Here is a 288358-nt window from a genome sequence, read left to right on the forward strand (position 1 = left end):
GGGCGGTTGGACTCACTTTTAGCTCGAACGGCTGAATGGATTTCCACGAAACTTGGCAAAATTGTAGGGACTGGTAGCCCGATGTGCCTTTGCTATGTCTCAAGATATATGCTCCAGTGGTTTTTACGAAAATTAACTTTGAAAAATATATATTGGGCTACATTGGCCTATATATATGTTGGAGCCCAAATGTAGCCCAATGTAGCCCAATGTAGCCCAAAGATGGCCGCCAGACACACAAAAAAACAAATGTAGCCCAAATATCAGCCAGATGTAGCCCAACTATAGCCCAGTGACAGAATGACCAATCAGCTTCGCAAACCTCCGTTACGCGAAGCGGAGCGCTGTTACAGATATATATCTTTTTTTGAACGTTAATTTCTTAAAATCCACTGGAGCACATATATTGAGACCTAGCAAAGGCACATCGGGCTACCAGTCCCTAATATTTTGCCAAGTTTCGTGCAAATCCATTCAGCCGTTCGATTATTATTATTATTATTTTTTTTTGCCCCGCGGGGCCCTTTTAAAACCTCCACATCAAACCTAGGGGGTCAGCGAGGATCTACTATGCCCCCTTATAGTTATTTCCCCCTTTGTTTTGACCTCCTCTTGTCTCTCGATCCTACCGAGAGACAAGATGGCGGCCGCTACGGACTGTTTGGAATGTTGACAGACGCCGGAGAACCAATCAGCTTCGCTTCACAAAGCTCCGTTGCGCGACAAGTACGCGTCCTGGGCCGCTGCCCAGTCCGCTGTTACAGATATATATCTTTTTTTAAACGTTAATTTCTCAAAATCCACTGGAGCACATATATTGAGACCTACAAAAGGCACATCGGGCTACCAGTCCCTACAATTTTGCCAAGTTTCGTGCAAATCCATTCAGCCGTTCGGGCTAAAAGTGAGGCCAACCGCCCTATGGAAATTAACATGGGAAAAACGCGTTTTGGGACCCCCCTTTTTTCTCGGCCCCCCCTTGACGAACCCCCCCAAAATTTTCAGGGGCTGCTCAGAAACAAAATGTGCCATTTTCCTGAAAATTTCAGCCAATTCCGTCCACAAACGCCAAAGTTATTAGACATAGAATTTTCAAAAATCCCATAGGGAAAAAATCCTAACTATATATACCTACTGGCGACCGCCAGTAGGTAATATATATATATATATATATATATATATATATATACATATATATATATATATATATATATATATATATATATATATATATATTACCTACTGGCGGTCGCCAGTAGGTATATATAGTTAGGATTTTTTATATATGGGTTTTTTGAAAATTCTATGTCTAATAACTTTGGCGTTTGTGGACGGAATCGGCTGAAATTTTCAGGAAAATGGCACATTTTGTTTCTGAGCAGCCCTTGAAAATTTGGGGGGGTTCGTCCAGTGGGGGCCGAGAAAAAAGGGGGGTCCCAAAACGTGTTTTTAACATTGAGTTTTCCATAGGGCGGTTGGCCTCACTTTTAGCCCGAACGGCTGAATGGATTTGCACGAAACTTGGCAAAATTGTAGGGACTGGTAGCCCGATGTGCCTTTTGTAGGTCTCAATATATGTGCTCCAGTGGATTTTGAGAAATTAACGTTTAAAAAAAGATATATATCTGTAACAGCGGACCGGTTAGCGCTCTGGTTCGCGGACTTTTCGCGCAACGGAGCTTTGTGAAGCGAAGCTGATTGGTTCTCCGGCGTCTGTCAACATTCCAAACAGTCCGTAGCGGCCGCCATCTTGTCTCTCGGTAGGATCGAGAGACAAGAGGAGGTCAAAACAAAGGGGGAAATAACTATAAGGGGGCATAGTAGATCCTCGCTGACCCCCTAGGTTTGATGTGGAGGTTTTAAAAGGGCCCCGCGGGGCAAAAAAAAACCAAAATAATAATAATCGAACGGCTGAATGGATTTGCACGAAACTTGGCAAAATATTAGGGACTGGTAGCCCGATGTGCCTTTGCTAGGTCTCAATATATGTGCTCCAGTGGATTTTGAGAAATTAACGTTGAAAAAAAGATATATATCTGTAACAGCGCTCCGCTTCGCGTACTTTTCGCGTTACGGAGCTTTGCGAAGCTGATTGGTTCTCCGGCGTCTGTCAACATTCCAAACAGTCCGTAGCGGCCGCCATCTTGTCCCTCGGTAGGATTGAGAGACAAGAGGAGGCCAAAGCGAAGGGGGAAATGACCATAAGGGGGCATAGTAGATCCTTCCTGACCTCTTAGGTTTGATGTACCATTTTGCCAAGTTTGGTGTAATTCCGTTCAGCCATTCAGGCTGTAGACGTATGTAAATCTCCTATGGAAAATTGCATGGGGAAAACACATTTGAAAGTGTTGAAATTTAGAACCAATTAAAATGTTACTTTGGTTTTGTATTTGTGTGTGATGAAAGTTAATTGGTTATGTATATATGTCAAATGAGAGGAAACCACAGCCATTTTGTGATACTACTGTCTGAGGTACATTTGTGAGGAATTTTTGGTGGTGAATTTCTGGTGTTTGATTTACACAGTACTAACACTTCTGCTACTTTTAAAAAGGTGAGTTGTTAATTTGTATGGGGAACTATGTTGTACACTTGAAGATAATTTGAAAAATGTTTTCTGTTATTTATTTGCAGTCCTTCTGTTATACTAAATACTTGATAAAGTTAGTTTTATATTATGTATTACTAAAGACGATAAATGAAAGTGATTATTTTTTTCTGCAATTTACAGCAAGCAATTTCAAAATAAAATGGCTCACAATGAAGAGACCGTGGCAATTTCTTTTGAATTGTCCAACACATTGATTGAAATTGAGAGCACCAATAATGAAATATTGTCACAAGGAGGACATGACTTGTATGATTCCATTAGATTGATTGAAATGGACAGCACCAAGAATGAAATATTGTCACAAGGAGATGACTTGAATGATTCCACTACATTGATTGAAATTGAGAGCACCAATAATGAAATATTGTCACAAGGAGGAGATGGCTTGTATGATTCCATTAGATTGATTGAAATGGACAGCACCAATAATGAAATATTGTCACAAGGAGGAGATGACTTGAATGATTCCACTACATTGATTGAAATTGAGAGCACCAATAATGAAATATTGTCACGAGGAGATGACTTGAATGATTCCACTACATTGATTGAAATTGACAGCACCAATAATGAAATATTGTCAGAAGGAGGAGATGACTTGAATGATTTTTTTGATCAATCTCTTGATGGCGAATTTATCGAGTGTTTGGAGACCATAGAGTTACAAGAATCATCATTGGAGACTTTTAATGAGGACATTGCTGATGAGGACATGTTACTAGTTCTTTCAAATTTAGAAAATTCTGAAGAATAAATTTATATTTAGAAATCAAAAATTGTTTGAGACATTATTCATTTTTATTTTTAATTTATGAGGTTGTAGCGAAGTGATTGTAGTATAAAATGAGACTTATAGTATAGAGTGCAACATTTTTATGTTACATGGTAAGTTTACTCATATTTACTTCCCTTCTGCCACTATATTATCTCCAATGTGTATTTGACATGTCTTCTTCATCTCCGGCCTCCTTTCTCTCACTGTGTGTCTCCGATGCATCTTATCGCTGGTATTTTGTGTAATTACAGAAGAGAGTAAAATAAAATAGTTCGGAACGTGAAAAGGGGGCAAAGTAGAGTACTCCTCACCCCCTAGGCCTTTTTAGGCGGTCCCAAAAGGATCAGTTTCTGCTTTCCTGAGAGATTATGGTATGAGTTCCATATACCACAATAACTTGCATTACAACATGCAAGATATCTATCTCCTATTACCAACTTTTGGAGATATTCGCGCTAAGCGCGAATATCTCCAAAAAGTAACACCTGCCCTGAGCAGTTCTTAGCCATGTTATCCAATGGGAGGTGGATAACATGGCTAAGAGTATTAGCTCGGTAATGCATGAATATCGCTGAGTTTTTAGCGGCCGTTTATTATCGCATTTGCGATAAACCTTGATAATAGTAAGGTTTATCTTCGATAATTTCTGACGATGCTTAAGGTAAAAAATTGGTTGGTAAGCATCGTTAGCGATAAATATCGCTTAACTTTGGTAATATGCCCCAACGTCTGTTAACGTTCGATTCGAAGGAAATGAGGAAGTGTTGAAAAACATTGTCTGCGCCATCTTGCCTTTTTTGAAATGCCACACTTTTGTCGTGCACGGCAGCCATTTTAGATGTCTTGACCAGACCCACTCTCTGCACGCTGTCGATTCGTAGCATGGCTGCTCACCCTCGTAAGCATCTCCCCCAGGCACTGGTCACCACCGCTCTCTGTCTTATGCATGGGCAATAAACCTTCCCCCATCTGCGCTGCTCTTCCCTGAGAATCACACTCTGTGCCCGCCCGACACCTCCCTTTCGCCCTATTCACTACCGCACCCTCTGACACTCCTCTTCCTCTGTGTCCGAATGTCCAGGCCGGTCCTAGGCTATCAGCTAGCCCTGCAGATGTAGTTTATGGCCCCAGCTGTAAAGAATCACCCCTCTTCAAAGGAGTTATAGTAGATCAAGGCCCACACCCGATGTGATCCGTCACAGCACACGCGTTCCTACTATCTGAAAACCATCCTGTATTGTGATTGGGGAGGGGACCGAGCCTGAAGCGGAAGATTCCAGGAATGACTCTTTGTACATCAAAGTTTTTACAATTATGTGTCACATTAAAAATATATAGCACTCCAACAAAGTAGTAGGAATATAAAACTTTAATAACATATAAATATATACAACAAAACAAAAACAGTAAAAACATTTAAACAACGAAGAGACCGTGGCAATTTCTTTTTAATTATCCAATAGATTTATTGAAATTGACAGCACCAATAATGAAATATTCTTGTCAGTAGCGGTCTGTTGTGCGAATAGTTCCAAGGCAGCAGAACGCGCTGAAATCTAGATGGCACGAAAGTGATGTCTAGTAAGTTGCCGCCCAGCAAAAAACGGCGTGGGGCGCCGCGGGGGTGAGTGAGTCCAGGAGGCACCACAGCTATTCTTACCGGCATTGCAGAATTACTGCTGGGGACAATGCCTGTGCTGTAGCAGGGTCACAGCAGAAACAAAAAGGATTCTGTTGAAGATGTTGTTGGTTTTCAATTTGAAAACAGTTCTGGTGTCAACTGCTATGCTAATGTAGTGGTTAATGTTTTGTTTTCTCTAGAAAATGTAAAAGAGGGGGAGGCAGTCCAAAGTTCCGTTAAAAGGGCAAAGGAAAGGATCGGTGGTTTGAACTATCAGTCAAAAAGGGGAGGGGGTGCAATAATTTTTCCTACCGGGTCACACTGTGCTTTCACCGGAAGTGAGGTCTGCAGGATTCTAGTAATTCAAAGTGAGGCTGGCGCCAGCATGGGAGCGCCGACGTCCCGCGGATACAGTTTCGTCACTCCACGGGCGATCATGGCAGTCATTCCCCATCGGGGGTCGGAGACTCCCGCGGCTCCTCTAGAATCTTCAAGGTCGTGGAGGACTACGGTGGTGGAGTCAACCAGTGACCGGGCCATTTCTTTATGTTGGGCCCGCTCTTGCCAGGTCGACCGCCATTTTGAGAGTTCGGCAGCTACCGGCGATCGCGGGGTCACATGAGCGGACGGGCTCCACCCTGCCGGGCGAGACGTTGCAGCATGGCCACAGTGGAAGAACCGTTATCTAGGTCGTTCCGAAACTGTGCAGCACTGTAGTTGTTAGGATGCCACCGCCTGGAGCGCTGAGGGTGCAGCTGGGAAGCCTCCACCTGGGGAGGCGGGAGAGGCCTGTTCGCACCGTCTCTCCCTCCCAGTGCACCCCACGGCGTCTCGCTTGAGATTTGTTATGGCCGGACCAGGCGATGAGGACGAGGGGGGGGTCGGAGGCATGTGCAAGACATCCCCCTCCAGTGTTGTCGCAGCCATTATAAAAGAAAGAAGTGTCCCGTCCGTCTTCGGGCCGGGCTTCCGGTGGATGTCGGCCGGACGCCCCTGGCTCTGGCCCCATGAACGGGTTTCTTGGTTTATCGGCTGCAGCCGGATCCCGTCGGCCTCGGCCCCCCGACCGTTGGTGGTCGGACCGGAAGAGCATGTGGCGGGACTACCTGCAACTCTCAAGGGCCACCGCGGCCGGACTGGGAGAGAGAGGGGAGGGTCGAGGAGACATTCCCCCCCCTGCAACTGTTCAGCGTTGTAAAGGCAATCCCCTGGCCGGGTCCCGCTGGCCTGGGCCTCTCCTCCGGCTACACCCTACGTTAGGATCTCCTGGCCGAGGCGTGGCAGCAGGACCTGCCTTATATGGGCTGCTCCCGGCTGGGCGTAGCCGGAACCCTGCCCCACCTTGGAAGTTTCCAGAGTGGGGGTGGATGTTCTACTGACTTGCATTTTCCCTAGTCTATCGATTTTTTTGGCGTGGCAGGCGGTGGGACAGCGAGGGGTGATTTGGTTTCTCTTACTGTTTTTCTGGTCTCTCACCACTGGCATATTTTAACGTTTTCTTGTTTCTAGGACATTAATAGGTTTTATCATTACGTTATGTTATCGTTTCTTTGTTCGTTGTTTAATAAAAGTTCATGTTCATCAGTGGCCTACTGATTTTCGTTTTCCTATTTTTTTCTTTCCAGGTTGTTTCATGGTAAAGTTTCTGTTAACAGGATACAGTGATCACTTCGTTATTATTGCATATGTCCTTTTCACTAGGGGTGCTCTCTGGTCGGGCCAGATGACGTATCTCTAGTAAATGGTCCGGGTGAAAAAGGTGCATCAATCAGTGGGGAGTAGATAGGCATGACAGATTACAACGGGGGAGAACGGTCCGCATTACGTACCCTTTCACTACTTGCAAAGATTTTCCTACGTTTATTTGCAAACAGGGAATACCTCCAAAAAGAACTAATTCCCAAACAGTCAATGTTCGGACAATCAATCAATCAATGAGGAATGAAATAGGTACGACGTGTTAAAGGCTTGCGTTACCTACCCTTCACTATCTGCAAAGGGAGATAGAATATTCCTATTCTTCCTCGTTTGCAGGTAGAGAAGATCGTTAAGAGAATTAACTTCGAACAATTCAATGCTCGATTGAAACAATCAACAAGGGGTACTGTGAACACAAATGAACGCCGCTTATATACATACGCATTGCTATTTTCAACAGGTTGTTCCTAATGTTTCTATTTTAGCGAGGTCAAAAGAGATCCCATTAGTGGCCTACTGATTTTGCTCGATTCCTTTTGTTTTTTTACACGATTTTTCGCTATCTGCAAAGACTAAACAGAGTATTGCGACTCTGTGCTTGTTTGTAAATAGAGAATGAACCAAAGAGAACAATCAATCAAATGGAGAGAGAAGCAGGCACGACGGATTACAAAGGGGGAAAGGGCTGCGTTAACTACCCTTCACTATCTGCAAAGAGAGAGTACTCCTAATAGAAATGAGGGGTGGGGGGCAGCAATCAAAGCAGATCAGTGTGCATAAACACGAAAAAAAAAATTCTTACCACGTACTTGACATTCGACAGCTTATGATATTTGCTATTAAAAAACCATTGAAATTCACTGAAAAAACCATAGGTTATAGACCATATATAGTTAGGAATTAGCATTTACAAAACCTTGAAAATTCACTGAAAAAACCATAGGTTATAGACCATATATAGTTAGGAATTAGCATTTAAAAAACCTTATTTTACTCACACAAAACCATTGAAATTCCATATATAGTTAGTTGCACTAACTATATATTGCGCACCCGCAATCCACTGCTGATGATGTCACATATTACATCATTCATGACATGGTCAGTGACATCACTGATGACATCACTGATGACATCTCAAATGACATCACTGATGACATCACTGATGACATCTCATTTGACATCAATGACCACATCACTGATGATATCATTCATGTGACAATACAATGCATCTCCTCACATTTTAATATAACCTCTGTTTCACCCAGTGTTAAAAACAGAGTATAATTTTTGAAACCATTGACACACCAATACTAGTTACTACATACGTACTCACTGATTCCTACGTCTACACACACATTCACTCATTCACCCATACAATCATTCATACATACAATCACTCATGTTTACAACACAATCATATGCACTCATACACCTATACAGACACTCACACTCTGCCACTCATCCATGGAGTTACTCACACACCTAGTCAGTCCTGTAAAGAATCAATCACACTTCCATTTTCTACTCTATACAGTTAAACATAGAGCACCTTACGTTTTCAACCATATACTAACACATACTTACTCTCTTATACAATCATTGATACAAGTACACATTGATCTGTACAGAGTCACACACCTCCCAGCCAGCCACACACACACTCAGTCTCCCATGCAAATACTTGGGCAATCAATCAATAACCCATATAGTTACTCATATAGCTACTGATCAACACATGCAGCAGTTTACAGAACAACAGACATAATGATGCACAAATTAAGACAGTTTAGTCACTAACCCATGCACTCAGTGAGACACATTTAATCACTCACTCATACATTCAGTCATGCACCTACTAAATCCTTCGTCCAGACACTTATACATCCACTCATTCTTCAATATGTAAGACATATTTTAACTTTACAGAAACATAGTCACTGGATGTTGTCATCAGTGATGTCATCAGTGATGTCATTTGAGATGTCATCAGTGATGTCATCAGTGATGTCACTGACCATGTCATGAATGATGTAATATGTGACATCATCAGCAGTGGATTGCGGGTGCGCAATATATAGTTAGTGCAACTAACTATATATGGAATTTCAATGGTTTTGTGTGAGTAAAATAAGGTTTTTTAAATGCTAATTCCTAACTATATATGGTCTATAACCTATGGTTTTTTCAGTGAATATATATATATATATATATTACCTATATATATATATATATATATATATATATATATATATATATTACCTACTGGCGGTCGCCAGTAGGTAGTTATAGTTAGGATTGGCTACCATAGGAAATCTGCAACATTCTATTGGGAATAACTCTGGCGCCGCTTGAGGAATTTGTGTGTAATTTTCCAAAAGTTTGGCCAGCTCCGCTGCGCTCCTTCCCTTAAAGTTTCGGGGGGATTCGTGAAATGGGGGCTGAGAAAAAAGGGGGGTCCCAAAACGTGATTTCCCCATGTTAATTTCCATAGGACGGTCTGACAAGTCTACAGCCCGAACCGCTGAACGGAATTACGCCAAACTTGGCAAAATTGTAGGGACTGGTACGCAGATGTGCCTTTGCTATATTTGCTGAAAATTGCTCTAGTGTATTTTTTTAAATTAACTTCAAAATCACATATATATCTAAAAGCTCTCTCCGAGCGCTCACAGGTGCGCGTACCGGGGAGCGCACCCGGCGCGCTACGGAAGGGCGCGAGTGGAAAGCTGATTGGCTGTCGGGTGTCTGTCAACAATCTAAACATTCTGGAGAGTCCGCCATCTTGTGTCTCAGTAGAATCGAGACACAAGAGGTGAAAAAGAAGGGGATATAATTAAAAGGGGGCAGAGTAGACAAATCCTGACCCCCTAGGTTTTCTGAGGGGGGCCTAGAAGGACCCTGAAGGGCAAAAAAACGTTGTTTTTTTTAAAATTTTCACGGGGTAAGCGCTGGGTGCGTTCCCGGTACGCTCTCCGGTACGCGCACCATGAGCGCACCACGGGGAAAACAGTGTAAAAAAATTAAGTTGAGTGTTTAGAGGTAAGTTAGCTCTGAAAAGAGCTGTTGTGTTAAGTGGGTGTTTTTTGTACCTAAAAGTAGGTACCAATGCAGAGTCTTATATTCAAGAGGAAAACTCTATTCCCCTCATCTGTAAAATGCACACCATCTCTCCTATACATGCCTTGCATGTTGTAACGCAAGTTGTTGTGGTAAATGGAACCCATACCATAGTCTCTGAGGAAAGCAGAAACAGTTTTATTTACATGTTTCATTGCTTTCTCAATCTGTGGACAAAATTGGTTGGACCAGTTCCATTTTTGCCTTTGGCATATATTAGAAAATACCAAGGCAGTTTTTGGAAAAAGTGACATCAATTGCCCAAAGATGTCCTTTAAAAGCATTTCCAGACCTACCCCAGTCAAAGTGCCCAGGTCATTTCCACCACAGTGCACAATTAAAAGGTCAGGGTGTGGTAAATGCATAAAGGATTTTACCAATGGTATCAATTGGTGACTCCTCAATCCTCTCTGTCCAATCCATACAATGTCCACATTTGGTAAATCAAGGTTGTAAATACCTCTGTTAGCTGCGTATTTTTGACTCCAGTGGACATAGCTATGACCCACAAACCAGACTTTTGGCATTTTGAAGGTAGATGTGCTTCTAGTCAGATGAGTTGTGGAAATGAAATGGCAGTTTGATTATGAAAAAAAGTGGTTGAGAATCAGTGCAGATGAATAACCAGAAATGATTGGAGCTTTGTTAAAAATCTCCACTGAAAATTAGGGTGCATGTTTTTTTTTTGTAAGACGTCATTTCAGTGGTTGAGAAAAAGTCATTTAAAGAAACATTGCATTTCATTAGCTAGTAGATTGAGAGGTCAAACAGCCTTGATGGATTGTTTTGCAACATAGTATGATGAACTCGTGAACTGTGTGCTGGTTTAAGAGGGAGTTACCATGGTTACTTGGTGAATGAGCACTGGGGGGATGGGTGAATGTTATGTGAGTTTCAAAGTCTTGAAATGTACAACCAATTAAAATGTGCAGTTTGGTTTTGAATTTGTGTGGGAACAATTTTTATTGGCTATGTACACGAATATGGGTCTGAAATGAGAAATAATCTGTGCCATTATTGAAAGGCTCCAGTGAAGGAAGCATTATTCAGAGATTCTGCTTAAGAATATCTGTTGACTGTGACTGACACTGTTTTACATCTTACAAAGCATTTTTAAAGGTGAGTAATGATTGTTTTAAAAAAGATAGAGAGCTTAATGATTTTTGACAAGTATCACATTGAGTGTCTGTGTGAATTAAGGAATTATATTTTTACCTTTTTCCATAATGTTAGCTGTGTGCCTCACTTGTTCTGAATCCCCACGTTTACTCCCTTTTTTCACACTCTTCTCTTACACTCACCTTCTTTCAGACCTTCTCCTTTACTTTCTTTCCTCTCTCTTCTCTTACTTCATTGTTTTACTTTTTTCCCCTTCCTTTACTCTCCTTACTCCACTTCACTTACTCCTTCTCTTTCTTTCTCTGTCCTCTTACTTCTACACTCCCCTTCCATCAATCTCTTTCTGTTAGCCTCATTCTCTCCATCCCCTTAGCCTCTCACTCCTCTTCTGTCACGCTCACTGCCTATAACTCAGCCATACTCCCACACTCACCTTCTTTCAGACCTTCTTCTTTAGTTTGCTTCCTCTCTCTTTCCTTCCTTTGCTCCTTCACTCTTTTCTCTTCCCTTACTTTCTTATTCCACTGTACTAACTCCTTCTCTTACTCCTTCTGTCCTCTTACTTGTACACTCCCCTTCCCTCATTCTCTCTCTGTTAGCCTCATTTTCTCTGTCCTCTTAGTCTCTCACTCCTTTTCTATCACGCTCACTCCCTATAACTCAGCCATACTCCTACACTCACCTTCTTTCAGACCTTCTCCTTTACTTTCCTTCCTCTTTTTCCCATCCTTTACTCCTTCACTCTTTTCCCTTCCCTTACTCCCCTTACTGCATTTCAGTAACTGCTTCTGTCAATCCCTCTGTCCTCTAACTTACTCACTACCCCCATTCTCTCCATCTTCTTAGTCTCTCACTCCTCTTCTATCATGCTCACTCCCTATTACTGAGCCATACTCTCACACTCATCTTCTTTCAGACCTTCTCCTTTACTTTCCTTCCTCTCTCTTCCCATCCTTCGCTCTTTCACTGTTTTCCCTTCCCTTACTCTCCTTACTCCACTTCACTAATTCCTTGTCTTACTCCCTCTGTCCTTTTACTTCTACACTCCCCTTACCTCATTCTCTCTCTGTTAGCCTCATTCTCTCCGTCTCTTTAGTCTCTCACTCCTCTTCTGTCACGCTCACTCTCTATAACTCAGTTATACTCCCACACTCACCTTCTTTGAAACCTTCTCCTTTACTTCCCTTCCTCTCTCTTCCCATCCTTTGCTCCTTCACTCTTTTCCCTTCCCTTATTCCCCTTACTCCACTTCAGTAACTCCTTCTTTCAATCCCTCTGTCCTCTAACTTACTCACTCCCCTTTTCTCACTCTCTCTCTGTTAGTCTCACTCTCTCTGTCCTCTTAGTCTCTCACTCCTCTTCTATCACGCTCACTCCCTATAACCGAGCTATACTCCCACCCTCACCTTCTATCAGACCTTCTCCTTTACTTTCTTTCCTCTCTCTTCCCTTCCCTAACTCCTTCACTGTTTTCCCTTCCCTTACTCTCCTTACTCCACTTCATTAACTCCTTCTCTTACTCTGTCTGTTCTCTTAGTTCTACACTCCCCTTCCCTCTTTCTCTCTCTGTTAGCCTCATTCTCTCTGACCCCTTAGTATGTCACTCCTCTTCTATCACACTCACTCCCTTTAACACAGCCACACTCTCTCACTTATGTTTCTTTCCTCTCTCACTCAGGGCCTCATTTATGAGAAATGACGCATCGCTGCGTGAAAGCAGCGATGCATCACTTCTCAGTGCGCTCTCCTTGCGACAGTCATAATTAATGTAAGATGCATCATGTCGCAAGGAGTTACAGATACGTCAGTATTTCCGACGTATCTGTAAGCGCAAAAGTGACGCATTGCTGGAGTGTGTCACAAAAGTGACGCAACTCCAGCAATGCATCCTTTCACATAGGGCAAGCCCCATGTGAAAGGGCCTGTGTCAGTCTTACGCCTGCTGTGAGGCAGGTGCAAGATTTTGACGCAACGGCGTCCTAAAAGTGACGCAGTGAAATCTCATAGATTTCACTGCGTCACTTCTACGACCCTTCCTTGCGTCAATACGCCCCCTTTGCATACATTATACCTGGCGCAGGTATAATGTGGCGCAGGGGTTTACAAAGTGACGCATCTACCTAGATGCGTCACTTTGTAAATATGACTCAACAAGGTGCAATTTTTACACCACTGGTGATTCACAAAAAGTGACGCACCGGCGGTGTAAAAGTGACGCATGGCCTCATAAATGAGGCCCTCAGTCTTCTACTCTCACTTTTTCTTTCACTTTCTCTGTCTCTTCACTCCCTTACTCACCTTGTCTCACACTCACTTGTCTTTATCCAGTCTGTATCTCCACTCTTTCCTAAACATTAGTGCTCTTTTCTTACCCTTCCACACCCCCGTTCCTTTACTACATTTTCTTCACTTATCCTCATTCCCCATGTTCACTCTCCTTCTCCTCACTCTCCTTCCCCACACTCACTTTCTTTCAGTCCCCCTACTTCACTTCCCTTACCCTCTCGTCCCTTTCTTTGCTTTCTCACTCATTTTCCTCTTCTCTCTCACTGCACTCCACTTCAGTTACTCTTTTTCATTTTTTTAAGAATACAGCTCTTTTTTGAGAATTGGAGGTAGTTCTAAAAATAACTTTTTTTTTTCTTCTTTTTTCGTTTTTTTCTCAACAAAAACAAAAACAGGGAATGGCAAACTGCTCAACAGGAGCAAAAAAAAATCAAAATTAGGGCTAAGGACGGCAGCGGTGGTTCTCTATTGCTCGAGCAATGATGATCATAATACTTTGTTCCCCGTAACAAAGTAGTGCATCACAATGTTTGCATTTAATTGAGGCCTCATTAAAAACAGGCTGAATATTTGGGATCAGCTGTTCTGGTCGCCCCCTCACTGATGCAGTTGCTCCTCCAGTTGAAGTAGAGGCACCATCCCTTGGAGCCTCTCGTGCCAGAGCCCTGACACTCTCCCGGGCATAGTTCTGGGGGTGCCTCCTCTGGACGTGCCGAATCATAGTTGAATTACCAAAACTGTACTTCCTTCTGGGATCTCCTCGGGAAAGTACAGTATGGCAGATCTTACACTCCACCTTTGGAGCATTTACTTTTTTAAGTCCCTCAGGTATCACTGACCATGTCATGAATGATGTAATATGTGACATCATCAGCAGTGGATTGCGGGCGCGCGAGTTATAGTGAGTCCAACTAACTATAACGTGGGAATTTCAATGGTTTTGTATGAGTAAAATGTTCAGCTAACTATAACTGGTGTGAACCCTATGGTTTTTTCTGTGAATATATATATATATATATATATATATATATATATATATATATATATATATATATATATATATATATATATATATATATATATATATATATAATTGCAATTTTGCTGTTGCTGTGGCTGGATGTTCGCAGTGCTGAGGACTTGGTGTTTATATATATATATATATATATATATATATATATATATATATATATGAAAACCCAGTCCTGCTCCCGAAGAAAGAAGGCACGTACACAAGGCTGTCAGGATAGAGCTTTTTTTATTTTCTTGGGTCTCCCTCGACCCCGAGATTAGAGAGACGCGTTTCGCCTTCGCAGAAGGCTTTATCAATCTGATATATATATATATATAAATATATATATATATATATATATATATATATATATATATATATATATATATATATATATATATATATATATAATTGCAATTTTGCTGTCACTTTCTAGTTGCATGTGAATATTTTCATGCTTCCCTTTCCCCACTTTTGTGTCACTCATACAACTTATGGGACCAGTGTTTCTTCCTTTCCTTTGACTGATATATATCATTCCTATGTAGATAGGAATGTAATAACTCAGTGATTAGACATTGATTAAGGGAATATGAATTATTATCATATTTATATGATTGCCTCTACTCTACAGATATAGGAATGGCCTAAAACTGATATTATCACCAAATAAATAATGAAAATTAATTTTAAGTGGAATGGGTTTGAAGAAGCTAGTAGGTCCCTTTTGTATGCACTGCACTTTAATGGTGATGAAACAGTAATTTATTCAGCTGTTTTGTATAATTGTAATTTGTAGGCGCCACTTTGAGTTTGTACATAATGATATTGTATGTTGTAAAAGGTATATGGATTTTTTCTATGTCTATGGTGAAGTGTATTATTGAACTTGCCAAAAAACAAAGATGGAGTGGTTTATGTTTTGAGAAAGGCTCTGACTGAAATGCGTCAGTGCGCCCGTGTGGAATTTTTGAGTATTTATTACCTACTGGCGGTCACCAGCAGGTAGTTATAGTTAGAACCTAGTTTCCATAGGAAAAACATTTTTTGATTTGTTAATAACTTTGGCGTCATTTGGGAGTGATTCGTCAAGCAGGGGCTGAGAGAAAAGGGGGGTTCCAAAACGCGTTTTCCCCATGTTAATTTCCATAGGAAATTTTGAGTCCGAACTGCTGAACGGAATTACCCCTAATTTGGCAAAAAGGTAGAGCTTGGTTGAGAAAGCGACCTTTTTTTTTTTAAATGGTGTTAATCCATTCATCAGTTGCTGAGAAATTCAAAAAATAAGAGTCAAAAAATCAATTTCCCATAGGAAACTACTGAACGGAATTACCCCAAATTTGGCAAATTGTAGTTCTTGGTTCAGAAAGTGACTTTTTGTAAAATGGTGCAAGTCTGTCAGTACTTGCTGTGAAAATCAAAAAATAAAAATATTGAAATCTATGGCCGCGGTGGAGTGCCGACCCCTCCCGACCACGAGCTTTATTCTAATTGGCTGTAAACACTCCAAACCGGGAAGTGTGGTAGCCATCTTGTGACTCGGTAGAACTGAGTCACAAGAAAACAGTGAAACAAACGTGAAAAAAAGAAAAGGGGCAGGGTAGAAACACCTTGACCCCCTAGGCCTGCTCAGGGGGTCCCAGAAAACCTCCCAGGGCCAAGAAAAGCATAAAAAAAGAATACAATCTGCGAAATTCATGCTGGGGTCGCGAATCCGACCAAAATTTAAAAAAAAATTAAGCGCAGGCTCCCGTGCTTCATTTAAATTAGGCCCCGGTGGGCTAGGTCACAGGGGAATTTCTTAAAAAATAATGCAGCCCCAGGGACCACCACCTCCCTGCGGTTTCACTCATGTGGCCCCCCCTCCTGGAGCCTGAGATGGCCCTGGGGACCACCACCCCCCATGGCTGGCTCATGCAGTGTGCCGGGGTGCCCACCCCCAGGACACTGCTGTTTGCTATGACAAGGCAGAAGCCACATGGCTACCGCCCTGTCATAGCAAACTTGCTTTCGATTTTGGAAGCAAGAGGACGGAATCCTGCTCTCTCTTCCAAAATTCAAAGCCAATTGCTTTTCCACACGGGGAGCTGCATGTCAGCAACTCCCCATGTGGAAAATCAATGCCGGCTCCTGCATGAGGCGGGGAGCCGGCGGGACAGTGGGGGCATTGAGGCTCCCCCCACAGTCCTCAATGGATAGAGCTGGCCCCGGGGGATGGGGTCTCCGGGGCTAGAAGTGGCCCAGGAGGGTGGCCACTTGGCCCCCTCCCCAAATAAAATAAAAAATAAATAAAGGCCTGCCCCTGGTGATCGGGTCCCCGGGGCCAATAGAGGCCTCAGGAGGGGGGCCACTCAGCCCCCCTCCTTAAAAATATTATATATATGTGGCCATGCCCTGGAGGATGGGGCCCCCCCTGGGCCGGAATTGGCCACGGGAGGGGGGCCTACAGGGCCCTCCTCTCCTTTTTTTTTTAATACAGAACATGAGGTCCCCAAGGCAAATATAAATTAGTGAAAGTGGACTTTAAAAAACATAAAAATGGACTTGCAACTCTAGCGGCCCCCCCATGTGAAAGCGATGGGTGCGCGGCTCTCAGCGCGGCACTCGAGTACTTCTTAAGTCTTTCAAACACCGAGGGGTATATTCTCAATGACACATCGCCGAGTTAACAGCACTTTATCGCAACCACAATGGTGATAAATCTAACGCACCATTCACAAGCTGGAGCAAATAGCCCATATCACCAGTTTACCAGCGATAGCAGCCTCAAAAAGCATCAACACCGATGAACCCGGCAAATATTGCCAATGAGATGTAGAGTAGGCTTTCCTGCGCAAAAAGCAGTGAACACATCACTTCGCAAGTTTCTCAACCACCAGCAAGATCGTCAAAGAGAGTACAAAACAGGTGATAAGGTGCGTTAGTAGCAGAAAGTTTACAACTGCTCTGACCTGGTATAAAATCGGACTACAACCTGCAACATGAAAGGGAACCCAGCCCAGAGCCAAACCCGAATGACAACAGATGCAATGGAGCCAACGATCATGCAGCTCAGACACCCAACACTGCCCGACACCCCCTGCCATCAGCCCCTTGTCCGCCCTCCCCCCTCACCCGCCAACAAACAAATGTGACAGCAACCTTAGGAAATCTGGATGTAACAACTTGGCTGATGTTGCACAATTATAAAAAAAAAGATGCATGAGGTGGACAAATGAGAGTCTCAGTTATCTATGGATTTACATATAAAACATTTTATATAAACAAAACAACAAAATAAAAGAAGGTACAGGCATAGCGTGTCATCCCTCGACAATTTGTGAACCACAGCCTGAAAGACAAAAAAATATATAAGATTGTGTGTCATGCATCCATCAAAGGAAAGAGAGAGAGAGAGAAAGAGTGAGAGAGAGGAAGAGAGAGAGAGAAAGAAAGAAAGAGTGAGAGAGAGAGGAAGACAGAGAATGAGAGAGAGTGAGAGAGAGAGGAAAAGAAAGAGAAAGAGTGAGATACAAGGAAGAGAGAGGGAAACAGTGTGAGTGAGAGGAAGGGAGAGAGCAAGAGTGAGACCGAGGAAGAGAGAGAAAAGAATGAGAGAGGAAGAAACAGAGAAAGAGAGAGAGTGTGTGAGAGGGAAAGGAAGAGATAGAGAGTGTGTGAGAGTGAGAGAAAGAGTGTGAGTGACAGAAAGTAAGAGATGGAGAGTGAGACTGAGTGTTGACACTGTGGAGAAAATCCTCACAGCTCACCTTTCTGCCACCGGTGTGTCTCCAACCATGTGCCGGGACATAGTGCAGCCCTCAAGCTTAGTCATCTGAAACATAGTATAGAATCAGTAATGACAGAATACATACTACTACCATGCCTAATTCTCTGTTCCACCCCTGCGCACCCAGGCTGCTGCACCCCATTGACTTCGGCCGCCCAAAGGTGTCTGCCCGACTCTGCGCGCCCAGGCTGCTGTACCCCATCCACTCCCACTGCCTAGAGGTGTCTGCCCGCTGCTGTGCACCCAGACTGCTGCATCCCATCCACTCCCTCTGCTTGGAGGTGTCTGCCCGTTCTTGTGCAACCATGCTGCTGCATACTATCCACTCCCACCGCCCAGAGGTGATTGCCCATTGCTGCGGAAACAAGCCTCTCTACTCACATTCCACCACCGGCGTGTGTCTAAGAGGGTCCATCACGTGCCAAAGCCACCTCCTCAACCGTTGTGTACACAGGGTGCAGCCGAGCTCACAATTCAGACTGGGTCTTGATTGCCAGCATGGTGTATCAAAGCAACGCATCATCGCAGGCTGCACTCACGCTCAGCTCTGGTGGCACTAACTCAGTGGCACTGAAGTCATCGCCACGTGGTGGGAGGTCCATGTCGGGGGGGGGTCATCAATCTGTGAATCACAGCCTCCTAGACAAAAAGCAAGTAAGACTGTGCGTCATGCTTCCATCAAAGGGGAGAGAGAGAAAGAGTGAAAGAGAGGAAGGGAGAGAGAAAGAAAGAAAGAGTGAGAGAAAGGCAGAGAGAAAGAGAGAAAGAGTGAGAGAGAGGAAGAGAGAGAGAAACACTGAGAGAGAGGAAGAGAGAGAGAAAGAGAGAAACAGCATGAGAAAGAGGAAGAGAGAAACAGAGGAAGAGTGAGAGAGAGAAAGAGTGAGAGGGAGAGGAAGAGAGAGAGAAAGAGAGAAACAGTGTTAGAGAGAGGAAGCGATAGAGTGAGAGAAAGAGGAAGAGAGAGAGAAAGAGTGTGAGGGAGAGAAAGGAAGAGATGGAGAGGGACAGTGAGTGCCCACAGTGTGGACAAAACCCTCACAGCTCATATTTCCGCCACCGGTGTGTCTCCAACCACGTGCTGGGACATAGTGAAGCCCTCAAGCTTACTCATCTGAAACGTAGTATGGAATCAGTAATGGCAGAGTACATACAACTGCGCACACCTATATTTCTGTCCCGCCTCTGTACATCCAGGCTGCTGCACCCCATCCACTTCCACTGCCCAGAGGTGTCTGCACACTGCTGCCCACCCAGGCTGCTGCACCCCATCAACTCCCACTGCCCGGAGGTGACTGAACACCGCTGCGGAAACAAGCCTCTCTGCTCAACTTTTGCAACCTGTGTGTTGATAAGAGGGCCTACCACATGCCGCTGCAAGCCTCAAGCCTGGGGCCCGTGGACAGGGCACCCTCCATATCATGCAGCCCTGCTCCGCAGGCCACCAGATCACACATTTGGTGCTGGGTCTTGATTTTGCCATGGCAGAGGACATATCAGTACAACCGCTCAGCCCTTGTGGTGACACTAATTCTGTGACCAGCGAGGCGATGCCATGTGGCGGTAGGCCTGCACTGTCTGATGGCTCAGTCCTACACTGCCTACATGTACTACATGAACTACATTTCCCATGCTGGAAACACGCTAGTGTGAACCCCGCGTGCACGTGACCAAAACAGGAACCAAGGCCATCCTGCAGACGTCAGACGCCACTCAGCGAGAGCGCAAGCTTGCTAGAGACGAGAGACGCCAAAGGAAAAGAAAGACGGTTCCGAAAAAGATTTTCCCTGATAAGAACCAATACCAGTCGAGGTAAACAGCAACCAAAACAACACGGATCGTATATATAAAACATAAATAGAGGAGAGAGGGTAGTAAAGAAACACACTGACCTGCAATTACCAAGACAATATCAAAAATTCGTCCTACAACAACCATATCAAGCCCTGATGAAGACCTTAATACAAATGTACGTGGTGGTCCCACAACTGTGAGGTCGAAACGCGTTGGCACAATATATTGGTCTAGAAAGTTTAAGTAAAAGAGAGACTGGTGTTCAAAATATACGTCTTGAAGACTTGGGATAAGATGAAATTTACCCATTCCAGAACTTTACTTTCAGACCAAACCAATGGGACCAAAAATCAGGAGAAATGTTTAGGACTAACATTGGGGGAGTCCCAACACAACAACCAAAGACTAGGACATCAGAATTGTACAGAAAAAGAAATGTTTTTTTCCTTTTTGAAAATGCAGTGTTCTAGCGATTTTAAAGTATCTGCAGAGATTTAAATGATTTGTTGTACAAATGTAAATATGTATTGACTTTATGTTCTGTGTGCATATTTAAAGGTATTGTCGTAATTGCCAAAAAATATAATTAATTTGATAAAATAATAGCAAAAAACACACAGGGTCAATGAAAGGGATCCCTGTTGTCAAAAAATTGATGTGATTTATGGTGTCAGAGGTAACCTGTTGTGTTTAAAATTTGCTTTTTGATTCCAGCCTCTGTCTTCCTCAAATGAATCAATCCCCTTGTTGGTAAATGCACTGAGATAGGGGCATCAGAAGTATTCAGCGTGTGCGCAGCCAGCGATGATGCGTGGTGTGGGCGAGCTGCACTGGGAGCAATGTCTGTTGCCTACTGGACTGCATCATCTGAAATCGCGACTCAATGTGAATTGTGAGCCCTGCTATCTGCAGTGTAGATCAAAGGCAGTAGTCAGCACAGACATCGAGGAATACTTTTTGTCACTTCCTCTTCACAAAATCCGAGGACATAGAGTACAGTTCACTCTGAAATTAATAAAGCAAGATTGAATTTGAATTGTGAGCCCTGCTGACTGCAGTGTAGGCCGGAGGCAGCGGTCAGCAAGGGCCCACAGCCACGTGGCATTGACTTCTGTTGCACAGAGTGAGTGAGTGACACCTGAAGCACTCAGTGGGTGCGCAGCCAGCAATGATGCGTGGTCCGGGCAGGCCGCACTGGATGCAAAGTCTGTTACCTAATGGATTCTGCAATTAATAAGTCAAGACGTAATTTTAATGATGAGCCCTGCTGACCACAGTATAGGCCAGAGGCAGCTGTCAGCATGGGCCCACAGCCATGTGGCGTTGACTTCAGCTGCACAGAGATAGTGGCTCCTGAAGCATTCAGCGTGTGCGCAGCCAGCGATGATGCATGGTTCAGGTGGACTCCACTGGGAGCAATGTCTTTTGCTAATGAATTCTGCCTTAATAAGTCCACGTGTCGTTGACTTGTGGTGCGCTGAGTTAGTGGCACCTGAAGCACTCAGTGTGTGCGCAGTCTGTGATGATGCGTCAGTGTGGGCGTAAAATCCGTTTTGCGGGTGAATTTGCGGATTTTTGGCAATTTCGCGGTCCGCGAATCGCGTGAATTTGCCCAATAATCCGCAAATTCGCAAGCTGCAAATTATTTTGCTTGGTCGCGCTTGAAAATTTCAATATCGCGAGCGTGGCGCGGACTTACCGTGATTCTGGGTCCGCCGAGTTGTTTTCTCCTGGTTTGCGTGTGCTGCGCCATTTTGGATCTTGCTGCGTGATTGCGCGTGAGTTTTTCGACCGCAATTACGTCATCGCAGTTTGCCATCTTGCACAGCGAGAGTTTGACAACGCGAGTACGTCATAAGGGTCTGCGATCACGCATCGCGGGAGTAAACAATGCCGAACACGTAGATATGGCGCGCAGCTGACATCCGGCGGGAGATTTGAACAGCTCGCTTTCCCGAAATTGCAAAAGTCCATTTTTGGGGGGGGGGGGTGGGAGGAAGGAAGTGCCCCAGAGTCTCCAACTTCCTGTTCCTGTCCAGCAGGTTCCTCCCAGTGCTTTGTCCATCTCCTGGTCACTTTCCATTTGGATCTGGAGCTGGAAGGATTACTTTTTGTGGCTCCTGCTGGATATTTGTATTTGAGGACTTTTTGGACTTCACTTTTGGATTTGAGATTTTACAAGTAAGTTGGTGTTGTTTGTTTGGGGCATTGCAGTTGCTGCAACTACAATTTTAAAACTTTTTCACAACTTTAAAAAATATATATTGTGGGTAGCCACAGTATCCAGTAGGCCCAGGGTTAGTCATGGGTGCGTGATACAACTGTTTCTGTGAGTTTTGTTGAACTTAAATCTCATTTATGTCATTGAATTTTAGCTCACTCTATGTGGATTTTTATTTTTTATTTTGGGGTGCCTGTAAAGCCACACTAGCCAGTAGGCCCAGTGGTAGTGAGTGGTGCATGGGCCAAGTCTTTCTGTGGGGTGTCTTGAATTTAAACATCATTGAGGGCATGGATGGCATTGGATTGTGGTGATTTCTGTGTGTTTTTTGACTTTTTGGGGTGGTGTTGGGGCCTGGCCATGTGGGTGGGGGCCATTTTGAGGCCTGGTCCTGGCAGGGCCTGGCCATGTGGTGGGGGTCAAGGGGCCATTTTGAAGCCAGGCAGTGTGCTCAGGCCTGCACCCAGTTTGCCTTGCTTTCTTCCATTAGGCCCAGTGGTAGTGAGTGGTGCATGGGCCAAGTCTTTCTGTGGGGTGTCTTGAATTTAAACATCATTGAGGGCATGGATGGCATTGGATTGTGGGGATTTTTGTGTGTTTTTCGACTTTTTGGGGAGTTGTTGGGGCCTGGCTATGTGGGTGGGGGCCATTTTGAGGCCTGGTCCAGGCAGGGCTTGGCCATGTGGCTGGGGGACAAGGGGCCATTTTGAAGCCTGGCAGTGTGCTCTGAGCCATAGGCCTGCACCCAGCCTGCCCTGCTTTCACCCATTATACCCAGGGGTAGTGAGTGGTGCATGTAGCAAGGCTTTGTGTGGGGCCTCTTGAATTTAAACATCATTGAGGGCATGGATGGCATTGGATTGTGGTGATTTTTGTGTGTTTTCGACTTTTTGGGGTGGTGTTTTGGCCTGGCCATGTGGGTAGGGGCCATTTTGAGGCCTGGTCCAGGCAGGGCCTGGCCATGTGGTGGGGGTGAAGGGGCCATTTTGAAGCCAGGCAGTCTGCTCAGGCCTGCACCAAGTTTGCCTTGCTTTCTTCCATTAGGCCCAGTGGTAGTGAGTGGTGCATGGGCCAAGTCTGTCTGTGGGGTGTCTTGAATTTAAACATCATTAAGGGCATAGATGGCATTGAATTGTGGTGATTTTAGTGTGTTGTTCGACTTTTTGGGGTGGTGTTGGGGCTTGGCCATGTGGGTGGGGGCCATTTTGAGGCCTGGTCCAGGCAGGGCCTGGCCATGTGGTGGGGGACAAGGGTCCATTTTGAAGCCAGGCAGTGTGGTCTGAGCCATAGGCCTGCACCCAGCCTGTCCTGCTTTCACCCATTATGCCCAGGGGTAGTGAGTGGTGCATGTAGCAAGGCTTTGTGTGTGGCGTCTTGAATTTAAACATCATTGAGGGCATGGATGGCATTGGATTGTGGAGATTTTTGTGTTTTTTTCAACTTTTTGGGGTGTTGTTGGGGCCTGGCTATGTGGGTGGGGGGCATTTTCAGGCCTGGTCTAGGCAGGGCTTGGCCATGTGGCTGGGGGACAAGGGGCCATTTTGAAGCCAGGCAGTGTGCTCTGAGCCATAGGCCTGCACCAAGCCTGCTCTGCTTTCACCCATTATGCCCAGGGGTAGTGAGTGGTGCATGTAGCAAGGCTTTGTGTGGGGCCTCTTGAATTTAAACATCATTGAGGGCATGGATGGCATTGGATTGTGGTGATTTCTGGGTGTTTTTCGACTTTTTGTGGTGGTGTTGGGGCCTGGCCATGTGGGTGGGGGCCATTTTGAGGCCTGGTCCAGGAAGGGCCTGGCCATGTGGCTGGGGGTCAAGGGGCAATTTTGAAGCCAGGCAGTGTGCTCAGGCCTGCACCCAGTTTGACTTGCTTTCTTCCATTAGGCCCAGAGGTACTCAGTGGAGCATGGACCTAGTCTTTCTGTGTGGTGTCTTGAATTTAAACATCATTGAGGACATGGATGGCATTGGATTGTGGTGATTTTTGTGTGTTTTTCGACTTTTTGAGGTGTTTAACTGATGTTCCTCTGGCTTCCATTGCTTTGAGGTGCTCAAGAGAACCACCAGTGCCTGGAAGAAGTCCAGCAGCGGTGTGTGCAGCACAATGTCACGTGACGTCACGTGTGGCCACAGACAAGACAACTCTGCAACTCGTGCAACTGCGGCCTGCTTTTCTGACATCTGAGGAAAATGGGCCCAAAGAAAGGTGGCCGTAGCGCTTCAGCGAAAAAAGTTGCCAGTGCCACTGCCAGTAAGAAGGAGCAGAAGAAGAAGTGGCACCACCTACCAAGGAGACTGGTGTGCCCACCGACACCTTTTTTGGGACAAAAAATACTACGCCTGCAGCAGCAGCGGTGTCCGCCGGGGACCAAGCTGGATCCAGCACCTCCGCTTCATTAGGCTCAGTGCCACCACGCCAAGTTAGGTCCAAGACCATGAGTGCTGCTGCGGCAGCCACTTTGGTTGTTCAATCACCATGGACCAGTGATGTTGGCTCATCACAAGAAAGTACCATCCAATCAAGGCCGGGTGTAACTCAGCTGACGAGTGTTCAACAACCACAGCCGCAATGACAAACACAGGTGCAACTAGTACAAGCGCAAGTTCATGGGTAAGGAGAGGCGCAAGGAGAAGCGCAAGGAGAGGCGCAAGGAGAGGCGCAAGGAGAGGCGCAAGGAGAGGTGCATGGAGAGGTGCAACTAGAGGTTCATGGAGCGGCACAACTGCCTACAACGCTTGTTCCTCCAGAAGTAGGGGCACATCAGGAAATTGATATTGAAGCGGAGGTATCATCCGAGGAAGCCACTCCTCCTGATGTTGATCCATTGTCTTCCAGATCCCCAGCAAGAAAAAGGTCAAGGAGGGCTACTACTACTACTACAAGTTTTTCTTCAAACCCCCTTCATTCTGATGACCTTGATCCTGATTGGAACCCACAAATGCAGTCTGAGAGTGAGGCACGCCATGAGCTGACAAAGGTAGCTAAGCCTAAAAGGAAGGTTCCCGCAAGGCTTCGACTTATGGCTAATGACGACGAACAAGAAGTGGTGTCTTCTGCTGCTGATGAACAGTCTGACGATGACCCAGTCATCACAGACATCACTCCAGCCCCAGTGGGCATGCAGCAGACAAACGTTTTCACCCTATCCAGAAAGGCTGCTGAGCGGGGGGGATGTGGGCAGCGTCGCACTGGTACCACCACCAAGGCAGTTAACTACAACACCAAAATGACCTACAGCTTCCATATTTTCTCGTCAGAAGGGCCGGCAGGGACCTCCATCCAGCTCGACCTCCATTACCTCAAGTAGTGGTGCTGTAAGTGAACAACATAAACAAATTCAGCCCCGCCCATCCTCCACTTCATCTGGCATTGAAAGTCAAAGTAGCACCTCCACCACCAGCAGACATCTCCAGTCCCCAGTTTGGGACTTCTTTACTGTTAGCCAAAAGGTGGAAAACATGGTCGTTTTTTCAATTTGTAAAGTATCAGTTAGTCGGGGTAAGCTTGGTACCAACTATGGTACCGGAGGCCAGAGAGGTCATCTCAAAAAACACCACCCTATCCAGTGGTATGCACACCTAAGTAAGATCCAGGAAGTCCAAATTAGAACTGATCCAAATGTATCCATTGACATTGCATCTGATGCTGACGAGGGGCTGATTGTGCAGGGGGGAAGTCAAGAACCGACTGACATTTTTTCAGGTACACCCAGTACCCCTGGCAGCAGCACTGCAGTGGTAGTGCCCACACCATCTACCCCTGCAACATGTATGAGGCACACTAAGAGTCTGGGACAGACACCAATGTTATGTTATGTTATGTTAACCTGAATGTGTAAAGCGCACTGACACCATAAGTTTCCTGACGCTGAGATTGTGAGAGGTCGGAGCGCGAAGATGGGCTAACCGGACTTAGAAAATAACCAGGTCTTTAAGGTCTTTCTGAAACTCAATAGAGTGCTGCTGGTCTTGATCGCCAGGGAGAGGGAATTCCACAGCTTTGGTGCCAAGTGAGCAAACCTGCGGCCTCCTAGCTTTTTAAGTTTGATGGTGGGAATGATCAGTAAGTGTAGATAGGCTGAGCGGAGATTGCGAGCTGGGCGATGCTTAGTGATAAGGGTCTTTAGGAAATCCGGGCTTTTGCAATGAAGAGCTTTGAATATCAGACAGCCTGTCTTAAAAGCAGCCCTTTGTTCAATTGGTAGCCAGTGCAGTTGACGCAGCAAAGGCCTTGCCGATTGCCATTTCAGGGTTTTATGGATTAATCTTGCTGCCTGATTTTGTACGATTTGAAGGCGGTTAAGCAGTGACTTAGGTAGACCTAGGTAGAGGGAGTTGGAGAAGTCAAGCCTGGATAGAACCAGGGAGATCACTACTTGCACCAATACGGCATGCAAGAGCAGGTGGGAGATCTTACGGATTTTTCGTAGCTGGAACATGCTGGATGAGATCACTGCCCCTACATGAGTTTTGAGGGAAAGATCGGAGTAAATGACCACCCCGAGGCTTTTAACCGAGCCTGAGGGTGTGGGGGAGGGGCCTAACTCAGTTGGTCAGAACTGGGGGCCCCAGAGTGCTACGCTGTTTCCTGGCATGATGAGTTCGGTTTTCCCGGGATTAAGTTTGAGTTGATTGTGATTCATCCACTGCTGTATGTGGAGCATCACTGTTTGGAATTCAGTGGCCACATCGGGAGAACCTAGAGGGAAGATGATCTGCAGGTCATCGGCATAGTTAAAGACTGTGATCTTCCACTTATTTAGCGAGTGAATCAGTGGCCGGAGATACAGGTTGAATAATAAGGGCGAGAGTGAAGATCCCTGTGGGACTCTGCATGTGACAGGCGCTCTGGACGCAGTGAATGGGCCTAGGCAGACCGTTTGCACTCTGCCTGAGAGAAATTACTTGATCCACTCGAATCAATAATATGTCACAAGATCAATAAAGTTATACAAACAAGGAAAAGTGAGAAAAAAGAATAAAAAATAGAAAACTTTATGGTCCAAAGGGAAAAGTGATTCAAAAGAATGCATGTGATTATAGAAAAGTACAAAATGTATTCATATTTAAAATATTAACATGAGGCTCAGACAGGTTGTCGGTTTAAAAAAGACATCACACAACATATACATAAAACCAGACAAGTGGCAAACACATAGAGATTACATATACATAAGAGTTCTAAAACCATGTAAGAACTTCTATACACAAAACAATGTGTCCTCCTTAAATTATGGCCACAATATCGTCGACGGCGTTTTGACCGTTGTCATAAGTACATGGTCATCCTCAGGACAATAGTTTTTCTGAGCTAAGTCACGGCTCGTCGGAAGAATAATTGACCCGATACCTAATTTATATTTGTTTGGGCGTTACGATATTGCCGGTTGGAGGCAACTACTATCTTTGTGAGTGGGTTGCGATAATTCAGCTATCAGTAATGGACGTATTCCCCAGAAGTCAGTGGAATCTTTAAACTGACTCCATAGCAGTTGGCTATTATATGGTTTGTTGACAAGCTCAGAAAAACTATTGTCCTGAGGATGACCATGTACTTATGACAACGGTCGTAACGCCGTCGACGATATTGTGGCATCATTTAAGGAGGACACATTGTTTTGTGTATAGGACTTCTCACATGGTTTTAGAACTCTTATGTATATGTAATCTCTATGTGTTTTTGTCACTTGTCTGGTTTTATGTATATGTTGTGTGATGAAAAAATAACTGTATTTTGAGGGTCAAGGGGATAATATTTACCGACCTCTCTAATCAAAACCCCACTCAGAACGAGAATAACCAGAAGAAAACTAGGAGGTCTTTAGAATGAAGGAAGGAGACCACAATCCATTGACCAACACTTCTATCACAACTAACGGTGAGGGTCCATCAGTAATGAAAGAGTCCTATCAGCCCACCCATTTGGCGGAACCTCGTCATCTAGGACCTTATCAGCAGGTGTTCATATGGCCAAGCTCAATTGTATTTGCTCGGTGCCAACAGTTCCCATGCTGAAAGAAGATGAGTCCTCACTGCGAGTGGTACTGATAGGGTGCAGTGCTCAAAAGAAAAGTGCATAGTTAAAATGGCGGTCAAGGTAGAAAAAATTATTTATTAGTGTCTCCCTGGACGCCAGATTAAAAAGATGTAGCAACAGTGTGACAATATCACTGTTAAAGAAGCATCTAGAGGTAGGCCAACATGTTTCTGCCGTTCATGTAACGTTTTACAGGCATTCGTCAGGGCCAAGCTGTAAAAATAGGCTACTGCAACATCTAATAAATTCTCATGGTGAGAAAAAATTATTTAAAGAAAACAAAACAAGCTGTTAAACATGGTTGGGCTGGTAAATTTAGTCGTGTGGCTAAGTCAGCCACCCTACCGTCTCAGGTTAAGCAACCATGTGGGATACCATCCTTTCCCAACACTTTGTGGGAGTTAAGCCTCACCTCACCCGGCAACGGCTCGGATAGAGAGGCCCCGCTCTGTCCGTCGGTACCTCGGTTTGGGTCCAGAACCGAGGTACCGACGGACAGAGCGGGGCCTCTCTATCCGAGCCGTTGCCGGGTGAGGTGAGGCTTAACTCCCACAAAGTGTTGGGAAAGGATGGTATCCCACATGGTTGCTTAACCTGAGACGGTAGGGTGGCTGACTTAGCCACACGACTAAATTTACCAGCCCAACCATGTTTAACAGCTTGTTTTGTTTTCTTTAAATAATTTTTTCTCACCATGAGAATTTATTAGATGTTGCAGTAGCCTATTTTTACAGCTTGGCCCTGACGAATGCCTGTAAAACGTTACATGAACGGCAGAAACATGTTGGCCTACCTCTAGATGCTTCTTTAACAGTGATATTGTCACACTGTTGCTACATCTTTTTAATCTGGCGTCCAGGGAGACACTAATAAATAATTTTTTCTACCTTGACCGCCATTTTAACTATGCACTTTTCTTTTGAGCACTGCACCCTATCAGTACCACTCGCAGTGAGGACTCATCTTCTTTCAGCATGGGAACTGTTGGCACCGAGCAAATACAATTGAGCTTGGCCATATGAACACCTGCTGATAAGGTCCTAGATGACGAGGTTCCGCCAAATGGGTGGGCTGATAGGACTCTTTCATTACTGATGGACCCTCACCGTTAGTTGTGATACTATGTTGTGTGATGTCTTTGTTAAACCGACAACCTGTCTGAGCCTCATGTTAATATTTTAAATATGAATACATTTTGTACTTTTCTATAATCACATGCATTCTTTTGAATCACTTTTACCTTTGGACCATAACGTTTTCTATTTTTTATTCTTTTTTCTCACTTTTCCTTGTTTGTATAACTTTATTGATCTTGTGACATATTATTGATTCATGTACATTCTGAACCTTTGTTTGGAAAAAATCATTTCGGCCCCTGGTTCAGGTGGTTAGGGCTGCCCCTGTGGTGGTGAATATTGATCCACTCGAAGGCAGGACCCTGGATGCCAGCCTGCCCGACACGGTGGAGAAGGATGTTGTAATCCACCCTGTCGAACGCGGCTGACAGATCCAGGAGCCCTAGTGCCTGCAGGGCCCCCTTTATTTATTATTTATTTATTTTAGGCATTTGTTAAGCGCACTACCACCATTGTAGGCATCCTGGTGCTGACTAGATCAGATGAGAACGGAAATGATCACAGGGGTGAGAATGATCAGGCGGTTGTCGTGGGAAATAACCAGGTTTTGATCCTTCTCCTAAATGGGAGAAGTTCAGTGGTATGCCTAATGTCGGCCGGGAGCGTGTTCCAGAGTCTGGCAGCTGCAACCTCAAAGGATCTGCCTCCGGCTCTGACTTTCCTGAATCTGGGAACAACTGCAAGCTTGGCCTCAGAAGAACGAAGTTGCCTAGTCGGGGTATACCAGGAAAATTTCGATTGAAGGGAGGCAGGGCCAATTCCATGAAGAGCCCTAAAGACTATGCAAAGGGCCTTGAATTGTATCCTCTGTCTCACCGGTAACCAGTGTATTTTGCCCAGAGAGGATGGCCTGTGTGCTCTTCTCGGGAGCCCCAAGGCCAATTTAGCAGCTGCTGACTGGACCCTTTGGAGCCTATCCAGCAGGAACCCAGGGGATCCAAGCAGAAGGGCATAACAATAGTCCAGTCTGCTGAGGATGGTACATCTTACCACTTGGGCACGGGCGTAGGAAGGTAAGAGAGGCAGGACTTTCCTTAGGGAGCGGAGGATGGCAAAACAACAAGCAGTCACCTTTTGTATGTGCGTCTCCATACTGAGCCTGTGATCCAGCATGACCCCCAGATTGCGGACTGATTCCACCGGACGGACTATGGTCCTTGTTTCCGGGGGACAGAAGTAATCTGGGAGTGGCCGGGGGATCTTAGTTCCAGCACTGACGAGCACCTCCGTCTTCCCTGCATTAAATTGGAGGGAGTTGTCCTTTAGCCAACGAGATATATTACGCAGGCACTTGTGGAAAACCTCCACAGATGTAGAATCCTCACCTTCCAAGGAGAGGATCATCTGCGTGTCGTCAGCGTAATTGACAATCTTAATATTAAAGCTTTTGATAAGTGTGATCAAGGGTCGAAGATAAAGGTTAAAAAGGATTGGGCTAATTGCTGAGCCCTGGGGAACCCCATGCGAAATCAGAGTAAAAGCTGACTGAAAAGGGGGGATAGACACCGCCTGCTGCCTATCTTGCAGAAATGAGTGGAACCACTGCAGCGCCGACCCTCTTACTCCCACCTCAAATAGCCGCTTCAGCAAAATCTTATGGTTCACCGTGTCAAAGGCGGCAGACATATCAAGCAGGATCAGAAACGCTGCCTGCTTTCTGTCTGCACGTCTCTGAAGCTCGTCCATAGCGGTGATTAGGGCGGTTTTGGTTCCGTGGGCAGTCCGGAAACCGAATTGATCAACATCAAGAAGTTGATGACGTTCCAGATGGTTGGAAAGGGTTTTACTGACCAACCGTTCAACAATCTTGGCTGGAAACGGTAGCAGGGAGATGGGTCGGTAGTTTTTAGAACAATCTGGGTCAAGAGAGGGCTTTTTTAACAAAGGAGATACTAACGCCCTCTTCCATTGAGCTGGAACAGTACCAGTCACCAGGGATTGATTACAAATTAGGTGGAGTGAAGGGTAGAGTTCCTTCTCAAATTCCTTCCAAATTTTAAGAGGAACAGGGTCTAGGGGGGAACCAGAGGAAATCCCACTGGCTAGTTTACTAAAGGCCTCATACGTAAGAGGAAGGAACTCAAGTAAAAGTTCATCCGGTGCCAACTGGTCCACTAGGGACCCCACTGTAAGGTTAGAAAGAGGGCCGGAAACCGGAGAGACTTCCAGGTCCCTAATAATGTGTTCGATTTTTTCCTTAAAGAATACAGCAAGGTTCTCGCAGAGATCTTGGGACGGGATGATGGCGTTTTTGGCGCATTCGGGGTTAGTAACACTATTCAGTATATTAAAAATGCTCCTAGAATTGTTGGCGGAGTTACAAATCATAGAGGAATAGTATTCAGCTTTTGATTTCTTAATCAGGTTCTTATATTCACGAACCTTGTTTTTCCATACCTCCTTAAAGGTTTCTATGTAATCACGTCTCCACCTTCGCTCGGCTTGTTTACAACCCTGCTTCAGCTTTTTTAAGGTATCGTTGAACCAGGGAGCGGAGTCATTACCCTTACAGCTGCGAGTTTTTAGAGGAGCATGAGCGTTAAGAGTAGCTGTGATACCGGAGCAAAGTGAGGTGTAATTTTCCTCTACTTGCTTGTCCTCATCAAAGAGTTTCTCCACCTGGAACACTTCACCAAGGGAGTGCAGACGAGTAAGGGCTCTCCAGTCTCTGCAACTAAATTTCCTAGTCAACACAGGCGCTTTATGATGGCCACCGTCCCTGTGTATGACAAATTTGACAAGTGAGTGGTCAGTCCACTCCATAGGCAAGGTTTCCCCCATCGCCACCAGATGGGGAGCCGCGAATAGCAGGTCTAAAAGGTGTCCCGCCTTATGCGTTGATCCAGTAACCAGCTGGGAGAGGCCGAAGCTTTCGCAGGATTGAGATAAATTGCGAAGACCTGAGTCGAGAGAGCCATTGCACCAAAGATTAAAGTCCCCAAGAATAATCAACTTGTGATGGGACAATGCGATGTTAGTCAGAGTAGCCACTAGCGTTTGTTGTTGCTGAAGGCTAAACGCACCAGGTGGGCGATAGCAAAGTACCCCGATAACAATAGTCCCGGAGTGGGCCTGAATTGATAAGCCTAAAAGTTCAATGCCCTCAGTTGGATCTAAAGCCAAAACCTTAATGTTACAGGATGCAATAAAAATCACACCTACCCCCCACCTCTCCCACTAGTCCTAGGAGTGTGTAAAAATTTAAACCCAGGAGGGCATGCAAAGCCGGGGTCGACCAGGCAGTCAGGACGAGTCCACGTTTCCGTCATGAATAGGATATCTAATTCATGAGTTTCAATCAGTAGCTGGATCTCAGTGCTGTGCCTAGGCAGGGACCTCACATTCAGAAGCCCACATTTTAATAAATCATTGCCCAGAAAATCAGCTTGTGGGAGGGCCGTGTGTAGCAGGGAGAAAGTTCCTTTGTCTCCATGTAGCTTACCGAGTTGTATGAGCATCTCTCTTGAGTAGGGAGGGCCAGAAGGTAGCTGGTAATGAACAGGTAGATCGAAACAGGCAGCATGGCTGGCACAAGGCGCTACCTTGGCGCGGACGGGCGCAGACGGGCTTGCCTTAGGCGCACCCGCTGCGCTCATCTGCTGCGCGTCCGAAAGAGACACATAATTTATGGAAAAAGGACAGGGAAGGGGGGGCGTGGCGTCAGGAAGGGGCATGGCCTCTGTGATTGCCGGTGATGGCGGCAAGAATTGTTTAGTGCAGCTTCCGCGGCAGCGCTGAAATCGGCTGCGCGGCCTGGTCAGGAGCAAGCAAGTGCCCTGAGAGGAGCAGGAGGGGGAGAAGGGTGAGTTAAAAAACACAAACAATAGTGACTATCAAATATTTAAAATAGCAATTCGCGCTCCCGGCTTTCCGCCTCAGGAGATCAGTCAATCTGACGGCGTTTGTAGTGAGGGCCTTTTATGTGGGCTCGGTGGGGGGCGTGGCCTCAGGAAGGGGCGTGGCCTCTGTGATTGCCGGTGATGGCGGCCAGAATTGTTTAGTGCAGCTTCCGCGGCAGCAATGAAATCGGCTGCGCGGACTGGTCAGGAGCAAGCAAGTGCCCTGAGAGGAGCAGGAGGGGGAGAGGGGTGAGTTAAAAACACAAACAATAGTGACTCTCAAATATTTAAAATAGCAATTCGCGCTCCCGGCTTTCCGCCTCAGGAGATCTGTCAATCTGACGGCGTCTGTACTCAACGCCTTTTATGTGGGTTCGGCGGGGGCGTGGCGTCAGGAAGGGGCGTGGCCTCTGTGATTGCCGGTGATGGCGGCAAAAATTGCTTAGTGCAGCTTCCGCGGCAGCGCTGAAATCGGCTGCGCGGCCTGGTCAGGAGCAAGCAAGTGCCCTGAGAGGAGCAGGAGGGGGAGAGGGGTGAGTTAAAAAACACAAACAATAGTGACTCTCAAATATTTAAAATAGCAATTCGCGCTCCCGGCTTTCCGCCTCAGGAGATCAGTCAATCTGTCAACCCCTTATCGGTATTACCCCTTAGTGCATCTAGCACTGCCAGAATGACGGTCTCGGTGGAATGTGCCGGCCTAAAGCCTGCTTGGTTGGGTTCTAGGCAGCTGGAGCTCTTGATAAATTTCGAAAGACATGTAGTTTCGTCAGCCTCAAGAAGCTTAGCTAGATAGGGCAGAAGGGAGATGGGGCGATAGTTGGAGAGGATGGTAGGGTCCGCACCAGGTTTCTTCAGCAGTGGGACCAATATGGCCTCTTTAAGGGGGCTGGGGACCGTGCCTGCGCTGAGGGAAGCGTTCAGGAAGGGGAGGATACTGTGTGGTATGGAAAGAAAAACGTCCCTGAGAACAGAAGGAGGGCAACAGTCATTGGGGGACCCTGATTTATACGGGTTGTGAGTTCTACAAGGATGCCAGGGCTGATGGAAGGGAAGTGAGTGAAAGATAAGGGGTTGGATAAGGCAGGGTCCGGCAGACTGACTGGATTGGAGGGAGAGATGGTATTCTTGATATCCACGATTTTCTCTATAAAGAAGGTGTTCAACGCGTTGCATGTCTCCTGTGTGGGGGCCTGAGCTGGAAGAATGCAAAAAACTAAATTAATGAGCCTAACTGGTGTGAAGTCTGCATCATCATCATCACGTAAAACTGTCCAGCCCACCATTAGCAGCATGTTTTTGTCGGATGCGCCATATGAATGCAACCACCCAACGGTACGTCTGTATAACGCAAAGCTGGCTAAAATGCTAGTGCTGGAGCTTCTCCCTTTCTCTTTCGTGGAAGGGGTGGGTTTTCTTGAATTTGTGGCAACAGTCTGCCCTAAATGGAAGGTTCCTAGCCGGTCCTATTTTGCCAGGGTTGCTGTTCCAGCACCACATCAAGATGTGCTGGAGGTGATTGGCGCAGCTATTCTGATGAGTGCTGTTGACACTATCCACATGACAACAGACATGTGGACCAGTTGCCAAGCCCTTGCTTACATGTGCATCACTGCACACTGGGTCTCTTTTGCAGGGGTCACACAACAGTTAAAACAAGCAGGTATTGACAAGGACACAGTTTTTCAAGCTACTCGCAAACATGCAACAGTAGGCATGCTTGCCATGGAGAAATCTCACACTGCAGCTAACCTTTTGGAGGAGTTTAACAGGAAGGTCAATGAATGGCTGCATCCAAGAAATCACATAGTTGGTTATGTTTCCACGGATAATGGCAGTAATATAGTTAGGGCCATGACTGATGGTGAATACAACTAAGACCCACCATAAGCCTACAGCTAAAAACAATCTTCTTGACTTTAGCAGTTTTCATCCGCGCCCACTCAAAGAGAATCTCCCGTACGGGCAATATCTGAGACTCAGAAGAAATTGCAGCACCCTTTGTGATTTCAAAGAACAGTCCACCTGTCTTACAGAGAAACTTGTAGACAGGGGTTACCCAGCACCAATCTTGAGCAAGGGTCTGAAAAGAGCAAGAAACCAGCCAAGAGAGGCACTCTTGGAAGATAAGGTCAAGAACCCGGATTCAATACCACTGACTTGTGTAACCACATACAATAGCTTGTCCAATGTAATGAAAAAAACAATCAATAAACATTGGAATATTATCACATCCTGTAAAGAAAACTGGGAGAAACCGCTTTTCTCTTTTAAAAAAGGACGAAGTCTGAAAGATGCCCTGGTCCATACTCGGCCAAAAGAGAAACCTACTAATAATGTGCCATCAATAACTGCATCATGGGGTTTACCAAAAATTACTGGGCACTACCCGTGTTCTGACTGCGTTGTCTGCCACCTGACAGAAGCAACTAAAACTCTATCATTGGAATCAGGTAAAGTCTGGGTGCAGAGAGAACATACTAACTGCAACTCAATGAATGTAGTGTACCTGATTACTTGCCCCTGCCAGCTTCGCTATATTGGCATGACCACGCGCAGGGTCAAACAGCGTATATGCGAACACCGGAGCAACATAAGGTGCAAAAAAGTAACCACTAAGCTGAGCCACCATTTTCTAGACAGGAATCACACACCCAATGATATGAGGTGGCCTGTAATTGAAGCACTCCATGGGACAACTAATATCACAAGCAGACTTTTTGAAAAAGAGCAGCGCTGGGTGTATCGTCTGGGCACCAATACCAACGGCCTCAACGATGACATTCCATGGAATACTGTATTATCTTGAGCAGGATGTCTTAGCACCTGTTTGACAATATGATCTACCTATCTTTGCATTGATATGGCTTTTTGAGGAATTCCTCTCTGTGCCCTCTACTTTTAATTCCTCAGTATAAACCTGTAATGAGAATCTGTGATACTTGCCTGTACCTTAAAGAGCAACAGGTTGCCTAGCATTCACACCCCTTACAACTGGTACACTACCATATTAACCATAGTGTAACCTTCAGTGCACTATCTATAAATTATAACAAGCGCTCGTTTTTTATTTGTAAATTCGGAATCCATAATTCCAAAATCAGCCGATATGCCGATTGAATTCTGCATATCTATTTGGGTATTCAAGCCACGTCCCTCCCATACTGGGCGGGCGCGTTTCAAGCCTCTACCCGGTTTCAAGTCGCGTCACTCCAGTAATGGGCGGGCGCGTTCCAAGCCTCGTTTTGGCTGGACACGCCCACCCGGAAGAACGCGACGCGCAGCCCGTCTGCCTTAATACTCAGTTACCGGCCCCGCTCTCCATCGTCGGGGTCCGGTTCTGAGGCAGATCCTAGGTTCCAAGTGGGCTGAGAGCGTTGAGGGCGTGAGTGCACCCGGATCACAAACATCGCCGATCTTCTATGAAACGCAGCTAAGTACCGCCCGTATATCGGGGATCTAATGGCTAAACCTCTTTCATTTTCAGGATGTGCCAGGCACGCTCCAACCCCCCTCCCGATACCCATGGTGCAAGTAGCGCCAAATTTTAAAGTGAGATATTTGTGTGATATTACCATCGTAGGGGGTCACAGACCTTTGGTCCATTGATCCCTTCAGAAGGAGCACATAGAGTGTGTTTTTAACCATTTCTTCCCAATCAATTGAGTTTTTAAGACACCCTTATCACCCCACTTCCCAGAGTTACCGATATCATCCCCATAGGGTTATGTGGATGGTGTTACGAATTTTGCCACATTATAAGGAGCACTACGACCAAACGCAATGGCATTTATTAATTGTTGTCTGTTTGTGTTTGTGTTTGTGTGTGTATTTTCACTCCACAGGTGCTGATACTCTCCTGATTTTGGTGGATTTTTGGGATTGAGCTATTCGCTCTCCTTTTTTCATGCACTTTTTTCACCTTTTATAATTTTCACTTTCACGCCCCCAGGTTAGGGTGGACGATTAGAGAGTCCATACCGCCGGGGTATAGTCCTGATGAATGCCTTGGTAAATTTATACCTCCCATATGGCAGAAACATGTTGACTGACTGATTTATTGTATTTCTCTGAATGTTACCATTCCTAAACCTTGGCAATGAAATTCAGACACATAATACCTGTAATACGTGTCTTAGGGATCATCTATTTAAAAAAAAAAATTTTGATACCCTCTTAGACACTTTTAATTTCACTCACCCTCACAACACGCCCCTCTTCACACAACCAGCTCCGCAGTCTTTCTGGCGTCGTAGCACACCAAAGAGGCACTCGGCCTCTTTGGTGGGGCCCGATGATGAAGCATGACACTGACCAGGTCGGTGTGTGAGGGCTTTCCTATTCACCCAAAGTGAGTGTGTGATCCTTATCTATCTCGCTCCAACTTAGTGGCAATTCTGAGACTGATTTGGCCTCTCTCTTTTTGTTTATTTTTATTTGAATATTTCAGAGTGCCGTGTTTGGCGCACAGTATTAACATCGTGGTGCAAGAATTCTTGAAAAAAGAAGACATAGTCATCAAATTACTGACCATCTGCCGAAGAATCTGCACACATTTCAGCCATTCTTTTAAGGCCCGGAAGCAGCTGAGGAGCATTCAACATGAACGTAAACTGCCAGTCAAAGGACTAATCCAGGAGGTGGCAACACGTTGGAACTCAACCTTTTACATGCTTGAGCGTCTGTCTGAGCAGTGGGGGGTAATAAATGAGTATGTCTATAAACTGGGTTCTACTCAGAAAGACATGAGGCTAGAGTTGGAGGAATGGAAGCTAATTGCAAGCCTGACAAACATGCTTCGTCCTTTTGAGATCCTCACGCGTGAAGTCAGCAGGGAGGACTGTTCTTTGGGCAAAGCTATCCCATTGGTGGTCATGCAAGAGCACCAACTGAAGGACGTGTCTTCAACGTTCAGAGATCATGCTGAAAAGCAAGAAGCATATGATTCGGCGGAGAAGTTATTAAGGCGCCTACTTCACAATGAAAGGCTTAAAAACATACATACAGAACAACATTACATTTGTGCCAGTATTCTGGATCCACGGTACTAAAAGGCAGTGGCCAGCAAAGCATTCATTCCTTTTGATGAAGCAGATGTTTCAAAGTACAAACATTGGCTCGCTGTGTCAGCCACTCGGTTCGAAAAAGAGTGGCAGAAATTTCAAGGAGACAGCACAAGTACAACTGAATCAGCAGGCCATCCGGCACCAAGTTCCACTTCTGAATCCGTGACCGAAGGGAGTCACTTTCCCTCACAGCCGTTAACGACTCCAGCAACCGTGTCATCATCCTCACCTGCACCAGGGCCCAAAAAAATATTGTCGGAAGCGGATTGGCTAACTCAGCAAGGGTTTGCTCGGTCCACTGCTGCAATGGCCACAGATTGTACGCAAAGTGGAACAACCCTCGATAACCTTGAGTCGGTGGTGCAGGCCTATCTGGATGACCCAACAGAGTCTGTCTTAATGAGAACCCATTGGTGTATTGGTGTAGGAAAAGGTCTGTATGGTGACTGATCACCAACCTGGCTCTAAATTATTTGTCTTGCCCACTCGCAAGCGTGTCTTCTGAACGTGTTTTCCGTGCTGCTGGTGCCATTGTAACTTCAAAAAGGACCCGCCTCTCGCCCAAAAATGTGGAGAGGTTAACAATAATCAAGATGAATCAGCACTTCATACCACCCGATTACAAAATACATGAATGCACGCAGGAAGAAGAGGACACCGACTTAGGTGACGCAGACGGAAGTTCTTCTCTGTTACCTGACCTACTCCCGTCTCAATTCATAGACTTTGAGGAAGAGCTCTACTTCCCTGACACCGAGGCCTGAAAATATCTTCCTTTTTTCGTCCTTATTCACTTTTATTCCTGTGTGTTTTTCTTTGTTTTGCAACTTTTACCACAACAAAACTCCAATCACCTAATCACAACAAGTCCATCATCAGCACTGTGTTCATCTTATTTTCCTTATTGATTTGAAGGTGCCGCAATCTGCATTCCTGATGTTCACAAGTTCACAACTCAATCATGCTCCTCTATCCTCCTCCTCCAGACTCCCCCTATACATTTCCCTCAAGGCAGATGGATGGATTATGGAGAATAAATAAACTTTGTCTTCGTAGATGAGTCCCCTCAAGTGGGACTGAAATTACTGACTGACTACATGCTTGCTGATTGTTGACAGACTTACTTCTGAAATTGACAGGAGAGGCTGCCCTGTGGGCCCTCACTTTCCGAAGAAGATCCGGACAAAAATTAGAACAGGTAATGAATAATGAGAAGATGGCATTCAGTGGACAGCAATGGCTGTCTGTCTCTGTTGAAACCAATTGCTGTTTGTTTTTTGTGTTTTTTGTGAGCAGCGCAATTTGCCATGTTTTGAATATACCAGTATTGCAGGTTTTTGGGGGTTTCTTTGGGGGTGTTCTAGATTTGCGGTGCTGGGGCGGGGGGTCTTGGAGCACTGCTGGGAAGGTCTAATTTTGATTGCAAGTGGTTTGAAGAAAATCCATGGTGGAAAAGGGGGGTTATGGCCGAGCTGCAGAGCGCGTTTGGACAGAATTGAAGTTAGGCCGAAAATGTTCTAAGCGTGAGATTATGCATTTTTGCTTTTTGCCTGTTTAGGGGTCTTCTACTTTTTTGCAGGTGGGTTGGTGGCTCTTGGGGCATTGCTGGGAAGGTCCAATATCGGAATCAAGTGGTTTGGGCAAAATCCATGGTGAAAAAGTTTTTCTGTTTTTGCTCATTTGCCTGTTTTTGGGGGGCTCTTTGGGGGGGTTCCTGGTGTTTGGGGGGGGCGGTTGGGGGGTCTTTGAGCAATGCTGGGCATGCCTAATTTTGGTTGCAAGTGGTTTGAAGAAAATCCATGGTTGGAAAGGGGAGTAAGGGCCTAGCTGCACAGCGCGCATGGAGTAATTTGGGAACTAGGCCGAAAAAATTTCTAAGTATGAGATTTTGCATTTTTGCTTTTTGCCTGTTTGGGGGGGTTCTGCTTTTTTGCGGGTGGGTTGGCGGATCTTGTGGCATTACTGGGAAGGTCTAATATCGGAATCAAGTGGTTTGGACTAAATTCATGGTGAAAAAGTTTTTCCGTTTTTGCTCACTTCCTTGTTTTCGGGGGGCTGTTTGAGGGGTTCCTGGTGTTTGGGGGGGTTGGGGGGTCTTGGAGCAATGCTGGGCATACCTAATTTTGGTTGCAAGTGGTTTGGAGAAAAATCCATGGTGGAAAAGGGGAGCTAGGGCCTAGCTGCAGAGCGCGCATGGAGTGATTTGGGAACTAGGCCTACATTTTTCTATGTCCCCGTTTTTGCATTTTTGCTTTTTGCCTGTTTGGGGATGTTCTGCTTTTTTGCGGGTGGGTTGGCGGGTCTTGGGGCATTGCTGGGAAGGTCTAACATCGGAATCAAGTGGTTTGGACAAAATCCATGGTGAAAACGTTTTTCACTTTTTGCTCACTTGCCTGTTTTTGGAGGGTTGTTTGCGGGCGTTCCTAGTGTTTTGGGGGGGTTGGGGGGTTTTTGAGCAATGCTGGGCATGCCTAATTTTGGTTGCAAGTGGTTTGAAGAAAATCCATGGTTGGAAAGGGGAGTTAGGGCCTGGCTGCACAGCGCGCATGGAGTGATTTGGGAACTAGGCCGAAAAAATTCTAAGTGTGAGATTTTGCATTTTTGCTTCTTGCCTGTTTTGGGGGGTTCTGCTTTTTTGCGGGTGGGTTGGCGGGTCTTGGGGCATTGCTGGGAAGGTCTAATATCGGAATCAAGTGGTTTGGGCAAAATCCATGGTGAAAAAGTTTTTCCGTTTTTGCTCACTTGCCTGTTTTTGGGGGGCTATTTGGGGGGGTTCCTGGTGTTTGGGGGTGGGGTTTAGGGTCTGGGAGCACTGCTGGCACAGTCTAATTTTGATTGCATTTGTTTTTAAGGAAGTCCATGGTGGAAAAGGGGAGTTATGGCCTAGCTGCAGATCGCGTTTGGACAGGATTGAAGGAAGGCCGAAAATATTCTAAGTATGAGATTTTACATTTTTGCTTTTTGCCTGTTTGGGGGGGTTCTGCTTTTTTGCGGGTGGGTTGGTGGCTCTTGGGGCATTGCTGGGAAGGTCTAATATCGGAATCAAGTGGTTTGGACTAAATCCATGGTGAAAAAGGGGGGTTAGGGCCTAGGGTTAGGGTTAGGGTTCTAAAATCGCAGTTTACACTTTACACCTAGCTTGAGGGGAAAGATCTGCAAATTTCGGCCACACTTATTTATCCTTGAAAAGGAGACTCAGAGTACGCACTTTCGAAATGATGCTTGTATGTTTTGTAATACTGTCGACTCTGAAACTGAAAGTGTTATTTTTGCACTACACCTCATACCTTATATTTTTTTAACTGGTTCACTTACTGTTTTTTCCCAACAAAAATTACAGGACAGCTTTAACTATGTGCCATGGAACAAACGCTGAACTCAGACGCAATCCGCAATTACTCATCAGGCAGTCAGTGGACAGTGTGTCTGGTCACCAATATTCATCGACGGAGCATAAGATGGAATGGAGGAGTATATCACGAATAAGAGGAATGGCAGGATGCATGCAACTTCTCCAATTCAACAGGACAACTACAACATAAAGTTACAGTATTCTCTCTTAACTTCTCCTTATCTTTTAAATGTTATTGTTGTAAAAAACTTGAACATCTACGAATGTGACTAGGTGCGTTTCTTCTTTGTTCTCTGCTTCAAAGTCATCTCTCCAGCTATTTCATATATTTCTTTGCTATTTTTATGCAGTAGTGCACTACCTTTATGTCCCGTAAAAGATTTATGGATATCTTTGAATCCAAAAATTAGTTTCTCTTCATTTGTTGTTTGTCCATGCAGTGTTTTTTTTTCTTCTCTCCACAAAACTTTTCCCAAAAAAACCCATTCCCATCCAATCTTCAAAAACCCTAACCCTCTTCCTCCGGGCTGTGTGGTATTTCATTGAGGTATGACTATGACAACAAGAAATTCCACACACTTGCAGGGGAGGGTAAGGTCTAAGCAGCACCAGAAACATGTTGGAAAATGGAATTTCATGTGCGTCATCGTGAATTGAGCATCAAACATCATGCTCGTTCACATGACAAATCAAATGGTTAATTCTTATGTTTAAGTATCCTTTGCCTTCATAATATTTCTTATAGTAGCCATAGTCCACGAAGCTAGTAAAGGTATATTTAGAGTACTTTAGCACTGCTTAGGCTACAATTTATGGCACTGTTCTGTAGCGTACTATTTATCGTACTGTTTCTAATGCTACGCTCAGGCCACTCAATGTTTCATTCCCTTTTTTTTCATATGCTGCTACTGCCAGTATGTACCACTACTACTACCAGCACAACAATGATATTTCATCCGTCGAGGATACAAGTCAACAACCAACCTTAATCAACATTTGCCATGCAGGCAGCCCTGTGACTACCCCTATTCTGAAACACGAATCACAGGTAAGAAAAGCATTTTGGAAAGGTAGAATAATGGGCTAGGACTGGGAGGAGAGCAGAGACTGGCAGTACTACTAGTAAAGTACTAGTAGGGCTACTGATTTCACTAACTCGGTTACTGGCACTTTGGTACATTTCAGGACTAGATGTTTCATTCATGATGGTAAGTTGGAAGAAACCAAACGTCCAGTAACCACCGCCCACCCCCACACAAAATAATATGAACGCGTATACTATGTTTTGGTATGAAAAATAATTATTAAGAAATATATCTATGTAGTACAAAAATAAAATAAATTAACCCAACTCACCCCCCTACCTAACCCCAACCAATGTCCAAAAGTTCAAAAGTCCCCTCTCCCAAATACCCAATTCCCACCCCCTCAACAGTCTTTAAAAAAGGGGCAAGGGACAGTCACTTCCTCCGGAGGCGTAGTGTGGACAGCTGTTGCTGCACGTCCCGCAGCTCTTTGCGGAGGTCCCGGAGCTGGCGCTGATGTTTTTCGGCCATCCGCTCCAGGTACTCCACTCTCTTACGGAGGCGGCGCTGACGTTCCATCCAGGATCTGGGGGGGCAGCTGATCTTGTTGCTGCTGTGCGGCGGCGGCGGGAGGCTGTCGGGCCACGGCTCCGTTTGGCTGGAGGCTTCTGGCTGGTGGACACGGGGGCACTGGAGGAGGATGCAGTGATTGCTGTCTCCTCCTCCTGCTCCCGAGCCCACAGCCACCGATACTCGGCACACATAGCCTCCAGCTTACGGGCCCTGGCCCGGACAGCCATCTCCTTTTTGGTGAGCTTTGTTGGAGTAGCATCTATATGAAGAAAGAAAGAAAAATACTGTAGCCAATAGTCTTTAACATAAAGTCAAAATAATTTTACTGAAAGTTGACTCTCAGGAACACCAGCAAGTAGCAAACACAGTATAACATTTTGCCATGTATCTTTCCGCCGTCTTTGTAGGCCTGTAATATTACTGGGAGTTTCAGGAATTCCACTAGCAGGACTGTGGATGGACTCAATAATATATTACATACATAGTCAGAGAGTACTAAAAAATGTCTTCTGTTTTTTTCTCTTGTTTTGGAAAAAAAATAAGTGGTACGTGAACTTGTGGTAGCCGGCTTGGCAGCTCACTCAGCTTGCACCCAAGAAAAATAGACACAAGCCATGATGACGCAGACTCGCAGTACTTTAAGCAGTACATGCAGGTGGGGATAGGAATCGCTTACTTTTCTATAGGGGTGGCTCTGCCACTGGCCATACTCGGTTACATCAAGGGCTACTGCACAATGTAATGATATCTTTCGCACTGCCCCCCCCCGCCGGGCCTTTACTACAACAAAAGAAGAATGAAGATTATTCAATTCTGATCATATATCATTATCCTGCCAATCACATGATCTTTCGTTATATGATGGATGCCTTTAGGTGCTTTGTTTTGATAGATTGAGTGAACTACAGCAATAGTCCACCCATGACACAGCTGAAATAAAATTATTACATAGGGAGTGAGTGTGGAACCCATAATTGGGGGAGGAAGGGACTTTACTTGATATAATATTGTCAACTATACAATCCATACACAATAGATGCTGCGCTTGCAAAGTAAAGTACTGTACTGTTAGTTAAGGCAGGGAGTATTTGTGATCAATCACAAATTCTAGTATTTGGATTTCCTCAGCTTTGCTACTCTGGCACGGACATGCTGTTCAAAGTAACCATCTTTATCCACTCAGCGTCTGCTCTACTACATCATACACCTCTGCTATCGATGAGGAAAAAGAAGATAACATCCAGGCTTCCAAAGTATGTCTATCATTCTTCTTAATGTCTCAAATGCCCCAAGTTTTCTTTTTCTCAACAGCAAACTAACACCCTTTTCATTATATTTTGGAAACCACCGTCTTCTTCTCTTGACTTGCATTCAAAAAAACACCATTCTTTACAGTCATAAATGTTAAGACTCGCTCGTCCTTCGTTTCACCCTTCTTTCACTTTTCGTTCTTCACATCCCTAAAGTGCATCTGATATGACTTGGCTTCACGATAAAAGTTTTCCAGCTGAGTTGAAGTCAAATAGAGGGGGCCATTGCTTACCCGAGAAGTACCGCCGCTAATGCTATTACAAGTCAAGGTTGACTGTCTTCTCCGTGATAGCCAAAAAAGTAGTTCTAAATTAGTAACTGTTCTTAACAGTACAGTGTACTTGTACTAGTGTACTGTACAGTGCATCATACACTCCTTTGCGAGCCTACTCAAAAATGTCAATAAGTAGGGAGTATAATAACTTACCACCGTCCGCCGCTGCTGAGCATTCCCCCCATCTCCTCCTGGTGGCGCCGCCGCATCCGCCCCTAGAGTGGAGCCCTCCGCAGTGCTGGCCCCGGCACTGGTGGTCAGCTGTTGTGGCGTCTAGAAAAAACATGTCATATTTTCAGATGCCATACACAACCCCTTATTTCGTCTCGTAATGGAAGGAAATGTTACATAACACATTTTGTATTACTGGGATTGAAAAATAGTAACGGTTTAGGGGAGGGTGTTAACTTTTTATATGCTTATTCCATTAAATGCTACACTTCTTAGGACAACTGATGAATGCTTGCTTAACGTGCACAATTTTTCTAATTACAGAAAGAAGATTACATTGCCCTTCTTCCAACAGGAAGATTCACCAACTACTAGTAAGTCATCACCAGCAGTTCTTTAAGTACTTTAAAGAAGGTGGTGGCTCCCGCACAGTTTTTCTAATAATTTCATGTGTCTGTTAATACGGTAATTGTAACTTTTGCCAGAATTTATCAAGCAAAAATTAAAATTACGAATAAAAATTAGGAATACATTTATCATTGTACATAAAAGGTTTATGCAAAGGTAAAGTCTGCATATGTTTACCATTGTGACTAGTCTTGTTTAGAGTGAAAATAATCTCACAAAGTTGGTTACAATTATCTTGCAATGTACAGAAAAAAAACTTGGCATGTCAGAAGGCAAACTCTGAAACTCTGCTTTAAAAAATGTACAAGTCCCTAATATGGTTCAGTAATAGAATATCAATGTAACAAACATCGATGTTCTAAATATCGAAGTAAAAATATAGAATGCAGAAATATCGACTCCCTTTACTTAAACAGGTAAGTAAAAAAATATTGATTCAAAAAAATCGAAATAAAAAATATAGATGTAAAAAATATTACATTAAAAAAATATATATAACTAAATATTATTTTTCTAAACATTTTTTAGTTTTTCAAGTCATCGTAGTACATATGGTATAAATACGCTCCTTTCGGCAAAGGATTAATACAAAGCACTAGTCATGACCGCTATTTTCTAGTCCGACTTGCATATGATAACAGAAATATACTTATACAAAAGTTCCTTTTTACATAGTGACCTTTGGTCCTCCGAGCAGCAAAATGGAGTAAATCAGATCTCTCATGTAAAGAGAATTACTAATTAGTACAAACTCATGTTTATCTAATTATCTATACAATAATCTACTGAATACAAGATGTAGAACTACCCCACTCCTCCATTCTCTGGTCCACTAGTTTATTGCATGACACAATAACAGATTGTATGCATTAAAAAAAAAGAAAACAACAAGTACAGAACATCCATGATTAGAGATCAGAAGACAATTAAGGATGTGAAATAATACAGTACTACTGTGTATCGGTCAGTGCAATTTCTGGTGACACAGGGGATGGGGATAATGTGGGCTTGGTCGGCGATGTTGGAGGAGTTAGTATGTCTATGGCTTTAAATGTTTCAAGCATTTGGTCCCACTCCAGCGGGAGAAGAACCCTATGCAGCCTTCGAAATTCTTCTTGTCTGATAGTTGCACTTTCTGCAGTGAACCAGCGGATTGTGTCAGTCTGCCAGGAGAGTGGTGTGGGGGAAGAGGCAGATTTCCAGCGCATTGTGATAGCTCTTTTTCCTATTAGGAAGGCCAAATCGGCAAATCTTTGCTGGACCTTCTGCTGCTTGGGTCGTGTATGTAGGCCCAGTAGGCAGCTTTCTTCGGTTGTCCAAACGACCATACCGGTGATTCGCTGCAGTCTGTAGTTAATTGTCTGCCAGTATGCATGCAACCGCGGGCATGCCCATAACATATGGAGTAGGTCTACATCTGCCTCTTGGCATCTAGGGCAAGCGTGCTGAGCATTAGGGAATATGCGATTGACACGATGTGGCGTGTGGTATGCCCTATGTAATATCATGCACTGTATGTATTTGAATTTAGCATTGCGGGACACTTTCTTAGGGAATTCAAAAACAGAGGCCCATTCCATGTCTGTCATTTCCCTTCCCAGTTCCAGAGACCACTTAGTGCAGAGTGGGGTCAATAAAATGTTTGAGTGTGACCGAATTCCTCTATAGAGCCAGGGGGTGAGATGGCGTCCCTCTCCCATTATATATACTGTATTCACTAGTTCATGCTTAGGGGGTTCAATACCATCAGGAGACCAACGGAGTTTGATGTAATGGGAAATGGCTGCATGTAGGAGAAAAAGGGCCGGAGGGATCCCTTGGGTATGAGTAAAATTCTCATGATCTGCCAATGTACCGTCAAGGAACAGTGCTCCAATCATTGACACCCCTTCTCATGCCCAGGAGGATATTGTTCTTTTTGAAATTAATCCTGTAGGAGTTGGTATACCAAGCAAGGGGATATTGAGAGAGTACGGGAGGGCCCTTTTGGTGTACCGAAGTGTCTTCCTCCAGTACATTAATGCGGTCCTGAGCAAAGGGAGAGGAGTGGGTGGGATCTTGCAAAGGGGCAAGAGTAAAGTGTGGAGAGCCCCCAGGTCAAGACGATGGGGTGTATAGCCAATTTCCTGTGAGTGTTGTCCCACTAGCCAGTAAGACAACCACTTTAATTGGCTAGCCATGCAATAAGCTCGAACGTCTGGGGCACCAAGACCTCCCTCCGTAGGACGCAACTGTAACTTGGCAAGACTAACTCTCCTATCTCCCTTACCCCAAAAAGATCTGATAGAAGTGTGTCAAGCGTGCTGAATATATGGGCTGGGATGATAATCGGCAGATTGGTAAAAAAGTAAAGGAGACAAGGGAGCATCACCATTTTGGAAATGGCTATTCTGCCCATCACTGAGAGGGGCAGTGAGGTTTAGAAAGAAACCTGCCTCTGGAGTGATCCAATGGCTTTCAACAAATTGCCGTCTATGAGGTCTTGGGGGGGTTCTATAAATATGGATACCTAAATATTTAACGGTGTCAGAAGCTGTTGTTAATACTAAGGTATCAAAAGGCACTGGGTTTGGGTTGTCTTTATATCACATATAAAAGGCATACAATTTATTGGCATTGATGGCTAAGCCCGATAACTGTTCAAAGTGTGTAAATATGGACGGGACTGGTTCAGGTTTGTGGTAAGATCGTTAAAGTATAGTATTATGTCATCTGCGTATGCAGACACTTAGGGGCTGATTCCGATTCGGTAACATGCCCTCCGAATAGCCGTACGGAGCTTTTTTCCCATACGAATTGTAGGCAGAACCGTACCTGTACGTACGATGTAGTACGATGTTTACCCAAAGCAGTTCTCCGTACGAATCGTACCGAAGACCGTACAACTCACTAATCCATACGAATCGCATTCGGAACGTGCAGTACGCGATGTCCGTACGGATCGAAGCTGCATTTTCTGACCCAGCAAGTACGAATCATATCAACAACACTCCGTACGACTCTTTTTCTCCGAGAGCTTAAAACATCTGTAAAAGCAGTTTTCGCCTCGAAATGCGTACGAAACGGACTCCCCCGGGTATGGTGCGTACACCCCATGATTGCAGGGGTACGGTGCATCGGGGTATGGTGCGTACACCCCTGGATTTCAGGGGTACGGACCGTAGGGGTACGGTTCGTACATTCCAAGGTCGTAGGTGTACGGTGCGTACACCCCGTGCGTACACCCCTGGATTTAAGGGGTACGTGCATATGTGATAGTGTTGCCCTCCGTACGAATTGCTCATACGCGACGTTTACCGTACGAATCGCGTACTCATTCCCCGGTCCGGGTGGTACTTGGCGGGTCGTACAGCATGTTTACGAATCGTACGGTTCACTGTGCGGGTCGATGTCGTACGGATTGAACCTTCATTTTCGTATGGTTCACAATGATTCGGACGTATTTTCTCACAGCGGACCATACTACGCGATTCGTACGGATTCGTACGATTCATACGGAAACGGCTACGAATATGATTCGTCATACGGATTCGTTTCCCGAATTGGAATCAACCCCTTAAAGTGTAGTGTTGCTAATTAAAATCCCCAGACCCGTAGCTCTTTGCGAAGTTTAATGAGTAGGGGCTCTAACGCCAAGACAAACAGCAGCGGTGACAGGGGGCAGCCCTGACGTGTACCCCTGGTGATAGAGTAAGCAGCAGAGATGTGGGCACCAGTCCTGGCTCGAGCTGTGGGAGTGGATTACAATAGCCTAACCCATTTCAAGTAACCTCTGGGAATACCAAACTTCTCCAGAGAATCTAGCTTGTAGGCCCAATCAAGTGTAGCAAACGCCTGTCGCACGTCCAGCGAAATCTCCAGCCATGTGGGAGATTTCCGCTGCTACTTCCATTATATAATGAAGGCGTCTAATATTGAGGGAGGTATTGTGGCCTGGTATGAAGGCACATTGGTCCGTGTGGATCAGTTTTGGGAGGTATGGGAGGAAGAGCGCCGCCAAGATCTTACTGAGGATTTTATACTCTGTAGGTAACGATGAAAGGGGGCGGTATCCTGACATCTCACGTGGATCTCTATATGGCTTGGGGAGAGAAGCAACTAGCACCTACATGGTTGTCAAAGGTAGGGCACACCTCTCTAGTGCTGTCCTGTAGAGGGTCTCTAAGCGTGAGGCGAGTTGTGCGGATTAGGCCGAGTAAATTCTGCAGGGAAGTTTTATTTCTGGGAAGATCCTTAATGGCTGCTTTAATATATATTTGAGTGATAGGGGCTCCAACTCGGACTGGGCATCTGCCGTTAATTTAGGGAATGTAAGGTCCTCTAAGAATGTGGCCAAGTTTTCAGGGCAAATTATGGCCGAGACCTTATATATGTTACTGTAATAAGTATAGAACGGCAGGTTGATATCTGCTGGAGTAGAGACGACAGAGCCCTCTGGGAGGAAAATTTCTGCAATCGCGATGAGAGAAGGCAGATCACGTACAAGGCATGCCAAGAGAGTCCCTCCTTTATCCGCTTCTTTGTGGTTATATTGTGTGTATGCAGTGTAATCTATTAAGTGGAGTTGCTCAAGGAGTTCTGCATGTTTAATCCTGGCTTCTTGTAGTTGTACCTGTTGAGATGGATGAGCGATAGCTGCTGTTTCTAGGGTATGGAGAGTCTTCTTGACGTGCTCCCACAGTAGCCCCCATGGATGTACTTGAGAGAAGGCAGATCACGTACAAGGCATGCCAAGAGAGTCCCTCCTTTATCCGCTTCTTTGTGGTTATATTGTGTGTATGCAGTGTAATCTATTAAGTGGAGTTGCTCAAGGAGTTCTGCATGTTTAATCCTGGCTTCTTGTAGTTGTACCTGTTGAGATGGATGAGCGATAGCTGCTGTTTCTAGGGTATGGAGAGTCTTCTTGACGTGCTCCCACAGTAGCCCCCATGGATGTACCTCTGATCACTGTTTTAAATGCATCCCACTCAATTAACCAGGAGGAAGCAGACTTGTCGTTTTCTGTGAAGTAGTTAGTAATGGCTACATTTAGTGTAATACGAAAAACCTTATCTTCTAAGGTTTGTGGCCATAGCCGCTAGGTTGGGACCGGAGTGGGCACCGTTCCCCATTCAAGTAGTATTTCAAGTGGGTTGTGGTCAGATAATGATTTCCTAAGATATGTAGATTCAACTATCCGGGGTCGTAAGGACACTGAGCTAAAAATTCAGTCAATTCTGGTGTGTAATTGATGCGAAGGGGAGTAGAATAAATATTCCCAGCTGTTGGGATGTAGTATTGGGCCAGACTGTTCCCATGAGGCACGGGATCAGACTGATTTGCACAATGCCATGTCTGAACTGGGGTGGCGGAGTGAGCTAATGAATAATGATGGATTAAATCCAGATCAGTTGACTGGGGGTGAGTACTTGTAATGTTCAACACTCCGTCCATCATCCCCTTTGGTTTTGCTTTGTTCGCCCTAAGTTGGCAGGGTATGCCCAGACGGGGGTCCCTTTCTCACTTTGGCACTGGATTCAAGCTAGCCTGGCTGATTACGGCCGATTAGCCAGAAACCAGTCCCAGGATGCTTATTTCCGGTCCAGGAAAGACATGGCTTTTTCAGTTCGGGCTCGACTGTTCCTATGAGGCATAAGGTCATACTGATTTGCATATGGCCATGTCTGAACTGGGGTGGCGGAGTGAGCTAAAGAATGATGATGGATTAAACCCATATCAGTTAACTGGGGGTGAGTGCTTGCAATGTTCAACACTCCGTCCATCACCCCCTTTGGTTTTGCTCTGTTCGCCGTAGGTTGGCAGGGTATGCCCAGACGTGGGTCCCTTGCTCACTTTGCCACCGGATTCAAGCTAGCCTGGCTGATGACGACTGATTAGCCAGAAACCGGTCCCAGGATGCTTGTTTCCGATCCAGGGAAGACATGCCTTGGCAGTTCGGGATGAACTATTCCCATGAAGCACAGTGTCAGACTGATTTGCATATGGCCATGTGTGAACTGGGGTGGTGGAGTGAGCTAAAGAATGATGATGTATTAAAGCAAGATCAGTTGACTGGGGGTGATTGCTTACAATGTTCAACACTCCGTCCATCATCCCCTTTGGTTTGGCTTTGTTCGCCCTAAGTTGGCAGGGAATGCCCAGACGTGGGTCCCTTGTAAGGGTGGGCGTAGTTCGCGAAGTAGCGCTACGCGAAGTGCACTTCGCACTACGTGAACTTCACTTCGCACTACGCGAGCTGCGTAGTAGCATGTTCGCACTGTGCAAGATGCGTTTTCAATGATTGCACAGTGCGGACAAGCATCCGGCACTGTGCAAGCATTGAAAACGGCATCTTGCACAGTGCGAGCTGTAGTTTTCTGCTGCTCGAGGAGATTATTACTCGAGCGGCAGCTTTCTCAACGCGAACAGGTAGTTTCTCATTGAGAGCGGTCGCGAGCATGCGCAACCACTCACAATGAGAAACCTGACCTCCTCGCGTTGAGAATCTCGCCGGGATGTCATTTTGCTTGCTCGCGGTCGCGAACATGACGTTCAGGACCACGAACAAGCAAAAAATGAGCGCTGCACTACGCTACGCTGCACTACGCATGTTGGCACTGTGCTACGTGCCGCTCGCGTAGTGCGAAGTTGCAAAAACTTCGCAAACTCCGCGAGCGGAGCGTAGTGCTTCGCCCAGGGTTAGTCCCTTGCTCACTTTGCTACTGGATTCTAGCTAACCTGGCTGATGACGGCTGATTAGCTAGAAACCGGTCCCAGGATGCTTGTTTCCGGTCAAGCGAAGACATGCCTTGGCAGTTGGGGCTGGACTGTTCCCATGAGGCACAGGGTCAGACTGATTTGCCTATGGCCATGTCTGAACTGGGGTGGCAGAGTGAGCTAAAGAATGATGATGGATTAAACCCAGATCAGTTGACTGCTTGCAATGTTCAACACTCCGTCTATCATCCCCTTTGGTTTTTGCTTTGTTTGCCCTAAGTTTAAACAATAGAAAAAAATCAAATCCTAAAAGTAAATAAACAATATTAAACAAATATACATGTAAAAATATTAAACATATAAAAAACACATATTATAAAATAAATTACATATAACAAAAAGTTACAAATATCATATGAAATAAATTATTAAATACATTTAAAAACAATAATTATTTAAAAGGAGCAAATATTCACAAACAAAAAAATTATGTAAAGCACAAATGTTTTATTTTATTTCCTACCCTAGAACACCGCACCAATAAAAAACCACTTAAACAGATGTATTTACATGTATTTCCATAATTAACATAATTAATAATCAATAAACAAATGTTATTAATAAAAAAAATAAGAATTCATTTAATACACATTATAATATACACAACACACACCTAAAACTAATTACACAATTTCCATATTTATTTCTAATTAATTAATTAATATTAATTAACAACTAATTATTCATTCATAAATTAAAAATAAATTACTTCCCACCCTTCCTACCTATAAACACCACAATACACACCTAAAAGTACTTACAAAATTACCATAATTAATTACTGATTAATAATTTAAAATTAATTAGCAGCTAATTATTGATTCATCTATTAAAAATAAATCCCTTCCCACCATTTACACCTTTAAACACCACAGCACACACCAAAAATTAATTACATAATTACCATAATTAATTACTAATTAATTAAGCTAAAAGTAATTACCAACTAATTATTGAATCAATTAAAACTATTACTTCCCACTCTTCCCAATATTTACACCTATACATAGCACAACAAACACCTACAATTATTTACACAATTACCATAATTAATTGCCAATTAATTAGTTAAAAATGAATAACAACAAATTATTAATAAGTTCATAAAAGAATACTTTCCACATTTAACACTGTACCATCTCAATAAAAAATATGGATAAATGAAAAATATTCAATACATTTTATATAATTAAATTACTTCCCACCATATTCCCCTATAAACCCACAACCCGCTACAATACTAAAAACGCAAAATTCAAATAAAAAAATTAATCACTACAAAAGTTTTAACACATGTAATTGAAAAAACAATTCTAATACAAAAAACATACATCACGTGCATATAGAATATATACTAAAATGCACAAGAATAATAAAAAATCAATATTTTTAACAACTATATTTTTGCAAACGATATAAAACACTAAGATATTTCAAACATTGATATTACTTACCTAAAATCGGTATTTTTTTTTCAGTTTAAGCAATTTTTATTGAGTTTATATTTAAAATAGTCACAGTACATACGCTATGAAGCCATAGACATCAGATAAACTACTATAAGTATATATAAACTACATAACATATGTATATGAAACTAAACAGTATGAGAAGGAGGGTAGAGAGGATAGAGAAATGAAGAACACAGGTAAAGAAATAAACAAGAACCAGAAGGAGAGAGGAAAGAGAAGAAAAGAAAGGGAAAAAGAAACGGAGAAAAGAATGTGGGATTAAATCAAGGCATTCAGGAAGGAGCATTGGAGGAAAGATAAGATGTGAAAGGAAGCCATAAAAGATCAGATTTAATTTTTATAGGAATAGAAGAAGAGGCAGCAATAGAGATCCTATGTTCATCACATACAAAATTCCACCAAGTAGTAACAGAAAGTTTAGAATTATCTTTCCAACACGATAAAATGACTTTGAATGCAATAGATATCAGTAGGTCTAACAATTTGACAGAAGAAGACGTAATAACAATATCATCAGATAAAGAACCCAGAAAAATGTGCAGTAAAGATAAGGGAGCGGAACAAGAAAATATACGCATACATGTTTTCCAAACTTCTTTCCAAAATGCAAGGACAAGAGGACATGCATATAATAAATGAATAAGTGTTCCAGTCTCCTTAGAACATGACCAACGCATGCGCATTTCCCGTGAGAAATGCGCATGCGCGGGCGGCCGCGCATGCGCATTAGTGTCCAAGATGGCGGTGCGCTTACGAGAGGGAGCCCCGGAGACGCAGCAGACAAGGTAAGTGGTTTTAATTCTTTTAAAAAGTGTTATTTAAGTATTTAGGGAGGGCGGGAGGGAGGCAGGTGGCAGGCAACTTCGCTACGCCCACGGAGTGGGCATAGTGTTGCCTGCTACGCCTACTTCGCAAATGGCGAAGTAGGCTACACTACGCCCACTCCGTGGGCGTAGCGAAGTACTACGCCCAGGGTTAGTTATTTATAGCTACAATGTACACCTTACCAGAGTTACTCAAAAGGCAAACATTCAAGCACGGCTATCTATTCCTCAAAGACACACAGGTTGGATTTGGCACGAGGGCGAGCGATGGTTCAGTACATAAAATTTTATTAACAAGATATTTAAAAAAAAAGAAATGCTCTGTCAATAAATAAATGCATAAAAACCGAACCAGTGACTCGCAACTCGTGAGCTGTAAAGCCACGACAAGGCACCAACCGTTTTACAGGCCATTCACGCACCTTTCATACCTGATACAAACCAGACCATTGACACCATCCGGAAGGAAAATCAACACATAACAACAATCACAATAAGGGACAAGGTACACCCTACTTCAGAAAGAGATAAAAGACAAATATTACTGCACTGCCATCTAATCCGCAAGCACACACACATACTGGTTGGATTTGGCACGAGGGCGAGTGATGGTTCAGTACATAAAATTTTATTAACAAGATATTTCAAAAAAATGAAATGCTCTGTCAATAAATAAATGCATAAAAACCGAACCAGTGACTCGCAACTCGTGAGCTGTAAAGCCACGACAAGGCACCAACCGTTTTACAGGCCATTCACACACCTTTCATACCTGATACAAACCAGACCATTGACACCATCCGGAAGGAAAAGCAACACATAACAACAATCACAATAAGGGACAAGGTACACCCTACTTCAGAAAGAGATAAAAGAAAAATATTACTGCACAGCCATCTAATCCTCAAGCACACACACATACTGGTTGGATTTGGCACGAGGGTGAGTGATGATTCAGTACATACAATTGTATTCGCAAGTAATTTCACAAAAATGAAATACACTGCGTATAATTGAAAGTATGATAAACTGAACCACTGACACACAGCCCGTGAGCTGTAAAGCCACGTCAAGGCACCAACCTCTTTACAGGCCATTCATACACCTTTCGTACGTGTGACACATACAAAACATTCACACCGCCAGCCGCGGACCCATCTCATTTCAACACTCACACCAGCAGACAGCGCCATTCAAGGGCCCATCACTTTCACAAGCCCACATTTCTGACATTGCAACTACACAAAATGATGGATTGCGTGGAGTGTCAATCAACTAGCAGTGTGTGTAGTGACCAACAGAAAGTAACTACTCACACACCGCCAGCCGAGCGCCAGTCCACCCACACCACCATCCAAGCACCAGACCATGCACACCGCCAGCCAAGTACCACTCCACACACACCACCAGCCAAACATCACTCCACGCACACCACCAGCCAAGCGCCACTCCACAAACACAACACCAGCCAAGCACCACTCCGTGCACAGACAGCCAAGTACCACTCCACGCACACCATCCAGCCAAGCGCCACTCCACACACACCGCCAGCCAAGCGCCATGCCACGCACACCACCATCCAAGCACCAGACCATGCACACCGCCAGCCAAACACCACTCAGCGCACACCGACAGCCAAGTACCACTCCACACACACCACCAGCCAAGCATCACTCCACGCACACCGCAAGCCAAGCGCCACTCCACACACACCGCCAGCCAAACACCACTCCATGCACAGACAGCCAAGTACCACTCCACGCACACCACCAGCCAAGCGCCACTCCACACACACCACCAGCCAAGCGCCACTCCACAAACACAACACCAGCCAAGCACCACTCCGTGCACAGACAGCCAAGTACCACTCCACGCACACCATCCAGCAAAGCGCCACTCCACACACACCGCCAGCCAAGCACCACTCCGTGCAAGGACAGCCAAGGAGAAAAACCGGAGGAGACGAGTGGTAACAGCAGAAACCTCAGGAACATCGAGACGAAGGAGGAGACGATCGGAGGAGAGACCGGAGGGAGAACAGACGGCTGCAGCGACAAGCCAGGAGGCCAACGAGAAGGCGCTTCGCCCAGCCACACTTCAACAAGGGAAGTGTGGCTCTCGCAGGTACGGTCACGCTTTGCGGGCTGGGCGGGACATAAGTGGGCTAAACCTCCGTGAGGTCTTCACCCGAGTATCCTCTGCACTACCCTACCCCGTCACGGCATTGCCATTCACGTTAGCCTAAGGATTATTGTTGTGCACGTGTGACTCCCTCACCACCCCCCTTCCCTGAAGCACTGAGCGTATTGGATACCCCACTGAGACTTTTCCCTTTCCCTTCTTACATGTTCCAATCTGGACACCGAGATGGAAGATGACGTACCCACCATCCGGACTACAAGTCCCAGAAGATACCAGGATAGAAGAGCCACCAGAGCAGAGGCGGATCGAGAGCTTCCCTTACCCTTCTACCGGAAAGTGATCCAGCGTAAAAAAGTGTTCAAGACAATAAAACCCTCCTTACCCACAGTACCTGTGTCCGTGAGTCTGTTCCCATCCCCACAAGTGGTGGAGAATGCGGGCACACCGGTAGCCGTCTGTAATCCAAAGATGGAAGAATTGATACAAGCATTGATCAAAGGACAAGAGAGATTGGGGTGGGCCGTGGAGCAACAGCTCGCCTCCACACAAGCCGACAGGGAGACATACCGAGCTTCCATCACTACACAGCTTGAGGGGTTGCAGAAAGTGATCATTGACCATTCCAGCATTCCTCCAAGGGAATCCAGATCGCCTAATCCTACCCCATTGGGTATATCACTGCAGAAGTACACAGCGGGGGAAGACCCAGATGCCTTTTTACTCAACTTCGAGAGGGTAGCCTTGGCCTGTGGGTGGCCCCTAGAGAAATGGCCGTTCTTTTTAGCCCCGCTATTGACTGGCGAAGCCCAAGCCGCCTATCAGGTGGCCAACAGCACCGGACAAACTCCATATGGCCACATAAAGACTGTCATCTTAGACCACCTGGGCCTAGACGCCGAAGCATATCGTGTACGCTTTCGGAAGGAAAGGGGAATCCATGGCGAGAATCCTCAGACTCTGTTCTTCCGTTTGAAGTCGGCAGCTGATAAATGGCTCACTCCAGCTTCAAGCAGCAAGGAGGAAATCATGGACAAATTATACTTAGAGCAGTACCTAGAGGCGCTGCCCTTTGCGACTCAAAAATTGTTGAGGCAACACTCCAAATTGACCACTAACCAAGCCATGGAGATGGCTTCTACATTCATCATCATCATTAATCTTTATTCGGTACTTAAAAAGACACCATAAAAGCACATACACAATATACGCTTAAAAATAATTAATTTTTCTACATAATTTTTCCACATAAAACACATATTTCATTGGTTTAAGAAAAAAGGAGTTACCCAAACAGTTTAAGATATTATTAAAATCAATATTCTTCTCTTGTATTCCTTAACCGTAGTGCAACTCGAATAAAATTCACAATACAAAACAGTGTATGGGCGTCTGGGGCTTCCTGCAAAAATCTCAAGGCCTTTTTAGCTTGTCTAAGTTTTGTTTCTTTCAGAATCCCTACTAGAAACTTACGCCTTGGGGCAGAGTAAAATGGGCATAATAACACAAAGTGAAGGGTATCCTGCGGAGACCTAAAGTCGCAGCCGCAGGTACCCTTCTCCTCCACTGTAAGACTAAACCCAGAGGGGACCAAAAATAAATGATGAAGCATATTCAATCTAAAACGGGTCATATGATAACGATCCTGTGCATTAAACATAACCCTCAAATATGGTTCTAGTCCTTGTTTCACTGTTAGATGATAATAAGCAGAAACAGTGGGCTTTCGTTTTTCCCTCTCTGCCCTAATCGCGCTTAAATGTTCTAAAAAAGATTTTTTAACCATTGTTTTGTTCTCAATGTTGAGGGATTCTGGATCTGCAAAGAAATTTATACAGTTAATATCCTCCATCGAGTCCTTAATGTACTTCAACCAGGGCATATAAGACCATTTTTCCCGTTTAAGGCAATCTTTTATAATTTGTCTTGTTAAGGATGCATCCGGATTAGTCCAGATTTTGACCCAGGCTAAAAGCGGTTTACTTCTGATCCGATCTTCAATGTACAACTCTCCCACTTCCTCATGTATAATGAGGGCCGGCACACTTTGAGGCACTTTTAGGATTCTTCTAAGAAATTTATTTTCTTCCACCTGTATTGGTTGTAGTTTTTTATCAATAAAGCCCCAAACTTCTGCACCATAGGTAACCTTGGCACTACATATTGATCTGTAAAGATTTAATATCTGCTCTGGGGACCATCTGCCCAGTCTCCTCCCATACCCCATAATAGCTCCAGTTGACGCTGCCAGTTTAGTTACATGTTTCTCCGCCAGGGGTTTAAAAGTCAGCTGATTGTCAAAAAGTAGCCCTAGATAGGAAAAAGTTTTAACCTGCCCAATTTCGTGTGAACCAATGTGGTAAATAGTTTTCCCTTTTTTCTTGGGTCCTGTTGCTATACTATAAGATTTTTCCAGGTTAGTTGATAGATCGAGTTGGGCCATAAAGTCCACAAAACCGTCAATCAACTTCTGTAGCCCCAGGGGGGTTCTGGCTAGTAATACTGCGTCGTCGGCATATAGTAATACCGGCACCGCACAATGGCCAATTTGGGGCGAGTCTACCTGTAGCTTGAGGAGTTCCTTTTCTAGGAGGTTTATATATATGGAGAACAGGAATGGGGCTAAAATGCAGCCCTGCCTCACTCCACTGGTACATACAAAAGAATCCGTTTTGCTTCCCTCTTGGTTATATCTTACACTTGCAGTTGTATTCCAGTGTAGATTTTTTAAGATGTCTACCAGGGGTTGTTCCACTCCAAGATGTATCAGTAGTGACCAAAGTTTTCCTCTGTTTACGCGGTCAAAGGCCGCGGAAAGGTCCATGAACCCCATATATATATTTCCACTACCGGCGATGGTATATTTTGCTGCCAGAAGATATAGATTTAAACATTGATCAGTGGTGGATCTGCCCTCCCTGAAACCATATTGGACGTCTGATAAGACCTGGTGCAACTCAGCCCATTCCTGCAAACGATGTAAGATGACTCGTCCTGATGACTTGATAGGGGGGTGCCCCAGCCCAGCCTCTTCTGGCCGATGAGGGCCGTAGAGGGCCCGTCCTTTGCCTGGGCTTAGCCCCGGGCGACCCACGCGCGTCCCGCGACTCTGGGGGTTCTGGTCCTTATTGGCCCCTCCTGGCGCTCTGGTCGCGTCAGGGAACGCGCCGCCGCGAAGGCTGCCGGGATCTGTAGTCCCGGGGCGGCGGCGCGGCTGGTGGTGGCTGGTGGCGGCAAAACGCCGAGGTCGGCTGTCTCTTCGCGCTCCTGCGCTCTGCTCTCCCAGTGCTGCTGCGAGGTTTCTCTGTCTCTCGCCCCAAATAAGTGCCAGTTAGAGTTTTCTGGGCTCCCACCCGCTCCACCGAGGGCTCTGGTCCTTATTGGCCCCTCCTGGCGCTCTGGTCGCGTCAGGGAACGCGCCGCCGCGAAGGCTGCCGGGATCTGTAGTCCCGGTGCGGCTGCGCGGCTGGTGGTGGCTGGTGGCGGCAAAACACCGAGGTCGGCTGTCTCTTCGCGCTCCTGCGCTCTGCTCTCCCAGTGCTGCTGCGAGGTTTCTCTGTCTCTCGCCCCAAGTAAGTGCCAGTTAGAGTTTTCTGGGCTCCCACCCGCTCCACCGAGGGCTCTGGTCCTTATTGGCCCCTCCTGGCGCTCTGGTCGCGTCAGGGAACGCGCCGCCGCGAAGGCTGGCGGGATCTGTAGTCCCGGGGCGGCGGCGCGGCTGGTGGTGGCTGGTGGCGGCAAAACGCCGAGGTCGGCTGTCTCTTTGCGCTCCGGCGCTCTGCTCTCCCAGTGCTGCTGCGAGGTTTCTCTGTCTCTCGCCCCAAGTAAGTGCCTGTTAGAGTTTTCTGGGCTCCCCATTCTACATTCTACATTCACCCGTGCCCAACCACGGATACACCCCGGTGAACCAGACAGGCCCAGCAAGATTGCGCCCCGGATAGAGCGCAAACCACGACCCCCCCCCGGGTTTCCTGTGCCTCATCATATGAATCCAGCAACTCCCGGGCACAGGGGCCCTCAATGCTTTCACTGTGGCGCATGGGGCCACATAGCCCGCCTGTGCCCCCATAAACGGAACCAAGAAGAGCCCATGGAAGTCGGTTATGTTCCAAAGGCCACCATGTAAACAGCAGAACTGGGAGGGGCCTTTCACGTAAGTGTAGGGGTGAACGGGGCTACAATCAGAGCTCTCCTAGATTCTGGTTGTAAACAGTCAGTGGTACAGGGCGGATTTGTTAAGTCTCACCAGGTTATGCCAGGAACAGTGGTCCACATAAAATGCGTCCACGGAGACGTTAAAAAGTATCCCGTAGCCCACATACCTCTTGAGATAGAAGGGGAACAGAGTTTAGTGGTGAAAGTAGGCATACTTGACTCTCTGCCCGAGGACATTATAATAGGGACCGACAACCCCCATTTCCTTGGCCTATTCACCAAGACCTTACAAAAGGGGAATATCCCTCAGCCCCTCTCGGCACTGACCTCCCCTGACCCGTGGGAGGGTGACCTTAGCTTCAGGTTTGCTCAATCAAACGACGCTACCTTGTTTAACGCCTGGGAGCATGCCCATACGGACAAAGACAACCCCTCCCCCAGATATCCCCGTTTTGTGATAAAGAATGATTTACTATACAGACAAGGAAATCCGGATGACCCTCTACAGCTCCTTGTACCTACCTGTTTCAGAGAACAGATCATGTTCTACTCACACACGCACCTGTTGGCTGGCCACACAGGTAGCGAAAAGACCACCCAGAACGTGCTACGATGCTTCTATTGGCCAGGAATAAACAAGGACATAAAAACCCACTGCCAGACCTGTGACGTTTGTCAGCGAAAAAACACGCACAGACCCCCAGCGGTACCACTACAACCTCTCCCAATTATAGGGACCCCGTTTGAAAGAGTGGCCATGGATCTCATCGACCCTCTCCCCAAAGCGCGAAGAGGAAACCAGTATGCTCTCGTAATCGTTGATTTCGCCACACGGTTCCCGGAGGCGTTTCCACTGAAGGCCCCTACCTCCAAGACCATTGCTGACAAGTTCATGGAAATGTTTTCAAGGGTGGGATTCCCAAAAGAAGTCCTGACGGACCAGGGTACCCCGTTTATGTCCAGAGTCATGAGGGAAGTCTGCCAGCTCTTGAACCTCCACCAGATCCGGACCTCTGTTTATCATCCCTAGACGGACGGACTGGTGGAGCGGTACAACGGGACTCTGAAGTCGACATTGAAGAAAATGCTCGCAGTAAACGAGAAAGACTGGGATACTCTCCTTCCTTTGGCGCTCTACGTCATTCGAGGCCAAAGACAGAGCAGTCTTGGTTGTTCGTCGTTTGAAATGCTTTACGGACGACAGCCAAGAAGCCTACTGGAAATGACGAAAGAAGTATGGGAGGCAGAACAGCAGGGAGAAGTAAAAACCCTGCTGGAATATAGCCAAAACTTGAAGAACCAGTTGGGAAAGATACGGGAACTGGCATATTCCCAACTAGAAAACAGCCAGATGAAGCAAAAAGCCCACTACGATAAAGGAAAAAAATGGAGAAGGCTCGCCGTGGACAATTGGGCTCTGGTGTTATTGCCATCTCCCACGAAGAAGTTCCAGAACGAATGGCAAGGGCCCTACCGAGTGACGGAGACCATAGAAAAACCACTTACCGTCTGCAGATAGATAGGAGGAAGACACAAATCTTCCACATCAATCTGTTGAAAAAATGGTTGGGAGTACCCCCCACAAACAACCATCTGGTCCTCCCCACTGGACCATATGACGAGTCTACCCTGGGTGAGTTAGTGATCAACGAAGAGCTCATACAGTCCGAACAGGAGGGTTTACAGAGGACCCTTCTCCCCTTTTCTCAGATATTTTCCAACCTACCCGGGAAGACAACGTTGACGGAACACAGGATAGAAACCCCTGACGGAACCATGGTTAAACAACGTCCTTATCGGATACCTGCAGCTAAAAGAGACACCATACGTAAGGCGGTACAAGAAATGATCCGGCTCGGAGTCATTCGACCCTCTCGGAGCGAGTGGTCCTCTCCCATCGTGATGGTACCCAAGCCTGATGGGAGTAGCAGGTTCTGTATGGACTTCAGAGCCCTGACCGCGGTATCATCCTTCGATGCCTACCCCATACCTAGAATCGATGAATTGATTGAAAAACTCGGAGAAGCCCGCTATATCAGTACACTGGACCTCACCAAAGGTTATTGGCAGGTTCCATTACGAGAGGAAGACAGAAAAAAGACGGCTTTCGCCACCCCGGACAGGTTGTATGAGTTCAACGTCCTGCCCTTCGGACTGCATGGAGCGCCTGCCACCTTCCAAAGGCTCATGAATAAAGTCCTGAAAGACAATCAACGCTTCAGCTCGGCATATCTTGATGATATCATTATATTCAGTCCTACGTGGGAAAGCCATCTACTACATCTACAGACTATCCTACATCAGCTACAAACGGCCGGGCTACACATTAATTCCAAAAAGTCCCGGATGGGATTCCAGAAAGTGAAATACTTGGGCTACGTGCTGGGACATGGGGTCATAGAGCCCCAAATCGAGAAGGTGAGAGCCATAGCTGACACCCCTTTTCCCAAAACCACAAAAGACATGAGAGCCTTTTTAGGACTTGTCGGTTATTACCGGCGATTCATCCCCTCTTTTTCGGATATCGCAGCCCCACTCACAGACACATTAAAAAAACGTTTGACAGCTACGGACCTACAAACACCCTCCCCGGAGATGTGGAAAGCTTTCAACACGCTAAAAAAGATAATCACAACCAGTCCTGTCTTGTCTTCCCCTGACTTTTCCAAACCATTTGTCCTTCATACTGACGCCTCAGACTTTGGGAGAGGAGCCGTGTTATCGCAGGTGACAGACGCAGGGATTGAGCACCCTATATTGTACATCAGTCGCAAACTATTCCCTAGGGAGGTTAAATACCCAACCATCGAGAAAGAATGCCTCGCCATCAAATGGGCCGTCGATAAACTACGCTATTACTTGGAGGGGCATCCGTTTACCCTGTTCACGGACCACGCCCCCCTGCAGTGGATGAGCCGCAACATCTCCAACAATCCTAGGGTTCTGCGATGGTTTCTTTCTCTGCAGCCCTTTTCCTTCCAGGTGCATCACAGAAAGGGGAGGGAAAATGCGAATGCTGACTTCCTGTCTCGTTTTCCTCTCCCCGATCGGGAGACTCCTAGGGGGGAGGTGTGTGACGGGGGTGTTGCGAACAGGGACACGAGAAGCATTGACCCTCTACCTTTCTTCAAACAGCACCCCGAAAACTGGAAGGTCAAAGACGTGATAACACTGGAACGCGTGTACAATCACCCTGAGGATCACTGCTACTTTAATTGGGCGTATCCCGGGGCTAGCCACGCCCGACAACCAGGTAAAACACCACGAGATCCACACACAGGTGTGTTCATTACCCGGAGGCGGAGGAGGAGTTTGGAGTAGCGTAGAGAGTGACGGCGAGGAGTGGAAGTTCGGAGACGGGAACGGCGAGAGGAGGAAGAGCAGAGAAGAGAACATCGGAGGAGAGTCTGGAGTCAAGGTCATTGGAGAAAAACCGGAGGAGACGAGTGGTAACAGCAGAAACGTCAGGAACATCGAGACGAAGGAGGAGACGATCGGAGGAGAGACCGGAGGGAGAACAGACGACTGCAGCGACAAGCCAGGAGGCCAACGAGAAGGCGCTTCGCCCAGTCACACTTCAACAAGGGAAGTGTGGCTCTCGCAGGTACGGTCACGCTTTGCGAGCTGGACGGGACATAAGTGGGCTAAACCTCCGTGAGGTCTTCACCCGAGTATCCACTGCACTACCCTACCCCGTCACGGCATTGCCATTCACGTTAGCCTAAGGATTATTGTTGTGCACGTGTGACTCCCTCACCACCCCCCTTCCCTGAAGCACTGAGCGTATTGGATACCCCACTGAGACTTTTCCCTTTCCCTTCTTACATGTTCCAATCTGGACACCGAACTGGAAGACGACGTACCCAACATCTGGACTACAAGTCCCTGAAGATACCGGGATAGAAGAGCCACCGGAGCAGAGGTGGATCGAGAGCTTCCCTTACCCTTCTACCGGAAAGTGATCCAGCGTAAAAAAGTATTCAAGACAATAAAACCCTCCTTACCCACAGTACCTGTGTCCGTGAGTCTGTTCCCATCCCCACACCGGGGTTTGAAGAGCAGTCGGGTCAGTACATACGAACCTCCTTCCGCAAACCTCTTCGCCAACAGACTCTACATCTCCGACTGGGAAAGTCTTTTGAGGTTGTAGGAGGAATTGTATCAGGAAAGTGGCGATCTTTCAATCTGGCAACATCCTCCACCACTCCAACTCTAGGAACACTTGCCTGTTCCACTAACACAAGGCTGCCTATTACAGACTCCTGAAACTTTACAAAAGTCATCTTTGACTGGGGACAAGATTTCTGGAACACAACAAAAGCATTAAAGGTTGCCAAGTGGAAAAGATGGATAGCCAACTTCTTGTACCAAATGTAAGCCTTACGAAGAGCAGCATACGGTTCCAACCTCTGATCTACTCTGTCAACACCACCCATGTGCCTATTATAGTCCATTATGCACACAGGTTTGCGCACTTCTGCAACCTGACCCCAAACAGTCACCGCTTCAGTGCTTTCATCATGTATTGTAGTCAACATGTAAACATCTCTCCTGTCTGAAAACTTCACAGCTAGAAGCTCCTCACAACGCAATGCACTGCACTGTCCCCGAGCAAGCTTTCGACAAACAAGTTCTTTTGGGAAACCTTTACGGTTTGAGCGGATTGTGCCACAAGCAACAGTGTCCACTTTGGCCAATTCCCTGAACAACCGCACACCAGTGTAGAAGTTATCGACATACAAATGATGGCCTTTGTTAAAAAATCCACGACCAAGTTCCCACACAATTTTCTCAGTCACTCCAAAAGTCGACGGACAACCAGAGGGGTTAATCCTGGATTCCTTACCAGTGTACACCCTGAAATTAGAGACATATCCAGTCTCACTGTCACACAGCATATACAGTTTGATTCCATAGCGTGCCCTCTTACTAGGAATGTATTGCCGAAATAACAAGCAGCCCTTGAACAACAGCAATGACTCATCCACTGCAATTTCTTTCCCAGGATAAAAGATCTCAGGACATCGATCAACAAAATGATCAATGACAGGCCGAATCTTGAAAAGACGGTCACAATCAGGGTGATCTCGTGGCAAAGCAAGACTATTGTCAACAAAATGCATCATCCGAAGCAGAAGCAAATACCTATCACGACTCATTACTGCCGGAAATATAGCTGTTGCCATCAAGGGACTAGTAGACCAATATGAAGCCATTGATGGTTTCCTAAGCAAGCCCATCAAAAAAGTTAAACCCAAAAACGTTTTCATCTCCTCCAAATTTGTGGGAGTCCACCGGGTAGCTCTAGCATGGGGCTTAAGGCTGGCACTGTTCACCCTCAAAAAATTTTCAGCATACAAATTAGTCAGCTCTACAATCTCTGCCAAAAACACATCATCCATAAACAACTTGAAAAAATCAATAGGCAAAAAGTTTTCAGTGTTCACCCTACACCCTGGAACACAGGTAAATTCAGGCATTGCCGGCTGCACCATGCCTGGTGCAACCCAGAGGTCAGAACTTTCAACGTCAAGTCTTGCAGCCGCAGGCTGCCGCCCAACTGCCTCCTGTCTCACTACACCAACTGGAAGTGTAGCAGCCCCAGGCTGCAGCCCAGATGTCTCTTGCCGCACTATTGGCGCAGCAATGTCCTCCGCAACCACTGGCACAGCAATGTCCTCCGCAACCACAGGCACATCATCCACACCAAAAGTAGCTTCATCAGCACTCAGAGTGTCTTCATCATCAGATGAAGCCATGTGTAGAGAAAACTCACTACCGGAATCTTCACCTCCCACCTCTGGCTCAGAATCAGAGTCAGTCTCTGGACCATGGTCAAAGGAAGAATCAAAAAGCATTCCAACAACTTGCTGAGCAGTAATCCGGCGGCTAGCCATTATCCTTACAAATAAAGGAGTCTGCACAAACAACTCAACAACCCCAACACTGTGCAAAGTAAGATAAAAAATTTAAGCCTTTTTCACAAAAATCTATATTTAGAAAAAATATACAATTCACTTACAAGACACAACTACACTCACCAGCACCTACTCTGCAAAGACACAGCAAATAGGCAACGATATCCCACTAGAAATAAGAAAAAAAAACTTACATCTACAGAAGGACACATCAAAAACAAATGCAAAACATGTTTTACAATCACAAAAAACAGAAGCCAAACATACTCATATTACTACACACTTTGCAAAATAAACAATTACATTACAATTATAAACAAATCCCTGGTGTCTAGTGGGCTTTTCTGCCCCCCCCTGGGTCCAGATCACGCACTAACATGGGCGATATGCCCCCAGGGGGGGCAGAAAAGTCTACACTAAATTTGTATGGCCCTGGAAGCGACCCTTGCCCAAGGGGTCGCTTCCTTTACTAATAAAAACACAATCCCTGGTGTCTAGTGCGCTTTCCTGCCCCCCCTGGGTCCAGATTCCCGAATAAAAGGGTCAATCTGCCCCCAGGGGGGGCAGAAAAGTCTAAACAAATAAAAAAAATGCCCTAGGAAGCGACCCTTACCCAAGGGTCGCTTCCTTTTATCAAAACAAATAATCCCTGGTGTCCAGTGGGCTTTTCTGCCCCCCCTGGGTCGAGATCGATCTCTAAATCGAGCGATCTGCCCCAAGGGGGGGCAGAAAAGTCTGTACTGCATTTTTGTGCCCCTGGAAGCGACCCTTGCCCAAGGGGTCGCTTCCTTTTCTGAAAAAAAACATCCCTGGTGTCTAGTGGGGCATTCCTGGTGCAGGATCGCGACGCTGTGCGTGATCCTGAACCAGGAATGCCCTGCATTGGGACATCAGGGAAGAGGAAACAGTGTTTCCTCCCCCCTGATGCCTCAAGGCACCGAGAAATGGCCCCCCCAGCCAACCGGAGACAAAAACACTCACCTTCTTGCTCGACGCGCTGGAAGCAAATGGCTTCCAGCGCGTCTAGCACTTCCTGATGACGTCGGCGCGCGCGACAGCGTGCTGACGTCACCAGGAAGTGCAGGGGGGGGTGGGGGGAGCAGTGCAAAGTCTTCCGCTGCCACCCCCACTACTGCCACCACGATCAGTGCCCCAGGGGGGGAGCGCCAGCGCTCCCCCCGAGGGCTGTACTGATAACGGAGCGGTGCCGTCATCAGCACAGCCCAACCGATGCTGATGACGGAACCGCTCCGTCATCAGCATCGAAGGGTTAAGTTGTCCCAGTGAATATGGACCATTACGGATATCTTACTTGCGTGATATGAGTGCAGTGATTTGTAGGTGCAAACTACATTTCAACTTCCTGTGTGCATAATTTTCCTTCCAAACATGGCTGTACTCAATGGCATGTCTACAGTCTGTACTAACATGTAAGAAGTGTATACTGTGTCTATGTTAAGTGTGCAGTTTAGCATGTCACTTTGTAATGTTACCCACCCAGGGGTAGGTGGGGTTCATAGCTCGGAAGGTCGCAGACCAGTTGTGAACGTTTATGTGTTGTCACTATTTCCTTTACAATCCTTTGTATCTCGTGCTGGTGTGTTGACTAGATGCGTTCACCCTCGAGCATGATCCTTGCAATATGAATTTTTGAAGTTATTGTCCATCTCTGTCATTAAAGATTTCTGAAATAGTATAGGCAACATCCTAAACACTTAAAAGGTGGAGTGCTACCATCATCTTAAATATCTGGACTATGCCCCATGTACAGAGGTTTAGCTGTATCCATCATGCACATTGTTGTGGATATTAAGTGGCTGAGCCCAGCCGCGGGAGAATCCCGCCGCGGGCGTGCAGACCCACAATGGCGCCACAATGGTGCCATTCGTGAAACGGGAGGTCGTTTTCACGCAGACAGCTGAGAAAGACATGAGGCATTTACAGCTAGACTTTACATCGACCCACATGGGTTTTTAATGCCATTATTCTCTGTTGAATAAACAAGATGGACTCACTTGTGAAAATGTTTGTGGCACTACGAGAACCAGAAGGCTGTGAGTACAGCCACACCCACTGAGGCAGGCAACATAATGTCACTGACTATGTCATGAGTGATGTAATATGTCACGTCATCAGCAGTGCCTTGCGGGGACGTGAGTTATAGTAAGCTGAACTAATTATAACAGGGGAATTTCTATGGTTTTGTTGGAGTGAAATGTCCAACTATAACGTCCCTGAAACCTATGGTTTTTTCAGTGGATTTCTAAGGTTTTTTAAATGCTAATTTCTAACTATAACGTGCCTGAAACCTATGGGTGTTTCAGTGAATTTCAAAGGTTTTTTAAATGCTAATTTCTAACTATAACATGCCTAAAACCTATGGTTTTTCTAAGGGAATTTCAAAAGTTTTTTAAATGCTAATTTCTAATTATGCCTACAGAGGTAGAAGAAAAAACGCACAGAAGGAAGCAAAAGAAATGCAAAAAGAAGCAACAGAAGTCCACAAAGACGAAGAAAAGTGCAGGAAGAAGCAAGACATGTGCAGAAAGAACCAACAGAGGAGCAGAAAGAGGCCTTGTTGCAAAATCATCCTGTGCCCACAACTTTTTCTGATGGGTACTGGTGGTAACTGACTCTGACTAACCAGGCCTAGAGCCAGTGGTATGCCAAAGACACTTAGAATACAGTGAGAACACTTTCATACACTAGGAAACACTTGGGGGTCGGTTCCAATTCGAGATTAAAATCCGTGCTACGATTCGTATTCGTACCCATTTACGTACGAATTGAAAAAACCCGTCCGAATTGGGTAGTACGATTCGAAGTCCGCAAATACGTACGGATATCAGCGAACCGTACGAACCACATTCGAAAACCCGTACGGAATGTCGTCGGAACTTCAACCGTACGATTTGTAAACATGCCGTACGAACTAACAAGTATGATCCTGCCTCGGGACCAAGTACGCGATTTGTACGGGCAAACGTTGTCCCGCATGAAGCACGATTCGTACGGAAAACATCGCGTATGAGCGAGCCGCACTAACAAATTTGAGGCGCACACCCCACAAACAAGCGTACACGTACCCCCGGACACGATAAACGAGCCTAACTGCCAGACGCATTAACAAATACGTGCCGCATACCACACAATCAAGCGTACACGTACCCCGGACACGAGAAACGAGCCTAACTGCCAGACGCATTAACAAATACGAGGCGCACACCCCAAAATCAAGCGTACATGTACCCCCGAACACGAGAAACGAGCCTAACTGCCAGACGCATTAACAAATTCGAGGCGCACACCCCACAAACAAGCGTACACGTACCCCCGGACACGATAAACGAGCCTAACTGCCAGACGCATTAACAAATACGTGGCGCACACCACACAATCAAGCGTACACGTACCCCGGACACAAGAAACGAGCCTAACTGCCAGACGCATTAACAAATACAAGGCGCACACCCCAAAATCAAGCGTACATGTACCCCCGAACACTATAAACGAGCCTAACTGCCGGACGCATTAACAAATACGAGGCGCACACCCCACAAACAAGCGTACATGTACCCCCGGACACGATAAACGAGCCTAACTGCCAAACGCATTAACAAATACGAGGCGCACACCCCAAAATCAAGTGTACATGTACCCCCGGACACGATAAACGAGCCTAACTGCCTGACGCAATAACAAATACGAGGCGCACACGCCCAAATCAAGCGTACATGTACCCCCGAACACGAGAAACGAGCCTAACTGCCAGACGCATTAACAAACACGAGGCGCACACCCCACAAACAAGCGTACACGTACCCCCGGACACGAGAAACTAGCCTAACTGCCAGACGCATTAACAAATACGAGGCGCACACCCCAAAATCAAGCGTACATGTACCCACGAACACGATAAACGAGCCTAACTGCCAGACGCATTAACAAATACGAGGCGCACACCCCAAAATCAAGCGTACATGTACCCCCGGACACGATAAACGAGCCTAACTGCCAGACGCATTAACAAATACGAGGCGCACACCTCACAAACAAGTGTACACGTACCCCGGACACCAGAAACGAGCCTAACTGCCAGAAGCATTAACAAATATGAGGCGCACACCCGAATATCAAGCGTACATGTACCCCCGAACACGAGAAGCAAGCCTAACTGCCAGACGCATTAACAAATACGAGGTGCACACCCCACAAACAAGCGTACACGTACCCCCAGACACGATAAACGAGCCTAACTGCCAGACGCATTAACAAATACGAGGCGCACACCCCACAATCAAGCGTACATGTACCCCCGAACACGAGAAACGAGCCTAACTGCCAGACGCACTAACAAAGACGAGGCGCACAGCCCAATAAACAAGGCTACAGTCTACACAGCATAGGAAAACAAAGTCCTTGGAACATACAAACAAACAAACAGAGGGCCAAGTCACAACCACCCCTTATGACACACCCACAAAAAATTCAAAAAAAGCCACACCCACAAATGGACCAATAATAGGGCCCACACATACAAACCATCATCCTTTGCAACATACCTATTCTTGCTAAGACACAGACATCACACCAACAACTGCAGCCACACACCTTCACACATACACCCTATCTCATTCACACACACCACCCCCTTCACAATCAGACCCAAAAACCCTCATCCATACACACCATCACCCCCCCAATCACATACATCCCACACCATGGCCACACCAAAGGGTCCAAAGTTCACTAACCCGGAGATGGAGATCCTTACAGATGAAGTCATCAGAGTCTATCCACAGCTGTTTGGTGCATTGGTCAGGCAGACCAGCATAGCTCAAAAGACATGCTTGTGGGAGAGGATAGTCGAGAAGGTAAATGCTGTTGCACCCATCAAGCGCACCAGGGCGGTTTGCCAGAACAGGTGGTACGATCTGCGGAGGATGGTCAAGCGCAAGATGGATGAGGACTACGCCAACGCTCATCACACTGGAGGTGGACCTCCCCGCAGACCTGCACAATACCAACCCTGGGAGGAGAAAGTCATGGCCATGCTACCACTGGTGGGAGTTGATGGAATTGAAGGAGCCGTTGAGCCTGGTGAGTATACAAACAACTCATGGAACATGGGTGGACTCCCAGCAGTGGTGGGGGGGTGTGTGGGGCTGTAGCCATGACTCACAGCAGTGACCAACAGTATGGGGTTGGTTGGGGGGTTGTGGGGGGCTGCGTCCATGAGTCCCTGCAGTGCCCAACAGTATAGGGTGTGTTGGGGAGGTGTGGGGGGTATGGCAATGACTCCCAGCAGTGACCAACAGTATGGGGTTGGTTGGGGGGGTGTGGGGGGCTGTGTCCATGACTCCCTGCAGTGCCCAACAGTATGGGGTTGGTTGGGGGTGTGTGGCCATGACTCCCAGCAGTGACCAACACTATGGGGTTGGTTGGGGGGTGTGGGCGGGTGTGGCCATGACTCCCAGCAGTGCCCAACAGTATGGGGTTGGTTGGGGGGGTGGGGGGTGGCCATGACTCCCAGCAGTGACCAACAGTATGGGGTTGGTTGGGGGGGTGGCCATGACTCCCAGCAGTGACCAAGAGTATGGGCTTGGTTGGCGGGTTGTGGGGGGCTGTGTCCATGAGTCCCTGCAGTGCCCAACAGTATGGGGTTGGTTGGGGGGGTGTGGGGGGTGTGGCAATGACTCCCAGCAGTGACCAACAGTATGGGGTTGGTTGGGGGGGTGTGGGGGGCTGTGTCCATGACTCCCTGCAGTGCCCAACAGTATGGGGTTGGTTTGGGGGGTGTCAGGGGGTGTGGCAATGAATGACTCCCAGCAGTGACCAACAGTATGGGGTTGGTTGGGGGGGTGTGGGGGGCTGTGTCCATGACTCCCTGCAGTGCCCAAAAGTATAGGGTTGGTTGGGGGGTGTGGCCATGTCTCCCAGCAGTGACCAACAGTATGGGGTTGGTTGGGAGGGTGTGAGGGGCAGTGTCCATGACTCCCTGCAGTGTCCAACAGTATGGGGTTGGTTGGGGGGTGTGGCCATGACTCCCAGCAGTGACCAACACTATGGGATTGGTAGGGGGGGTGTGGGAGGGTGTGGCCATGACTCCCAGCAGTGCCCAACAGTATGGGGTTGGTTGGGGGGGTGTGGGGGGGGTGTGGCCATGACTCCTAGCAGTGACCAAAAGTATGGGGTTGGTTGGGGGTGTGGGGGGCTGTGTCCATGACTCCCTGCAGTGCCCAACAGTATGGGGTTGGTTGGGGGGTGTGGGGGGGTGTGGCAATGACTCCCAGCAGTGACCAACAGTATGGGGTTGGTTGGGGGTGTGTGGGGGGTTGTGTCCATGACTCCCTGCAGTGCCCAACAGTATGGCGTTGGTTGGGGGGCTGTGTCCATGACTCCCTGCAGTGACCAACAATATGGGGTTGTTTGGGGGGGGGGTGGCGGGCTGTGTCCATGACTCCCTGCAGTGCCCAACAGTATGGGGTTGGTTGGGGGGGTGTGGGGGGTGTGGCCATGACTCCCAGCAGTGACCAACACCATGGGGTTGGTTGGGGGGCATGGGGGGTTGTGGCCATGACTCCCAGCAGTGCCCAACAGTATGGGGTTGGTTGGGGGGGGGTGGGGGTGTGTGGCCATGACTCCCAGCAGTGACCAACAGTATGGGGGTGGTGCAAGGGGAGTTGCAGAAGGCTGCAAGGGGGAGGGTGAGAGGATGCAAGATGTATGGTAGGAGACAGCACTCAACACATATGGGCCAGGTACACACCCATGCACCATGCTCTATGCTCAATGCACAGGGAGTGTGAAAGTACTGACAAGATAGTTGACACTGGGCCCTGGTGTAGGCAGCACATGGGCCTCCTGTGACCAGTGCAAACAATAACACCAGGACAAGTGAAGATATCTTGCACAGGAACTCACAACCACTATAATGGCAGCATGCTTCATGGGGGGACAGACACACCACGAGGTACGCCCACTTGCCAATCACACTCAAACTACTACCATGGCCTGTCACACACACCCCTTACAGAAACTGAGCCCATGGGGAAAGACAATGGAGTGCACCATTGTCACAATCGCCATGTAACAAAACATCAAAAATACTGATCTGATGACGTATGCAAACAAATAAAGCACAGTGCAGAATCACAAGTTCATTGTGCCTCTCGCACAGTGCTGTTGCCACAGCTTGGTGATGCTGTGGATGCACTCAAGTAACACCATGGACATGGGTATTGACAAGGAAATGCATCTTAGAGAAGTGCCACGTCCTAAAGCCCAGTGCCTGAAGAGGGAGTACTGCTCCTGGGGGGTTGGCAGTGGGTGGCTGTCTTGGCCCTGCAAACCCTCTCTAAAGTAGCTTGATGAAATGAGCTCAATTCCACTCATTAGCCATCATAAACATGCAGCATAAAAACCCTGTTCATGCTTGCACCAGCAATAATTATTCAGACTGCATTGTGCAGATTGGGCCACACAGAGCACATCTTGAACTGTGTGGTGCTGGCCACACAAGCCACAGCAATGGCTGTGACATTCATCAAAAGACAGTACCCAGCATGTCAAGCACCCCTAATCGCATGTCAATCTCAGCCCACAACATACACAAGTGAACACTTTCTAAAATACAAAGCAGGGGGAACATTGATAACGACAATGTGTATTATATTTGGATGTTGCATGATAGTGCATTAACAGTGTTTCTCTCTCACACCCACAGGGGAACGTGTGGAAACTACCCCCAACCAGGGGGGAGAAGGATCCCAGTTCCAGGCTCAGCACGGCAGTGACCCCACCGTTACTGAAGCCTCTCAACACACTGTGGATGATCCCAACCAACCAGGCTCCTCTGGATCCCAAACTCCTGCCTTAGCTGGAACAGATACATCTGTGCCAACCACCACACCCATTCCCGCCACATCCCAGCAGACAGCTTGGAGCCCTGCCCATAATACACAACAGAGCCTGTCTGACAATGAGAGACATCTTTCGCCGGGCACACATGAGGTGGCAGACGACACCTCCACTGCCAGCACTCATGGGTCCCGTCGACATGATGTGCCCACAAGCGTCGGACCGGCTCGTGTGGGCAGGGGTGGTGGGAGTGGCGCTAGGCAGAGGCGAGAACCTGACCAGCCAGCTGCAGGGCCCGGTATGTCCGAACTCCGAGACATCATGGATGAATACCGGCGGGACACCAGGGAGTTCAGCCAGGTAGTGGAGGCCCTCAACAAAATGACAGATCAGCAGACCCAGCTACATGCCAGTCAAGAACGACACCAGGGACGGATGGAGGCAAGACTGGATGAGCTTGTGACGGTGCATCAGGAAATTAACCAATCGCTCCGTCTGATCGCTGGCAACATGCAGCACCCTCCCTGTGTCACAAGGCCAGAAACATCTCGGCAAAGACCAACAACAGGCACAGGGAGGGAGGAGGAGGCGGAATTGTCAGACGGAGATTCCCATGCATCGCCAAGGCCTGCACGTGAGGGTCCCCCAAGGAAGGTTGGTCGTCCACGGTCAAGACGTTGAGAGGCATAGGGCCATGAACAACTCCCAGGTCACCTGGTCTGGCATCTTGCCTTTGTGTGCAACAGCATCACCCTATTGACTTTAACACTCTCCCACATGGACTTGCTGGTCGCAGTGTGCCCAATGATGCCAAGCACTGTGGCCTGGACTCTGTTGACCCATACTGTAAGGCATCACATCTCCCGCTGTGAACTTTGGATTCCCCCCTTCTTGTACAGCACATACTCACGTTACACGCACAAGAGTAAAAAAAAAATCTCACTTGCACTAAAAGCATTGATGTATTTGTATGTACTCAGATTCTAATACATTTGTGAGGTCAAATGTCTTCAAATGCCACCGTCTCCTGCAAACTATTGCCATCTACACACATGGATTTTAGTTCGGCAGTGGAAATACATAGGTCACAAGATAGCCTAAATTACATACATGGATAGCAATACTCACCCTTGATGGTTACTAACTGCAGAAGATGGGGTGTGCTTGAAATACTGCAATGTCAGATAGTCATACAAGAGTGTGTGAGGTGTTAAGAGCATGGCAAATATGCTAGGTGTCCACGGAGGGAGCACCAGGATCTGTGTAATGAGGAATGAGAATTAGCAGCCACATGCTGTTGTATTGTGGATGTGAAGATTGATGGCCTGGCCGAGGGTGCCAACAGGGACTGTGGCCAATAGGGTGTTAGATGTTAGAAGTCCATATAATTTATTTAGCCTGGGTCTGTGGAGTGCCGACTGAGTGTGGCTGATGAGTATGAAGGTGAAACTGCATGTGACTGTGGGACCATTGTAGGTATCTCAGGCGGATGGTCATGTGGCAGCAGCAGGGGATGTTGAGGATGAGGTGTGTGCATGCACCCTGCATTTCCACAAGTACTCCGTAAGTCACGTTCTTGTTCCTGTGTAGAGGTAGTTGCTGTAATTGGGCTGGCTGGTGTTGTGGACGGTAACCAGGCTGAACACCACCTTTCCAACAGACATCACTATAGACATACGTTATGTTATGTTATGTTATTTTTATGCTTCTATAGCGCACGGCCACTCCATGGAGCATCCCGGCGCTTTTTCGAAGGTACCCACCAAATGAGGGAGAAACATAACACTGAAGGGACATGCAACACACACATAAAAAAGCAGCACCAGTCTAAGGGAAAAGCCATGTTTTAAGGGCCTTTCGGAAGGACAGCAGGCTAGAAGCCTGTCTTAGAGAAATCGGGAGGTCATTCCAAGCACGAGGAGCTAAATAACGGAAGGACCGTCCTCCTGCTCTGGCGCGCTTGATAATGGGAACCTTCACTTTGGATAACGCAGAAGATCTGAGAGATCTAGAGGGCTGATACCAAGACAGTCGTTTGGAGATGTATTTAGGGCCAATACCGTGCAAGGCCTTGAAGGTCGTAGTCAGGGCTTTAAAAAGAATTCTTTTGTCAATCGGTAGCCAATGTAAGGTTGAGAGAAGAGCAGTGGCTCTGGCTCTTCTTGGGAGGCCAAAGACAGCTCGGGCCGCAGAATTCTGAGCAACATACCTGAAGGAAATGAAAAATCAAGCTAACACCACACCAACAGAGTGGCAGGAGGAATTCCCATCATCCACATTAATAATCCCAGAGTCACTACCAACAACAACGACACCCTCCACATCACCTATAACATGCATTTACTGATCCACACAAACAACACCCTCTGAGGAACACTCATCTACAGACCACCTGGAGTCCCAACACTATTCACCAACTCCATCGCTCACCTCATCAGCACGCATGTCCTCGCCTACACGGACTACATCCTCTTTGGGGAAATTTACTGTCACTGTATTTACAACTATGACGTAAACTCCACCGCCCTGATGGACAACCTTGCCAACCTTGGATTACAACAATAAGTGACAACCCACACCCACAACGCTAGACACACACAGGACCCCATCTTTGCAGAAACTCCACACATCTCATCCAACAACAACACCTCACAACACTGAAGATACCACAGAAACCTACACTTCACCTTCAGGAAACCAAACACAATCCCCCTGCACACAGACCATGCCACGCAGCTGCTGGTGCAAGCTCAACAAGGACTAACTGACAGCCACCCTTACCCTGGGCCCACAAGCCAACACCACCAACCCCCACACTGCTGCCATCTTCCTCAAACAGTGGATCACCGACTGCACAGACACCTTCAGCCCAATCAAGTCTTCTGCCACCTAACACAACAACCACATTGCCACATGGTTCACCAAAGATCCCTGGACCTCCAAGTCCACCTCTTGTAAGCTGTAGAGTAGCACGCACTGCAAACAATCAACAAACAGCTGCAACGTACACCTGAGTGCACCCTGCATACACCACCAACACTTCATGACCCACAACCGGACACCCATCAAGGACCGGCTAGACACCAATGCACACACCAGCAAATAGCACATCAACATTGCTGATCAACTCTCTGAAGCCAAATATAGCGCCTACAACATTCCACCATCACAAGACCTATGTGACTCACTGCCCAACTTTGCTCACGGTAAGATCAACCACATGCACAAAAGATTCTACTCCACCAGCCCCACATCCACAACCGAGACCACCCCCCCTGCGACAAACACCCACAAAATTGACCGTATTGGCTGCTACAACGTCCGCACTGAAGACACCATCATGAGCAAGGACTACATTCACTCTGAATCCCCATCTGACCCATGGCATATCCACTTTTCCTAACAAGCCAGATTAGCAATCTCACCACTTCTCCATTAAAATATCCTACTTCTCCTTCAAGACAACAACCTTCACAGGGAGTATTGACAATGGTGTGTTCAGTGTCTTACTGAATTAACCTAAGGTGGACCACAAATACATCTCGAAATTCCTGCACATCTCCCTGCTCCCCTTCCCAGAACCAGTCATGTTGAATATAATCAACAGACAGCTGACCCACAACCTCAAAGACAAAAACATCATAGAACCAACACAGTCGGGATCCTAGATCAGCCAGAGCACGGACCCCGCCTTCATAGCCAACACCAACAACATCTGCATACTCATGGACAAAGGCGAAACAGACGCCCACATCCATCAGGACCTATCAGCAGACTTCCACACGGTCGCCCATGGCACCCTAACAGTACACATCCATGACTTAGGAAGCAAAGCGAGTGCCCTGGCTGGCCCACATCCTTTCCCACCGGCACAACCTCGGGCATCTGCCTCCCACAGTACTGTTCCAATAACACTGACACCATCCACAGCGTCACACAGGGATCATCCCACAGAACAACTGACTTAAATATCCACATGGCACAACTCACCCATGTGGCACAACAACCGAGCCTCAATATCATCTACTATGCCAATCACACCCATTTGATCATATCCCTCACCAACGACACACACACTGGCAACATCTACCTCCACAGAGGAATAACGGCTGTAGCAAAATGGAGTAAGGACAGCAGCTTGATGCAGAATCCTGAAGAATCTGAGGAACACACCCTCGGCCAAACCAGGTCAGCCTGTGACGACTCCTGGTGGCCAACATCGCTAGGAACAGCACCATAAGCCACCAAACACGCACACTACCTGTGGGCCATCCTGGATTACTCACTCCCCATGACCAAGCAGGACTACGCCATCTCTGCTTTCAGCTCCAACACCGTCTGAATGGGCCGCATGATCTTATAATGGATCAGCTATAATATATAAAATACTGTCACCCTGCACCTCTCTAAAAGCTGACTTGAGTAAGTGAACACCATCTACGCAGCTACAACAACCACACTCCTGAGCCTGCTGCAACGCATCTGGAACACATCGGCACGTCTGATCCTCATTTACCACAACCCGGCCACATCACAAAACACTCCAGAGGCCTGCACTGACTCCCTGTCAACAACAGAATGAGCTTCTAAATCCACATCCACGCACACAAAGCTCTACACCACGCAGGACCAGCATACCACAACCACAGACTCACCTTCTACACATCCACCCGCAGCCTCTGCTCTACCAACCATGCTCTCGCCACTGTCCCTCACATCCCGAATAACACGGACAGTGACAGATCAATCTCCTACCTCGACTCCAAGACCTGGTACACCCTCCCTACAAGTCAACTACAGAACCCGGACCTGCTGCCCTTCACAATAATTCCCAAGGGCAGTGTGTTTAGATCAGTACCAGCACCCCCAGCGCATTGAGACCGTCACGGATAGGTAGTGCGTCAAACTAACGAATAAACTGATTGGAGATGGCTTAGGCAAAATCTGTGTGTAGTGTAGGAGAGCTGTAGATGATAGTTACAAATATGCTGCTCAGGATGCTGGTGTGAAACCGGCTGTGCAGATGTTTGACAATGCAGAGTGTGTCCATGGTGTTGGATGTGACTCAGAGGGTGTAGGTAGTTAAATCTGACCAATCATAAGCCTGGATTGGGTGTGTGATCCCTGTGGGTTATGGAAAATCCGTCTGTGATCTCCCGGTATGAGTGGTGTTCTCAGGTTACGTACTACCACGTTACAGCCTTTGAGGCGATGTGTGGTGGTGTTGTGTCAACGAGGTAATACACTATAATGTGGTGGTGCTGGAAGTAGTGTGTGTGCAGTACGAGGCACATGACCTGGTTGTACGTACACGCACTGTTAAGTGTGTCTGCGTCGAGTTGTCAGTATGAGTTGCACACACAGCCTGAGAGGCTGTCATGTGTGTGTTTGTGGTAGCGTGCTACCAGGTGGATGATTGTCAACTGTTCACTGTGTGGAGGTTGTCTGGGGCATGAGCCTGTTGTATCACATCTGTAATTAAATACAAAGGAGTCTAAGTGGATACCATTGGCAAATGCTGCACCCCATTCAGACACTGTTCAACAACAAAAAGGCGGAACCCAACTCTCAACAAATTCCTTACAACCAATGTCAGAGTGACATGGCCAATCTAAAATACTGCCCGAGTGGTGTACCTTTACACTAATCCATTGAGTCATGTCATGTTTTACGTTTACATTACATTGACACCAAGGTCTGATCCTACTCACTAAATTAAAAAATGAAGAGAGCTAAGAGAGAGTGCCTCACGGTAGCAACACCCAAGGGGGTTCCTGACAGATAATTGCCAGTTTACCCACTTCTCATCATTGGCCACTCTGTCTTCCTCTGAGTAAAGAACATAGAGGTAAATACAAACAGTGATTCACTAACTAATAATAATATGGTGATAAATTAATCAACCACTATGTTCCCTCATGTTAATTATGGTGAAATTCATGTGTGTGTGCACCTGGTACCCCTAGGAGAGCCAAGGACAATCGACCACCACTATTGAAAAGGGGAGGGACTTGCTAGCTAAACAACTTCCTACTGATGCGGTCACATGTGTCATCAAATGAGCTGAGTGTCTAGCAGTGTGCTAGTTGCAGGTGTTGATGGACCGGCCTTTGTCATGGCGGTTGTGCAACAGTGGCACAGACAAGATGCGGAATGCTCCAATGATGGATTGATGGATGTATGGATGAGTATCTCATAGGTGTGAGTGGCTTGATTGGGGCATGCGGTGCAGCGTTGTGGCTGTGGAGGCTGCAGCCGGGAGGAGTGAACACATGAGGGCAGAAGGGGTGATTGAACATGCCAAACTGCCACACTACCCAAGGATTATTGCTAGGCTAAAATTGACATGTGTATGTGAGCCTAGAGTGGCTGATTACCCATGGGTCAGTCCCAGCAAATGTGTGAACATTGAATAAACATCACGGCCACAAGACCTGTCACCATAATGCCAATCAGGGCACACGACACATTGCGTACGTTGTGTGTATCAAGCAACAGAACACATACACAACCATGTACATCATGCGCAATATGGTCCATTAGCCATTAAGAACAGCATGCTTGTTGTCAGTGTACACATAACCACATATGATCAATCACTGTAAAGAATGACATATTGAATGCATGCAGTCTGGAAAGATACTGGCGGTGACAGCAATGAGGCACAATGTACAGTGTGAAACACAGTTCCTACACAATAGTATGAACTTACTTGCAAGGCCATGCTGCATCAACCAATTTACATGGCCAGTGGCATTGCTCAGACGACTATGACACTCATGCAATGATGTTACCTGTAATGCTGGTGATACACTCTCCACACAACTGCCAGGGACTGTCCGTACCTGTGACCATCAAAATAGTGTGATGCTGGAAGGTTTCCATCTCCCAATATCCCCTTGGTCTGACTACTAATGACAGACTCATTAGGGCAATCAGTCGAGGGAAGGTGAGGATGGGAACTGCAGGGAGGGAGATCTGAAAAAGAGCAAAACATGCATGAGGATTCCATACTTTCAGTTACAGATTCTCAGATTACCTTGGCACCTACACTGTACCACTCACACCTGTGTAGTGTAACCACTGCCACGGTGTCTTATTAGTGATCACAGATCTTGCAATGAGCCAAGATCAGATCCTTCAACAGGGACACATGAGAGTTGGTAGGGTTTGTCACCAAAATGGAGCATGTATGAGGCTCACTAGGCTGCTACAATGGAATGAGATCCATGCAGTCATGAACGACTTCACAGTGTATGATTGATGCTTGCGATCTCAGTAATTGTGACGTAGAGGAGTGCAAATGACAGAAAGCCAACTATACGTACTCAGCCCTGTGAATAAGTGAGGGTCATGAAGGGAAAGTTGACATCACCCGCAAGAGCCGTAAGCAGCTCCACAAATGAGAAAGGAAATAACCTAAACAACATGAAGCCCCATAGGGGCCACTCATTACCTCTTGCAAGTGTGCCTTACTATGCTAGACAGGACAGGCATGTGTAAACAAACTCAACTGTGAGTACATAGGCACAATGCTAAAAGATACAACCCTACCGTGACCAGGATATGCTGCATGGCAGAAGAGATTTCAGACATTTACATCAACAGACTGTTGCCACGTAAGTGTGAACATTAGCTCCAGGCCAACGTTGTGATGTAATCAGCGCAACATACCTGGAATCATGAGAAAGGAAAGTTAACATCAACGTACTGAGAAGGCTAGCCAAGCAGTGTTGTCCACCGGCACTGAGGTAACGATGTGACAGTGACATAACATACTGCCACAAGGGGCAATGCATCCATGCAAACAGACTCATAGGACAATTGACAGAACATGTGGGACATACACTGGCCCACACCGGCACAACATGGTTCACAGGAAATCAAACTGTACAGGCCCACAAGGTTGAGTGGATGATTTGGACACATCCTGCTGCACACAGTGAGGCAGCAATTCTCCACAGTGCCTGTGTTTGTGATGTCACACACAATGGCAACCCGTGCCATCCGCAATGTGTCAGGGTCAATGTTAACACACATTGATGCATTCATCACAATCAAATCTCAACTACAGATGACTGTCAAGTAAGGTGCCTGTCTTGTCATGGGAGTGGTGCTACATGCAATTTGATACATGGCAATGTGACATCTATGTATGGGCCTACAACATGCGCACAAACAGTTCCTACACAATGACAAACCATTACAACAATGAACTGCCTGTTTGGAATCCTTACCCAAAATGAAATTTCAACATGTCTGTGCAGGGTACGCTGATTCACCCAACGTTGCTATCATCCAGAGGAATTGCAGGAGGACCAAGATGACACAAATGGACAACAGCCCGTGCAACCTGGAAAGGACAGACACACAAGGGGTCACGTACTGTATAGATTCATTTAGACATGGTCACGTACAATACACTAACAACGTAGTACACTTGTACATTCAAACTGCAATCATTGCGCTCATGTGTGTGGCATGACATCTTCACTTGTGTGACACAGCACCACAAACATCAAAGTGATATTGTGTACAGTCAGCTGGTCACACATTATGCTACACATGTCACTCTATGGTGGTAGATTGCACACTATCATACAGGTACTCACCGTCATGAGAAGAAGTTGCGTATGAGTTGACTCCGGATATCACCGTCCTCCTCCTAATCGCTAGCATCCTGTCCAAGGCCTTCGTCCTCAACGGGCGGATGGTCCTCATCATCAGGATCCAGGATGAGTGGCACGTACTTCTCCACTGCCATGTTGTGCAGCATGCAGCACACGGTGAAGATGTCACACACCTTGAGCGGGGAGTATGGTAGTGATCCGCCTGTCTTGTCGAGACACCTGTACCAGCTCTTCAGGAGTCCAAAAGTACGCTCTATCACACGCCGTGTCTGGCCATGTGCATTATTGACCCGCTGGTCTGCGGCAGTTCTGGGGTTGCGTAGTGGAGTCATGAGCCAAGGCATGTTCGGATATCCGGCGTCTCCTACAACAATACATCATGTCAATGAGTGTGCAATGAGTAGCCATGAGAGAGATAACTTACATTGAGACCTAGATGAGTAACAGTGTATACCCACCAACAAGACATGCCCGATGGTTGCGCAGCTGCAGCATCATCTGTGGTACCCTGCTCCGCCTCATGATGAATGCATCGTGGCATGATCCTGGAAAACGTGCACAAACATGGGAAATCATCATGTTAGCAAGACACACCACCAGGGCATTTATGGAGTGGTAATGTTTGCGGTTGCGGAAGGCCTGCTCCTGAGCCTGTGGTGGCACCAGTCCAACATGTGTCCCATCAATGGACCCAATTACATGTGGCATGTGTCCCAGGGCATAGAATGCACCCTTGACATTGTTCAACTCTTGTGGAGTTGGGAACTTAATGAATTCATCAATGTGCTGCAACATAGCAGCTAAGACATCACGGAGGACACGGCTAAACATGGTCTGGGACATCCCCCCCACATCACCTATGGTGAATTGGAACGTACCTGTGGCAAAGAAATGTAGGGCTGCCATCACCTTTACCTTGGGTGTCAGCGCAGTTGGATACCTGTGTCGCGGTTGTAGGTGTGGTTCCAGCCTGTCAGTCAAATTCTGAATCAATTCCTGAGAAAATCTGTAGTGGCGGATGCAATCCCGTTCCCTCATGGCTTCCAAGTCAGGCAACGGCCTTGGCAGAGGGGGTGCCCTGCACGACATATGTGAGAAAAAATGTGTACAACTATCAGCCAAAACATTTTACAATGTATATAGCACAATCAGCACTGATTACACACATGAAATCACTTATGAACCTGCCATGGGCTATACATCATGGACAGTTATGCAAGCTACTTGGCACTCTTACAACATAACTGATTCCCCTGTTGTCTGTGAAATGTACAGGACATGCACACAAAAGATTATCTGGGCATGTCAGAGTTGGCAGACCAATGTATAGCGTCAGTGACACACGTCACGTGACCTGCATGAGAAGGTGGTCAACACATCCAGACAGCTGACTGCACGGAACACACCCACGTCACATGTGCTCTATATTTCGCTTTTCAGTGATATTGTGCATGCGTTTAGCATTTTACAAGACAACACCACAGACATCCTCTGAATGCAGATCTGTATGTCTGAGGCCAAATGTTCTATGATGCCATCACACACATGAGCTGCTGAAATGACCCTGTGGCATGGTGTGCGTACATGTGGGACACTTGCTACCACAACACAGAGCCATCATAGATGCACCTATAGAGGATGACGTTTACCCACTACAAACAGCATGTCCAATCTATTACATGGCACACACATTGCATTGTCACACAGGGTCATGCATAGCCTAAATTGGTACAGTGAGACAGTGCCCCTGTCCCTGGCATCATGTGACAGATGTCCTTAATGAAGAGTGTGCCATCACAGTGTTCATGTGAATGAATACATGTCCATTATGTTACTCATGTGACAAGTGTGAAGGTAATGTAAAACACATAGTGGCTTGTCACAAATGTCATGTCTCCACAGCCCATCACACATCAACAGTGCCACTAGTTCACATGCCCTCTACATGCCCTTTGACTGTGTGCCACACCGGGGGCCTGCTAATGTGCGTCTGCCATGCAAATGCATACATGGACATCCTCATGATGAACTCACACCAACATCCCTGCCATGTGTTTTCCTGTTGTCACTATAGTAATGGTGCCATACGTGAGCTTGTGGAACGCACTGTACACATGCATTGACTCGAGCATGTGATACGCACAGTAGCCCACTGGTACATGCGGGTGTACGTGTCATCTCAGCAATGCATTGTGCACATACAAGTCTGGAGCGTACCCCACCGGTGCGTGCGGATGTACGTGTCGTCTCACCAATGCATTATGCCCATACGCGTGTGGAGCGTACCCCACTGGTGCGGGCGGGTGTACGGTCATCTCACCAATGCATTGTACACATACGCGTGTGGAGCGTACCCCAGTGGTGTGTGCGGGTGTACGTGTCGTCTCACCAATGCATTATGCCCATACGCGTGTGGAGCGTACCCCACTGGTGCATGCGGGTGTACGGGTCATCTCACCAATGCATTGTGCACATACATGTGTGGAGCGTACCCCGCTGGTGCGTGCGGGTATACGGGTCGTCTCACCAATGCATTGTGCACATACGCGTGTGGAGCGTACCCCACTGGTGCGTGCGGGTGTACATGTCGTCTCACCAATGCATTGTGCACATACGCGATACAAGTCTGGAGCGTACCCCACCATTGCGTGCGGGTGTACGTGTCGTCTCACCAATGGATTATGCCCATACGCGTGTGGAGCGTACCCCACTGGTGCGTGCGGGTGTACGGGTCGTCTCACCAATGCATTGTGCACATACGTGTGTGGAGCGTACCCCACTGGTGCGTGCAGGTGTACGGGTCGTCTCACCAATGCATTGTGCACATACGTGTGTGGAGCGTACCCCACCGGTGCGTGCGGGTGTACGGGTCATCTCACCAATGCATTGTGCCCATACGCGTGTGGAGCGTACCCCACTGGTGCGTGCGGGTGTACGTGTCGTCTCACCAATGCATTGTGCACATACACGATACAAGTCTGGAGCATACCCCACTGGTGCGTATGGGTGTACGGGTTGTCTCACCAATGCATTGTTCCCATACGCGTGTGAAGCGTACCCCACTGGTGCGTGTGGGTGTACGGGTCGTCTCACCAATGCATTGTGCACATACGCGTGTGGAGCGTACCCGACTGGTGTGTGCGGGTGTACTGGTCGTCTCAGCAATGCATTGTGCACATACGCGATACAAGTCTGGAGCGTACCCCACTGGTGCGTGCGGGTGTACGGGTCATCTCACCAATGCATTGTGCACATACAAGTCTGGAGCGTACCCCACCGGTGCGTGCGGGTGTACGTGCCGTCTCACCAATGCATTGTGCCCATACGCGTGTGGAGCGTACCCCACTGGTGCGTGCGGGTGTACGGGTCGTCTCACCAATGCATTGTGCACATACAAGTCTGGAGCATACCCCACCGGTACGTGCGGGTGTACGTGTCGTCTCACCAATGCATTAGGCCCATACGCATGTGGAGCGTACCCCACTGGTGCGTGCGGGTGTACCGGTCGTCTCACCAATGCATTGTGCACATACCCGATACAAGTCTTGAGCGTACCCCACTGGTGCGTACATATGTACGAGTCGTATCACTATCGAAACATGGCGTTTGCAACGATTCACGCACCATACTTGTGTATGGATGACAGAAAATACATAGGGAGCACCTAGGGGACGAGTAGGATGCACAGAATGCAGGCTGGTTGTCAAGGAAACAGAGATTTGAGTGTGCTACAGGTGTCCTGCAGAATTCCGTTGGCCAAAAATATACAATGGTGCAATGTTTGTTGTGTAGCTAGTGCTAACATTTCAAACCATGCAAATGTGTGTCAGGGCGTTATGTGTAATGTGATTGGATGAAACATAGGATGCAAAGTGATGTGCCCTATCACACTGTCTTCCTGAAAATGACAGCCCCTCAGCAGCACAGATTTAAGGCTGCATGTGGCTGTGAGAGGGCACTTGCCTGCACAACATAGGAGTGGACTACACAGCTGCTGTCTCTGCATTCCCTGAGCATGGAGAGAGCACCTGCATTCAGTGAGGAGGAGAACCAGGCCCTGCTGGATGCCCTCCTACCCAACTACAGCAAGCTGTATGGGCAACCAGGGGATCAGGTGAGTGATGAATGTGTGAGGGTCTGTGAGGGTCACTGCAGTCATTGCGTTTTTATGGGACAGAGAGATGCTATGTAGTTTTGATACAGTGCCTGGTGTGTACATTTAAATATCTACCATGCAGTGAATGATGTATCTAAATCTTGTTTACTGCTTACCACCATTGTGCTAAGTACATTCACTTGAGAGTGTGTGGTCTGCTTAAAGTTCTTAGGTGTCGTGGGATATGTGCCAGCATGTCATGTGCTAGACACCACCCTGCAAAAGCATGCCTTGTTCAGTGTTAGCCATGCTCAGTGAGTGGTTTGAAAGCCCTAGGGCATCAGTTGCCTTTCACAGGCATGTAGTGCATTTGTGTTTACTCAGAGGCCACATTCACATGAACAATGATACTAGTCCTGTCTGCATCCTCTGCCTTGTTGTTATCATGAATGTGGGGCAAGTGTGGGTCTTTGGGACATTGAGCAGGTGTACTGATGTACTTTCACTTTTTATTCCTGACAGGTATCTGCCCATGAGAAGGGGGACATCTGGCTGGGCATTGCCAGGGCCGTCAGGGATGTGAGGTCTGAGGGGGGACCCTACCGCAGGGTCCAGAACATACGCAGGAGGTGGCAGGACATCCGGTGCTGGACCCGCCGTATCGCCCGGGTGCAGCTTAAGCTGGAGGCTCCACGCCGGAATGGAGGCACGCCTCACCTCACCCCCCAACCACCTCCGGGTCCTGGCCGTCGTTTTCCCTGACCTCCATAGGCAGATGTAGGAGGGACAGCAGCAAGGAGGTGGTAGGTACATGTCTGTGTGCTGTCATGTGTGTCACATGCTACCTGCAGTGTTTGGGAACCTGGTGACATTCCCACAGTGGTGGTGATGTGGTCAGACAGGCACTTAATGCATTGTCATTTAAATGGCCCTTTTTACGCTAATGCTCTTTTACATCCCTTACCCTCCTCCACATTTGGCCCCTGCTTTGTCTATTTCATATTTGTGGATGTCCTCCTAGGGAAGAAAGGTATTAGTATGCATATTGCTTAGCACATCATCATGTTGGAGGGGGGTCTGTGACACTTGTTGGTACCTTAACTGTTCAACAACCTGTGCACTGTGCTTGCCCTTCATGATAGCTTGGCACAGATCATGAGTCTCAACAAGGAGTACTACACGGTCTGCTTCAGTGGCCTTTGTCCTTGGTATGCTTAGTATTTCTCATGTGTTAGCTACATGTGCACACTGTCCATGTATATGACAGTAGGCTTGTGCATACTCACACTGGGAAGTGCGTGTGTGCATATTCTCAAGAAATGTTGCAGGTTATTTGGGACTAATATTGATGTGCAGCTAAACAATATGACCGTGGCTAACTTAATATAGCTTCACAGTCATTGAGAGCCAGATTCATTTTTTCTACTACTTGGCCAGTATTACTCACATTGACGGAGTGCTTGGGATGTTGTGCATGGGAGGTGTGATGGGACCTACTGTTTTGCCTTGTCAGTGTTCTGCTGAGGATGTCATATCTGATGTGAACTTGTCACTATGCACTTAGGCTGTGCTGCTGGAGAATGTAGTCATTGTAGGATTTACAGGGTAGGTAATTGGCTTCCAGAGATGATTGTTCAACAGCGTTTTCTGATACATGTATGTATTGGTGGTGCTACACAGTTTACGCTTGGTGTCCATATTACTGTATTCACTTTTCCCATCTGGTTGCAGATGTGTCTATAATGTATCAATGTTTTAGACAATAACAATTGTAGGCACATTAGCTTGGCCATTTTCTAGGCTTTGTACATGTGTGCCACTTCACTTGACAGCCAGTGTGTGTTATGGGTTATCAACGGTATGCTCTGGGGATAGATGCCACTGTGAGGATTTTCACTAAGGTGTATGGTGATGGAGGGAGCCTCTGTACCAATCATGTACTCACACACAGTCAACAGGTCAGATTTTTAGCCATCACCTCTCTGTTGCACACTCTGCCCCCAAGTTCTAACATGGCCATGTGCAAATATGTCTATCCATGTGCCTCATGGGAACAGTCTAGCCATATTTGTCAAAACATGCATTCCCTGGACTGGTAACAAGATTTCAGCTGCAACTTTCTTGCATTACAGCCGTCTCCTGCCATGCTTGTTTGTATACACATCTGTGTTTCACACAAGCCTGGCTGTATTCTGCTGTGATGCCAGTGAGAGTTGATGGCAAACTTGTTTCAGCTCCAGGGATGGCATAACATGCCTGTCCAGGCAAGACTGTTCCCATGTGGCCCAGGCTACAATCAGATTTGGACATGTCCAGCTATGGCCTTGGATGGCAGAGTGTACAACTTGAAGGTGACCTATCCTGTTGACAGGAATTGGCTCTTCATTGTGACAGTAATCCAAGTTGTGTCCTGGTCTGTGACTTTGATCTTTGTATACAATGGGCCCTGTGTCTCTTACAATTGCACATTACTAGATTTAGATATGTGCAGAGTTATGTGGCATGTGACTCATGATGCATGCCATGATAGTTAAAGACCCCAAATGTGATTTTGCAGATATGTATGATGTGTACAGGTGACAGATATCTTGTTCATTTTCTCGTTGCCAACAGCAGCATCACCACAACCTGAAGGAGACACAGACACAGAATGGACAGAGGGACCCAGCAACAGTGCCGCCAGCTTTGAGGAGTCAGAGAGAGGGAGTGGCACAGAGGGTGAGGGGAGTCAGGCGGCCGTCCCTCATGAGCACGACACCTCCTACCATGCAGACGGCTCGGAATCTGACTCCCAGGAGGAGGGGGAATATGCAGCAATGCCATCCACTGCAACTATGTCTGTCCCCTCCTCCTCAAGACCCATCTCCACCCTCCCAGTTGTTAGGGGCCCTAGAGTCCGTTCTACCCCCCGTGTCTCCTTTGTCCCCGGCACCGCAGCCCCTGCCCCTGTCTCCCCTGCTGCCCTCAGGGCTGAGTCTGTTGACCTACTCCGGCTAATTCAAGTTGGTCAGGCGTCAATGCTGACTGTCCTCCATAACCAAACAACAATAATGAGACAGTTGTTGTCATTCATGGAGAGCATGTCAGCTGACATGTCTGATCAACGTCGGAGTTTGGCGTCCATGGACTCAACACTGACGGCAGCACTTGCCATCCTGCAGCGTCAATCCCCCCCACTCCTTCTGACCCATCCACATCCCCCTCTCCCATCCCTGTCCACCATACACGCAGACGCACAAGATCACACACCCCAACAGAGACACCCAGCACACCCACACGTAAGTCTAAGCGCAGACCTCCATTCACCCAATCTCAGGGGGATGTACGCACACTCACAGGGACAGGGGACACACATCACCCACCCACCCACAGGCACCATACACCTGACTCACAGCCCTCTACCTCCACTCCCATTGTGTCCCCGGGTTCAGGTGGTAACCTGTCTGAACTGGCAGCAGTGTGCAGCGCTGAATATGTTGCAACCTTTTGCGCTGACCCTGCCACTCTGGAGGAATCCTCCCCACCTGCGCCCACTACACATACCCTTCCCTCTCCTGTCCCCGCGGTGCCAGACCCAGACTCAGATGATGTCCCCCATGGGTCCACGGACCTCTAAGTCCAACATGTGCAGGCAAGTTGTGGGGTGACAGCCACCACAAAGTCACCACTGTAACGGACTTGGTTTTGGACTGGCCATTGGCCTTAAGTGTTCCTGGACTAATTTATTTTTATTTTCTACAGATTGGCGCTGAATAAAGCATTTTATTTTTCTGTCTGAACTATTGCATTTCAGGGAATTTCTTTAGGTGCTGCGTGCCTACAAGTCTGTGTGATGTTAATGTTTTGGTATTGTGATAGATGTCTATTTTTCTGATGGGTATGAGGTGGACCATGGTATTTCTGTGCTATCCCAATGTTTCTGATACTTATCTAGATTTGTGTTCGTGCACAGATTTAAGGCTGCATGTGGGTGTGAGAGGGCACTGCTGGGGGTGTTAGTCACACACACCCTTTATTGCTGGGCACTGCTGGGGGTCTCAGTCACACACACCCTCTACTGCTGGACACTGCTGGGGGTCCTCTGCACCCACCCCCTATACTGTTGGGCAATGCTGGGCACTGATGGGCACTGCTGGGGGTCCTCTGCACCCACCCCCTCTACTGTTGGGCACTGCTGGGCACTGCTGGGGGTCCTCTGCACCCACCCCCTCTACTGTTGGGCACTGCTGGGCACTGCTGGAGGTCTTAGCCACACACACCCTCTACTGCTGGGCACTGCTGGGCACTGCTGGGGGTCTTAGCCACACACACCCTCTAATGCTGGGCACTGATGGGCACTGCTGGGGGTCCTCTGCACCGACCCCCTATACTGTTGGGCACTGTTGGGCACTGCTGGGGGTCCTCTGCACCCACCCCCTCTACTGTTGGGCCCTGTTGGGCACTGCTGGGGGTCTTAGTCACACACACCCTCTACTGCTGGGCACTGCTGGGGGTCTTAGCCACACACACCCTCTACTGCTGGGCACTGCTGGGCACTGCTGGGGGTCTTAGTCACACACACCCTCTACTGCTGGGCACTGCTGGGGGTCCTCTGCACCCACCCCCTATACCGTTGGGCAATGCTGGGCACTGATGGGCACTGCTGGGGGTCCTCTGCACCCACCCCCTCTACTGTTGGGCACTGTTGGGCACTGCTGGGCACTGCTGGGGGTCTTAGTCACACACACCCTCTACTGCTGGGCAGATCAGGGGGTCTTAGTCACACACACCCTCTACTGCTGGGCACTGCTGGGCACTGCTGGGGGTCCTCTGCACCCACCCCCTATACTGTTGGGCCCTGCTGGGCACTGTTGGCCACTGCTGGGGGTCCTCTGCACCCGCCCCCTCTACTGTTGGGCACTGCTGGGCACTGCTGGGGGGTCCTCTGCACCCACCCTCTACACAGTTGGGCACTGTTGGGCACTGCTGGGGGTCTTCTGCACCCACCCCCTATACTGCTGGGCACGGATGGGCACTGCTGGGGTTCTTTTCCAAACACCACTCAGCTGTGACACACCGTACCCCAGCTTTGTGACGTGTGTGCAGCACGTATCACTATTGCAATGGTGATGTGCGCTAGCTTGTGAGGCACCATACCACAGCTTTGTGACGTGTGTGCGGCACGTAGCACTGTTGCAATGGTGATGTGCGCTAGCGTGTGACGCACCGTACACCAGCTTTGTGACGTGTGTGCGGTACGTATCACTGTTGCAATGGTGATGTGCGCTAGCGTGTGACGCACCGTACCCCTGCTTTGTGACGTGTGTGCGGTACGTATCACTATTGCAATGGTGATGTGCGCTAGTGTGTGACGCACCGTACCCCAGCTTTTTGACGTGTGTGTGGCGCGTATCCCTATAGCAATGGTGATGTGCGCTGGAGTGTGGCGCACCGTACCGGTATACTTCCGTTGTTGCGGTGGGTTGTACTCACGGTCTGCGTCGTCGTTGGTTTGTATGTACGAGGTCGTAGGGATCGGATGACACGGTCGATGGGGTTCATGTCGTGTATGACGCGTACCGGGGTGCAGTTTGTGGCGGACTGTGGTTTTACGGCAGTTTAGAGGGCTCGTAGCAAAAGGGCGGTACGGAGTGTCGTCAACACGGATCGTACTTCCTGGTTCGGAAATGGCTGCCTATTTACCTACGGACGTGGCGTACTGCATCGGCCGGAGTGAATCCGTATGTACTTTCTATTTGTACGGTGTTTGGTACGACTCGTACGGAGTGGTGCTTTGGGTTCGAATCATACTTGCTGGTTCGTACGGGACATTGGTGGCGTACGATTCGTATGGGAAAAAGGCTCCGTACAGCTAATCGGAGCGCTTTTTACCGGATCGGAATCGACCCCTATGTGTTGGTGTACCCCCGTGATTAGCATGACCTCCTCTGTAAGCCCCTAGTACATAATAGGGCAGGGGGATTAAAATTACCTCTACGTCAGAAGAGCAGAAGTATGCTACTTTAACTAGTAGACGCGTTTGCAGAGGGGTGGAGAAAAAGTGCGTCCAACCAACGCTTAGAATTCCGCTGCGTAGGAGTTACAGAAGTTACCAGGAGGGATTCTTGGCCCCCAAACTCCCTCGTGACTAAATTGGACTTCATCCCCCATCCTTTAGTCTGCCAAGATGCACGTTTGCAGAGTGGTAGTGAAAGGGGGCCATGGCCTCTGAAGACGTCTTAGCAAACCCACTGTGCGGGACTTACTGTAGGTAACAAGAGGGGTAATTGACCCCCAAGGACATCCTTCGGGGCCAACTTCCCAAACTTTTACCTCCAGTCAGTCCCACACAGCAGCATTGTACCAATCCATGCCCACTTTGCCCACTACTCTACAAACGCACTCTCTGGCATGCTCTTTGATGAGGATTGAAGTCCCCTTCACTGCTGGGGGTCCTATAGGGGTCAACTAGCCTACCTTTTGCCTCCAGTAAGCCCCATGCAGTGGGATTGGTGACAGGTGGTTAAAGGCCATGCCCCCTTTCTCCACCACTCTGCAAACATGCCCCCTGGCACGTTTTCAGTTGGGGGATTAAGTCCACTTGAATCCTGAGAGTCCCTGGAGTCCAAATAGCCCACCAGGTACCTCCAGTAAGCACCACAGAGTGTGTTGCAGAGAGGTGTAAAAAGGGGCTTTGCCTGGACCACCTCTCTGCAACGCAGGTCTGTGGCGCTTATTGGTGGTACCTGGTGGGCTAGTTGGCCCCCAGGGGCCTTCAGGATTGAAGGGGAATTAATTCCCCAACTTAAAAAGTGCCACAGTGCGTGTTTGCACACGTCATCTCAGGCCCCGCCCTCTCCCTTTACCGCTGTGCAAACGCACCATGTGGCGTATTTTAAGTTGGGGGATTAAGTTCCCTCGAATTCAGTGGGTCCTTGGGGTCCAACTAGCCCACCAGGTACCTCCAGTATGCGCCAGGGAGCTACCTTGCAGAGAGGTGTTCAGAGGCCTTGCCCCTTTTTACAACGCAGCTCTGTGGCGCTTACTGGAGGTACTTGGTGGGCTTGTTGGACCACAGAGACCCTCAGGTTTCAAGGGCACTTAACACCTTGCCTGCTTCTGTCGGCCTTTGGCCGACGGCCGACGCATCCCTGCCCATTTTGCGATAGTGCCTCACTGCCGCTAAATCGCGGCCGCAGGAAAGGGGTTAATCCCCCAACTTGAATCGTGCCACAGGTCAAAGTGCAAATGCATATGTGCAATCGTCATTCATCTAATGACCAGGTCCCTATCTAACCTATACATATGCAGTATAGAAGGCTTTCTATATCCCCAATGGCATACAAATGCTAATTTAATATCATAATTCAATGCATCCAACCATAGTATGTTCCTTGCTTGGTCTAGAACCATGTATTATATTCATATCCAATCTCCAATTGCAATATAATGTGCTAGTGCAATTCTCGTGTGCAAATTCCTCACATACACTCTTACCCCTGATGAACATTTCATTTCCTTGTTACATCATCAGACTTTTACATTTTAAAAAGTGCAATACTATTATTTTCATGTCATGGTACTCTCAAAGGTACTAAAAAGTCAGAGCAGTTTCAAATCAATTCCACATATCCAGTCCTCAATACTACGGCCAATACCAGCTCCTCGATCAAATAACACATTAGAGATGGGCATGCATTTCTGCATCAAGGTTGTGACCCCATAGTCTCTCAGCCCCAATAGAACAACCATCCTTGATTCACAGCGCCATAGTTCCAGTTCTCTGTTTCCTCTACATGGATGATTCTTCACATGCTTGATTCCATAATATTGTAGGGATGCTAGACTGCCTTGATGTGTTTCCCAAACATGCTTGGCCATTGGATATATTTTTATATATATATATATATATATCCAAGCCTCAGTTTGCTCCTGCCGAAAACGTGCGACCCTGGGGAGGTGGCGTGATTGCCGGCGGAGCCAGCCGGTAATCCAAAGCTTCTACAGAACAGTAAAGCTAGCTCTCAGAGCGGAATTATGAATGCATAAAATAGATTTATTTCTTCATAAGTCTGTTGTAATGCGTTTCGGCTGACCTGGAATCTTGATCACACAGTGAAGTATAGAGAAACATCATTACATAGCCTACACAAGACATAGTGACAGGACAGTAAGCATGAAATAAACATAGTGGTAGTATTGCGAACATATTATAAACAAGGGTTGCCATCTAAGACTGGAGAAGTCAAAGTTCAGGGCACTTGCCTGCACAACATAGGAGTGGACTACACAGCTGCTGTCTCTGCATTCCCTGAGCATGGAGAGAGCACCTGCATTCAGTGAGGAGGAGAACCAGGCCCTGCTGGATGCCCTCCTACCCAACTACAGCAAGCTGTATGGGCAACCAGGGGATCAGGTGAGTGATGAATGTGTGAGGGTCTGTGAGGGTCACTGCAGTCATTGTGTTTTTATGGGACAGAGAGATGCTATGTAGTTTTGATACAGTGCCTGGTGTGTACATTTAAATATCTACCATGCAGTGAATGATGTATCTAAATCTTGTTTACTGCTTACCGCCATTGTGCTAAGTACATTCACTTGAGAGTGTGTGGTCTGCTTAAAGTTCTTAGGTGTAGTGGGATATGTGCCAGCATGTCATGTGCTAGACACCACCCTGCAAAAGCATACCTTGTTCGGTGTTAGCCATGCTCAGTGAGTGGTTTGAAAGCCCTAGGGCATCAGTTGCCTTTCACAGGCATGTAGTGCATCTGTGTTTACTCAGAGGCCACATTCACATGAACAATGATACTAGTCCTGTCTGCATCCTCTGCCTTGTTGTTATCATGAATGTGGGGCAAGTGTGGGTCTTTGGGACATTGAGCAGGTGTACTGATGTACTTTCACTTTTTATTCCTGACAGGTATCTGCCCATGAGAAGGGGGACATCTGGCTGGGCATTGCCAGGGCCGTCAGGGATGTGAGGTCTGAGGGGGGACCCTACCGCAGGGTCCGGAACATACGCAGGAGGTGGCAGGACATCCGGTGCTGGACCCGCCGTATCGCCCGGGTGCAGCTTAAGCTGGAGGCTCCACGCCGGAATGGAGGCACGCGTCACCTCACCCCCAACCACCTCCGGGTCCTGGCCGTCGTTTTCCCTGACCTCCATAGGCAGATGTAGGAGGGACAGCAGCAAGGAGGTGGTAGGTACATGTCTGTGTGCTGTCATGTGTGTCACATGCTACCTGCAGTGTTTGGGAACCTGGTGACATTCCCACAGTGGTGGTGATGTGGTCAGACAGGCACTTAATGCATTGTCATTTAAATGGCCCTTTTTACGCTAATGCTCTTTTACATCCCTTACCCTCCTCCACATTTGGCCCCTGCTTTGTCTATTTCATATTTGTGGATGTCCTCCTAGGGAAGAAAGGTATTAGTATGCATATTGCTTAGCACATCATCATGTTGGAGGGGGGTCTGTGACACTTGTTGGTACCTCAACTGTTCAACAACCTGTGCACTGTGCTTGCCCTTCATGATAGCTTGGCACAGATCATGAGTCTCAACAAGGAGTACTACACGGTCTGCTTCAGTGGCCTTTGTCCTTGGTATGCTTAGTATTTCTCATGTGTTAGCTACATGTGCACAATGTCCATGTATATGACAGTAGACTTGTGCATACTCACACTGGGAAGTGCGTGTGTGCATATTCTCAAGAAATGTTGCAGGTTATTTGGGACTAATATTGATGTGCAGCTAAACAATATGACCGTGGCTAACTTAATATAGCTTCACAGTCATTGAGAGCCAGATTCATTTTTTCTACTACTTGGCCAGTATTACTCACATTGACGGAGTGTTTGGGATGTTGTGCATGGGAGGTGTGATGGGACCTACTGTTTTGCCTTGTCAGTGTTCTGCTGAGGATGTCATATCTGATGTGAACTTGTCACTATGCACTTAGGCTGTGCTGCTGGAGAATGTAGTCATTGTAGGATTTACAGGGTAGGTAATTGGCTTCCAGAGATGATTGTTCAACAGCGTTTTCTGATACATGTATGTATTGGTGGTGCTACACAGTTTACGCTTGGTGTCCATATTACTGTATTCACTTTTCCCATCTGGTTGCAGATGTGTCAATAATGTATCAATGTTTTAGACAATAACAATTGTAGGCACATTAGCTTGGCCATTTTCTAGGCTTTGTACATGTGTGCCACTTCACTTGACAGCCAGTGTGTGTTATGGGTTATCAACGGTATGCTCTGGGGATAGATGCCACTGTGAGGATTTTCACTAAGGTGTATGGTGATGGAGGGAGCCTCTGTACCAATCATGTACTCACACACAGTCAACAGGTCAGATTTTTAGCCATCACCTCTCTGTTGCACACTCTGCCCCCAAGTTCTAACATGGCCGTGTGCAAATATGTCTATCCATGTGCCTCATGGGAACAGTATTAGCCATATTTGTCAAAACATGCATTCCCTGGACTGGTAACAAGATTTCAGCTGCAACTTTCTTGCATTACAGCCGTCTCCTGCCATGCTTGTTTGTATACACATCTGTGTTTCACACAAGCCTGGCTGTATTCTGCTGTGATGCCAGTGAGAGTTGATGGCAAACTTGTTTCAGCTCCAGGGATGGCATAACATGCCTGTCCAGGCAAGACTGTTCCCATGTGGCCCAGGCTACAATCAGATTTGGACATGTCCAGCTATGGCCTTGGATGGCAGAATGTACAACTTGAAGGTGACCTATCCTGTTGACAGGAATTGGCTCTTCATTGTGACAGTAATCCAAGTTGTGTCCTGGTCTGTGACTTTGATCTTTGTATACAATGGGCCCTGTGTCTCTTACAATTGCACATTACTAGATTTAGATATGTGCAGAGTTATGTGGCATGTGACTCATGATGCATGCCATGATAGTTAAAGACCCCAAATGTGATTTTGCTGATATGTATGATGTGTACAGGTGACAGATATCTTGTTCATTTTCTCGTTGCCAACAGCAGCATCACCACAACCTGAAGGAGACACAGACACAGAATGGACAGAGGGACCCAGCAACAGTGCCGCCAGCTTTGAGGAGTCGGAGAGAGGGAGTGGCACAGAGGGTGAGGGGAGTCAGGCGGCCGTCCCTCATGAGCACGACACCTCCTACCATGCAGACGGCTCGGAATCTGACTCCCAGGAGGAGGGGGAATATGCAGCAATGCCATCCACTGCAACTATGTCTGTCCCCTCCTCCTCAAGACCCATCTCCACCCTCCCAGTTGTTAGGGGCCCTAGAGTCCGTTCTACCCCCCGTGTCTCCTTTGTCCCCGGCACCGCAGCCCCTGCCCCTGTCTCCCCTGCTGCCCTCAGGGCTGAGTCTGTTGACCTACTCCGGCTAATTCAAGTTGGTCAGGCGTCAATGCTGACTGTCCTCCATAACCAAACAACAATAATGAGACAGTTGTTGTCATTCATGGAGAGCATGTCAGCTGACATGTCTGATCAACGTCGGAGTTTGGCGTCCATGGACTCAACACTGACGGCAGCACTTGCCATCCTGCAGCGTCAATCCCCCCCACTCCTTCTGACCCATCCACATCCCCCTCTCCCATCCCTGTCCACCATACACGCAGACGCACAAGATCACACACCCCAACAGAGACACCCATCACACCCACATGTAAGTCTAAGGGCAGACCTCCATTCACCCAATCTCAGGGGGATGTACGCACACTCACAGGGACAGGGGACACACATCACCCACCCACCCACAGGCACCATACACCTGACTCACAGCCCTCTACCTCCACTCCCATTGTGTCCCCGGGTTCAGGTGGTAGCCTGTCTGAACTGGCAGCAGTGTGCAGCGCTGAATATGTTGCAACCTTTTGCGCTGACCCTGCCACTCTGGAGGAATCCTCCCCACCTGCGCCCACTACACATACCCTTCCCTCTCCTGTCCCCGCGGTGCCAGACCCAGACTCAGATGATGTCCCCGATGGGTCCACGGACCTCTAAGTCCAACATGTGCAGGCAAGTTGTGGGGTGACAGCCACCACAAAGTCACCACTGTAACGGACTTGGTTTTGGACTGGCCATTGGCCTTAAGTGTTCCTGGACTAATTTAGTTTTTATTTTCTACAGATTGGCGCTGAATAAAGCATTTTATTTTTCTGTCTGAACTATTGCATTTCAGGGAATTTCTTTAGGTGCTGTGTGCCTACAAGTCTGTGTGATGTTAATGTTTTGGTATTGTGATAGATGTCTATTTTTCTGATGGGTATGAGGTGGACCATGGTATTTCTGTGCTATCCCAATGTTTCTGATACTTATCTAGATTTGTGTTTGTGCACAGATTTAAGGCTGCATGTGGGTGTGAGAGGGCACTGCTGGGGGTGTTAGTCACACACACCCTTTACTGCTGGGCACTGCTGGGGGTCTTAGTCACACACACCCTCTACTGCTGGACACTGCTGGGGGTCCTCTGCACCCACCCCCTATACTGTTGGGCAATGCTGGGCACTGATGGGCACTGCTGGGGGTCCTCTGCACCCACCCCCTCTACTGTTGGGCACTGCTGGGGGTCCTCTGCACCCACCCCCTCTACTGTTGGGCACTGCTGGAGGTCTTAGCCACACACACCCTCTACTGCTGGGCACTGCTGGGGGTCTTAGCCACACACACCCTCTAATGCTGGGCACTGATGGGCACTGCTGGGGGTCCTCTGCACCGACCCCCTATACTGTTGGGCACTGTTGGGCACTGCTGGGGGTCGTCTGCACCCACCCCCTCTACTGTTGGGCCCTGTTGGGCACTGCTGGGGGTCTTAGTCACACACACCCTCTACTGCTGGGCACTGCTGGGGGTCTTAGCCACACACACCCTCTACTGCTGGGCACTGCTGGGCACTGCTGGGGGTCTTAGTCACACACACCCTCTACTGCTGGGCACTGCTGGGGATCCTCTGCACCCACCCCCTATACTGTTGGGCAATGCTGGGCACTGATGGGCACTGCTGGGGGTCCTCTGCACCCACCCCCTCTACTGTTGGGCACTGTTGGGCACTGCTGGGCACTGCTGGGGGTCTTAGTCACACACACCCTCTACTGCTGGGCAGATCAGGGGGTCTTAGTCACACACACCCTCTACTGCTGGGCACTGCTGGGCACTGCTGGGGGTCCTCTGCACCCACCCCCTATACTGTTGGGCCCTGCTGGGCACTGTTGGCCACTGCTGGGGGTCCTCTGCACCCGCCCCCTCTATTGTTGGGCACTGCTGGGCACTGCTGGGGGTCCTCTGCACCCACCCCCTACACAGTTGGGCACTGTTGGGCACTGCTGGGGGTCTTCTGCACCCACCCCCTATACTGCTGGGCACGGATGGGCACTGCTGGGGTTCTTTTCCAAACACCACTCAGCTGTGACACACCGTACCCCAGCTTTGTGACGTGTGTGCAGCACGTATCACTATTGCAATGGTGATGTGCGCTAGCTTGTGAGGCACCATACCACAGCTTTGTGACGTGTGTGCGGCACGTAGCACTGTTGCAATGGTGATGTGCGCTAGCGTGTGACGCACCGTACACCAGCTTTGTGATGTGTGTGCGGTACGTATCACTGTTGCAATGGTGATGTGCGCTAGCGTGTGACGCACCGTACCCCAGCTTTGTGACGTGTGTGCGGCACGTATCACTATTGCAATGGTGATGTGCGCTAGTGTGTGACGCACCGTACCCCAGCTTTTTGCCATGTGTGTGGCGCGTATCCCTATAGCAATGGTGATGTGCGCTGGAGTGTGGCGCACCGTACCGGTATACTTCCGTTGTTGCGGTGGGTTGTACTCACGGTCTGCGTCGTCGTTGGTTTGTATGTACGAGGTCGTAGGGCTCGGATGACACGGTCGATGGGGTTCATGTCGTGTATGACGCGTACCGGGGTGCAGTTTGTGGCGGACTGTGGTTTTATGGCAGTTTAGAGGGCTCGTAGCAAAAGGGCCGTACGGAGTGTCGTCAACACGGATCGTACTTCCTGGTTCGGAAATGGCTGCCTATTTACCTACGGACGTGGCGTACTGCGTCGGCCGGAGTGAATCCGTATGTACTTTCTATTTGTACGGTGTTTGGTACGACTCGTACGGAGTGGAGCTTTGGGTTCGAATCGTACTTGCTCGTTCGTACGGGGACATTGGTGGTGTACGATTCGTATGGGAAAAAGGCTCTGTACAGCTAATCGGAGCGCTTTTTACCGGATCGGAATCGACCCCTATGTGTTGGTGTACCCCTGTGATTAGCATGACCTCCTCTGTAAGCCCCTAGTACATAATAGGGCAGGGGGATTAAAATTACCTCTATGTCAGAAGAGCAGAAGTATGCTACTTTAACTAGTAGACGCGTTTGCAGAGGGGTGGAGAAAAAGTGCGTCCAACCAACGCTTAGAATTCCGCTGCGTAGGAGATACAGAAGTTACCAGGAGGGATTCTTGGCCCCCAAACTCCCTCGTGACTAAATTGGACTTCATCCCCCATCCTTTAGTCTGCCAAGATGCACGTTTGCAGAGTGGTAGTGAAAGGGGGCCATGGCCTCTGAAGACGTCTTAGCAAACCCACTGTGCGGGACTTACTGTAGGTAACAAGAGGGGTAATTGACCCCCAAGGACATCCTTCGGGGCCAACTTCCCAAACTTTTACCTCCAGTCAGTCCCACACAGCAGCATTGTTAAGTACTTGTACCAGTCCATGCCCACTTTGCCCACTACTCCACAAACGCACTCTCTGGCATGCTCTTTGATGAGGATTGAAGTCCCCTTCACTGCTGGGGGTCCTATAGGGGCCAACTAGCCTACCTTTTACCTCCAGTAAGCCCCATGCAGTGGGATTGGTGACAGGTGGTTAAAGGCCATGCCCCCTTTCTCCACCACTCTGCAAACATGCCCCCTGGCACGTTTTCAGTTGGGGGATTAAGTCCCCTTGAATCCTGAGAGTCCCTGGAGTCCAAATAGCCCACCAGGTACCTCCAGTAAGCACCACAGAGTGTGTTGCAGAGAGGTGTAAAAAGGGGCTTTGCCTGGACCACCTCTCTGCAATGCAGGTCTGTGGCGCTTATTGGTGGTACCTGGTGGGCTAGTTGGCCCCCAGGGGCCTTCAGGATTGAAGGGGAATTAATTCCCCAACTTAAAAAGTGCCACAGTGCGTGTTTGCACACGTCATCTCAGGCCCCACCCTCTCCCTTTACCGCTGTGCAAACGCACCACTTGGCGTGTTTTAAGTTGGGGGATTAAGTTCCCTCGAATTCAGTGGGTCCTTGGGGTCCAACTAGCCCACCAGGTACCTCCAGTATGCGCCAGGGAGCTACCTTGCAGAGAGGTGTTCAGAGGCCTTGCCCCTTTTTACAACGCAGCTCTGTGGCGCTTACTGGAGGTACTTGGTGGGCTTGTTGGACCACAGAGACCCTCAGGTTTCAAGGGGACTTAACACCTTGCCTGCTTCTGTCGGCCTTTGGCCGACGGCCGACGCATCCCTGCCCATTTTGCGATAGTGACTCACTGCCGCTAAATCGCGGCCGCAGGAAAGGGGTTAATCCCCCAACTTGAATCGTGCCACAGGTCAAAGTGCAAATGCATATGTGCAATCGTCATTCATCTAATGACCAGGTCCCTATCTAACCTATACATATGCAGTATAGAAGGCTTTCTATATCCCCAATGGCATACAAATGCTAATTTAATATCATAATTCAATGCATCCAACCATAGTATGTTCCTTGCTTGGTCTAGAACCATGTATTATATTCATATCCAATCTCCAATTGCAATATAATGTGCTAGTGCAATTCTCGTGTGCAAATTCCTCACATACACTCTTACCCCTGATGAACATTTCATTTCCTTGTTACATCATCAGACTTTTACATTTTAAAAAGTGCAATACTATTATTTTCATGTCATGATACTCTCAAAGGTACTAAAAAGTCAGAGCAGTTTCAAATCAATTCCACATATCCAGTCCTCAATACTACGGCCAATACCAGCTCCTCGATCAAATAACACATTAGAGATGGCCATGCATTTCTGCATCACGGTTGTGACCCCATAGTCTCTCAGCCCCAGTAGAACAACCATCCTTGATTCACAGCACCATAGTTCCAGTTCTCTGTTTCCTCTACATGGATGATTCTTCACATGCTTGATTCCATAATATTGTAGGGATGCTAGACTGCCTTGATGTGTTTCCCAAACATGCTTGGCCATTGGATATATTTTTATATATATATATATATATCCAAGCCTCAGTTTGCTCCTGCCGAAAACGTGCGACCCTGGGGAGGTGGCGTGATTGCCGGCGGAGCCAGCCGGTAATCCAAAGCTTCTACAGAACAGTAAAGCTAGCTCTCAGAGCGGAATTATAAATGCATAAAATAGATTTATTTCTTCATAAGTCTGTTGTAATGCGTTTCGGCTGACCTGGAATCTTGATCACACAGTGAAGTATAGAGAAACGTCATTACATAGCCTACACAAGACATAGTGACAGGACAGTAAGCATGAAATAAACATAGTGGTAGTATTGCGAACATATTATAAACAAGGGTTGCCATCTAAGACTGGAGAAGTCAAAGTTCATTGTGAGACAATCACATACCATTGAGGCTATCATGCGTCTATGTGAAATAGTTCAATGCGCCAGATTTACTCAGGTACGTACAAACTTACATCCATCTTGTACATTGAAATCCTGCAACTGGCCATGTATTCATCACATACCTGAGAGAGGACTGCATGAACTAGTGACACATAGAAGGGATAAGCGATATTAACATGTGAATGCCATATCATGAATATACAGTGCCTGGTATATATTGACATAGTGTCTGTTTTGAAATAGGGAGAACCCTGTGTTGTGTTTGCTGCCATACATATATCTCTACATGCACATGCTGTCTTAAAGTGGGTTAGCAGCGTAACCAGGGAAAATAGACATGGTGTCTGAATATTGTTTTTGCCCCTTTTGCTGGTATGAGATAGTGCTGAGTGAAGAGTAGAATGGCCCCCTGTGTCATGTGTAGTCCATACTGGATGCTAACAACCAGGCATCACTGCTCAGTATGATGTAATAATGTATAACCAAGTAGGTTATGACATAGCCAGAGGGATGTAAAATAGTAGTATTTCTGTATCAAAGACATATATAATTCAAATCAAAATTAATAAAAAAATTGTGAAAAACTAGAATAGTAGAAAATCCTTATCTGTGACACGAGGAATGCCCAATGGATGCTTCATGAAGAAAAGGGTAGGGAGCCCCAAAGGAATTAGTCAGCTTGATCCAATCAGTCCCTTCCTTTCCTCCAGTAAAGTCAGACATAAGCAACAGCATGAGCATGGTGGAAATCATATTCCTGTACTCCTGAATGTAGGTATACACAAAGGGGGAATACATAGGTGCACACTGTGCTATTTGGCAAAGGAATGAAATTGCATATATGATAAAAGATGGTATATAGGATTGAAGATCAAAAACAACAATGCAAGTAAACAGGTGGAAAATTGTCAATGCAATCAAGATCAGCCACAGTAAACATTAAACATTTAGTTAATATTCAGATGTGTACCCATTTCTTCATCAATGTTATGTCCACCTGGATGTGAAGTGCCCAGGTCTACAATATGTCTAGATTCTCTCTTTCTGAGTTTCATTACCCTGTTGCCTCCTCTGAAATCTGGGAATATCTGTTTAATTGCTTAATATCTTAATTTGGAACTGTTAGAGAACTCGTGTGTGTCAAAGTGTCTCGCTATCGGATAATGTTGGTCCCTATTGGTGATAGCCCTCTTACTCTCAAGAACTCTCTTCTTGGCCGTGAGTATCATACTTCTACATATCTGAGGGCACTCTAAGATGTACACTACAAAGAAGGAACTGCAGGTAAGAAATTGCTGGACCATTCTATTAGTGTTGTTTCTAGCATTAAAGTATTCCTTCCTCAAATGACTGTTGCGGCAGGCCTTGCAGTGAGTGCAAGTAAAAAAAAAACCTGCAGATTATGGGCCAGATGTATCAAAAAAAATTGTAATTCCCTAATGGCTAATCTTTGTGATTCCTAAGGGGTTGCAAAATGACCTACCTCATGAATATTAATGAGGTAGTTCGCAATTTGTGACCCCTAGGAATCGGAAAAATCACAGGGATGATGGCCTACTGAGAACAGCCGACCACCATGTCTGTGATCTATTTTTTTAAAGCAGCTTCTTTTTCTTAACGGAAAATGAGATGCTTTACAAAAAGAAAAATGAAATGTTTTCTTTTCAATTTTTAAGAGCAGGCAGTGATCCGTGGGACCATGCCATCTCTCAAAAATGCTTTTACAAATATTCACAAAGGGTAAAGGGACCCTAGGGGACCCCATCCCATTTGCAAATGGGTTACCACCTACTTGAAGTAGGTGGTAAAATGCGAATGTTCCGAGGCCGCATTCACGGGCACAAAACATTTGTGTATACCGTTAGGATTCGCTATTTGGAAGGGACGCCCTAAAAACGCCCCTTCCAAATAGCGAATCGCAAACCTATTTTGCGATTCGGTAACAGGTTAGTGAATTGCAAAATTGGGTTTGATGCATCGCAAAAGCATTTTTTGCAATCACAAATGGGCTGACTCGGCAAATCGGCCCATTTGCAAGGAGAAAAATGCTAGATGCATCTGGCCCCATGTCCTTTAGTCTGTTCTCTAGTCGTGATGTCACTCCGTACTAATATGTCCCTGAAACGATGTCCCTTCCTGTAACTAATTATTGATCTGTTAGGTGTGGAGTTACCAAAGACAGTATCATTAGTCAATATATACAAGTTTTTCACAGATTTTGGTATGTCACTAAAGTTGCCATAGTACGTGAATGTGCCCATGGTCATGTCATGTCCCTCTGTGGTAGAATCACTGTATGTGTCAAGTTGGGTGGTGGTCCTGTTTACTTTGTTGACTTTCTCTATTGCCTTTCTGAGAACACAACTGGGATAACCTCTTTCCAAGAATCTAGATAACATGATAGATTGTTCTGCGATAAAGGATACATTGGTACTGCAGTTCCGTCTTGCCCTGAGGAATTCCCAACCCGGATGCTTCATTTGAGGTTGTCAGGATGACTTCTCATGGCATGTAGTAAGCTGTTGCCACAGTAGCTCTCCTAAATAAGCTAGTATTTTATCATTGTGAGCTCAACCCTGACGTCAAGAAATTCTACAGAATGTCTGCTGAAGTTGCTCTTTAGTGTGAGGTTGCGATCATTGTAATTCAACTTGGTAATGAAGTCAGCAGCCTCTTTTTCAGTGCCTCTCCAAATTAAAAACAAGTTGTGTATGAGGCGAAGCCATTGAACCACCCATTTAAAAATCATCAAGGTTGTTGCTGTAATTGTGGACACCATTTCCTTGTCAATATAATCCTGCAGTAAGGTAACCTCCCACCATTTAGAAATTTCTGAGTTGCTCAGTTTTTCAAACTTTCTGAGCATATCATTTAATAAAGATTTATTAATAGTAAAGTTAGTGACCATACGTCCTGTGCCTGGTGCTCTGGCAAATAAGGTTTGTGCTGCTGCTCGTCTGTCACTGTTGTCTTTAATTTTCGAAATCAAAATTGAGTGTTCCTCCTATGTCTCATAGGTGACTATCTGCTTCCGTTATCTCACCCCCATGACACCAATGCAGGGTCCCTCCTGCCTCCAGTAATGATAAAAACAGTCAGTTGTCTTGGCCGATCAACTAGAACATGCTCTGCCGATATCAAGGTACATCAAGTGTAATTTATGGTGTAAGGCGTCAGATGCAGACACCAGTCAGAGCCGCAAGTATCTCACCTAGCAGCCAGCCAGATTCAGGCTCATCATGTCCTTCTACACAGGAACATGCCTCCCCTCCACTGACCCCAGGCAGTTAGCTCACCTCTGAGATGCGTCCACGTTGTCCCACTTCGTCGGCATATGTCTGCACTCAGCCATTGATTTAGGTGGTCGCTCTAGTAGGTTACTCCATAAAATCCAAACCATGGTTTTGCTCCTGACGCAAACCTGCGACCCTAGGGAGGTGGTATTCACAGCGGCGGAGCTGTCATTACATAGTCTATACAAGACATAGTGGTAGGACTATAAGCATGAAACATAGTTGTCGGACTGCAATCATAAGATAAATGATGATTGCCATCTTAGCCATCTTAGACTGGAGAAGTCAAAGTACATTATTATACAGTCACATACCATTAAGGCTGTCATGAGTCTATATGAAATAGTTCAATGGCACCAGATTTACTCAGGTACGTACAAACTTACATCCATATTGTTCATTGAAATCCTGCTACTTGCCACGTATTTGTCATGCACCTGTGAAAAGACAGTATGGACTAGTGAGATATGGAAGGGATGAACACCATAGTGGAATGTGTGTCCCAGTATGATGCCAGATCATAGATATGCAGCGACTGGTATGTATTGACATAGTGTCAATTGGGTCTGTCATGTAGCTCCTGTATATCCTTATATCGTGTTAAGTTAGCATAGGTACATTTGAGTTTTAAACGCCATTTTCCATTCTTGCAACTTCTGCACACGATACTTAATTGTTGACTTAGCTTTCAACCTAGTAGTTTGCCGTGGTTTATGTGAGAATAATATGTTAGTGCTCTGATATCAGCTTTGTTTAATAAACTATGTCTGCACGAAGAGTGCTGAAGTTTCAGGAACAACACGATATGGAATTGTTATGAGGTCTGATCTCCACGCCTTCATAGTCATAACACAAGTGCAGCCTTTGCCAATTCTGGCTTCAGGCGGGATTGATATTGCTTTGCATAAGACACATAGAACACACTTGATGCGATGCACATGCAGAGAGAGCTGGTGTATGCTGATGTGATTCCTTCATGCTAGGACACTAAGGTATGGGCCCGCCCTAAACCAACCCAAAGAGACCTTCTTAGCTAATAATATAATATATGTGTTAGAGTGGGTGAGATATAAGTGTTGTTAACTCTTATTCATTACAGTATGTTAACATGCTGTCACCATTCGCTTTTTATGTCTTAGTAACTATGCTGGTAATTTTGCTACTGATAATAAGTATACTTGTATTATCTAAGATACTGCGCCTGAGAAGACGGCATTAGTGAATAAACATTTCAAATGCACATGTGTCTTCTTTACTCCATGTTCTGGTTTGTAATGATAATATAACGAAAGAGTGTTCATGAGTTCCACGTACCCTGAGGTACTGTAAGTTCATGTTCTGGTTTGTCTAAGCATTGGGAGTTTGATATGTCCAATGAGACACTGTAGCTAGCTCGGTAAGGGGTGAGTTGGGTACTAAGGTGAGTTTTGGGTCACCCTAATTCGCCGAGGTTCCACTCCTCTGTGCACAGTTCTGTGTGAGAACAGAAACCCTGCGACAGGTCAGCACATGCATGTAGAGTAGCCTGCTTGGCAGCACACATGACACAGCGGGCTCCCTATTTCAAAACAGACACTATATATTTGAAAAAGACATTCAAGTCGAAACACTTCATGCCCAAGCTCTGATGAAAATAAAGCTACTTATTTGGATTCCTCTCTGTGTCCCTCTGGTTCTTTCTTCTGTGAGAATCCTGTGTGGCATATTTTGAGTGCTGGCCCCGGGCGCGCAGGAGGAGACCCGCCTCATCAAGTGGATACACCCACAAGGGCAGCTTCGGCAAACTTTTGTTTTTCCAGGGTACTGGATGAGCTCTGACCCACCGCATCCAGATCCAGCATAGACGCCGCTGCAAAAAAGCAGTCCGTGACTGCACGGAGGAAACCTGGGTCACTGCATCCGCGATTTCAGGCTGGCAGAAATTTGGGAATATGTAGTTGAGGCGTCTTGGGGACCCAGGGAAGAAGCCTCTTTTCTACAGCGATTTTGTCAGCTTACTTGAGCCACGTTCTTAAATATGTAAATGTAAATGTAAATGTAAATGTATTTGTATTTATATAGCGCACTTCTACCCAGAGGTCTCGTAGTGCTGTATTCATACCGCTGTGGAACGCATCCTGGCTTTCCTGTGAAATGTCCACTCCTGGGCACCCCCAAGGTGAAGCCAGGCATCCAAGCGCTGCTGGGGCCATTGTGGAGATTAAGCAAGCTATTGCCCAGAGTCACAGAGTGGGACCCATGATTAGACTAGGCACCGAGGCGAGAATGATCAGGTCCGGAGAAATTGAGTCCAAGAGCCACCGAGGCGGAAATTGAACCCTGGTCCTGGTCCAGACCTCTGCAACAGGGTCTGCCGCTCTAACCATTGAGCCACGCTTCTCCACAATATTCCAGGAAGGGATACATGGAAACCGAGAGAGCACTCACCCAGCATGCCGTGAGAGGTGCATGCTGGGACCTGTAGTTTGCTGATGCAGCTGCGGTGTCTGTTGGGATTCTGACCCAGCCCACCTGGAAAACGCAACCAATGGCAGAACGGATGGTGATATTCAAAAAGTAAGCAGGTGGGAAGCATTCCTGTGAGCAGGCATTTGAAAAAGACATTCAAGTCGAAACGCGTCATGCCCAAGCTCTGAGGAAAATAAAGCTACTTACCTGGATTCCCCTATGTGTCACTCCGGTTCTTTCTTCTGTGAGAATCCTGAGTGACATATTTTGCGCGCTGGCCCTGGTCGCGCTGGAGGAGGCCCACCTCATCAAGTGGACAGACCCACAAGGGCAGCTTCGGCAAACTTTCATTTTTCCAGGTTACTGGATGAGCTCTGACCCACGACATCCAGATCCAGCATAGACGCCGCTACAAAAAAGCAGTCCGTGACTGCACGGAGGAATCCTGGGTCACTGCATCCGCGATTTCAGGCTTGCAGGAATTTGGGAATATGCGGTTGGGCGTCTTGGGGACACAGGGAAGAAACCTCTTTTCTACAGCGATGTTCTCATCTTACTTGAGCCACATTCTTAAATATTCCAGGACCCAGGAAGGGATACTTGGAGGCCGAGAGAGCACTCACCCAGCATGCCGTGAGAGGTGCATGCTGGGACCTGTAGTTTGCCGACGCAGCTGCGGTGTTAGTTGGGACTCTGACTCAGCCCACCTGGAAAACGCAACCAATGGCAGAACAGATGGTGATCTTCAAAAACTGAGCAGGTGGGAAGCATTGCTGTGAACAGGTATTTAAAAAAGACATTCAAGTCGAAACGCGTCATAAGTTGGCAGCTGATTCCACATGTTTCAATTTTCTTGTTTAATGCAGTTTTGTATTTAGCACAATGTTGGGCAACCTGGTCAGCATATCGATTACCGGCTATCACATGATCATCTCCTGACTGGTGAGCAGCACACTTGACCACTGCCACTTTGGCAATTGAATTGCTTCAATCAATTCTTTTACAAAATTCCCATTTTTAATGGCGGATTCTGAAGAAGTCACGAAATCCCTCTGCATCCAGAGCCGGCCAAAGTCGTGCACAACCCTGTAACCATACTGACTATCAGTGAAAATGGTTTCTTTTCAATTTTCCACAATTTTACAAGCTTTAATTAAAGCTATCAATTTGGCTTCTTGTGCAGACTTGACTCCTGGTAAATAGGATGCCTCGACTATTCCATCCAATGTACACTGAGCGTAAGCAGCACTCAATCCTTCCTCTTCATGGCGCATACACGAGCCATCTACAAATAGCTCTTGTTCTGCATCCTTCAAAGGTTCTTCCTGTATATCTGGACGGGCTTTGGTACTGAGTTCAGTAACGTTGAGACATTCATGATCGACTTCATCTTTCACCTCTTCCTGGTATGGATCTGGCATAAAGGTAGCTGGGTTTAGAATAACCCTGGACGTAGTTTGCGTAGTAGCGCTACGGATAACTACGCAAAGTACACTTCGCACGCTACATGAACTGTGTAGTGCGGTAGGGAAAATGCTGTTCTCACTGATTTCACAGTGCCAGATGCTTGTCCGCACTGTGCAATCATTACAAATGGCATCTTGCACAGTGCAAGCAGTCATTTTCTGCCGCTCGAGTAGATTTGTACTTGAGCGGCAGCTTTCTCAACGTGTACTGGTAGTTTCTCATTGTGAGCGGTCGCGAGGATATGCGACCACTCACAATGAGAAACCACGATCGGCAACTTGATATTGCTGATCGTGAACGAGGAAAAAGTCTCGCCGGATGTTGATTTTGCTCGCTCGCGGTCACCAACTTGAGATTGAGGACTGCGAACAAGCAAAAAAAAATGCCTGTTACGCATTTTTTGCACTGTGCTACGTGCAATTCACGTAGTGCATAGTAGCGCAAACTATGCACCCTCTGCAAGTGTAGCGTAGTCCTACACCCAGGGTTAGTTTAGAACAGTACACCTGACTATTGTTACGTTCTCAGCCCCTAGTATAACTCGCTCATATTTTGTCAATCGACTAGGAGTTAGGTACTGAGTTTGTGTTCTTGTCAACAGTATTACAACTGAGTGTGGGACGTACACTTTTGCAGGGTGTCCCATCACAATTGATGCTCATTGTGCCAGACTGATGCATGTTGTGGCTACAGCTTTTAGACAACCTGGCAGTGCAGATGCCACGGATTCCAAAGTAGCAGAAAAATATGCCACAGGACGTCGCATTAGGCCATGTCTCTGGGTTAGGACTGAGAGTGCACAATTATCTCTCTCGTAGCAGATTAATGCAAAGTCTTTCGAGTAGTCTGGCATACCAAGGGCAGGTGCTTCACACAGACAAATTCGTAACTTTTAGAAAGCCGTCATACTTTTATCATCCCACACCACTGGATCTTTTGCTCGTTTCTTGGTCATTTGTATCAAGGGTTTGGCCAGTAATGAAAATCCCACAATCCACTGCCTGCATTAAGATTCGACTCCAAGAAACATCCTTACTTCTTTTTGGGTTTGTGGTAATCGCATTTGTCTTATTATTTTTATTCTTTCTGTGGTCACTTTCCTAATTTCTCTTTCTATTTGTTGTCCCAAATACTTGACAGAATTTTTGCAAAACTGTAATTTCACTGGTGACACTTTATGTCCACCTTTAGCCAGATGGTTTAGCAAAGCAATTGAATCAGTGACACAGTCACTTCGGGGTTTTTGACGTGACCAATAGGTCATCAATATATTGCACCAAAACTGATTGTCTGGTCAACACCAGAGATTCAAAACATCTTTTAAACATTTGAAGGACTTTCAGTGTACCCTTGAGAAACATGATTCCAAACGTAAACACACTCCTCAAATTTAAAATAAAATAAAAATTGGCTATCAGGATGCAATGGAATGGAGAAAAAGGCATGGCATAAATCAACTAATGTAAACCATCCTGCTGTCCATGGGATCTGGTATAACATTACTGCTGGATTTGGCACACAGGGCAATATGGTATGGCAATCTTATTATTTTCCGCAGATCTTGAACCGCCCTATATTTCCCGTTAGGTTTCTTTGTACCAGTTATGGGTGAGTTAAAAGGACTACTCATTATTTCTTACAGAATGCCTTGCTCAACCAATCGATCAATTTCTGTTGCAACACCAGCTTTAATTTCCGTTCTCATTTTGTTTTGTCGGATATTTGGATAAACTGCCCCTTCTTTCACAGTTACTTTTACTGGATCTACATTTGCCATTAATCCTAGTTCTTTTCATGTAAAATCCCACACTTCAGGATTCACAGTTGTTTTGACCCCATCTGGTAGCTCGTCTTCTGTCATCATGGAAAACATTTCATTTACTTCTGTTCCCTGCTTGGCTAACATAATTTTTTGTAGACTCCGTCTTCATTGGGGGTCTGAACTGCAACACCATCCGGTGTGCAGAATATTGTGCAATTTATTTTGCTCAATAATTCTCTTCCTAGTAAATTTACGGGACTTGAGTCACACACCACAAATTTGTGCACTACTTTAAAATTGCTAATACATACTTTCATTGGTTTTATAATTGGGGTCCTAATTTATTTATTAGAAATGCCCACTACTTCGATTGGTTTGGGATATCTGCTGTTCTCGCAGTAGAACGAGTAGCACCAGTACCCAACAAGTGGGTGATGTCATTCCCTTTAACCTTACCATCTATACATCGACCTGACTCATCTACCGGCAAGGATGCGCACTCCTCTTCCTCCCCTCTCAGGCACGGTCATTGTATATCATTGTTGAAATAGGAATCCGGCAAAAGAAACTGTGGTGGTACAATACATTTCTTACCACTTCCTTTCTGGAATCCGGTGTCCATGCTGTACTTGGCTTGACTCACAAAATCTGGCACAGGGGCAGGTGGCAATTGACTCTGTAGATTTAGAACCTGCTGCGGTTGTCTCATTAACACCTCATTCTGCGCCTGTGGATTTAAATTTTAATTTTGAGTGTTATTACTCTGTATAAGTTTACACCCTTTTTTCCAATGCCCCAATTTTCCGCACCTGTGACAGGGAAACTTTTTCTTTGCCTCTTCTCTACTCAATCGCCCTCTTGGTTCACCCCCACTATTTTTGCCTTGGCCTTGCCCTTTTCCTTGGTTTCCTACTTGATTATTTAGCTGGAGGTCTTGCTGTTCTGCTAATTTAACTTGGGCCCACATTACTTTTTCTTCTAAATTCTTTAGTCTGTTATAGACTTCATCTCCACAGTACTCTGCGTACTTGAGGATTTCATCTATGGGCTTCACTTGTCAGCATAACATGTGCTGGTTAATCATTTGCGATATTTCCAACCTTAACCCAGACACAAACCGATACACAAAATGTGTCATGTCTTTGACTCCAATATTTTCAAACCCACTGTACTGCTTGAACACCTGTAAAAGACGTTCATAGTAGGCATGTACTGACTCATCCTTTTCTTGGGTTGTTCTGTCTATTTTTATCCAATCAGTTTCTTTTGGGGGAATCTTCCCTTTCAGGAAAGTCATTACCTGGTGATATTTTTGTATTAATTCTTCTGACGGGGCTCCTGTCTTTTCATCCCTCGGGTACTCATCATTGGGCCAATCTACCGTAATGTTACATTCTGTCCACAAATCGGCAGGTACAACTATGTCAAATAAACCATCTAAATCTTTTAACAAAACTTTTGAAACCTTCACAAATCTTTCAATTGCCTGTACCATTCTACTGGTTTTTCTCTCAGCTGTTGGGAAATCATTGGTAGAAGATAAAATATCCTCTTGAGTGGCAAGATGGCGGCGACCGGCTAGATCGCCGTTAGCAACTCCTGACCGGCTCCGGATGAACATGCTAATTATCGGGAGAAAATAGATGAAAATAGATGAAAAAGCTACAACATAACTGCCGTTGAATACATAAGACAAACTAACAGAATAACTACTCGTTGTGCTCCGTGAAAACCAGCAAGAATGGTCAACGCGTTTTGGGAATGAAAGAAAACGCGATTGAAATAATGTCGGCGGTGCTGTGCGAACAGGGTATCCAGCAGGCAGGCTCACCTCGCGTATGCAGAAACCCGGCTCCGAGAACTCGTCTCTCACTGCTAGCCTCTCTCATAGGACTGTTTGTGATTCGACTGCTGAGCAGTAACCGCCCATCTCCAGGTGCTCTGCTCCTTTGGAAGCGGCGAGCGGGAAGCACGGAGGACGCCGCTCTCACCAGCAGTATGGCTCCGAAGAATCCAGCCGCAAACGCAGCTGCGGAAAAACTAGAGCGGCTCGACAAGCTCTGCGCGAGCAAGAAACAATGAACAGACGCGGAGCGGCGGCTTCCTGTGACATGGAGAGCAGCGCTGCGAGGGGACCAGCGGAGGGAACACCGACCCGTAAAAAAACGGTAAAATCCACCCCCACCCCGTCTGTGATCTCAATGATGCAGCGCGCCTCAACTCAGAAAGTTCCAAACACACACCCACATGCACAGCTAAACCATACAACGGCGCCTCTGGAATTTTTGAATGAGTACCCCCGTGTTGAAATTCCAGTGGCGGTAGAGGGTGGTGTACCAGATATTCGTCTTGTGTCAGTCTCTATGGCAGTCTCTGTGGCGGAGTCTGCCGGGGTACCTGAGTGCTTGTTTCCCCCGGAACAGTCAGCGAGACAAGAGATTTTTACGATAGCGGCTCCCGGGGCACTGAACCATACTGAAAACCAATGGACCCCCAGGTGCCACAAACAGAAAAAGGTATGCCCACCGGGGGTAATGGCAGTGCAGTGTCTCGTGTAAATTCAGATTTAACATTAAATACATCAGGCTCGCCTGTAATACCTACTCTCCCTCCTAATGTTGTCTCTTCTGGTGATGTTGGGGATAACAGCTCTCAGTTGAATCTGGAATTACCCATAACTATACCCATGTCCACCTCATTAACAGAAAATATTGGTGGGCCGAACGCAGCGTCTCCTAACACAATTGAACAGCCTGTCATTAAACTTCATCAAGCACTCACCGAAATAGAGTGTAACTGATAGAGTTAACGGAAAGGGTAACACACCCGACAATGCGGCTGAAACTATAGAGACTATCGAGACTGACTTGGCTGAGATAACAGAGACGGATAAAGATCTCACAGACCCCACAGACTTTTTTTCATTTTCAGAGGACATCATCTGGTCAGGGGATACAGAGGGGGAGATTGATGAAGTAGAAGAAGATGCTGAATCAGTCATAAGCACAGAAAGTGACTCGGATCCACGCACCAAGGGGTCGCGGGACAGGCGGAGGACTGTATTAAAAAAGAAAAAGGGAGGGCACCACGGGGCAAATGACTTGGTATGGGACTATACCCCAACAAACCTTGGCCCGAACCAAAGACATCCTTCTCAACTGCCTCAACCTCCCTCCCTAACTCAGGCATCCCCAGCGGATAAACCAGATCAGCCAGGTGCTACACTAACCCAAGTCATGGATACAGTTCTGCAAGCCATTGCATCTCACCGTGAAGAAACATCTAAGGATGGACGAAAGGCACAGGCTGCTCTACAAAAAGTTCAAGGTGTTGTACGTAAGCTTTCTAAAACCGTAGGGGCTTTCAATGAATGAATAAACGAGATGGAAGACCGAATAGTTTTGAATGAGACAGAGGCAGCAACGACTAATGAGCGAGTAGAAGCTCACGAAGCTGAACTCTAGGACGTAAGGTGGAAACTTGAGGACTGCGAAAACCGGCTACGCCGAAACAATCTACGCGTCCTTGGTAGACCCGAAAAAGTCAAAGGGGAGGACTGTCGATCCTTTATTATACAGCTATTGCGCGATACCCTCCCTGAACTTTCTAGCTGGGACTGGAATTATGAGGTACAGCGAGCCCACAGGGTTCCACTAACACTAAAAACCACAGCAACAATAGGGAAATACCCACGAGCGGTCCTAGTCTATTTCGGGAAGTTCACGCTCCGGCAGGCCATTTCAGATAAAGTTACACCTGACAAACACCGTAGTAGAGATACGATCTCATACTTCGTGCGCCCGGACTTTTGCCACTTCACAGTGGAAAGAAGATGGCGCCTTAGACAATTAATCAAGCCCTTTCAAGAGAAAAAAGCTGTGGTGTACCTAAATAATCCAGCCAAATTGAAAGTTATATATGGTGGTCAAACAAAGTACTTTACCTCAGAGATCAAGGCAAAAGAGTACTTAGAGGGCATAAAATAAATACAATTGCAATCCTCAGATTCTAGACCCTTTAAAGACCCTATATATAGACAGATAACTTTTGCAGCACCGTAGGATATGGCAGCTCTGAATGCACTTAATAACACAGGTCTGAGCAGTGCTGTACTCAATGTATAAGATAAGATACAAGAAAACATATAAATAATGTGTAATTGATAATTCCACTAATAAGTTGTGTTTGCATTATGAAATTAATGATATAAAAGCTTCTGTTGTTTCTCTCTTTTTTCATCTTCTCTTCTCTTTTTATTTTTCTATTATTTTTTTTGTCTCACTCTTATTCTTCTTTCTCCCTTTTCTTTTTTTTTTCTCCTCACCTTTAATGATGCATGTTTTTCTAGTACTGGTCAGGCAGCGCTAATCCATCACTATAGACTCTCATAGAGTCTAGCTGCCTTTTTGCGGGATGTAAGGGGGGAGGGACTGGTCGGGGAGGTGGGTGGGGGTGTGGGTGGGGAAAAAAGCAACTTAAAACGAGCAGGTTAAAGGACACAACTAATTCAATAAATAGTATAATTATCATGGTTCAATGTACGAAATCAAATGATATTACATATAGTCTAACCTATGGAAGGATACTATGGGGAAGCTAAATTTGGGGTGTTGGAATGTAGCAGGACTTAACGACAAGGGGAAGAGGGCACAACTGTTTCAAATAATATATCAAAGCTCATGGGATATCATATGTTTACAGGAGACCCACATTCCAATAGGCGAAATAGATAAATTGAAAATCCCTGGATTTAATATTTTGGTTTCAACTTCACAAACCTCAAAGATTAGGGGCGTGACCATCTTAGCAAGGGTGAATTTGGGCAGACCAACACGTAAAAAGGCAGATCCCCACGGCAGGTGGACTATTATTCAGCTTGATATCGGCATTACCATCTGCTCGATCTACGGGTCTAACTTTGACGAGCCCACTCTATTTAATGAGTTAGAACTTGAGTTGGCGTCGTGGGCCGGCACGCTCATAGTATGTGGGGATTTTAACATAACGATGGGCCACCCACAGAATAGACAAACCCAACATCCATATGCAGGGCGTAAGCCCAAAGTATTTGGGGCAGTACAGCAATTGATGGCCAGCCACAATCTAAGAGACATCTGGACACTGAAGAATAAAAGCGACCCTGGATACACGTATTTTTCCTACCCTCATAAAAAATACGTACGTATTAATTATATATTATCGACTACTGATATTGCCCTAAATGCCATCATAACTAAAGCCCCTAAGACGATATCAGACCACAATGCACTCTCTTTAGTATTTGAAATCGCCAGGTATAAGAAAGTATACTCCCAATGGTCATTTGATCGTAAGCTTCTTGCCAACCAGGAATATATAACACACATAAGGCAATGGACTAAAGAGTTTTTCGATTTTAATCAATATAGTGCATCTAGGGTAATCGTCTGGGATTTTTATAAAGCAGCTTTAAGGGGGGAAACGGTCACTTTTGTAGCTACGCGAAAAAAAGAGCGCGATAGACTAGCTGCGCAGCTAGAAAACGAATTAATGAACTTAGAACACCTGCATGCCACCCAGATCCATCTTGGGCAACAGGCGGAAGATACTCTCTGCAAGATTCTAGTTCTAAAAGCCGAGATTAATAGTGATCTCTCACAAAAAGCCGCAGAAATTCTCCAAGTTAATCGTAATAAAATATATGAAACTGGAGAAAATGTAGGGAAACATCTGGCTCTTAAAACCCACCAGAAGCAATCACATAACTCCATTCAAACCATCGAATATGGGGGGCAGAAACATACTTCCCCGGAAGATATAGCAGCATAATTTCAAGATTACTATCGGAAGCTATATCAAAACGAAGACCGACAGCCAATATCTGATACTAAAGAGTTCCTGAATAACTGGCTTACAGAGACAAATCTAGGTAAAACTATAGATGAAACAACAAGAGAAGACCTCGAAAAAGAAGTTACAAGAACGGAGGTAGAACTAGCTCTAACAGAATTAGCTACAGGAAAAGCAGCCGGGCCAGACAGAATACCGTTAGATTTATATAAATTACTCGGTAATCTAATCACCCCATTTCTTTATGATCTTTTTCTTGGGGTACAATGGCATGGCAAACCCCCTGAATCCTGGAAACATACCAACATAGCCATCTTCCCAAAAAAAGATAAACCACCGGTACAAACCTCCTCATACCGTCCAATATTACTCATCAACTCAGACTCAAAGATTTACGCCAAGATTTTTGCCAACCGTCTCAGCAGGATCGTCGAACATCTGGTCTCCCCCTGGAAGCACGGCTTCATACCTGGTAAGAGTACGACAGACCATACCCGTAGAGCCATCTCCCTTTTTGAAATCACTGGAGTAGAGGGAGGCCAGATGTCGATGATCCTGCTGGACGCGGAGAAGGCCTTCGACCGGGTCTCATGGCAGTTCCTCTGGGAGGTATTAGCAGCAAACAATCTTGGCCCGGTCTTTATAAAATCTATCAAGGCCCTATATGTCGACCCTAAGGCAAAAATCATGGTAGGCGGTAGTGAATCTGAGCTCATCAAGATCCAGAGGGGCACGCGGCAAGGCTGCCCGTGCTCCCCGCTGCTCTTCGCCCTCTATATTAATCCACTTATCCTTAAACTCATAACTTCACCGACAATTAAACCAGTTAAAGTAGGTTCGTATAGTACTAAAGTACTGGCCTACGCCGATGACGTGGCGGTATTAACACCAAACCCCACAGAGGCAATTTTCGAGATTGAGGAAATCACACGATCCTTTGGTCTACATTCAGGATACTCCCTAAATAGGGATAACACGATGGTCATTTGTACCGAGAATACGTCTTATGTCAGCCAATACAGAGTCAACAACGCAAAATATCTGGGGGTGAATATCTCGCCAAAAATTAGTGAAATTAATCAACTAAACTATGACCCGCTTATTAAAAAAATCAAAAAGGACCTACATAGAGTTAATAATCTCCATCTCTCTATAATAGGTAGAGGGAATTATATTAAAATGAGCGTATTCCCAAAGATATTATATCTATTCCGGGCAATTCCCCTCTTAGTTAATAACGACACAATCAAAACATTAGACTCAGCTATCTCGAGATTTGTCTGGAATTACGGCAAAGTTAGGAGAGCGCTCCCTAAATTAACACTACCATATGGTAGAGGCGGCTTAGCAATCCCAAATTTAACATATTATCTATGGGCGACCCTCCTACAACAAATGACCATCTTGTTCACAGCTCGAGCTCCTGTAGATACCACTCGGGACCAGGCTATACCCCCAATTTACGAATTAACTCTAGGAAGTAAGGCCAGGGGTCTGTTATTAAAACAAGTTGAGCCATCCTACTTTAAAAAGATTAAATCTTATATCTTTATAGATGCTTTAAAAATCTGGAAACGAACTACCAAACTACTGTCAATACCCAGGTACACCAAATACACACCCTTATGGCAGACTTCAATAATCCCACTACATCTTAACGACAATACATCTAGGAGGTGGGAGAGATTAGGCCTTGTAACAGTTGGAGATTTCCTAGGCGGAGAACGTAAACCCACTTTCAAAGAGCTTTGTGTAAAGTATCAAATCCCCCGCACGGACTACTTGAAGTTTATACAAATCTCTACCTCCCTTAGACAGATGGCATCAGCCATAGATTTAAAAACCATACCACTGCTAAACATCATAGGTAACGTTTATGATTTGTTCATAAGGAATCATCCTGATGACCTTGAACATATCGAAACAAACTGGGCCAACAAGCTGAACAATGTAAACATCGATATAGACATGTCCTTACTCTTATCATCTAAAGTATTGCTGGCTTCTAACCTAAAGGCTCAAACCTACAAAACAATATATGATCTATACTTTACACCCGCTAAATTATTCACTTGGGGTAAAAGAGCACATGATCAATGCCCAAGGTGCTCGCTAGGGCCAGCTAATCTTATCCACATGTTTGCTGAATGCCCAAAACTAGTTGAGATCAAAAAAGGCATTGCTAAGTACTGGGACGAGATCTTCGGTCACGAATTAAGAACATCAACAACTCTCTTAGTCCTAGGCTACGATGACTCCTTAGGGCATAACAATAAAGAAGCCACGACTATTTTTGTAGGCATGGCTGTCTATAGAATTATCCTGGCAGGGCGGTGGAAGGACTCAGACGCTCCCACTTTTCAGGGGTGGTTGAGTAGATTATTAGCCATATACAAGACAGAGGCAGCAATCTATAGAACTAGAGGCAAAAAGTTGAGAATACTAGGTGAACAGATCTGGGCCCCAGTTGCCACCTGGTTTGAAAACCACAGAAACACATAACCCCTTATAATTAGAAAGAACTGTATAGAAGCACTTCAGGTGGTCCTCCCCCCTAAACTCAGTGTACTGCTACTTCCTTCCAATACTTGGAAAAAAGTGGAGAATCTATATGATATGACTGTGAAATGAACCATGTAATTGAGTACTAATTATCCAGCTTAATATGTCTGTATAGATCGAATAATGTATTGAATATTTCTTTTTTTCTCTCTTCTATGTTTTGATGTTTGATAGTATCTTGATTGTACACTTTATGTTATATGTACGATATGTTACTTACTTTTGACTTTTTTTCTCTATGTATGTACCTTTTGAACCTGCTCAAAAAAAAAAAAAAAAAAAGAAGATAAAATATCCTGTCTGGTCCATGGAACATGTACGTAACCTCCTCCTGGAACTTCTCTCATTGGGCACAGTCTTTCAACCTTTTCTGTTTCTTTCATTAAATACTCAGATGTCATTCGATTCTCCTGTGCTTCTTCCTTTTTCTTTGTCCACCTAGTTTTCCATTTATCTAAATATCCCATTTTTGCAACAGTGTTAAGAACTCTTTTATCTGTAATTTCCTTCCTGACACATTCATGTTTTCTCAATCCTTATCAGAAAATTCTGCTCTATATGGTTACTGCAATATTTTGGATTTCCCTATGTCAATTCCCATTTCTGAGGCCCAATTCATCAATTTCTCATGAAATATTTTTGTATTCCGGGTGATGCTTCTGCATATGAATAGCAACTCTTCCTCACTAAGGGCCTGATGTAGGTAATCCCAGATTACCGATTCTTAAATACCGAATCATACCGATTCGGTATTTAAGAACTGGCAATCGGGATTTAGGTAATTTTACCGATTTCATTACAGATTCGGTAAAATTACCGATTCTGTAATTTTACATGCCCCTACATCTCAATGTCCACATACCGGTCGGAAACGGCCGAAAATCGGTATTTTCGGCCGTTTCCGACCGGTATTTGCCTACCTACATCGGGCCCTTAAGGTGTTTAATCTATCCACTCCTACAATCCCAGCTATCATCTCTTTCAACTCCACTCTTTATTTAAATATATCTAATATCTTTGGTTGGGTTTTTGGTCAATCTATTTCTCGTGTCCATCTTTTTATTTCTTCTGGGGTTACCATTGTAGCACTTTTCATTCTTGTAGATGTCTCAATTTGCACTTCTTTCGAACAACCCGCTGTTACTTTTCTGGGTGAATCATTTATAAGCTCTCTTATTGGCAAATCCATTAAGGAAATTATCGATTCACATTCACTGGCTTGATCATCAATTATTATATTTTCTTTCCTGGGTTGCATGATCGGTGTAGTCATGACAGGTGTTTTAGGATAAATTTGCTTATCCCCATATAAGGGAACCACGGGACCTATTGTTACGAGTATTGTTAGTGCTTCAGGATTTGTATTCAGCTGGGTTACTTTCTGAATTCATTCACTTCTATTTTTATTTATTGTTCCCTTTTCTTTTTCTTGAAGTACCCTTTCCATTGTAATCTCATGTATAACCTGCGGAACTAAAGGTGTTTTCAGAATCGGAGCACTAGTGGTAGTTCTATGTGACTCTTCTTGGTAAGGTGGAGAATTTTTCATTAAAATAGCTTCAAAATATTTATCTTCTGAATCTCCACTACCTGTCACTAAATGTTCCATCATCTTTTGTATATTCTATCCAATTTTCTAGCCATACACAGGTATGAAAGCCTCTCTCCATCATCATGTATGAGGCAGGCGTTTTTTGGGGAGGGATAAGAATTCCTTCTCTACTTTTAAATGGTTTATCCTTTTTTAATTTTTTTTTATTTTCTGCATAAATTACGTTTTTCTTTTTTCTCCGTACATTTTTTGTGAATGTCCGTTAATATACTGTTCGTGGGCAAACCCTATAAATCTTCTATCTGGACGGGTCCCTATTAGAGTTGGATCCAGTCTCCACATACAAATCCCACTGTCTATTATTATCGGGCTTCTATTTTGATGACTAATTAGATGTTCGTGTTTACTCTAATGCTTTTCTAATACCAGAGCGTCTTTGATTCTGGTAACCAATCAACTTCTGTTTTGCTTATTCGCTTAACCAATGCTTGCGCTGCTTTTCAGTGACGTCAGTTTTGCCCCTCTCTACTGGCCCCGCCTTTACAATTTCACATCAGCTACATGCCTGCTCTCTCAAACAATCCCAGCATGGCACTCAGTGACGTCAGTGCAGCACCCGCAACTGACCCCTCCTTTTACAAGGTAATGCAAAACTTAATTCCTTACAATTTTATATACAAATTTCATGAATTACTAACGTAGAAACATTCACTACAGTGCCTGATTTCCTAAATTCAAAGAAAAGTCAATTTCTTCTGCTGCGAGTAAAACTTTCTTCTTACCCTTCACACACTACGAGTAAAACATCTTCCACTTACTCTTCACTCAAGCATCAAATAACCTCCTACTCCTTCAGTATTACCCTGTCTGGGTGATATTAGACCAAAGTTTCACTAGCGAACTCTTTTGCTACCAATCACTCTCACTTTTATACAAAGAATAATCCCTAAATCAGTGCTTCAAGTAATGCATATCTTTTCATACTTTCTTCATCATGGCAAGAAATCACACTGCAGTATTGATTCCATTTACCATCCGCTATTCAATATTCCCGGGAATTTCCAAAAACATAAAAAAGTGGTTAATACATAAATTAATAATTCAATACACACATTCTACCTAAGTAACTAAAACCTAACCATAACCCTGCCACCAAGAAAAACTGATCCAGTATGTTTTACCAGCTTGCGTTACTCATAAGCTACCATGCTCACCTGGGCCCACAAACATTCACCCATACGTCGGTAATTACTGCTGCAATTCATTTTGATATTCCTGCGAGCTGAATTTACCTTTACCAATTATTACCAATCATATAATCTTGGGTTTTAATTTCCTCTGGTCAATAGATCTGGTTGTGAGTAGAATAGGTAGAAATGTCATTAAACCTTTTCTTCAATGACCACAGACTCAAGAGTGTTTTAAAGGTTTTATCTAATCAATAATTTTGTGAGTTAGATACTAATACATGTCATGCACCAATTTCTTTAGGAAAATAATCAAGAATAGCATAAAATGACTTAGTTAAAATCTCATGATGACAGTACCTGGAAAGGGTGGGAACAGAGAGCATTACAAGGACATACTGCACAGAATTAAATTTACCTAGAATGGTATGAGGACCAACCCCTGGCCAAGGAATTGGATAGCTTTGGCTCCTGAGTCAGTCAGGAGCCAAAGGATCAGAAAGGTTCAGGGCAGGATAGGTGATCTCGTCTAGATGCAATGCCAGCGTCGCACCCCTCTCTGGCACTACTCTCTTTGATTCTTCCCCTTCCTTGGATGTGCCTCCTTGATTTTCTTCTGCGTTGCCATTCTAGATGATCTGATTCTTCTCCGGCAGTATCTCCGTCTTTTTCTCACTCTGGTGTCTTCTATCAGAGTGCGCGGACAGCGTCTCTGACCTCTGTGCTATCCGCCGTCGTCTGCGTCGGTGATGGGTCTGTGACATCTAACTGACTAAGCCTACCTTATTTATACTATTCCATGTGCATGTACCACCCCCAAATGTTTCAATATCGTGAAACCCCTACTTCTGATTGGGCAAGGAGATAGGGAGAGGTCATCACACCATACTAAAGTAGTTGCTTTTTCCTTAGTTCATTGTTCAATATTACCACCCCTTAATTTTATTTTCCCAAGCTTTCTTCCCACCCGCATTTAACATTAGGATCAATACATTGTATACGAATTTTGACTTCTTTCCTTTCCTTCTCCCGGTTGAGAGGTGAGGTTTCCAAGCGCTTCTTTGCTAGAGCCACCTTGGCTGAGTTTTAACTGACTCATCATGGTTCCGGATGGGGTTTGGGTGCGCTTGCGCACAAGTCAGGTGGTGTAGGGATTTCAGTCACCCTCCAGGCCCAAATTCAAACTATCATCAAAATCAAAGAAAGACATGCTAAAGTACAGAAAAAAATGAATGCACTCTATACTACATACTTCTACTCTAATCCTGTTAACTTATTTAATCTTTCGTATTAGCAAATTTAATTAAATGTGAGAAGTTTAGTTTAGCATAGCATGTGCATTAACATGGGAGTTTCAAGCGGCCATCTTAGTAGCTACTGCGCAGTTGCAAAGTTTTCGCACCAAAAGCAAGGACGTCATACTACGTAGATGCAGTAGATGCATGCGCAGAAAATTCCTGCATTTTCGGCAGCCATTTTAAGTCACTCTGGTTACTTATTAGTAATACACATAGGCAAGCTTCCCCTAGATTCTATATAAAGAATGTAATGCAACATTAGTATTTACGAACATGTCGGTTACAATATTACACGTTATTTGAGAGGATTGCATCCAAGCAAGTCTCTTTCATACGAAACCTTGCTCCATCAATACCACTGAGCAGACAACGATGTTTCCAATGGGCTGGCGGTCTCTCTGCTGTGATGTCGCTGGTGGCAGGGAGTGGTGCGGGACGTGGTCCGCAATTCACAATATATATAGTTGCATATGTGTTAATCCAGGTGTATGACGTACACATATGCATGATACATACGGAAAAATCTATTATACAAGCACTTTTCCATTGCCGGAGTCCGGACCATATGTGCCCAGTTCAGTCAATGGGATTAAAGGGAGAAAATAACTAACCAGGATTTCAATGATGATGAAGTAGTTTTCTTCATGGACAAGTTGCTGCTGCATAGGGGGGACCTGGACAAAAGGTCCTATGTCAAATACTGATGAAAAAAGAAGGAAATGGGAGAGTTTGCACCCCATTTCCTTCGTTTCTGCCAACTCAAAGCATGTGCTCTCTACGCCACAGTGGGGGTGAATGTTTGATTTGTTCAGCATTTCGTCCATCATCTGTTCTTTTTGCATTCCCCTCCAGAGCTTGCTCGACTGAAACTCACTCCGTGATTCAGACGGCGGATTTGTTGCCTGTACAGCTCTCTGGTATTCAGCGAATGCCTGGCGGTGCTCCGGCGATCTTTCGTCGTGCAAACTGCCAACATCATAATACGGTGGGCTGACCACCAACTAGTCAGCGGGGTTTCCAACACCGTTTTGTCAGCGGCTCCCTTACTGCCAAACTCATAATCAGGCTCTCTGACAGCAGAGTGGTAAAAGCCTTCTTCTGTACACAAAACCTATATCTATGATAGTTTGTTTTGGGCTCCAACACCTGAAGATTCCAATTTTTTTCCTGGCCCTGAATTGTTAAGGCACTACATTTCTTTGTTCATTTGTAATAGCCGTCTTATTTTTCTGTGCATGCCTCAGTCATTATATCGCAGCCTAGATCACATCTTTTCTCTATTGATTGAAAAATCTATCTCAATCCACTGCGCCCTTTAAATTCTATGAACGGAATGGTTTCTGAAAGCAATTACATAAATTACAGACATAAATAAACTCTTTTGTTGAGTTTCAAGTGCAACTATTGCCTTACAAAGGGAAAAGGCAGGATGCCTTTATTGTTGCAGGCACTTCTACATTAGAGTCATGCTGTATATTTCTACAACTTTACCTTAGGTACTTCCTTAAATAACCAGGTTCACATCTCAGAACATTTCTACTTAATGTGCCTTTAATGCGAACAGTTGTTGTTTGTGCTTGCAAGTTGCAGAGCTTTTCATACAATAAGGATAATTTAGAGATCATAATGGTACCCCCTGAAATAAATTATTTCATGTATTTTTCTGCAAAAGGAAGCCAAGTAACTCTTCTGGGTAATTGGTGTGCAGCTTGCTCGAGTATCAGCTGTATATTCATTTTCTACCACTATATGCAATTATCCACTCAGACTGCACCCATTAGCATTATTTTTCTTCTAAAGCTGGTAGTATTTAAAGCCATTAGAAAATAGTTCAAATAATTCTATTTGCTGAATAAATTGTAATTTGCATGGCATCGGGAATATTTTATATTTTATTAACAGGAAATAAATTATTGCAGTCCAATGCAAAGAGACAAGTTGATAGCTACAGTGAGAGGTAATGGAGGGAAAATGATCTTGAAAAGGTCAGGTCTCCTGTCACAGTGTCTTTCTGCATAATTAAAACAAGCCAAGGAAGTGGTTATATAATCAGGGCCATGAATATGCATTGTGGCCTAATGAGTGTGTGAAGATGTAGCTGGGCAAGTGCTGAAGTGCTGATACGGCAATGACATAAAATGTTAATTGTTGATCTAGTGCTGAACTATGTGCTTCAAGGAGGGCTCACTTCCCTATCACTTACCATCTTTTGTAGGCGATGCAAGAGAGTTATAATGTGGGACTTTCAAACGATAATACCGTTAGCATGTATTTAATGAATCACCTGTGAATGCAGAAACGTCTTACTAGGCTGTGACTAATGTGCCCTTAATACACAACTCTAAATCATTCCCTCACTATATTGCAATCGTAACACTAGGACCGATGTTTCTAAGCAGAAGTCGAAGTGGGGAGGAACTAATGGAATCGGCATTCCCATATTTTCTTTAGTAAGACAAATCGGCTCCTATAGTTTGTATAAACGAAAATGTGTTAGCAAATGGTGACTGGCTTTAGCGCTAGTGGCGCCTGGTGCTACAACCACTTTTTGCTCCCCATACGCCCCCTGATTGCCTCCTCGGATTCTCTCACTACCACCTGCAAAAGGGCCCCTCATTTCTCATATTATAAGATATTGCTAAACACAGCGCCCCCCTGAGGTCCCAGCTCCTTCCTCCACATATCAGCGTCCAGTGCGTAGGGTGACCAACCGTCCGTAAATTTCATGGACTGTCCATAACAGGGACCTAACGTCCGTTGTCCGTGAGGATCCCTTTTACGGACGCCTTTTGTCCGTAATTTTGCCATCACAGGGAGCAGCACTGCTCCCCTGTGAGAGGCCTCAGCCCCTTGATGCTGGCGCCTCGTACTCCTCCTCAAGCACAAGAGCAGCCCCACCCCACCCATTGTCATTCTGTATGTCAGCTAATTGCCACACACAGAATGTCAATGGGGCAGGCTGGGGTGCGACAGCATGTGGTGGCCTCCTCCTGCCTCATTGTACAGCAGGGCATTCTGTTAGATAAAAGGTAAAACGCACATGCTGCAATGTTAGAAAACAGTTTACATAAAGAGGCCTGTGAAACAAGTTAAAAAGAACAGGTTATGTTCTTTCACTATCTCATCATTTTAGAACTGAAGTATTTTCAATATTATATTCAACAAAGCCATGGTTACTGCTTTTTTATTTTAAGCAAATTACAACCATTGACAAAGCCAATTGTCCTGGCTTGTTGTTGGTGTAATGATACTTGCTGTATTATATATCTGGATGCAATGACAAAAACAACATAATACCAGTCGGGTGAAACACTATGCTAAGCAAAGATTTTTAGCCTAAGTGTTTTAAACCACACCCTTAATTACATTGAACAACCCCATTGAAGATAACCCCCCCCCCCCCAGTTTTTTACGCTACTTAAATCCCTGGAAACAATACCATGTCACAGTCACTCACAACCTGGCACTGTGCATCATGCATGACTCATGACTTCTAGTTTTCAGATTGCCTATGTGCAGGGGCATATTGAACCCTCCCCCACCCAACCCCACCCCTTGCTTTAGGAACTACAGTAGGGGTGAAGTTCTTTATGGGCCTCTTCTGTCTGCAACTCTGCAGACAAAGCTCAGCTCATGTGAAAAGGTGGGTGAGTAAATGAGTGAAGAAATGTGTGAATGGCTGGATGGATTAGTGAAAGGATGAACGGATGAATTAAAGGGTGAATGGATAGATAATAAAAGAAAGGATGGACGGATGAGTGAGTGAGTGGAAGTATGGATGAGAGAATAGGTAAATAGATGGATGTATTGGTGGAAGGATAGATGGATAGGTAAAAGAGTGGATAGGTGTGTGAAAAGATGGATGGATGGATGGATGAGTGAAAGGATAGATAATGGGTGAGTGAATGGGTGAATGGATGAGTGAAAGGATGGATGGATTAATGAATTGATAAGTGAATGGGTGGATGGATGGATGAATAAGTTAAAGGGTGGATGTAAGGATTGATGAGTGAGTGAAAGGGTGTAGATGGACAAAAGGAGGGATAGATGAGTGAAGAAGTGAAAGGGTGGATGGATGAGAGAACGGATGGATGAGTAATAGTGTCAATGGATGGATTCATGAATGGATTAGGAGATGGGTGGGTGGGTGGAAGGATGGATGGATAAGTGAAAGGGGACGGAGAGAGAAAGGGAGGATGAATGACTAAAAGGGTGAATGGATGGAAGAATACGTGACTGGGTGGATGAATGAGTAAGTGAAAGGGTAAATGGCTGGATAGATGATTGAATACAGGGATGGGTAGAAGAGTGGATGGATGACTGTACGGATGGATGGGAAGAAAGGGTGAGTGGATGAATAATGGATGGATGAGTGAAAGGGTGGATGGAGGGATGAATGAGTGAAATGATGGATGGATAGAAGGATACATGGTGGATAGGTTTGCAAATAGCTGAATATGTTTGGATATGCATGGGCACATAGATGGAAGGACAGAATGAATGGTGAAAGACTGAAAGATATATAAAAGAATGATCACACCTTGTAGCATCTTAAGAAACATTTTCTATACATTGACTTTCACATTTATATGAGTCATTGTCTCTACATAATGTGTGTGTGATGTAACGTACTATGACACCCTGCACTACATACTTGGGATATGTAACACTATAAAAGAAATTAAATACACATGAGAGACGGTCTATGTTAAGATGAGGGGCACCCTTGGAGGGTGGTAGCAAGGCCAGACTGGCCAACCGGGCATCAGGTGTTTCCCTGGGAGGCTGGAAAGGGGGGTGAGCGGTTTTGTTACTTGGGGCTGGCACTGCCAAGTTCTTGTATATACAGTAGTTTCAATCAACAATAAAAGCGGCCTCACTTCTATTCAGATGTGGATCACCATCGTCTGGTGACTAATGTACCTGCTGGAGCGAGTTGCCAGTTTTGAATCGTCTAAGGTAGCAAGCAGCGGCCATACTGAAAAACCATAAAGTGCGCGATTGTCTCAACCTAATATAAACTTAATATGACTTATACTTGAGTGGTTGTCTATTTACTTAATTATATACTATTGTGCGACCTCCTCTGACGCGTCTGTAAAGCTTACCTTTTGTCCCGAAGTTTTGTCCTGAATTTTGACCTTTTGTCCTGAATTTTTGTCCTGAATTTTGACCCTTTGTCCTGAATTTTTACACTCCCCTTCCAGAATTTGCACCCATGCCAGTTGGTCACCCTACCAGTGCGGCCGCACCAGTCACACTGCCCTAAAGCCGGCCCTGGGCTGAGTCAAAAAAGTTACTCCAGGACAGAGGAAGATGTCTTTTCAGCCACTCACTACTTCTGGTGCAGAGGCTGTCACTTGCCTGGGACATAAGGTTTACGGGCTCTCGCTGTCTGAATGCACCTTTGTTCAAGATGAGTGTAAATGTTTGACCATTTACATTTTGAAACTTCTTGCCTCTCCATTTCAGTAAATGTGAACGCTTGTTTCAAATACAACATCAATATAAACTGCCAGAGGACCCATGTCACTTGAGGCACCTGGCCTCTTTTTTTCTCTCGCATCACTTTTCATTCTGAAACTAGTATTGTATGTGTTTTACGTTATAGCCATCTGTCTGTGAACACCAAACCCCATGGCTTTTTCTAATCACACCGCCCCCGTCCCCATTGTTATCAACAGACTCACCCCACGGCCTTGCATCCTGTAACACAATTGCAATACTATTTTCATACATAACTACTCTTTTCTAGGCATAAATGAAATCAATGCTGATCTACCTTTACTCAAGGTGGTTTGCCTAAAAATATGTGCCCATCTTGCCTATGCACTCATGTGTACCAAGCTCCCCATTGGTGCCAGCGCTTTCTGTATAGCAACTTTAACATAGCATACTGCCATTGTTGATATTTGAACTGTAATTAGTGATTCTTCCATTCGTGAAGGCCTGCCTATTTCTTTTTTATCCTCGTGTTACACGATGTCATTTCCTAATGTATGCAACACTCTCTTCTGCTGTAGATGCTTAGATTGTGCTTAATAAACAACAGGGATGTGAGAAGCTATGCAGTCGGCCAACTTATATGATCACAATCTTCTTCATAAAACTTTGCAAACTTCACGAACTGTAAACCTCGCAAACTAAAAACCAAAAAGAGGGCCCTTCAGTGATCCTATGTGCCAGCAGGAAGCATTTTAACTTCTACCAAGGGAGTCACTCAGGACATTATTTAAACTGGCTCTACTTGGCAGCCTTTTTTCTTCTCATCACCATCTCTGAGGTCACATTTCTCCCCCGCCCCTCCCCGTCACACTTACAATCTTACAAGGATTCACAGCCTGCCTGACCCTGATCAGTGTCTCTCCCTTCACCGGCCCAGTGCTCCTAGCAGTCCCTAGCCCATATCTGCCTAGCTATTGACAAGGGGACCCTGGATTTCTGTCCCAAGATGGTCGTCTTACGTGACATTCAGGAGCAGAACATCAACTTCAGAGGTGAACAACAGCTTTAAAAGCAATATAACAAAATAGAGAAACGTGTATACAAATAAACAACAAACTAACTATAGGAAGCTTGATTTAGAAACAGGCAAGGGCACGTTACGACTGAACCTTTATGTATTGAGAAGAACATCTTTGCTGTAAACACATGATAAATGTGTTACCGTCTGTACTACCTTGTGTTATGTTTCTTTTTGTTCACTTGAGGCATATTCAACCTATATAAAAAACAGACGGGGGAGGTAGAGCAAAGGGGACTGGATTCTTGCTCCACAGGAATATTAAATAAACAAGGAGAATCCAACCCGGAGGTAGAGTGAAGTGTTCAACGAATGTTGGAGCACTTAGTGTTGTGTTAAATACCCCTCACACACCAACAGGCCCCTTGGTGTCATGCTTCATCATCGGGGTCTTCGCAACCCTCTAACGGGATGCGGCGTGCTGCGACCTACGACTACGCGGGAGCACTTATAGTTATTGACTATGTGTGGTGCATGTGTGTGGGGTGTATTTATAAGTGAGTGGTGGGACGTGGTGAAGGATTAAAAAGTACCTGGCACATGAGTATAAGTGAAAAAATGTATTCTAACTCTGGCTGGTACTATTAAAAGGGTGCAGTGTGAGGTCAAATCTGTAGTATTAATGAACAGGACCTCTGGTGTGCGTCGACATGGTTCGGAGTCAAGCTCCTTCTTCAGGACGGGGGCACAACTTCCCACCTTACTCACGTATTTCTAGATAATATCAAGAATATTTTGTAAAAAAGTGAAATATAAAGCTAAATGTGCCTACAGCGGTCTCCTACAAGCTCAATGACCTGTGGAGAGACAAAAAAGGTAATAACAATTAATGGTTACCCATGTACCGGGTAGTTCAAGCAGGTGCAGTCACCTGGAACCTAACCATTTGCTTATTATAAGCCCTGTAAAAGAAAAAGTACAAACAACACATACAACATAGAAAAAACACCAGGAATTTTAGGCATCAGTGGTCATACTTATAAAGCTTGCTTGCTTGCTTCATGAGCAACTAGGAACGTCTGGGGTGTTTTGCTTGATTAGCAATCTAAAGTGAGAAGTAATGCAGTTGTTAAAATACATTCTCACTTACTTAGGAAGTCTTCGCTTATGGTCGTTCTAAAGTTCTATACTCACTGACTGGGGACATAGTAATATCCGTCTTCCCCCATACGCGGCTCCGCTGTAGTGAGCTGATCTAAGGATTTACGCTATTTATAACTTGTATTTAACAAGGGGGAACCGGTTACATGGCCAAACATGGGTATTCCAATGTCAAAAGTTAATTGGATGCCCATGTTAGGAAGGTCCGATCGTAAGCCATACATATCATTGCCTGATATGTCAGCAGAGGCTTGCGATAGGTGAGCGTCGCTACACACGAGCGTGCGTTTTGTGCGCATGTGCCAGGATCTAGTGGTGATCTATCGCGCATGCGCGCTGACTTTGCATTCATTCTCGGGCGGCAGTGCTCGTTAGCGCATGCGTCCTGATCCCGGGTTCGTGTGCCAGGGAGGTGTATAACCTGCTATATTTAAAACAGGATAAAATACACAATAGATAACGTAATGTAGATGTTATGGGCCTCAGTTGGGACGGTACTAGAGGAGTTTGAATATTGAACCTGATGTATTTAAGGCATCGGGTTAAAGTTACTTGGGGTGGTACTATTGTTGTATAATTAACCCAGAAGATGTTACATTCTGTATTAAATCACGTACGCAGCAGATATCGTAATAGGATGTCATGTGCCTTAATTGGGATGGTACTAGAGGATTACTAATGGTAGGTATAATGTATTTAGGCATCAGGTTACTAGGGGTGATATTTTAGTTGGATGATTGCCCCCAGGGCACCTCATCATTCAACCCTGTAAGATGGGTGCCAAGGCGGAATACCCATCTTTGTTCCTTCAACAGGAGACCGTCCTCTGAAGGTAGTTGCTCAATGACTGTCCATTTAAGGTCATTGACACAATGTTGTGCCATCAGGTAATGTGTCGCCATTTTTGTGGTGCTTTTCTTACAGCGCACATTACTTTTGTGCTCGTTCATTCTTGTTTTAATTGCCCTGGTGGTCATGCCTACATACTCAAGATTGCATGGGCAGGTAATGAGGTAGACCACGTTTTTTGAGTTACAGTTCGTCATCCTCCTTTGATCCCAGGTCGTGCCATTCCGAAACGTTAGTTTGGTGGTCTTCTGGGTGAGGTGGCAACTACTACAATTGCCGCAGGGGTAATGACCTTGTACTCCCATGGACGGTTGTGTAGCCAAGGTTGTAGGTTTTGGTCTAGTGTGCACCAACATATCTCTGAGATTGCGTCCTCTGCGGTGAGCGAACATGGGTTTCTCCAAATTCAGTTTGCCACATGTCAGTATGTTCCAATGTCTGTTGACGATTTTGGACACTTCGTTAGACATGGTGTTGTAGGTCGTCACGCAAATCGGTCGTCTGCCTTCATTAGGTTCCTTTTGTCGCTCTTCCAGTAGTGCCTCTCTGTTGTTATTTTTTGCTCTCTTCATTGCTTTGTCAATGATCCTGATCGGATAATCACGTAATTTAAGTTTTTCTTTCAGATCATTGGCCTGTAGTTTGAAATCTGATATATCAGTGCAGTTGCGCCTTAGGCGTAAAAATTGTCCATATGGTAGGTTTTCTCGTAGATGCCGAGGATGGAAACTATCAAACCTCAGTAGGCAATTCCTGGATTTCGGTTTGAAATGAGTGGTAGTTTTCAAATGACCTGACTCGGCATGTATATTTAGGTCCAGAAAAACCAACGTATGGTCGGAGACCGAGCTCGTGAAATTCAAAAAGGCGTTCTGGTTGTTTAGCCATACTTCAAATTCTTGTGCAGATTGTCGGTCCCCTTCCCAGATGAACAGGATGTCATCTATGTACCTTTTCCAGCATTTAATCTTGGATCTGTCAGGGTTCTGGTTGTGAAGGATCTTTTGTGTTTCGAGGTGGTGCACATAGAGCCCCGCTAGGCTTGGGGCAAAAGTACTACCCATGCTGGTACCATGGCACTGTTGGTAGATCGTTGTTTTGTACTGGAAAAAGTTTTTTTGCAGTGCTAGTGAAATGCATTCTAAAACCAGACCTCGTGGAGTTTGGTATTTCCATGGAGTGGAAAATAAGATTTCCTCGATGATTTGGAGTGTCTCGTCGTGGGGCAGGCTCGTGTAGAGACTTTCCACGTCAAAGCTGATTAAGAGTTGGGTCAGAGGGTCAAAAGTCGTTTCCTGGAGTAGTTGTAAGACGGACTTGGTGTCTCTTAAGTAAGTGTTTGTTGACTGTACTAAAGGTCGTAGGAAGGCATCTGCGAATTTTGACAGAGGTTCTAATATGGAGCCGATGCCGGAAACTATTGGTCTCCCTGGTGGGTTGGTGGTGTTTTTATGAATTTTTGGGATGCAATAGAAGTAGGGGATGCGTGGTTTTTTCTGCTCCAAAAACTCTCCTTCCTTTTTACTCAGCCAATCGTGCGCCAAACCCTCCTCAATCATGGCACCGATTCTAATTCGTAGGTTCTCAGTTGGATCTTGCTGGAGAATCATGTAATTGCGTCTGTCAGACAGTAGTCTCATGCATTCATTGTCGTATGCCTCTGTAGTCTGTATGACAATTGCTCCGCCCTTGTCTGCGGGTTTTATTATGATATTCCTGTCTGCTGACAAGTCCCTGATGGCCTGTTGTTCCTCTCTGGTCGTGTTGTGGAACGTTCTTACGGATGATGAATCCAATTTGTTAACCTCTGTCATGACTCATGAGAGCTTTTTCAAAAGTTAGTAACTCAATCGGGAGCATCGAGTCAGGAGGAGTGAAGGTGGACTTTGGTCTAAGGCCAGTATCAGTGGTCGTTACAGTGGATGGTTTGTCCATGAAGTAGGCCTGTAGTTTTAATTTCCGGATGAATTCCTGCATCTCTATATTCAATTTGAAAATGTCAGGTTTTTGCGTAGGCACAAAACCTAGGCCTTTATTCAGCACTGTTTTCTGTATTTCCGTCAACGTTTGCAGAGTGAGATTAACTACTAGGTTCCTCTCTTGTTGCTGGTTGATGGTTGGTTGGGGAGGGAGCCTGTCATGCTCCTGGTTGTTCGGGAGTTCCCTTGGTCCTTGTCTTCCCATGTGACGTTGTTGCCTTTCCTGTTCCTCCCGCGTGGCCCTGGGCGGGTGCCTAAAAAAGGCTGTTGGTCGTAGCCTACAAAAGGTTGTGATTGTAGAATCCGCCATCAAAATCTGGGTTCCATTGTGGGTAACCTTGTACATTTGTGGGTTGCCCGAATTGGAATGGGGGAAAAGGTGAAGGCCCCATGTATTGTGGGAATTGCGGAGGGTATCCTCTCCACCCTCTTTGTCTCGGGAATTGTTGTCTTCTCTGTCTCCATCCGCCTCTGTTAGGTCTGTACCTTTGGCCGTTGCTTGAGTTAGAGCCAGATGAACCGTTGTCTGACCCTTCGCTGTCCACATCACTGTTCTGATTCTTAGATACATAATCAGGTTTGGTGTATGGATAAGCCCCTTCTGGTGTAAATGTATCTTTGTCCTTCCTTAATTTGTTGAACTTGCTTTGTTTTAGTGTGTATTCAAACTCAGTCATCTGTTGGTTGAGCTCATCTAGTCTGATTTTAAGATCGGCTGGTGATATATAAGTGCTTAGTTGCACCTCAATTTTCTGGATTTCGATCTTTAATTCATGAGTGATTCTGGCTGCTGTTTTTACAATAAGGACTAGCCAGTCCCTGGTGCAATGCCAGGAGATGAGAGACCAATCCTTTTTGAACTGTAAGTCTGACTGAAATATAAATGGTTCGTTTTTCACGATCAAACCTGGCGGTCCCATCTTATTTCTGAGGTACTCTTTCATTAGTAGTCCGTGTAGCGCTGCTTTAATTTGATTGCGTCGAAGGTTAATTATTTTGTTCCAGTCATTGATATTTGGACCAGTTTCTGGGTTGCTAAGGCCCTCAAAGGGGTTGATGTCTGTTAGAATCCTATCGATTTCGTCCTCCCCAAACGTGAGGCCATGTTCGTCCTCCATTCTATTAAGACCGCTGGTGCCTTGATAACCTAGTGTAATGTAACTATGTGTATGGATGAGAGTGGAACTCCCGCAGCTGTGCGCTGCCTAGACTATATAAAAAACAGACGGGGGAGGTAGAGCAAAGGGGACTGGATTCTTGCTCCACAGGAATATTAAATAAACAAGGAGAATCCAACCCGGAGGTAGAGTGAAGTGTTCAACGAATGTTGGAGCACTTAGTGTTGTGAACTTAAGTGCTCCAACATTCGTTGAACACTTCACTCTACCTCCGGGTTGGATTCTCCTTGTTTATTTAATATTCCTGTGGAGCAAGAATCCAGTCCCCTTTGCTCTACCTCCCCCGTCTGTTTTTTATATAGTCTAGGCAGCGCACAGCTGCGGGAGTTCCACTCTCATCCATACACATAGTTACATTACACTAGGTTATCAAGGCACCAGCGGTCTTAATAGAATGGAGGACGAACATGGCCTCACGTTTGGGGAAGACGAAATCGATAGGATTCTAACAGACATCAACCCCTTTGAGGGCCTTAGCAACCCAGAAACTGGTCCAAATATCAATGACTGGAACGAAATAATTAACCTTCGACGCAATCAAATTAAAGCAGCGCTACACGGACTACTAATGAAAGAGTACCTCAGAAATAAGATGGGACCGCCAGGTTTGATCGTGAAAAACGAACCATTTATATTTCAGTCAGACTTACAGTTCAAAAAGGATTGGTCTCTCATCTCCTGGCATTGCACCAGGGACTGGCTAGTCCTTATTGTAAAAACAGCAGCCAGAATCACTCATGAATTAAAGATCGAAATCCAGAAAATTGAGGTGCAACTAAGCACTTATATATCACCAGCCGATCTTAAAATCAGACTAGATGAGCTCAACCAACAGATGACTGAGTTTGAATACACACTAAAACAAAGCAAGTTCAACAAATTAAGGAAGGACAAAGATAAATTTACACCAGAAGGGGCTTATCCATACACCAAACCTGATTATGTATCTAAGAATCAGAACAGTGATGTGGACAGCGAAGGGTCAGACAACGGTTCATCTGGCTCCAACTCAAGCAACGGCCAAAGGTACAGACCTAACAGAGGCGGATGGAGACAGAGAAGACAACAATTCCCGAGACAAAGAGGGTGGAGAGGATACCCTCCGCAATTCCCACAATACATGGGGCCTTCACCTTTTCCCCCATTCCAATTCGGGCAACCCACAAATGTACAAGGTTACCCACAATGGAACCCAGATTTTGACGGCGGATTCTACAATCCACAACCTTTTGTAGGCTACGACCAACAGCCTTTTTTAGGCACCCGCCCAGGGCCACGCGGGAGGAACAGGAAGGGCAACAACGTCACATGGGAAGACAAGGACCAAGGGAACTCCCGAACAACCAGGAGCATGACAGGCTCCCTCCCCAACCAACCATCAACCAGCAACAAGAGAGGAACCTAGTAGTTAATCTCACTCTGCAAACGTTGACGGAAATACAGAAAACAGTGCTGAATAAAGGCCTAGGTTTTGTGCCTACGCAAAAACCTGACATTTTCAAATTGAATATAGAGATGCAGGAATTCATCCGGAAATTAAAACTACAGGCCTACTTCATGGACAAACCATCCAATGTAACGACCACTGATACTGGCCTTAGACCAAAGTTCACCTTCACTCCTCCTGACTCGATGCTCCCGATTAAGTTACTAACTTTTGAAAAAGCTCTCATGACAGAGGTTAACAATTTGGATTCATCATCCGTAAGAACGTTCCACAACACGACCAGAGAGGAACAACAGGCCATCAGGGACTTGTCAGCAGACAGGAATATCATAATAAAACCCGCAGACAAGGGCGGAGCAATTGTCATACAGACTACAGAGGCATACGACAATGAATGCATGAGACTACTGTCTGACAGACGCAATTACATGATTCTCCAGCAAGATCCAACTGAGAACCTACGAATTAGAATCGGTGCCATGATTGAGGAGGGTTTGGCGCACGATTGGCTGAGTAAAAAGGAAGGGGAGTTTTTGGAGCAGAAAAAACAACGCATCCCCTACTTCTATTGCATCCCAAAAATTCATAAAAACACCACCAACCCACCAGGGAGACCAATAGTTTCCGGCATCGGCTCCATATTAGAACCTCTGTCAAAATTCGCAGATGCCTTCCTACGACCTTTAGTACAGTCAACAAACACTTACTTAAGAGACACCAAGTCCGTCTTACAACTACTCCAGGAAACGACTTTTGACCCTCTGACCCAACTCTTAATCAGCTTTGACGTGGAAAGTCTCTACACGAGCCTGCCCCACGACGAGACACTCCAAATCATCGAGGAAATCTTATTTTCCACTCCATGGAAATACCAAACTCCAAGAGGTCTGGTTTTAGAATGCATTTCACTAGCACTGCAAAAAAACTTTTTCCAGTACAAAACAACGATCTACCAACAGTGCCATTGTACCAGCATGGGTAGTACTTTTGCCCCAAGCCTAGCGGGGCTCTATGTGCACCACCTCGAAACACAAAAGATCCTTCACAACCAGAACCCTTACAGATCCAAGATTAAATGCTGGAAAAGGTACATAGATGACATCCTGTTCATCTGGGAAGGGGACCGACAATCTGCACAAGAATTTGAAGTATGGCTAAACAACCAGAACGCCTTTTTGAATTTCACGAGCTCGGTCTCCGACCATACGTTGGTTTTTCTGGACCTAAATATACATGCTGAGTCAGGTCATTTGAAAACTACCACTCATTTCAAACCGACATCCAGGAATTGCCTACTGAGGTTTGATAGTTTCCATCCTCGGCATCTACGAGAAAACCTACCATATGGACAATTTTTACGCCTAAGGCGCAACTGCACTGATATATCAGATTTCAAACTACAGGCCAATGATCTGAAAGAAAAACTTAAATTACGTGATTATCCGATCAGGATCATTGACAAAGCAATGAAGAGAGCAAAAAATAACAACAGAGAGGCACTACTGGAAGAGCGACAAAAGGAACCTAATGAAGGCAGACGACCGATTTGCGTGACGACCTACAACACCATGTCTAACGAAGTGTCCAAAATCGTCAACAGACATTGGAACATACTGACATGTGGCAAACTGAATTTGGAGAAACCCAAGTTCGCTCACCGCAGAGGACGCAATCTCCGAGATATGTTGGTGCACACTAGACCAAAACCTACAACCTTGGCTACACAACCGTCCATGGGAGTACAAGGTCATTACCCCTGCGGCAATTGTAGTAGTTGCCACCTCACCCAGAAGAGCACCAAACTAACGTTTCAGAATGGTACGACCTGGGATCAAAGGAGGATGACGAACTGTAACTCAAAAAACGTGGTCTACCTCATTACCTGCCCATGCAATCTTGAGTATGTAGGCATGACCACCAGGGCAATTAAAACAAGAATGAACGAGCACAAAAGTAACGTGCGCTGTAAGAAAAGCACCACAAAAATGGCGACACATTACCTGATGGCACAACATTGTGTCAATGACCTTAAATGGACAGTCATTGAGCAACTACCTTCAGAGGACGGTCTCCTGTTGAAGGAACAAAGATGGGTATTCCGCCTTGGCACCCATCTTACAGGGTTGAATGATGAGGTGCCCTGGGGGCAATTATCCAACTAAAATATCACCCCTAGTAACCTGATGCCTAAATACATTATACCTACCATTAGTAATCCTCTAGTACCATCCCAATTAAGGCACATGACATCCTATTACGATATCTGCTGCGTACGTGATTTAATACAGAATGTAACACCTTCTGGGTTAATTATACAACAATAGTACCACCCCAAGTAACTTTAACCCGATGCCTTAAATACATCAGGTTCAATATTCAAACTCCTCTAGTACCGTCCCAACTGAGGCCCATAACATCTACATTACGTTATCTATCGTGTATTTTATCCTGTTTTAAATATAGCAGGTTATACACCTCCCTGGCACACGAACCCGGGATCAGGACGCATGCGCTAACGAGCACTGCCGCCCGAGAATGAATGCAAAGTCAGCGCGCATGCGCGATAGATCACCACTAGATCCTGGCACATGCGCACAAAACGCACGCTCGTGTGTAGCGACGCTCACCTATCGCAAGCCCCTGCTGACATATCAGGCAATGATATGTATGGCTTACGATCGGACCTTCCTAACATGGGCATCCAATTAACTTTTGACATCGGAATACCCATGTTTGGCCATGTAACCGGTTCCGCCTTGTTAAATACAAGGTATAAATAGCGTAAATCCTTAGATCAGCTCACTACAGCTGAGCAGCGTATGGGGGAAGACGGAGATTACTATGTCCCCAGTCAGTGAGTATAGAACTTTAGAACGACCATAAGCGAAGACTTCCTAAGTAAGTGAGAATGTATTTTAACAACTGCATTACTTCTCACTTTAGATTGCTAATCAAGCAAAACACCCCAGACGTTCCTAGTTGCTCATGAAGCAAGCAAGCAAGCTTTATAAGTATGACCACTGATGCCTAAAATTCCTGGTGTTTTTTCTATGTTGTATGTGTTGTTTGTACTTTTTCTTTTACAGGGCTTATTATAAGCAAATGGTTAGGTTCCAGGTGACTGCACCTGCTTGAACTACCCGGTACATGGGTAACCATTAATTGTTATTACCTTTTTTGTCTCTCCACAGGTCATTGAGCTTGTAGGAGACCGCTGTAGGCACATTTAGCTTTATATTTCACTTTTTTACAAAATATTCTTGATATTATCTAGAAATACGTGAGTAAGGTGGGAAGTTGTGCCCCCGTCCCGAAGAAGGAGCTTGACTCCGAAACATGTCGACGCACACCAGAGGTCCTGTTCATTAATACTACAGATTTTACCTCACACTGCACCCTTTTAATAGTACCAGCCAGAGTTAGAATAATTTTTTTTCACTTATACTCATGTGCCAGGTACTTTTTAATCCTTCACCACGTCCCACCACTCACTTATAAATACACCCCACACACATGCACCACACATAGTCAATAACTATAAGTGCTCCCGCGTAGTCGTAGGTCGCAGCACGCCGCATCCCGTTAGAGGGTTGCGAAGACCCCGATGATGAAGCATGACACCAAGGGGCCTGTTGGTGTGTGAGGGGTATTTAACACAACACTAAGTGCTCCAACATTCGTTGAACACTTCACTCTACCTCCGGGTTGGATTCTCCTTATATTGCATATTCAACCTAGCCATTCAATCTTGCCACTTTGATGTATTTGTATTAACGATTACATAAAGCAATTTTGGGTAAAGTATGATTGTTTCGAACTATAAGCAGTGATGTTCTTATAACGTACTTATAACTTGATTTGTGATTTTTTTATTGAAAATCTAATGATACCAATGAGAACCCCAGTTTTTTCATCATAACGTTATACCCAAGTACTCATGGGCCTATGGGTTGCTCTTATGAAGATATATATGTACCAGGAAGACAACCCCATCATTTAGTTACTAGTTCGTTCAGTTGCGTTGTGGCATTACTAAGTGCATTATAGTGCATCAGGAACCATATTGGGAGTGGTAGGATTTGCTTGTTAGTGGTAGTAACAATAATGTCTGGAAAAATTAATTCAACAGAAATTGTAAATAGGTAGGTGGTCTCGTAAAAGTGAGAGTAGCACTGGCTGGTGTTTTAAGGCTGGTCAAAGTATAATAATATCATCACCCCCTCCCAGGAACTCTGCAACACCGTGGCGGACTTCTTCAATGACAAAATCTCCGACATCTACAAAGCTTTGCACTCCAGCCTACCACCTCCTAAATCCTCAGCCTTATTGCTCCTACAGAGATAAACCTCAACCAACTGATTTCCTCCTGGAACAGCTTACCACTCAAAACATCACTGCCATCATGAACTCTATCCACCCAGGAGAACCAAGAGATAAATGTCCCCAACACATTTTCAACCTTGGGAGCAAGACCATCAGCCAAGAACTCACCACCATCCTCAACGCATCCAGCACCACGGCCACCTTCCGTGAGGAATGGAAATGCTACAGCGGAACTCCAAAAATCATTTCTAATCAGCACTCACCATTTCCCTGAAACCTTTGAACACACAATCATCGGTCAGTGGGGCCCATAACACTGCACTTTTACTCTATTCACTTAAACTTGGCTTCAAGGAATTTGGTGAAACGCAATGGAGTAATGCTGTAACATTTGGTGGAATGTCTAAACCTATTTAATCAGTTATTATTTACACCTACAGTTTTATACACTTTACCATGGTTTTATCAAACATGAATTTTATTCATACACACCACCATAGTGGCAATGGATCTGCTAGAAAGAAAATTAGGCGTAGGAAAATCACAAGACCATCTTTAATATTCCATTTTCCCAATTTTATTAAAAGCAAAACTTTAATATGTCTGTCATTTAGGCATTAATAAATTCTTTATTAAGTAAATCTCAATCTTTATTTCAAAATGATCATTTTATTTAGAGCTCAGAAAAAGTAGTTTATTTAGAAATCAGTTAAAAGTTTAGCAAAGAACAGATAGTTCCAAAATTCATTCTCTCCTAACATCCCTAACTAACGCCCTCATCTTATCCTTATATCCTGAAAAGCAAACAAGAGGAAAAATTAAGAGTTTTCTTACATCCAAGAATCGATCTTCAGTCCAGCAGCACTTCGTGAGAAAATCGAAAGAGCGACCCCCTCTAAGTAAAACCAGGGGGTTTTATACACTAATTTCCTAACTTAATCTATCTAAAAAGTATCTAACATCACCAATTCGGGTTCTGATTGGACAATTTGGGGTGGGTGAGCATCTTCTCACCATTACAGCATCAAACTCACGATGAATCAGCAGAAATATAATAGTCTTTTGTTTTAAACAGTCTCTGGCCTGGTCACTTCCTTCACTCGCAACGTCGAGTAATTCTCTCACGTTCAGAACACTTGACCATCCATATTTTGGCAATCATCCTAGCTTCAGGGCAATGCAGCCTTGAACTTCCCATCCGAGTACAGGCAGCTCACTCTTGCTGGCAGGCTTTATGCACGCATGCGCAGTTCAGCATTTGCTCTCAGTAACCGGATTTTATATGCCTCAGAGGCCACTTTTGGAACTATCATAGAAACAAACACAAATTCATGTTAATTTTGGTAATGAAACCCTTCTGTTTACCTCCCACGGTACTAATGTTTCCCTATTAGTTATTACCTAGCAGGTAAGCCACATAAAGGCATTTCATACTCACATATCCGATGATTTTTAGCACAATAACGTGTACAATAAGCACATTCATATTGCGTTTATTTATCTTTAAGCTGTGCATTAGTTCACAACACGATAACAACACAAAATAGTTAATAATTTTTTTCATGCTTGCAAGATTAGTATTTCCCCATGTTCGTGTAGTTTTGCATTCTATACTATGGTTGATTAATTTACCACAACACACCATTAGTAAATGTTAATGTTATGGAACATTGATTTTACAAAGGGTACACAACATTTTGTTTTGCCACCTTGCTCCATCAGAAACACACAGAAGACAAGCCCCTGCACAGGAAGACCCAGCCAACTTAAGGACTTCTATCCCATCTCTCTGCTACCCTTCTCAAAATGGTCCTCTAGAAAGCTATCAACCGCTAACTCAAGGAACACCTGGAGAACAAAAATATTCTGGACTTCTCCTAGTCTGGATTCTATGCCAACCACAGCACCGAAAGCGACCTCATCACCACCATGGACGACATTAGAGCCCTCCTGGACCAATGGTAAACAGGATCCCTGAACCTCCTTAACCTCTTGGTGGCCTTCAACACAATATCCCACAACACCCTCATCAAGAGACTTACATCACATAGAAATTCAGGGAACGCCTCCTTCCTCACCGGAAGAACCCAGAGAGTTTACCTTCCTCCCTACACCTTTGAACACAAGAACATCATCTGCAGCTTCCCTCATCGCTCATCTCTTAGTCCCACCCTTTTCAACACATATATAACCTCCCTGGACACATCATCAGACCCATGGACTAAACATCCCATACGCTGAGAGAAACCCAACTCATCCTCTAGCTATCAAAAGAGCCCTCCTCAAGGAGAACCAACTTCCACAGGTGTATGACGGACATTGCTGATTCAATGAAGCCCAACTGCCTGAAACACAACACTGACAAAACAGAGGGACTGCTGTTCGGCAACAACTCCTCCCCGCGGAACAAACTCCTGGTGGCCTTCAGAACTAGGACCCTCACCCACACCTCCAAACGGGGCCCACAACCTCAGCATCATCCTAGACAGCAAGCTCACCAATAAAACCAAGATCAACGCAGTGTCCTCTGCCTAATTCCTCACTCATTTCATGCTGCACAACATTTTAAGATGGCTTCCGATCGACACCAGATGCACCATCAGCCAAGTCCTGATCACCAGCCAGCTGGACTACAGCAATGCACTCTATGCAGGAATCAACACCCAACTCCTGAAGAGACTACAGACCATACACAACTCAGAGGCCAGACTTATTCCTAGACCTCTACAAGTGGACCCACATCACCCCCTACCTCATGAGGCTCCATTGGCTCCCCTTTCAGAAGAGATGCCACTTCAAGATGCTGATTTACATCTACAAAACCCTTCACATTAAAGGACCAGCCAACATCAACCACCGCCTGATCTTTCACCAATCCTCCAGACACATGCGCTCCTCCACCCTTCACTTTGCTCACACCCCTCGCATATGTCGAAGCCACAGCAGAAGTTGCTCCTTTCCTTCCTCACGGCCACGGCTGTTGGAATTCAGAAACAACTCAAGTCCTGGCTGTTCGACTAAGCCCCTGCAGCACAATCCACAGCGCCTGAATACCTTTATGGGTGATTAGCTGTACTTTACAAATCTGGCTTGATTTATTGAGTGAGTGATGTTTGTGCTCCTCAGAGCATGACTATTTCAGGGTGACCAGATTTAGAAAATCCAAAAACCGGGTCATGGCATATTGCAGCATTTGTGGTGCATAGCATGAACTAATTGAATTGTCAGCACTCCCCAACAAAGAAAATGGATAACAAAGATGCACTCAGGTACCAAGATTGGTATTTGTATGGCAATAACATTGGGAAATATAATGCAGTTATAAGACACAGCATCTCTGTGACTTAAATCACTTCCTTGTGAGTGCTGCTAACTAATACTGCACATTTACAGATGAAAGCATGTTTGACTCTGTTTAGTTGACCCAAGACATGTAGTGCATTTACAGAAAATTGCCAGGATAGACAATGAAAAACTGACAGTGCAGGCAAATCTGGGATGGCTAAATGACCTATTCATCTCGCCTCATAATAGAATTGCTGAGCATATTTGTTGAAATTGGGCACTGTTGGGATGGGAATGTTCCCTGCATGGTGAGTGGGCATGTACTCTTGCCCTAAGTGTTCATCTACAAGTAAAAATTGTGTCATGATTTTCATCTAGCATGTGCACAGACGCCTAGGCTGGTTCCTCATAGAGCATAGTCCTAGACCTGTTCTGTGAACTAGAGAGGAGCACTATAGTATGCAGTAAACTACTATTAGTGCTAAAGTGCATGTGCTCTCTACTTTAAACATGGGAATATTGGCACATACCTGGTTAGCATATTTCATTTAATTATAAATCTCTATAAGTTCCCAGTGCCTGTAAATTAAATGCTATTAGTGTTCATAGAAAAACATTGGAGAATTCTACTCCTAGGTGACTTGGCACCAGATCCGCCCAGATTTGCTTTCAAAAGAACAGCTAATCTAAAAGATTTACTGAATAGTACTAGACCTAGGGAAAGAACCGCCAACAAGAAACCAGATGTGGAATCTACCACCTGTTGCGCGCCACTACCTGAGTGGGCAGTGCATTGTTTGTCCCCTCACAAGAACAAGAAAAACAGTTACCTTGACCAACACTTTTACATGGCACCAAAAGAAACATACAAACTGCAACACACACAATTGTGTGTACCTGATTACCTATTCTTGCCACCTAAAATATGTGGGCATGACAACATGCCCCATCAAGACTAGAATTATGGAACACCGTAGTAATATTAGGTGTAAAATGACCAACACCAGGATGTGTACCCACTTTACTGAATCAAAACATACAAAAGATGACTTACATTGGACTATTTTGGAATCACATCCTCAGATCCGAAAGAATGCCCTGTTCAGAAAAGAGCAACAATGGATTATTAGGCTCTCTAGCCACAGTGGGGGTCTCAACAATGACTTTCCTTGGGTGGAATTAAACCGCACCTAACAAAACTGTCCCCTTACCAGGGCATACCTGGCCTCCAGCTTAGTTATACCTAGTATGGGTACTTGTATTGCCGCATAATTGAATAAAACACTACCTTTGTCATGGTAGTAGCCAACATGACGTATACCCTCCTGTGTAGTGCATACACTCCCTCATGACTGGGGCATTATGATTTTGACAATTTTCAAACACACCAGATGAGGTATATGACAAGATAGCTGTGTACTGACAGTGTTCAGCTATACATCCCAACAGTATATGTTGCACTGAGTAAGATATCCAATACTGTTGGCTACATTTAAAATGTTATGTTTCCCTAACAACCACTCTTTATCGTTGTCTCCTTAAGTACACATGCTTACTGCATCAGTATATATACCCCACACAGTTGGTTATATTCAATATACAATGTATGCTTTCCCGCATTCCTCCTCTGTCCCTTCACGAAGTTCAATAAAGTTATACAGCTTTTTGACACCCAAGATGGCCGCCACATCAGAAGCTCTAGTGCCTGCATGCTTAGACATAGTTACGAATCAGTACCTAGACCCGGGCTTCAGAGGCTGCCTCACTGGGGCTAGAGCAGGGGTAGCATGATAGCTAGTTGTCACGCCACCCTTACATGAGTACTCACCGCCACCAACCATGGGGATTTGCAATACGATAAGATAGCAATGCACCGGTAAGACAATGAGCACATGTTTTTTTTACAGAGACGGCTGGTGTCTTTTGCAACAAAGTGCTCTGGTTACATAACCCCATCAGCATTGATCTATTACGTTTGGGGTGAGTGTGTGTGTAATGTGTCTTTGTTGATTTGGGATATGATTGCTGATACATTGCAAATCTGTCACGCCACTTCACGGTCAGGCGCACATGTGCCGTTAGATATAGAACATGAGCGGTTGGTTCTAAGCACTTATTACCTTGTGTGAACTGATTGATGGTACAGAATACCACGTGAACGAATGTCACCCTGCTTACTTATGCTGCGAGCCCACACACGGATGTATGACATTACAATGCATGCTTTTACCACGCATGCCTTTACAACGCATAGCGCTTTGGGGTGCTGGATAGTGAATAGTTTAATTTACTATTCCAACTCCAGTCCCCGTGGATAGTAGGGAATGTGTTGGATAGTAAATTAAATCTATTCCCTATCCTAGAGCGCCCCCCAGCGCAATGCGTTGTAATGGTTTGCGTTGTAAAAGTTGCGTCGTAAAGGCATTGCGTGGTATAAGTTGCGTTGTAAAGGATGTTTCCCCCACACACATATGGTGACTACATAGGAATGTAAAAATCTACCTTGTGTTGTACTACCATGCATCATTTATAGTCACGATAATCATATCTAGAGGACACCGTTTTTGACTGTGCAGCAGAGATTTTAACCCCTTCTCGCCCTATATACTAGCACCAGCATTGTCACAAACTGAGCACAATTGTCCTCTCATGAAAAACTTGATTATTATGGGCATTTTAACCCTTCATTCCTAGACCAATTTGGTATATAATAGAGCACCATTTAGTGGTTTATGTGGGTTAGAAAAACAACGATCTGGCCTACCTAAGAGCATAATTGGTCATTTACTCGTCGCCTCAACATCCAACTACATGTTGATGCACCCCACGAACGGCGATTCATTCAATTTTACCAGGAGGTTGGGGTAACCTATATGGGATAATATGTTACCAAGACCAGGTACCTTCGGTTTAACACTTTGTATTCTCACTTTTATTTTATTTCAGGTCTCAAATTTTCAGGCAAAATGCCATAACACCCTTCAGGAATGCTGGTTACCTTATGATGCTCTTAACCAGCATTGCGGTAGTGTAAGAGCCAAGATCACCTTTTCTTCTTCTTTTTTAGACACCGGTCCTGAAAAATTGCTGATAGACGCGCTGGGGCTGTAAGGCAAGAAACATGTCGACCGCCTACACTGGAAAGACCCTGTAGGACCATTATCTCCAGGCAGGGCTCACTCATTTTAGTCAGGCTAGTGCACCCTCAGAATAAAATGATTACATAGGGCAGGACTAGACCTATTTTAAATCACATCACTCACTCACCACACTACCATGACCATAGAACCTCACACACCCAACGGCTTCATCATAAAAAGATCTCTGGCAAATCGCCCCTTCACGGGTTCCCATCGGGCATTGCAGCGACGGCCCGACGAGGAGCAAAAGCCCTATGATGAAGCATGACATCCTTCGGGGTGTGTGAGGACAATCCATAAGAGACCTGAACACTCCTTCACTTTAGGAACTGCACATTGATATTTTTTCATGTATTAATTGGGAGTACATGTGCATGACCTGATAAAAAGTTTCTGGCTCCTCCCTTTTGAGAAACATCTTTGCTGATGCGCCATCATCTTTCTAGGCATTTGGAGTTGTGTTTCATGGTCCTGAGTTCGGGTGTATACCAGCTGGCTTGTTTGGTGGATCTCTTGGTCTTGGCGGGCATGAGAGGTGCCACTCTATCGGCACAGTTGGTGATCCAAGGGGAGAAGTTCTCGACGGCCTGTTCCAAGTTGGCTGTGGAGTTAGGATGGGTGGATTTGAGGAAGCACTAATCTTGTACTCTAAATCCAACAGGAACAGTTCACTCTTCCATATTTCCATGCCTCCACCTATGACCTCATACACAAGAATAATAAGGCTAGTAGAGGAACTGGGGAATGAGATGAGAGAGAAAACATTGGCACAGGACACCACAACTCTAACTCATCACTTTTGCTGGCCACTGATGTCTGTAATTTGAATTAGGTATGAAAAGGCAGTAAGAATTAGTTTAGTCACCTGCATGAAAGTCCTACCTCTATCCTTAAAAATGCAAATAATATACATTAACTGTATCTCTCTGTAACTAAATCTCTGTGTGTTCTGATATGAAACCTAATATATCTGAACCTGAAATATTAAAAGAGATGAGTGCCTTAATTTATGTTCAACAACACTTCTAACCTGTTGGTAATATAACTACCTGAAACTTTGTTAAAGATAAACTTAGTTTCTACTTGACTCTTGTGCCACCAGAAAAGGAAAAAACGGACAATAATATTATGTTGTTTCTATCATTAGCTGTACATAAATTGATTTTTAAAAACTCCTAGTTTCTATAGTTTAATTATATACAGATGTAATGTGTATCTATTATCCTTATAGGAGGATAATCACTGGTGTTCCTTCACAGGAACAAGCAACAAGTTTAAATGCATCAATTCTTACAGTCTTAAAGCAGTGTTCAAATTAGTTCAAATTTCATTTCTCAGCAGGACTTGATTTTTAGAATACTTATCTGTATGCACAAACAATCCGGCTCCTTGAAGAATGACGTCCTGAAACCATGTAGCAAAGTCTAGCTGCAGCAACATTGTTGCATGATTTTCTAGTAGGGATGCTCTGGACATCAGGATGGAAATATCCGAAGATACAAGATGGCCGCCACTATCTCCAAATAATATGGGAGCTCACGGACTGCTACTAAATGTAGCTCATTGTCGAAGGAGCTTCACATACAGTGTTCTTCACACATGTTAATCCTCACCACAGGCAGCACTAACACTCTATGAACACCACCAGCATGTCCTACTCTGAAATAGATGCAGTACAGCCAGGTTTGAAGAATTGCATCCAGCACTCACGTAGACATTAGCGGAAAACAATGCCTCCTAAGATTCCAACTGGGGTGTAACCCCTTCATCAAAGGCCTTGGCCTCAGTGGCAGAGGTCCTGGGTTGTCAGGATGACATTCATGAAATTTGCATAACAAGTGTGGCTCATGGGGTTTAGAAGTAGGTTCGCTTAAACATCCTCTTTCAATCTCTTATGTATTGCAACTGTTCCTTAACGATTGTTGCATCTAAAAGATTACGGATCTCATAGTCTCTTTTAGCATTCACCTGAACCAGCACAGCATTTCAAAAACAATTTTAACAAATATATGTGAAATACTGGATGAATTTCCATAGACTGAGACAATTTAATCAGTACAGTAACTGAATTCTCAATTTGTTTAATAATAAATAAACTCACAATCTTGTGTTAGATTTTGACCATAGTTTCTCAAATACATTATATTGAGGAGTAAGTAAAATTTTATTGTGTATGGTTAATTAAAACCTTTACAAAAAAGAGAAAATTTCAAAAGAGCTTATTCCATAAAATAAAATAAAAAACAAACATTATATTGAGGAGCTAGACTTCTGTTTCTTCTGTTCTTAATAGCATAGAATTTATAACAATCGTTAACTTTTTCAATGTTTTCTGTGCAGATATCTGAATATCTATTTACTCATACAAAAAAAAAGGCATTCAAATAAATTCATGTTTGGTATAATTGTATCTTGGCTCTGCTAACCACAAAGTCTTACTCCATTACTCCTTATTTATCAAGGCTTGATATTTCAAATACTGTTGAACACATTGTTTTAGCTTTTCAGTCTATCCACCTACATGAGTGTGATAACTGGTGGAAATAAATTAAATGATCTATAACCACTAGAATTACCTTAAAACCGAAAGATTTGGGCAACTCTACAATACAATCCATCAACAATCTATGCCAAAGTCCTATTGGAACAGTCATATTTCTGAAGAGGCCCATGGGTTTACTGGGAGAACTCTTAACCTGAAAACAAATAGAACATGTTTCCATACACCTCTTAACATCAGCATAGAGCTGTGAATACCAAAATATATCCTACTGCTACTAAAGTCTTAGCCAGTCTATGATGCCCAGCAAACTTTGAATCATGAAAACAACTCATAGTCTGTTGGCTTTTTCTGAAATTATAGCATATAAGTAGCTTCCTTGAGACAATCAGAAGTCTGTCATGCCTACTCTCTTGTTCCTTTATCCATTTCTCCTTATCTATAAATTGACTTTCTGTATGTACTTTTGTAAAAAATGATTCCACATTAATTAGAGCCATAGAATGGTCATTCTATAGTCACCACTGCAAATAAGTGGTAAAGTACTCCTTTTCACTTGATGAAATTGGTCTATGCCTGATTGTCATATTTAAGTTAATTATATGTACCTAGTAGAGGGTACCAAGGGGCACCTAGAACCTCACAAGTGGACTACAACACCAATTGTGCCATCCACTATAGTGAAATTGTAGCCTGGCTGTGTAAGTTTTAACTGAAAATTCAACCTGTAAAAATAACCCCCTTTCACAGGCCTAAAACTTCCTTGAAAAATGTATATCAGCCCTAAATAGACCTTACTGTCTGTAAGGAAGGGTGCATGGTATTTACCAGTGGGACATGTACTAGTTTAATTATTTACAATGAAAAAGCTATAACATCTCTTTTCACTGCTGCAGGGTTTGGCTGTTCCATAGGAAAACATTGTGATGCAATATTAAGTTTAATACATGTTATCTCCACCTAGGAAATGGGTACTAATATATATTTTTGACTTTTTGAAATATTTATTACAAGCCTAATTAACTGTGGAAGTTGGATTTGTAATAGATATTTTGGAAAGAAATTATGTTTAAAAGTTATATTTTCCCTGCCGAAGTCCCTGGAAGCTAAATCTGCATTATGTTCCCCCACTACGGTCAGGCAGCAATTAGCATTTGAATAGATGTGAAAATTAGGGGTAACCTTGGTCCCAGGATAGGTACAAAAAGACTTGGGGTGAGGAGATGTTGTGCCCTTGACAGGATGGGATGCAGACTTGGCCCAAGGACTTGATTAACTTCAAAGATGTCACAAGCAGATGTAGCTAACATCTCAGCCTGTGCCCTTCTTTTGTTCCCAAGGCAGACCAGACTTCATCACAGTGGTCCACTTGTTAAAATAACAGTGTTAGGTCCTGCTGAATTGTCAAGACCTTTTTGGTAGGTCTGCTGGGTTTCATATTTGTCTGTATCCACTGTCTGGTTGTTGAAATCTCAGCTTTGCTCTACCAGACATCTGCCTCTGAGTGTGTTGGGCCGACAACTAAAGATTAGTGTTAAATGCGATAGGACACAAGGATTACCACAGTATATATATCACGTAGACCCCCAGTCTCATGGCCCAAGTTTAGAGTGGCCAGAGACTTCAGCTACCTTAAAAATGCCCAAAGTGGGTAGAGTTAGCATTAAAAAAGTTTACTCAATTGTTTAGAGTTTTACTAGGGGTCATTCCAGCCAACTATCTCATAGCAGGCAGAAATGTGGCATCTACAGACACCCACTTCAAAATACTTCTGGACCAGTGGAAGATCAGAAGAGGACTAAATGTGCTGTCTGAGACCTGAAAACAGCCTAGAAGACTGGACGTGCTCGCCCTCTTATAACCAGGACAAATAAGTGTGCTTTAAAAGTCTTCAGCTGACCTGTTACTGCTACAAGGACACAGCAAACTACAAGTGGCCTTTTCCTGAAAATGCCCAGATGATCAGTGATACCTGGAATAGCTCCTTCTGTTGACCTCATCCTACCACCCTGTGTGTTTTTAAGTGTCTCCCCTGAGGTCCTGGGGCCTTTTTGAAGTCTACTCCTATAGTGGATTAGGACTTGAAAGACTAAAGTCAGAAGATATAATCTTTGAACGGGAGGAACCTGGTTAATGTATTTGACCTGTGCTCCACCATCAACATCAAATTGCACCTAAATCCTGTTCTACAGTGACCATTGGCTATCATTGGTGCTTTGGGCTTTTTGGGGGCTATTTCTACTTAAAACATTAAAAAATCATATCTCCAGTTCCCGTTATTGGATTTATTTATATTTCAGTGGCATTTTGTTTATTAAATTGTACTCTACATTTCTAATTTGTTTGTTGTTGTTTTGCTATTCGACTTGATTACTGCTTTATTACTGCATACATTCTTTATACATTGCCTCTAAGTTAAGCTTGTCTGCTCTATGCCTTATCTACTAGTGTGTCGAGTTCACATTATTTTAGTGACTTTAAAGGTACATCCTAATAAGGATTGTGATTGTTACTTGAGGTGCCTAGGCCCAGCCCCAGACTTATCTGGACCAGTCATCTGATCAGTGAAGGCCCTTTCGGATCCGTCTCCTCACCTCTGCTGCTACTGCTGGCCTCTCTCCTCCTCTGTCCTCTTTGGCATCCTTTTTGTGCCACTCTCACTGTCCTCTTTCCCAATTTATGTGCCTTTTCTCCCTTGTTTGTATCCTCTCTGTGCCGCTTCTTACTCCTTTGTTGAACTTTTTTGTGCCTTTATCACTCCCATTTTCAGCCTCCTTGTGCCCATTTTTACTCTTCTGCCCCACTTTTTTGTGCCTCCTTCTGCCTTTTCTCCTACAATTCCAGCCTCTTTTGTGCCTCTTTATACTTCTCCTTTGCACTTTCAGTGACATTTGTGCCCTTTGCTCCCCCTTTTGTCACTCTCTGTCTCCTCCTCTCCTGCTTTTTTCCTGCTTGTGTCCTTCTTCCCACGTGCCTGTTAGAGCTAATGACATCACAGAATGGTGATGCTATGCAACATAGAATGTTTTAGGACATTGTTTTTCTGAACTGAGAAGACTAAGGTCTGATTCGTTGATGCTGAGTAGATATGACCTTACAAATAAATATTTCATTTTCATCTTTACTCTGAAGATTCATCTTTGTCATACTGGTGACGAGGGACCCAGCTCGATTGGGGACAAGCTTTCTGTAGTGATTGTATGTTTCTTTAAGGTCAATTAGAATTGTAATATGTCATGGAATCTTACTTGTAGTTCTGAGCATTGTAGGAATGTCATCATTCTTTATATGGTTACCTGCTTGCTCTGCTGCATGCACTTTTACATCCTGAAGTATAAGACAATAAATACTTATTTCAACTACCTGGATGTCGTCTTATTGATGAAGAGACCACAACAGAAATGGCAACGAGATGGGCACAACGTTTAATTTCAAGTACCACGACGATTTCACCTTTTCTGTGATATTCAGCTTTAAACTTTCGTTTTCATCTGAACTCTAACCGTGAGTAACTCTGGGGAATTACTTGTTGAATTCTTCATATTCGTTCGTGGATGATTACAACGTTGTGGCTCCAACGTTCATCGTGTATGAACTTTGTAACCTCAAGACTGTGGGTAAAACGATCACCTCGCGTGTACATTCACCGTTAACTATTTTAAAAAAAAAAAAAGGGAAAGGAAAGGTCCGAGCGTACATTATTTGAACTGCTTTGAAATAACTTTTGCTGACTCGATCATCATGCTATTCGGTTTTTCAGCGTTGTGTATTTTTAAATAAGAAATAACGCTTACCGAACGCACAAGTCTCTCAGCAGTTTCGAATCACACAGCAGCGACGCTTTGGAGATCTGAATCCTACGCGCGCCCACGTGATTCTTTCTACAATTCATCGACGTGTGCAAGCATCATCACGCTCTCCGTGTGTAAGCGTTATCACGTTCTCCACTGCCATCTTGTGGTTGCTAGGACAATGCAATCACAGAAACGAAGAGCGTTTTCCTTCAGTTTACAGAGCACTTTCTTCAGTCTACGGTTGGGTATTTATGACTTTCTGTACATGAAATTTTGAGCGCTTTTCAACAGAAAACGAATCGAATAGCGCATTACATGAAGTGTAACATTTTTCTTCTTTTCAAGTGCATGCAGCAAGAAATTTATTCTCGAAGTCTATTTGTTTCATTCTCATTTAAGCATATATTCATCTGATTTCGTGAAATTTTTATTTCAAGATGTCTGTTGAAGCTACTCCTTCAAGATCCAACCCAGCAGGAGATGCAAATAGAGACACCCAGCTACCATACGTACAAATTAATTCTCCCAAAGAGTTCTTATCGATTCCTGGAGAACCAATTGTATCGTGGTTGGACTGGAAGGAGTACTTTTTGAATTATATAGCCAATTTAGAAGATGTTAATGGAGTCTTCACTCCTGAAAGAAAAAAAAGAATGTTACTGTACTCTTTAGGTCCTGAAGGACTTCGCATTTTTAATGAAATGCACAAACATCAAAGTGCGGAGGGAGATTTCGATGTTTTTAAAGCAGCTATTGTAGATCTTGATGATCATTTCTCTCCTGTAGTTTGCATTGCAGTAACCAGACATTCTTTTTTCCACAGGAAGCAACAAAAGCACGAGTCCATAGAAGAATATGTATCTAGTTCAAAAAAATTAGCTGCTAAATGTAAATTTGCACAACTGCATGATGATTTAATTAGAGACCAAATAGTTATGTACTCTAAAAATAGAACGCTACAAGAGAAATTGTGGGTTGAAGGTGACAATTGCTTGAAGGACATTATTGCTTTAGTGAAGAAGGCTGAACTTTCAGAAAGATGTGCCAAAGTCACTCTTTCACACGACAAGAAAGAAGAGGTGGTTGGTAAGATTGTGGAAAAAAAGAATTTCCACACCAATCAAAAAAAATTTGGAAAAAAGAAACCTAATAGCTTTGTTAGCAGGGAACAAAGAACGTTCAGTAATGTTGTGTGTTACAGGTGTGGCAGTTATGCACATTCCGCCACTTATGAAAAATGTCCAGCCAAGGCTGCTAAGTGTTTGGAATGTGGTTTAATTGGTCACTTTTCCAGGGTTTGTAATCGCAAGTCCAAACAAAAACTGAAAAGCAAGATAGCTTGCGTTCAAGAAGATAGTGATAACAATTCATCTTCATCGGAGAATGAGTCTCATGTTAACCTTATAAAAAGAAAAGATGTTGTAGTGAACATTACAGGTTCTTCTTCATCTAAACCTTTGTGACTAGTTTCAGTGGGAGGTATTGTCATCCAGGTTGCTGCGGATTCGGGGTCCCCTTACACAATTGTTTCACAAGATGTTTGGAGGGATCAGTTTGTTGACAAAATAGGTCCTTGGTTAGAAACCAATGACGTTTCCGCTGAAAATTACACTGGAAATGACATTGATTTCTTGGGTTTGAGAACCTTAATTTTTCGCTTTAAAGAAAGAAAAGCAATTGGAAAACTGTATGTGGCAAGAGTTGGTCCATCTGTCTTAGGGTGGAAGGACCAAAAATCCCTAGATATCATTCTGAATCCCAACAGCAAGGAACAAGTCTTGATTTCCTGTGAGTCTGAGGATACAAAGAAGTGGGTACTTAAGGAATTTCCTGAGATATTTTCGGAACGTATAGGAAAACTGAAGGGTTTTACTCATCGAATTCATTTGAAAGAGGGTGCAATTCCAAAAGTCCATAAAGCTAGAAATATACCTTTCATAATACGTGATGAGGTTAAAGGAGAGTTGGATAAAATGTTAGCTAATAAGGTCATTGAACCTGTTGAGGCAGCTGAGTGGGTTTCGCCATTAGTCGTAGCTCGAAAATCTAATGGCAAGGCCCGCTTGTGTGTTGATTTGAGGTATTTGAATAGTAACATTTTAGTTGACCAGTTCCCTCTACCGAGGATTGATGAAATGCTTTCCTTAACAAAAAAAGCTAAATGGTTCTCTACGCTTGACTTATCAGCGGTTTATCATCAAGTAGTTTTAGATAAAAACAGTAGGCATCCTACATCCTTCTGCACACCTTTTGACTGTTATAGGTTTAAGCGAATGCCTTTTGGGTTAGCATCAGCCGCTGCAGTCTTTCAGCGTATGATGTCTAATTTGTTCAGTCATATTCCTGAAGTCGTGTTCTTTCAGGACGATATTTTGATTATGGGGAAGGACAAAACACACCATGATACCATCCTCAGAGAGGTGTTAGAAATACTCAGAAGCAATGGACTTGTAGCAGAAAGAATTAAGTGTAAGTTCTCAGAAAGGTCCCTTACATACCTGGGACACGAGATTGGCACTTTCGGCATTAAACCCAAAACGGAATTGGTTGAGGCCATTCTCAAAGCTACTGCACCCAAATCTAAGGATGATCTGCGATCCTTTTTGGGGTTAGCAGAGTTTTATTCGAAGTTTGTTAACAATTTTTCCCAAAAGACGTATGAAATGCGTCTTTTGATGAAAAATAAGGTAAAATTTGAATGGAATGAAGCTTGTCAACAAGCGTTTGAAAATATTAAAAGGGATATAGCACATGCACCAACATTACAGGGTTATGATCCTCATGCTGAATCTAATATAACCACTGATGCAAGTGGTACTGGTATTGGTGGTGTCCTTACACGAGTTTCCAATACGGGGAATGAAGTAATTATAGCTTTTGCCTCTCGTTCTTTATCCCCTGCTGAAGAAAAGTATTCGTCATAGAACGAGAGGCATTAGCGTGTGTTTGGGCCATGGAGCATTATAGAAAATTCGTATGGGGAAAGAAATTCTTGCTAAGGTCGGATCATAAACCTTTGACAAAACTTCTCACCACTGAGGGTTTATCCAGAGCATCTGCCAGGATCGCTAGATTGTCTATGAGATTACAAGATTATGTTTATGACGTACAGTATGTTCCTGGAACAAAAAATGTCATAGCCGATTTTCTAAGCAGATTCTCATTACCGCTTAAAGAATTGGACAATGATCCTTGGAAAGATTACTGTGTGGCTGGTGTGTTTGATGATGTTCCTGGTCTTTCTAAACAAGTTTGGCTGAAGGAATACCAAGATGATACAATTTTGCAAGCAGTCAAAGACAAAATTACTAATGGATGGTCAAAGGAAGCTAAGGTCGATCCAAATTTGAGACCATTTTGGGAGGTTCGAGACGAATTAAGCGTGGAGATGGATTTTGTTTGCAGGGCTGGCAGGATTGTACCTCCTTCTGGAATAAGAAGCAAGATTATTGATATAGGCCATGAAGGGCACCCGGGCATCGCTCGTACCAAAAGAAACATAAAGATTTTGTACTGGTGGCCCAAAATTGACGTTGATATAGAAAGGAAGGTGCGTGAATGTTTCAGTTGTGAAAGTGCGGATAAAAGCCAGAAAACTTTAAATCCTCCTTTGTCCTCCTTAGTATATCCAAATTTACCTTGGGAATGTGTTGCGTTAGATATTCTTGGACCTGTTTCTTGGCAGGATGGTTGTGTGAAATACATTTTAGTTTTAGTTGATCTTTTTTCAAGATGGTTAGAAATGGAAGTTGTTCATACTGTGGACACCAAGACAGTAATTAAGTTCCTGGAAGGATGTTTCTTGAAAGAAGGTTTTCCTGCTTCAATTTCAACAGATAATGGCGTCCAATTCAAGTCTAAAGCTATAAAAGTGTTTTGGACAACATTAGAATTGAACAGAGATTTACAGCACTGTATCACCCTAGGGGTAATTCAGTTGTCGAAAGGGTGAACAGAGTTATTAAAGGGGTTTTGCAGTTGGCAAAAAGAGCTAATAAGATTTATGAGGATGAACTTAACAAGCTTATTTGGTCTTATAGGATAACTTTTCATGACACTGTTGGTGAAAGTCCTTTTGGTTTAATGCGTGGTAGATTTCCCCACTGCAAAATCAATCCAGGCTGGATGGGCAGAAGCAAAAGGTATGATTGGGATGTGGATCAAGTTAAGCACTCCATTAAAGCTTCTCAAGAGAAGAATAAGGAGTTCTTTGATAGCAAACATGGTACTAGAGAAGTTTCTGTGAAAGTTGGACAATGGGCCAGAGTCAAATCTGGAAGGAAATCAGGGAAGTTGGAATCCAAATTTTCGGATCCTATGCTTATCACTAAGGTTATGAAAAATACTGTTCAATTCAAAGATGGAAGCATCCACCACATGAGTCGCATAGCTCTAGCTAAAACAGGTGTCGTCTCCAAAGATTCTGAGGATACTTATAGAGATTACTGGTGGTTAGATGTTTTTTCAAATTTAAAGGAAGGGGATGTACAGGAGGTTGTTGAACCTCTTAGTTGTGCAGCCTTGCCTGGGATCAGCTCGTTAGAGCCAGAGTGTGTCAATGATTCCCTTGTTCCCTTTTGTTTTGATTCAAACACCATTAATGAACCTAGCTCTGTTCCAGAAAACCCTGCAGATGTGATTTCCAATCTCCCTTCTGCAGAAATGACACAAAAGGCTGGGGTTATTAAGTCCAGCAGTTTTGGGAGACCTATTTGTATTCCTAGCAAATTTGATGATATTGTTCCTATGTAAATAATTATTTATTCTCTTTCTTTTGAGTTATAAAGAAAGGGGATGTGTAGTGATTGTATGTTTCTTTAAGGTCAATTAGAATTGTAATATGTCATGGAATCTTACTTGTAGTTCTGAGCATTGTAGGAATGTCATCATTCTTTATATGGTTACCTGCTTGCTCTGCTGCATGCACTTTTACATCCTGAAGTATAAGACAATAAATACTTAATTCAACTACCTGGATGTCATCTTATTGATGAAGAGACCACAACACTTTCTCAGCATCAATTCCCCTGCCATGGACTATTCACAAAGGTTTGAACTTTAAACTCTGGATTACCGGGTCTGACTTTTAATTTCTTTTTTTTTTTTTACTCAAGCTGATTTCAATTCTACCTTTGGGACTTTAAATTCTATTATTTGGAAGACTAGCTTGTGGCATGTGACTTTGAATTTGATTATTTAGTGCACTAACCGGTTGCAAGATATGTGGCAAAATCTCTGTGAACACGACGGAAGCTCATAAAACAGGTACTCGTGTCAAGAAATATTTCGGAAAGTCAAGACTTCTTCTACCTAGAGGTATTTCATTTACAGTACCATTATTGTTGGGAGCACTTCTGTATTCAGCGTTAAAATGCATCATTTAAATACGCATTATTTGACTTGCCTTAACAATCTTGACTCGCGATCTTGCTCGTGGTGTGGAGCGAAGTCACTGCTGAACTCCTCTCTCTGAACGTTCCTTGCGAACTCCCGGATAAACATCATCACGAAGCTCGTCACGACGCAAGGTTACGCAACGTGACCTTGTGTGTCAGCCATTTCCTGATTTATCTTTGTTTTACTATGGAGATTTACCGGACAGCCAAGAACTTCTTCTTCGTTCTCCTGATGTCAAAGTAAGTTTCAGCAACGATTTAAAACATGGCTCATGGCTAACTGCATCTGCTCTTGATTATATTGAGTTATTTCTTCTCATGAACATTTCACGTTGGATAACATATTCGTGAACTGCCAGCAATTACAAGTGAAGCACGATATTCGAGTTCCAGTGACAGTGGGTTATAAACAAATTGCTCTTTATTATATAGAGTTGTTTTTTTTCTCTTATTTGACTTTAGTTAAGATATTTATGGACTACGAATTTGGAACTTCACAATATATTATCCTAACCAACCATTGGACATGGATTTTCTACAAGAGACTTTATTTATTCTTCGAAGTTGACAACGGTGACAACGGTGACTACATTCGTTATTTTGACTTATTTTTTTTCAATACTCAATATTTTATAGTTTAATTCCTAGTTTAACCTCTGGTTTGTCATGGCCTCTTCCACCAGCATGTCACAACCCTCAGCTTTTCTGTCAGAAAAGGTTGAACCAAATCTGCCCTGGAAGAGGTGGAGGAATTTATTTGACTCATTCACTGTAGCCATTGGAGGTGAAAAGTTTTCGGCTTTTGAAAACAAGCTATACTTTTACATAATCTGTGGGTGGAAGGGCGCAATGTTTATGACAGTATGGACCTCATAACTGTGGGTAGTGGTGAAGGTGAGCCTAATGATGTATATGAGATGTCCATGCTGATGTTAGAGAGGTATTTTGGTCCTCACATTAATTTAGTTTTGGAAAGGCATACATTTGTCACTAGAACCCCAAGAACTGAATGAGTCAGTTAAAAGTTAAGTTGGATCTCTCAAAACACTAGCGAGAACATGTGATTTTGGAGATCTTTCTGACTCATTAGTTAGAGGTCAGTTAGTGCAATGCACTAATAGTACCCGAGTTCAGGGAAAACTTATCAAAAAATCCTAGTTTAGTTGAAGCAGTTGCTATAGTAGAAGGAATGGAGAATACTTCTTCCTGGGTTAAAGAAATGAAGAAAAATCATGAGGATAAGAAAGAATCTTCAAGTAGTGTGCATGCACTCACTGCAAGTGAGAGTTATGAGGAAAGCGTGGCTAAAATCTCTCCTACAGAAAAGTCAAAGAAATCACATAAAGATCCACGCATGCGCCTATCCAAGCCTCCATTTGCCAAACCTGATCGAGAAGTTTGCTATAGTTCTCCCTCTGGAAACAGTGGCAGTGAGAAGAATCTTAAAGACCCTCCCAAGCCAAAATGTTGTAGATGTGGAAGTTGTTCTCATTTTTCAAATTCAAATTATCCTCAGTGTTATGCAAGAGAATCAATTTGCATGAAAGGTGGAGTAATGTAATGGACTGTGATGGTGATGGCGGTATAGATACAGATGAAGTGTTCATGCCTGAGTGTGACATACTTGTCAATGATTTTGATTTCATTGTTCTTGCAGACTCAGGGTCTCCATTTACCATGATAGGTAATAAGCAATGGGATGAGATAGTAGGTCTAGATAGAACAACTTTAAACTCCCCTGACATAAATCCAGTTAACTACTGGGGTACAAAAATGTATGTACTAGGTTATGTTGAGGGTTGTATCCAGGAAGACAGGAAGACAGTTGGTAAAATATATGTAGCGGAAAGAGGTGATAACCTATTGGGATGGAGACATCAATGTGACCTGGGAATAATGTTAAACCCTTGTGCTAAGGATCCCAAAGATCAAGTAATGTTAGTTAACACACCGAGTGATCAGCAAGACTTGTACTTTTTTAGAAATTCCCTGAGGTGTTCATAGATAATCTTGGTTGTCTGAAAGGTTTTGAGCACCGCATAATTCTGAAGAAGAATGCAGTACCATGTGTGCATAAGGTGAGAAAGGTACCCAACATGATGATCGAGCAGCTCAAAAAAGAGTTGGAAAGGCTATTGAAGATAGGAATTATTAAGGAGATAGAAGCATCAGAATGGTTGGCCCTGATTGTTTTGCCCCCAAAGGATGGTGGGACCAATGCCAGAATGTGTGTGGACTTGAGGAGTTTGAACAAGAGGATTTGGGTTGACCGGCAACCGTTGCCTAATATTTCATAATCGCCCAGTATTCTCAAAGGTCCCTGTGTGTTTAGCGTATTGGACTTGTCGTCTGCATACCACCTGATTCCTTTGCACAAGGATTCGATACACCTTACTTCTTTCGTGACACCTCTGGGAGCATACTGTTTTGTAAGGATGACACTTGGGCTGGCATCAGCAGCAGCATGCTTCCAGCAGATCATGAAGAAGGTGCTAGAGGGTGTGAGAAACATCACGTTCTTTCAGGACGATATTCTGATCTATGGGGAGAATAAGAAGAAGTACAGTGATACTTTATTAGAAGTTTTGGAAAAGTCGAAAGTTATTGGACTGACTGTGAACAAAAGATAAATGTTGCATTGGTGTGACAACTGTGTCGTATTTGGGACATATCATTTCCGGTGAAGGGATACAGCCTAAATTGGAACTTGCACAGAGTGTAAGAGATGCCCCCAGGCCTACTGACAAAGAACAAGTGAGGTCATTTTTAAGGCTTGAAGAGTTTTATTTGAAGTTTGTTCGTGGATTTGCTAGCTTGACTGAACCTATTGGAACTTTATTGAAGAAAAGTTCACATTTTTCCTGGTCGGAAGATTGTCAGGTTGCTTTTGATACCATTAAGAACAAAATTGGTAAAATGCCTACCTTAGGACATTTTGATGTCAACAAAACAACTATTCTGACTACTGATGCTAGCCTTAAAGGTTTGGGCGCAGTACTTTCTCAGATAGTTGACGGAGAGGAGAAAACAGTAGCTTTTGCGTCAAGAGCACTTAGAGATGCAGAAAAAAATTATTCATGTGTGGAGAGAGAAGCTTTGGGCCTGTTTTGGGCCATGCAACATTTTAAGTTTTATCTTTGTGGGATTCCTTTTCTGGTGAAATCTGATCATCGTCCTTTGGTACAGATTTTTTCGTGTAGACACAGTGATCATATCACACCAAGGATAAAACGTTGGAGTGAGGGTTTACAAGAGAATAATTTTAGGGTACAGTACATATTGGGTTCGAACAATAAGTCTGCTGACTGTCTCTCTCGGTTACCAATTGTAGAGAAAGCAACAGTGTGTGAAGTTGAGGGTGTTTTTTGGAATAAGTGAGTCTGGTGTATTCTGGATGGCTGAATCTGCCTTGTTAAAGGATGAATGGTCAGATGCTGTGGACAAGGATGAAGTTTTGGAAAAACTGAGAATGTGGGTCAATTAAGGTTGGCCTGAGTACAAGGTTCTTGAGCAAGATCTCAAAGCGTATTGGACTGTGAGGGATGAACTTTCATTTACTTGTGGAAACCTCATGAGAGGTGAAAGAATGATTCCATCAGTTAAATTTAGAAACACGATTGTTAATGCTGCCCATGAAGGCCATCTTGGTCGGAGCCTCACCAAAGCTCTGGTGAGAGAAAGATATTGGTGGCCTGGGATGGATCGTGTGATCGAGGATGTGGTGAGAGATTGTGCGACTTGTGCTGAGAGTGATAAATCCCGCAATATTAATCATGCACCACTGTCTCCAGTTGATGTACCAGATTTGGTTTGGTATAAACTTGGATTAGATATCATGGGCCCCTTCGATTTACTACCTTCTCATGAACGCTATGTAATCCTTTTGATTGATTATACGTCAAATTGGGTTGTTACCAAATGTGTTGCTTCTGTAAATACTAGGATTGTTTTAGATTTTCTCAAAGAAGTTTTTGCTTCAGAAGGAGTACCCAAATTCTTGGTTTCTGACAATGGTGTACAATTTGCATCTCACGAGATGAGTGATTATCTCAAAGACAACAATATCATCCATCAAAAGACTGCATTGTACTCACCACAAGCCAATGGTATAACTTAGAGGATGAACAGGATTGTCAAAGATTGTGCACAGCGCGCTATGAACACAAGGTTCTCCTTTAGCAGTATTCTGAGAGACACTTGGTGGGCACACTGCACTACGTCCAATGCTGTTACTTTAAGATCTCCTTTTGAGGCATTGAGAGGTAGAAAGGCTGTTTCAAAACCTAATCCCAGTTGGTTGCCTGAGTGTTCCAGTTCAGGGTTATCCCAAGAAGAGAGATGTCCCAGGATATCTGACTATCAACGTAAGTACAAAGATGGATATGATTCCAGGATGCATGTAAAAACTAGAAAATGGAATATTGGAGATAAAGTTTTGATAAAGAACCCCAAATATACCTTAAAGGGTATGAGTTCCTTCATTTGTCCATTCACCATTGTGTCCATAAAAAAAAATGTTGTAAAAGTTGATACAGGGTGCATGTGAAGTATGTCGTGGTTAGTGAAATGCATGAAGCACCCACATTGTGATTTAAAAAAACGTGCAAGATAATATACCAGCTGAGACTGATAACACAGGATGTTCAAGAAGATTCTCTGGTAGGTTTAGGAACATGACAGTGAAATTTAAAGAATATGATTTCAATTGATCACTATGCTTACTCTCCTTTGTTTTAATTATTTAGTTGTATTTTATTATTTATTTTTTTATTAGTAAAGGGGATGTGTTGTATTTACCTAGGGTTGTTTTAGAACTTTCTTGTTAGAGCTAATGACGTCACAGAATGGTGATTGTATGCAACATAGAATGTTTTAGGACATTGTTTTTCTGAACTGAGAAGACTAAGGTCTGGTTCTTTGATGCTGAGTAGATATGACCTTACAAATAAATATTTCATTTTCATCTTTACTCTGAAGATTCATCTTTGTTACACTCCACTCACCCTCTTCCCACATCCCCCTTCGCTGTAGCTTCTCTCCTGCACGTTAACTTCCTGTCTCATCTTCCTGTGCCTGCCAGTCCCACCCACCACCCCTATGCTCCTCCCCAGCACCAACTTAATGGCAGCCACTGTGCGATCCCATTGAGCAGGTGACTAGGCCCAGCCCCAGATTTACCTGGACCTTTCCTCTGGCACGTCAAGGCCTTTTCTGGACCTGACTTCCCATCTCTGCTGCTAATGTTGCTCTCTTTCCTCCTCTGTCTTCTTTCTCTCCTGGGCATCTGCCCTCTCAATCTCTCCCACTGTGCCTTATCACCTCATTTGGCATCCTCTTCGTGCCATTTTCACACTCCTCTGTCCTGCTTTTATTGCCTTTTCTCATCCGGTTGCAGCCTCTCTGTGCCTCTTTTTATTTCTTTGTCACACTTTTTGTGCTACTTTTTAGCCATTTTCTCCCCCATTTCCAGCCTCCTTGTGCCTTTTTTTGCTCCTCTGCCTCACTTTTCTGTGCCTCTTTGTACCTTTTCTCTCCTATTTCCAGCTTCTCTTATCACCTTTTTTACGCATCGTCATACTTTTAGTGACCTATTGTGCCTTTTTCTCCGCTGTTTTTAGCCTCATTCTGTCACTCTCCTTCTCTTCCTCTCCAGCATTTCTGCTTCACGCTCTTCTCCCCATGTGCCCACCTGCCTGTGCTCCACTCACCCCCTCCAGCGGCTCTTTCGACATCCACCACACCTTACCTGCTCTCCTGCATGTTGCCTTCTCGTCTCTTCTTCCTACACCTGCCAGCCCTGCCACTCCCCCTGCTCCTCCCTTTTCCCAGGACATACATAATGGTGACCGACATGCAACCACGCAGTGGGCGTGATGATGGAAAGCACTCCCGCTGCACCCATTCATGCCTGGACCATGCCCATTGCTACAAACCCTGGTCTGATCAGCTCTGCCAATACACTGCAGTGTTCCTTTGCTCCGTCAACCTTGGCTACTAATCCACACACTACTGATGTAATGCACCCCACACCATGGTAGGATTCTTCACATGCACCCTCTGCCAACATCCAGAAGCACATTCACAACCAAACACCACCAATGACCTCAACAAGGATGTCACCAATTTCAACAAAAGGCTAAAATAACTGTGCAGACTCTCTTGAGCAGCAACAGACAAAAGAAGAACCTACAAAAAACTAGCTTGTATTCGTATGGCCTGCAACAATCCAAACACTACTGCATGCAGATGGAAAGAAAATGGAGATTCAGCCACAATGCCAATGCCTACAAGCCTGCACTCAGACACTACCACCTACTCCTGCAAGCCACCAAAAGAAGGGTACTAGTGAACACATAGAGGTGAGCTCCAACAAAGAGATTGTCACAATACTCACTGTAAACTATTCATCACTGCTGAGGACAAAGCCAACACCTTCATCGGTCCTAGGATGCTTGATTCCGGTCCAGGGAAGGAATGGCTTGGCAGTTCGGGCTGGACTGTTCCCATGAGGCACAGGGTTATGACTGATTTGCATATGGCCATGTCTGAACTGGGGTGGTGTGGTGAGCAAAATAACAATGGATTAAACCCAGATCTGTGACTGGGGGTGAATGTTTTGCCATTGTGCAGCATTCCTTCCATTAATTGGTGTTTTTGCATGTGCCACCTCAAGTGGGACGGGTATGCTCAGACGAGAGTCCTGTGCTCTCCTTGCCACTGGAATCAAGCTATCCTGGCTGATGATGGCTGATAGCCAGAAACCGGTCCTAGGATGCTTGATTCCGGTCCAGGGAAGACATGGCTTGGCAGTTCGGGCTGGACTGTTCCCATGACGCACAGGGTCAAGACTGATTTGCATATGGCCATGTCTAAACTGGGGTGGTGTGGTGAGAAAAATAACGATGGATTAAACCCAGATCTGTGACTGGAGGTGAATGTTTTGCCATTGTGCAGCATTCAATCCATCAATTGTTGTTTTTGCATGTAACACCTTCATCCCATCACAGGAACTCTGCAACAACGTATATAACTTATTCCACAGCAAAATAGAAAAGTTCTACAAAAACTTTGATCCTCAATGAGACCTCAACTTTCCCAATGCCAACATGACCACCGCCTTTTAGGATAGACACCTGACTGAATGGAAAACACACACCTAAGAAAACACAGAAGGGCTCATGAAAAAAAAATACTTCGGAGGCCGAACCGACCCATGCCCCCACCACATCTGTAACAAGGGAGGACCACTAATTAGCAACACCTGTCCCTCACCCACATCACCAATTTCTCCATCAAATCCAGCACCTTCCCAAAGCCTAGAAATCTGCCACAGTTAACAGCCTCCTCAGAAAACCATCGGCTGACCACAACCAGCTGAGCATCTTCTGACCCATCTCTCTGCCCCCTTGCCCTGCGAAAGTGATGAAGAAGGCCATCAGTAAACAACTCAGCAGCCACCTTTAACTCCACGGCCTACTGGACCACAACAAGTCAGGGTTTCAGAGAAACCACAGCACTAATTGCGGCCACTGGTGACATCTGTACAATACTGGACTGTGGTAAAAATGCAGTCCTTATCCTTCTTGGCCAGTCCACAGCCTTCAATACTGTTATCCACCACACCCTTGTCAGAATACTCTATGACATAGGCATCCAAGGTCCGGCTCTCAACTGGATAAGCTCCTTCCTTACAGGCAGAACACACCCAGTCAGAATACCATCCCACAAATCTGAATCCAAGGATCTGATCTGTGGATTCCCTCAGGGTTTATCACTCAGCCCAACCCTGTTCAACATCAATATGACTCTACTTGCCAACCTCATCACATCCTAAGGCATCACCATCATATCCTACGTTGATGACACCAAACTCAACCTTTGTCTGACCAACATGACCACCACCCCAGAACCAACTTCCTCAACTGCATTATCAATCCAGCAGACTATATGAGATTTAATTGCCTGAAACTTAACTCCAACAAGACGAAGTGCTGATCTTTGGAAATAAAATCTCTCAATAGGATTTCAACTAAGTGGCCAGCAGCCCTTGTTCCCACATCCACAGCATGATCTTCCATGCCAGAACTCTGAGAATAATCCCGGACAACAAGCTCAACATGACAGAACATGTCAACCTGGTCAGTTCCTCATGCTTCTGCAAGATTTTCAAATGAATACCCCAGAGTACCAGATGCACCCTTACACAAGCCCTCAGCACAAGCAAATTATACTAATGGCAACTCACTCTCTGCATTATAATCATCTCCTACAACGACTCCAAACCTTCTAGGATGCCACAGTGAGGTTTATCCTAGACATCCCAAGATACCCTACCTTCTCACCACATCTCAGAGAGCTCGACTGGCTCCCCATCCATTAACACAGCCAGTCTAAACTCTTCACGCACACATACAAGGCACTGCACAACATTGTGCCAATGTACCGTAACAACCGCCTTCATCAACCCACCGACATCGGCCATCAGCCACACTCTAACACTCACACAGCCCCGGCATTCACAAAAGTAAAATGGGAGCTGAGCATTCTACTACAGCGCATCCAAGACCTAGAACGACCTCCTTCAACACATCAGGGAATCTTCCTCACATCTTGAAATCAGCAAGAATCTGCAGACCTGGCTCTGCAACTGACTGAGCGGAGGATACTCTACACCCTAGTCTTAAGCCCACATGCCTCCTCAAATGTTTGGATACCCTCACGGGTGATAGGCTGCTCCATTAAAATACTAATAAAATAGTATAATAAGTGGGTACCTACTCCCCAACCAATAACCCAATTTCTTATACTACCTATTTGGGAACTGTCAAAATTGACTACTTAAGGTCGCTACTTTCAGTGTTGAGGGGATTAGTTTTCTTCTGGCTGCTGTCTCTCTTTGGGAATGTTACACATGCTTAATTTTTAAATGATCTGAATGTACTTCTACAGTCTTTAATAAAATGACCCAACCTTCTGCAAAATAACATGAAGGGCCTGATTAGGATGTCGGTCGGAATGACCGTCCTTCTGACATGGCCGCGGTGAGATTCCCACCTACTCAATCGCAATCTCTCCGACTACCGTAATATGATGTATACCAGGCAAAATTCTGACCACGTCGGTCAAAGATGGCTCCGACATGACCGTGTCGGGCGGAAACGAGTCCGATCCGAACTTGTCAGTTGGAATACAAGGATCCTGACTATCCAAATGCATTGGTTGTACCGCCTGACCGATTATGATGCTTCCGACATGGTTACAGTTCCATGGCCGCCTGTCTGCCACATGGCAAATGTAAATAACACAAAGTGATGCTAACTAACACAACACCAATCATAATATGCCGCCCTCACAAAACTACACAGTTGATGTCAATTCAAGGAGAAGACACACCAACCAATCCACCTATAAAAAAACAAAACAATTAACAGACCATGATCCTTTGCTATCACAATCCTACAGAGTTTGACCGGGCACAATGCTGTTTCTAGTTGCTTACACTGCAGCCATCCATTCACAACTTCAGACACCGTAATTGCATCAGTCACTGCAAATACAACTTTTTTTGGTTATTTCTTGTTCTGCACACCTCTTCAATCTCAAACTCACTAATTCACAGTGACCAAAAAGAGGCAGCCATGTTTCTTGGATGAGGGGTTGACACTGCTTGTGGATGAAATCCTCAGAGTAGAGCGACTGTTATTTGGTGCCCAAGTCCAGCAAACTTTTATCACCCAGAAAAACCTGATGTCGGCAGGATAGTCAGCAAAGTGAACACAGTAGCCAAAACCCTGTGTACAATGGACAGTATCAGGTAGAGGTGGTATGATGTCAGGAGGAGGGTCAAGGTCGTAGTCAACAGAAACCACTGGGTCACACTGCGGACTGGTAGCGGCCCTCCTGTGCCACCCGTACCCTTTGCTGCCTGAGAGGAGAAGGTACATGCCAACATGCTGCCGGAGAGCTTTTTTGGAATACCAGAAGGAATGGATTCTGATAAGTGACAACCAAGCACCAGCCATAAGTCAGCCATGACACTTTACCACACATAACTGCAATGGTCCAAGTTTTGTAATTATGACTCTTTCAAATGAAGAGTTGTGATGGTGGAGCACACTAGTGGTTTTCTAATGTTAGAAGTGGAACCAGCAGTTCAGACAACTTGGGTGCTAACGGGGTATCTCCCCCTGGCCAATGGGGAGTATGTTCAACAATGTTTGTAGCATCAAGAGCTAATGCTTAGTGTCCCCCAGTTGCACTCCCTTGGAATGGTCCCAATGGACCTCAATAAACTTCACAAATAAACTTATCTTTGTGTTATACAAGTAATACAGATGTATTAATCCTTATATAATCATCCTGATCCTTCTCATAGATGAATATACATGTTCAAACATATTTCCATTTCCACATATAGTTGAACTATCCCTTCTTTTAATCCCAATGCATTTCGAGTCGAGAGACTCTTCATCAGGCGATAGTAATCCTAAAAATATAATATGCACACATCAAGATCAAGGCAAGAGCCTTTAAGCCAGAAACAGCATAAACAGACATGGGCTCATCCCTTTTTTGTGAACTCGTTTGTTAGCGATTACCGTGCTCACACATCACTTTTACTTTTGATGTTCCTTGACGTTCCTCGATGGTCGTTCTTTCATTTAATTTCGGGTTTTTCTCCTCCTGTTTCTTACATTCATACTACCCTATCATGGCGAGAAAAAAACATACCGCCTTTAGTTCATTCTCGTGGTCCTTTTTCGATTCCCTCAAGCATGACGGATCTAGTCACAGTCCGTCTTCATTTTTTATTAATCTAGAACGCGCATTTAACCCACAAATTATGAAGTTCCATATAATGGATAACTTCTGCACTTCGGATGACATCTGGGATATGCTGTCTATACTACAGGTATGCATCTGCTTAGCGCTTGGTTTTACCAGCAAGTTTCATACTGCTTTTTAGTGTTTTGGTGTTTTCTCATCTTAATGTCTCTTTTTTCTATACTCATTACACTGCTCAAATTGAACGTTTTCCGCTTCCGTTTGAATCGGAGGTAAGACTTATGGAAGCTCTTTTTGTGTTCTTGCACAGCATGTCGCTTGTGCACCCAATCACTCAACAATATAAATTTTAACGAGCGTACCGCTTTAGTTTAACCTGCACTATCATATTTTTTCACTCTCCTTAGATCTTTCCTTAACCTTTTGCCGGTATGACGTTACAATTGTTTCATCATTTGCACAAACGCTACATGTAAACTTTTGACACTCTACATCATGGAGTATACGTTGGCCTCTTTTAATTTAATAATTAAGTAAAGCATGTATGTCTTCTTGAACGCATTTTTTTATAACATGCTTATTCTGTTTATGCTGTTTCTGGCTTAAAGGCTCTTTGCCTTAATCTTGATTTGTGCTTATTTTATTTGTAGGATTACTATCGCCTGATGAAGAGTCTCTCGACTCGAAATGCATTGGGATTAAAAGAAGGGATAGTTCAACTGTATGTGGAAATGCAAATATGTTTGAACATGTTTATTCATCTATGAGAAGGATCAGGATGATGATATAAGGATTAATAAATTTGAATTACTTCACTTGTATAACACTAAGATAAGTTTATTTGTGAAGTTTATTGACGTCCATTGGGACCCATTCCAAGGGAGTGCAACTGGGGGACACTAAGCATCAGCTCTTGGTACTACAAACATCTTTCAAAATGAAGCCATAGCCAAAGTATTGTAGATGTCTAACTAATGTGGACAACCAGTATACCGGCACTGAACATCAAACATTACCCAAAGAATCACATTTACAAATGTCTACATGTATGCTGTCAGTGTATACCCATGTAAACCCATTATGGCACCAAGATGTGTCAATATTTCAAAACAATGGCCCTTAAATAGAGTAAGTAGTTATCAGGTATGTAATGCAAACCGCTCAATCAAGTAATTAGATCTCCCAAAAGGATAGAGCTACACCTACCATCAGCCACTCACAATCCACCTATGAACAAAAGACGCCTGTGTAAGCCAGCTCTCCTTGCAACTTCCCCTCACTGGTAGTAAGCAATAGGACCAGGTGGGCTGGCTGGGAGGAGTACTCACTGCACTGACCACACATCCCTGCAGGCCTTCCACTCCAAACGACAGCCATCTTTGTCAGCCATCTTGCAACTGTACTCGCCCTCACTAACAGGAGGTCATTGGTCAAAGAGGGAGGGGGAGGAGTGTTAGAAAATACCACAAATCCCAGCAGGCCTTCCAATCCAAACTACAACCACCTCCATCAGCCATCTTGCTACTGCACTCACCCTCATTGCCAGGAATCAATAGGCCCAAGTGGGCTAGCTGACAGAAGTACTGACTGCACTGACCACAAATCCCAGCAGGCCTTCCAATCCAAACTATATCCACCTCTGCAGCCATCTTGCTACTATACTCACCCTCACTGGCAAGAAATCATTGGTCAGGGGGGAGGCAGAAGAGTGTTAGAAAATACCACAAATCCCAGAGGGCCTTCCACTCCAAACTACGTGCACTTCTGTCAGCCATCTCGCTACTGCACTCACTACCACTGGCAGGAAATCATTGGTCAAGGGGGGAGGGTGGAGGAGTGTTAGAAAGGACCACAAATTCCACCATTCCTTTCACTCCAAACTAAATCCACCTATGTCACTCATCTTCCTACTGCACTCACCCTCACTGACAGGATGTCATTGGTCTAGGGGGAGGGGGATGGGGAGTAGTGTTAGAAAAGACCAAAAATCCCGGCACGCCTTCCACTCCAAACTGCATCCATCTCTGTCAGCCATGTTGCTACTACACTCACCCTCACTGGTAGAAAGTAATACTTCCAGGTGGGCTGGCAGGAGTACTCACTGCACTGACCACAATTCTAACCCTGGGCAAAGTACTAGGCTATGCTCACGTAGCTTGCGAAGTTTGCACTACTTCACACTACGTGAATTGCACGTAGAACAGTGCAAACACGCGTAGCTGTAATTTTTTGCCTGCTCGCGGGCCTCAACATCAAGTTGGTGACCGCGAGCGAGCAAAATGACATCCCGGCGAGACTTTTTCCCCGTTCGCTATCAGCAACATCAAGTTGCCGATCGCAAGCATGCAAAATAAAGCTCCTGGCAAGATTCTCAACGCAGGGAGGTCAGGTTTCTCATTGCGAGTGGCCTCAACATCAAGTTGGTGACCGCGAGCGAGCAAAATGACATCCCGGTGAGACTTTTTCCCCGTTCGCTATCAGCAACATCAAGTTGCCGATCGCAAGCATGCAAAATAAAGCTCCTGGCGAGATTCTCAACGCAGGGAGGTCAGGTTTCTCATTGCGAGTGGTCGCGTTTGCTCGCGACCGCTCGCGAAGAGAAACTACCAGTCCGCGTTGAGAAAGCTGCAGCTCGAGTAGAAATCTACTCAAGTGGCAGAAAACAACCGCTTGGACTGTGCAACATGCGGTTCGCACTGATTGCACAGTGCGGATAAGCATCCGGCACTGTGTAATCAGTGCAAACAGCATTTTGCACAGTGCACTACACAGTTTGCGTAGCTCGCGTAGTGCGAAGTGCACTTTGCGTAGCTACGGGTAGCGCTACTACGCGTAGGGTTACACAATTCCCAGTAGGCCTTCTACTCCAAACTACATCACCCTGTCAGCCATCTTGGTACTGCACTCACCCTTACTGGCAGGAAGTCAAGGGGAGAGGGCGGTGTTAGAAAACACCACAAATCCCAGCAGGCCTTCCACTCCAAACTACATCCACCTTTGCCAGCCATCTTGCTACTGCACTCACCCTGAATGGCAGGAAGTCATTGGTCAAGGGGATGGAGAGGGATGTTAGAAAAGACCACAAATACCAGCAGGACTTGCACTCCAAACTATATCCACCTCTGTCAGCCATCTTGCAACCGCACTCACCCTCATTGGCAAAATGTCATTAGGCAAGGGGAGGAGCATTATAAAGGACCACAAATCCCAGCAGGCCTTCCTCTCCAAACTACATCCAACTCTGTCAGCCATTTTCTACTGCAAGCCAGTGGTCGGGGCCGGTGAGAGGGGGAGTGTTAGAAAAGACCACATATCCCAGCAGGCCTCCCACTCTAAAATACATCCACCTATGTCAGCCATCTTGCTACTGCACTCACCCTCATTGGCAGAAAGCAATACACCCAGGCTGTCTGGGCTGGCTGGTAGAAGTATTCACTGTACTGACCACACATCACAGAAGGCCTTCTAATACTAGCTCATAGAAAAAGTCACCTGTGATGTACCTCCCAAACCATTTACCTCACATCTCACTATAGAGTGCATGGTAAAATTCACTGAGATGTGTATACACAATGCCATGCACATACATGGATGCCTACTTAGGCTGAGGTACCCCTGCCTTGAGTAAAAAAGAATGAGATCATCCCTCACAGCATGACTACATTATATGGGAATAAACATAAACTGTTCATGGTTCGGTTATTACTTCAATGTATCTGGTGAGACTGTCGCGATGTGACCCCAGGGCCCGGCACTCTTGGCTAAGAACAGGGAACCCATAGGCAACGATGTACTTGAAGTGAGTCGGTTTTATTTTTCCAATATAACTCTTGACAAAGCTTCAAGTCCCCAGTCTGCTTTGTTGCCACAGGAGCAAGCCTGCCAGGATACTCTGTGTTTTCCCCCAAAGTACTGGAAGGTATATGGAAAGAAAAGGAAACAACAAAAAAAAGAAGCCACAATCAGTGGTTTGGCCAGTTTACTTATTCACCTCTGGGGATGGGGTCAGTGAGGAATCGGGGAAAAACCAAAGGTGGTGATGGACGGAGCGTTGACAATACAAACACTCACCCCCAGTCAACTGATCTGGGTTTAATCCATCACCGTTCTTTAGCTCACTCCGCCACCCCAGTTCAGACATGGCCATATGCAAATCAGACTGACCCTGTGCCTCATGGGAACAGTCCAGCCCGAACTGCCAAGCCATGTCTTCCCTGGACCGGAATCAAGCTTCCCAGGACCGGTTTCTGGCATTACAGCCGTCTTCGGCCGGGCTTGCTTGACTCCAGTGGCAAAGTGAGCAAGGGACTCACGTCTGAGCATACCCTGCCAACTAGGGCGTACAAAGAAAAACCAAAGGTGGTGATGGACGGAGCGTTGACAATACAAACACTCACCCCCAGTCAACTGATCTGGGTTTAATCCATCACCGTTCTTTAGCTCACTCCGCCACCCCAGTTCAGACATGGCCATATGCAAATCAGACTGACCCTGTGCCTCATGGGAACAGTCCAGCCCGAACTGCCAAGCCATGTCTTCCCTGGACCGGAATCAAGCTTCCCAGGACCGGTTTCTGGCATTACAGCCGTCTTCGGCCGGGCTTGCTTGACTCCAGTGGCAAAGTGAGCAAGGGACTCACGTCTGAGCATACCACACCTTTGGTTTTTCTTTGTTCGCCCTAAGTTGGCAGGGTATGCTCAGACGTGAGTCCCTTGCTCACTTTGCCACTGGAGTCAAGCAAGCCCGGCTGAAGACGGCTGTAATGCCAGAAACCGGTCCTGGGAAGCTTGATTCCGGTCCAGAGAAGACATGGCTTGGCAGTTCGGGCTGGACTGTTCCCATGAGGCACAGGGTCAGACTGATTTGCATATGGCCATGTCTGAACTGGGGTGGCGGAGTGAGCAAAAGAACGGTGATGGATTAAACCCAGATCAGTTGACTGGGGGTGAGTGTTTGTATTGTCAACGCTCCGTCCATCATCACCTTTGGTTTTTCTTTGTTCGCCCTAAGTTGGCAGGGTATGCTCAGACGTGAGTCCCTTGCTCACTTTGCCACTGGAGTCAAGCAAGCCCGGCTGAAGACGGCTGTAATGCCAGAAACCGGTCCTGGAAAGCTTGATTCCGGTCCAGGGAAGACATGGCTTGGCAGTTCGGGCTGGACTGTTCCCATGAGGCACAGGGTCAGACTGATTTGCATATGGCCATGTCTGAACTGGGGTGGTGGAGTGAGCAAAAGAACGGTGATGGATTAAACCCATATCAGTTGACTGGGGGTGAGTATTTGTATTGTCAACGCTCCGTCCATCATCACCTTTGGTTTATCTATTCAATGTGTACCAGTTTGAGGTATATTATATAATTACATAATTGACTGTGTCATATCTGTACCAACAGGGCAATTTGGGAACAGCTTGATGCAAACTAACAGGCTCAGACTTCAACCATTTATACCCTTGGACGAGAAGGAGGAACCTGGCCCATCAGGTCTGGCCCGGCAGATGGCACCAGCACATCCAACGGTATCCCCTGCAACATCTCCCACCTCAGCTACCAACACACAGCTGACCCCTACCAAAAAGGATACACCTCAACCATGGGCAACAACCCCATAATTGGCAACACGGTTCACTCTGGAGTTGAAGGACATAAACCTAGTCAATGAGGAAGGAGGATCTGCTTCAACTGTGCAGGCACAAACCATGCCAGCCCATGGGGGTGGGGTGGAGGGAGGGGACATTTGCATCCACGTTGCCAAGCAGCTGTTGCCACTGATGCCCAGGCCAACCTCTCCCGGGTACTTGCCTATGAGGGATACCAGGGACCAATGGGCCAGGTTTTTGAACACCTCCAGAACATTGAATAACTGCAGGAATCCAAAGACCAAAGACTCAAGCACTTCATGAGCGAATAAATGAGGTAATAAGGGTGCTAAGGGAGATCAGTTCCACCCTCCACCAGGCATTTGCACTCTTAAGTACTGCTCCCTGTGTGAAGTCTCCAGCTGTGCCATTAACATTTGCGCAGACCATAGGGAGGGACGCCAAATCTGGGGGAGAATCCTCAGTACCCCAAGAGCATGCAGTTGTTGTTCCCCTCCCAAACGTGGGGCGGGTTGTCCTAAGAAAGATAAGGAAGGGTTGGATGGCAATGCACAATCCCTAGCCAGTAAAAAAATATGCATCTGATATTCTTAATTGTGAGCTAACCTTTTCCTTTGTTGACTATTCATACCAAATGTTTCCACATCAGATGAAAGTACACTGTTGAAATTTAGACTCTGATAACTGTGGCTATGATGTTTTGGATTTCAACAAACAACACTGTCAACTTCTATAATTTCATTTTTTATTATCACTGATCCATATTGTGAGTGACAAAATACATCCTTTCTAAATCTGAGCTGATTCCATGTTTTTAACTATGTGTAGGTGACAACAGGCGTATGTGAATGCCTAACAAAGTAGGTGTTAGGTTATAAGGGGGGGCATAAGTCCATGGAAGTGGAGGTTACACATTCCAAATGGTATTGATGGTTGTTACAAGGGGCAATAATCTTTGTGTGCAAATAAACTATGGTTTAGCACTATAAATTAGATATCTGAAAATGTGGCTTCACCAACATCTGAGAAGGGCAGATATATTAAGGTAAAGAACACAACGGCATCTAAGCTGGACAATATGTGGCTGATGATATTTATCAGGGATAGATAGACTGACTTGTCCTTGTGTGATGTGGACATCAGCAGGATGTACAATATAAGAACTAGTGTTGACAAGAGGTATCAAGTAAAAGGATGTGCACTAAAATTGTGTCCACACAATGATTCTACATGGCCTGGTGGTATAGTAAGCCACATGCCCCTGAAGTAATATTAAGTCATTGTCATTGGCAGTGTGATAAGCTATGTTTACATGGCAAACTGTTAAAAGTGTTGCAATCTGTCTACAGTACATTTATTTATTGCACTGTACTGACATGACACAACACTTGCAGACATCATTTTTTACCTTACTATGACTATATCCTGTGTGTAACTTCTATATGAGTTACACATGACACTTATAACTGCTTCATCTGCTAATGGACAGATGTGCATCAGTAATGTGATCAGTGTGAAATAGCCTGTTCCATAAATACATCTTGATGGTGACTTATCAGACTATGTTAACTAAAGCATTACACCTTCTGTCCCACCAGCTCTGAATTAGAGAGAGCTCACTATGTGGTCTATGTTAAGGCTGCAGTGTTCTTCCATTTCTTAGTAGAAGGTCTATTCTCCCTTCGATCACATGAGGTAAACATAGTATACTATGAGGGCTTCAGGAGTGAGAGAAAACATCAGCTGATACATATATGTGGTTAAGATGTTGAGAAGCATAAACATCACATTGCATTAAACTATATTAGTGAGAGTGTACATAGGTCCTGTGGCTTTCAGTAATATGCTATTGACTCTATATGGCCTAATGTTGTCATCCAAGTAGAAATTATGATGTTAGCCAACGTGGGTACAGTTGTTATTACACCTATGTACCATGAACATATCAACATCTCAACTAATTTTTTTTCTAATTTGTTTTTCAGCTGCAGGCCAGGGCAGCGAGGAAGACAGTTCCACAACAGTTGGGGAAGCAGCTGGCCACAGTGGTGCTTGTGGTGCTGCCAGTGACCAAGAGGGAACCAGTGGCACAGAGGGTGATGGGCGCGCCACTTAGGTGCGGCCCGACATGATGGCTGGAACATCTTCATCTGGGTCCATTTCAAGTGAGGCCTCCCAGGTGGTGGATCCCTCTGGACCTGTGTCCACGACATCTGAGTCCATCACTACCATCTCCACCCTTACAGCTTCTCCCCAGCCCACTGTCCATGGCTGCTCCCTAATTTAATTGCGGGTTTATATAGCGCTAGGATCGACTCCCGGAGGAGTATCTCCACGCTTCGACCGCTGGGAAACCCGTCCTGGCTCACCCTGAGAGATGGTCCCTAATGGGTATCTCTAAGGTGCGACCAAGCATCCCCGGCGGTCTGGGGGGGCCGTTGTGAAGATGAGGCAAGCTAATGCCCAGAGTTGCCGAGTGTGGTCCCTGACTAGAGTAGGCACCGAGGCGAGAATTATCGAGCCCGCTGACCCTGGTCCACGACCCTGCCGAGGGGAGGAGTCCTCTTCATGCCAGGCACCTCACCCCCTGCCTTTGTCTCCCCTGCCACCCTGTGTGTAGAGGTTATTGACCTCCTGAGACAGATCTCTGTGGGTCAGACAGCAGTTCTGAATGTCCTCTAGCGGCATACCAATCAGCAGACCGAGATGGTATCTTTCCTGGTGGCATTCACTCTAACACGTCTTCCCTACAGAGATCCATTCAGGATCTAGCCTCAACACTGACAGCAGCAATATCCCAAGTTCAGCATTCCACCCCCCTCCAGCCTCTATTTCATCCACAGTCCCTATTCTTATACCTGACCAAAGCACACACAAGCCTGACCACACCTCCACAGAATCATCTACACACAGCACACAAACACACAGACATAAGGTGAAAGAAATATACACAAGCACTCAGCAGACACAATACATCCTGGCTTCCACATCCACTGGATTTTAGGCAGACACACCAGCCACTTCATCGCATGACGCACATACAGACAAGAAATAACACAACGATCACTTTGGGGCCCAGGGGAATTTTTAAGACCAAGCTTTGACACGTTCCCTACTAATACTTTTCAAAACACAGGTATCAAAGGGTCTACAGCACAATAATATATATACGCTCAAGTGAAGAGGACACCCAACACCAGCACTATACCTATTCCGTATGTCTAAACTAGACTTCAGATGTATAACCTCAAACCCCCAAGCCGGTCAGTTGAGGATACCCATCAGTTACCACTCGGAACTGCCCTTCATCATTTGGGATTCCTTCATGACCAAGATTAGATAGCTCCTCACAGATGAGGTCAAAGATGGAGAAAGCCCACACCTGCTCAGACGGGTCTCAATATGGTCTTTCTACTCTGTTGCGAGAATGGTGATAAAATAAAGTGTCTGATGTCGCAGTGCAAAAGAATGTGTAAAAAGAAAAGTGTGTTAAAACTGGATGAGGGAGTGCTGAACAATTTATTCTGGTGCCACTCACTCTTCCAACATTAAAAGAAGTCAGTAACAGTCTTATAAAATAACTGCCTAGGTGGAATGCGAGGTCAACATGTTTCAGCAATCAAATGGACACATTTGTCCTCGCTTTCTTCAGGACCTATCTTACTGTTGCTACTGCATGAACGTGTGAACAAACATTATTAAACAAAAAATAGAAAGTGATTTCTGTGATTAATAAAGAAATCATGCAAAGACAAGTTTAGAGATCACCTGACATTTCTAGACGTCCACACCGTGTCTTTCCTCTTGAGTCGTGTGTGTCACAGACTTGTAAGAGGTATAGACCTCACCCCACCTGGCTGCGGCACAGGAGAGAAAAGGGTGAAGCACCGCTCTGTCCGTCGGTACTTCACTGCCGGCATCCAAGCCGACTGGGGACATACAGACAAACAGGCAGACAGTGTACCATCACACACAGCCATGACAGACACCAAACCAGTACACACGGACACGCCACATACATCTCAAACCTCTGCCTCTACACCCCCTACACTTGCCCCTCCTTGTACCCAACTGCCCAGAAACTTCACCTCATTGCCCTTGACCTCTTCCCTTCCTAAACTTACTGACCCCCTCCCAAACCTAAAAAGAAGACCCTTTTGCCCTTGCAAAACAATTAACCATCTACCCCCAAATCACCTAGCTAGCCACCTACTGAAACCCAAAGACAACAGCAAGGGCACCCGAAAAGGAACCTCCCCTGCCACCACCCAACCCCCTCCTAAACCCATAAGATCTTCTTCTCCATCCTACCCCAGTACCTCCACAGGAATAAATTAAAAGGCAAAAATGTACCCCTTCACCACCCTTCAGGGTATAAGATTCCTAAAATGATGAATCCCAGCCCCTCCTGCCTACATCCTGCCCTCCCACTTACCTAGCCGACCCTCCAATCCTGGGCCCAGACCTCCATAGGACCCACCCAGCCTCCCTTAGTTATTTTATTTTGGTGCCTGGCACGCCCCCTAGATGCCCCTTCGAGGAAAGGCATCCCTCAGTAGCATTACGCAAGTGTGAGTGGACCACACTTTTCTGGGGCCCACGACATGGACATTTGGACTGGCCATTGGCCTTTGTTTTTATATTTGAACTCTGGAGGCTGAATAAATCTATATTTATTTTGATTTCGGTATTCCTGTGTCAAAATATATCTCTTGCTGTTAACTGTTATTCATGTGTAATTTGATATGTGGGAGTACAGTTCTACAAGTAAGACAATGATGGCATATGGTTCCTGGAGTAGGTAAGTTTATTGGGATGTTGTGTGGATTTGTGTAACTACATTGGCTGGGTGTCAATGTCCACATGAGGTGTGTGTAGGAGTGTGAGGTGAAGGGCCAAACCTTGCATTGGTTATTGTATGCATTCATAGTTTTAGTTAGATTTCTACATGCAAGTCTGTCAACGGTTAAAACACAATGGGATGTATGCTGCAAATGTATTTGGTGTGTACAAAGCCAATCTTCTTGTTAATACACTTGGAGGCATTGTGACTTTACGTACATGATAGTTACTTTAGCCACATATGTACAGAGAGAAATGTGCAAACCAAAATGTGACTTAATAGATATGGGCTGGTTGATGTTCCTTCTGTGGATCTTATTAAGTATTTCCAGTGACAAAATTGCCACATGTGGATGCCACATTGTGCCAATAGTATTCAATTATCAAGGAGAGAGAGAGGACTAGGTAGCTAGTCCGTATCCCTAGGTCAAGGAGAGAAAAAGGACTAGGTAGCTAGTCCGTATCCCAAGTGTGGCGTCGCTATATCAATGATATATTTATGATCTGGGAGGGCACACCAGACACATTAACAACATTCATGACATGGCTCAATGACCGTGCCCCATATTTCTGGTTCACTAGCACTTCCAGTACCACCACACTGGCATTTCTTGACCTTAACATCACAGCTGAGCAGGGCATCTTTACAACCACTACCTACTATAAACCCACTGCCAGGAACTCGTTACTACGCTTCAACAGTTTTCACCCCAGACCGTTAAGGGAAAAAACCCCTTTGGGGCAATTCCTGCGTATATGCAGGAACTGAGGCCAGCTCACTGAATACAAAAAACAATCGGCTGCCCTGGCGTCCAGCCTACAGGAACAGGGCTACTCCAAGAAAATCATTGAAAAAACCAACAAGAGGGCACGTAACCAGAATAGGAAGGCTCTTCTAGAAACGGTGGTAAAAGACACTGATCCACCACCGATGAGGGGTGTGGCTTAGCATGCCACGATGGTGGCTGCAGACTGCTGAGGCTCCAGAGTCGGGAGGCCCAATAGCCCACTAATATTCGTCTTCCCGGGGTAAAAACACCCTCCCAGGTGGCACATCATCGGCGGCACCGTGAGCAATAAAGAAACCTGGGTGCCCCGCGCTCGAAAAGCTGATAGCGATGCCGAGCTCAAGATGGCGGCGTCCTGTCCCTGAACGGGACGGGAGAGGAAAACCGCGACCCGCCCGGACCTACACTGACCGCGAGCGCACCCAGTGGGTGCACGAGACTGGGCGCAGAGGCGCGGGGGCCCCATCTGCCTTCGGTCGCTACGCTCGGTGACACCGCCCCGTGCCAGCGGGCTGCCTCCCGGAGCGAGGAAGATGACTGGGCGGCAGGGGACACCACTACTGGGACATAGACCGCCGCGGGAGGCGGGGGAGGCCCTCACCCCCCCCCGACACAAGCTTCAGCCCCCGGAGAGTGCCAGTGACTTTTTTTTCTACCCCTGGGAACCGGATAATTGGCAGGAGCTCCCACGCCAGGACCTGCCTGACTCCAACATGGCGCCCGCGGTGGGGCGACATCGAGGCTGACGACGCCACCGGCAGCCTTGAGAGACGACAATTGGGGGTGACTGTCACACACAGCTTGCTTTCCCGTGGCCCCCCCCGCGGGCCCCCGTCGGCCCAGGCACCCTGCCGGTGGGCAGGTCATCACATCGCCACCGCCTGACCCTAAGATGGCAGCCAAAGCCCATTGACCTGGACAAGAACTCAGCCTCATCCCCAGTCGCACCACAGCGGGCAGACCCCCTGGGTGTTCACTAGACTGTCACTGTTGGGCTGGAACTGGGCGGCTATCGTGGGGTGATTCCCCACCCTATGTGTGAATGCGGGAGCGCTGAGAGGCCCAGCGCAGGACAGACTGTACGTAGTGGACCCAACTAGATGGGCACGGCTGGCGACACAGCGAGGCAGCTCCCGTTGGGGCGCTGGCGACCTTAGGGCGCACTACGCCCCCTACCACAAGAAGGCGACGAGTCACACGACAAACGCGCAGGGGAGCAGCACCCCTAGCCCACTCCTGTGCCCGAAGAAGAAGACGAGCGCGGGCACTACACCCTGGGACAACGCCATGGGGAAGCCAAGAGCCACGCAGCAGACAGCGGTCCCTGAAACGGTGCCGGAAAACCAATCCCGCACTAGCACCCTCACCGAAACGCCTTCACCACAACCAGACCCTACCATCTCTGACAATCTAGATCGGGTCCTGGAGGCAATAGAACTCTCCAGGGCCTCCATGGAGGAAAGCTTGGGCACTCTCACCACAGACATCAACCTTATCCACGACGACCACCGGAAACTGGCAGATAGGGTCCAGGAGGGAGAGAGGACCCTGACAGATGTACAGCCCACTCTGAAGACACAGCAGCAAACACTTGGACAGCCATGGACCGCTTGGCAACAGTGGAAGAACGGGTGGACGATTTGGAGGGACGCTCTCGGTGCTGCAACATACGTGTGCTGGGACTGCCGGAGGGGGTCGAGGGAGCCCACCCCATCGAATATATAGAGGCGTGGGTAAAGTCCTTCACTCTGGCTATGGACCGCACCGCCTTCTTCTCCTTGGAACGGGACCACCGGGTCCCGACCGGGAGACAGCTACCCGGCAGCGCCCCACGTCCCCTGCTCGCGAAATTCCTCCATTTTCAGGACCGGGACGCTGTGTTGCGAGCGCCCAGACGAGCAGGCCCCCTGCAGGTCGAAAACCAACACGTCATGATCTTCCCGGACTACGACAAGGCGGTGCAAAAACTTAGGGCGTCCTTCCTGGAAGTGAAGCAACGCCTAAGGGAGAATGACGTTCAGTACTCTTTGCTCTTTCCTGCCCGCCTGAAAGTAATCCATGCAGGCTCCACGCACTTCTTTTCCACGGCCGAGGAAGCCTGCGACTGGGCAGATCGCTACTGTACACGCAGATCGGCTGCGACCCAGTTACAGAAATGCAACCACAGGACGACTCACAACAGAAGGCGAGCCACGCAGCAAACACAACAGCAAGGGCAACAGAACTGGAGGGATTCTGCCAAATGTCAAGAAGTAGAATCCCCGGAACTGGAACAGCTTATACAGGAGCGTCGCAGGGCCCTTCAGGCCGTAGCGTACCTTGGGGCTCCCCAATCGGAGGAGGACGTCGAGGGGATCCCTCATCTTTTCTCATCAAGTAGTGAAAAGGACAGTAATTCGGCCCGTCCCACAGCTGATTCCATTACTCTGCCCCCGGTCACGCCCTTGATCGCTGACTCTGCCCAATAGCGGTACTACCGGTTTCAACCCGACAACATGCTCCGCTGGAGGATCTCTACGGATGGGCACCCAAAACAGGGACCCCCTACCATCCTTGTCAGGACACGTTGGACACACTGTACCCCGAACTGACGACCATTTCTCCTGCAAACGCCCTGAAAGGAACTTGCCTCGCAGGCTCGGCCTGCCACCCCTACGATTTGATTGTTCGCTCCCTCGTTCTAGGAGCACTAGTTTGGACATATCGAGCTTTCCGATGTGTCCCAAGTATTGGGACAGTTCTCCCACCCAGTTGATTGTTCTGTTTACCCTACACCCCACAGAAGACATGAGCGTTAGGGCAGGTGACACACGCGGAGGGGGCAAACGGGGGCACTTCCCATGCGCAGCGCCACCACGCTCACAGTCATACCTCTACATCCCACGTTCGAGCAGTCGCACCTAGGCGTGGGTTACCTCTCACATGCCGACCCATGCAGCACGCAGACGTTAATTTCCTCACCCTGAATGTGCGCGGCCATCACACGCCACGCAATAGATACACGACCTATGCATACATTAAGCGCCAACAAGCCCAAATCTCGTTCCTACAAGAAACGCATCTCACAGTGACTGAGACAGACAAACTAAGATCCCGTTGGCGAGGAATCCTATGCGCCACATCATACTCTGCGTTCGCACGTGGCGCGCTCGTTTGGGTTCGCCCGGGTACCCCCTTTCAGGAGACGCGCAGGGTAGTAGATACGGAGGGGAGATTTGCCCTGCTAGAAGGTATACTGGACGGACAACCAGTCCTATTAGGTAGTATTTACGCACCCAATGTTGAGCAGGATAGCTATTGGGATTCCCTCTCGGGTGTGCTGGCCCAATTCGCCACTCTCCCATGGATACTGGGGGGCGACTATAACTGTGAGCTTGACGTTTCACTCGACAGGTCCCACCCGCCACCCCCTCGTTCCCCAGCCCTCACACGTTCGGAAAGATTCTGCCACTGGGTTAATCACTGGTCACTAGTAGACGCGTGGAGAGCTCATCATCCCCACAGCCGGTTGTATTCATTCCACTCCATCCCACATAATCTGGGGACCAGACTCAACAGATTTCTATGCAACCCGTCACTAATACCCAAGGTCCAACACACTGACTACCTAGGTTGCGTGGTCTCAGACCACGACGCACACTTTCTAAGTATCCGTTGGAGACCACCCCACCCTCCGGTGCCCACCTGGCGCCTCCCGAAAGACTGCCTCACAGACCAGGTGTTTAGACACGATCACGCGCAGACGGTCCAAGAATACTTTACTCACAACACCGGGTCCGCCACTTCCAGGCTCGTAGAATGGGACGCATTCAAAGTAGTTGCACAGGGCGCTTGTATTAAACAGATAGTGGGGGCCCGCCGCACACTCGCCGACCCAGAACATACGCTAGTGACACTCACCAAAAAGGAGGATGCCCAGTCGGCTACGACGGCCCAGGTAGCCGAGGCAAAAACAAAGTACGCTGCCGCCCTAGCAAACTTGCGAAAATTCAATTTCCGAGCTTATGCTGCTCGCGTACACAGAGAACGTGACAAAACAGGTACACTACTGGTGTGGTTGGCGCGCCAAGACACAGACGCAGCACCCATTACCGAGATCCGAACTCCCACGGGCACTCTGGTGCGCTCTCAACAGGACATACTTAACGCGTTCCAGCACTATTATGCCGTCTTGTACAATACCCAGATGCACTATCGGCAGGAGGCAGTTTCCCAGTTCCTGGACCCGCTGCCACACACCCATATCACGGAGGCAACCAGGGATGCCCTGGATATGAAAATAACTGCAGCCGACGTCTCCTGTGCGATACGCTCCCTGGCTCGGAACAATGCTCCGGGCCTTGATGGGCTACCGCTTGAGTACTACAGTACCTTTTCCGCACTGTTGACCCCCCCGGTGGACCACCATGTTCGCAGACGCCCTAGATCAGAGGGAACTCCCAGAATCACTCCGGGAATCGGTCATTGTGTCCTTTCCCAAACCGCACAGAGACCCGCAACAACTATCCTCCTACAGCCCTATCACGCTTCTCTCGGCGGACTGCAAACTCCTGGGGAAAATTCTGGCCACCTGGTACGAGCAGATACTACGCTCCCTAGTACACCCTGGTACCCTAGTACACCCTGACCAAAATGGTTTCGTCCCTGGCAGGAACACGTCCCAGAATATCAGACGGGTCTTTCATGTTCAGGATCAGGTGGGCACACCACACGCGGCCTGCATCATCCTAGATCTCGAAAAAGCTTTCGATACAGTGACCTGGTCAAACCTCTTTGCAGTTCTTTGCCGGACGGGTATAGGCCCAACCCTTTTACAATATACTCGGCTCCTCTACACTAACCTTACGTCTTGGGTCAGACTTGGCAGCTACATCTCGGCCCCGTTGCGAGTCGAGAGGGGTACCAGACAGGGCTGCCCCCTTTCGCCACTGATCTTTGCCTTGGCAGTGGAGCCATTGGCGATCCGCCTGCTCCGAGAGGGTGTGGAAAAATACAACTGGGGGGCACTACCAACCAGAATATAAGATCCTTAAGTATTTGCCCGGCGGTGTCGCCTCTTGAACCCACAAAGAAGTTAAACTATTGAAGAGGCAGGCGCTGGAGACTGGAAGGCAGGAAACAAGGTTTTTATTTTCTCCGGAGGAGAACACAACGAAACGGACAGAAGGTATCGTTCTGAGGTGCTCTAACTGCATCCCCGAGGCCTGGCCTCTTATACACAGGTTTATCTCTTTATTACATGTAACACATTCTCGTTGATACTTTGATGTACGGAAAGACATCCTCAGAATCCTCCCTTCCCAGCCCGTTCCCACGCAAGGTTACAGTGGAAGTCCCCGCCCCGTTCACAACAGGTGATGATCATCGCACAGCTGGGTATTCCGCCGATTCACGGAGTGTGCGGGTTTCGATCGGATCTCGTGGGATGGGGGGCTTTGATCATCTCGGGGGTCCTTTGAGGAGGGAAGCTTTCTATTGTATGGGGAGGGGCAAGGGGTTGGTATCGGCAGAGCTAGGTGTCGGCCTGGGAACGGGGAAGACAATCGGGCACACGGGGAAAAGGGGTTTTCGTCAAAGGGCCAGAGATCATGAAAGGGAGGCAGGGAGGTGTCGCATTGGGAACAGGATGAGGGCCTGGGGGAGAGCAGCGCCGAAGAGGGGTTTATGACTCAAGGCAGGTGCAAGCAGGGGTTGCCAGTGAAGCTAGGAGGGAGAGAGAGGCGCGCTGGCTCTCGGCGAGAGCAGGGAAGCCATGGTGTTCAAAATGGCGGCTGTTTTACGCGCACAAAAGGTTTAAGGAGAGCAAGAGGGCGCCGATAATGTTGACGGTTTTCAGCCTAACTTTCAACAGTCCTCCCTTTTCAACATATCTAGCCAACTTGCTTACTCAATGTCAATTTTCATCAAATTCCTAACTTCGGTATCATACAATGCTCTCATATGTTCGCTTCCAATGTCCACAGTTTTGGGAAAAATACAACTCGCGCATAAGGAACACATAGGTGGCAAACATTGAATTCCTAAGCATAGGCCACATATTACAACTACGGGAATCAGGATAATGGTGAGCAGTCTCCAGCCCCAGCTTTTGACGGTGTCCCAGAACCAACCACCAAGCGACCATTCTTCTTGCTCTTGGTGAACTTCCGAAGAGAGTCTGTGAAGATGTTCGATGGCTTTGTACACTGAGGGTGAGTTGTCCGGTATGTATGTACAACAGCTGGCCCCAATAATGCGGCATGCTCCTCCACGGTCCGCCAGAACCACATCTAGAACGAGGCGGTTCTGAAGAGCCACCAAACGGACCGCTTGGAGCTCGGCAGTGTTGTTGGCAAAGATGCCCGCTGTGATGTTCATGGTTGTCTCGACTGCCTGAGTCAAATGTCGGATGGCACGGCTGTTGGCCATCGGGCCCCAGAGGGGGACGAGTCCTTTCATAGCATCGAGGAACTGTGCCCCTGTTGAGTCGGCTTGCTCAACGTCTTTGGCTCGTTTTTGTCTGTGGTGATTCGCTGGGGCCACATAAGTTGGAGGAAGGACGAAGGAGATGTAGCAAGTGCCCCCCCAGCCTTTGGGGAGCCAGGTGTAGGCCTTCGTGCCACAGATGAAATACATGTTTGGGGATGACACAAAGGAAGGTGGATCCGTGGAGTCCAAAGTTCTGGTAAAGCGGCAAGCGCTGCGACCCACCAGCTGTGTCCCAAGTCCTTCTACACACATGTGGCCTGTGACGTTGATGACCGTCAGGGCCACAGTCAGAGTGGCAGCCGTTCGTTTCCGCAGATAGGAGAAGGTGGGTCTGGTTGGATTGTTGAACACCTGCATTTCGATTCGTTCTTTGGCCGGGATGTCCATTTGGATCGAGTCGCTGGGGGTCAGCGGGCAGAAGTGTGTCTTTGTCTTGTTTCGCCCGGCCCCATGAGGAGAATGTGCTGCAGTTCTGCTGGAGGTGGCATTGTCCGTATAGCTCTCTTGCAAGAGGATCAGCCAGGCAAGGCAGGAGCCGTGGACGGAGAAGGGTGAAGGGATGAATGGTATTGAATGTCCAGTGGCATGGGGTAGCAACCCACAGATCCAGCAGTTGGTGGCGTTGGTGGCAAGATTGTGCTGGTGAAGTAGTTGCACGAAAGAGTTGTTCCAAAACTCCTTTCGTCTCTCTCTTAGTTGAGGAGAGAGCGAAATTAGATAATGTTCCTTCACGGTGGTAGGCTGAGCAGTGGTTAGGAATGTTTCGTGAGCAGGTGCATGTTCTTCCATAATCCAGAGCGTAGTCATGAGGAGAAAACAGAGGAGAATTACGATGAAGAGTGCAATTGTCTTTGAGCTATGGAGCCTGTCTATTCTCGGATTTCTGTAGTGGGTATTTCCTGCTGTCTCCGTCGGCTTCTTATTTGGCGCTTCCATCATCTTCTTATCTGGCGCTTCCATCATCTTCGTCTTCAAGGTGCTCGGTAGTGGGCAGGACCACAGACTTAGTTTTAGCTTCTCTCCAGGTAACCCTTGGTAGTTTGGGTCACCGTTCTGAGATCCTCTAACCTAGTCCGTGGCCTACTTAGCCGAAGCTCCCTCCTTTCGACGCAGGAAATACCCTTCTCGAGATGGCACAGTGGGGTCAGGATGTTTTGAAAGTTCAAGTGTCTCTGTATCAGGGTAGCAGTTCAACGATGGTCGGTCCTGGTTCAGGAGCTCTTCTTGGGTGTTGACGGTGTCTGTCGTGGCCAGGGCTGGAGAGACCTTCTTGCAGTGATGAGCGTGCAGCCAGTGTTTCTTCCCCTCCACTCGAAGTGCGGTCCGAGTGGTGATCAGCACTTGCCAGGGGCCCGTCCACCGGGGTTCCAAACTCTTTGATCGCTGAAAGTTTCGGATCAGCACGAAGTCCCCCGGCTGGATGGCGTGACCCGGACCCCTGGAAGCATCGGGGATGGCCTGCTGCACCTGCTGATGAAGGACAGACAAAGTTTCAGTCAATTTGTACAGATAATCAGACATTAGGACATCCGGAACGTCATGAATGGAAGTTGGTTTCGGGGCAGACCAGACGCTCATGGGTCGACCGAAGACAACTTCATAAGGGGTTAAGTGATGTCGGGTGGGGGTAGAGCGCATCGATAGCAATGCCAATGGGAGGGCGTCTGGCCATTTCAGGCCCGTCGTAGCCACTATTTTGGCCAGTTTAAGCTTTAGTGTGGCATTGTGTCGTTCGACAAGCCCAGCAGATTGAGGGTGGAAGACTGCGTGGAATTTCTGTTTGATACCCAGCCCATTTAGGATGAGCTGGATAACGTTGGCTACAAAGTGGGGGCCATTATCACTCCATAAAACACGACAGAGGCCATAACGGGGGAAAAACTCCTTTAACAGGACCTTTGCAGTGGCCATAGCGGTGTTGTCACGGGTTGGATATGCTTCCACCCATTTGCTAAATGCGCACACCACGACGAGTACATATTTCAGGCCTTGGCATCTGTCTAGCTGGATGTAGTCCATCTGCAGGACTTCAAATGGGTGGTTTGGGACCCCAAATCCCCCCCGGGGTACTACAGTTCCCTTCCCGGGGTTGTGTTGCAGGCATATTAAGCATTGTTGGACCAGGCGTTTGGCGGAATCTGGGATCTTGTCATTGTGCCAAACCCTGGAGACAAGTTCGATCATGGGGGCTGATCCTATGTGGGCAGGGGAGTGTGCCATGGTTAATATGGGAATCAAGTATGAATCAGGTAGCAACCATCTGTTCGTGTCTTTTGTCCGCCAGCAGCCTTCATCGTCTTTCAATCCCACCCGTGCCCATTCAGTCAATTCGTGTTGTGTGCTAGCCGTTTGTATGTCTCTAATTGTGTCCTTGGCGTCAGTCCAGTTTTCTGCTTGTGACCTGGTCACGTACATATGTGTTGTCGTTCTATTTTCAGCTGTCGTTCGGGCGGTGATGTCGGCTAGTGCATTTCCCTGTCCAATAATGTCTGTCACCTTCTTGTGTGCCTGGCATTTGATAACGGCAAGTTTGTTGGGGAGGAGGACAGCTTCGATTAAGGCGGAGACTAAATCCCCGTGCAAAATGGGTGTGCCGTGTGAGGTCAAGTATCCTCTCTCCCTCCAGAGGAGCCCAAAATGGTGAACCACCCCGAAGGCATACTGGCTGTCGGTGTAAATGTTCGCCGTGGTTCCTGTTGCCAGGATGCAGGCTCTCGTCAAAGCAATCAGTTCCGCTGCCTGGGCAGATCGCTGGGTGATGCGGGCTGTTTCTACTACAGTTCGAGCCGTGGTGACTGCATAGGCAGCGGAAGTGGTACCATCGGAGAGTTTGATGCAAGAACCGTCCACCCACAACTCCCCGTCGGGGTCAGGGAAAGCTGTGTCTCTGAGATCGACCCTACTCCTGGTCTGTTCGTCCGTAAGAGTCACGCAGTCATGTACGGGGTGCACATTGGGATCGTTCTCTGGCAAGGGTAACAGAGCTGCTGGGTTCAGTGTGGTGCATCTTTTCAGGGTGATATGGGGGGCAAGCAAGGTCAGTTCGTATCCAGTCAGTCGTGCACTCGTCAGGTGTTGCGTCTTGGTTTGGTTCAGGAGGGTGTCGACTGCATGAGGTACCAGTACCGTGAGGGAATTCGAGAGTACAATCCCCTCGCTCTGTCGGATAGAGACTGCAGCAGCAGCTACAGCTCGAAGGCAGGCAGGCAAGGCTCTGGCGACAGGGTCAAGAGTGGCAGAGAAGTAAGCGCACGGTCGTTGTTTAGGACCGATGGCCTGGGTCAAGACAGATAAAGCGCACCCCTCCCTTTCGTGAGTGAAAAGGGAGAAGGGCTTTCTGTAATCAGGGGTACCCAGGACAGGGGCTGAGCAAAGGGCATCTCGTAGTTCCGTGAAGGAAGTTTGACACTCAGGAGTCCAAGGGAGTGGGAAAGGGACGTCTTTGTTTAGGAGAGAGAGCAGTGGTTTTACAACGAGGCTGAAGTTTGGCAACCATTGTCGGCAGAAGGAGGTGAGGCCTAATAGGGAGCGAACCTGCTTCTGGGTTTTAGGGACAGGGGTGTCTAGAATGGTCTGGATTCGATCAGGGGTGAGTTTCCTTCCATCTTTGGACAGAAGGTGGCCCAGGTAAGTGACCTGGGGTAGGCAGAATTGCAACTTCTTCTTGGAGACCTTGTGGCCATTTTCCGCAAGGAAGTGCAAGAGTTGAATGGTGGCGGTAACCGCTAGAGGGGTGGTGTCGGCTGCCAAAAGGATGTCATCGACATATTGTACCAACACCACCCCGTCGGGTAACCGGACTTGGTCTAGTTGCCTTTTGAGGGCCTGGCTGTAGATGCTAGGGCTCTCCGTGTAGCCTTGAGGGGCTCGGCAAAACCTATATGAGCGGGATTTTAGGGTAAAGCCGAAGAGATATCGGCTGTCTGGGTGGATGGGGATGGAGAAGAATGCGTTCTTGAGGTCGATGACGGAAAAGGTGGTGGCAGTGGATGGAATCAAGGTCAGGATGGTGGTGATGTCTGAGACCACAGGGTACTGGGGTACCACCACTTTGTTGATCTCTCGGAGGTCGATGATGAAACGGTATGCTTTCTCATCTCCCTCTCCCTGCTTCTTGATAATGGGCAAGATAGGGCTGTTGCAAACGTTGCTAACCACTTCCTCTACCACTCCTGCGTCTATCAGTGACTGGATAATCATTACCAATGCCTTCTCGCCCTCTGGCGATATCCGATATTGTGGGAGTTTTGGGAGTGTTGCGTCTGGTCGGACAGTAATGTGCACTGGGTCAATTAACATACGCCCTACGTCCGAATCCGCTTTGGCCCACAGATACGGAGGTAGAGTGTCAAGCAGGGACGCGTCGACGTCGGTGATGGAAAACATGTGTCGGGGGGAACAATGTCTAAGCAGAACGGGGTTGTCGTAAAGAAACACTCGAACTCCATCTTGAGAACACCTAATCGTCGCTCGGAAGTGTTTCAGTAAGTCAAGTCCCATAATGGCGTCAGGGCTATTGGAGGAAAGCAAGAACGTGGTGTCGGTGGTGTTGTTTTCTACGTCAAAGAGAATCGGGGCAGACAAAGGGTTGGTGGAGGGCGTTCCATCGAAACCTGTCGATGTTATGAGTGAGCCAGACAAGGGTGCCCTTGGAATCAGTCGTTTAGATAACGCACTACGTGTTGCGCCAGTGTCTACCAGAAATGGAGACTTGGTACCCAGGACCTTAGCAGTGACATAAGGGCCCTGCTGGTCAACATAGAGCTCGACTGGATCCCTCCCTCGCCCTTGGCTGTCCTATGCAAAGGTGTGAGTGTCGTCATAGTCAGATTGTTGATATTGGTTCTGTCTGGGTCGATCGAACGTATTTGGTCTGCTTGATCTGTCATTAGTCGCGTCATTTGGGGGCCCTCGTTGTGGTCCTTTAGGTCTCGGTCCGTTTGCTACATCCCTGGGGTCTCTGTTCCTGATCATTTCCAGGAGAACTGGGCACTGGGATTTCCAATGGCCAGTCCCTTTGCAGAAAGCGCACTGGTCATCTCTAAGGTCTGTGCGTCCACTGTAGGGAGTCAGAGTGCGGTCCTGGGGAAATGCAGTCTTAGGGACGTTTGTCTGGTAGTTTCCCCGGTATTGGTCTCGTCCTATAGTCACCCCTTGCAGTTTGGCAATCATCACCCTCTCTTTTAAGTCTTTCTTCTTTTTCTCTGTCGCCCTATCGTTTTCATTTTTCTGATGCTCATAATATTGGGCCATTTGGAGAATCGCTGTAGGTTTGGAGGCTGCCCAACTACTCTCGCTGGCCTGTAGTTTCTGGGAGATGTCCAATGATAGGCCCTTAACATAATTCTGGACAAACAGATGGTGTCCGGTTGCAGTGGTCATGTCCTGGCCGCTGTAATCGGAGAACACCGTTTCAAACCGGGAGAAGTATTCCGATACATCCTCCTGGGGTTTTTGGCGACAGGCTGTTACTATCGACCAGTCCACTTTCTTTTCTGGGATTAGGGTTTTTAATTTCTCTACGATTTTATCTGGGAGGTCTAGAATGGATTTCAACGGCTTTTGTCCTGGTCCCCGTTGTTTGTCCAAGTCATCGAGTTGTGACCAGGTGTGTCCGAACAGCTCAAGGTGGTCGACTTTCCGGATTTGCTTCCACACATCAGCTGGCAGACATAACCCGAAGAACAAGTCGATGTCAGCCAGGGTCATGATCGTTGAACCCAGGGCTGTACCTAATTCAGTATAGAAGGCAGTGGGGTTTTTACGTAGGTCGGGTAGAGATTTCCGGAATGTCAGTATCTCTTGCCGGTCCCATGGCTGGTAGACCCAGTTGTATACTACCCTTCCCTTTGCATCTTGGTTGTTTGCATCATCGTGAGTCCCTGTACCTCGAGGGGGAACCCAGTAAGGGGCAGCCTCACGTATCGGCATCATGGTGTTAGATTGCTCGGTTGGTGGTTCGGTCACTACGGGGGCTGCGGATTTAGCTCCTGGCTTTCGTTCAGTGAGGTGGCGGAAAACCTCAAGCGTACGCGTAAGGAGGTCCGACACATCACACTCGCCCTCATCCCCGATATCGACCTTCCGGTACAGAGTCCTTAGGCTCTCGGGACCTTTGTCTCGATATCGGTCCTCGTATGCATTCAAGACATGATAACACAGTCGTACGGTAAAATGTCGTCTGTGACTCCCTGTATACGAGCTGAACATATCTGTGATGTACTCTTCATCATCCTTCCTTTCTACCAGTGTCCTCGCTATTTTGTCGATCCCCGCTCGCTCATCCTTGTCTAGTCTGTTTGTTCTTGCAGGGCCAGCCCCCCGAGTCTCATGGTCATCTAACGTTGTTGTTGATGCGGGTTTTAATACAAGGGGTTCGGCTGGCACAGAGGCTATTGGGGCCGACGCTGTGGTGGTACCTTCGCTTGTACCTGGGGGTGGCGCGTGCTGCGCCAAGGGTTGAGAAGGGGCATATGGAGGGGGCATGTAGATGATAGGAGGACCTAACAGCAGGTCCTCATTGGCTTGTCGTTTCGAGGGTAAGTCAGGGTAGAGCATGGAGGGGGTTCTAACCGGACACTGGCTTGGCGTTTCCCTTTCTAGTTTCTGTTTAGCTTTCTCTCTTTCCTCTATCTCCTTTTTTTTGTTTCTGAGCAGCTAGGTGGGCTGCTTTTTGCAGCTCTTTTTCCAACCTACTCTCAGTTTTCTTTTTACGCTGTTCAGTTTCTTTTCGCCACATGCCGAAGCTGTCAAGCATAGTAGGTGTTGTCTTGTTTTTACCCAGGGCGGTTTCTAGCGTTTTTATTTTATCATCATCGAAGGATCCTATCAGGGGCCATTGACTTTCTTGACCCTTTTTTGTATATTTATGCCATAGTTTACTATAGGCTATAGCGGTCAATCCATGCTTCATGAACATGTCCTTATTAGGGGTGCCTTCCAGCGGGGCTGGATGGTCCATCTCTAATAGGCGGTCCGGGCTAAACAGGCTACTCATCAGTGGGGAGAAGACAGACATGACGGCTCGTAACGAGGGACTAAAAAGTCAGCACTGCCTATCTTATCACTAGGTGCAAAGACTAGACAGAATATTTCTATTCTACGTTGTTTGCAGGCAGTGAATACCTCATGGATCACAATAACCAAAGACCACTAAATAACAATGGGGAGAATGAGTAGGTCCGCAAAGATCTGCGTTACCTACCTTTTTCACTATCTGCAAAAAGGGTGGTCTCTTCCCTGTTTGCAGACAGGGAATCTCCAGGAAACAATAGTTTTGCGAACAACAGTTCAGTTTCAAGCAATTATTGGGTGGGGGAGAAAAAAATAAGCACGGCTGCTACCCTACCTATCCTCCACTGCTTGCAAAGAGAGAGAGCCCGTTGTTTCTCCGTTTGCAGACAGCGAATCCCTCATAGATCAAGATAACAAAAGACCGATAAATAACAATGGGGAGAATGAGTAGGTCCGCAAAGATCTGCGTTACCTACCCTTTTCACTATCTGCAAAAAGGGTGGTCTCTTCCCTGTTTGCAGACAGGGAATCTCCAGGAAACAATAGTTTGTGAACAACAGTTCAGTTTCAGGTGATTATTGAGTGGGGGAGAAAAATAAGCACGGTTGTCTGCCCTACCTATCCTCCACTGCTTGCAAAGAGAGAGCCTGTTGTTTCTCCGTTTGCAGACAGTGAATCTCCAAATAAACAAAAAGAGCAATACTAGTATTTAACAAACAAGCAATCAAGCAATTTTTTCGCAACTTGTCGTGGTAACACGACCTTACCCGGACCGCATGGACAGTTTCCTGACTTCCGAATCCAGCGCCCGATCGTCCTCTCTTCTTCGTTATCCTCGCGGCACTCCTGATGGTTCCCAGTCAGGACCGTAGATCACTCGAGAGAGGTCTGTTCGGAACCAGTGAAGTTCGGATGATCGGCTGTCAGACGAGGGTCTATCGGACAGACGCGTTCCCGATCGTTGCAGTCGTTCACTTTGTCGTCAGGACCTCTCCCACTGGATCCATGGGTCGCTGATGGGCCCCACGCTTGGGACGCCAATTGTGGAAAAATACAACTGGGGGGCACTACCAACCAGAATATAAGATCCTTAAGTATTTGCCCGGCGGTGTCGCCTCTTGAACCCACAAAGAAGTTAAACTATTGAAGAGGCAGGCGCTGGAGACTGGAAGGCAGGAAACAAGGTTTTTATTTTCTCCGGAGGAGAACACAACGAAACGGACAGAAGGTATCGTTCTGAGGTGCTCTAACTGCATCCCCGAGGCCTGGCCTCTTATACACAGGTTTATCTCTTTATTACATGTAACACATTCTCGTTGATACTTTGATGTACGGAAAGACATCCTCAGAATCCTCCCTTCCCAGCCCGTTCCCACGCAAGGTTACAGTGGAAGTCCCCGCCCCGTTCACAACAGGTGATGATCATCGCACAGCTGGGTATTCCGCCGATTCACGGAGTGTGCGGGTTTCGATCGGATCTCGTGGGATGGGGGGCTTTGATCATCTCGGGGGTCCTTTGAGGAGGGAAGCTTTCTATTGTATGGGGAGGGGCAAGGGGTTGGTATCGGCAGAGCTAGGTGTCGGCCTGGGAACGGGGAAGACAATCGGGCACACGGGGAAAAGGGGTTTTCGTCAAAGGGCCAGAGATCATGAAAGGGAGGCAGGGAGGTGTCGCATTGGGAACAGGATGAGGGCCTGGGGGAGAGCAGCGCCGAAGAGGGGTTTATGACTCAAGGCAGGTGCAAGCAGGGGTTGCCAGTGAAGCTAGGAGGGAGAGAGAGGCGCGCTGGCTCTCGGCGAGAGCAGGGAAGCCATGGTGTTCAAAATGGCGGCTGTTTTACGCGCACAAAAGGTTTAAGGAGAGCAAGAGGGCGCCGATAATGTTGACGGTTTTCAGCCTAACTTTCAACAAGGGCACAGCCTGGGGCATCCCCATAGCAGATACGATTCACTGCGTCTCCATGTACGCGGACGATCTCCTACTGTATGTCCGGGACATCACCGAGGACCTAACCCCCATATGGACGATACTGTCCGAATTCGGGGAGGCATCTGGCCTCCGAGTGAATTGGGAAAAATCGGTGGTGTACCCCCTGCACCACTCCCTTGACCCTCAGGAGATCCGGATTGGTACGCAAAGCCTCTCTTGGACCACGGGCGCCCCTCGTTATCTGGGGGTCCGCCTTTATCGATCACCCGCCGACATCTATGAAGGCAATCATGGTAAGGTTCTCGCCAGCATCCGTGCCTCCGTCGGCTTCTGGAAAAACCTCCCACTGGCCCCTATCAGTCGTGTAGCGCTGGCTAAAATGATCATCGTTCCCTGACTATTGTATTCGTGTAGTCGTGCCACCCAGAAGTTTCTTCCGCGAGTTGGACACACTACTCTGCACACTCGTGTGGGGAAACGGTCTGCATAGAATAGCCCTTGCCAAACTCCAGCTACCCACTACACAGGGGGGCCTAAGTGCCCCCGCCTTCGAGTCGTACTTCCTGGCAGCAAAACTCCAGTGGCTGTCGTACTGGATGGCGGGTAGGCACTCCGGGGAGACCCACACAATACACGGCCCTATTCCCATACCAGAACTCTGTCGTCTGTTGCTCCCCGGCACCAAACCCCGCCGAACCTACCCCCTGCAAGTGTCTGTGGCCCGCCAATGTATGTTATGAATTCACTGTATGGCGACAGGGACTCCTTGCTACTCCCCACGGCTGCCACTAGCGGGGTGCCACGAGGGGATTCATACTTCACAAATGCCATGTTACGCACATGGACGGAATCTGAGGTCACGGAGGTGGAGGCACTGTTCGCTGAGGACCAGCTTTGCCCGTACGACCAACTCATTGAGGACCACGGCCTCCCCCCTGGGCAGTTCCTGACACATCGTCAACTCATTGACTGCTTTCGCCCACACAGTGACCTTACAGCTAGCGAGCCCGCGACATACCCCGTAATTCACACCATCCTTTACCTGGGCAGCGGCAGACAACTTGTTACTTGGCTGTACAAGTCAATCAGGGAACTCACACACAAGCCATTGCTCACCCTGAGAGCTGCCTGGGAGGACGAATTTGGGCGACAACTTCACGACCGGGAGTGGGATAGAGCGCTAGAATTCCCCAAGAAAGTGTCGAGAAACGCAAGGTTCAAAAATATACAATACTACATTTTACACAGGGCCTACCAGATTCCAGCGCACCTACAGCGGTTCTATCCCGACACTCAGTTCTTGTGCCCCAGATGTCACTCCCCAACACATGTTCTGGAGCTGCCGGACCCTTCAGTCCTACTGGTCGGCCATACTTGACTCCATTAGCACTCTCACAGGCCTCACAGAATTGCATTCCTGGGAGGCAGTTGCATTGGGGATCTTCCGCAAGCCGAAGACACACAAGCTGCAGGTCAGATACACTGATCTATCCCTGCTCTTAGCCAAGAGGAACATAGCCATGCAATGGCGAGCGATCGCCGGACCCTCATTCGAGGCATGGGTGGGAGCAGTGAGGAAGTGGGCTGCGGCAGAGGAGGATGCCCTAAGGGAGGTGGAAGCGAAAGGCCAGCGTAAACACCATATATCTTTGGAATGGGCCACACTATCCCACCAGTTTCTGTTAGCCCACAAGTGTGACACCCCGAGTACTTCTCAACATGCCACCACGCCCCCGGCAGCACCAATGACTCAATAGTGTGCACATGACCTAGCCCCTCCCCCATTTCATCCCGCCTCTCCGGCTCCCGCCCTGCGTCTCTCTTCCCCTCCTCTGCCCCCACCGCCTTTTTGCAGATGTGCCCTGTACAATTTGTCTAATCCTGCTCCCCCGACTCAGTCTTTGCCCCTCTACCCCCCCTTCTCCCCCTGTTTTTTCTCCCCTTATCGGGGTATTTTCTCTCCTCTCCCTTGCAGTTACACTGCTTCTGTTACCAATCTCCTTCTTCCCACACATGGTTCCCCGTTCTATTCCCCCAAGTGTCCCCAGCGCTCACGCTGCATCAGTTATTAGCAGATCCATGCCCCCAATCCGTGCATTCACAAACTATTGTATACATCCTGTAGGCATGTTTGTACCGTTGTAACTTCTCTAACCGCAAAATGATGTATCGTGAGGGTTTTTCATTGACAAAAAGTTAATACATTTTTTTATTTTTAAATAAATCCACCACCGATGACATGCGTCACCCCATACAATATAGCATCCAATCAGGTTTCCAACATCATCCGTAAGCATTGGTGCATCATCATTTCCGGCCTAAGAGAATGGGAAGAACCCCGGTTTGCATACAAACGGGCAAACAACCTAAAAGACCAACTAGTGTCCACACGCTCTAGGACAATGCCAAAACAGAACTGGTGCTATCTGTTGTCAAATGTCAGACTAGACCTTACCATAAGTAAGTGACAAAATGCATCCTTTCTAAATCTGAGCTGATTCCAGTACCAATACCATTCCATTCAGAACACATGACGTCTCCCCGAAATCACAGGACACTACCCATGCAACAACTGTAGTGTGTGCCATCTGACTGAACATTCTAAAACACTGAATCTGGAACCAGGAAAAGTCTGGACTCAGCAAAACCACACAATCTGTAATTCTACTAACGTAGTTACCTCATCACATGCCCATGTGGCCTACGCTACGTGGGAATGACGACACAAAAGGTCAGAACCAGAGTGGTCGAACACCGAAGCACCATCAAATGCAAAAAGAATATCAGCAGGCTCACTGACCCCTTCTTACAACTTCGCCACACCCCCAATGATATGGCATGGACAGTAATTGAACAATACAACCACAATCACCATGACAATGAAAAGACCCTCATTACAAAGGAACAGCGGTGTATTGACCTTTTATCCACCCAGCATCATGGCTTAAATGACTCCATCCCATGGTGCTCCCTAAAACCTTAACGCACCATTCTTCTGTCCAAACAACACAGAGTCTCGCTGTAGATATAATCCCCGTTGCGCCCTCAGTTAGACCTCAATATATGGTGCCCCCTACTTTTAGTCAGTATACTTCATCTAAGAGCACTGCGCAGTAGCCCCACATTTTAACCTTCACACTTAAGCCTCAGAATGCATGCCTACGCTTTAACTTCACATTTTAACTTTAATTTTATCTTTCACATTTTGGCCCCAGAATGCACCACAGGCGCTCTGGCATTTACCATACCCTTCACATTCATGTCCCAGAATGCACCACTGGCGCTCTGGCCACGTTTGCGTGACGCCAATGCACTTGTGCATTTTTAAGCTTCCCGTGTCATTCCCCTGATTATGCACTGATGCTTTCTTCAAGCACACAGTCACACTGAGACTCAGCCGAATTCAGTTGCCTTGACTACGCGCCTAGCGCCCATCGCGCATAGTCTATCTTCCATGTTTTCCATTACAGGGACGCTACTCTGACCAAGCGGCCACACCTGAACTTGCCGCATATGATATTTAACTACCGGCGGGATCCGGGGTCATTTCCCTCGGAGATCCACGACAGAACAACAGGTTTCCAGCAGTTTTTAGTCAACAGAATCGTGAGTACTGTACAAATTCCACCTTGACCGGGTAAACCATTCTTCCCTTACAGGTCTCTAATGGCCTGCGTGCCCCTCCCCTTCTCATTCCAGGGTCAACACCTCTGCCGGATTTCTCCAAAGGGGCATTTGCAGCAAAACACTATCGTAAGGTTACCCCTTGAGTGTATCCACTTTCAACTTGTGTGTGTGCTACGACACTTAGCCCACCACACGTACCAGCGTATATTTCGGTAACTCACCATGACCGCACCACCAGTACGGTTACACCTTTGCTGCATTTTTTCCTTTTATAATGCGCATACTACCGGCAAATATGTATCTTTGTGATTCATGCTACCATGCTAAAGACTCCTCTCTGTATGTTTGTTCGCACTACATGTTGTATGTCCAGTAATGCTTGGAAAGGGAATTCCCCTCCCACATGTATAGCACCTTAGCGCGTGCTTCACATTTTCTGATCGCATACTAACTTAAAGAATAGATCGCATTTTCACATATTCAACGGTCGTGAGGAAAGCCAGTTTTATAAGAAAAGTCCTGCCTGAAACATGTAGACCAGACCTTGGATGTAGGAGTTCCTAATAGTCACTCAACCAACATCCACTTGCCTTTTTTTTAACGCTAACAGAAGCCCAGACATTAAAATTACCCCATCGGGAACTGGGACCACTGTATAACTTTTAAAATATCACTTTCACGTCACCCACACTGCACACTCAGCAACACACCAGCTCCGTTGTAATACAGGCTTGGAAGCACATCCGGGACACATTCAGTGTCACTGGGTGGGCCCAATGATGAAGTATGCCACCAACTAGGTTGGTGGGTGAGGGCTTCAGAAAGAAACCTAATAGTTTCCCCCTTACAGTCCATAGTCCTGTATTATTTACAAATAGGCTAGTCCTCTCTTTGATTACACGTTGTGCCAATTGCCATTAGTACCAGTTGAGACTGATTCTCAATTTTCTGTCCACATGGAGAGTGTGAGGTAGGTACAAGTCAGACTGTGTCCTGGCCCTGCTGTCTTCCAGGACTCCCCTTAAATTAGAGATCCATTGTATGCAGGGTGTCTATGCACTGTAGCCTCCTGTGTAGTGGAATTTTGATGGTTGTAACACCATTCACATTAGTTGTCTATTTCATGTAGATGGTGTGTGTGGGTCCATGACAATGCTTAATAAGTTAGACTGTGTTTCTGTTCCTAGTAATTCGCTACTGATGTATGTGTTTGCTGTACAAGGAGCTGGCTTATGGTACAGAAATGGGTAACACAGGAGTTGATTGCTAGTTATAATATGGTGTGATTGTTAAATTTGGCACTACATTGCAGACTAATGGACATCCGCTTCAAGGTTTAATGCAGAGTTAGAGTATGCTAGTATGTTCATATACATTAATAATAAACTAAGCATAGGCCACATCATGCTGACGTGATGTGCCTTTATATTCTGTCTTGATGCACACATGGCCCCACATTTGAACTTCCACACAGAGATATCATGCAACATCCCTAACCATGGTTATCTGCCTGATAGGGGATGTAAACACTATCAGAGGGTCCTGTTTCTTGTTAAGTGTGGGTCAGGGTTGTCAAGGAGTGTTTGTAGGTCAAGTGATGTTTAGCATATGTATACGTCCAGGTATGATGTGTCACGTGTGAACAGTGGCACAGCCACAAGCGTTAGGACTTTTGGGTTGTGGTAGAATGTATCAGTCTAGTGATATCTGCATTGTGACTGCTTTATCTTGTTTGTCACAACATGCATCGTTTACCAAGGACATTGAGGTGGAGACTCATATGGATGTGCATTGTGTCCATGTGGCCAGGTTTTTCAGCCAAATGAGCCACATGAATATGCTTTTCACATATTGTTACACATGTGACATGTCAATACATCAGGCATATGACAGGCTCTAGGTAATTGAATGCACACCTTACATTATACATAAGATGCCTGCATGTTTGACATTGGCAAAGGCTGTTATTGACAATTCACCTTGTTGACACAAAGGTGACTTCAATGCTTTGGGATCTGTAGTTGGGTCAGAGAAGGAGGTAGGAGAATGTCCTTGTAGTGCTACAGATATCTCGGATAATAGTTGTAAGGCACTGGTAGGTGATGCCGCTGCAAAGTCTGCTTTCTGTTTTTTCAAGAAGAAAAAGGGGGCAACCATTGGTGAGTGAGGGAACTCAAGAAGAGGATTTTATCTTTTTAGATTCGGGTCGTTGTTTTGCACATTTAGCCGAAGCCTGTCCCTTTGGTTAGGTTCACTGATCTGTCATTTACAGATTTGCTAATAACTATACATAGTATGGAGGATGAACCTAAGGTCTACCTCCATCTCCCCCCTTTTTTGTTTACATTAGTGTTATGTGCCATGACATGGGACATGTAGAAGAGTGGTGAGCGGACCATACACATTTCTGTACATATATCTATGTATCTATGGCCATTTGTATTCCTACCTTTATGTTGGGTCTCTCCCCTTATTTCCAGCTCACACTGGGGATTGCCGTTGATGACATTACATTGTTCCCCTGCACAACATACTATTGGACACTTTCATATTACTGCACCTTCACTTTGTGGTCACTTCAATGTGTAAGCCAGTCTCTGGCCAAGAGAAGCATCATGTTTTGTTTTAAGTGTTAGAAGCCTGAGCGGCAATAAGCCTGACTTGTAATGGACCATCAATGACAACTTTGGTCATTTATTTCCTGACTGAGAGTATGTGTGAAAAGGGGTGACAGAGCTCAATAATGCCAATCCTCCTATTTTTAATTGAATTATATTTGGTGTGCTATGGTACCATTAATAACATATTTAAAGCCATTATGGAATGGTGTAATAATTGTACAAATGCAGTGTTGGAGTTCCTTCATAGGCCAGTTCATCATTTCATCTTGGACAGCACTCAGTGAGTTAAGGGCATTTTGTTTGTCCCTTTGAGAGACAATGGAATGAAAGATATCAGCAACGCCAGATGCCTGGTTTAGACATATTTAGAAATTGCCAATTTAGCTGAATAATTGTGCAAGAATTGAAGGGGGCTAGAGGATTTTATTTTGCTTACGGGGGGGGGGCACAGCATTGATAATTTTGAAACCCACCGGTGCAGGGGTAGGTGTCTTACTTACTGGTGGCAACATCCGCAATGGTCCTGGTTTTGCTGGTCATCGAGTAGGTACATAAGCAGTACAACGTGTGCAATGGGCTCCAAAACGGCACAGGAATTGTGGAAGCGTGTTGTGCTGACTTAAGGCCATATGAGCCTCCCTTCCACCAGCGCTGATCAGGTGGTTTGACCGACACAGATGGTGTGTCGAAAATACGCATTGTAATGGCGTGGGCGGTTCCAGAGTCAGGCTGCGATCAGACCTGTTCCATTGGACCTTTCCGAAACTGTAGCAGTCATCCAGTCGGATTCGGAGAACTGCGTTGTTCAGTAAGTCATGGATTGTAGTGCATCCTAATTAAGTCTCCCGGTTTCATGGTATTTATTTTTGGGACATTTTCTGTCTGTATTTATCCGTATTTATTTTTTGTCATTTTTATCTGTATTTATCCATATTTATTGTGGGTTTTGTGAGAAAAATAAGCTGCAACTGGTATATTTCTACATTTATTTATCCAGTAATATGCAGTCATGATTGAATGCCTGCCATGTTTCAGTGATATGAACACGGGCAACAGATAAATCAATGCACTTATATGAAAATATTTGCATTTCAGTATCAGCTTTGTGAATATCTATTGCTGTTTAAGCCCCTTTACTAAAATTCCATTCTTTTTTAACCCCATTACCTTTCAGTCCACACATTTATTGGCCTGCAGTCATGGCAAAGTGTATTCAGAATCACTCAAAAAGCACTACATTTTCGTTTTTATCCACATTTATAAATAAATACAGACACGAAAATAAATTGTTTTCTGTCTGTATTTATCTGTAAAAATTCAGTAAAAACTGAAAACAAGGAGCCTTAATCATAATACTGTGGTCGGAATGATCTCTTCCAACGGCAGATTGGGCGGTGAGACCCGACCCCGACAAGCCTGCAGAGGATTACCGACTGACATCGTAATAAGCCCCAAACTCTTTTTATATCTTCTTTGTCTCTCTTCTTTACCCATAGATCTTCTTATGCTGACTAACTGCATAGGGTTCTTATTTTTCTGTGACTCTTTTCTGCTCTGACCTTATTATTACTTATTTTGTTTCTTTCTAAACAATGTTCAGATAATTGATGGTCTAACTTCACCAATAAATCTTTGAATTCCGCACACTAAAGCCCTCATTACAGGTTGGGTGAAATAGGGTGGAGTAGTTCCCATGCAGAGTAAATACCGTTGTCTCAGTATAAGGTGTTTACTATTAGTGGCACATCCATCCTATTTCAAGTTTTCAACTTCAAAATGATATATATAACTTAGCCGAGGCATAAAACTCCACTCTGTTCGCATAGTTTGCAGAATTCTGCAACTCCGCATTCCACGGAGAACACAAAGTTACTGTTAAACTCTGCACTCCTCAACACAGCAGAGTTTTTTTTGGGTTTGCGCACTTGAAATGTCCTTTAGTATACGTGGGAGCGATTTGCCTGGTGCTCGCGAACGCCCATGAGATATTCTGGGCTTTTGGAGGGTGCCACAAGATTTGCTAGCCTGCTGCAGGCTCCAGTGAGATTTTGTGGTCACAAACATGTCATTTGGGCGCACCAGCAACTTCCAATTCATTTTTTCTGCCATACACAATCCTGAATGTGCAGGATCTAGTGTGGCTGCAATCTGGCGAACATTCTCTCCTCGAGAACCATCAAAATCTTTCTTTTTTAACCTTTTTTTCCAACTGGAAAGAAGTGCCTCAGAGGCTCCAACTTCCAGTTCCTGTCCAGCAGGCTCCTACCAGTGCTCTGTCCATCTACTGGTCACTTCATTTGGAATTGAAGCTGGAAGGATAACTCTTTGTGTCTGCTTCACACTGGATTTAACTAAGGACTTTGTATTTGAGATTTTACGAGTACGTTGAAAAACGGGTTTTGTTTGTTTGATTGGGACTATTTGCAATATTGCTTTAATTCACTATGTGGCGTAATCTGCCAATCGGCCTTTCAGCCAGTAGGCTCAGTGCTAGTCATGGGTACATGAAACAACTGTTTTTGTGGTGTCTGTTGAATTTGAAACAACATTTAGGCCATGGATGGATTTGGATTGAAATATGAAATATGTGTTTTTTGTGGTATTTTACCTTTTTTCCCCTGCAAAGAGTGTATAGGGGTATATAGGTAGGGTAAAGACTTTGAGGGATGTGTGTTGCTGTAAACATTTGTTTTAGCCAGTTAATTTTCATTTTTGAGATTGTTGAATTATTGATGTGTTCTCTTTTTAACCATGCCTCCTTTGTCTGGCCAGTGTGTGTGTGCTTATTTGCCATAGACCACCATTTGCATTCGTTCCACATGCCACGTGGCCACTGGTCAGGGTTCATTTTCTATAGTCAATGGACTGTCCATAGGCCTGCACATGCTCTTTGTTTTACAGACATCCTGCCTCTTGTTGTGAGTGGCCATGTGGCTGGCAGCCATTTTGTGTATCCAGCCAGTGTGCTTCAGCCTGTCTTCTTTGTTGTGGCCATGCCTTCTTGCTGGTTGTTGTTGTTGTGACCATGTGGATGCAGCCATTTTGTGTAAGCAGCCAGTGTTCTTTTGCCATAGGCCTGCATGTGCTTTCTAGGCCTCCTGCTTTGTATTGTGAATCTTTGACCATGTGGCTGGCGGCCATTTTTTTTATCCAGGCAGTTTGCCATTGCCATAGGTCTGCATGTCTTCTTTGTTGTGGCCATGCTATCCTGCTGATTGTTGTTGTGACCATGTGGCTGGCAGCCATTTTGTAGATATGATGGAGCGAGTTTCAGAAATGTATTCATTTCAGCTCGTGAAGTCATATTTCCATAACTGAATTATTAATACTAATGATCTGTGCTATGTGTGTATTCATTCAACCTAGTTTAAAGTTGCATTTACACAGAACACGCAGGAAACTAACATGTGTGCTTATAAATGTGCAATATGTTGCATCTTCATGTTTGTGGAAATAATAAATTAATTTTGTCTATTGTCATGTTTTGATTAATTGCAGCTATTTAATTTATAGCATGTGGCTATTTTATGTATGCTTTTGTCTATGTGGTGTCATTTTATTATTTACAGGTGCATGGAGAATTCTGCTGGACTTAATGAAGAATGGTAGACATAAATGCTGCTTTAATTGTTTGCTTTTTTGCTAGGTAATATAGACTAATGGGTTAATCATTAGTAATGGAGGGTGGGTAACAGATCAAACTGTATTTCTTTCATTAATTACTCTTTGTGTTTGTTTATATAATAGTTTTCGTAAAAGTGGTTCTGGGCCTAGTGCATTCGTGTTTGGCAAAATTCGCCTCGGAGAAAAGCAAGAGTCCATCATGGAAAAATTCCTTCTGCTGAACTATGTTGTCGTGATGTAAAATGAAACTTGATGAGCTGACTGTCCTTTAGTCAAGCAAGGCCAAGGCCAGGAACCGGCAGAGGAGTTTGACAATCCGAGGAAGTTATGATTTTCTTTCAGTAAATGTTGCAAACTGGAGGAAGCTTCGCAATTCGAAAACTAAAAACAATGGACTCTAAGAAAGTGACGGAACTGATGTTCAAAATTTGGAAAGACACGATGGCCTGTCACTTGACAGCCAATGAGAACTCGTTTTGAGCAGAAAAATATATTTTACTTAGATTAGTTTAGCGTAGAAAGGGTATAAAAACTCTTCCCCTGGGAAGAGAGTGCTGCTTCTTACTGACCTTTGGATGGGCATGTCGTGCTGACGATTCTCTTTTGGAGCACGTAAGAGACCCAAAAAGACTTTATATTCTTTATTCTTTAATTTAGTAAGTGTAGTTAAGGACTTAGGATTTTTATAAATGCCAATACTGTTATCTTCTAATTGATTTATGTTACTGAATTTTACTTAAAACATCGTTACAATTTACAAATACATTAATAAAAATGCTCTAATAAAAATTTCTAATGCATTTTCTAAACAAGTAGTTAATAAATATTTTCTTTGGAAAACAAGCTGGCCTTGTTATTTCATAAGATTAGGTTACCATTTGCAAGATCTTATCGCCACAGTGGCTTAATTAATTTTAAGATTTGTGAAGTGTGATGAAATTCATTTACCGCGGTTGTGTATAAATGTATATAATTAGTGAATAGGTTAATTAGGTCACATGATTCAGTTGGTCAACATATGTTATGTTAGATTATGGGCCTTGTGATTGATTTATGATTAATGGTGAATATTGTGGAGTTGGGTAGCGTAGCTTATGACATATTTCCTATAGGCCGCTGGATCAATATCCTGGTAGCAGACTTGATGGTTGCTATGGTAACCAATATGCTACATGGTAATTATATAGGATCGATGTCTAACATATGTTGAATTCGTTCACTTATGTCACGTGTAGTCGAAAGGTTTTTTCCTGCAGTGTGAAAAATTCTAGTTGTACCGGTACAGAGTGGTGTAACAAGAGTGAAGTTACACAGTGCATTCTGTTTCAGAATAGTGGTATTAAAAATATATCACAAGCATTGTGGTCGTACAACACGCGTTAGGGATATAGGTGTGCTAGATTAAATGAATATATGATAGTGAGGATTTTCTATGAAATCATAACTTTGAATATAGGGACAAAAAGCCCGTTCTAAAATTCATTGCGTTGAGAGTAGTAGAATATATTCGAGCTTGAGTGTAGAGTAAGGTAACATTGTTTATCTTGCTGATGATTTAGGTTATCTATGGCTGGTTAAAGTCCTGCCAAGATTTCGTGTATGTATGGTTAGGGATACTTTCCGTTTGAAAGTGCGTAAATGATTTGTAATTTCGTTCGAATCAAACTTTGAATTGCTATTATATGTATATTCAGAGGGAAATGAGTTCGTTATTACCTGTTTGAAGGGTAAAGTAAAATTTTATTTTATCGGCGGATGTATATTCTGAGAATAGCGTTGTCTATTCCACGCAAAGAATTTCTCGTATGTCTGTATAAACTATCACTTTATTTTAGAGAAACAGAAAAATGGTTTGTCTTTTTGTTGTTGTTAATCGAATTTCATTGGAAAAAAAACGTTCTTAAAATGGTGCTGTGAAAAGTTTTTGTGAAGGAGGGGTGAGCGCTGAGAGTGAGACGCGAGAAACCGCAGCGGCTGTATACGTCACACGGTCCGCGCAGTGATTGGGTACCATACATCACAGCTTGTACTCTGATAGGCTCACGTGACTTTAACGAGCTAAACGCTGATTGGCTTTTGCGAAAAGCTCTATTCTTATTGGTCGAGCAAAAAAGTGACGTAGCTCGAACCTGATTGGCTTGTTGGTGTGTTTCGCGCACGGATTGGTTAGTGTTGCGGAACAACCAGGAAATATTTACGATCATTTCTGATTAAGTGGATTTGGTTTTAAAATGAGTTATTTTTACAAGAACGTTGAGAAAAAGCTTACAATGCTTCAAAATATAATTTTTTTTATTTCACCTGACAAGAAAATTGAAACGCGAGGTGGTAAATTACTTCATAAATTCAAAACACCTGCAGCGCATATGGAAGGTGAATATGGTTATCATACTTGCCTATGGTTTGATGTTTGGAAGCATTATACTAAAGATGACGGTGTTTTGGCCTGGCCGAATGATGGTTCATTTAACATGAGAATTTAAAAAAATTTAAGAGAAAAGATGTCAGCTCTTGTACCAAGACCTAGACCAACACAATTCGAAGCTTTAGTTGAATGGGAGGATGAGATGTTACAACTTCAGAAAGAAGCAAATGGGCTAAAAAGACCTCTTAAAACATCGATTTACAAGAGAGAAACTCATGAAGATAGAATGCGTATGTGGAGACAGGCAGACATGTGTGAAGGTCTCTATTTAATAAAAGAAATGGTTTTAGGGACTCCAGGTAAAAATAATACAGTAAAGAAAAATAATACTGTTGTAGAAAGTGAATCAGAAGATGCAGTCTTAGAAGAAATTTACACTACGAATAAAAAGCAAACTCCACTGAGACCGCCTTGTTCATGGTCCACTCCGATGGTTTCTACAGGAACCACACCAAGTGCACCTCCATTAAATGAATCACCCAAATTGTACCCAAATAATTCTGAATCTTTTGAAACTCCAGAAAGATACGAGACAAGAATAAATTCTAGTGCTTATAATGGAAGCAGAAATTGTCCTGAAATTCCAATAGAAAGGGAAGCCTCTAGAGATTTAACGAGAGTTGTCAGAGATGAGGAAGTTGCAAATACTTCAGAATACTTACGATCAAAAGAATTAATTCGACAGTTAACCAAGGGCATAGAAGCAGTGACAGTTCCAGTAACTATTGGTCCTGTTCAGCCTGTTTTTGATCAAAAAGAAATTAAACAACCAGGTTTGACAATTCCATTAAATGCAGAAATTCAGAAAGTAGCTGAAAATTTTTATTCAGATTTATCTGAAATACATCGTGAAAAAAACTAAATTGTCTGATTTAACTTTTAACCAAGGTTCTTTTAACCAGACACCAATGGGTGCAGTCAGATGCTGAGACTCCTGAGAAAACAGAGTCTAATTCGAAACTTGATGTTGCAAAATTAAAAGCAGACTTGGAAGAATTAATAATTGGCACAATTGGTCCTGATAGTTTGAAGTATTATCAAGATGATGAACTCCTGTTCATCTGCAAAAGCATTCAATGGAAAACCAAAAATAAATATGAGCAATTAGAAGAACTGGCTGCTGAATTAGAAATTGACTTGAGCAGACAGAAAAATTTGGGAAAACATTACAGATTAGACTTTACAGAAAAAGACATTGGGAACTTCAATACAATGGGAAGAATTACGCATATAAAAGAATTGATTGTATACATTAAAAAGTTGGGTGACTTAAGTAAATGGGGAGTGAAATGGACCAAAAAGAGAGAAGACGAAAGGTTGGATAGACTGTCTAAACAGTTTCCAATGAGAGAAATTGCAGGTGGAGGATAAGTTCATGTCCCATGGTCGAGACAGGATATTTTACTTTTCACAAATGATTTTCCTCGACTGAGAGAAACGCCTGTGGAATGGTATCGACAAGTGGACAGGTTTATCAAAGTCTCAAAAGTTCTGTGGATTGATTTGGATGGATTCTTTGACATAGTTGTCCCATCAGATCTTTCGACAGAATGTAAAATTGCTGTAAGTTGGCCTAAAGCAGAGCCAGATCGTATCAAGGAGACAGGTGCTCCAGCACCAGAGGTCATGGATCTGTATGACAAAGTGATTTACTGGTTGAAAAAGAAAATTGCCCCAAAGGAAGTCGATTGGGTAAAAATAGATAGAACAAATCAGGAACCAAAGGAGTCAGTTCATTCATTTTATGAAAGGTTATTATTGGTTTTTCAACAGTACAGTGGTTATGAAAAATTAGATGAAAAGGATATGAGTCATTTTATTTACAGATTTGTTTATGGTCTTAAACCAGAAATTGGAGAAATGATTAGGAATAATATTGTTGGATGGCAATCAAATTCAGTTGATGAAATCTTGAGAAAAGCAAAATACTGCAGTGATGAATTGGAAGTAAGGCAAAAGAAATTAAAAGAGAAAGCAATGTGGGCACAGGTGAAAGTGGCTGAGCAACAGATTGCAAATCTTGAAAATAAAAATATAAACTTTGTTCAGAATCAGAACCAGAGTCAGAGTCAAGGAAAGTTTAAAAATAATTTTAACAAGCCAAAGTTTAATGTTAATAATGAAGAGTTAAAACAGAAATTGCCTTGTTTTAATTGCGGGGAAATTGGACACTGGAAACGCGAGTGTAAAAACCCGCCCAGAAATTTTAAAAATACATCATTAAATTCACAGATGCAGAACGATGTTGATCTGCAACAACAGTTACAGCTACAGCGACAATTAAATGATTTGAGTCTTCAGCAACAACTACAGCGACAGTTAGCACAACAACAAAATCAGATTCCACAGCCTCCACTTCCAAATTGTGGGGGTGGTCAAAAATATAATTCAAGTACGGGATTCAGCGGAGGTGATCAGGTAATAAGAGTTCAAAGATCAAATGTGCAAAATGGATTAGGACAATTTTTGTTGACAGGAAATCAAGGAAGCGATTCTGATGACTGCTTCTGACGGTGCCCGAGAGAGGGGGAAGAGTGTGTAATTGGAGTCACTCTTGATGTTGACCAGTCTGGTCCATATGTAAATGGGAAAGTGAATGATGTAGAAATCACTTTTCTTGTGGACACTGGTGCGACACGTTCTACTGTTAGATCAGTGGAAATTGAAAACCTACCTCTCTCTGGGGATAGCATCCAAGTAGTCGCTGTAAGTAATCAACAAATTAAAACAGATCTGACTGAGCCTGTGAAAGTAGAGATTGGAAATTTTAAGGACGAACACAGGTTTGTGGTTTGCAACAGCAGTCCTGTGAACTTGCTGGGGAGAGATATATTGTGCAAGATGAATTGCAGAATATATTGCTCACTAAGCATGGGCGGCAAATCCGTTACGTCCGCGGATTTTTTGGATTTTTGGTGAATACGCAATCCGTGTATTTTACGTATTTTCCACAAAATCCGAAAAAATCAGCGGATGTAACGGGTTCAAAAGTTGAACCCCCACCCACTCATGTAATGGCGCCAGCAAGCTGCCAGCGCCGTTGTAAAATAGTTACAAAGTTAGCTTGCACAGGAACCACTAGATAAAACGAAGCAGGTGCTGCTTTATTTTATCTAAGTGCTTCCTGTGCAAGCTAACTTTGTAACTATTTTACAACGGCGCTGGCAGCTTGCTGGCGCCATTGTAAACACACACATGGTCGCTGGAACTAGTTGATGCTCAAATGCAGTGACTCATTCATCAGCCCAGAAACAATCGAGAGCGTCGTCGAGGCTGGGCAATGTGCCTTCTTTATCGAAACTTAGTCAGCTGTGATGCTGGATAGAGGCCTTTGCATCCTTGACTTTCACGAGCACAATCCCTGTGCTGTTCCTGTGACCTGGAGTCTCTGTATCTTCATCTGCTGCTCTGATCGGCCTCTGACCTTTTATACACACAAGAGGCATGTGCAGCACAATCCCTGTGCTGTTCCTGTGACCAGGAGTCTCTGTATCTTCATCTGCTGCTCTGATCGGCCTCTGACCTTTTATACACACAAGAGGCATGTGCAGCACAATCCCTGTGCTGTTCCTGTGACCAGGAGTCTCTGTATCTTCATCTGCTGCTCTGATCGGCCTCTGACCTTTTATACACACAAGAGGCATGTGCACTCGCATGGAAGCCCCGTCCGTTTGGCCATGAGTAGGCACATTGTGTTCGCACGGGTTTCTGCACGTTCGCGAGCGTTTTGTACAATAAAACCCTCGCGAACTTGCGGAAACCCGTGCGAACACGCAAAAAAAAAATACGCTAGGATCCGCGGATTTCGCGTATTGTCGCAATCCGCAAATACGCAAATCCGCAGATCCGCGGATTGCCAATACGCAAAATCCGCTCATGCTTATTGCTCACCTGAAGGAATTGAATTGCAAACCATGGAGGAAGATGGGTTGTACAGATTAACAATGTTGATGGTTGAAGCAGTAGAAACAAAATCATTTGCTGTATTTGATAAGGAAAATTTACCAGAAGAATTAAAAGAAACAGTAAAAGCTGAAATTTGGGATTTAACAGGAAATGAAATGGGTCTGATGAAACATGTAGATCCAGTCAAAATTACAGTGAAGCAGGGAATAGAATTTCCTAACATTCCTCAGTATAAAATGAAATCTGAAACAATTGAAAGTGTTATTCCTGTGATTGAGAAATTCATTAAGCAAGGTGTTTTGAAAGAAATTGTGAGCAGTCCTTGTAATTCACCGATTATGGGGATCAAAAAGCCAAATGGAACGTACAGAATAGTTCAGGATTTGAGAAAGGTTAACCAAATTGTTGTTCCTTGTTGTCCAGTTGTTCCAAACCCAGCAGTCATTCTTTACCAAATTCCACATGATGCTGAATGGTATACTGTCATTGATCTTTGTAATGCGTTCTTTACTGTTCCATTGCATCCAGAAAGTCAGGAAATCTTTGCTTTCAGATTCCAGAGTAGGACCTTCGCATGGTGTAGAATTCCTCAGGGGTATACAGAGAGTCCTTCTATCTTTAATGAGCTGTTAAAGAAATCATTGGAAGATCTAAATTTACCCGGCAGGTCGACATTAGTCCAGTATATTGACAATCTGTTGATAGCAGCAAAAACAAGAGATAATTGTGTGTCAGATACGATTATTCTTTTAAATCATTTGTCAGATGAAGGACATAAAGTTTCTCCTGCAAAATTGCAGTTTTGTAAACAAGAAGTAAAATATCTTGGTCATAGAATTGCAAAAGGAATGAGACAAGTGACAATTGAGAGAATTAAAATGATTCCAAAAACACAAAGACAGGTCAGAATGTTTCTATGAATGGTTGGTTACTGTCGTCAATGGATCAGTGGATTTTCAGTAATTGCGAAGCCACTGCAGAGATTAACAAAATCAGACATAAAAGATCAAATTGTCCTTACTGAAATTGAGTTGGAAGCTTTTGAAAAATTGAAGAAAAGTCTGTGTGAAGCTCCAGCTCTAGGCATGCCAGATTACGAGAAGGATTTTGAGCTATACTGCAGCGAAAGAGAAGGATGTGCTTTGTCTGTGTTGCTTCAGAGACATGGAAACTTGGGAAAACCTATTGCCTACTTTTCAGCAGTCCTTGATCCAGTTGCAAAAGCCTTACCAGGCTGCTTAAAAGCAGTTGCAGCAACTAGTATTAGCCTTGAGCAGAGTGAAGGAATCATAATGGGATTTCGTGTAAAAGTCTATGTTCCCCATTCAGTTGAGATTCTCCTTACAAGGAGTAAAACGCAGCACCTGACAAACAATAGATTAACAAAGTATGAGAAAATCATTCTGGGATCAGATAATGTGTCTATAGCAAGATGTGTGAATTTAAATCCTTCCACGTTGTATCTGATACTGAAATTAGTGATGAAAATGATGTGGAGCATGAGTGCTTGGATGTCATGGAATATTGTACCAAGCCAAGGCAGGACATTAAAGATGTACCATTGCCTGAATCAGATCGTGTTTACTTTCTGGATGGTTCCTGTCTAAGATCAGAAGGAGGCATTTTGAGAGCAGCCTATTCTGTCTGTAGAGTTGAAGATGTTGAAGAAGCATCATGTCTTGAAGGAATTCGTTCGGCACAAGTGGCTGAATTGATTGCTTTAATTCGTGCTTGTGATATAGCAAAAGATTTCAGAGTCACTATAATTACTGATAGCCAATATGGGTATGGAGTTGTGCATGATTATGGACAGCTCTGGTCTCAAAGAGGCTACAGGCAGGTTCGCCAATCAAAAATGCAAAGTTTATCAAAAAATTAATTGATGGGATACAGATGCCTAAAGAAATTGCTGTGGTAAAATGTGTAGCTCACAAAAAAGGTGAGGATTATATCACCAAAGGGAATGCTTACGCAGATGAAATTGCAAAATATTGTGCAAGAAACAATTTTGCACTTAATCGGGAGAAAAGTAATGAATATGTTTTGAATTCACTAATGCTAACATCAGTAGTTGAGACATGGCAGGAAATCAAAGATTTGCAAGATGAAGCTGATGATGAGGAGAAAAATTCATGGTTGAGAGCAGAATGTAGACAGCGAGATGAGGATAGAGTTTGGACTTACAAAGATGGCAGAGTAGTTTTACCAAATTGCATGATTGCTGATATGGCCAGAATGTATCATGGCCGAGGTCACATTGGAAGGGATTCTATGATTAGGCTTTTCAAGGAAATTTGGTTTAATACCAAATTCAGAACAATTGCAGAATCACTCTGCCAAAGGTGTTTGATTTGCCAACAAATGAACCCAAACAGAAAGTCGGTTGTGAGGACGGGGACCATAGGTCGGGAGGGTGGTCCTTTTACCAGGTTACAGATGGATTTCATTGAGATGCCCAAACACAACAGGCTACAATATGTTTTGGTGATTGTCTGTTTGTTTTCAAGGTGGGTAGAAGCATTTCCCACACGTCACAGTGATTCAATTACTGTAGCAAAGTTACTTTTAAGAGAAATAATACCAAGATACGGATTTCCTGTGACTATTGAGAGTGATAGAGGAGGACATTTTGATAACAGACTGATGAAATTAATTTGTGAAGCCTTACACATTGAGCAGAAATTGCATTGTGCATACAGACCAGAGGCATCTGGAGTGGTGGAACAAATAAATGGAATGATCAAAAACAGAATAGGGAAAATGTGTCTAGCTACTGGTATAAAGTGGACAGATGCTCTTCCACTTGTTCTGATGACTCTAAGAAGTACACCAGATAAAAAGACAGGTCTAAGTCCTCATGAGATTCTCATGGGCAGGGTAATGAGACAAGCATTTGTACCAGTAGGAAAACTGTTGAGTATTAATGACAGTGCAATTTTGGAATACTGTAAGAAGCTTTCTGACGTCATGACTTCTGTGTCTAATCAGGTGGGAACTGAAGTACAGTCAAAATACAAAGTGCAAACGCATGATCTGAGACCTGGAGATTGGGTGAGAACAAAAGTTCACCGGAGAAGAAATTGTCTGGTGCCGAGGTGGCAGGAACCGAGACAGGTGATACTAGTAACAACGAATGCAGTAAAGTGTAGTGGAATAAAAAGGTGGATTCATCCCAGTCATACTATTTCTATACCTACACCTGAGAACTCTGATGAAGAGAGTGATACAACAGCTGATTCAGATTCTGAAGAGGAAGTTGGAGAAAATCCAGATCCTGAAGATTGACAGGGAGGTCGACATCTGGATAATGTATCTGTAAATGGAGATTTGATTGGAAAAGAGTTGAAAATTATTGTAGTTGATTCTGAAGATGATGAAAATTTGTTAGAAAAAGAATCAGCAGAAGAATCTGACAAAGAAGTAAGAGAGACAAAAGAATCAGATCAAGATAAAGAAAAAGATAAAGAAAAAGAAGTTGAGAACACAGAAGAGTCTGATCAAATTCAGCAACAAGACCAGGAGAGTATCGAAAGGCTCTGAATGCAGGGACAAGAAGACCGGAACTGGGAAGTTGAAGGTAATTGAAGAAGTGGAGGAAGACGAATTGCCAAGTACCAGTGATGGTAGAAAAAGTAATGTTCCTAACGGAGTGAGGCTGCCGATTAGAGAAGATCCTGAGTCAAGAATTTAAATTTCTGATAGTGAATTTGATGAAAGTGATGAAGATTGGAAAACAGAATCTAATGTGACTGAACCAAAAAGAAAGTTACTAAGAAAAGGTGAAACATGGCCAAGTGAAAACGGTGGGCTGAGAGTCAGGTTAATTAAGAGATCAAAGGAGCAGGTGAATGAGATAACTAGTCAAGAGGATCCTGAAAAGAAGGCAGAGAAAGGAAAGAAAATAGAAGTTATCTCTAGAAAAACAAAGAGAGTTTTAAGGCCAAACCAAAAATATAAGTCTCCTGAGTGGGCTTATATTATTATCCCGCCTGTAATTGAGATAAATAGTAGCAGTCAGGAAGAAGTTGAAGAGAATAGTGACAATGATTGAGGTACTAATTTGTGAGAATTTAGGTTTCTGTTTTTGGCATAAGGCTGAAGAAATTGTGTTAGGTGACATAAGGTTGAAAAATTTGTGTTTAGCTGGAAAATAACTTGTGACGTAAGGTCGAAGAAAAACTGTGAGAAAGGTTTTAATTTTTTTTTAAAAAAAAATATTTAAAAAGGGGGGTGATTAAATTTAGGTTTATGTTAGATATATTTTTAAATTTTGTTTTCTTTTTCTGTGATAAGGCTAGTAAAGATGCCTTTTGTTTTGAAGCGTAGTACTTCAAAGTGTTCCATCCTTGAAAAATGCTGTAAGATGGCTCTGATATGTATGCTCATATTAATTCTGCTCTAGTTAGTTTTAGCTGTCATCTTTCCTTTCGGGATCGATAAGGAGATGTACAAAGTCAATATGACAAGCAAAGCTTCAGTTAATCAAGATAAACATAGTGCAACAAACAAAGCTAACAAAGTTATTGAGGCTCATCAAGATAGGTCTGTTAGTGATTTTTCTAGCAATACATTTTCGAGGATTTTGGGAGAATATGTTAAAGTTATGGGTGTTAAAGATTGCTACATCTGTGTAAAGTTACCTGCTTCTGTTTCTGAGGGAGTGGCATATTACAATATGCTTCCTCTTACTTATGGCATGACCTGCAGTGTGATAGCTAGCTTATTTTATCAAACTGGTCGTTTGGAGTATTCCTATTCCAACTACGATGAGATTTTTGCTAACCTGAAAGTTGAGAAGACTTTAAATAAACACAAACAAGCTAAACAGATGAGGGAATTCTTTTTAGTTACTAACGAACTTACTTATGAATATGCTTATAGAAATAATTTAACTTGCAAATTGAGAGCTGAAGAAAAGACTTTCCTAAACTTAGTTGAGGAGAGAAGAGCAAATCTATAAAAGAAATGAGATGGTCAAACAGACTAAATCCAAATTCTGGCAGAAAGAGGATGAAAGGTTTAATGGCAAATCTTTTGTTAATGTTGCAATTCACATAGACAAACCAATTAGTGGCAAGCTTTGTATTAGAAGAGATAACACACTTTTTGATAATTATTTTGTGGGAGCTAGTAATTGTGAAGACACTTATCAGATCATGGGAGGTTGGGGATTCAAAGGTAGCAAAGACCCAATTTTTCCTGGAATTTATTTTGTCTGTGGAGACAAAGCTTATTATAATCTTCCGGACCACTGGTACGGGACATGTTTTGTTGGTCTTGTTTTTCCAAAAATATTTCATGTTGACAGAAATGCAGAGGGTTCATTTGAAATCAATAATCATGTGAACAGATACAAAAGAGAAAGTTTCTCAGAAATTTTAGGAGACATTTTTGAAGCAGTGATACCTTTAGTAGGTATTACCTTGAATGCAGGTAGAATCAGAATATTGTCCACAATAGTTGACAGGTTATCAACTGACACAGCTGGTAGCTTCCAATTAGTAGATAGCGAGGTCATTGCAATCAGATCAATGGTAATGCAAGATCGCCTTGCCTTGGATATACTCCTAGCAAAAGAGGGAGGAGTCTGTGGCATTTTACATGTTCATCACTGCTGTACATACATCCCAGATGAGAGCAAGAATATTGAAATGTACATAAAGAACATGACAGAGATCCATTCGGAAATAGTACCCTTAGAAGAAGATGATTTTTCAGAACGTCTTTCAAAAAGATTTCAGGCTATCAAAACCTGGTTTCAAGAGATTGGTAGTTCAGTTCTTGGCAACATTTTAACACCTGTGTTTGTAATAATTTTTATAATAGTTTTGATAAAGATCAGTTGCATGTTACACAAGAGGAAGAAGTACATGAAAGAAAAGAGAATAATTTACAAAATTAGAAAGGAACAGGAGAGAGAGATAGAGCTGGAGGAATTTCGTAGAGCTCAATATGATAGTTGCAAAGACACAGCTGAGACAAGTCTTTAGAAATACTAACACAGTGAAATCAAATCATATTCGTTCTAGATAAATTTGCTAAATTTTGGGTGTGGTGTGGTGATTTGGAAATCACCAGATGAGGGAGTTGATGGAGCGAGTTTCAGAAATGTATTCCTTTCAGCTCGTGAAGTCATATTTCCATAACTGAATTAATAATACTAATGATCTGTGCTATGTGTGTATTAATTCAACCTAGTTTAAAGTTGCATTTACACAGAACACGCAGGAAACTAACATGTGTGCTTATAAATGTGCAACATGTTGCATCTTCATGTTTGTGGAAATAATAAATTAATTTTGTCTATTGTCATGTTTTGATTAATTGCAGCTATTTCATTTATAGCATGTGGCTATTTTATGTATGCTTTTGTCTATGTGGTGTCATTTTATTATTTACAGGTGCATGGAGAATTCTGCTGGACTTAATGAAGAATGGTAGATATAAATGCTGCTTTAATTGTTTGCTTTTTTGCTAGGTAATATAGACTAATGGGTTAATCATTAGTAATGGAGGGTGGGTAAAAGAACTAAGCATGGGTGTAAAATCCGTTCCGCTCGCGGATTTTGCGGATTTTCGGCAAATTCGCAATCCGCGAACTCTCGCGAACTTGCCGAAAATTCGTAAAATCCGTGCAAAGCGGTTTTTTTGCTTGGTCGCACTTGCCAACTAGAATACTATACAATTTCGCGGGAGTAAACACTTGCGAACACGTAGATGCGGCGGGCAGCGACAATCTCGCAATTGCGAGATTGCAAAATTTGCAATTTCGCACAAGAAATCCACCAGCAGGCAGCATAAACCTTGAAAATTATGATTTTTATCAGAATAACTCCTCAGGTTGACATTTGCCTGCACTTTTTCTTTGCAAGGAGTCCATTTTGGGGGGGGGTGGGAGGAAGGAAGTGCCCCACAGTCTCCAACTTCCTGTTCCTGTCCAGCAGGCTCCTCCCAGTGCTTTCTTCATGTGCTGGTCACTTTGATTTGGATCTTGACCTGGAAGGGTTACTTTTTGTGGATGCTGCTGGATATTTGGATTTTTGCAAAACTGAAAGCACTCAGCAGGTGCCAAAGTTCAATCTTATCATTAGTAACCTTTCCCTGTAGTGCTTCCTGAGGGGCCCCTTCAGCGTTCATTTGCCTACTTGCAACTATTCTATGACCCTGCTCTGACCCTCACAGCAGGCTCAGAGAATAGCTACAAGTATACAACAAAGGTCCTGTTAAAAAAATTACACTGCAACAGAAAGCAATTACAGACAAAACTGAAAGCACTCAGCAGGGGCAAAAGTTCAATCTTATCATTAGTAACCATTCCCTATAGTGCTTCCTGAGGGGCCCCTTTAGAGTTCAGTTGCCTACTTGCAACTATTCTATGACCCTGCTCTGACCCTCACAGCAGGCTCAGAGAATAGCTACAAGTAGGCCACAAAGGTCCTGTGAAAAAAAAACTGCACTGCAACAGAAAGCAAATTACAGATAAGGAAGCAGGTGCCAGCCAGACTGGAAGTTTAAATTCAGTGACACATTAATCAACCCCAAATTAATTCATGTCAGTTGAAGCAGGGCAGGTGTGCTTGCTTTTTTTCACCCCCATAATCTACAGTGATAAACCAACCAGTGGGTGGCAGTGATGTACCAGAGGGTGGCATGGGTGTACCAGAGGGTGGCAGTGGGGAAACAGAGGGTGCTGTGAACCTGTGATGATGAACCAGACATAGAAACAACATAGTCGCGGCCGTTGCGAGCCGACAAGTAAGTTCGCAATTGCGAACTGGTACACAACCCTCGCGAACTGGCAGAAACCCTTGCGAACACAAAAAAAAAATCCGCAAATTCGCGAGAGTTCGCGGATTTTGCGGATTGCGAATCCGTAAATACGCAAGTTCGCGGATTGCCAATTCGCAAAATCCGCCCATGCTTAAACAGAACAAACTGTATTTCTTTCATTAATTACTCTTTGTGTTTGTTTATATAATAGTTTTCGTAAAAGTGGTTCTGGGCCTAGTGCGTTCGTGTTTGGCAAAATTCTGCTCGGAGAAAAGCAAGAGTCCATCATGGAAAAATTCCTTCTGCTGAAATATGTTGTTGTGATGTAAAATGAAACTTGATGAGCTGACTGTCCTTTAGTCAAGCAAGGCCAAGGCCAGGAACCGGCAGAGGAATTTGACAATCCGAGGAAGTTATGATTTTCTTTCAGTAAATGTTGCAAACTGGAGGAAGCTTCGCAATTCGAAAACTAAAAACAATGGACTCTAAGAAAGTGACGGAACTGATGTTCAAAATTTGGAAAGACACGATGGCCTGTCACTTGACAGCCAATGAGAACTCGTTTTGAGCAGAAAAATATACTTTTACTTAGATTAGTTTAGCGTAGAAAGGGTATAAAAACTCTTCCCCTGGGAAGAGAGCGCTGCTTCTTGCTGACCTTTGGATGGGCATGTCGTGCTGACGATTCTCTTTTGGAGCACGTAAGAGACCCAAAAAGACTTTATATTCTTTATTCTTTAATTTAGTAAGTGTAGTTAAGGACTTAGGATTTTTATAAATGCCAATACTGTTATCTTCTAATTGATTTATGTTACTGAATTTTACTTAAAACATCGTTACAATTTACAAATACATTAATAGAAAATGCTCTAATAAAAATTTCTAATGCATTTTCTAAACAAATAGTTAATAAATATTTTCTTTGGAAAACAAGCTGGCCTTGTTATTTCATAAGATTAGGTTACCATTTGCAAGATCTTATCGCCACAGTGGCTTAATTAATTTTAAGATTTGAAAAGTGTGATGAAATTCATTTCCCGCGGTTGTATATAAATGTATATAATTAGTGAATAGGTTAATTAGGTCACATGATTCAGTTGGTCAAAATATGTCATGTTAGATTATGGGCCTTGTGATTGATTTATGATTAATGGTGAGTATTGTGGAGTTGGGTAGCGTAGCTTATGACATATTTCCTATAGGCCGCCGGATCATATACAGCCAGTGTGCTTTTGCCGTAGGCCTGCATTTCTTCTTTATTGTGGCCATGCCTTCTTGCTGCTTGTTGTTGTTGTGAGCATGTGGCTGGCAACCATTTTATGTAGCCAGCCAGTGTGCTTTAGCCATAGACCTGCATTTATTCTTTGTTCTAGGCTTCCTACTTCTTGTTGTGACTATGTGGCTGACGGCCATTTTGGGTATCCAGCCAGTGTGCGTTTGCCATAGGCCTGCATGTCTTCTCTTTGCCCCCGTGTTGCCTTCCTGCTCAGTGTTGTTGTTGATGACAATGTGGTACTTGGCTGGCAGCCATTTTGTGCGTCCAGCCAGTGTGGCCCTTTGCCATAGGTTGCATGGATGGTTGAGCGAAGGGATAGCTGTTTATTAATTTATTATTATAACTTTGAGGCTAACTTCACTGATGTTACATTTTTTTAATTTCAATTTATTTCCATTTTTTGTTGGTAAATTATATTTTTTAAATTTTTTTCATACCATTTTCCACTACATCTGGCATCAATCAACCCCATGTCTGCTATAGGTGCACACAGCATTCATTGTTAAGGGATTATTCCTTCCACTGTCATTTGTCAGTTGCACCTCCCTTAGTGTCACACCACACATGAGTCATGTCATGTGACACACATAAAGCAAACAGCTTCAGCTATATGTTGTTGTTGTTTTTGCTCTCTCTTATCCTTCCTCAGTGTGCAGGCCGTCCCCAAGAAAGTTTCTGTTGGTGTGGTTTTCTCTAGGCCTGGGCGGTAAATTTTCTTCCGCTCACGGAATTTGCGGAATTTTGGTAATTTCGCATTGCGCGGAAAGTGCGAAATTGCCCAAAATTCTGCATTCCACGACTTTGCGAAATTCTTGCTTGTTCACTTTCTCAAAATGCGTGTTTGCGAGATATTTCCCAGCGAGCACGCAAACAACAATTGCGAACAGTAAAAAAGCATCGCGAACAAGCATTTCCGCGTGTTCGTGGAATTTCTTCGTGTTCGCGGAGATTTGCGTAACGCGATTATGCAAATTCCGCCCACCCCTAGTTTTCTGTTTTACGAATAGGTGCACTGTATTTTTAATTATTTATAATAGGGAGTAACCAGTGACCACACTAAATGATATTGTGTTTGCTTTCACTACTAATTGAACAGCAACAATGCCACGTTTCACTGATGTCTTTCTTGCTTCTTTTCTTTTTGGTGTACAAGAGACCACATCACCCACAGTACTGCCAGAAAGAAGTCCTGAGAATGGTGTGACACATGAGTGACTCACACACCACAGAAATCTCTTCAACTTGGGAAGCTAAGTGCCACTGCTTACTGACAGCTTCAAGATGGCCCCAAAGAAAGGTGCTAAAACTGCTACCAAGAATGTGGCCAGTGAGAAGAAGAAGGAGCTTCCCACCGATACCATCACCACTGGTATTCGTCCCAAATTTTCTTTGGCAAATAAAAAACTGTGCCTACCACCATGGCGTCTGGGAAGCAAGCTGGATGCAGCACCCCCAAATCAGTGGACCCACCCTAATCTAGGCCCAAGCCCATGTCTGTCACAGAGTCAGCCAGTATAATCACAGCAAAGCCAATGAGCAGTGATGTTGGAATTGACTTATCTCTATCGGAAAGTAGTACCCAATCAGTGCATGAAACTCAGAGAAGTGGACAACAAAAACAGCCACAACCACCAATAGTAGTTCCTCCCGAAGTAGGGGCTGATCAAGAAATAGAGCTTCATGCTCAGTAAGTAGAGCAATCTACTTCAGAAGATCCATTTTCTTCCAGATCTCCATCTTTAAAAAGGAGGGTTAGCGGTACATTATTTTCTTGTTTAAGCCCATTTCTGTTGATCTAGACACCACTTGGATCCCGCCTCAGTCTGAGAGTGCAACACACCACAAGATGAGGCTTGGGAAAAGTAAGGTTCCAGACAGCCTTAGAGTTAAGGAGGCAAATGTAAAAGAAGAGGATGACGACAAACCAGTCATCATGGATGTTAGCCCAGCCCCAGTAGAAGCCAACATTATCCCACCTCAACTTCCTGGGGGATATGGCAGTGACAATCGATCCATGCCACAGATCCAACCACTGCCATCTGCCATATTTGTAAAGTCCCTGCAGCAACCTACATCCACAAGCACCTCAGTAGAAATAGGTACTGCAGAGAGTCAAACTTCAAAACTCCAACCTACCACCAGTTCATCTGCCATTGGCAATGGCACCAGTGTCAGAAAGTTGAGCTCCCCAGTTTGGGACTTTTTTCAGTTAGCCAGAAGAAGGAAACATTGCCATATGCTCCCTTTGTGGAGCAAGTGTTGGTCAGGGTAATCTTGGTATAAACTATGGCTAGACAACCCACTGAGAAAGCACCCTATGATCTGTTGGGAGGCACACCTTAGTGGCCAAAAACTGCAAGTGTTGTTGGTGAAGTGGTCAAAGCCGACTGAACTGGGAATCCAAATCCGATTTGATGATGTTGGAAGTTGAAGAAAAGGAAGACATCTTCGTTATGCAAAGCAGCCCTCTCCCCAACAATGCAGTAGTATTGCCCACATCAGCAACATCGCATTGGCACAAGACTCAGGTCAAGACACCAAGTCAACAGAGGACAGTGACAGCCCCGCTGAAAAGCACATTTAGCCTACCACCGCCTGCTCTCAAGAAGTCACCGGTATCAGTGTCATCAGGAAAGAAAAAACATTCAGGCTACTAATCTTGCAATGTTTAGGCTGGAGGGGCAGTATGAAGGCGACCACCCAAAGACACGTTTGTACAACATGAGGCTGGCTAAAATGTTAGTGCTAGACCTCATCCCTTTTTCTTTTGTGGAAAGGGTGGTTTTTCTGGAATTTGTGGCATCCATTTGCACAAAATGAAAAGTTCCCAGCCGGTCCTATTTTGCAAGACTTGCTTTTCCAGTGCTACATCACGATGTGCTGGAATTGCTTGGACAAGCTTTGCAGCAGAGTGCTGTTCACAGTATCCACCTGACAACAGACATATGGACCAGATGTCAAGCGACTGATTACATGTGTATCACTGCACATTGGATCTCTTTTATGGGGGCTAGAGAAACAATATCTGCAGTTGTTGGATCTGCTGAGATTTTTAATGTTGCTTGGAAGCATGCAACAGTAGCCATGTTCGCCATGGAGAAATCCTGTACAGTTGCAAACATTTTGGAAGACCTTAACAACAAGGTCTTTGAATGGCTGAGACCAAGAGGGCTTAAGATTGGATGTATTGCCACAAACAATGCCAGTCATATAGTTAAGGTCATGGCCTATGGTGTGTGTCCCACAGGACTTGTGCCCTGGAGCATTTCATCAACATCATTCTACAGGACTTTCTCAAAAAAGAAGACCAAGTAAGCAACTTACTGTCCACCTGCAGAAGAATCTGCACTCATTTAAGCCATTTATTTTAATGAGGGTCATTCAGCGTGATAATAGAATGTCAATTAAAGCACTCATGCAGGAGGTGCCAACACACCTCAACTTATTACATGCTTGAACACCTTTGAGCAGTACGGACCTTTCAATGAATATGTCATGCAAAGAGGGGATGCAACTATGAAAGGCATGATCAATGAGATGGACCAATGGGGACTAGTCAAATACCCGACGGAAATGCTGCTGTTTGTTTTTGAGGTGTTCACAAGGGAAGTCAGCAAAGAGGACAGTACCATGGGCCAAGCTATCCTGCTGTTGCACATGCTACTAGAACAACTAAAGGAGGTGTCTGCAATATACACAGGTGCGGAGGAAAAAAAGATGTGTATGACTTAGTGGGGAGCTTAATCCTTCGCTTGTCTGTTAATACAAGGGTGCAAAGAAACATTGTGTCCTCCAAACATTACGTCCATGCCACAATTCCTGAACCATGGTAAAAAAGAATTGCTGTCCACTTTCATCCCTTTTCCAGACGGGGATGTTAGAAAATACAAAAAATGGATGTGTGACCAAGGCAGTGATCTAGAAAAAGAACAACAGTGAATTAGAGGCCCACTGCTCCAGGGCACAAGTCTTGCGGGACAGCGTTCAAGTTCAGAGCCTGAGGGCAGTGCTGTTGCCTCACAGCAGCCAAAACCAACAACAAGAATACCCTCAACAAGACCAGGAGCATCAGCCCAAAATTCTGTAAATGAGTGGTTTCTACTAGCAGGGCCTAAGTCCAGTGCAGAGGCAAAAGAGGTCCAGCAATGAACATTGAGCGAATGGTGCAGGCCCATCTGGATGATGAAACAGAGGTCTACCTTGATCAAAACCCATTGGTGTATTGGTATGGGACGTGGTGCCATTGATCAGTGCTCAGCAGTCTGACAATAAACTATGTGGCTTTCCCTGAAGCTCGTGTCTCAGCTGAAAGTGTTTTCAGTGCAGCTGGTGCTATTGTTACAGTGAGAAGGATAAGCCTCATGCCCCAAAACGTGGAGAGATTAACCTCGATCAAAATGAATCAGCACTTTATCCCGCCAGATTACATCATACCTGAAGTATCAGAGGAGGAAAATGAGGGAGATTCAAGTCATGGAAGTAGTGTGTTAGATTACCTACTTCTGAGCGATCCACCAGAGTTTGAGGATGAGCTCTACTCCTCTGACTACTAGGCCTGGGCCAACAACAACAATAGAACATTCTCTCTTAGTCTCTAGTCTATTGCTGATCTGCTTTATTTATAGCTACTAGGGAGCATTATTATATTTACTTTATAATTTCTTTATGTCTGGTTGACCAATTCATCCCCACCGTCTTACCCTTAGACACATTTTATTGTTGGATTTGATTTGCAACTGTGTGCAGTGAAGAAGTCCCAACTCCCCCCACACTCATTTCCCTTAAGCCGGGCATTGGAGGGAGAATAGAAACAAGTGTGTGCCTGCCTTCAACCCTAGGCCGTGACTATCTATCCTATCCTAACCTAGAGGGACTGCCCCACATGTGACATTATAATTTGATTTACACAGGAAATTCTCTGCTTTGTGACCAAATGGAGCTGTATTCTGCTATGTACCATGAATCGATCACGATGAGTGAACCAGAAGAACAGGTAAATGGCATGGATTGCATACTGAGTGATTGTCATTTGTTGTGAACTTGTTGTGATATGTCATCATGCGTGTTGAGAAGAGATAATTCATGCGGTGGCAGGCAGTGTGGCACTTGGTGTTTGTATCTGTAACTATTATGCTTATGTGTTAGTGATGATTTACATTGTTGGTGGCCTACCAACGGCTGATCAATAAATTTTCCCTGAAGGTTATTTTTTTTCCTTCCCCTTTGAGAGATAGTGAGATTCCTTCATCGGGTCCATTCCATAGTCTGCACTGCTTATTTTATTATTTTCCACTTTATACTCCTCAAAGAATCAGTCCCGACCAGTCCCTTAGATAACGAGCACACAAATCTAGTCTACACAAAAAAATGACTGAATCTTTCCCTTTTTGCTTTGGAACAACAAAATTGTACTACAGGTTCATCTATTGCATTTGAGTCAGAGTTGGACACCATACTCGGATTCAGGAGGATCAGATATGATGGAATGACTCAAGGTGTGGGCTGGACTACTTTGAGAACTGCCGCCAGAAGAAGATGGAAGCTTTCAAATTCACTGAAACCAACCGATTTGGTGATGACTTTGAAATGGCCTAAAGGTAAACAACAGACCTACACAACTCTGTGTAGTGGTGGTGTTTGGTGAGTAACAGCAGTGCGTAGATTTTTTACTTGTTTGGGATAATGCTATGTTGCAGGGTTTGTGTGTGCTCAGTGCTGTCTGGCTCGAATTCGGAGCTAAGTGGTGGTTGTGTGGGGGGCCTGTTGTTGAAGGTAATTGGAAACAGACATTTAGCCATGATGCCTCTGTGTTTTCTTGTTGCACTCCTTATGCAGTTTAAATTGATCCTTGATTCCTCAATATCTTTTTGTATTCAATCTACAGGCCCTTTACCCTGTGCCACAATTGAAAAACAATATAACATACTCACACTTCCCTTATCAAACCGCATCGGCCAGGCACCCAAAATGGACAGATAATCCAAGAGGAATGCAAATGCAACTCCCAATTTGGCAATACAGTATCATTTCTTCTCTTTAATCATTTGAACTATGTGTGTTGTTCTTGTTTGTTTACTTAACTCCTACAGATATTTGAATGTTATTTGTTATTTACTAACTTTCAAAGCTTGGTACAACAGAACATAATGTAACTTGGGTCTCCCTTGGGGCAGATGAACAATTTGATTTGGTTTATCTGCACTAATTATCATCATTCCTCCATTTACTTTTCGTCCCATAACAGATTTATGATGGTTGGCTGCCAAGATTAAGTTGCCCTGGTGTAGAGTTTGTCTTTGTCAAACCTTTCCCTCAAATCCCCCTTCCCATCCATTCATCGAACCCCTAACCCTCTTCCCCCGAGCTGTGTGATTTATTAAGGTGTGACTAAACTCTGGTGGGAAAAAACCTTCTTTTCTTTCAAAAAAGCAAGAAGCCTAAAGGGCCATTTAGTGACTACACTCCCCAAAAAACATCTTGAACACTCTGAAACACAGTACTCAATGCTTGGGGCCTATCAAATGTAACAGGACATTATCCCTGCAGCAATTGCAGTGTGTATCATTTGACTGTCAGCACCAAGACTTTAAATTTAGAACCAGGTAAAACCTGGTATGTAAAATGACACACTAATTGTAACTCGGCCAATGTTATATATTTGATTACATGCTCCTGGGGTCTACAATATATTGGCATAACCAGCAGAAAGATGAAGGTGAGAATCTGCGAACATCTCAGTAGCATAAGATTTAAATATAACACTACAAAAATGACCAATCATTTTCTACAAGAGGGTCATACCACCAATAACTTGAAATGGGTTGTCCTTGAGCAAATAAAATACACCCAAGAAAACCTACACAACTGACTCCTCGAGAAGGAACAGCGATGGATTTATTGATTATCCACTCTCAAAAAGGGATTACATGATAACATCCCATGGAATGCTATTAATAGTGATTGATCCCTAATTCAAAACACTGGTATATCCATTAGTCATATGACAACTTTGCACGAAATGCTTTGGATGATATCTGCTTTCCCTATTTCATAGAATAACTGTCACATCAAAGAAACAACTGGTATATTCTTAAGGTGTCTCATGGGGGTATTTGTCAACTTCCCCATTGGTATATGGCCATGGGACAACAATAAGGACATCCAGACATATCAATTTACAGATATATATGACTGAATACTTACCTACAACTAATATGTATAAAGCAGGCTGCATTACGTCCAACTAACTTAATGATAGCAAGTCCCGCACATAACAATAATCATACATCACGTATTTCATGAACTGATAAAAGTAAAGGAGCCGATCTGTTTTACCCAATAGGGAGCGGTTTCAATTCATCATCACACGTATGAGTGTGTGTGACGTTGAACGTGTGCTCGTTGATGTCTTGGCTGCCCTGGTTTAGAAACATTAGAAAAGTAAAAGACGTCAGCTCGCGCACATCTTTGGGGTCCCTTGCAAGGGCCAGACTAGATGCCAAACATGGGCCTTGGGCCTTAACTAAATAAGTGAGAACAGGGTGGAGCTACCGAGTTACCGAGCTAATTGAAAATAAGAAACTTGTTTGCATCGCAAAAAGTGTCCTTGATCGAAAAATAACTTTTTATGTAGAGTGTGACTACAGGCACTGCCCCCAACCAGGATCCGTGTTGCCAAATCCTAGACTGATATAAGTGAGGCTCAGAATAGTTTTGAAATAGTTCTATATGCCTCTTTAATCAAACTGATACAAAAGGGGATGATGGACGGAGCGTTTGAACAAATCAAACACTCACCCCCAGTCAACTGATCTGGGTTTAATCCATCACCATTCTTTAGTTCACTCAGCCACCCCAGTTCAGACATGGCTATATGCAAATCAGTCTGACCCTGTGCATCATTGGAACAGTCCAGCCCGAACTGCCAAGCCATGTCTTCCCTGGACCGGAAACAAGCATCCTGGGACCAGTTTCGGATTCATAATCCTCATCAGCCAGGCTATCTTGAATCCAGTGGCCAAGTGAGCAAGAGACTCACGTCTGAGCATACCCTGCCAGACTAAGGGCGAACAAAGCTATACAAAAGCGGATGATGGACGGAGCGTTTGAGCAAATCAAACACTCCCCCCCAGTCAACTGATCTGGGTTTAATCCATCACCATTCTTTAGCCCACTCAGCCACCCCATTTCAGACATGGCCATATGCAAATCAGTCTGACCCTGTGCCTCATGGGAACAGTCCAGCCTGAACTGCCAAGCCATGTCTTCCATGGACCAGAAACAAGCATCCTCGGACCGGTTTCGGATTTATAATCCTCATCAGCCAGGCTATCTTGAATCCAGTGGCCAAGTGAGCAAGGGACTCACGTCTGAGCATACCCTGCCACACTTAGGGCGAACAAAGCGATACAAAAGGGGGTGACGGACGGAGCGTTTGAACAAATCAGACACTCACCCCCTGTCAACTGATCTGGGTTTAATCCATCACCATTCTTTAGTTCACTCAGCCACCCCAGTTCAGACATGGCTATAAGCAAATCAGTCTGACCCTGTGCCTCATTGGAACAGTCCGACACAAAAGGGGATGATGGACGGAGCGTTTGAACAAATCAAACACTCACCCCCAGTCAACTGATCTGGGTTTAATCCATCACCATTCTTTAGTTCACTCAGCCACCCCAGTTCAGACATGGCTATATGCAAATCAGTCAGACCCTGTGCCTTATGGGAACAGTCCGGCCCGAACTGCCAAGCCATGTCTTCCCTGGACCGGAAACAAGCCTCCTGGGACCGGTTTCGGATTCATAATCCTCATCAGCCAGGCTATCTTGAATCCAGTGGCCAAGTGAACAAGGGACTCACGTCTGAGTATACCCTGCCACACTTAGGGCGAACAAAGCGACACAAAAGGGGATGATGGACGGAGCGTTTGAACAAATCAAACACTCACCCCCAGTCAACTGATCTGGGTTTGATCCATCACCATTCTTTAGTTCACTCAGCCACCTCAGTTCAGACATGGCTATATGCAAATCAGTCTGACCCTGTGCCTTATGGGAACAGTCCAGCCCGAACTGCCAAGCCATGTCTTCCCTGGACCGGAAACAAGCATCCTGGGACCGGTTTTGGATTCATAATCCTCATCAGCCAGGCTATCTTGAATCCAGTGGCCAAGTGAACAAGGGACTCATGTCTGAGTATCCCCTGCCACACTTAGGGCGAACAAAGCGACACAAAAGGGGATGATGGACGGAGCGTTTGAACAAATCAAACACTCACCCCCAGTCAACTGATCTTGGTTTAATCCTTCACCATTCTTTAGTTCACTCAGCCACCCCAGTTCAGACATGGCTATATGCAAATCAGTCTGACCCTGTGCCTTATGAGAACAGTCCAGCCCGAACTGCCAAGCCATGTCTTCCCTGGACCGGAAACAAGCATCCTGGGACCGGTTTCGGATTCATAATCCTCATCAGCCAGGCTATCTTGAATCCAGTGGCCAAGTGAACAAGGGACTCACGTCTGAGTATACCCTGCCACACTTAGGGCAAACAAAGCTACACAAAAGGGGATGATGGACGGAGCTTTTGAACAAATAAAACACTCACCCCCAGTCAACTGATCTGGGTTTAATCCATCACCATTCTTTAGTTCACTCAGCCACCCCAGTTCAGACATGGCTTTATGCAAATCAGTCTCACCCTGTGCCTTATGGGAACAGTCCAGCCCGAACTGCCAAGCCATGTCTTCCCTGGACCGGAAACAAGCATCCTGGGACCGGTTTCGGATTCATAATCCTCATCAGCCAGGCTATCTTGAATCCAGTGGCCAAGTGAACAAGGGACTCACGTCTGAGTATACCCTGCCACACTTAGGGCGAACAAAGCGACACAAAAGGGGATGATGGATGGAGCGTTTGACTAAATCAAACACTCACCCCCAGTCAACTGATCTGGGTTTAATCCATCACCATTCTTTAGTTCACTCAGCCACCCCAGTTCAGACATGGCTATATGCAAATCAGTCTGACCCTGTGCCTTATGGGAACAGTCCAGCCCGAACTGCCAAGCCATGTCTTCCCTGGACCGGAAACAAGCATCCTGGGACCGGTTTCGGATTCATAATCCTCATCAGCCAGGCTATCTTGAATCCAGTGGCCAAGAGAACAAGGGACTCACGTCTGAGTATACCCTGCCACACTTAGGGCGAACAAAGCGACACAAAAGGGGATGATGGACGGAGCGTTTGAACAAATCAAACACTCGCCCGCAGTCAACTGATCTGGGTTTAATCCATCACCATTCTTTAGTTCACTCAGCCACCCCAGTTCAGACATGGCTATATGCAAATCAGTCTGACCCTGTGCCTTATGGGAACAGTCTAGCCCGAACTGCCAAGCCATGTCTTCCCTGGACCGGAAACAAGCATCCTGGGACCGGTTTCGGATTCAAAATCCTCATCGCCAGGCTATCTTGAATCCAGTGGCCAAGTGAGCAAGGGACTCACGTCTGAGCATACCCTGCCACACTAAGGGCGAACAAAGCTATACAAAAGGGGATGATGGACGGAGCGTTTGAACAAATCAAACACTCACCCCCAGTCAACTGATCTGGGTTTAATCCATCACCATTCTTTAGTTCACTCAGCCACCCCAGTTCAGACATGGCTATATGCAAATCAGTCTGACCCTGTGCCTTATGGGAACAGTCCAGCCCGAACTGCCAAGCCATGTCTTCCCTGGACCGGAAACAAGCATCCTGGGACCGGTTTCGGATTCATAATCCTCATCAGCCAGGCTATCTTGAATCCAGTGGCCAAGTGAACAAGGGACTCACGTCTGAGTATACCCTGCCACACTTAGGGCGAACAAAGCGACACAAAAGGGAATGATGGACGGAGCGTTTGAACAAATCAAACACTCACCCCCAGTCAACTGATCTGGGTTTAATCCATCACCATTCTTTAGTTCACTCAGCCACCCCAGTTCAGACATGGCTATATGCAAATCAGTCTGACCCTATGCCTCATTGGAACAGTCCAGCCCGAACTGCCAAGCCATGTCTTTTGTATCGCTTTGTTCGCCCTAAGTGTGGCAGGGTATGCTCAGACGTGAGTCCCTTGCTCACTTGGCCACTAGATTCAAGATAGCCTGGCTGATGAGGATTATGAATCCGAAACCGGTCCCAGGATGCTTGTTTCCGGTCCATGGAAGACATGGTTTGGCAGTTCGGGCTGGACTGTTCCCATGAGGCACAGGGTCAGACTGATTTGCTTATAGCCATGTCTGAAATGGGGTGGCTGAGTGGGCTAAAGAATGGTGATGGATTAAACCCAGATCAGTTGACTGGGGGTGAGTGTTTGATTTGCTCAAACGCTCCGTCCATCATCCCCTTTTGTATCGCTTTGTTCGCCCTAAGTGTGTCAGGGTATGCTCAGACGTGAGTCCCTTGCTCACTTGGCCACTGGATTCAAGATAGCCTGGCTGATGAAGATTATGAATCCAAAACCGATTCCAGGATGCTTGTTTCCGGTCCATGGAAGACATGGCGTGGCAGTTCGGGCTGGACTGTTCCCATGAGGCACAGGGTCAGACTGATTTGCATATAGCCATGTCTGAAATGGGGTGGCTGAGTGGGCTAAAGAATGGTGATGGATTAAACCCAGATCAGTTGACTGGGGGTGAGTGTTTGATTTGCTCAAACGCTCCGTCCATCATCCCCTTTTGTATCGCTTTGTTCGCCCTAAGTGTGGCAGGGTATGCTCAGACGTGAGTCCCTTGCTCACTTGGCCACTGGATTCAAGATAGCCTGGCTGATGAGGATTATGAATCCGAAACCGATCCCAGGATGCTTGTTTCCGGTCCATGGAAGATATGGCTTGGCAGTTCGGGCTGGACTGTTCCCATGAGGCACAGGGTCAGACTGATTTGCATATAGCCATGTCTGAAATGGGGTGGCTGAGTGGGCTAAAGAATGGTGATGGATTAAACCCAGATCAGTTGACTGGGGGTGAGTGTTTGATTTGCTCAAACGCTCCGTCCATCATCCCCTTTTGTATCTTTAATCAAACTGGGCACTAACAAATATTAGTAACATAACTGTGACCATTCTATGCCATATTTTGGCTAGTGTGACAACCAATGATAAAAACATTCAAGTTTGAAATGAAACTATAATCACTGGGTTGCTTGTGGTATGTAGTTCGTAATTTCAACAATACACACGCTCTTGTGATCATGTGCCATACGTGATTTCTCAATATGGGAACCCATGAATGCTAAGAAAGGTGTGGCGTTCTCCACATAATACATAAAATGTGCAGACTAAGGCTTGGGACATAAGTTGCGTGCAAGGAGGGATACTTACTATGCATGCCAGTACCAAGGATATAGATGACAGCGCACTATATCATGTACTGCAGCAAAATCGATTGTGTTGTAATTACGGATCATTTTCACGTTTTTAATTTACAGGTACATCGAATAAGGTGAAAATCTTAAGTCACAGTTTCACCCAGGAGAAAAATTCTCCATCACCTAGCACACCTTAGTGTGTGTGCTCTCATGTATTTAAGGCTAAACAAATTGTTGAGCTTTTACACCTATGGTCCTGAAGAAAGCCTTGTATTAACAAACCTTCTTTGGCTGAAACATGTAGACCAATTTTTAGGATTCAAGAGATCATTTATTTCTTCCAGATATCTGGATTTCGTCGTTTTTAATCTTGCCATAGGACCCCACTATTAAAGCACTGCTTGCTAGGAGGGGGATCCTGTAGGCAGTTTTAACTCACTATCTTCACAAATGTCATAAACAAACACCAGCTCCACTGCATTCAGGCCTCAAAGTACACCTAAGATGCACTCGGCACCCTAGGTGGGAACCCAGCGATGAAGTATGCCACCAACTAGGTTGGTGGGTGAGGGTTGTTTTACAAAACGATTGGGTTGTTTTTTCCCCCTCTTTTTGGTTTGATTACATTGTTTAGGGGAAAGGAACAAGCTACTTTTGTTTCCTCAATCTTTCTTTGCTTAGTGATAAATTACATTTATACCATCAATTGATCACAAACTTGTTGCTGCGGATGTGGTGAAAGCAACACTAACTCAAGGCAGGGCAAGGATCGTCTAAAGCTCTAAGTATAGCCCACAAAGGCAATATTGTACATATTTAGATTAGTCACCCATGCACAGTATTCAATACTGATTTTTTTTTCCAGAGGAACATAAATTAATAATTGCCAGCATCATCATCCTTCTGGCACTGTATTGCATGCATCAAAGGTTATGCTTGTCTACCTCATAACTCAAAAGGACTTCATTTTGTCACTTTTACTAGTTCACCATACTGATTATTTAAATTTAGCATTGCTTATCATATTTTCTTTATTGTCTCTATTCTTCTTGTGTACTAGTAGTCTAGTCTCCCTCTGCTGATTGTCTCATTTTTTTTGTAAAGCTTGCATATAAGACAGAATTAACTCCGTTTTTATTTCAATTTATGAGTTACCTGCGATGAATATTCCTCATCCTACAGTTTGAGTTTGGCTAGGAGGGAGTGGGACCTCGCTTCTGGATATGGTGCTTTCACTATTTGACTATAGTTCTAACATGCTTCTACTGTCTACTACCACCAAAATAGCACCATGGAAACCATGCAGCCATTGCTTTGTTTAATCACAGGTAAGAGAAGAATTGTGGGGTATTTATTGTTGAGCTGCAATAATCTAAATACAATGGAAATTCACACGTCCAAACCCTCTCCGAGTCCTTAGGGATTAATACAGTTGCAGACTGCAGAGACTAGGAGGAGAGAGTAGTAGGACAAGTGAGGGTGCTGCATAACTGTTTTGTTATTGTTACACTATCAGAAGATATTAAAAACTGGCTGCAGAACTGCGGCAAAGAAAGCAGTGCGAAGTAAAACAGTAACCCTCCAAAAACATTGAAATCATATGTACAACTAGAAAAAAATTATTTCCCTAACAAAAATAAACTAGTGAACCCACAACACCTCGCCCACCCCTCTCCCTAACCCCAACCAATGTCCAAAGTATTATTATTATTATTATAAACCATTTTATAGCGCGCTCTACTACTGGGGAGTATCCTGGCGCGGGAGAGAGAAAGGCAGACAGCAGAACATAAAAAGGACTCTTAAGTTACACTTTTAAACAGATGTGTTTTCAAATGTTTTTTGAATGCAGCTACTGTAGGTGTGGAGCGCAGATGAAAAGGAAGAGCATTCCAGGCGCGAGCCACAACCACTGCGATCGACTGACCGCCAAGTCTGGCACGTTTAAAACGGGGAAGGGACAGTTGAAACAGAGTGGAGGATCTCAGGGTGCGTGTAGGGACATAGCTAGTAAATCTTTTTCTCAAATACTGGGGGCCTTGATTATGGGTAGCACGAAACGCCAAAACCAGAGATTTGAACAGGATGCGCTGTGCAACCGGGAGCCAGTGAAGTGTGCGCATCTCAGCACGAACGCTCTTCCATCTAGGAATATTGAATAATAGACGGATAGTCGCGTTCTGGATAATTTGTAGGCGTTTTACCAGGTAAGAGGGGATTCCACTGAACAATGCATTTGCATAGTCCAACCTGGCCAGTATGAGCGCTCGAGCAACAGACTCCCTGGCCTCTCTTGGGAGCAGGGGAAAAAATTTGCGGAGCATTTTTAAGGTCGCAAAACAGGTCCCAGTGAGTTTTTTAATGTGGTGCTCGAATCTTAAATCCTCTCCGAACCAGGTGCCAAGATTTTTGGCAGGTCTCCCCATCTCCTTCAGGCCTGGAATGTCAGGAGGCCATAAAGTGCTCATGAACGCAGGGGGAAAGGAGCCATAAAAAAGAACTTCAGATTTGTCCTCATTGCATTTCAACTGGGCCTTCGTCAGCCAGCAAAATACAGAGGACAAACATAGATGGACTATAGATGTATCAAGGTTATCATCTGGCCAGGTGAACAGCAGTTGGGTATCATCTGCGTACCCTATGATCTTAGCCCCGAACTGTTCCGCTAGATAAACCAGGGGGGTAATGTAAACGTTGAACAGTAAGGGGCTAAGAGTGGATCCTTGCGGGACACCTGTAAGCAGAGGTTTGGGCTCGGAGGCATGGGGAGGCAGCCAGACCTGCTGAGTCCTGTCAGAAAGGAAGGAGGACAGCCAGTCTAACACAACCCCTCCAATGCCTATATCGGCCAACCGGCCAAGAAGAAGCTCATGGGGGACGGTATCGAACGCGGCAGAGAGGTCCAATAGGATTAGGACCGCTCTGCCACCTCCGTCTAAGCAGTCCCGAATGGCCTCACTCATCTCCAACAGGGCTGTCTCGGTGCTGTAAGCAGCCCTAAAGCCCGATTGGGCCGGGTGGAGGACGTTGGAGGTTTCAACAAAGCTCTCTAATTGTCGAAATGCCACCTTCTCACAGATCTTTGTGAGTGCCGGTAAGAGGGAAATTGGTCGATAATTCCCAGGGGCCGTCCAGTCCAGTCCTGGTTTCTTTAGGAGTGGCAGAAGCTTAACCTGTTTCCAAGCAGTAGGAACCACGCCCGTAACTAGAGAGAGGTTCACAATCTGTGTGATCTCAGTGCAGACTAATTCCGCCACCTCCGAGAGCACCCGGGCTGGACACGGATCGGCGGGAGAGCCAGATTTCAGGGACTGGATTAGAGGGAGAGTAGTATCCTCCGCAATTTGCTCAAAGGTCGTGAACTGCTGTTCAGAACTAGGGCATAGGGAGGGAGATGGGCTCACTGTTATGTAGTTGGTGGAAAGAGCTACTGCGAGGTCTTGCTGAATCCTCGTTATTTTGGTAATAAAAAAGGAGGACAGTTCCTCGCACCATTGCATCGAGGATGGGTGAGAGACGGCCTCAGCGACGGGTGCCACAAAGCTTTTCACAATGGCAAAGATCTCTTTGCTACTGTTGTCTGCCTTGGCGATACGCCCAGCATAGTAGTTCCCCTTAGCACCCTTGATGGCTGTGTAGTAGTTTTTTTGAGCGAGCCGTAGAGTAGACTTGGCCTCGGGGCTGTAATCACACCTCCACGCTCGTTCAAGCTTTTTACACCCCAGTTTTAATTCCCTCAGTTCTGGGGAAAACCAAGGTTGGGAAGGGGAACATCTGGATCTGGTAAGCGTGGTCTGCTTAATGGAGGCGGTAGCCGCCTGCTGTAACCACACATTAAATTCACAGACCGCATCGGCCAGAGGCAATTTAGATTTTGGGCGAGTATTAGCCAGAGCCTGTCTAAACGCAGGTAGATTGATCTTTTGGGAGTGGCAAATAGATGGCAGGGGACAGAGCTCCGCGATCTCCCATTTAAATCGGACCAGATCATGGTCGGACCAGGTCGTTTTTTCAACAGCCACAGACTGAATGGGGAAATTAGAGCATACCAGGTCAAGCATATGGCCACCCGTATGCGTCGGGGCAGTCACCCATTGCTTGAGCTGAGCAAGCTCCAGAATTTCACCAAGCCTGTGGGCATCGGGGGAGTCAGGGACATCCATATGAATATTCAGGTCCCCAACCAATAGGAACCTAGGAAAACCTAGGGCCCGTGGGACCAAATATTCTTCTAGGGAGTCCAAAAAGCGAGTGGCCAGACCCGGAGGTCTGTAGATCAGAGAACCTCCTAGGGTAAAGTGGGGAGAGGTTTTGATGGAAAAATGAAGAACCTCACCCCCTGCATCCGCAACCGGAGGCTCAGAAGCGAAGCTCCACTCTTCTTTGAAAACAACCGCTAATCCGCCCCCTCTACCCAGGGGTCGGTCCACCCTAGCGATCTTAAACCCCCTAGGGACAGCAAGTTCTACGCTAGGTGCGGAGGTGCTGGTCATCCATGTCTCCGTAAGGAACAGCACCTCCAGCTGGCCGTCCGCCAGTAATTCAAAGATCTCGGCGGCATGCCTAACTGCAGATCTGGCATTAATCAATCCCGCCCGAATGTTCGTGGCAGGGGCGTTATTAACTAAACGCGGGGGGGGAGGGTTGGGGGAGAAAACCACAGAAGGAGCATTAAGACATCTCACAGTTTAAATCCGCACGTGTGCAGCGCACACTATTAGCTAAGGGGGCAAGTCTCCAAAGGTCTTGATGTGAGTACCTACGAGTCTCAGATTTGGCCATTCCCAAAGGTTGCCGAGCAGAGTGGCTGGCCCTGCGCCCGTCCGCGGCACGGACGGGCACAGACGGGCCCTCCTTTGGCGCTCCTTCGGCGCGCAGACGGCGCGCCCGCTGCGCGCGACCGCTGCGCGCCCTATGGGGAACCATTATTTAACACCCAAGCCCCTCCCCGAGCTGGACCGCTACCTCCCGAGCAGCCAGGGACCGGGCCTCACTCAAGATGGCGCCGCCCGACCTGGCCCTCCACAACAATCGGCACAGAGCAGCCGCGGTGGAACAGGGCACAGGGGAACTGGGTAAACAGTGTGCAGTTTAATTAAAAATACAAACAACACAATTCGTAAAATCAATTGAGTGTAAAAATAGCAAATTAGAATTTTTAAAATAGCGCTACAGCTATAGTGCAGAAAAGCGAGTGGGCAGAAGAGTCAATCTCGCAGTCTGCCCGTCTTTCTCCAGCAGCGTTTCAAAGTGCTGCCACCACAATGATCAGCCACGAGAGTCAGGAGAACAGAGGGTCTATTTAACACCCAAGCCCCTCCCCGAGCTGGACCTCTACCTCCCGAGCAGCCAGGGACCGGGCCTCACTCAAGATGGCGCCGCCCGACCTGGCCCTCCACAACAATCGGCACAGAGCAGCCGCGGTGGAACAGGGCACAGGGGAACTGGGTAAACAGTGTGCAATTTAATTAAAAATACAAACAACACAATTCGTAAAATCAATTGAGTGTAAAAATAGCAAATTAGAATTTTTAAAATAGCGCTACAGCTATAGTGCAGAAAAGCGAGTGGGCAGAAGAGTCAATCTCGCAGTCTGCCCGTCTTTCTCCAGCAGCGTTTCAAAGTGCTGCCACCACAATGATCAGCCACCAGTAGCCTTAGTCCAAACAAAAAAAGTCCAAAAACGTACTTGTCCATAACGGAGAAATAAATAAGAAAACCACAAATATGCCCCAACTTCCATATCATTGCCCTCTCCCCAACAAGTCCCACCTGCAAAACAAAAGAATAAAAAAGGGGAAAGAAAGGCCTAGTGATGGGCTAGGAGTTTCCTCTCCAATTTGTCAAAACGCGACTCCATCCTGGTTTCCAGGAGCGCCATCCTCTGGGGCTGAAAGGCTCTATAGGGGGGAGCAGCACAATGGAATGGAGGAAGGCTGCCTTGTGACCATGGTGCCAGACTACCGGAGGCACTGGGGCCTGGCTGGGGTTCGGGGGGCATTTGAGGCTGCTGCCGCCTCCTCCTCCTCCTCGGCTGCCAGCTACTGGTATTCGCGCTGCTGGCCTTCAGCTTCCATGCCAGGTTTTGGCTGCTATCTCCTGCCTATTGGGTTGTCATGATGGTGGATTGGCAGAAGTAGTTATATCAAGAAGGAAAAAAGACAAATTGCAACCAATGCTCTTAGCAAAACATACAAAATGTTATACTGCCATAGTAGCACTAGCAGTACATAACATTTGCTAGTATCCTCGATTCCTCGGGCATTCGATTTTGATGTGATTCGAGTTTCAGGCATTAAGCACTATGGAGTATACAAGTATTCTTCTCCCTCTTGTTAAGCTTAATTAATGTAGGCATGCCAGCTCAGCTTGCGCCCTAGACAGACATACTTGTGTTGTGTTACTTTGCTACTGTCTGCAGATGGGGCAGCTGTACTAGATACTTATCTATTTTCCTATCATGACCATGCTCCGTTAAATGCCTCAATTTAACTCTGACTACAACAAGGCAGATTATATGAATGATATACGCAAGTTAGGTACTACAAACTAATTATAAAGAACACATTTATGCAGACACACATCCTCCTGTCTGCCCATGGGACAAGCAATGCACTACATTTCAGGGAAAGTATTAAGGAACATGAGATTGTATTTGGCACTTTCATTACAGACTATCACATCCACCAAATGCTAAATCACCTACTCTTTATTCCCACTTTACTCCATGGCCTCACCCTCCATCACCACATTTGACATTACTTGTTCCCAATAAAATGGATCTGCTTGGCAGTAAGGCAAATATTTATTAACTTAGTACTGCAGGTAAGTTAGAGGGAATTGGCTGGATAGGTAGATGTTTCACTGATTATAATCCTCATCATCAAGTGCCTAAGCTTTTGCTAGTAGCGAGTCACTTTATTTGGCAATTGTTGAAATGGAAAAATTTGAACTGGCGGAATATGTTATGAAAGCAATAATAAAATATATCACTTGGCCAGAGTAAAGTGGCGAATGCAAATAATTAATTTTTTCAAATTTTATGGAAGGCTGGGACAGAACAAGGAAGTAAGGAAAGGACCGGAGTTACTTATGTACTAGGAAGTGAATGAGTGGGCACTGGGAATGAAGGGAAGCACAACTATTTGTTTTTCGCATTGCCATAACATTTGTAAAGAGGCCTATCCATTAACTGAGGCAGACACACATTGCACAGCCAACAATGCAGTGCTACCAATGTAACCATGCAGACGATAGGTTACCCATGGCTGTCACTGCTGAAATGCCCTGGGTAGGAAATCGGAGGGAGGCGATTTATGATGATGGGTGGGTACTAGGAAGGATACATAATATATGTTGCACTTGAAAACTACTGTGAGTCAAGGGAGTAGTCTTAAATACCACCGCAACCCTATGAATCAAAAACCTTGTAAAAAAAATCCTTGTTTACTCTTCTTCGCAGGCATAATCATACATAGATCATGTGACTTATGCATAATCATATACCGATGTCATGTTTGATCATTATCTTAGCATAATAATTCTTCATGCTCTGTCACAGTATGAAACTCCAGGTTTAAATGTAAGAGTTCCTAAAGTTTTTAGAAATGCTCAAAGTGAAATGTTCCAAATAGTCCAAAGATTGTTTATCAAAACAACTTAAGTTTTTTTAATACTTCCCTGTATTCACAAACGCCCTCTAACAGACTCATAATGAAGTAAATGTTCCTTGCAAAACAAAATCCTGAATTCAAGTAGCAAAGTCTTAGGTTTATCAACATTGTAGCACCCTGTGAAACACGAGGAAATTAAACTTGATTATCCAAGATGACCATCTCCAGCAACTTGAGAATTCAAGGACGGCTGCGAAATGTAGTTTATTGTCTTGGTACTATCATGTAGTGCATTATCCACACAAGCGATACCTCACACCAGGCAGCTCAGACACTCGGTGAATACCAGTAGCAATTCATTCTCAGAGTATTGTATCCATGAGCCTGCCAAATTATATGTGATAAGCCGTGCCTCCTGACACATTCCCTTTTGTTGAATGGAATACCACCCCCTCTTGGAAATTAGTACATTTTGGATTTTTTGTGTCTGGAATATAGTCTCAAAACATTGATACATCTCCAAAAGAATCACTGTTTGGAAGAGATGGCAACAACATACCCTTCCAAATTACAATTCCTTATGGAGTTGCACACCCCTTTTAGAAGGTGGTAATCATTTACTGACTCCTAAAATAGGGTTGGTATATATTAAAAACGTTTTAACAGTAGGAAGCAGTTCAAACAGCTGTTTGCAACCATGAAAACATATTATATATCAGACACTTTGTATTCTGAATCTGAATTTACCATCAACGAGCACCTTTTCACAAGGTAAGGTCTCTGTTACAAACGTGTGCTAGGGGAACTTTACATTGCACTAAATGGATCCTTCCCACTATCTTCTTATGCCTTGCAAGTAGTTATCTTAACTACCGGGGGACACCATTTCAGAAAAATGCAAGAACTGACATTTTCTTGACAGATGAACTACTTTGTTGCATTTTGTGTTGGCTTATATCCCTACTGAACACAAACTCAAAGATATATGCTAAGCTCCTAGCTATCCATTTGGTATACCTGATACTAAGGTTCAGTGGCCTAATGCAAAATATTGAGAGTTCCCTGCAGATAGTGACAAGGACCCCAAGCATTAAATATCAACCAGACACTCATTGGACTTAGTTTTAATGGGTTGACACCTGAAATGTTTTGTGGCCCTTGGAGGTTTGCCTCCCCCCCAGTGCTGCAGGGACTGCAAGAACCTGTGTTACGCCCCTGCGAAGGCATGAGATCTGCTGAGACATGGGTTTGCCTTGAAGGGAAGACTACACCCCTGCTATCCATTTGGTAGACGTGAAAATAAGGCTTAAGATCCGACGACAGCATGGGTTTGCCTTGGATGGGAAGGATACATGCCTGCTCAAGTGCCCAGACGTGCTTCAAGAATCACTTTCAGTTATATATTTGAAACAGAAAAGGCAATTGACTGTGTTTCCTTGTGAATCCTGGTGAAAATGGAGATTGTGGGTCTGGGGGTTGTATTAGTTTCTATGAGCTATGGTCACTACCAGGGGACTAAATTCGAAGTGGTTTAGCATTAGGTGGCTAATATGACATTGGTGCCTTCACCCCCTTTCCTTAACAGCCTTTACATGGAGTTGTTTTTCTTTATAGTACCATAAGGTCCAGGAAAGAGGTGATTAATTGATTAGTTGAGAGCATACATTGATGATGTCGAAATCTATGCCAACAACTTTGCCCAAGTCGACAAAGAGATCTCTTCACAGGTTCCCAACTTAAAATATTTAAACTGTACAGCCGTGTGTCCTACCTACCCAAACACAATGATTTCGCCCTCTGGGTGTGCTACACAGGGGGTATTCAGACAAAATATCATAAATCAAAATATCATCCTACCAAAATATCGTGATATGGAAATATCATCTGCAAGAATATCATTGTCAAGAATATCAATTTTGAAAATATCGAGGTCCTTAATATTGTTTACAAAAATAAAGGGCCTTTTTATGATGTCGGTCGGATCGCATCTAACAGGCGGTCGGTTGCGGTTCGACCAACATCTGGTGCCACAGTCCAACCACCTCATTTTGATGCACAATGGGCAGATGGACCGACCAACGCTTCCGACGGACCCGTCCAACTGTCAGTCGGAATGTAATACTCTAGAATAGGGTTGTGCCTTAGGGATTAGGATGTTCCTTCCCAACAGCCTTTCAATGGTGGTCCGACTGGCATTGAAATGCTGTCGGAAATGGACTTTGGGGGCCCATGGCCCCATCCCTCTGTGGCCTTCGCTGAGGCCTGGGTGGCACATGTGGTGCCGCCCCAAACTTCCATACCCCATGTGCCAGGCACCAAACGGAAAAAATAGATGTTTTCAACTGCCTCATGGGCGGTTGCATCCTTATTTGCCAGATGGAACCGCTGACTACTAGTCGGTCCGTTTCCAATCTGACACGATGCGTCCGACCAGTATCAAAATCAGGGTCATAGTTGTTAAGAATATCGTTTTTAAATTATTGTTATGTATTTTAGTATATATTATAAATGTACGTGATGTAAATGTTTGCATTATTATTGTTTATGTTTGTTAATATAACTTTTTTAGTAGTTATTAAATAAATTTAATAACATTTTGTGATTTTTAGAACCATAGATGGTTGTGTATTTATAGGGGTACAAGATGTGAAGTAATTTAATTATAATTAATGACTAATTAACTTTAAATTAATATTAAATATTTAATGTATAATGAATTATGTTTATTGTGCAAGTAATGTTTTTTAAATGTAATTTGAGGTGTGTGTTGTGGGGTTTATAGGGATACAGTGTTGTAAGTAAATTAATTATTATTAATATTTAGTATTTAATTAATAATAAGTATTTAATTGATAATTATGTTAATTGTGCCATTATTATTTTTGTTACATTTTAGGTATGAGGTTTTGAGGACTATAGGATGGGAAGTAAATTAGTTTTAATTAAGTATAATTAATTCATATTAAATTGATAATTGATAATTATGTAATTATTTTTTGGTAAGTACATTTTAGGAGAGCGTTGTGTGTTTTGTGGGGGTATATTGTGGGAAATAAATTAATTATAATTAAGTAATAATTAATATTTAATTAATGATAATTAGTTAATTGATAAATATTTATGTTAATAGTACAACACACAAAAAAAGGAAGGCAACAGATATAAACAGCCAGATGACCAAAGGAATGTTTTTGAGTCTTCAATGAAAAATTCTTCTTTAATTTGTTCAGTTCATTACACGTGCAGCCAACACATTTCTCTCTAAACAGGGCTTTATCAGGGGCACTCTACAACCTAGGTGATTCCTATGGTGTAGAGAATCATCCAGACTGGCGGACACACACCAGAGAATGTAGTCTTCCTTCGATCAGTCATTCATGAACTTCCTTCAAATGAATCAAGGCAGTTTACTAGTAGGGATGACGTATCCAAAATGAGCGGTCCGGTGGAAACATCTCATGGATACTTGAATGGATGTCGGAAACTCTCTTGAATCAGAGAGGTATATTTATTTTAAGACATCTGAGCCATGTGCGGCTCTAATATCCTCACACTGAAAGACAAGATGAACGGACTGGAAATCTGTCAGTCAATGTTTATGCTAATAATGTAAATAATAATTTTTAAAGTTTCTTTTTATGTGCAGGTAGTGTGTTTTATAGGGGTATAGGGTGGGAAGTAACTAAACTATAATTAGTTAATAATTGTAAAAAAATTAAAAATAAAAATGTTTAAATAATATTTATTTAAATGAAAAATAATTATGTTTATTGTGTAATGTATGAAGAGGGTGATTATGATGCAGCTCGGAAAGCTCCGACTGACATAATAGGCTTCTCGGTTTACTTTCCGACCGCCTCATTATGATGGAGGTGGTCAGAAAGTAAGCCGGCCTGTCATTCTGGCTGGCTTCCGACGATCTCGGAGAGCCCAGTCAGAAGCTGGCTAGTAATCTCAAGGACGGTCTTTAACGCCCTTGAGATTACGATGCACGGTTTCCAACATGGTTTCCGTGCCGGCCTGTCTGACATGGAAATCATGTCAGAAAGAATGTTTGGGGGCCCGCAGCAAGGCCCCCTTTGGTGCACGGCCTCCTTTTGGAGGCTGAGGTGAACCTATGGTGCCCTCTGTTGATCCCTGCACCTCCCTTTACTCAATGGAAGCTTGTGTTATGCCCGGTTTATGGAAGGAACACGGGCCGACCAGGTGTCAGTTGGTCCCAGGACCGAGTCAGTGTCAGGCGGAAGCAATTCCTCCTGACATCAAAATAAGCCCCTAAATGGTTTTTTGGGCGCTTGTTGTAGTTTTTGTACTGTATAGGGTGTATAGAAAATTAATTACACCAAATAATAAATAAAGTAATTTTATAATAATTATAGAAATGAAAAATAATTATGTTAAATATGTACATAAAATATTTTTATATTATATATTAGATGTGAGTTGTTGCAGTTGTAGGAGTAAATGATGGGAAGTTAAATAAATGTTATTAATGTATTATTAATTGTTTGAGGTTTTTAAAAATTAATTGTTTTTTAAATGTTTTGTTCATGAAGTAAAATTACAGCAGCAGGTTGTTTGAACACAATGTGAAAGGCAAGTTTAATTAATTATCCATAAATACATAAATACACATATTCAAAAAGTCAAGATCAAGTGGAGAAAAGACATACAAGTTCAAATTCATTCACTACCAAAGTTATAAAAAACCTAGCGGCTTATTTAAACAAGTATACCCAAGTTGCAAACATCCCCCTCTTACCTTTTCATTCATAAAGTGCTGATTCCAGATTATAAATATGCAAGAAAGGCCCCTTCTATTGTTGAAAGGAAGGGGCCAGGGGATCAAGCAATGCTGAAACTACACATTGCCTAAAAACTGCCATAGCAATATTAATTATGCCTTCCCCAAACCCATTATCTGATTCGCCAGTCTCCAATAACATAAGCTGAGGTGATATGTACACCCAAAAAACCTGCTATTTCCTGGGCCACTGATTTTAGCTTAGGGCAAGCGGAAACCATGTGGACCAAATCCGCACTGGATGCCTGACATCTAAAGCAGCAGGTCTCCACATCACAAGCCTTGTAATTAAATAAAGAACCATAATATTGAAGCGCTGCTGCAAAGTGGTATTATTTGAAATAGGGGAACCCCAGACCCTCTTTCTCTAGGTAAGCACAGACAAATATTCGCCCTTCTAGTCCTCCCATAAGACCAGATGAATCTATCCACCAATCTATCCATTAATTTAAACCATTCATTAAGTATCTCTAAAGGAATTGTGCGAAAAACGTATAATAGCTTTGGCAACACCATCATCTTGACAAGGTTGCACCTCCCCATATGGAGAGTGTAAGGTTATCCCAGCATATAAATCCTTTTGACTTTCTCCAAAATAGGGGATAAGTTTAATTTTTTTATTTAATTTAATTTTAATATAGTATATACCCTTGCTGTGCTTTTTAATTCAAATATATTGCTTCATCGACAGTCCTACTATCAGTGGCTGAGTAAATCTCTTTATCAGGACCTGAGTTTTAGCCCTGTTCAACAAGAACCCTAATTGATTTCCAAATTCTTCAGCTATCCTTTCCATAGACCGCAAAGCCCTGTCAGGATCAGCTGTAATTATTGCCACATCGTCAAGATAGGCCAGCATTTGAGTGACCCAGCCCTGGAGGCTAATAGGGAGAATGTCCGGGGAAGTGTCCAACAGCCTAAGAAAGGGATCTATGTATAGTGCAAATAACAAAGGGGAAGAGGGACAGCCCTGTCTTATTTCCTTTTCAATCGAGAATGGCATTGACTCCCCCCCATGACTTGCAGACATTACTCGTGCAGTAATGAAGGATGTCCCCTGGCCATTAACCTCCATAATCGTCCAGAGATGGTCCCACAAGACCCTGTCAAAAGCCTTCTCTGCATCGAGTGGGGTGGCCCCCATCGGCTTCGCAAGGACCTCAGTGGCATAAAATAAAGCGATTACTCGCCACTGTTCCCCTTACCTGAATAAAGCCATGCTAATGAGGTGAAACAAGACGATGTATTACTTTACTTTACCAAGAACTAGCTGGCTGGCTTCTGTTCCTGATTCACTCCTACTTTTGAGCTGCTTAGCGCCAGGATGCCTGCAAGGTGATAGTGTGCTCTATAAATTGCATAAATAAATAAATTGCAAAAATAAATAAATAAATACTTAGCTGACTCGCAAAGATCTTTGAATATAGCTTTACATCACTATTTAATTATTATTTTCTAAACAAACTTTATTGCCTTTTACATATTGCTCAGCCGTGTTGCTGATAGTTGGACAAGTAGATACATATAATTGGAAGAGCACTGCATCCCGTTACATATAGTGCATACACTTGTTGGTATGGTCCTTGGATCTGGCTAGCCCGCCCTCTACTCAATAACAGGCCTTTCATGCAGATTCTGGGATTACCATCTCTGTTATCCTAGCTGTCTCCTGAGTTGCTTCCTGCAAGTATTGTTTCAAGGATTGGCAGCTCCATTTGATATGGATAAAAGTCGCCCCTTGTGCATTACATCTCAGGCATTTGCTGTCCTCCCTATTAAAGTACATCTGCAAAGTACATTACGATATGACCCCAGATCTCGTGTAAGAACACTTGATCCTCCAGGGCCTCAGGCTTAAGGCAACACGTAGGGATGGTGCTGCATCCCCCAGTGTAAACGAGTCAGAAACTAGTTGTGGTCAGACACAGTTCGAGTGAGGTATCGGTGCCTTGGAGCTGTGTATGCATGCCTGGTGAACATAAGAAGGTGTCCAGCCGAACATGCAAGTCGTGTACATAGAAGAGGTGAGAGTATTCCCTGTCTTGCAGGTGCGTGGTTCTCCACATGGTGGGACCGGTCCAAATCCGGGTTTGCAATGCATTTAAAACCCCTGCCATGATGACTGATCCCGTCATGGATGGTGCCAATATCCCAAACAGTCTTCTAGGAATGCTCCTTGTTCTACATTCGGGCCATAAATATTTATCAGTGTTACATCCTGCTCATCTAGTCTCCCCGTGACCACGACATGTCGGCCCTCTCGATCCACCTTATGTCCTGTGTGCTGAAAGGGAACCCCCATCCTTATCAATACCAGAACCCCCCATGCAAAAGCCGAGAATGAAGTATAATATGCCTGCCCCCTCCATCTCCGGTGAAATGCTGCCCCTTCAGAAGCCAATGTGTGTGTTTCCTGCAACATTGCGATATGGATCTCTCACCTATTCAAATGAGAGAACATTTTGTAGCACTTATGCATGGAGTGCATCCTCTGGACGTTCCAAGATAGGGGGCATATACCGTCTGGTTTGGCATTATAGATTATCCTTCCCACCTCGGTCTGGTCGGTGCTCCCTCATTTTACGTCTGGTGCCATACTCTGGGTGGAGTGATTCTCCCCCCTGCAGCTCATATTCCCTTTTGTGCATAGGCAGCAGTGCCCCCAAATTATAACCAAAGAACTCCGCCAACACCCCCTCCCCAGGACAAGTGAGAAACTCTCCCCATCCAAACTGCTCTCAGGCATTAGAGCAAAACAAGTGTCCGGAGTTCTGGTAGTGGCTAGGCCAATGATCGTCTGAGGAAAGCCTTCCCCTCCAGCCCCCCAGCTCCCCCATCCAATGCTTGGGCCGCCTAGTGCCAGCCCCTGGGCCCCTCGTACATTCATATCAACCCCTACTCATGGGAACCACCCCCTCACTCCCCCACTCAGGCTTACTGCAGGCAGTTGCATGCTATATGGCCATCATATCAAGTCATCCGCCGTTCTGGGAGCCACTTCAGGAAGGGGCTGACTGGCATCCCCCACGGTACTCGAGCTGGTGTCAGTGTCAGAGTCTCTTTGGTCCTCCCCAGAGAGCGAGGAGGTGCCTCATAGTCCTTGGGTGCTCAGGGATGCTATCGCCGCTACCGCACTCTCCCTGTCTCTTTGAGATTCCTCCAGTGTCAGGAGGCACTTGGGGTTCCCCCTTTTCCAGGGAACCTTGAAGAATCCTTCACTGGCTGGTCTTGACCTTCACACTTCCGGTCTCTTGGGCCCTGTTCCTCGTTCCAGTCCCACACTTCTTGGGGTGTACTAAAGAACTTGGTCCCCTCGGCGTGCACTATCCTGAGCCTAGCCGGGAACACCATGGAACCCCAGCTGTCTCAGCTTCCGCTTAGCTGCAACAAAAGAAGCTCTCTGCCTCTGCACTTCTTGAGAGAAGTCCAGGAATATTAGAACCGTGCTATTCTCTATTTTGAGATGATCCTCGAGGTGCGCTTGGTTCAGCACATGATCTCTGTCCTTGCAAAATAGGAGGCGGGCCACCACCGGCCTTGGAGCGCCCTGACAGGGACCCTGTGCACCTGCTCCAGGGCAAAGTAAGGCAATAGTCCCTCCTCCGCGACCTCAGTGCAGAGGTAGTTCTCCAGGTAAGCGACCATATTGTTCCCTTCAACTTTTTCTGGCAGACCAATGACTCTGATGTTGTTGAATCTTGTACTATTTATGGCGTCCTCGGCCCGCAGCTCCAGTACATGCACCCTCTTTTCAATGTCGGCGAGTTTGCGGGTAGAAGTGGATACTTATGGTTTCAGGTCTCTGACATCCCCCTCCACTGATGTGACTCGGTCTGCCAGTTTCCTATGATCTGCCCGTAGTTGGCCCAAATCTTCCTGGAGTGTATCAATTTTGGTTTCCACAGCCGTTCTTGACATTTCTATGGCCTGTAGGATATCAGAAAGTGATGGGTCGTCTTGGGCGGTATTCTTTTCACTGCAGGCTTCTGTGCAAGGTTGCGACTCTCCAGCATCTTCACCTGCTTGCTCCTGTTGCTCCGTGTCTCACCGTTTGTTGATTCTCCCCATCCTTCCTTTCTGCCCAATTAGACCTCTTTGAATACGCAGCCCAGCATGCAGTATCCGTGTCCCCAAGAATGGGTCCTTGTCCATCGGTGCCTATGTGCTCCCTTCACTGTGCTCTCTGTGCTTCACCCCGCCTTTGTGAGTTGCTCGGTCCCGACGGCCCCTGCGGGCCGATCTGTTGTCACCCACTCTCAATGACGCTGTGTTGTATTATGCTGGTTGCCCCTGTTTCTCTGCGGAGTATGAAACTATCCACCGGCTGGCGCACACTCCATTGCCCCAAGGCCATTATATGCTGTTCTGCAGGTCCCACATGGCACTTCCAGGTGCTCGGCCCGGTCCTCAGGCTCTGCTCCTTCCCTTCTGCTCCTCACCACTTGCTTGCAATGTACCAGGCAGTGGGCGCTCTGCAGTCCGGCCTTGTGCCGTGGGTCGCGGCACAGTGTTTCCCCTAGTGAGGACTCCCAGCGCCTCTGGCCTGGTCCCGCTTAGGCCCCGGCCGCCATCTTTGCAAGTCTGCAGCCTGTGCTCCCCCTTTTTGCCCAGGGCCACCACCACCACAAAGTGAAGGATCAGCAGTGTCCCCAAAGTCGTTAGAGTGCCATTCTCCCCTGTGCCTTCCTTGTCACTGGCTCCGGCGGTACCAGCCCTCTCAATGCACTACCAGCATGGGCATTAATTCAGTCTCTCTTCTGGATGGCTGCACTCTTCATGCCAGCGATCAGCTCTCATTCGGCGGCCCGCCCAAGAGTGGGTCTCGTCTATGATCGGGCCGCTGCCTTCCCCGTGAGTGCTCCCGGGTCCAGCCCTCCTGCTGCAAGGCTCTTGCTATGCCATGATGCCAGACTGCCGCCGGGCTGCAAAAGCACTAGCTTCATTGTCACTGCCTTCCCTCCAGGCTCCTTACTTTGCAGTCCCCTGGGGTATCTGCTGGCCTGCAGTCAGCACTCTCACAGCGGCTGTCTACCACACTCTTCTTGGGTCGGTGGCTTCAGAGACTCCTTCTGACATTGCCAGTCAGACCGCAGCCGCCATTTTGTACAACCTCGCGGTCCCGCTGTGTAGTGGTGTTTTCTTGCTGTTCCCTGCTCACACTGGCTCGCTCCCCGGCTCCGAGTTACCCCCAGTGCCCTAGAGGGTGTGGGAAGATGTCACCCATATCTGGGGCCCCTCAATAGCAGGCAGGATGCCACTGGATGGGGCATCACTGGCAGGAGCTCAGGTCCAGGCTCCCGTCTCCATCGGCGTTCGGCCACGCCCTCCCTTTACTTCACTATTTAAAATAGTGATTGGCCTGTAAGAGCCCACGGCTGTGAGATCCTTGCCTTTCTTCAAACAAAATAACAATATTCGCCATACCCCAGGAGCCTGGTGGCAGTGCCCCCTCTCTCATTTCAACAATCCTAGCATTCCCTTATAGGTTTCTTTATATAAAAAAACGTGTAGCAATCTAAAGGAATACTGTCTGTTCCTGTGGCTTTGCCTGATGGGAGAGCTTGGAGAGCCCCCTCAAACTCCTCTAACCCCCAATAGAAGTCTCTCCCCTTGGGTTGCCTTAATGCTAGAGGGCAAAATCCTCTGAGACCCGAGAGAGGCCCATAGGGGAGGCTTTATAGAGACTGGAGTAACATTTTCTATATGCTGCCCTGATCTTTCTGGGATCCGTTACTACTCCACCTTGCATGTCCCTTATCAGGCGAATGTGCCCCACGGCTTGCTGTTGCCCAGACCTAACTGTGAGGAGCTGCCCCACATGCTCAGTGTACTCATAACATTCTTGACTCCTAACTAGGTACCTCCCAGCAATTTTCTCTGCGGGGACATTATTCAAACATGCCTTGGTTATGGCTATTGAATTCGTCACTGGGGTCAAATCCCCCCGCTCGCTACAGCACTAATCAATTCTAATTCTAAAAGATTAAATTATAGATATAATTCTTTAATCTGTCCTTGTCTTCTCTTTTGTTTAGCCGAGCTGAACCCCAGGGTTTCAAAGGCATCCCCCACTATTCTAGGAGAAGCAATACCCTGGTTGATAATAAAATATTCCATAATCCAAATCTTCATAAATTACATATAATCAGGATCAGACAATAGCGCCCTCTCGAATGACCATTTTCTAGTCACCCTTTTTACTCCGTCAAGTGGGTAAATCAAAAACAATAGGGTTGTGATCGGACATTACACTGGGATAGAGTTGTACCTGAGGACCCTTAAGTAAAACCGGTGAGACTATAAAATAGTCCAACCTGGCAAACCTGTCATGGGGGGCAGAGTAATAGGTATATCCTGGCTCACAGGTTTTCAACGAAAGCCAAACATCAATTAAGCCTACATCTCTCAAGAGACTTTTAAATGATCTTGCGGTTTGTGGATTCTCCCAGTACTAGAGACTCTACTGTCTCAAAGCACTGCTCTGGATACATTTACATTTAGTTCCCCACAAACTACATATGGTGCTGGCCAAGAAGTCAATTCCATAGCTACAAAGTTCAGTAAGCCAGGGTCATCTAAAACTGGGGCATAAACTGAGCACAGAGTAAAAAAATGTGTCAGTTTACACTCCTTTATTACCCATTTTCATATATTGTTAACTGCCTTACAACCCAGTGTAGCTGCATTCCCTCTAACAAAAATAGTTTCCCCTTAGTCCTAACATCCTGAGTTGTATAAAATATAGCCTTCAGAACTAGAGAGTCCAACACATCACTGTCACTACGTGCTTTATGAGTCTCCTTAAGGCAATATATATCTGTTCCTAAAAATGTAAGATCTTCTTGCAGCCTTCTTCCTTTAGATCTGTCATTAAGCCCACAGATATTAATTGTGGCGAGACGAAGCTTAGCCATCCCACTAGAAGATTGCTTTAGCCACCAGCAATGTCTTGTCTGGATTGATAGAATTCCTTTAATACCAAGACACCATCCTCCACCCGGTCTTATATTCACACCCCAGCCTGTCCTTCAATGCAACCATAAAAAAACAATCTACAAGAGATACCTTGCTGCAATTTAAAAACATGCACCCACAGTTCCAAAACCGCCCCCCCAAACTCCTGAAAAAAAACACCTGCACCGACACCAACCCCTCCCCCTACCAATGAAAGCAGCCAGACCATCAAGATCTGTATGATGGAGGCAGAAGAAAACACTGTGGGCTCCCACCCTCAACCCTCCTCCTCCACCCCCCACATACCAATGTGAAAAAACCAAACAATATACTGCCAGCGAGACCCTAAGCCCCCAATATACTGACAAGAAACCCAGCTATCTTTAGCCTGCCTCACCATTTTCCTGAGCTAACAGACATGAGCTATACATATACCACAACCTGCTCAAGGTACTCTCTTGCTTGTATTTCAGAGGTGAATTTTTTATAGCCCCTCTAACTCTTGTCTTCAGTCTAGCTGGGTCCAACAAAAAAGCAGCGAAACCTGCATCTTGATAAGGCTTAATGACCTGCCGCAGACGCCACATGCGTTCTACTGTTATGTGTTAGAAGTCAGGGTGCACAGAAAAGGAGGACTCTCGGTTTTTCTTTTTGCCTCTGGCCGAGCCTTCTTAAAAATAGCTTGGCGTAACAGGAAGTTTCTGAAAAAACTAAGATGGCCCCTTGGCTGCCTCTAAACTCTGTTGCCCTCTGTGGATCTGTGGCATGATAGCGGGAATCAATGGACCCTCTGCACTTCCCATTCCCAATCCCACCCCACAAGCTCGGGAAAGGCTTCTTTATGAAGGTCCAACATAAAGAATCGAATATCATCCCCTTCCAAGTCTTCCTCGAACTCAAGAAATTGAACATTTTTCCTTCTCTGGCGGTTTTCCAGATCCTCCATTTTTCACATAGCATCAGCCATTTGGGCTTTATAGGTCTTTGTCTGTTCTTTGACAGCAGCCAGCTCTTTCCAAAATGGTTGTTCTCTCCTCTATACTGTTAAGCAGCTCGCCGATCTCAGAGCATGCCTTCCCAACTTTTCTAACTGCACCTTTCATTTTTTTTGTGGCCTGCGTAGCTTTTTTCCCATCTGCACGGGCCTCAGAGCGGTCCTCCTTGATAGAATCCAAAATCGGGGGCAGAGCGGGATCCATAGTCACTGCCCCTACAGCCTGCAAAGCACCCACCATAGTCTCTGCCTGAGCAGATGCTCTGTCTGGCGTCCCCAATATTTTCATATGTGAATAGTCCCATTTCAACCCACCACCGATGGTAGACTTCTCCCTGTTCTTCCCTGACCCTGTGTTACCCTTAACTCTCCCCCAATGCTTTTGGCACTTGAGGGCTGCCTCGGGTGCTTCAAGAGTGCTAGAGCCTCACACTGAAGAATTGTACCCAACTTCACTTTGACTGGAACCAGAGCCCTCCTTGTGAGAACCATCAGTGAGTGAATAGAATTTTTCAGCCCCATCGGATGTGAGATCGACTGGAGCAAGACCGCTAATTTCTTTATTACAGTCCAGTTTGCTCATAACAACACCGGGAACCAAAAATATACATAACTCAACGCTTTCTCTGAGGTTACCTGGTTTGCCTCACTAGGGATGCTAACCAACTCTCTCTTTTCACCAATGTTTTGTAATGTATATGGCCCCAAAACTGATGAAGAGCCCCCATAGGATGCGGGCTCTCCTGCCACCTTGACCTCCTCCTTCTGTGCTGATGATATCCTAGATTGATCATCTGATACAGGGCCATCACTCTGACCCAACTTGTCAAGCTCCTGGAATGCCCCCTGAGCTGGCTGGGCTACAAAAGGCAGTGATAGCTGGCTTTGGGTGTAGGGGCAGAAATGGAGCCTGGCTGTATTTACTGTCTTTGCTGTGCTCCAGAGCCCCCTCATCAGAGGCTTGTGTCTCACCCTGTTTTTTTACCACAGCTTGGGTGCGGTCCAGCAAATTCCTCCTCTTCCCTGCCCCATACTCTCAAGCTAGTCTTGGCAGCCCGAGAATCACTAGGCTTACCTGGGTTCTCATCCTTATAAACTGGGAGAGATTCTTGTTTTGGGTCATACACCTGTAAAGCAGGCTGTGAGGGTGACTCCTTATGTTGTCTGTGAGCTTTGGGTGCCATGATGCAGACCATCAGGGAAGGTAGCCCCCAAAGAGAGCCAGAGGCTGTGTTTACAGCTATTCTGTTGTGTCCTATAGAAAGACCCTCCCAGATGCTCAAGGCACAGTTCAAGGTTCGGGTCAGCCTCCTTGCCAAACCCGTCAGTGCTCTAGTGTATCCTCTCTAAGACTCAGCCAAGCCTGACTCAACAAACATACCGTGCAAGAGGCTGCTGTAGGATCCGCCCACTGAGCAGAGACCTCAAAAAATCAGTCATGCATGGAGAACACCACTGGAAAGGCGAGACACCCCCGCAGGCACTGAGACGAAGATATGTCCTCCGTGCTCTGTACAGCAGTCCCTCCGGTAAGCACAACGCCACTGAGGAGTGAAATGCCGGCGCCGCGGCTCCGAGGGATCTCCGAGGCCGCACCTGCGCAATGGAAAACACACCAGGGCTGCGAGAATCCACTGTGCCTCCAGGCGCACAAACTCTGCTGACAGGTAAAATCCTCTGAGGGGAGGAGGAGGGAGCTGCCATCTTGCTTTGTGAGATTTAATTATGAAAATGTTGAAAATAATTTTTTTAATGTATTTAGTGTGAGTTGTTTTATTTGTACGGATAAATGGTGGGGTGGTAATTAACTATAATTAGTTTAGGAATACATTTTTATTATTAATATTTTAACTGCTATTTTATTATGTTACATGGCAAATAATATTATTTTAAATAACATTTTCAGTTATGTTTTGTACAGTTTGTTGAAGTATAGGGAAGAATGTATCTTAAGTTGTAGCAAATTTTAATATAGGTAATTCATAAAAATTATGTTATTTATTATTGTATGTGTTAACTGTGCAGTATTTTTTTTATTTAAATAATATTTTACTTATTAATAGTTATGTTGAGAATATATTTTTGTATTGTAATGATAATATTTTTAGTTATTTATGATGTCTTTAACATTGTAATACATAATTCTCAAGACCAACATTTCTTTAACACTACAATCTGTTATTTTTGGGTTTGATCAGAACATCATTGGGGCATCGCGGTCCTTTCTATTTTATGCTATTTTATTGGCAAGACGGCAGATATGTATGCACTGGGTGGATACCATCCCTCCCAACCACTCCGCTTGGCTAACCTCACTCTATGAGACATCTAAGACAGATTTGGAAAGAACTTGCAGTGTCCAGAGCCTCACATTTTGGAAACTTTTGAAAGATTGGAAGTAAAGCTTTCTTCGTCTCCTTGGGTTTTTTTTTTTCCCCCCCAAAGATCCGATGATTATGCCCATCTACTCCATGGTTCAGTATATATATTGGTCTGCCCCGACTTCGCTATTCATATACTGGCCCTACAGGCATGAAGTTGCCTAGAGGAGCGTTAATAGGTGTATTGTATCTCCCATCTACTCGTAATAACTTCTGCCTGGATTGTGTAGCGGCTCAATCCCCAGGGCCTTGCTCCTAATGGCAGTGAAGTGGTTGGGTTGTCTTACTTGCACCTAAGGAACGTGTGTCGGGCAGATGAGGATTAAAAAATAAATAAATAAATAAATAAATAAATAAATAAATAAATAAAAAAAACATTGTAACACATATTTCTTTTATTTAATTTTTTTAATAATATATATTTGTATTTCTTTCTTTTACATATTTATATTTTTCATAATTTACTATATATTTGAAAATATTTTATTATGTTAAAGATAATTTGTTTTGCTTCTAATGTAGCACTGACTGGAGTGGGAATAGCACATTTTCCCCCTCCGAAATCCTACACTTTCCCTACTGTTGCACTCTTTGGAGTGGGAATAGTAAGTTTTACCCCTCTGCAATACAACTCTTTCCCTACTGTTGCACTCATTGGAGTTGGAATAGTAAATGTTACCCATCCGCAATACGACACTTTCCCTACTGTTGCACTGACTACAGTGGCAATAGTACATTTTACCCCTCTGCAATTCAACACTTTCTCTACTGCTGCTGTGAATGGCATGGGAATAGTTCATTTTAACTCTCCAAAATCCAACATTTTCCCTAGTGTTGAACTGACTGGAGTGGGAATAGTATATTTTAACTATTCGCAACCCAACTCATTCTCTACTGTTACACTAACTGGAGTTGGAATAGTTAATTTTACCTCTCCGCTATCCAACACTTTCCCTAGTGTTGCACTGACTGGAGTGGGAATAATATATTTTAACTGTCCAAAATCCAAAACTTTTTCTACTATACAATTGATTGGAGTCGGAATAGTACATTTTTCCTCTTCACTATCCAGCACTTTTTGTAGTGTTGCACTGCCTCCAGTGGAAATAGTATATTTAGCCTCTCTGCAATCACCACTTTCCCTACTGTTGCACTAACTGGAGGGGGAATAGTACATTTTACTCAATCACAATCCAATGTTTTCCCTAGTGTTTCACTTACTGGAGCGTTAATGGTAAATTTTTCCTCTCTGCAATCCAACATTTTCCCTTCTTTTAGTGTGGGAATAGTATTTTTTACCTCTCCATAATCCAACAATGTTCCTACTGTTGCACTGACTGGGGTGGGAATGGCAAGTTTTACTTCTCTGCTTTCCAACACTTTCCCTAGTGTTGTACTGACTGGAGTAGGAATAGTATAGTTTACCGCTCCACAATCCAACACTTTCCCTAGTATTGCACTGACTGGAGTGGGAATAGTATATTGTATCTCTCCACAATACAACACTTTTCCTACTGTTGCAGTGAATGGAGTGGGAATAGTAAGTTTTACTCCCCGCAATCCAACACTTCACCTACTGCTGCAGTGAAAGAAGTGGGAATAGTTAACTTTACCTCTCTACTATTCAACACTTCCTGTAGTGTTGCACCTACTGTAGTTGGAATAGTATATTTTTTCTCTCCGCAATCCAACACTTTCCCTACTGCTACACTGTCTGGAGTGGTAATAGTAATTTTCTCCACTCTGCAATCCAATAGCTTCCGTATTGTTGTAGTGAATGGAGTGGAAATAGTAAATTGTACTTCTTTGCTATGCAACAGTTTTCGTACTTTTAAAATTAGGGCTTCAGTACAAGTTTGACAGTGCCAAACTCGTGGTTGAACTGCCTGCCAGATTAGGTGTTTTCTTCTGTCTGGCGGGTGGTTCTTTGGCATCCCCAATGCATTGCCTATGAAATAGGCACTACAATGGGAACGTCAAAATCAGTACCTGAACAGCAAGGACTGCTGCAGTACATGCCGTGCAGGTACTTGAGTGCATGCACACAGGGGGGCACAACATGTGCCCCACTGCATGTATCCCCAGGCCCAGATGTAACAGGGGGACCTTGAGGGTCCCCTTTGTTTCCTCTCTGCCACGGTTTTCATGGAGGTGAAAAACGCAGCAGAGAGGAAACTTGTAATATGCTTGGCGGGACCACTGCAGTCCGGCCAAGCATATTGTGGCCTCAAGACCACCGTACCACCGCCAGAGATCTCGGTTGCAGCAACCTGACTGCCCAAGTTGTGATAGGGTGGTCAGAAGTAACCCCTGGCGGAACTGGCAGAGCTGGCGTTGCGGGGCTACGCGAAGGTCCATGGAGTAGGGAAATCTCTGCACACTCTGTTGGCAGGGCGGAGTTGTGGGCCTGGGCTTAGTCGGAAGCCACCACCGCTACACTCCTGCGAATCTGGCAGTCCATAGATGGCCAGACTTGTAATTAGCTCCTTAGTGGTGTGGGAATGTTATATTTTAGCCCTCCACAATCTAACATGTTCCCTATTGTTGCATGAGTGTAGTGAAAATAGTAAAATGTATCCCTCCACAATTGAATAATTACTCTACTGTTGCAGTGGCTGCAGTGGGAATAGTAAATTTGACCCCTGTGTTAAGTAACGATTTTCCTACTGTTGCAATGCGTGAAGTGGGAGTTGTAAATTTTATCCATACTTAGTCCTACACTTTGCCTACTTTTTAATAAATTGTAGTGGGAATAATATATCTATTAAATGTAAAATGTTATTCTTTATTATATATTGTTACAATTGATATTGTTAATTTTTTTAATTTAAAATTATACTATTTATGATTATTGCTTTTAATGTGAAAAATATTATGAGTAAATTGTAAGTAAATTACTCTTTATTTTATTTTATTTTATTATATTTTATATATATTTGACAGCAATTTGGATGATTCAACTCTTTATTTATACCATCACTCTCCTCTTCATACGCATTTCGACCATCACGGTCTTGATCACCGTGAGAGTGGCAGGTAATTTTTCAAGTTGTTGTCAAATATTTTGCGAGACTAGTCCTTGTCTCGCCGTGTGAACCATCTGTTTTGGTGCGCCCCTGCTAAGGACTGCTTTGGTGAATTATATATATATATATATACATATATTCACAGAAAAAAACATAGGTTTCAGGGGCGTTATAGTTAGCTGGACATTTTACTCGTACAAAACCATAGAAATTCCTCCGTTATAGTTAGTTCTGCTAACTATAACTCGCGAACCCGCAATGCACTGCTGATGATGTCACATATTACATCATTCATGACATGGTCAATGATATCAGTGATGACATCACTGATGACATCATCCAATGAATGTGGTTTAGTTTGAAATTTAAATATGTATTATATATATACCAATCTGTATTGAAGATTGGATATATAACTGTCTGGATGGAGGATTTAGTAGCTGTTTAAGTGAGTAATTAAAAGTGGCTCACTTAATACATGGGTTAGTAACTAAACTATGTGAATGTGTGCATCACTGTCTCTGTTGTTGTATGACATGCTGCATCAGTTGGTCACTAACTACATGAGTGTGTATATTACTCATTGATTAGTTGGCTGAGTATTTGTATGGGACACTGAGTTTGTGTGTGGTTGGGTGGGGTGTGTGTAACTCTATGCATAGATGTGTGAGTGGTTGATTGACTAGGTGTATAGGTTTTGGAGTGCATGTGGAAACAGTTGTTTGGGTGACTGAGTGTATTTATTTGTGTGTTGGTGAGCGAATATATGTTTTAGTTGTACATCTCCAACAAAGTAAAAAAAATAAAAAACATTGTATGTGAGACCATGGGGTCGATTCCACTCCTGGAAAAAAACTGCCCATACGAATCGTATCCGGAGCCATCTCCGTACGATTCGTACACATCCCGTACCACCCGGCGGGTACGATCTGGACCGGGCTACCAGGACGCGATTCGTATGTTCCACGTCAGGTAAGTGCAATCCTTACGGAAAAGCGCACAATCACATACGCACCATACAGTGCGTACACCCCAAGATCACATGGGTATGCACCGTACCCCTGCGATCATGCGGTGTACGCACCGTACCCCGCGATCGCAGGGTGTACGCACCGTACACCCAGCGAACATGGGTTACTGTGCGTACACCCCAAGATCGCGGGGTACGGTGCGTACACCGCATGATCGCAGAGGTACACACCGTACCCCTGCCATCATGGGGTGTACGTACCGTACCTGGGGGGGCCGATCCATACCTGTTTAGAGGCAAACTCTGCTTTTACGGATGTTTTCGGTGCCCGTAAAAAAAGCGTCGTACGCTGCGTACCCGACACGAATCGTACTTGCCGGGTCGGGAATACCAGCCGCAAAGCATACGGTTGTCGCATCCGCGGGAGAATCGTATGGGGATTCGAGTTGTACGGTCTCTGTATGATTCGTACGGGGACGTTGAAGGTGTACGATTTGTATGGGAAAATGCTCTGTGTGGCTATACGGAGGGGTTTTTCCCGAATCGGAATCGACCCCTTGGTGTATAGAGATAAATATATGTAAGAGTCAGTGATTATGAGAGCAACTATATGAATGAGTGTATAATTGTAATGGTGTTTTTTTAACATATTAACTATGAGTTACAATGTGTATGAAAAAATGAGGTGTTGTGTGTATAACTGTGTAAGTGAGTAAATGTAAGTGTGATTTATATTTTTAATGAGTAGGATGACTGCATAACTGACTAAGATGACTGCTGTTGTATCAATGTCTATATAGGTGTATAAGTGCATTTGATAGTGTTCTATTGACCATTGACTACATGTATAAGTGATTCTGTTTTTGAATAGGTAGTTGTGTGTGTAGGAATCAGTGAGTGGGTATCTAGTAACTGGTATTAGTGTGTTGATGGTTAGAAATATGGTACTCTGTATTTTACAGTGAGTGATGGAAGGTTATACTAGTGTGATGAGGTGTATCAGATTGTCATGTGGATGATGCCATCAGTGAAGTCATCAGTGATGTCATTTGAGATGTCATCAGTGCTGTCATTTGAGATGTTATCAGTGATGTCACCAGTGATGTCATCAGTGATATCACTGACCATGTCATGAATGATGTAATAAGTGGCATCACCCATGTAGTGGTCCAATGACAAAGGCATCTACATTGGCTTGAACTCTGAGGCACATACTATTGTGCAGTTACATAAGCTAAGCATTCTAATGACTCCAAATTATGTACAAGTTCCCTTACTCTGGTGCACCATTTAGCCACCCGTACTGGCCAATGACCTCGTCCACCTGGAGATCGAGTTTCTCTGGTGCGAAGGGACAGGCCCTTAATTTTACAGTATGAGCCATGATTGCTCCCAGAGATGAAAAACAGCAGCAGGTGATGGGGAGGTATCGCAGGCAGCAGTGTCTGTAGGCAAGTGTAATATAGGTCACTAGGGGGGGTTCAGTGGTGTTTCGCCATTGCCATTGGTCGGCCTCTGTCGCATTTATCATTTGTGTCCAATGGCAGTGACCGCAGTTGTTGACACCTACCATGCAGGTAACATCATCTGGCATTTGCGGTTCTTGATTAACAAATTGCAGCCACACAAAATCAGACATCAAGGGCACCTTCTGAAGAGACTTGAGAGTGTGACATTTATTTTTCTCATCCAAAACATGAAATAGCAGTTTTGGATGCAATGGATTTACAACATTGCTTTGCCCTTCATCACAAGTCAGTGCCATCCATGTGTGCATGGACACACATTACCAGTTGAGCCGGGTTCCCTTGTTGTGAATGTGGCAATGTGTGTAATGCAGACTCCGTACACAGGCAAAATTAACTAAACACAAAATGTGCATATATCTTGTGCACAGTACTGAGATATAATGATGTCTTGCCCTGTTTTTTTTGAGTCAATGGCAGACTATAGGGACGATGTTGTCTATCATTTACATCAAGGTGTGCCATGTTAAGAGACAACAGGTATATCCATCTCTGGCTTAATGCTGTGTGCCACCTGTGATGTGTTCACAACCCACTTGACTGGGTACCCATGAATTTGCAATGTCGCATATGTCTGTCACATTTGCCATTGAGCCCATTCTGGTAGTCAGTATGTACATCTTATCAACCTGTTCAACTACATGATGCCAATGTATGTATACACACGTGCATGACAAAGATTCAACAAAATTGTTAACCTTGTGCTGGTCTGAGTCATTGTTTCTGCTATAACCAACATCTCTTCTTTGCCTATTTCCACACATGTGTACACTGCCAGAGGGAGAAGGAGACAAGCGCCTGTCTATCAGCCTTTTCCGGACCTGATGACCATGGGGGAGCAAGACATCATCAAGTAATTCCAACTCAAACACCTGACAATTTAAGAGCTATGTCAGCAGTTGGCACCTCAGCTACTGGCTCGCAGAACCTATCCCACAGCTCTGACCCCAACAGTGAAGGTGATAGCCACCTTGCATTTCTTTGCCACTGGTTAACTTCAGTACACAGTGGCTACATCTGGTCGGATGTCACAACTGAAGTACAATATGGTGTTGCATGATGTCCTGTCTGCATTAATGAGACACAAGAACAGTTAAATACATTTCCCAAGAAGAGAAGAATTGACACCTGTGCAGGGTGACTTTTATGACTTAGGTCGCATCCCACATGTCGTAGGAGACATCGAAGGCACACATATTGGCCGTGTTCCACCTCAGGCATGTGAGCAAATCTATAGGAACAGGAAACATCATCATTCTAGCAACTTCAAGTGACATGCCTAGCAGATTTGACCATTTCATATGTCCGTGCAAAATTCCCAGGGTCTGCACATGATTCCTATATCATACGGAACAGCAACATACCCCAGTTGATGTCACATCTTCAACCGGAGAAGGCTTGGCTTCTTGGTGAGTGAGATGTGTCAATATTTTGTGTGTGTGTGTGTGACATGCTCATCTCCTCATCAAAATTATTGGTTATGATTGTACATCTGTGTGTCTCACATCAAGCTGACTCAGCGTATCCAAACTGGCATTGGTTGCTGACTCTACTGAGAAATCCACAATGCTAGGGGAAGTCCACTTCAATGATGCTCATGGGAGGTCACAGGTAGTGTGCGGGCTTTTGGCCTTCTGAAAGCCAGATTCCGGAGTTTGGACAAGACAGGTGGAGCCTCCCTCTACTCACCAATGAAGGTGTGTCAGATCACAGTTGTCTGCTGCATGCTCCGCAACTTTGCATTGCGCAAGGAGATCCTTTTGATTCTGGCGGATGGCGACCAGCAGGAGCCCCAGGTGAGAATCCTGACATGTACAGTGAAGATGATCGTGGTGAAGAGGACGGTCTTGACCTGCGTCAAACGGCTCATCAACAACTACTTCCCTTGAGTGTAAGTATGCAGTAAGATGGCATGAATGTGACAGTTTCATTAGCTGCTGTGGTGAAGCATTGAGGATGTGTTAGGATGCAGACTGTTTATTGTGAATAACTGTGGGCTATTTTGTGCATAGCTATGTTTTGAGGAACTCTTAACTGAAGTAAATGTTTAAGGTATCATCATCATTGATAACTTTATTTCAACCACAGTGGGCCATAAAGGTACATGTTAAAACACAGGATAAAACATTAAAATCCATATTGAAGTTAAGAACATATTTCATATATATATACACTTAATTGACATCAAAAGGCATGGAAGACGCTCCTAGCTAAAAACAGAATTAAACCATCTGAGTAGTTATCAAAGTGATTCATGGCTACCTTAAAAGCCTTAGATATAGAATCAAATCATTATAAAAGTTCTGCGCTTAATCCACATACCATGCAGAAATCGGGAAACAGCAAAAACAACCAGTGGGTGGGTGTTGTATCTAAGTACTCTAAGTGCATGCTCATGTTCGCGAAAACCCAGATTCCTGCAGATAGGTTTAATCCACCTATTACGGGACAGCCCATATGCTGGACAAAAGAAAAATACATGGCTTACATTTTCTAATGGATGTTCGCATGCCGGACATTCTGTACTTTTATTTACATCCCATTTGTTAGTCAATGACCTTAGTGGTAAGCTAAAAAAGACAGGGGTGTCCCCACTAGAAAGGACAATGTAGGACTGTGTCTCACTTCTATTGGGTGTACTCTAAAGTGAGTGTTGCATTCCAAAAGGCAGCATGCCGACAATCCGGCGGGAAAGGTAAAGTTACAAGAAATTATGACTCTCAATTTCTACAAGCTTATGTTGACTTAGTGGTAAGCTACCCATTCTTAATTGTAAGTACAGCTTTCTAGCTTGGGCTGGGTAGATCATATCTAGGAATTCCTCCTTCTTATATTCTGTTTTTATCTCGAGGAATTTACTAGTCATTCTCCCTACTGCCGTACTAGCATGCAGGGCCAACAAGTTATTAAACCTAAACCTTTTTACCAGGTCAGTTCTGGAATAAGCCAGAGAAGCTGACTCGGGAAATTCCCATAACCCAGGGACATCAAGCCGTGCACACAGGTCCTTGATATACGCTAACCAAGTAATTTTCCTTGACCTCCCTGCCACCCATACCTCCTGGAACTCTGCACGATACGGCGCGACAGACCAGAGTCTTCTCCAATAAGTTAAAGGCCTCAGGGCAACCTCCTCTTCCACGGGGAATAATCCTAGATCAAATCTTAATGGGACCAATGGGGTACTGACGGGTAGGGCAAAGAGCTCTATCATGAATGTGTGTTTGACCTTTACTAAACTTTTTGGCCGACGGTGTCCCCATAATTCTGCCCCGTATAGTGCGGCTGCTCTGACTTGTACCCTGTAGATTTCAATAACAGGGGTGGCCGGCTTAAATGGAGATGTTATATACTTTTTGGATAGCCCACCCACAGTCTGCGTTAGTTTCAATGAGGATTTCGTTATTTGTGCATCCCACCCCAGATGTTCCTCGAGAGTAATTCCTAAATAATCAAACGTCTTGACTCTCTCTAGAGATGTGCCGTTCAGGGCAGGGTTAGGTCTTGTTTGCCTTGGGGGATTAAAAATCATAAATTTTGTTTTAGCCAGATTGATTTCTAATCCACTTAAGGCACAAAAATCAGCAAATCCATCAAGGATGCGTTGGATGCCAGTGGCTGTTCGAGACAACAGTAGAGTGTCGTCCGCAAACATTAGTGCGGGCACTTTTCCTGTGGCTAGTCTTGGGGCATATGTATCTTTTATGGCTAGAAGGTGTTTAACAAGCCCATTTATATACAGACAAAAGAGAGTAGGGGCCAGCACACACCCCTGGCGTACCCCCCTTTGCACTGGAAAATGTTCAGACAGTTCTCCCGCTTTTCCACATCTAACCTGGGCGTAATTTCATTTGTGGAGCCTGATCAATACTCCCAGAAGGTAATGCGGCATACCAAGGTCATGGAGAACTTTCCACAGCTTGTTCCTGGGCACCAGATCAAACGCGGCCCGTAGTTCCACAAAAATGAGGTAGAGGCTGACACCCTCCACGCTCACTGTTTTCCAGAAAAGGACCTGTAGGCGGAAGATCTGGTGAATGGTTGAGATACCAGATCTGAAGCCCGCTTGCAAATTACTTAAGATCTGGTTATCCCCTTCCGATAGCTTGATCCTATCCAAGTGTATCCTCCCAAATACCTTCTGTGGGATATCTATCAGGCTGATGGGCCTGTAGTTTGAGGGTTGCAGGGGACAGCCTTTTTTAAAAATGGGAACTATCTCAGCCCCCCTCCATGTCTCAGGTGGGTCTGTGCCCATTAGTATTGTATTAAACAAGACACAAAGGTAAGGGGCCCATATTTTGGGTTCCGAACAAAACAAGTCCCCGGGGATTTTATCAAGCCCCGGGGCTTTGTTGGGTAGTAACTTATTTATGGCAATCTCTACTTCCAGAGTCGATATCTCCGGAGCACCCCCCAGTCGATGCTCGTGGAGGAGGCTCAGGGACTCCAAATCAGAGTCACCATTGCTTAGCTCAGCGTAGAGACCACCAAAGTGTTCTTCCCATACTATTGGGGCTATATTTGGACTTATAGCGTTCCTCTCAACCCTGCCCTCATTACTAACAATTGCCCAGAAGGATTTGAGGTCTCTGCGTTGTAGTGCTTCCCTCAAATCTTCCCACTGTTCCACCTCCCAGGACTTTCTTTCCCTTTCTATGACCTGCCTATACAGCACCCTTAGCGACTTAATAGGTAATTTGTCTTTTCCTTTGATGGCTTTGACCAGCTCTCCTTTCAACTTGCGGCATTCAGCAGTATACCAGGGATGACTCTTAGCCACATTTTCCCTAAAAGTCTGGAGTGGGAAAAAAACCTCCAACATTATTGAGGCTAACTGTTTATGGATTTCGATGGGTCTACTATCCATCGCAGCTACCGCCCCCTTAGACCCCACCTCTGCCATATCACTAAGGAAGGGCAACACTTGGAGATAGATTTGGGACTGCCGTTCAGAGGAGCCCATAATAGAGGGCCATTTTACTCTCCTCCTGTTGTTGTGCAGGAGAAGAGGTTGTGGAGGGGAATTCAACTCTGGCATATTGTTTCTTAATCCCCAACTCCCCGGCTTCAGTGACATTACCAGGGCATTATGTTCGCTGTCCAACCGATGATGGATCTTAAAATCCTGGACCTTGTCCCACGATCTAGATTCGATCAAAATGTAATTGATGATCGAAGATTGACCAACTCTATTAAACGTCACATTACCAGGCCTATCTGATTTTAATCGGCCATTACAAGGTCTTACTGATAGGGACAATATAAGGGACATAGTTTGGAGTACCAACGGTGTCCACGCTTTTACTAGAGGAATTGATGGTTTCGGTATATTCCAATATTGATTTTCTTTCTCAGGGTCCTCCATGCTTAAATTGCTGAGGGGTTCAAACTGACAGTTGAAATCCCCCCCAATAATTATACCAACCTCGGGGTCAAGGATCCTGACAAATCCTGTCAGTTGATCAATAACCAAGGACTCCTGACCGCTCTGTGTTGGCCTGGAATAGATGTTAATTATGGCTAAGTGCTTGTTCCCTGGAAGTATTAGCAGGACACATAGGATGTCTGGGGAATTGACTGTCAGCTGTTTCGCCATAACTCCCAGGTGAGTGGCTACCCATGTACTAAGCCCTCCTGACGGTCTTCCTCTTCCCCCTTTTGATGCAGGAACATTAAATGTTGCAAACCCACTCCGCTGGTAATGGTCCAGGGCCCACGTCTCCTGCATAAGGCAGATATCGTGTTTGTCCATGAACAGACCTCAGTCATCTGATGTTAATTTATTTTTCAGACCTGCAACATTCCAGGAAAGTATGTTGACACTCCCGTTTTCTTCCCTATGTGTTAGGCTTCTACTTGCACCATAGTCGGGTGATCTGAAAAGACGGTCACCGGGCTGTGTCAATTAGTTCCTTTCACCCATGCTGCTGTCTCCCCTTCTCCCTATTTCTCTAGCTTAAAACATCCACTTTCCATATCGCCTCCTGTCCCACTCAGTGAATCACTTCTGGTATGACTTTTTCTGTCCCCTGGTGTGCCTTCCTCTGCCACAGTTCCTGACACAAAAAAAGGCGCTTCATCTCAGTAAAATTAGCTTTTGCTGCATGCAAATTCTTACATTCAGCTTTGTGCAGGGGGGGCTTCCTTAGTTCCATTAGTCAGTCTACAGATTCCAGGTTGCTAAATCTGTTATGATGGTAAAACATATCAAGTGGCATTGGGCTATTTAAAGGGCCATTCCTGTTAATATTACCTGGAATACGATTACCTCCCTGGTTATCAACGCCCGTCCAGTTAATCCCCTCCCACTTATGGTCAATACGGTCCTTGCTGTGTGTACCCGGATAGAAATAAGTTAGTGGCAGGGTTCTAATAGGCGTATCTGGACTACCTGACTCCAAATTGCAAATCTACCTAACTGTCCCGCTATTCTTAAAATTGATCACAATGCAGTCCCCTTCTATGTTCTTCTCCCGGCCTCCCACCCAATCTATTCATCTAGCGAATAGAATTTCACTGGCTCCCCCGATCGGCAGGGGTCTATAACGATTCAACCAGTAAATACATTTATTTTTAAGGTCTCTGTAATTCTCGACCTTTCCCAGGCTCAGTGAGGGTACCCCCACTAGAACCACCACATAGGGAACTGACTCCGGGGGCAAGGCTAGGCGGGGCAATTGGGGTGTGCTATGACCCAATGGTCTGGCCCCCTTGGCCGGATTTAATACCTGCTCGGGTCCTTGGCCATAGCTACTGCCTCCTGTCACCCCACGACCCCCCGTATTCCTTGTGTTAACTGGGGGGCTTGGTGGTACTATCGCTGGCTGGGTAGATTGATGTACATCTTCAATGGTACTTTGGGCAGATGGTTCCCTCTCTATGGTTGTATCCACAGGAGTTATACTCTGAGTACCTATCTGACTTGGGCCTGATGTTCTTGTACCATTACCGGTCATTTCCATGGGCCCCCTAACCGTCCCTCCCACTTTCGGTATACACAGCGATTCAAGGTAAGACAGTCTTTTCTCGATGGAGTCCAGTCTTTCATGGATCGGTAGGCAAGACTCTAAAAATATCCGTTCCATTTTGGCTCAGACGTCCCCTCCTCTCTCTGATGGCGACGTGGCTTCATCGACTTCAATAAGTGACTTGTCCGCTCCCAAATGCTGGCCATCTAACAGAAGGTTCTGTCTCCTTGGTAAAACGTTTTGCCTTTTAGTATTCTTATTTATTAGGGAAGCTCCCCCACGCTTTCTTTTGGCTGCTTGGTCCAAGGCTTTACTTGACACCCCTGGATTAGTATCCAAGGCCAATCGGGTAGACTGGCCGGATCTGGTGAATCGTGAGCTTTGGAGGGGTGTTTCTGGGACAGACTCAGATGTGCCCTGTTAACTGGTGGACTGTGCACCATCACTACTACCTCTTTCAAACAGTTAGCCTCCCCCGCCGGTCTAACCGGTACAGTATCAGGTCCTGGTTGTGCAACCGGTAGTAACAGTGGCGGTGGGAGTATAGAATCAGGCACCGGAGATAAGGCTGTAGCTATTAGTCCCAGTGAAGAACGCTTGTCAGGAATGTGGTCCTTAGATAGTCTTTTCTCAGTAAGTTCAATTTCCCTTTTTAGGGCAGATGATGCCCAAATTAGGAACTGATCTATAGTCCCTACAACACTTCCTGTGATGGACTTCCGCCCCTTCCCCACTCCATTAGCAGCCATACCCTCGTAACGTCAAAGCGTAAAGAACGCAGCGCACTGACCTTTTCGTGGGAATCCGTAGCAAACGTCACAGAGAGGGGCCCAGTCCCGTCCTCGTTCGGCCTCGGACGGCCGTAGACGGTCCCGCCCTTGTCCCGGGCTTCTCCCGGCGTGTCCCACGCGCGATCGCGCGGCGCAGGGGCTGTTGACGATTTTAAGCGCCTCCGGGCGCTGAACTGGTGTGCGCTGCTTCCTGCTTCCTGGCGCAGGGGATGCTGGGATATGGAGTCCCCCCCACACTGCGGCCGTGCCGGGATCTAAAAAGGCAGCGGCGGCAGGGGGAGACTAGCGATGAGGGCAAAATGCAAGGTGTCCCAGGAAACGGCGAAATTGCCTCCAAGGACCCCCTGTATCGGCAAGAGTCAGGTAGGGTAAAGATTGAAGCCCCGCTCCACCGGGCTGTTGTAGATTTTATGCGCCTCCGGGCGCTGAACTGGCGTGTGCTGCTTCCTGCTTCCTGGCGCAGGGGACGCTGGGATATGGAGTCCTCCCCTCACTGCGGCCGTGACGGGATCTAAAAAGGCAGCGGCGGCAGGGGCAGACTAGCAATGAGGGCAAAATGCAAGGTGTCCCAGCAAACGGCGAAATTGCCTCCAAGGACCCCCTGTGTCGGAAAGAGTCAGGTAGGGTAAAGATTGAAGCCCTGCTCCACCGGGGCTGTTGTCGATTTTATGCGCCTCCGGGCGCTGAACTGGCATGCGCTGCTTCCTGCTTCCTGGCGCAGGGGACGCTGGGATATGGAGTCCCCCCCTCACCTCGGCCGTGCCGGGATCTAAAAAGGCAGCGGCGGCAGGGGGAGACTAGCGATGAGGGCAAAATGCAAGGTGCCCCAGTAAACGGCGAAATTGCCTCCAAGGACCCCCTGTGTCGGCAAGAGTCAGGTAGGGTAAAGATTGAAGCCCCGCTCCACTGAGGCTGTTGTCGATTTTATGCGCCTCCGGGCACTGAACTGGCATGCGCTGCTTCCTGGCGTAGGGGATGCTGGGATATGGAGTCCCTACCTCACTGCGGCCGTGCCGGGATCTAAAAAGGCAGCGGCGGCAGGGGGAGACTAGCGATGAGGGCAAAATGCAAGGTGCCCCAGCAAACGGCAAAATTGCCTTCAAGGACCCCCTGTGTCGGCAAGAGTCAGGTAGGGTAAAGATTGAAGCCCCGCTCCACCAGGGCTGATATCGATTTTATGCGCCTCCGGCCGCTGAACTGGCGTGCGCTGCTTCCTGGCGCAGGGGACGCTGGGATATGGAGTCCCCCCCTCACTGCGGCCATGCCGGGATCTAAAAAGCCAGCGGCGGCAGGGGGAGACTAGCGATGGGGGCAAAATGCAAGGTGCCCCAGCAAACGGCGAAATTGCCTCCAAGGACCCCCTGTGTCGGCAAGAGTCAGGTAGGGTAAAGATTGAAGGTATCAGTAGGTGTTCTCTGATCAGATCCTGGTACTGTGTACTCCAGGAGTGGAGTGTTATTGTTGTGACATCATAGAATTGATCTATTTTATCTCCTTGTTGTGTTGTTGTGGGTCCCTTTGCCCTGTCATTTTCCAATCTGACATGTCGGTGTAAGGACATCATCTGCAAAATTATGCTGTTCTGCCTGGCAAATTGGAAGTGAGTTGTCCTTGAGAATGTCTGGCCCAGACTTTGTGAGTGCAACTCAGCTCTGCAAGCAACTTGCACTGCGATAGGATGGATGTTTCAAGTACAACATAGTATTTCTCATGTGTTGTGTGTTGGTGCGTATCATATGTGTTCCATCGTGTTCCTCATCACATTGTGTCTGCGGGCCAATACATATTTGTCAATGTTCACCTAGGGTGATACCTCTCTGTGTGCGAACTGGATGTAGGTGTCCATGTGTGTCATTATTGTATGCAACATAAATCATGTGACAACATGTACACATTTCGTAAGGATAGCCAGAAGATGTGGCCACACCAGCTTGGAGTGTACCAGTGCAGAGTTGCCGTTTTGAACCCCTGTTGCTGTGACTGTTTGGCTATGTGAAGTTTCTTGTGGCCTACTTGACATGTCTGCATCCGCACTACTGAAACATCCATGTCATTACTCTGGCATTGGACAGTGACTGATGTTTCCTAAACATACTTTTATCTGATATGTTGCAATGTGTGAACTGTGGTACAGCATGTTCACAAGTGACACATGTGTGATGTCACTGTGTGGATCTGCTTCTCCTTCTAAGCACCTATTGGTGTGACTCCGTAATAAAGATGTGTGTGTACTTTATACTTTAAGGTCTGTTCATGTTGACATGTTTGGTATACTCATCTACAGTGTTAGCATGCACTGCACATGGTGACTGCCTAAATTGTTGTGCACATAATGTCATTGGGTGGTACAGTCACAATCAAGTTCCGATAGTTCTTACTCAGAAAAACATACAACTTAGACAAAGGGATGTGTGATAGGTGATACATGCACATTTGGTGATTTGTAAAAAGGGAAAAACAGTGGGACGGTGAACACCGAAGTGTTCAGTTATCAGTGATGGTAAGAGTACACATTAAAGCTATTACCACATTTCGAATAGTCCACAGTCCAACAGACTCCTGCCTTCTGAATGGAAATGTGTGATAGGATAGTCCACAAAGTGAATGTTCTGCGTACAACTGGTGACATTGTAAATGTAAATGTGTTGGACTTGTAAAGCGCACGGCTGACCGTAAGCATCCCGGCGCTGGAGACCGCTGGGGATCCCGTCCTGGCTTTCCCTGTGAGATGGTCCCTTCTGGGTATCTCCAAGGTGAAACCAGGCATCCCCGGCGTCTGTGGGGGGCCGTTGTAGAAATGAGGCAAGCTTAATGCCCAGAGTTGCCGAGTGTGATCCCTGGTTAGAGTAGGCACCTAGGCGAGAATTGTCGAGTTCGCTGACCCTGGTCCACGACCCTGCCGCGTCGGGAATTGAACCCTGGTCCCAGGCCGTTCTCTGCTTCCGGGTCTGCCGCCTCTACCAGTGAGCCACACCACTCCACATTATAAGTGGCTCTGTTTCCTGGCATGGGTTGGTGCATAATTTATTTCACAGGCCCCTGAGGAAGAGCTCGTTTGAGCTTGAAATGCATTGGGCACCAAGATAAAGTCATCTATTTTCATTGTTTAAAATTGTGTAAAAATGTAACAATGCGAATTTTCTTGTATTGTATAATTTAGGAATGAAATTGTCATGTAACTGAGGAAAAGTTACTGAACCATTTGTGTTTATTCTACGATAAAGAGTATATTTTGAAAGCAAAAAATTGCGTTTATTGAGTAAAAATCAAAGCGGAGTGTTTGTTTTACAACCGCGCAGAGCGACAGTGCCCTGAGGTTAAGTGTCATGGACACTTAAGATAAGTTCTCATGGGTTGGTGCATTGCCACTTGAATCTCCCGTAGGGTTTCTCTGACGTCCCCACTTACGTTTGGGGGAGGCTCCACTGCTTGGGCTCTGAGGTCTCTGAGGTTACAGCATGCGTTAGCCCCTCCCTCTCTGTGGCAGCCCTAGAGGTTGATGTAGTAGCTGTGTGTTGATGTTGTGGGGGGGGGCATTCCTTGAGCTGCATTGATGTCCCTCTCTGCAATGAAGTACCTCCCAGACCATAAATTACTATAGGTTGTGGAGCCATGATCTGTAACAGTATCCCTACTCAGGTTCTATCACTGAACTCTTTTTACTTTGGCACAGTTTTTCACAATCTGTATAAATCCCTGTACCCACATTTTTAAGTACAACCCAACTTATTCAATAAATACTCTTACACTAGGTCTTTGTTTGATTTGTCATCTCTCATCGTTTTTTTTTAATGATTCTGTATCATCATTTCACATAGATACATAAACAAATACCATATTTTACAGTAACATAAATATGTAACACACTTCAGTGTGACGATGTACACATACTTGAAACAGATTAACAACTTAGACAATAACTGACAATATATGGCGACATAACTTACACAACAACATTCCATAAGCAATGAGACTTGTCTTGTTACGTTACACATATATAACATATATTTTCAAGTGCTTTGTTCCTCTAAGTATTTACAAGTGCTTTGTTCCTCTACCAGACTGTACAAGTGTCTTATTGGGGATACCATTGTGTCCTCTCGCATTTTTATGTTCTTTTACTATTTTAAGGTCCTAGTAGGGTCAGAGTTTTGATAGATAGGTTGTTGTAGCACCCTTAATCAAGCTTTCTACTAAGTGCCTCATTTGCACTTGTGGGTTGTTCATTTGGACCCTTGACCGTTATAAGCAATACGCCAACGCATTTCGACCTTCAGGGGTGGACCTTGGCGGAATTTTTGTGGAAGGTCTTCTTCAGGGCCATGTATTCTTTTTGGGACACATGTTTTCTGGAGACATGGAAACCTTTCTTAGGGTCTCTTCTAGACCCTTCATGGAAGGCAGTCTTCCATGATCTACTCAGTGGGCTATGCGCCTCATTTTCTTGGTCTTGGAATAGGTCAGCTGTGTCTTCAAGGTTGCAGCCCTTCTCACTCCTTCTTTTCTCCAGCTTGCTGCTGGTCTGCTCCCTCAGCACTCTAACGAGCTGGCCCATGATATCAATAAGTTGACCAAAACGGTTGTCCATGGGCCATTGCAGCAGCTTGATCTGCAAGAGTTCCTCAATGACCGGGCTCATCTGTCCTTGTCATAAGCCCCAAGGACTCTGGCGATGGTGGCCTGGGCTTCAGAGTCAACAATAGGCTCTTGTGCTTGGCCCCCAGTGGCCCTCCCACCAGCCCTGCCCCCCCAGACATGTGCCCTTGGCTGGGCCTGCACTCACACACTGTCCCCTGCATCTCCAGTGAGCATGGTGTTGTTGCTCACCTCTGGGATTGTTACTGTGGTGCAGGTAGCGGTGGAGGGGGTTGGTCCGCAGGTAGTTGGGGCAGTGCTCAGCATTGTTGTGGCTGCTGTGGTGGGAGTTGTGGTGGAAGGGACAGTGCAGCCCACTGATTGTTGGTACCCTGGCTAGCCAGAAGTGCCTAGGTTGGTCCTCCACGTCTGAATGTTTGGGAGATTAAGCATCCAAGAGTTCACGATCTAGGTATGGAGACTGACTTTGCTCGGTGGTTGGAGTCTCTGCTGCTGTTGATTGAGATCCGCCTGTTGGAGAAATGATACATTGTCAGGATTTTGAGTGAATTCCACAAAATCTGTTACACAATGAGTAATGGTTTGAAGGAGACAAAAGGCTTGGGGTTAGACATAATGAAATTACCATTATCTATGGGGTTATCCTGTATGACATAAAATGGAGGTACATCCATTACTTGTTTGTGAACTGACATGCATATAATGATTATTTTACATTTTAATATTGCCTGTTTAAATAGACATGTCATCATTTACCAACTTGATGCTCAGCCTTTGTATCTTTGGCATGTGTGTTGTTCAGTTTGAACTACAATATGTTTACCATGCAGGCTTAGTCCAATTTGTGTTGTCCATTTTGCTGTGCTCCTCATATGTGCTGTGTTATTTGAGTGTGTGTCGAAGCATGTATTGTGACCATATCACCTTCATGCTGTCCATCCTTTGGGTTTACACATATCATTGTGCACATATTGTGATATGTCTCACTATTTCTTTCTTGGAGCCTTGGTGATTGGAAGTGTGAGTAGTGAGACATGTACTTGAGCACAACTATGTGTGCAGTTGATGTGACATATATATATGCCTTGTAGACATAGTTGCCAAGAGAGGTATGTGATGAGAGCTGTGTTCCATGCTGTTCAGGGATGAGGCAAGAGAGCATAAGATGGCTACCTACCTGTAAGGTGAAGCAGTGGAATTAAATGGCTGCCACATGGCTCTCGGAGGGGAGGACTGTTCTATGATGTTCAGGAGTGAGGCAAGAGAGCATGAAATGGCCACCTACCAGTAGGGAGAAGCAGAAGGGTGAAATGGCTGCCAAGTGATGATGGGGTGGGAGGAGTGTTCCATGCTGTTTGGGTGTGAGTCAATAGGGCCTGGTGGTAGTTGTAGTGGTGTTTTCCTGTCCCCACCCCACCCCTAGTTAGATGGCTACCTACCTGGAAGGTGAAGCAGAGGAATGAAATGGCTGCCACCTGGCTCTGGGGTGGGAGGAGTATTCCAGGCTACTTGGGAGTGATGCAAGAGTGCTTGAAATGGCTACCTATCTGTAAGGAGAAGCAGAGGGGTGAAATGGCAGCCAAGTGATGATCGGGTGGGAGGAGTGTTCCATGCTGTTTGGGGGTCAGTCAAGAGGACCTGGTGGGAGTTGCAGTGGTGTTCTCCTGTCCCCACCCACCCCTAGTAATATGGCTACCTACCAGTAAGGTGAAGCAGAGGAACTAAATAGCTGCCACCTGGTTCTGGGATGGCAGGATTGTTCCAGGCTGTTTGTGGGTGAGTCAAGAGGGCCTGGTGGGAGTTGTTTTGGTGTTCTCCTATGCCCCGCCCCTCCCTAGTAAGATGGCTACCTACCTGTAAGGTGAAGCAGGGGGGTGAAATAGCTGCCAAGTGATGATGGGGTGGTAGGAGTGTTCCATGCTGTTTGGGAGGTGAGTCAAGAGGGCCTGGTGGGAGTTGTAATGGTGGTCTCCTGTCCCTCCCACTAAGATGGCTACCTACCTGTGGGGTGAAGCATAGGAATGAAATGGCTGCCACCTAGCTCTGGGGTCGGAGGGGTGTTCTAGGCTGTTTGGGGTGAGTCAAGAGGGCGTGGTGGGAGTTGTAATGATGTTCTCCTGTCCCCACCCCACCCCCTAATAATATGGCTACCTACCTGTAAGGTGAAGCAGAGGAATGAAATAGCTGCCGTCTGGCTCTGGGGTGGAAGGAGTGTTCCCGGCTCTTTGGGTGAGTCAAGAGGGCCTAGTGGCAGTGGTAGTGGTGTTCTCCTATGCCCCTCCCCTCCCTAGTAAGATGGCTGCCTACCTGTAAGGTGAAGCAGTGGGGTGAAATGGCTGCCAAGTGATGATGGGGGTGGTAGGAGTGTTCCATTCTGTTTGGGGGGGGGAGTCAAGAGGGCCTTGTGAGAGTTGTAGTGGTGTTCTCCTGTCCCCACCCACCTAGTAAGATGGCTACCTACCTGTAAGGTGAAGCAGATTAATTAAATGGCTGCCACCTGGCTCTGGGATGGGAGGAGGGTTCCAGGCTGTTTGTGGGTGAGTCAAGAGGGCCTGGTGGGAGTTGTAGTTGTGTTCTCCTGCCCCCCGTAAGATGGATATCTACCTGTTAGGTGAAGCAGAGGCAAGAAATGGCTACCACCTGGCTCTGGGTAGGGAGGAGTGTTCCAGGCTGTTTCGGGGTGAGGCTAGAGGGCTTGAAATGGCTACCTACCTGTAAGGCTAAGCAGAGGATTTAAATGGCTGCCACCTGGCTCTGGGGGTGGGAGGAGTGTTTCAAGCTGTTTGGGGTGAGTCAAGAGAGCCTTATTGGAGTTGTAGTGGTGTTCTCCTGTCCCCACAACCAGGTGGGATGGGTAACTACCTGTGAGGAGGTACTGAGGAATTAAATGGCTGCCACATGGCTCTGAGGTGGAATGAGTGTTCTGTGCTGGTCAGGGCTGATGCAAGAGAGCAGACGATGGCTACCTACCTGTAAGGTGAAGCAGAGGAAAGTGAGGAATGCGGTAGGAGCAGGGGATACTACATCTGTGAACGTTGGAAGTGATTGTCTACGTCAATGGTTGTGAAAAACAGTAGATCACAGTGTGATGGCAGTTTTGGAGTTGGCACTTACCAATCTCCACTCCCGCAGCTATTCCTGTGAAACTCTCTGGATGCAGGATGGCTAGCACTTTCTCCTCCCATTCTGTGATTCTTAGTAGAGGAACAGGAGGGCCCCCACCAGACCTCTGAGCTGCCTCTTGGTTCCTGATGGCCCGGGATTTAACTCGGGCCTTGAGGTCATGACACCTCTTCCTAATGTCCTCCTTTGTGCGCAGGGTGGAACCTTCTGCATTGTCTTAGTTAACTATCCTGTCCCACATTTGATTCTTCCTGGCAAATGGTGTCTGTTGGACTAGAGTTCCAAACAAATGGGGTTCCACTCTAATGATATCTGTTATCATCACTGACAACTCATTGTCAGTGAATTTAGGCATTTTGTTTGTGACATGATGAAATGGTGTAAACAAGTTTTACTTGTGAAAATGGTGATGTGGGGGTGAAGGTGGAAAAAGTGTGTCAGGTGTGTGGTTGAGAGGGGTTGGTGTGTGTTATGTTATGTTATGTTATGTTACATAGTTTTTATATAGCGTACGGCTACTCAAGAGGAGTGTCCCGACGCTTTTCCACCAGTGGCTCATAAAAAGTAACACAACACAGCTAAAAACAGAAAACATAAAGAAAAAGTAAAACGAAACAATTTAATAAAAGAACAAACTAAGAATTAAAAAGCCAAGTCTTCAGGCCCCTCCTAAACTGAAGCAGATTGGCAGTACTGCGCAGTGAGAGTGGAAGCAGATTCCACAGCTGGGGAGCTCTGCAGCTAAAAGATCGCCCTCCGGCGCGAGCCCTCCTCACCCGTGGGACCACAGCTTTAAAGAGGGATTCCGAACGGAGGGAACGGACTGGATGATAAAAGTTCAGTCTCCGCTGCAGATATCCAGCCCCTGATCCATGCAAAGCTTTATGCATCAGGGTCAGGGATTTAAACTGGATCCGCTTCCTGATAGGGAGCCAATGAAGCGTCTGAAGCAACCCCGAAGCACGGGCTCGTCTACCAAGACCGAAAATTGCCCGGGCAGCAGAGTTCTGCACCACCTGGAGGCGCTGAACCAGGTAATCGGGGAGGCCAAGAAAGAGGGCGTTTGCATAATCCAGCCTCAAGCCGACAAGGGCCTGAACGGTAATCCTCCTGTGCTCCTCCGACAACAGAGGCAAAAATTTGCGGAGCATCTTCAGGATTCCTTAGCAGGTGCCGGCCAGGCCAAGAATATGAGTTCGCAGCGACAGCTGGTTGTCCAGCTTGACGCCCAAATTTTTGGCAACCTGGGAGGACTGAGTAGGAGGATTCATGTCGGACGGCCACCAAAGCTGCCAATCCGGATCGGCGACGCAACCAAAGAATAAAATCTCAGACTTGCCCGAGTTGGCCCTCAGACTGTTCCGTTGGAACCAGTCGAAGACCAGCGCAAGGCAGTTCCGGATTCTCTCTCCATCAAACTCTTGGTCTTTCCCGCATGTGAAGAGGAGTTGCGTATCGTCGGCATAGGAGACGATCTGGGCCCCGTACGCCTCCACCAAGGCCGCCAAAGGGGACATAAAGATGTTAAATAACGTGGGGCTCAGCACAGAACCCTGTGGAACCCCAACTCCCAATGGCGGCATCTCGGCGGAGCTCTGGGAAACCCAGACCGTCTGGCGGCGGTCTTCAAGGAAAGAAGTGAACCACCTGAACACCGTCCCCCTGAGGCCGATGTCATGAAGCCTCGCTAAAAGCGCCTTGTGGGGGACGGTGTCGAAGGCCGCCGACAGATCTAACATGACCAGCATGGCCCTACCGCCGACATCCAGAGTCTCCCTAATAATCTCAGTGACCTCCAACAGAGCCGTTTCCGTACTAAAATTAGGACGGAAACCCGACTGAGATGAATGGAGCAGATTGTTGGCTTCCAGAAAGCTTGACAGAACGCCGTGGGCATGTTTTTCCGTCATCTTCGCCAGTGCTGGTAGAAGCGAGATTGGCCTATAATTCGCCAAAACCTCGGTGTCAAGACCCGGTTTTTTTAGGAGGGGGATCACCATCGCTCTTTTCCAAGAGCTGGGAACCCTTCCCTCCCTCAAGGAGGTATTGAGGATAGAATTGACCAAAGGATTCACCACCGCCGCCATCCCGGCCAGGAATTTGGCAGGGCAGGGGTCAAGTGGCGAACCAGATTTAAGATTGGCCAGTAACATCTGAGAGACATCACAGGAAACAGTAGGGAAATCGGACAGCACCGCCGCCGGAATCTGCGGAAGACTACAGTCCACCCTAACACCACTGCCTCCATCCGGTCCCTCCACAAAGGTGGCCTGATAGGTGGGTGTGATTTTTTTTTTTTTATTTTTTTTTTATTTATTAAAGTTTTGTATAGCGCTAGCTAGACCCGGAGGTATCAGAGCGCTTCACAGCATGTACCAGTTATATGCAAACAATATCTGAACGGAAAAAAAGGAACAAAGAAGAAAATACTGACAATGCATCTTTGGTTAAGTAAATCAGCTTCAGAATGTCAACAGTACCGGAGCGTGATTCCCGGAGTAGGGAAATCAATATAAGCCTTCTTCAGTCCATTCTAGGTTCATCTTGACGGTCGTGAGCGCTCTAGGAAGAGGGCTTTTAGAAGTATCTTGAATTTCGGGAAGGAAGGGGTCAGTCTGATGTGGGGAGGGATGGTGTTCCAAATTTTGGGTGCATTGCCCGCGAAGGATTTCATTCTGGTTTTTTGTTTCCGAGCTCTTAGTGGGATGAGTAGAAGCGTGTTGGAGCTTCTTAGGTTTCTGGACTGACCGGCCCTTTTGAGTTTGGCGGCCAGATATTCCGGTTTGCCTGTGTGCAGGGCTTTATGGGTGAGACAGGCTGTGCGAAAGCTGGCTCGTTGGTCAATAGGAAGCCACTTCAGTTCCCTAAGTGCCGGAGAGATGTGCTCAAACTTTGTTGTTCCTGTGACCATTCTTGCTGCTGCATTGAGGGTCGTGGACAGGGGACCTAAGTGAGAACTTACTGAACCGGTCAAGGTTGCGATTCCGTAATCGATTCTGGAAAGCACCAACGCCTGTGTGGCCTGTTTGAGATCTTTGGGAGGTAGGAATGGTTTTATTCTGTACATCATAAACAAAGATAAATCAATTCTGTCCCTTTCCAGATCTCTGGAGTTCCTATGTTTCACAGTAGACACATTGAAATGTCTCCTTTTACTACCTTCAAAAAAGATGACCAAAATCAGGAAGGAAATAAGACGTCCTGAAACAGCAAGACTTATCTCTAAGAGAGCTAGCCAGGCTTCTGGGTCTCCTCTCCTCTTCCATCCAAGCCATCTTTCCCGGTCCCCTCAACTATCGGGCCCTCCAAAGGGTAAAGGCGAGAGCTATAAGAACTGGCCTCTGGTACGGAGATCGGATCTGTCTGGATCAAGAAGCCAAATTGGAACTAGCCTGGTGGCTCGAGAACCTAGAAGCTTGGAACAGAAAAGCAATCTTAGGTTTAAAATCAGAGTTTGTTTTAGAATCAGATGCGAGCCTTCAGGGCTGGGGAGCTTGCTTTCTCAATCAGAACACTGGTGGTATCTGGTCACAAGAGGAATCATCTCACCACATAAATTATTTAGCACTAACAGCTGGGCTTTACGCCCTTATGAGCGCACCAAATCTGCGGACCTCTGGAATCTAGCAAAGAAACTTTGGATGTTCTGTCTGGAACATAAGATCGCTCTCAAAGCGGAATACCTTCCGGGGAAATCAAACATCTCTGCAGACTGGAACTCAAGCAATTGGAAACTGAATGTTTGCGTGTTCAGTACCCCAAGCAAGATCTGTGGCCCTCTAGAGATAGACTAGTTTGCGAGCAGACTAACCTTTCAACTGGAGAACTACTTCAGCTGGATGCCCGGTCCGGGTGCTCTCTTAATCCCAGACTGTGAAGCTGCTTCTGTTAAACTCACTTTAACTCCACACTTCACCTTCTCGGGTATACCCGTGTACCGCCCCCCGGGACCGGCTGGCCCTTGGGTTACAAAGTTTCCTGACTTTATTTCCCCTTTGCTGCTTCAAGCAGCCAATTTTTCCATCTTGGGTGACCTCAATCTCCATCTTGAGGACATCAGTTGTAATATCGTCAGTACTTTGAGCTATGAACATTCTTTTGTTAAATAGTGGCCCCACACACAAAGCAGGACACTTTTTAGACCCCATTTTCTCCAACCTACCTTCATTACTTTGTAGACTGCCCTCCCCCTCTGTTGGACCGATCACTTTCTGGTGAGCTGTAGTCTGGAAATACCTAGCCTTGCATCTACTAACTACAACACCTCTGCTACTCCTTCCAGGATTTGGATGAAGCTTGACATTAGTAAGTTTAATTTCTTGCTATCTTTAAACCCTCCCACATATCACAACAATGTTACTTCGGATCTAGCAGCTTTTCAAAGATGGATTCAAACGGCCCTTGATATCTGCCTCCCCACCACTGGTAGAAAGTTTAACAACCACCGTCCCCCGGCCCCCTGGTTCTCCGATGAATTAAAGATAGAAAAAACTAAATGCAAAAATCTGGAGCATCGGTGGCGCAAGAACTACTCAGCTGAAGCAAAACTGGCCTACAATACTAGTAAACGGGCCTATCACTCCCTTTGTCGAGTTGCGCGAGCTGATTATGTCTCCGCATCTATTCTCCAGGCAAAAAACTGTCCCAAAACTCTGTTCAAAATGGTCATGGACCTATCCGGTTCAGCCACCATACAACCTTCTCCTATACTTAACACTACTCAATGCGAAGATCTTGCGCAATTCTTTGTGAATAAAGTAGAGACTATTTATTCCTCATTGGCCAGCTCTACCCCGGTTTCCCTACTCCCTCCTACTATATCCACTGATTGTCCTGATCTTGACAATTGTACAAACTTGGCAATGGTATCCTCCCTTGAATCTTGGCCACTCCTGGACATGAAGGCACTCTCGCATCATATTGGAGATATCAAATCGGGTTCCCCATGTGACATACTGCCCATCTCAGTTTTGCGATAAATCGCCCCATTCTCTCACCTATGTTCTCAATTTACTCAATACTTATTTACTGACTTCTACTGTTCCTCTAAGCTGGAAGGATGCAATGGTGGTCCCACTGTTAAAAAAAAAAAACCAATGCGGACCCTGCTCTTCCTTCTAACTTTCGTCCAATCTCTCTTTTACCTGTTCTTTCCAAGATTCTTGAGAGACATATAAATGGTCATTTGTCCAAATTTATTGAAACAAATGGGCTGCTTCACCCCACTCAATCTGGCTTCAGGAACGGTTACTCTACCGAGTCCACTTTACTCGGAGTCACAGAAGCACTTAGTCACAACATCGACAAGGGTAAGACCATGGCCTTAGTGCTCCTTCGACCTGAGTGCGGCTTTTGATACGGTTTCTCATACAGTACTCATTAAGGCCCTGTAATGCTCGGGTGTTACAGGGACCGCCTTGAGCTGGCTTAGTTCGTTCCTTTCTGATCGCGGCTTGCAGGTTTTTTCATCTACCTCTAAATCAAATCTCATCCCTTGCCTTTCAGAGTCCCCCAGGGCTCAATTCTCAGCCCTCTGCTGTTCAATATTTACATCCGACCGCTGGCAGTTTTAGTGGAAGAATCTGGGTTGTCGCTTTTTTCATACGCTGACGGCACCCAGATCCTCTTCTCTCCGTCATCCGACAAACCATCCGAGCCCTCGGCACTTAGAGCCGGCCTCAGTAAAGTTAAGGATGAACGGCAATTTTTGTTTTAACTCAATGGCGACAAGACTAAGGTTTTGATCCTTGGCAAGGACCGCAGTCTCTGGGGCCCTCAACATTGGCCTCCAGAAATGGGTATGCTACCTCAACCGGCTACTCAGGTGCGCAACCTTGGTTTCATTATAGAGGAGTCTCTCTCTATGCGGCAGCAAGCGACCAGGGTTGCTGCCACCTGCTTCACCATTTTGAAATGGTTAAGGAAGATAGTGTGGATGCTCCCTACCTACACCCAGCGCACCGTGGTCCAGGCCCTGGTGACGTCCAGGCTGGATTACGGTAATATTCTCTATCTGAGTATTAATAAGGAAATAACACGCAAACTGCAGCGAGACTACTCTGCTGAGTTCCTAAAACTGTCTCAGCATCCAAGTCATTGATCGACCTCCACTGGCTTTCAGTGGAGAATCGAGTAAAGTTCAAGGCCCTTACGTACATGTTCCGCATCAAGCATGCCAAGGCTCCAGACTATGTACAACAGCTTGCCACCCCTTATGTCCCTCCACGCACAGATCCTCTACTCAAGCGAAATTCCAAGTCCCGAGAATTAAATGATCTCGTATGGGAGGACGTTCTTTTTCTTATCTCGGCCCCTCTCTCTGGGATTCGCTTCCATTGACCCTTGGGTTACAATCTGATCTTCTATCCTTCCGTAGATCCATAAAAACTTGGCTTTTCAGCCAATAGTCTTTTTCCTTTTCTTCCTGCTTCCTCTGTCAGCGCCGGGAAACCCCTTGGGGTAGCTGTGCGCTGTTATATAAATTTAAATAAATAAACGCCTTACTACAATCTTGGAAAGGAGCCAAGGTGTATGCATTCCCTCCATTTGCCATGATTCAGATAGTTCTTCAGACAGTGAGACAGGATCAGTGCTTCTTTGTCCTAATAACTCCTTTTGGCCATCCCAAGCATGGTTCCCCACCACTCTAGAACTAGCTTGCAACCCTTCCTTCTTAATTCCTACCCTAGAGAACCTTCTTGAAGACATAGACGGAGGAGTTCACCCCCTAATTCAGAACAGGAATTTACCCCTTCTTCCTTGGAGAGGGTCAGGAGATCCAAAGAAATTTTGGGACTTTTGGCGATGGCTGCAACTCTCCTCAGAAAGTCTTGGGCCCCAGGCACTCACTACAGACATAACATATGGAGAATCTGGGTACGTTGGTGCCAGGAAAAGAACCTGGATTCCTTGCAAGCACCTGTTGTTGACATAGTTAACTTCCTTGTTAAACAATTTGATAAAGGCCTCAGCTGTAGAATTATCAATTGCTATAGAGTGGCTATTTCTGCTGGTCATGTCCTTGACAATGGAAAAATGATATAGGTAAAAATGTCATTGTTTGTAGAGTCATGAAAAGCATTCATTTAAGATGACCTCCTAAACCTAAATATGAAAGTCTTTGGGATGTCAAACTAATCCTTGATCTTTTCAATAACTGGCCTGTTAATACTCTCAATAAAAAATAAAAAATAAACTTTCCATTAAGCGGTCTACTCCACTATGCCTAATCTCATGTAGAAGGGTCTCTGATGTCAAAGCCCTGGAGATTACGAATAGGTCTTTTAACATATTCGGAGTCAAATTTGAAATTTATAGAAGAACAAAGACTATATATAATTCAATCTTGATTTATGTCCAAAACTTTGCGTTGTGGACTGCATGAGAGAGTATGATCGCAGAATGTTTGCTCTTCGCCCTCAGGATGTTAACCAATTGCTTAATCCTTGGTTAAACCCCCAAAAGGCATAACCTCGACCGCTATTGCTAGATGGGTTAAGACGGTTATGAGTTAAGCAGGTATTGACTTAAAGACATTTCAAGCTCACTCCCTTAGAGGGGTGCTATGGCCAGTAAATCTCTCTGGTCTGGAGGCAAGTTGGACGACATTCTCATAGCTGCTGACTGGTGAAATGCTAGCACCTTTGCACGTCATTATTGCAAGCCTATTGAACATATGTCTGAAGTTCTTGTAAGAAATTGCGATTCTCATTAACATGACTAGAGAATCTGGATTCCATTAAAGACACGGAGGCTGACATTATCCCTCCCATCCCGCTCCTTGGTAGGTGATGGTGTGCAGTGTCATATCTCTCCTCTCCTCTCCTAGCAGTTGTGGTGTGTGGGTCTTCCATGCTGTCTTTTTGTAAAGGATGCTGACCAGGGAAGGCGTGTGTATTCTGCAATGTGGGCTTGTCCACTTTTGGAGTGACTATCAGCTGTGTTTTTCATTGGTGACTTAGCCATGGGCATTTTTTAAGTTGGCTTAGCTGGACCACGGTGGTCAGAACGCAGGGTTCGTTGCGACATTACCGCGGTCTCATCATAATTTCCTCAGTGGTAATGCCACTGGGGAATCGACGTTTGGTTTTCGGAGAAATGTTTTTCCATCCGCCACATTCGTAGCTTCAAGCTTTCCGTCCGTGGCAGACAGAGTTTTTAGAAATCCAACTGCTGCGGACGGATATTTCAGTCTATATATCGTAATGGAACCTTGGATATTCCCCGGACCCGGCGGGTGGTGTTTTCAGAAAACACGGCGGTCGGAAGGCTTTTCCGACTGCCATCGTAATGAGCCCCCCTGTGGGGTGGTGAAGCCCTATGCACACTCTATTTTCTGAGAAGAACTCTTCATAGAAATCTAGGAACCTTCACATATGTAAGTCCTATTAGGAGGCCAAGCATGTTTCAAACGCTTAAACTCATTTGAAGTACAGAAGCTATGGACAATTTGGTCTAAATGTAGTTCACTAAATACCTCTCAATGTCGCAAGCATATAGTAACTGTTACACTCATTGTATGATGTCATCAGAAGTATCATGAGTGATGTCATAAATTATGTCATTGAACATGTCGTGAGTATTGTATTATGGGAAGTCAGAAGCACTGCAGGGCAGGCCCTAAGTTATAGTTAGCTCAGTTAACTATAACACGTAAATTTCTGTGTGTTTTTTGAATAAACGATGGGTTTTAATTGACATTTTCACCTAACTTTAAAATCACATCAACCTTTGTTTTTTTCAGTGAGAATACATCATATGTGTGAGCTCTGAAAGAAAAAAGAAACACTGGGCCAAATTCTAGTGTGTAACTACAAGGACCGTGCAGACAAAAAACGGAAAAAAACATGTGAGAGAAGGGGCAGGGCCAAGAAAGGGGATAATGCAGTGTGTGGTTACTGGACCAACGGCAATAAAACAACTAATACCAAAAAGAAAGCACGGGAAGGGAAAGAGGGGTAGTAAAAGTGGATGGGAAAGTGAACAGCTCAGTAG

The sequence above is a fragment of the Lissotriton helveticus genome, chromosome 4_1 (genome assembly GCF_964261635.1).
Source record: "Lissotriton helveticus chromosome 4_1, aLisHel1.1, whole genome shotgun sequence".
Classification (NCBI taxonomy): domain Eukaryota; kingdom Metazoa; phylum Chordata; class Amphibia; order Caudata; family Salamandridae; genus Lissotriton; species Lissotriton helveticus.